Here is a 288,358-nt window from a genome sequence, read left to right as displayed (position 1 = left end):
ATCACCACCTCTACCAGCTTCCAATCACCACCAGCGATTAACCACAGGAACACTAGGAACCTAATGGATTGAGAAGAATGGAACAGCAAGCAGCAGAGAGGAGCAGAGGGCTGCTGGCAATTTTTGGCGAGCTCAAGAGCAGGGAAAGTCTCCATATTTCAAGCGTCGAGGGAGCAACGGTTGCGCTAGAGAGGCTGTAGAGATCGACAAGAGCAGCACGCCGTCGCCAGCTGCCGAACCCCAGCTTTCTCCTCTCGCTATTTTTTCTCTCGAGAACGGCTGCTCCTGCCCTAGAAAACGTGACCTCGTGCTGGGCTACTCGGCCACCGGGCCTTGAAGCGGCCCACCCAGCTGGCTCCCTTTTTTTTAATAAGATGAAAATCCAAAATGGACATCAGTTATGCTATTGCTCTATATGGTTTTGGGATAATATTTCATTACATCCATGTTCCAATTATTCTGTTATGTTATTTATGTTCGTGATAAGATCATTATTTTAATTGGAACATGGAGCGACCACCCGGGAAAACAGTGCTACCACAAGGGTAGTATGGGATGCCCTTGGCTAATTAACTAGGAAAGCTAGTGGATGACTACCTTACCTGAAAGGGGCAAGGGCAGTAGGGGAGTGGTCAGTGTAGGGATGTCCTTGGGTTGATTTTGCTGTGATGGCGGTCAGGCGAGGGATCCCTGCATTGGAGCTTCCTATAAAATGTAGCGGGTTTTTTGAAGCTAGTGGAACTTTGTAAAGGCCTCGTAGTGTTACCCTGCCTCGCCTCCTTGGTAGAGGTGTATGGGATTCATGACCCCTTGGCAAATGGGTAACATGACTTATGGGTAAAGATGTGCAACCTCTGCAGAGTGTAAAACTGGTATACTAGCCGTGCTCACGATCATGAGCAGCTCGGACCCTCACATGATTAATCTATGGAATTAAAACTCAATTTGTCATTTGCATCGCATTGGGATTATTTTATTATTACTTTTACTTATTATTACTAAGGTTTGGTATTTACTTATACTTAGTAATTGCTAATAAAATTTTGACCAACTTATAAAAGTAACGCTCAGCTTCAACCTTTATTTTGTTGATCAGCCTTACACTTCACATGAACTCCCACCTTTGGTGAGTTCATGCCACATTATTCCCCACAACTTGTTGAGCGATGAACATGTGTGAGCTCACCCTTGCTGTCTCACACCCCCACAGGAGAAGAACAGGTGGTTCAAGTGGAGCCACACATCGAGGAGTTCGATTCAATCTAGGTGGCATCTCCCAGTTGACTTTCTGGCGCCAAGGATGGATTTTAGATCCTGTTATATTTATCTTTTATTTAGTAAGACTTCTTCTATGTAATAAGTACTCTGATTATATTGTGACATTTATCTCTATACACTATGTTATTATATGTGTTGTCTTCTTTGGCGCATGTATGAGATGCACCCGGCTTTGTCCCTTAAAGCCCGGGGTGTTACAGAAGTGGTATCAGAGCAATGTTGATTGTAGGACGAAACCTAGATACAACTGGACAACCATTGTCTACGTACCTCTGCTACTCTAGTTCTTTCTAAACTCTTCTTTATCTTCTCTCATCTATTTCCGCTTTACTCTGATTATTCTTATCTCTTCTTTCTAAAGACAAATGTGGATTTCACGCTTTGAAATCCTGTGCCTAAAGTGACCTTTAGGAATAGGAAACCTACTCTTAGGAACAAAAACAAAAAACTATTTTTATAGGTATCTATGCGCTTGAATACTTGTTCTTATGATACTTGTTTGATTTAGATCTTTGATTGAGTGTGACGAGTTGTGGAGTAATGTCCACAATTGTATCTGCATATACACCTAGACATAAGGGAAAATATTTATAAAAATAGATAACACAGAATATTCTCTATTAAACTAGATATATTTTTAATAGATCAGTCTTATCTTAAAAGACTCGCTCTTATCTTAATAAATCTATCTTATCTTAAAAGATTATCTCTTACCTTAATAAATTCATCTTACCTTGAAGAGACTTTATCTTATCCTAATAGATCTAACTGACCTCCAAAGGTTCTACCTTATCCTTATGGATTCATCTTATCTTGAGAGATTCGTCTTATCCTAACCAGTTTACTTCTCTCATCCTAAAGTAACAACTATGATCAAATTAATGAGATCTTATCTAGATTAATCTGGTCATACCTAGACCCCATTCAACATAATCTGATCAAAAATTAATTAGGTCTTATTTAGTCAAATCTAGTTATGCTAAACTAATGTAGTTCCCATCCAATCTAAACTAACCCAATGTGACCCACTCAAACAGGTTAGTTAATACTGATAAAATGGATTAGATTCTACTCCTATAAAATATGTTTAACTAAATTCACTCTGCACTAAGTTAAGAATGACTGACCAACTCGGCCTCATGCAACTACCTTAACCATCTGATGGTTGCATAACCCCTCCGTTTGAATCTAACAGAGACTCAGACATACCTATACCATATAATCCATCATGTCTCAAAAGATTCCAACATATCCTAATAATATTTGTACTACCTCGGTAGGTCTCTCTAACTTTAACTAGTCTAATCTAGTCATATCCAACATAACCTAGATTTTATTTGATCTAGAGTGAGTTACTTAATGCTAGTACAAAGGATAAGGCTATACTCCTAATTCACTTAAGCCTAAATTGGTGACTTATATCAACTTGGCCATACACAACAACATGACCTATATAACAAGTTACATAACTTACCCAACCAATAGAGTCATGAAGAATTGTATAATCCATGTATCCCCACCTAACATCAAACAAACTTTTAATCTACATCACGTAGTCTATCTCATCCATAACTATCTTAATCATATTCCCCCAACTCCGATGATATACACTAATCGCGAATCAATGAAACCAAGACCGGAGAAGAAAAGATCAACATCGACAAGGAAGGATATAATAGTTAAAGCGAATCTCGAGATGGATCAAGACTTAAACATTTTGGATAAAGCCTTTTCCTTGCCATAATCTTTCTTACCTCAACCTGTCCAGCTTATATCCTATATAATAAGTAGCTAGATACCTATGTTCTCCTAATCACCCACTATTAACTATCAATTTTTTTTTGAGACTGGATTTTTGAACCAATTATAGACTAAAAGCTGAATTACAAACCAATCCTTTTGTATCCCTTTTCTTACAAATCTCGAGGACGAGATTTCTATTAAGGGGGTAGGATTTGTAACACCCTAAATCTCATTTTGAGAATATAGTAAATTTTTCAAACATCTTGAATTAGAATATTTTTTCCTTTCTTTTCTTTCTTCTTTAAACATTTGAAGTCACATCTCCTTAAGTAAAAGTTCTATAACAAAAATTCAATAAAAAGATTCTTATATAAATTAGCCTTTATTGAAGTTTATAAGCATTAATGTTAGAACATTTTCTTTAATAAGAGATCATACAATATAAACTATTTTTCTTAAAATAATTACATGTGTGCTACATATTGAAAAAAATGCTTATGTAGAATAATAAATGAATGAATATATATATAATGAATATTGCATCATGCTGGTTTTCTAATTATGTATTTTGGTTGAGGTATAAAATTCAAACTCAGATTCAAAAGTGAATTCAATTGGAAATAGAAAACAGAAAATAAAACAAAAAAGGCTTTCGGTTGTATGGGCTGAAACTGGACTGGCCCAGTCAACCAATCCCACTCGCAGTCCCTCTCACCTCACGCGCCGAGACCACTAGACAACCCCTCATCACGCGCGTATGCGAAAACAACTAGTGGGGCCCTTTCACAGCAACCATCGCTCTTGCATCTGACGCGTTGAATCGCTATCGAGTGGACCCCAGTGGTCAGTCCGCGTCTTCCTCGGGTGGTTGCGCCTGAGGTCGTTTTCCTCGCCGCGGAAGCCGCTTGGGAGCTCGCCGTGGCCGTTGGTGGACTCAAGCCTTGCCCTGGAGCCAAGAGTATAAGTTGGAGGTCCTCAGGACTCTCTCCCTCGGCCTTAGTCAGCGTTCGTGCCTCCACCAAATAGCGAGAAGCAGCAGAGGAAAAAAAGGAGTCTGCCACCATTGCCGAGCTGAAAGAGAGAGAAAAAGGGAGGGGCCTGAGTATTGGTGCAACCGCCGAATCACGGAGCGCACAGGGAAACCGAGGGCGGAAGTCTGGCAAGGGCGCTCCACGGCGGCTCCATTTCTTCGAAAGGCGTCTGGGCGTCATTGTGTCGGGAGTGACGCACCGCCAGGGCGCTCCATTGCGCTGACCATTCCGTGGGCGGCTCGGCCTACGCTACTAACGCCGGTAAGGTTTTGGCCTTGTGTTCGCCGTCGTTCCTGGATTGCGTAGGTTCTGGTCGTGGTCCAACCGGTAGGCTAGAACCCGACCGATCGCCGTTCGCCGGACCTTACCGGTATACGACCATGGCGCAAGTTCAGGGAGGAAGAAGATATTATTGTCGTGGATCTTAGAATGATCGGCCAGGAGCGGATAGTGCTGATAGGGGTTGAGAACCGTGGGATAGATGACGGACGAGTGCGATTGAGTCTGGTCATACCGCTTCGGCAGTCTGATCTCGACCGTAGGTCGTAGATCCAGTGGTGGCAATTAGATTGGGATACATAAACATCTACACCGTTAGATCTTAATCCGAAGGTCCGCATTGCATTTCATTCGATTGACTCGGGATTTAATCTGGGTTGCTCACATTAGATTGGACGGCTAGGATCCGAGGATACCCCTTCGCGGTGTCTATTTTTCTAATGAGCCCCTCTGGTTTTTAGAATTAAACCTGCAGTCCAGTGTATAGTGCTTTGTGTCTTAGAGATTCTTGCGCAGTGGCCCCTGTCTTCTATAGAAATTTAGGCGCAGTCCAGAATCATAGGAAAATTCAGAAATTCAATTGATTTTTAGTGTTAAAATAATTCCAAAAAATTATTTAATTCCTAGAAAATCCTTTCTAGCTCCAAAATGATCCATTCTAGTTTCTAAAATTTTGTAATATTATTGTTCATCACCTAGCGCCTCTGTTTTGACATGAAAATAATAATAAAATTGATCTCCTAATTAATCTCATATCAAATACATAAAAACTTTGGAAATTCATAACTTCTCCGTTTCAACTCTAATTTAATCCATTCAAGTTGCCTTAGTCTCGTATAAATATTTACTATGCAATAATAACATTTATTGTACCATGTTTCATTCTTTTATAACTAGACTTTTATTTAACTTATGTTGGTTAGTCTTGTTAATCTGCTTATCATTATAAACTAATAGAATATGATCTATGGTCAATTTATAATCTAGATTAAAGTTGAATTAATTACTACTTTATGTTATCTTTTTCTCCGTAATTATAAAATAAACATAGAACCTGGTGTTAGTCATTTAATCACATCATAACTCGATGACCACGACTCTGATCTTAGTAGTTCTCGATCCCGCGATCTCGTAGCGACGCGTAGATTATTATTATGCAGTATGTTCTTATGTTTGGTGTGATGTTAATTTTGTCTATATCATGTCTGTTTGTATTGCTACGACTCGCGAGGTTACGAGGATTTGAAGAATCACCCTGGTAACTGGAATCTTGTCACACCTGGGCTTTAAGGAACAAAGCCGGGTGCATCTCATACATGCGCCAAGAAGACAACATATATAATAACAGAGTGTATAGAGATAAATGTCATAATAAAATCAGAGTATTTATTACATAGCGAAAGTCTTATTACAAAATAAAAGATAAATATAAAATAGACTAAGGATCATCCTTGGCGCAAAAGTCAACTGGGGAAACGCCACCTAGATCAGATCAAACTCCTCGCTTTGTGGCTCCTCCTGATCCACCTATTCTTCTCCTGTGGGGGGTGTGAGACAGCAAGGGTGAGCTCACACATGATCATAGCTCAACAAGTTGTGAGGAAACCAATGGGCATGAACTCACCAAAGATGGGAGTTCATGTGATGTGTATGGCTAATCAACAATAGGGGTTAAAGCTGAGCATTGCTTTTAATTAGTTGGTCAAAGTTTTATTAGCAGTTACTAGATGTAAGTAAATACCAAACCTTAATAAAAGTAATAGAACACAACTAATAAATAATCCCCTGCAATGCAAATGACAAATTAAATTTAAGTTCCATAAATTAATCATGCGAGAGTCCTGAGCTGCTCATGACCGCGAGCATGGCTAGTATACCAGTTTTACACTCTACAGAGGTTATACCATGTACCCACAAGTCATGTATCCCATGTCGCTAGGGTTTGCAAGGCCCTTCGACACTACCGAGGTGAATGGCTAGGGATCAACTATGAGGCCTTTACAAAGTTCCACTAGCTTCTGAAAACCCGCTACAGTTTATGGGAAGAGCACTTGAATCCCCCGTCTGACCGTCATCGCAGCAAAATCAACCCGAGAACCTCCTTGCATGCAACTCCCCTACTGCCCTTGCCTCTTTCGGGTATGGTAGTCTTCCACTAGCTTTCCTAATTAGTCAGCCAAGGGCGTCCCATTCCACCCTTGTGGTGGCACGTGTTTCTCAAGTTAAGCTCCATGTTCTAATTACTATTAATGATCTTGACATGAACATAAATAAAATAACAGAATAATTGGAACATAGATATAATGAAATATTATCCCAAAACCATATAAAGTAATAGCAAAACTACCCAAATGATTGAGGGGTAAACAAGGTAAAAAGGATAAACAGACTAGGGTGACCTATTGGGTCCCATCAAAATTAAACCTATGCATGAATGAGTGATGTTCAAGAACATTATTGGGTATAAAAGTGGTCAAGGGCACAACTAGCCTTCAATGAGCTCCTGCTCAGCTACTTCTATCTGCTGGGCACTAGGATCCTTGGTCACAGGTTCTACTCGCCACAATACAAACAAGCACAATATATAGAGAAAATTAATATCACACCAAACATGTAAACAAAATACATAATAATAATCTACACATTAAAATAAAATCCTAGAAACAGGAATCATTAATTTTGGAGTTATAGATTTTAAGATATGAATTTCCAAAGGTTTTATATGCTTGAAATAGGATTAAGTGAGAAATTTTTTTTTCTTACTGTTTTCATGTCAAAACAGAGACTCTAAGTGATACAGAATAAAATTAAAAAATTTTAGAAACTGGAATAGAGTGATTTGGACTAAAAATGAATTTTCTATGAATTTTACAAGTTCTAGCACTTATTTATACATTAAAAATCCATTTATAATTGAATTTTTCTGGTCTTATACTGTTCTGGACTGGACCTCATTTTCTGCGAAGCACAGGGGTCTCGAGGTAAAACTCCTAAGACACAGAGAACAGTTGAATATGGATGGCAGGTTGATTTCTAATAGATTCAGGGACTTATAAGAAAAAGCACCCCACGAAGAGGTATCGGAAGACTACAGTTGTCCAATCAAGTACGAATGGCCCGGATTAGATCATCTCTGGTTAAAATCCCGCTCTCATTCTCTGTCGTTGGATCCGAGATCTGCACTCTATAACCGACCATGCATCACTTCGCATCTAAACTGATGGATCAAATCCTGACAGTCCACAAACGATTGTGTGGCCACACACCCAACTACCCTCGGATCGGCATTCAACGCTTGAAATCCAAGCCGATCCAATCACCCCTGATCCCCAATCCTATCCCTCCGATGCCTATCCAACGACCAACCGAGACTCTGACCCAAACAGGATGACGGCGGCGGGCTACAACGACGGCGCTCCCCTCCGACGACCATGGCGAGGCACACCGGGACCCCAACCTCACACCGGAACAGCCCTACTCCGAGATGAGGCAAGCGCGGAGAAGAGAGGGTGGTTCTTACCGACGGTCGAGCGTGCAGGCGCGCGGTCCATGGCGTCTCGCGGCTCCACGGCGGGGTCGCGACTCCGACGAGGAATTTCGGTGGTGTCGATGGCGATTCGTGAGAGGCACGACCAAAGGAAGTTTTCCGGTGACTAAAGGAAGCTCCTGGGCAATATTTCAAGAGCGCGGCCGAGGGTAGTCCGAGATTCACTAGCGACGGCCCTCACACACTCCCTCCGATGGTGGCACGTGGTAAACGGCTACAGCGCAACGGGTCAACGCGGCGTGTCGAGAGGCGGATAACCGAGGGGTTCTTAAATACTCCCGCAAGGTCGACGCAGAGCTTAGGTTGGTTGGCGATGCGCTCGGGATTTGCGGAGTGGCGAGGGGTGTTCTGTTGAGCGCTCGCGCGTCGCGCGGGGAAGAAGCGCAAGACTACGTCCTCGGTCACTGGCGCGAGGACCCCACACGGCAGCGGAAGAGAGAATAGCCCGTGTGCGCGCGTGTGACTGTCATGCAGGGCCCGCCTGTCGGTGCCATTACCAGAGCCGGGCCGTGCAGTGTGGAGGGGAAATGGGCCGACTGGCATGTAGTTGGCCCATCTACACGTTTTTCTCTCTTCGTTTTTTTATTTTCTTTTAGTTTGAATCTCTAGTTTGAATCTGAATCCTTTTGTGGACTTCATCTTTGAGTCAAATATTTAAACTCAATTATGTATAAGAATAATATATATATTTTTTACTTATTTTTGTTCACCTAGTAACTTCTCTTCTTCTCTTTTTTCAACTCTTGAACTTTCCTTTAGAATTTAAATTCCACTTTGGATTTTTAACATATTTCTTTTTTTACATTATCTTATGTTGTCACAAAATGCACACAAAAATAAAATCCCAGCATGATGCATGTATTATTTTTGGGTATCTTTTGTCATTTATTTATTTGTTTAATTGTGGTGTTCACATGAAATGATAAACATTGATAACACATATAGATATAAAGTAATATAATTTATCTTTTTAGATTGTTCTTACAAAGTGGGTATTACAAATCCTACCCCCCTTAACAAGAATCTCGTCCTCGAGATTTAGGAGGAACGAGGGAAAAGATGGGGAAAATCTATGCGAAGCTCTTTTTCTCTTTCACATGTTGCTTCATCTTTTCCATGGTGACTCCATTGCACTTTGCACATCTTTATCACCTTATTCCTTGTAACTCTAGTCAAAGTATCAAGAATCTTGATCGGATACTCCGTGTAGGTCAAATCTCCCTTAACACTGAGCTCTTCCATTGGTAACTGTTCCTCGGGGACATGGAGACACTTCTTAAGCTGAGACACATGGAATACATTATGCACATCAGATAGATTATCAGGTAGCTCGAGTTGGTATGCCATCTCCCTAACTCGCCTAAAGATTCTGAATGGTTCAATAAAGCGAGGGGACAATTTGCCCTTGACTTTTAACCTCCTCATTCCACGAAGTGGTGACACCTTGAGGTATACATGATCTCCTTCCTCAAATTCCACTAGTCTTCTTCTATTATCAGCATAGCTCTTTTGCCGGGTCTGAGCTACCCTCAAATTCTCCCAAATTATATGGACTTGTTCTTCTCCCTCTTAAATCGGTTCAGGCCCAAAGAACTGTCTTTCTCTAGTCTAATCCCAATATAGAGGAGTCCTGCACTTCCTGCCATATAAAGCTTCAAATGGTGACATCTTCAGACTGGCCTGATAACTATTATTATATGAGAACTCAGCATATGATAGACTTTTATCCCAACTTCCTCCATGCTGAAGGGCACAAGCTCTCAACATATCTTCCAGTACTTGATTGGTCCTTTCAGTCTGTCCATCAGTCTGAGGGTGATAGGCTGTACTAAAGTTCAACTTCGTATTCATATTCTCGTGGAAACTTCTCCAAAATCTTGAGGTGAACTGTGAACCTCGATCAGACACGATCTTCCTTGGTACTCCATGTAAACACACAATCTGAGCCATATATAACTCTACTAGCTAAGAACCTTTATAAGTAGTCTTGACAGGAATGAAGTGAGCTACTTTAGTCAATTTATTCACAATCACCCATATAGCATCATATCCTTTCTGGGTGTGAGGCAATCCAGTAATGAAATCCATACCAATCTCTTCCCACTTGCACTCGGGTATCTTTAGTGAATGCAGTAGTCTAGCTGGCCTCTGGTGTTTAGCCTTAACTCTTTGACACACATCGCACATAGCCACATGTGCAGCCACATCTCTCTTCAATCCATACCACCAGTATTTCTGTTTGAAATCCTGATACATCTTGGTACTACTAGGATGAATAGAATAAATCCGAGTCATGGGCCTCCTTTAAAATAGTCTCACGAAGTGTTTCAATATCAGGAACACATATCCTGTCCTTGAACCATGTGGTGCCTTGCTCATCCTTCGTAAACTCTGGACCTCTACCTTTCGTAATAACATCCTTAATTTCTTATATCTTAGCATCACCAATCTGTCCTTTGTGGATTTCTTGCTCCAAGGTAGGTTCCACATCAATGGTAACTCCTTCAGTGTGAGCAACTATCCCCAGGTTAAGTCTCCTGAAATCCTCAATAATCTCATCGGGTAGCTGGGCCACAATAGCTGAATGAACGTGTTCCTTCCGACTCAAGGCATCAGCAACCAAATTCGCCTTGCCTGGGTGATAGTGAATCTCCAAATCATAATCTTTAATAAGCTCCAACCAACGGTGTTGCCTAAGGTTGAGATCCTTCTGAGTGAATATGTACTTCAAGCTCTTATGATCCGTGTATACTTGACACATGGTTCCCATGATATAATGTCTCCAAATCTTAAGCGCATGCACAATTGCTGTAAGGCCCAAAACTTGTACAAAAAATAAAAATAATGAATAAATATATCTATATGATAATGCTTTGGGATTATGAAACCTAAGGAAATTAATTGATCCATTTATGTTTAACAAGTTCAATTAATATGATTATATTAGACGAATAACAAAATAAATAAATACATAAATGTGCACCTCATAATGAAATTCTTGTATTCGTATTCAAATTTGTGAAACAAGTTTGAGTTTAAAAATTAGAATTTGAAAATAAAGTGGAACAGAAAAGAAAAGGATGGGAATTTAAAGGAAATCATTTATTTCTCCATAAATAAATAACAAGAAAAATAATAACTAATAATATTAAAAATAGCAGCAGTCATATTCATAGTAGTAATGATTTTGACACTGGGAGTCTGAAATTCAAATTAGGGATTTGAATATGGTTCAAATGCTTCAAATTTGGAAAAAAAAGGTAAAATAAAAAAAGAAACGATTTACCAGCGCCTTGGGCCGGGTCTTCACCGCGCAGCCCATCCCTTTTCCCTGAATCCCACCGCTGGCCGACCCACGTCCCGCTAGTCAGCCAACTAATTTTCTTCTCCGCACACACGCAGTTCGGTCGCTGTCACGTGGGCCCATGTTTGTTTGTATTGCTACGACTAGCATGAGGTTTCGAGGATTTGGAGATCATCCTGGTAACGGGAATCTCAAGTGCCAAGCAAGTTGTGACCATGATTCACTTTTGTTACCCAATAATATTCTTTAGTATCATTATTCAATGAATAGGTTTAATTTTGATGGGACCCAATAGGCCACCCTAGTCTGTTCATCCTTTTTACCTTGTTACCCCTGAATCACATGGGTAGTTTTGGCTATTGCTTTACATGGTTTTTGGGATAATATTTCTTTATATCCATGTTCCAATTATTCTGTTATGTTATTTATGTTCATGTCAAGATCATTAAATGTTAATTGGAACATGGAGCTTAACTTGAGAAACACGTGCCACCACAAGGGTTTAATGGGACACCCTTGGCCACCTAACTAGGAAAGCCAGTGGAAGACTACCTTACCCGAAAGGGGCAAGGGCAGTAGGGGATTGCATGCAAGGAGGTTCTCGGGTTGATTTTGCTGCGATGGTGGTCAGACGGGGGATTCTTGCAAGTGCTCTTCCCATAAACTGTAGCGGGTTTTCGGAAGCTAGTGGAACTTTGTAAAAGCCTCGTAGTGGATCCCTAGCCATTCACCTCGGTAGTGTTTAAGGGCTTTGCAAACCCTGGCGACATGGGATACATGACTTGTGGGTACATGGTACAACCTCTGCAGAGTGTAAAACTGGTATACTAGCCGAGCTCACGGTCATGAGCAGCTCAGGACTCTCGCATGATTAAATTATGAAACTTAAATTCAATTTGTCATTTGCATTTGCATGGGTTTATTATTAATTTTGTTCTATTATAATTTATTATGGTTTGGTATTTACTTACACTTAGTAACTGTTAATAAAATTTTGACCAACTTTAAAAGCAATGCTCAGCTTTAACCATTCTCTTTGGTAAGCCTTACACTTCATGAGCTCCCACCGTTGGTGAGTTCATACCACATTATTCCCCATAACTTGTTGAGCGATGAACATGTGTGAGCTCATCCTTGCTGTCTCACACCCCCAGAGGAGAAGAACAGGTGGTTCAAGTGGAGCCACATCAAGGAGTTCGATTCGATCTAGGTGGCATCTCCTAGTTGACTTTCTGGTGCCAAGGACGATCTTTAGTTCATTTTATATTTACCTTTATTTTGTAAGACTTCCGCTATGTAATAAATACTCTGATTATTGTGACATTTATCTCTATACACTCTGTTATTATATATGTTGTCTTCTTTGGCGCATGTATGAGATGCACCCGGCTTTGTTCCTTAAAGCCCGGGGTGTGATAGAAGTGGTATCAGAGGAATGTTGACTGTAGGATGAAACCTAGATAGAAATGGACAAACCCTTACCATCTTACCTTACTCTGATTCTTATCTAAACTTTTCTTAATTATTTCTCATCTATTTCCGCTTGACTCTGATTATCCTTATCTCTTCTTTCTAAAGACAAATGTGGATTTCACACTTTGAAATCCTGTGCCTAAAGTGACTTTTAGAAATAGGAAAACTACTCTTAGGGACAAAAACAAAACTATTTTTATAGGTATCTATACGCTTGAGTGTTTGTTCTTATGATATTTGTCTGATTTGGATCTTTGATTGAGTGTGAGTAGTTGTGGAGTAATGTCCACAATTACATCTACATATACGTATAGGCATAAAAATAAATAAATAAAATTCATGAGATAACTAAACAACTTAGATTATCCTCCATTAAATTATATCTATTTCATACAGATCCACCTTATCTTAAAAGATTCTCTCTTATCTTAATAGATCCATCTTATCCCGAAAAGATTTTATCTTATCCTAATAGATCTAACTAATCTCAAGAGATTCTATCTTATTCTTAGAGATTTATCTTGTCCTAATAAGCATACTTGTTGGGGGCCTTCGTCCTCCGAAGGTCCTCAAAAACGTGATTTAACAATGTCTTCCAAGTGTAACATATGAACAGGTACTTTCGGACTCGGGCTAAAAGCATACACGATGTGAGAAGCATGATCGTGATGAAGGTTGTTGTTGCTCCGAAGCTACGCGCAAGGGAGCTTCGGCTCAATGGTGAAAAAAGGAACCGACTTAAAAGGGAAAAGGCTATTTAGTCCCCATTGGGTTGTCTAAAATTAAATAGTAAATATGAAGGACATGAATGCAATTTCACACAGGCTGCGCCCTGTGCCTATAAATAGATGAACAGTACCCCTGTACTGTTCACGCTGATTTGTACTCGCTCGTGCATTACGCTTGTACTACCTCCTTCTGTCAAGCCGAAGGTACAAATGTAATTTTGCATTATTTCTGTTTATTCATGATAATATAATAAAAGATGGGTTAATAATGTTATATAATCATTCATATTGTTTTTTATGTTTTGCATACTTCTTCTTTCATTAATGTATACTGTGATGATGAAGGTATGTCCTTCATGACCTTCGTCTGAAAATCATTATATCCTAAGGGAAATAATGCTTTGAAGGACGAAGGGCCTTAACCTTTAACATTTTGTGTTGCCTTGTTCTTAATTCATAGCATTTGAGAACAAGTCCCCAACATTGGTGCCCACCTCCGGTGAACTCATTCGACCACCTTTGGCCAGCACTGACCTTCGTCATGCCGTCGAAGAAGATAACCGCGCCAGGGGCTTCTGCACTGCAACCACTAGACACAAATCAGGAGACTCTCTCTCTCCAAGAGGCTCAAAGGCAGAAGAGGAAAGCCACCAGTCCAACACTCCAGGAGGAGTTGGACCAAGAGATCAGGGACATGGAAATCATCCATCAACAAGTGCAAAGTAAGAAAGAGAAGATGGCTCGGCTCACTGATCTTCAAAGGAAGATCGACGAAACTACTGAAGAAGTGCGTCATCTTGCTCAAGATGAACAAGACCGAAGGCCCCAACACAGGGAGCTTCGTCAGGAAGGCCTATTCAACGAAAATGGATGGTATGATGATTTTAATCATGATACCTTTACTTTTGATGATGCTTCTCCCTTGGCAGCAGAACTGCAGGCTATCCCATGGCCACAATCATACAAGCCACCTCAGCTACCAATGTATGATGGGCACTCAGACCCAAAACAATTTCTGATGAGTTATGAGGCAACAATATCCTCATACGGAGGCAATGCAGCTGTCATGGCTAAATCCTTCGTCATGGCAGTCCGGAACGTGGCCCAGACATGGTATTCTTCCCTTCGGTCAGGGACAATTACGTCATGGTAGAAGCTCAAGGACATGCTGGTGACCAGTTTCCAAGGCTTTCAGACGAAGCCAGTCACAGCTCAGGCCCTGTTCCAATGCACACAAGACCATGAGGAATACCTCCAGGCATAAGTCGGAAGGTTCTTGCGATTAAGGGCACAAGCGCCCAAAGTGACCAATCAAATTGTCATTGAGGCCATGATTAAGGGCCTTCGGCCAGGACCCACGGCTCAGTACTTTGCCAGGAAGCCCCCACAAACTCTAGAGAAGCTACTTCAGAAGATGGATGAGTACATCTGGGCTGACAACGATTTCCGCCAAAGAAGGGAGGAAGCTTACAGATTCTCGGAAATGACCAGGGGCTTCGGAGGAAGAATCCACCCGAGGCATGTCAGGTCAATTCATAACTCCACTCAGAATGACGACAAAGGAAGTCTGCTTCAGAGGCCACAGTACACCTCGCAATCTTCGGGGCAACAACAAAGCTCTTTCAGGCCGCCAGCTCCAAGGGGCAGAGGCGCCAGGGGCTTCGGAGGAAGATACGGGGATCAGCCCAGGAATATTTATTGCTTATTCTGCGGTGAGGACAAAGGCCATACTACAAGAATGTGCCAAATCACCATTCAGAAGCAGAAGGAGATCGCGGAAGCCGAAGCTCGGCAGAATCAGCCGAAGCAGGTCTTGCACATCGCTTCGTGCCACTCTCCCTATATACCAGAATATGTGGGCAATCATCCTGCAGCTTCTGTTGCTTTGGCTAGCCAGTCACATGCTTCCTGGCCACAACTCCCACCCCCACCACCACTGCAACCAACCTATTCCCGAAGCCAGCAGCCAGAAGGGCTTCAACACACCCAACAACAACGGGAGTTCAGGGAGGAATCCGAAGCTCGCACAGTCAACAGTACTGTGCCAGAATCAAAGCACATTTATTGAGCGATATCCTACCCCCGAAATACTTTTACATGTCATTTTGTTTTTCAATAAGGAACAATCAATGTAAATCTAGTTTTAATTCCTTGTAACAGTTTTGCTTCTATCAGAATGAAATATATCTTCACAGACTTACGAAGCTAAAAAACTGCCGAAGCTCAAAAGTCGTTCCTAAGGGAATGCAGAGCTAAAGATCGCCGAAACTACAAAAAGTCGTTCCTAAGGGAGCGCAGTGCAAGTTTTGCCGAAGCTACAAAAAGTCGTTCCTAAGAGAGCGCAGTGTAAGTTTTCTGCTCAAAAGTCGTTCCAAAGGGAATGCAGAGCCAAATACCGCCAAAATATAAGGCGAAGAAGTTTAAAAGACGTTTCTAAGGGGATGTAGAACTTATACCGCCGAAATAGAAGGCGGAGAAGTTCAAAAGACGTTCCTAAGGGGATGCAGAACTTACACCAAAAAATAAGCGGTGAAGCCGGAAAATAAACGGCAAAGAGGTTCCGATCGTTCCTAAGGGGACACAGAGATTGTGTGTTTCAGTGTGGGCATGTGGGTGTGTGTCTTCGGCATTAGCATCATTCTTCGCATCAGATCATCACATCATCCCGCATAGCATCACATCATACATCATATCGCACCAATGACACAAATTGAATACGAAGTCGATCTTCGGAAAATGCTTTATAAAAATGAAAATGTGCTAAGGCACAAAGTAAGCTGAGAAATACAATTTCATCAGCTCTATTGCAAAAAGAAGGGATCCCTTGTTTACGAAGCTTGGATGTTTTGCGAAGCTTGGATGTTTTTACGAAGCTTGGATGTTCTTACGAGGCACGGATGTTTTCACGAAGCATGGATCTTTTTCTTTATGAAGCATGAAAAGAAGGGAAGGTGTTTTTCGCCGAAGGCTCAAAAACGGTATGTATATAAAAGTTTCATGCATCGCAAAGAAGCGAATTACAAATAATTTACATATTAGATTCAAAAGTATATACATCGAATATTACAGTCTTGTTGCAGCAAAGTTACATTGATCGTCTAAAAATGTTTTTTTACGATAAGTACTAGTCTTCCTTCAGGACCTTCTCCGTAACTTCATTTAGCAATTTGTTAACGACTTCGTCAACAACAGATTCGGCTATATTAATAATCTCCAATGCTTCCTTCTTTTCTAGATCGGCCAAGGGATCAAACGGTTCCGGTGGCAGAGATAATTCAGCTATAGTAGAAAAAGTTAATTAGTTCGAAGCCATAAAAACAAATTCCGAAGCTAAAAGCCACGAAACAATACCTATACGTCTTTCACGCTCTGCAGCTTCCTCAGCTTGTTTCGCTTCCACTCGGGCGTCATGAATGTCTTTTTCACTTTTCTTCATAATTTCGTGAGCCATTTCTCGGCCACCACTTACCCAGATGTCATTGTAAAATTTTCTATCCATTAAACTTGGTTCAGCTGAGGGATCCTTTGTCTCATCCACGGACAAGGCAGCTTCGGCCTGGGCCAGGGTCTTGACATGGTCGCACCCCGCCTTCTCCAGGATGGCTGAAATTCCTCTTGCACCGGAGAACGCGTAGACATCCCTGTGATCACTTAAAATTTCTTCGAAAGCTTTGGCCTCTCCATTATTTATCCATTCGATAACACCTTCAGTGTCGCCTCGTATGAAGTTATCTTCGTTGGAATAGGCGCCCATGTTGGCGAAGCTAGCCTTTATTTTCTCCATGCAGCCCAAGGATTTTACAAAACATCTTTCTTTGGATGTGCGAAGTTCTTCATCTATTTTCTCTAAATGATTTTTCCAATATTCACTTATATCTCGGTTAGCTTCTGCGAGACCGCATTTTTCTTTGGCTTCGGCCAACTGTTTCCGAAGGTCTTTGATTTCATTCTTTTGAATTTCGGCTTGAGCCTTGAAACTAGCTTCATCTTCTTTCACTTTGTTTACTAATGAAATCAAGATTTTGTCTTTTTCAAGACCTTCGTTCCTTAATTCGATTACCTCTGAACGAAGATTGTTTAGAGCCATTGTATATCCTTCATCTTCAATGTTTTTTGTGCTCTAAGGGCATTGCTAAGAATTAGGCCCTGCAAGAGAGGGAAAGAATAAGTATGACAAGTAAAATACCCCATTTTTTATTCAAATGTAACTTTTATACCTTTATGTTATTATACACCAAGCTGTCAGCAAGCTCATCCTTCGATAAGATTGAAAGGCCATCTTCTAGCTTCGGGAATCTAATGCTTCTACCTATCTCCCGGCACATGGATATTTCTTTATTATCCGGGAGACAGTACAAAAAATCTTCTTCCCCACTGCCATTAAACACTAATGCCCCCTTCGGGTATTTTAATTTCTGGGCATAGTGTAGTGCTTCTAGCTTTTCTTCTTGAGAAAGTCTCTTCCCCAAAGCATAATGAATGATGTAATCAGTGCTCTCTTTTGAAGCTTCGGTAGCAGCCGCTTCAACCTTTTCAGATGCAATTTGCTCTGCCGCTTCAGTTACGACAGCCTCTGTCCCGACGGTTTCTGAAGGCCCAGCTTCGGTTTCAGCTTGAATTATTATAGCCTCGACTTCTGCCTGTTTTGTTTCAACTTCGGGTTGTGCTTTCGAAGCTTCGGCAATTTTTCTTGGAGTAGAACTCAAGGATTTTGCTATTTCTAACACAACATCTAGCACATTTGCCATCCTTCTCCTCTTAGGAGTTGTGGCAGAATTCTTTTGTGTCTTCGGCACTATTGCCTCTGTTGAAGGGCTCAAAATCTCTGGCATTTTTGCTATTTTTTCAATTTTTGACCCTTCATCTTTGTCTTTGTCAGCCTTTGTTTCAACTAGTTCAACTAAAGGTAGCTTCGGCATTATAGTCGGCTCTTTAGTCCTCTGTGCAGGAGGAGCAGTTTCTTTTGTTTTGGCAGCCGAAGAGGCCCCTTTGCCAAACTCAGGTATCGCAGCCGGTTCAATGAAACGTGGTCGGTGAGTTAGAACCTTCAACTTTTTTCCCTTCGGCACAGGCTCATCTGGGGTGGACGAAGTAGCAGCTTTCCTCTTTTTTCCCTGTCCACGTAGCGAATAGCGGTAGTCGAGGTAAACGAAGCCAATGGCGTCAAAAACTCTGTTCAATCTCTTCTTTCCCCGACCTCCGAAGGCTGCGGATAGTGCATTATCTTCTGCCTTGGAATATGCTCCAAGCAGTTCATCACTTGTAGCTTTGATACATTTCAACCATTCATCATTTAGTTCATCAAACTTATCCTCAAACCTGAATGTATACTTCAGCCGGACCAAATCACCTTCGTTAGAGTTAGTGATGATTTCCTTCGGCATTTCCCAGTTTTCCACAAGCGGCCATACTCTGAATGCTATATGTTCTTGAATTAAATCCCTTGTACCAATGAAGGAGCAGACAGTACTGAAGGCCTTCTGACATGCTTTGGTGGCATCATCAATTTCAACCTTTGGCTTTCGGAGGCCGAAGCGGGACCATATGGGGCGCATGATAACTTCCTTAATGTCTTCCCTCGCTGTCTAATCGTTCTTTACATAAAACCATTCTTCCATCCAAGCCCAGGCCATCTCTTCCAAAATGTTGGCACTAGGTGGCTTGCGTGGGGATGGGCGATAAATCCATAACAACCGAAGTTGTTGTGGTACTGCTCTTTACCCATAGCCTTCGTCTTATATAGAAGTTCATGCATACTACAGAAGCACTTCGCGCTTGGCTCTAGCCCTTGACTTCTTACTGCCAGGCAAAAATCCCCATCCTTATTATGGCTTCGGTGGTGATCTGATGAAGGAAGATATGGTAGATCTTCAGGACTTCAACTACAAACTTACTCAAAGGGAACCGAAGTCCAGCCTTGAAGAAGCTTCGGTAAATCACAACTTCGTTTTCTTCAGGGGCAGGGACATTGTTGTCTCCACCAGCTCTCACAATAGATATATCCCGAAAGTACCTTCCTCTCATGTTCTCAAGATGACTTTGTTTGATAGTCGATTTTCCGAAAATTGAATGACCTGGCCTCCAGGGCCGATCCTCAGAATCTTTGCCCCCACTTTCCACATCATAGCTATCATTGTCACCAGTATCTTCAGACAGGCCTTCCAGTATCTCCTTAGTAATCTTCTCTGTATTTGTTTTCGCCATCGACTCAACAAATCCAGCAATATAAGGATTCACAGCCTTCTTCTCCTCAAAAAGCTTCTCCTCTTCAGTCAGCTTCATCTCAGCGGAAATCTTCTTGTCTTGAGACATCTTTTCTTCAGAAATGGTGAAAACACGTTTTCTAAACCGAAGCTCGGAGAGCTTGAAAAGCTATCAATCGCTAGTGAGCAAGAGCTATAAAATTGAAAGAATAAGGCAAATGGCACAAGCAGTGTATCAAGTGCAGTTGGTGTGAGTTCCTATTTATACGCCCAATGCGCTCCAAATTGGAGGGCCCCGTCTGTCATTGACTATTGCTATTCTAGCAAAGGGAAGGTGTTTTTTCGGACCTTCGGCTTAAGGCCTTCGTCCATGTCGCAATCTGAAATCGTTATCTTAACAAATTAATACTGCGAGGGGCTACTGTTGGGGGGCCTTCATCCTCCAAAGGTCCTCAAAAACGTGATTTAACAATGTCTTCGAAGTGTAACATATGAACAGGTACCTTCGGACTTGGGCTAAAAGCATACACGATGTGAAAAGCATGATCGTGATGAAGGTTATTGTTGCTCCGAAGCTACGTGCAAGGGAGCTTCGGCTCAATGGCAGAAAAAGGAACCGACTTAAAAGGGAAAAGGCTATTTAGTCCCCATTGGGTTGTCTAAAAGTAAATAGTAAATATGAAGGACATGAATGTAATTTCACACAGGCTGCGCCTTGTGCCTATAAATAGATGAACAGTACTCTCGTACTGTTCACGCTGATTTGTACTCGCTCGTGCATTAGGCTTGTACTACCTCCTTCTGTCAAGCCGAAGGTACAAATCTAATTTTGCATTATTTCTATTTATTCATGATAATATAATAAAAGATGAGTTAATAATGTTATATAATCATTCATATTGTTTTTTATGTTTTGCATACTTCTTCTTTCACTAGGTCTATGCCCGTGCGATGCCACGGGAAACATATGAAATCGTTATATGTGTGGTATCGCAAATCAAATAAAGTGAAAAACATGAAATATTTATACACACGATATTGTAAATCAAACAACATATCATAGCAACAGTGAGAGATCCATCCATGCCACAAACGAGCATAGAAGAGAGCCGGAGTGTGCCTTTTCATCACCTTCTTAACATTGGCAGCAACTACTAATAAACGACTACTAATTAACTACTACTACTACTAATTATGCCTACTACTCACTCACTTACTATCATATACTTATCATAGGCCTAAGAGCTAAAAAAACAACCTGGACTTGTTTCTTCTCTGTTGCTGTCTTCACTGTCCCCTCCTTCTCCCACTCTGAAGAAGATTACACCTCTCCAAAGGTATTTCTTTTTTCTTTGTCAAAGCTTCTCTACGCACGGTTGATGGGGCCAGCCATCATGTAGCCATATTAGTATTCCCCTGCGCACAACAGCCCGTCAACACACAGATTATGACCATCATGATTCAGGATCTATGCTGGCATAAACATGCATCATGGTCATGGGAGCAGCAGCTAGCTTATTATTAATGGTTACAGCACTATCAGAAAGACAGGCACAAGGAGGGTTGTTGTTGACACTTACTCCCAGATTAGAGGAATGGAGGGGGCCCTCCCCTTTTTTTTGCTCTGTGCACCTCACACATCATAGCCCAATGGCTTCATGCTCAGGATAAAACCTGGAGAAATTCCGAACAGATGTAACAACAAAAAAACAATAATCTTTGATTTCTTTTGCTCACCCCACATGAATTGCTTGCAATAAGAGAAACAGCACGCAGAAAAGATTTAAGCTAGTTGCTGAGAACGTTTACCTGGGCACTTGAAAGAAGCAGGAGGGCGTAGGGGTCCCTGGAATCCAGCAATCCGGTGGGCGACGCGCAACCAGCAAACTCGGCTCCGCCATGGTGCGCGTGCTGCAGCTTCCTGTAACCAGACAAAATGATAAAATCGAAAAAAGAAGCTTTTTTAGGTGGCAACTGAAGCTATCGAAACAAACAAGCAACGCAACCCAACGTGCAGTGCAATTGCAATGTGACTGAAGAGAAGTGCGGATGTGGATGAGAATGCGATGCATGCAGGCAGGCAATGGGCAATGCAACAGAGAAGAAGGGAGAACGGACCTGAACCTGCCGGGGACCTTACCCTTCTCCTTGTAGGGCTTGACGAGCGCGCGTCGCACACGAAGTGCGGGTTGCCCTTGCTCAGGATGGCCTTCACCGTCTCGGCGTACACGAAGGTGACGAAGCCGAACATGCGCTTCTGCTGGTACGGGATGCGCACGTCCTACATCGGCCCGAACATGCTGCTCGGTCCATCGATGGCGGGGCAACGTTATTGGACGGCTAGTGGAAACGAAACGGAACAAGCGGAGCAGGGGTGCCAATAATGGCGGCGTGTGCTCTGGGTACCCGAAGTAGTTGGACACGATCTGCCGCGCGGCGGGACTACGGATGAGGTCGTCGCGGTCCATCCGCGGGGAGCGCACCGGGAACCTGTGCATGTCCTCGCCGCCGAGCAGCATGCCCACCGTCGCCCTGGAACAGGCAGCAACACGCAGAGAATAAAATGGGAATGGTGAGACCGGAGACAAGATGAAGACAGCGCCAACGAACAACACATGTATTAGGAGCACCATGAATCTAAGTCCCAGCGCCGACCTCCTCGCTGCGCAAAAGTCTCCAGAGGCCCTGCTCAAAACCCCCCATGGACACAACGAAGCACCGAATCGAGCAGAGCCTAATAATCGCTGAATTTTCAACCCACAAACAATATCAAGCGTAGGTAGCGTACCGCGATCAGAGAGGCAGGAGTTGGGCTCAGCAGGGCTACTACCGCTGCTCGCACCGCTACTCGCATGGGTGCCAGGCCGACAGAGCACAACCCAGACGCACACGGCCACCTGCAGATTATAACAACTGCGCTCAAATTTGGGAATTTCGGGAGCATACTTTAATTTCCACACAAAGGATATTATAACAGAAATGGTACTGCCAACTATGATTCTGAAAAGGGTAATCTTGAATGCTCACATCGAGATATGCCGACAAGTGAGGTTTAAATTTAGATTAATTAGGATACATATTTGTCGGCTTTTAAATTTTCTGGTTAATAAATAGAAAGGAAGATATAGCAAGAAAAAAAATTATAGCAAAAAAATAAATTATAGCCACCACCTGACTACCCTATTACAGACACCAATCAATTTTTGACATATGACAATGCAGAGAACACTGAAATCATTAAACAGTTTGGCGGTAATAACATATTAACAAAACAAACAGATTATCCACAAATTCATAACTACCTATCAGCTAGTGTAGTTGTTAGTATTTCAGTCCATTATTAGTCCACACACGAGCAAACAAGCATATCTAAACCACACAACCTTCAACAAAAAACATGACAAGGTAGTAAATGATCATTACTGTGAAATGATGTTAAGAATTAGAAGATTGGATTTAGACTTTAACCATTGAAGTTCATGAATAAATAATCTATATTAACAATCAACGCTCAACTTTGCCACTATGCAAATGACAAGGTAGTAAATCTGTAAAGCAGATAAAGGAAGTTGATGGCTCCTTGGAGATTTGAATAAAATGGTAAGAACACAGTTGTCAAGTATTACGTCTGATGGACAAAAGGTAGATAAACTAATAACATTTTATAGTCAAACAAAAAAGAGGCCAGTGCTTGAGAAGAATGAACAGAGTGCATTATGAAGCGTCTAGAGCCTGAGTGTGCTTCTATATAGGAAAATGCTATCAGAGAACAAAAAACATGGAGACATCTATCTGAGTACTGCTACCTATCTTTGCTCTGTACTAACCAGAAATTGAAACCGTCGGAGGTATAGTGGATGGCCCTGGGGCGTGTGGCCAGATCAGCCGAGTCAATCTAGTTGTGACCGATGAGGAAGTTTCAGGCGAAGGACAGTTCCCTGATCTCGTCATCGTCGAGCCAGGCAGGAGGTGGAGGAACGTGCCGGTCTGGGCGCTGACGATCTCCGAGGTGAGCGGGACCACATTATTGGGGTGGCTGCAGTTGCAGAGTACCATGGAGGACCAGTTCTTGCGCGTATACACTCTCTGGATGGCACCATCCATCTTGGTGACCTCGGCGGGCTGATACTCGTGCTTAACACAGGTCACAACAATGCTGCCAGCACCAGCGCCGACGACGCGGTTGGCCAGGTCTGCAAGTTAGAGGAAGTCGCAGTTGACGAAGAACGCCCAGCTGCGGTTGCCCAAATCTGCACAACACACGTTGTGGTAGCTTTGAATGCGGTGGCGCTGGCATGGCTAGACGTGTGAGGCTGTGGTGGATCTGGTCAGTGGGATGGAACGGAGGAGCGTTGGCGTGCACGTCTGTTGGGGAGGGGGCGCGCGCTGCCTCAGCGGCGGGCGCGGTGGGAGTTGCGATGCGGGGGTGGGCGCGGTGGGCGGGGGCTGGCAATGCAAGGGTGGCAGCGGCGGGGCTTGTCCTCCTCCTTCCAGGCGGTGGCGGAGCTTGCGCTTGGCGGGGTGGTTGTTCGGCACGTGGCTGGCCTGCACGAATGGGGCGAAATCGACGGGCGGGATAGTTGGGGATGAAAGTTGGGTGAGGGGAACGCCGTTGGGCGCGTGCTCCGGCGTGGAGGGGGAGGTGCGACCACCATGCGCGACATGCGGATGGCCTGCGCGGATGGAGCAGTTGGGACAACGAGGGACGCGTGCGAGGATTTGGCTGGAGGAGTGGCGGGCTATTCATGGGAGATTGAGGAGCGGCTCCGCAGGCGGGGTGCGGGTTCCGCGGCGGGGGAGGCGGAGCGGCGGGTGGGATTCGCAGGCGTGGGAGGCGGAGTGGCGGGTGGGATTCGCAAGCGGGGGCAGTCTACACTGCCCTCTTAATAGTTAGTACAGATTAGTGATCCAATGCAGATAGCTAGATGCTAACTTCAAAGTGCGATTATAGTACAGAGTGATAGCCTAATAGACATTGATTGAGAATATGAGATAATGTTCAATGTTCCACAAGCTTGTCCATAGAAACAATATGGATCCGATCCAAACAGGCTCAACAAATTCCATGGATTGTGGAGGGCTTGATGCACTGGAAATATAGGTTCTAGTTCTATATCTTAAACCCATATGCCAATAAACATGTGCCCCATATGATTGCCATTGACTGGTGATAGTCATCCTAAAATCCATAGTAGATCCCGTAACTAATAAACTGATTTTTGAGCAAGGCATGATACTTAACTATTAGGAGACTTGCAGCGAGTATGCAAATCAATAGGTGCAATATAACTTTATCTGGCCGAGCTTAACAGACTGGATGTCTTGGCAGAAAAAAATCATAACTGATTTTGTCCTGCTTTCAGGTTTTCCATCCATGTTGGTGTTCATTCTATTGTTACTTGTCAGCAATGATTTACTATGTTGAATGATGAATAGGAACTTCAATTCTACTCACATCTTCTTCAGTTGTAGGAATATTTAACAAAATCTGCAGTGGCCATTCAGACCAATTGCGTAGAGGTAAAAAATGCTTACATTGTTTTGCTGGAAGTCCCCGCCTTGAATCATAAAGTCCTTGATGATCCGGTGGAAGGAGCAGCCCTTGTAGCCGTACCCTTTCTCACCTGCCGCAACCAAAAGAGCAGCAATGCTCGGTAAATTCGACTCGTAAAACTATTGTGACCAGCGCTGATTCAAATTCAATCCATAGCGTACGCACCAGTGCAGAGCGCACGGAAGTTGTCGACGGTCTTAGGTACGACCTCTCCGAAGAGCCCGATGACGATGCGGCCCGCAGGCTCCCCGCCGACCTCCACGTCGAAGAAGCACTTGCTCGTCACCTTGGCCTGCAGCTCCACGGCTCCCTGCAGCGAAACACCGGCAGTCTGTCACAACGCGCTTGGCCTCGGGGAGCGCTGTAGGTGCCCGTAGCCACAAATACCTCTGCCGCAGTGGCGCGGACGACGACAGCGCCACGGGCGTCGCGGTGGCCGCCGAGCCTCAACGTGGGGATAGCGCGGGCGGGACGGAGGGAGAGCGCGCCGCGTCGCATTTCCGTTGAGTAGCAGAGGTGCACTACTAGAAAACCCCCCTTGTATGTACGTTTTAGTTGTAGCGCACACAAAAGCGTCTCTACGGCGGTACATAAAGACGTTATTTGAAACAATTTTAAGAACGCATCAAAATGTTACGGTATTTGACACGCTTTCAACGTGAAGAGATACCTAAACACAATTTTTAACACGCTATTAAAATCGTATTAGAATGACACGAAATTAGACACGCTTTCAATCGTCAGTAACCTATAGACACGTTGCAAAACACGTATTAAAATCGTCTATAGGAACCTTAAGACGCTTTTTGATATGCAATTAAAACGTATAAAAATGGCATAGTTAGACATGCTTTCAATACGTGACTAACATGAAGATACGTCATAAAGCGCATCGAATAACCGTTATTAGCCACATAGAGATGTTTTTTATGTGATAACGAAATATCTCTAGTTGATATGAAATTAGATACGCTTTTAACCGTTACTACTTGAAGACACGTTTTAATGTGTATTAGCAATTTATCCTTAACCATGTAGAGATGTTTTTGGTGTAAAATTTAAAACATGTAACCTACGACCGAGGTATATTAGTCACCATAGTTGTTGTGTGGTATATCTTCCACTAGAGCTAACGTGACATATATTATAGGAGGCTAAAACAATATAATGTTAACATTAATTGTGTTTAGCTAGTGTATGTTGTATAGGTCTAATAAAGGCATAATAATAATAATAATAATAATAATAATAAAAAATTAGAAAAAAAATATGGTCATGCCCACTTGAAATGGGAAAAAGTATGGTCACTCACTCGATAATAATAAATAGAAAAAGCGCCTGATTTGGGCACACTCATAACCAGAAAACATCAAAGCTAAGAATAATTAAATAAGCCATGTTACAAGTCTCATGGATTGTACGTAGTATTTAATCAAATAGAAAAATTTGTACACTAAACAACATTAACCCAACAAGTTGGCACCTCCTATCTAAAGTAACACATATTAGTTCATTCTGATTCACAGTGCAAGTAAAAAACCCACAATATTCTTTTATAGCATTAGATGACCAGAAAACCTAAGCCTTGTCTAACTTTCTTCATCGAGTTATACACCCATGTCAAAATTATCTCTTGGGCTAACTCTCACCACAGTGTTCCATGGTTCAGCTTTTGGGTTTTGGACATAAAAGACTTGCTGAATTTGTGATGAAAATACAAAAGGATCATCATCTAGTTTATCACCAGTGTGTATTTTCCGAGAAAAATTCACATGACTGTATCCGAACTCATCTCGTCGGAACCCAGCTTTATGATGAACATCATACCATTCACACTTGAAAAGCACTACCTTGTAGTTTGCATATGACAATTCAACTATATCTAATAATCTGCCAAAATAATTAACCCCATCATCAGCAATGTTGACCACACCACTGTTTTGTGTCAACCGTGCAGCCTCACGACTCAAAGTGTGGAACCTCAAACCATTAATAATGTAACCATTGTATGTCACTCCATATCTGTTTGGTTTTGCAGCCAAAGCTCGGACCTTTGTCGTGATCCCTGTTCCATCGCCTAATATAACCTGTATATAAGGAAAAACGCTCACGTACATTTCTTTTATTAGTTCTATGCCAAATTTGCAATAATTTTAGATGTACATACCTTTTGCTCCAACCAGTCAGGAAAGTGTTGATCCATCAAATTCTGAATGGAGGAAGGTGTTAGATTAATTGAGGGATGTAATTTTCTTTTCTCCTCATCCAAGAATTCTCTACAACAATAGTATCAGTGTCATGTCAGCAAATAGCAGTAAAAAATAAATACAGGTTACTGGTTATAATAAATGTGATGTTGTGTGTTTTAGAAATACTGAACGCACCTGCGGAAATCTTCAAGTTCATCACAATGCCGCAACACATATCGATGAGCCTGAACAAGAAGCTGCTTATCAAGGTTGACGACAGTACTCTTTCCAATAGGTTCACCAGCAGTATCAAACAAATACATGTTTGCTATTTCATCAGATGGTCCAGGATTTCTAGATGGCCTTGTAAAACGTGTAGTTCCTTCTATAAATCTGGAACAAAAGGTCAAGCACTCCTCCATGCAATATCCTTCAGCTATTGATCCTTCTGGTTGAGCTTTATTCTTCACAAGTGCCTTCATCTTAACAAAAAATCTAAATGCAATAATTGACACATGTAAGTTAAAACTGAATTATTGATTATCATTGTGCAAATTAATTAAAGTTGACTACATACCTCTCCATGGGGTACATCCACCGGTACTGAACCGGACCTCCTAGTTTAACTTCTTCCACCAAGTGCACCATCAAATGCACACTTACAGTAAAGAATGATGGCAGGAAAATTCTCTCCATATCACAAAGTGTCATCACAATACTGTCTTGAAGCTGCTCCAGCTCAGCAACATCTATGACCTTGGAGCACAACTTCTTGAAGAAGTTAGATAACTGAACAACTACTTTCATGACATCCTTGCTAGGGTAACAAGACTGCAGTGCCACTGGAAGAATGTCATGCAGTAAAATATGATTGTCATGACTCTTTAATCCAGTCAATGTACAATCTTTCATATTTACACACCTAGATATATTTGATGCATACCCATCTGGAGTCCTGAGGTTCTGAATTACTGAGCAAAAAATCTCTTTTTGGTCTTTAGACATAGTAAAAGGTGCATCAGGAGTTGTTTGCTTTCCTTGAGCATCTACAACAGGATGAAGATCCTCTCGAATTCCAAGTTCAACTAAATCTAGTCGGGCATTCAGATCATCCTTTGTTTTATGACAAATATTCAATAGAGTGGCGATAAAGTTGTCACACACATTTTTTTCTAAGTGCATTACATCTAGATTGTGTCTTAGTTTGTTGTGTTCCCAATATGGTAGTTGAAAGAAAATTGACCTCTTTTTCAGCCAATCTTCTGGTTTCTTCTCCACTTTACCACAACCCCCATCTAATTCCTTCTTTTCTCCTAGTCTTGTACGCTTGCGTTTCTGACCACTTTTATCTTCGACTTTCTTATTCTTGCCTTTCTTCTTACCCACCTTGGATGTTCTCTCCCCTTTCCCTAACACGAACTCTTTGCCTTCCAACATTTTCAAAACTGTAGTTCCACTCATTTTTTCAGGTGAAAGTCCAGTCTCTACCAAGCCATCAAATTGCATCCTTTGCCTTCGGTATTTGTGATTTATTGGCAGCCAACGACGATGTCCCATATAGCACATCTTTTTACCTTTCTTCAGGTGAAATGATTTTGTAGCTGGACCACAAGAAGGACATGCATATCTACCGCTCGTGGTCCATCCATATAGGTAAGCTAGTGCAGGAAAATCATTTATAGTCCACAATAATGCAGCTCGAAGAGTAAAATTCTTTTCTGAGGAGGCATCTGGTGTTCTATCTATTCCCGCCCACAAAAGTAATAGTTCATCGATAAGGGGCTGCAAATATACATCTACATCATTACCTGGAGAATTTGGTCCAGGTATGATCATTGACAAAATTAAAGATGTTTGCTTCATGCAGATCCAAGGTGGAAGGTTGTAGGGAACAAGCATTACTGGCCATGTACTGTGCTTTAAATTCTTGTTCCCAAAAGGGTTAAATCCATCACTAGCTAGACCAAGGCGTACATTACGAGCATCTTCTTTAAAGTCAGGATATCTACGATCAAAGTCTTTCCAAGCATCACCATCTGCTGGGTGGCGTAGTTTTCCATCCTTTGTTCGCCCCTCATCATGCCAACGCATGTCATCTGAAGTTTTGGTAGATGAAAATAACCTTTGGATCCTAGGAATCAATGGAAAGTAACGCAACACTTTGGCTGGTTTCCTTTTCCCCTTAGATTTCACTACAGAGGCATTTGAATCCTTCTTATCAACTTTCCAACGAGAGCTCTCACACACGTGACAAAAATCTTGTTTAGCAAAATCACCTCGAAAAAGAATGCAATCTTTGGGGCAAGAATGGATTCTCTCATAATCAAGACCTAAGTCACAGATGATTTTCTTTGCTTCATAGTATGTCTTGGGTAGATTAGCTCCAGGAATACCAGATAGCAGATCCATTAGTCCTGTAAATGATTCTTGTGACCAACCATGTAAGCACTTCAAGTGATATAAGTGGACTAAAAATGACAGCCTAGAATATTTACACCCAGAAGAAAATATTCTTGCATCTGCATCCTTCAATAAGCTTGAATATATATTCTGTTGCCTCCCCAAAGTATCTCCTTCCGCTAGATTCACATTATCCTCAGTGGCATTATGTTCCACATCTACAGATCCAGACTGAATATCATCTGCTTCAGCACCAATTATACTTGCAGCCCTTCCAAATGCAGCCTGCAAGAGTTCTTGCATGTCATCCAATCTTCCATCCTGGCGGTGTCGTATTGGACCTGAATTAGTCAAATTTGCACTGATATTTGGTACATCAGCAAGTTCTATAGATGGACTGTCATATTTTTCACCATGATGAACCCAGATAGTATAACCTTTAATAATACCATCACATCTCAGATGTGTCCTGACCTCATCACAGCTGTGGTTGTATCTATTTTTGCAGTTTATGCATGGACAAAGTATCTCGCTACCTTGTGGAAGGTCCCGGTAAGCAAATGCTAAAAACTCCTCAACACCATTTTTGTATGCAGTGTCCAATCTTGATTCTTTCATCCAACTTCGATCCATCAATCTTTATATTATGACCTATTAAAGTTGAATAAAACCCATAAGCATTTATCCAAACCAGTTTAATTTATCTGTCCAAATCCTTACTAGCAATCTGTCAACAACTCCAATCGAAACACAAATTTACCAGAGGGACAGAGAAGGCAGTCAGCAGCACCTCAGCGGTCACTGGTCAGCCGGTTAGCCGTTCAGAGCCTTGGACAGTCGGACCTCAGCAAGCGACGCTCGGGCCTCAGCAAGCCTCAGCTGCTGGTGGGCCTAAACCGTGACAACACCTAATCCTGTTCCGCGGTTCAGCAAGCCTCAATTGCGTGTTCAGCGGTACCTGTTCCGCGGTTTGCCCAACAGACAAGGATACGCTCAATTGCGCAAGGATATGCTCCATTTTATAACCAACCGGTGGTCTATGTGGGGAGGAGACAGCGGTTTCCGAGTCCTTCCTCTTCCCTAATTAGTTCCGTGTTTCCCTCGATTCGCATAGGTCCGATTCGCCAGCGCCAGCGGTTTCCCTCGCATAGGTCCGATTCGCCAGCGGTTTCCCTCGATTCGCCGGCGGCGCCACAGCAAGGTGATGCCTCCTCCTTCCTCTTCCCTAATTAGTTCCGTGTTTCCGTGTATGGTGCCGTCGGGGAGGGTGCCGTGTTTCCCTGTATGGTCTCCGCCGCGAACTTCCCCCACGGCCGCTGCCTCACCCGCGGTAGTGCTCCCCCCTGGACACCGGCGGCTCCACGCTCCCGTGCAGGAGGCCCCTGTGCCTCGCCACATGGTCTTGCAGCCGCCGCACAAGCCATCGTCCTCCCCGCCGCGAACTTCCCCCACGGCCGCTGCCTCACCCGCGGTAGTGCTCCCCCCTGGACACCGGCGGCTCCACGCTCCCGTGCAGGAGGCCCCTGTGCCTCGCCACATGGTCTTGCAGCCGCCGCACGAGCCATCGTCCTCCCCGTCGCTGCCCAGGACCTCCGCAACACACAGATTTCTTCATCCCGCACGAGCCGTCTTCCTCCGCGACGCTCTATTTCGGCACTCTATTCCTTTAATGTACATACCATTTATAAATATTTGCTGATTGCTAGGGTTGCTGTGTTGGGTCCCCGATCCCGGCGACCGACTTCTCAGAAAGCAGCGGCGGCGAAGGGCGTGTTGTGCTCCTGAAAAACCCTCAGGTATGGATTCTCAGATTTGGGGAAAAAGCACTTTGCTGCTGTGCAACTGCCGCAGCTATTTCTGCACTCTATTCGTTTATTAAAGAAGTGGGGATTACATGGTCAGTATATCGGCAAGTTGATCATCATTCCCCACATGATCTACACTTACCATACCTTGTTCGATGCAATCTCGAATGTAATGGTAACGAGTATCAATGTGCTTGCTTCTATCGTGAAACACCGGGTTCTTGCTCAGTTATATTGCTGACTGATTGTCAATAAATAAACTGAATTTCTGCATATTTTCCTTTAATATATCCGCTAGTAGCATACTCAGCCACACTCCCTGACATACACCCATATTCAGTTTACATACCTCACTATATTCAGTTTAAGCAGATTTCTACATACAACATTTTATTAAGTTAAGAGACTTCACCTTATGCATCATGGCCTTATAGTAGCTTCTTTATACAACAGTTATTTTGAAACTGTTGTTGTTGACCTTTTAGTTACTATAGGTTGAATTTCCTCCCATAGTTCTATCATTTCCATCTTTCAACAACTGACCACTTTCACTGCATTTCCATCTTTCAACATATTCCCAAGCGCTCGGTAATTTCTTGTTTCACTGCTGCCTCTAACTTATTTGGTTTAAAGCCTTCATTGTACGACTGAGGATTGGGTAGATGCTGATTCCGCGGCTCAGATTCAAATAGAACAGAACTGACCACTTTCGTCTGAATCATAATTTCCACTATGCTTCAATCTTGTTCAGAATGTTCAGCGTTTGGAGTCTCCATAAACCTGCTTACTATTCCCACTGAATAAGCTAAGTCAGGCCTGGTGTTCACCAAGTATCTCAGACTACCAACTATGCTTCTGTACCTGGTTACATCTAGTACCTGATCAGGCTTCCCAGGCAACAGCTTAACATGTTGTTCCATTGGAGTATCGGCAGGATTACACCCCTTCATACCACAACTCTCAATGATTTTGGCAGCATAGGCACTCTGGCAAATGGTAATCTCCCCAGGTCTCTGTTTAACTTCAATGCCAAGGTAATAGCTCAGCAACCCAAGATCACTCATACTGAAACTCTTCATCATCTGCTGTTTGAAGATGTGTATCTCCCTTTTGTCTGGCCCACAAATGATAAGATCATCCACATATACTCCTATCAGTAATAAAGTGACATCCTTTCCCCTTTTGTAGACAGCATGTTCTTCTCTACTTCTTCTGAACCCAAGTTTTACTAGCTCTTTGTCAAGTCTAGCATTCCAGGCTCTAGGTGCCTGCTTCAGACCATACAATGCCTTGTTCAGTTTTAGTACTTTCTTGGGAGAACTGGGATCAGTAAACCCTGGTGGCTGATGCACATACACTTCTTCAGTAAGATCTCCATTTAAAAATGCAGACTTAACATCCATGTGGTGTACCTCCCACTCACCTTGAGCTGCCAAAGCCAGGAGTAACCTCACTGTCTCCAGCCTTGCAGCAGGAGCAAAAACCTCATCATAATCAACTCCATGGATTTGTGCATACCCTTTTGCCACTAGCCTGGCTTTGTATTTTACCACCTTTCCGGTTGCATCCCTTTTTACCTTGAACACCCACTTTAGACCAATAGCCTTGTGATCTTTTGGCAGTTCTGTAACTTCCCAGGTCTCATTCTGATGAATTGACTTTATCTCTTCTTCCATGGCATTCCTCCAGCAGTCTTGTTCAATAGCTTGCTCAAAATTTTTTGGTTCATCGGCAGCCAACATGCACAGCCCACTGTACTCGAAATCTTGGATTTCTTCAGTTGAGTCAAACAAATTCGCTAGTGTTCTGTACCTCAATGGTACTCCTTCTGAAAATTGAGGACTCTGTACAGGAGGAGACACCATACCTGTAGTCTGAGATGTACTTGTCAATGGAGTGTGTGGTGAGCTGGGAACTGCATCATGTCCCACTGCACTCCCCTGGCTTGCTGAGAGATCCCCTTCAGCAGTTGGTTCAGAGGATGCTTCAATATTGCTTTCAGTTGATATTGTCGGAGTTTGGTCACAGAACTGATGGTCTACAACAAATGTTTCAGTCACCTTATCACCTGTGTTAAGCACTAAACTCTCCCAGTCCCATGGTGTGTTTTCTTCGAAAACAACATCTCTGCTAACAACCAGTTTATTTGTGACAGGATCAAAAAATCTATAGCCTTTTGAACCTGATTCATAGCCAATGAACATCATCCTTCTTGATCTGTCAGCTAACTTATTCAAACCAGGACCAGCTAGCTTTGCATGTGCTACACATCCAAAGACTTTTAGATGACCAACACTTGGTTCCTCCTCTCAACAACCCCATTTTGCTGAGGGGAATATGGAGTTGTGGTGTAGTGTTTGATTCCAAACTGACTGCAGAACACTGAAAACAGGTTTGATGTGAATTCTCCCCCTCTGTCTGTTCTCAATGCCTTCAGACTACCACCCAGTTCAACTTCTGCCCTTTGCTTGATTTTTTTGAAACAGTCTAGTGCTTGATCTTTAGTATTAAGCATCTCGACCCACATATATCTACTATGGTCATCTACTACTAAAATAAAAAATGAGGCACCACCTATACTTTTAGGAGTAATCTGACCACACAAATCTGCATGAACCAGTTCTAACCCTTTCTCAGCTCTGAAACTTGACACAGTTGGAAAAGGTTTCCTATGCTGTTTCCCAAGAACACAACCATCACATACCTGCTCAGCCTTTTTCACAGTTTGCATGCCATCAACCATTTTTTTGCTACTAAGATCATGTAGAGCTCTGAAATTTAGGTGACCAAATCTAGCATGCCACTGCCATGACTTGTGTTCGGTATTTGACAGCAAACACACAGGTGCTGACAGGCCAAATTTGACAGTGACACCACTCTTTGCTTCTGTGAACACCACGTGATGACATTGTTGCCCAAGAAAAATACAATCCCACTTGTGCTCTTTCTTCTCTCAAGATCACCTGCATGGTCACTGTCTGAGTAGCCAACTAATGCTGCATCTGCTCCCTTTGAATATTTGCAGCCATATTGGATGGTTCCTGCAACAAACCTGATAATTCGCTTGATGGCTGTCCAGTGCTCAGCATTTGGTGTTTCCATAAATCTACTCACCATTCCTACTGAGAAGGCAAGATCAGGTCTTGTGTTAACCAAGTACCTCAAACTACCAACAAGACTTCTGTATTTTGTTGCATCTAGAATCAGCTCAGGTTTCCCAGGTAACAATTTTAGGTGCTGCTCCATTGGTGTATCCACAGGATTACAACCCTGCATACCACAATTCTCCAGTATCTTTTCAGCGTATGCACTCTGACAGATAGTGATCTCCCCTGGTTTCTGCTTTACTTGTAAGCCTAGGTAGTAACTCAATAGGCCTAGATCACACATATTGAACCTTTTCATCATCTGTTGCTTGAAGACAGCTGTTGCCATGTTTTGGTCAGTTAGATCATAGTGAACAATAAAAGTGTCATTCTCTTGTTGATTTGTGCTGCACTTTGAACTGTCCCAGTCCCAAGGTTTCCCTTCTTCAAATACCACATCTCTGCTAACTACCAGCTTATTTGTGGCTGGATCAAAGAACCTGTATCCTTTAGTTCCTGACTCATAGCCAATAAATACCATTTTGCTGGATCTGTCAGCAAGCTTATTTATTCCAGGACCAACACGCTTCACATGTGCTACACAACCAAAGATTCTCAGGTGACTCACTTTGGGCTTTTTTCCATGCCAAGCTTCATAGGGAGTCTTTTTGTTCAGAGCTTTTGTGGGTGATCTGTTGAGGATATACACTGCAGTTCTCACTGCCTCACCCCAAAATATTGATGGAACTCTCATCGATTTCAGCAGGCACCTGGCCATTTCAACCACAGACTGGTTCCTCCTCTCAACAACCCCATTTTTCACAGTACTTGTAGAGCATTTCCTTTCCCCTTACACAAAGGCTAGCCTACAAAAGGCAATCCGCAGGTAGAATATGTGATACATTAATTAAGGGCTCCATGTAGTGCCTGTAAAGTTAGAACTATTTTCAAGTTAGATGCTGAATTCTCATATATACTAACGTGTGCTGAATCATCTAGAATCCTAAAGCAACTCTACTGTTATAAGATGTTCAGAACTGGTCTGCTAGCTTTTGGAAGGATTAGCTTTCTTTTGCAACTCTAGGGTTCAGTAATTGGTTCCTATTCGTCTACATTCCCTGTTAAAATCTAATATTTATAATTTTCTTTTTCTATAATAATTGAGTGAAACTATACCTGTAGGAGGCACAACTTGATGGCAATGTAGTCAAAGATTTGCCAAGTGATCCTATATTGCACAACATGGTATGTCTAAGCTAATTGTATTATTGTTTCAATTAAAATATAAAGCATAATTTGATTAAGTGATGCTATGATTTGATGTTTATTATAGAGAACTCGAAGGGTTCAAGCTGCCAGCATGGGCATATCAGAATCAGTATGTGGTTTTATTTGCCTTATTTCTTTCCAATTATGACGTTGTTTTTACCAAAAGATCATATGTTCATGTTTTGTAATTTGTAGAGACAAAAGCAAGTCTACCTTATTTCACTGATAAACAAAGGCAGAGTTGTGGCCAAAGGGAAGTTAGTGACTACAGATAGCCAAAGAGAAATATTAGGAGCAAAGCTTGGACCAGAATATTGTGGGGTTCTTGTTGAAGGCCTTGAAAATATTGAACTTGGCAATATTATATATGAGGAGGTACCTAGACCATCTAATCAGATTCGTACACTAATTGATGCTATTGGCTATGTTATTCCTTGGCCAATTACACATGTAAGTTTCTTTTTTATTTGAAATAGTACATGTGTCCCCATAACAACTTGAGTTATTGATCTAACACATGTTTCATAGGTGAAGCAAGCTAGAAGCTCATCTTGTACCCGCAACAAGTTGGTACCTGCAGCACGTGGACAAAGCTAGATGGCGTGGACAAAGCTAGATGGGAAGCCTAGTATAATTGCAAAGTGAATCAGTTAGATTCTAGTAGTTACTAAAATTTTTAAGTGATATTTGTATGATATTGCCACTTTGGCTTTGCTTCTTTGTGAACACAATTGGCAGTTACTGAACATGTTTGCAATCGAGTTAGTTAGCTTCTTGATATTTTGCCAAGGCCAAAAGCAATATTATTGAGGGTTTATAATTTGATTTTTTTAACATTCATCTCGATGCACATTTATATATATAAATGTATAAATGAAAACATCTTTTTTTGGCACGTAATAAAGTGTTACAGTATAACGTGTCTATATTATTACAAACAAATATAGATGTATGTACAGAATCGTTTCTACAGGTCTTAATACACACTTTGACGTTACTATATAACGTATTGATATGCGTAGGCACACAATACAAACGTGGCTATATTATTGTTTCTACTTTTGTTAACACGCGTTTTGGCATTACTATAAAATGTGTCACTCGCCAGTTCAGCTGACACGTCACCTTTCCACATCACCTGCCACGTCATTTTTCCACATCACCTGCCATGTCACCTATCCACATCACCTGCCATGTCATCATTCGTGTCACCTACTATATCGTCTCTATACTCCTTAATGCGCAATAAAGCGTCACTATAAAACGTGACTATAGTAATACACATGAATTATGAATGTATCTATAATATCGTATCTATATTTTTTCACACATAATAAAACGTTACTATATGACGTAACAACAATAATAGACACATGTTATATGCGCATCTATAAAAGCGTATCAATGTGTCTAAACATGCATCTAACGTGTCTATGAAACGTCTATTCATCTAATATATACGCTTACGATAATCGTTTCTACAAAGTCTGATACGGTCCATACGAAGACGCTTCTGACACGTTTTTGGAAAGCGTGCGTACATTCATATAGAGACGAATTAAAGCGTGCCTATTGTCCAAAAAAGCATAGCTACAAGGGGGGTTTTCTAGTAGTGGTGGGTGCGGGTCGACGCCGGGGCCGGCGCGAGGACGGAGGGGGCAGACACAGCCGGCATGCACGCCATGGTTGGGTTTGGGTTTGGGCTCGGGCGCGGCGGTTGCTGTTGCGGAGGCGCCGCGCGTGGGGAGAATGGGTTTGGGGAAGGGTGTTGCGGAGGCGGTTCTCGCGGGGCGGGCGTGCGGTAGCGGCAGGATTCGCGGCGTAGGCAGGCGAGCGTTTCGCGGCGGGATTCGCGTAGTGTGCGCTGCGGGCGTTTCACGCGGGAGCCGTGTGGTAGCGGGCGGGGGCAGTCTACATTTGGGTCTTAATAGTTGTAGAGATTAATGTATACTGCAATGATGAAGGTATGTCCTTCATGACCTTCGTCTGAAAATCATTATATCCTAAGGGAAATAATGCTTCGAAGGACGAAGGGCCTTAACCTTTAACATTTTTGTGTTGCCTTGTTCTTAATTCATAGCATTTGAGAACAAGTCCCCAACAATACTTATCCCCACCACTTTGCTTATCTCATAATAGTGTAACAAACATGGTCTATTCCAAAATAAATTAAGTAGATCTTATCTGATTACACCAATTTAATTCTGATCCCATATAATTTGATCAGATCTAACCTAATGGACAAACATGTTAGATAATACTGGTAAAATAAGATTGAATTCTACTCTTATAAATATGTTTTAATCCAAGTTGGACTAAGATTCCAATTTAGACTAGACCACATACAACAACCTGGCCTTATGCAACTACCTCAACCATTCGAGGGTTGCATAACTCCTCTGTTTTGATTTAAACAGAAATTCTTACCTACCTACACCATAGAATCCATCTTATCTCAAAAGATTCTAACATATCCTAATAATATATATTGTACCCTGGCAGCTCTACCTAATCTAATATGGTCTAATCTATGTTACAAGTATTAATTAAACCACATTCCTATAAATGGGTTTTAAACCTAAATTGGTGTCTTGGACCAACTCGTCCATGAAACCACGACCTAGCCTATATTATAGGTTGCCCAACCCATTTATCTTACAAGTAAAAAAAACTCTGTTCAATCTACCTAGCCCAGGTACCCACACCTATCTCAACTATGTCCCTAGTTATGGTAACACCAATACCCATTATCCTTGATGATAACACCCAACTTGACCGATATAATAGGTTACATAACTTATCCAACCAATCTAAAAGCAAAACAACGAGACAGACTTTGCTTAAACTTATTTAACTCATAACCACCTATTAACCTATTTTGTTTACCTAAAAATCTGCCTTCACTACATGTCCCAAATTCGGATAACAACTTCGAGAACGAAGATTGAAGGCGATCGACCTCATCAAATCAAGGAAGGATAAGATTCAAGCCAGATCTTCAAAGGAATCAAGATCCACAATCTTGGATGGAGTATTTCCTTACCCTATCCTTTCTTGCCCAAACCAATCTATGCTTTAAAGGTATCTTCTATCCTACATAATAAAGTGGACAAACATATATACACCCATGCTTTCCTAACCACCAGCTCCACCAAGCCAGATAAACATATATATATCTGTTACTACTACTTGTAAGACCTAATTGTTACTTTAGTCAGTAGTTGATACGATACTATGTTGGGAGGACTAATAAGGTATATTTGACCCCATGTGCTGCTAATAAATTGTGCATCATGCTGAGATTTTGTTTGTGCATATGTTTTGAGATAATATGGTTATACACCCTTTTCCTTACAAATCTCGAGGACGAGATTTCTGTTAAGGGGGTAGGATTTGTAAGGCCCAAAACTTGTATAAAAAAATAAAAATAATGAATAAATATATGTATATGATAATGCTTTGGGATTATGAAACCTAAGGAAATTAATTGATCCCTTTATGTTTAACAAGTTCAATTAATAGGATTATATTAGTCGAATAACAAAATAAATAAATACATAAATGTGCACCTTATAATGAAATTCTTGTATTCGTATTCAAATTTGCGAAACAAGTTTGAGTTTAAAAATTAGAATTTGAAAATAAAAGTGGAACAAAAAAGAAAAGGATGGAAATTTAAAGGAAATCATTTATTTCTCCATAAATAAATAACAAGAAAAATAATAACTAATAATATTAAAAATAGCAGTGGTCATATTCATAGTAGTAATGATTTTGATACTTGGAGTCTGAAATTCAAATCAAGGATTTGAATATGGTTCAAATGCTTCAAATTTGGAAAAAAAGGTAAAATAAAAAAAGAAAGGATTTACGAGCGCCTTGGGCCGGGTCTTCACCGCGCAGCCCATCCCTTTTCCCTAAATCCCGCCGCTGGCCGGCCCACGTCCCGCTAGTCAGCCGAATACTTTTCTTCTCCGCACACACACAGTTCAGTCGCTGTCACGTGGGCCCATCGGGTTGGTATTGCGCGCGCTCTCAGGTTACGCTGGCGCGTGGGGCCCTAGTGTCAGACCCGTCTTCTCCGCGTCGCATGCCCAGGAAACGGAATTATCCGTAACAAACCCGTGCGTGCGCCGAGAACTCCTCCCCAACGAACTCCCGGTAATCGCGCAAGTTAGCTACACTCCGGTGTATAAATACACGTCGCTACCCCTACCTTCCCCATCCTAACTCAGCACCGGAGAACCGAGCGCCCAATTGAACAAAGAAACATCGGAGGAGAGAAGGATAGAGAGGGGAGGCCGCCACGGGGGACACGTTCGTACACCAGCTTTGGGGTCCCGGCATCGGGTCTAGGAGCTTCATCTCGTCACCAGGTTGGTGCTCGTGACCTCACTAGACTCGATTGGCATGCGTTGCACTGGGAATTTCTCACCGGAATCTCGTGTTGCCGCGGATCCGCCCTTTGCCGTGGAGCGACACCTCTACTGCCCTTAGCACCGGTAGGAAAGTTCCTATCATGTTCACCCGCTACTCCTCTTCGTTTTGGGCCAGTTTACATACGGGGGTGTACTATGGGGGCGCACTTCCGAGCGTGCTCGCCAGACTTCACTGCTGTGTCCAGTGGGCGACGGTGCCTAGGCATCATCGGGGTGGAAGACACCGCGACTGCCGTTGATCCAGCCGCTAATGGCTCAGATCGAGCCGGGCGTACCGTTCGAATAGATGGCTTCGCGACCGTCAGATCGGCAATGGAGGGGCGATCTCCGTTGTTCAGAATCCTGATCGTCGGATCGTGCTGAACGGTGTAGATTAGATCTAGGGTTTACCGGTTCAGTTCTTGGCAATCTAATCGCGATCGTGGATTTTGGATCGGACGGCTCAGCTCTAACCGTATCCCTTGGCCGTGCACAATTTGTTAAAGAGCCCCTGGAAATTACTAGAAATAACGCGTAGTCTTGCGCAGGTTGTTTCTGAGTCACGGGAATGTTTGTAGGTTAACCCCTGTTGTCTCTGGAATTTGTGGCGCAGTCCAGACAGCAAATAAAATCATTTAAATTCATTCTAAATTCATTTTTAATAAAAAATAATGGTAGAAACTTGTATAAATCATAGAAAATTCATATTAAATCCTTTTTAGTCCATTCCAGTTCCTATAATTTTGTAATATTATTGTTCATCATTTAGTACCACTGTTTTGACATGTAAGTCACATTAAAAATTGATATCCTATTTAATCTTGTTCAAAACACATAAAAATCTTTAGAAATTCATAACTTAAAATCTATAACTCCGATTTGATCCGTTCAAGTTGCGTTAGTCTCGTATAAATATTTGCTATGCAATAACTATATTTATTATACTATGTCTCATTATTTTATAATTAGGTCTTTATTTAACTTATGTTGGTTAGTCTTGTTAATGTGCTCATCATTATCTATTAAAATATGATCTATGGTCAATTCATAACTTAGATTAAAATTGAGATAATTATTTATAGAATAACCTCTCATATGATTTATATTAACCAATTTATAATATAGTTTAATATTTTAATCACATAAATCCTCTATAAAATCATAACTCCTTAACCGTAACTCCGATCTTAGTAGTTCTCGATCCCGCGATCTCGTAGCAACGCGTAGATTAGTATTATTTAGTTTGTACTTATTGTTGGGGGCCTTCGGCTTCCGAAGGTCCTCAAAAACAAGATTTAACAGTGTTTCTGGAGTATAATGTGTGAAAAGGTATCTTCGGACTCGAGTCGATATCACAGTAGGAGAAGCCCAAATAATACGAAGGTTGATACAGCGCCGAAGATGTGAGCAGGAAAGCTTCGGCGTGGTAGCAGAAAAGGAAACCGACTTAAAGATGAAAAGGCTATTCAGACCTCGGTGGATTACTATAGAATTACTACCAAATGTAAAGGGCATGGATGTAATTTTATATGGGCTGTGTCCCGTGCCTATAAATAGGTGAACAGTACCCCCGTACTGCTCACGCTGACTTGGCATTTGCTTTTGCGTCACGCTTGTACTTTCGCCTTCTTTCAAGCCGAAGGTACATTTGTAATTTGGTATTATTTCTACTTTTCTATAATAATAATACAGAAATGAGTTGATAATAATACATAATGGTTTATGCTATCTTTTGTGTTTCATATGATTCCTTCTTCATTATTATATGTTGAATTTATGAAGGTATGTCCTTCATAACCTTCGTCCGAAAATCATTATGTCCTAAGGGAAATAATGCTTCGAAGGACGAAGGACTTTAACGTTTAACATTTCTTGTGTTGCCTTGTTCTTAATTCATAGCATTTGAGAACAAGTCCCCAACATTGGCGCCCACCTCCGGTGAACTCACTTCCACTCTTTGAGTTTTGAACACCTTCGGCGATCATAAACCTTCGCTATGGCGCCGAAGAAAGCTTCAGCAACTGGGGCTGCAGCTCTGCAACCGCTAGACCCCAATCAGGAGACTCTCTCCCTTCGGGAGGCCCGAAGCCAGAAGAGGAAGGCTGTCAGCCCGACACCGCCAGAGGATGAGCTAGACCAAGAAATCAGAGACATGGAGTGTCACACCCGGTTTTAGAAGGCAAACCGAATGCGAACCATGTACGTGCCAGGATCAGTTATTCACGTACACAGCAGTTACATAATATGGACATCATCACACAGTGCTCAAAATAGTATTAATAAGGGAAATAGTCGATTACATCATACGTCCGAGACGTCCATATAGTCCTTACAATAAATCAAAGTGCGGAAAAGAAACGTAGATAACCGCGGCCTTCACAGGCAGCCGACTGGGGGTTGCCGCTAACCCACACCTAGAACTCGTCGTAATCTTGGAACTTCTGGAAGTCTCCTTCCACAGCTTCGTCTTCGCCTGAGCAGTGGTTGCAATGCTGACAACCTGGGGATGGGGGGGTTTGGTGTGTAGAGCAAGGGTGAGTACACATCAACATACTCAGCAAGTATCCTGTTTGGCTGTAGTGGACTAGCTTTATGTGGGGATAAGTCAAGCAGTTGCTTTTAGTTGGTCAGATTATTACTTACTAGTAGAAAGCCAAGTTTTAGCATTAACCCAAGTTATTAACCCGAACGTACTCCTTTCCAAACGGAAAGAGTACCACTTACCAGCATCATAGTCATAACCAAAACCATCGATCTCATAACCACCTGTACCAAAGTATCTCTGATCAAGTACCACTAATCACTGGAGCTCCCTTGGCCGCTCATAACCGCGAGCACGGCTGATATATCAGTTTTCAAACACTCTGCAGAGGTTGTGCACTTTACCCACAAGCCGTGATTCCCATTCTGCCCGGAGATCATGACTCTCCATTGATCACTACCAAGGTGACCCAGCAGGGCATCACTACGTAGCCTTTACAAAGATTCCCCGGGACTGTAGCCACCCGTTAGGTTTCCTAAATGCACCGCACTCCTCCCCAAGGGGCGAACCCAAACTTGGCAGAGCGAGCCGCATACACCGAGCCCCATTGACGGCACGACGGCTAAGTGAACTACACCCCGGATCCTCTAATTATTCAGCTAAGGGCATCCCATTCTACCCTCATGGTTGCACTGTTTTCCCGGGCGGTCATCCATAGAACAGGTCCTTACGGAGAGGCACTCGAGAAACCGCTCGAGCCCCCTTGATGACCACAAGTACAACATCATAATAAGAGAGGGGAAAACAGCGTATCATAGATAATCTCATCATGTTCATTGATTAGAGTTAAGCAATAGCATAAAGCTAAACAGTAATAATCCAACCCAAATAGGTGAACAAGGACATGGATAACAAAAGCTAGTCAATCCTTAGGCATAAATGTGTAAAGCGGGAGGTGAATTAAATAATGAATAGGACAGAGATAGGTCAAGGGACACTTGCCTCCACCAAACGACTGCTGCTCAGGGGCTTCTCCTGCGAGTTCCTCGGGCTCTTCAACCGGATCGTTCTCTATGCGAGCGCAAACATACACACATCCACATATTTAATACCAAAGAACAGTACACCATACAATAGAATGCAATAAGTAAACAGACGTTCCACGCGGGCTCGCGAGTACGGTTAAGAGAGAAAGAGGAAAAGACAGTCGAGAAACGATCACGTTACATGATTATAAATTAACTACTCGCTTAATAGAAGGAAATTTAATGTAGACACTATGTTTAGCGTAAAGTAAAGTCATGTTTCATGTCTAATTGTTATAAGCAGGTGGAGATAAATAAAAGGATGGTCGCGCGGCGGGACGCGCGACGAAGCTCTCTAAAATTAAAAAGTTAACGACTCGTCGCACGACTGAGCACGCAACGAGACACTTCGCTTTAGTTACGAGGAGACGCTAAGCGTCGCGCGACGAAGCGCACGACGGCATACGTCGACTAAACTGAGTCCAAAGTGGAACGTCGCGTGAATACACACGCGGCGTTACACCTTAAACAACCTGAAACAAAACGGATCGTCGCGCGACGAAGCGCACGATGCAACACAGGATAGAATCTGAATTTTAGACAAATCCGTCGCGCGGCGAAGCGCGCGACGCAACACGCTAATTAACGAATAATCACCGCGAGCGCGGGCGAGCGGGGACACGGTCGGGCGAGGCCGGGACGGGGGCAGGGCGACCGGGCCGGGGCTGGGGCGGTTGAACCGGCCAAGGGCGGCCGAGGCCGGGCGGCCATGGGGGCGGCCGAGCCGGGCGGGCATGGGGCAGGGCGCGGGGGCGGCCGAGCCGGCCATGGCGGCCGAGCTGGGTGGCGGGATCGCCACCGCGCGCGGGGGAGGGGCGGGGAGCGCCACTGGGCGGGCAGGGGCGAGCGGGCGCCGCCGCGGGCGAGCAGGGGCGGGCGAGATTGCCGCCGCGGGGAGGGGCAGGGGGCGGGCGCCGCCGCGCCGGGGAGGGGGGCGGGCGCCGCCGCGCGGGCGAGCAGGGGCGGGGAGCGCCGCCGCGGGGAAGGGGGAGGGGCGGGCGCCGCGGGGAAGGGGGAGGGGCGGGCGCCGGGGGAAGGGAGAGGGGCGGGGTCGAGCGGGGGGGGGGGGGGGGGAGGCCGGGGACGGACGCCGAGCGCCGCCGGGGAGGGAGGCCGGGCGGGGAGCCGAGCGGGCGGGCAGGGGCGCCGCCGCGGGGAGGGCCGAGCGGGCGGGCCGAGCGCCGCCGCGCCGGGCAGAGACGGGGTCGGGCGCGGGCAGGGGGAAGAGGGAGGGCGCGCGCGCGGGGGAGAAGAGGAGGGAGAGGGAGAGAGAGAGAAGAAGGGGAGGGGAGCTCACCTCGGGGTCCAAAATTCGGTGATTGCCGTCTCCAAATCCTAGGGCACCACGGGGAGAGAGAGGTGGAAGAGGGAGAGGAGAGGTTGTTGCGCGGGAGATCCAAATGAGAGAGAGAGAGAGAGGAGGGGGGGCGCATGGGGGGTTTTGGGCGCCAGGGGCGCGCAGGCCGGGGCGGGCCGGGCCGGCTGGGCTGGGCTGGACTAGGTTGGGCTGGGCCGGGCCACTTCGCGTATCGAAAACCCACGACGAGCGCGGACCACTAAACGGAATTAAATCGCGAACCGAAATCCGGAACGGAACGAGACGAACATTCAACATCAGACAAAGAAATGTGCTTCGGCATGATGCAACACCCATGACACTTAGGTTTTGGTTTATACATGATACGGACACCTGCCGCTATACTGGTTTGAAGTTGGGAAGAAAGAGCAAACGGGGAAAGAGAAAAGAGAGTAACGCCCGAATTTGGTGAGAGAAAAGAAGAAAAAAATTCTACCCCCAAATTCAGGGCGTTACAAACCTATCCCCCTTAAAAGAATCTTGCCCTCGAGATTCAGGGTTGGCTAGCAAAGAGCTCAGGGTATTTAGCCATCAGATCATCTTCACGCTCTCAGGTTGCTTCTTCCTCAGAGTGGTGATACCATCTGACTTTGCACATTCTGATGGTCTTCCTTTGGGTGACTCTGTCTGCAACCTCAAGGATTTGCACTGGCTTCTCAACGTAGGTGAAGTCCTCCTGGACTTCAAGACCTTCCACTGACAACTGCTCTTCCGGCACACGCAAGCACTTCTTCAACTGAGACACATGAAAGACATCATGCACAGCTGACAAATTCTCGGGCAAACTGAGCTGATAGGCCACTTCTCCACGTCTTGCAAGAATCTGATACGGACCGATGTAGCGGGGTGCTAGCTTGCCTTTCACTCCGAACCTTCTGACTCCTCTGATCGGTGACACTTTCAGATAGACAAAGTCTCCGACTTCGAAACTCAGCTCTCTTCTTCTTGTGTCTGCATAGCTTCGCTGTCTCGATTGCGCTATCTTCAGATTCTCTCGGACCATCTTGATGTTCTCTTCGGCTTCAAGCAAAATGTCTGGCCCAAACACTTGCTTTTCTCCAGGCTGATCCCATTGCAACGGAGTTCTACAACTCCTTCCATAGAGCGCCTGAAATGGTGACATCTTCAAACTGGCCTGGTAACTGTTGTTATAGGAAAACTCTGCATAAGGCAATCTCTTATCCCATCCGGACTGATCTTGCAACGCACAGGCTCTCAACATATCTTCAAGAATTTGATTGGTCCTTTCGGCCTGGCCATCTGTCTGCGGATGATAAGCTGAACTGAAATTCAGATGCGTGCCCAAGGCTTCATGCAACTGCTGCCAGAAATGAGAGGTGAACTGCGTTCCTCTGTCTGACACTATCTTCTTTGGCACACCATGAAGACAAACGATCTGAGACATATACAACTCTGCCAATACTGCACTGCTATAGTTGGTCTTGACAGGTATGAAGTGGGCTGACTTGGTCAAGCGGTCCACTACTACCCAAATGGAATCGTAGCCGGCTCGAGTGCGAGGCAATCCGACTATGAAATCCATACCGATTTCATCCCATTTCCACTGAGGGATCTGCAACGGTTGCAACAATCCAGCAGGTCTCTGGTGTTCTGCCTTAATTCTTCGGCAACTATCGCACATAGCCACATGCTCTGCGATTTCCCTCTTCATTCCGTACCACCAGAATTTCTTCTTCAGATCCTGATACATCTTCTCACTGCCAGGGTGAATCGAATAAGCTGTCTCATGAGCTTCCTTAAGAATCAACTCCCGAATAGACTGGACATTGGGAACACACAAGCGGTCTTTGAACCATATCACGCCTTCTGCATCCTTTCGAAACTCTTTGCCTTTGCCATCTAGAATCAGTCGCCGAATCTCACTGATCTTCTCATCATTCTTCTGCGCTTCTTTGATTTCGCGCTCCAAGGTAGGTTCCAACTCAACTGTAACTCCTCGCGAATTGTTCAGAAATCCGAGACTCAACCTGTCAAACTCCTTGGCCAACTCATAAGGCATCGGACGAGCGACCATCAGATTGACTTGACTCTTTCTGCTCAAAGCATCTGCCACTACGTTTGCTTTGCCTGGATGGTAATGAATCTCCAACTCATAATCTTTGATCAACTCTAACCATCTTCGTTGCCTCATATTCAACTCTGACTGAGTGAATATGTACTTCAGACTCTTGTGGTCTGTGTAAACATCGCATTTCTGTCCGTACAAATAGTGCCTCCATGACTTGAGTGCATGAACCACTGCTGCCAACTCTAGATCATGGATTGGGTAATTCTTCTCATGAACCTTCAGCTGTCGGGACGAGTAAGCCACAACTCTTCCCTCTTGCATCAACACACATCCCAAACCTGTGTAACAAGCATCACAATACACTGAGAAGGGCTTGTGCACATCAGGCAAGACTAGGACAGACGCTGTAGTCAACTTCTCTTTCAGCGCTTCAAAGGCCTCTTGGCATTTCTGGGTCCACTTGAACTCAACTTTGTTGCCTAGCAACGCTGTCATTGGTTTCGCAATCTTCGAAAACCCTTCAATGAATCGCCGATAATATCCGGCCATTCCGATGAAACTCTTGATTCCTCTAGCATCTATTGGCGCTTTCCAGTTCAGAATGTCTGCCACTTTCTTCGGATCCACAGCCAATCCTTCTTTATTGATTATGTGACCCAAGAACAGGACCTCACTGATCTAGAACTCACACTTGCTCAACTTTGCATACAACTGGTGCTCTCGCAATCTCTGCAATACCATCCTCAAATGATCTGCATGCTCTTCTTCGCTTTGAGAATAAACCAGAATGTCATCAATGAATACCACCACAAACTTATCAAGGTAATCCATGAATACACTATTCATCAAGTTCATGAAGAATGCCGGCGCATTGGTCAAACCAAAAGACATCACTGTGAACTCATACAAACCATACTTGGAAATGAATGCCGTCTTCGGAATGTCCGAAGGTCGGATCCTGAGCTGATGATAACCTGACCTCAGATCAATCTTGGAGAACACACTGGCTCCTCTCAACTGGTCGAACAGATCTTCTATTCTGGGCAAAGGATACTTGTTCTTGATCGTGACCTCATTCAAAGCTCGATAATCGATACACATCCTCTTGGTGCCATCTTTCTTCTCCACAAATAGGACAGGGGCGGCCCAAGGCGAGGTGCTTGGCCGGATGTAACCTTTCTCTGACAACTCATCAATTTGCTTCTTAAGTTCATCCAACTCTGGTCCAGATATTCTGTAAGCTCTCTTAAAGATAGGGGCGGTTCCAGGAAGAAGCTCTATAGCAAACTCAACTTTCCGCTCTGGTGGCATACCCGGTAAGTCCTTTGGAAACACATCTGGGAACTCGGACACAACCTTGATACTCTTGATTGGGTCTGCTTTACTGCTATCGACAGCCATCTGATAACAACTTCCTTTCTTTGGCTCAGGCGGGACTAACTCGGTCACCACTTCCTCTCCTAGTGGGGACACCATCTTGATTGTCCTTTTATCACAACTGATAACTGCCTGATACTTATCTAGCCAATTCATCCCTAGGATGACATCTATTCCCTGAGTACCCATTACTATAAGGTTGGCGGGAAACGCTATCCCCCTTATTTCCACACTTATATTCAAACAAATGCTATCGGCTCGAACTCTACCACCGGCTGAGTCGATTTGAATGGGGGTTGACATGGTAGTAATTGGAAGGTTATGTGCTTCTACCCATGATGCAGTAATGAAAGAATGTGTTGCTCCAGTATCAAATAACACTTCTGCAATATGGGAGTCGACTGGGAACATACCTACTATCATGCCGGGGGTCTCCTGAACTGCTTCAGCTTCCAAGTGGTTCAGCCTTCCATGATTATAGCGCGGCTGAGAGCGATTGCCTGCTCCAGGCTGAGGCACATTCTGCTTTGCTGGGGCATTGGGGCCTGACTGCTGCTGGGCTGCCTTCTTCGGACATTGCATCACCCAGTGGCCTTGCTCTCCACAGTGGAAACATGCTCTGTTTCCAACCTGAGCTGGTGCTGCCTGACTGTTCTGCTGGTTTGCTAGGGCAGGAAGACGAGGTGCCTGCTGATTCTGCCTTTGAAACTGACCTCCTGACTGATTGCTCTGACGGTTCTGATACTGATGCTGAGGATACTGCCTTTGGAACTGCTGATGCTGCTGAGGTGGACGCTGGTTCTGCCTGAACTGCTGAGGTTGATTGCTTGAGAAACGAGGACGACTGCTGCTTCCAGGCTAGGGTCCACTGATCTTGCGCTTACGATCCTCCATCTCCTTACGCTTCCTTTCTGTCATGATTGCTCTGTCAATCAGGTGCTGGAATGTTGGGAAGGTGTGATTCATCAGTTGATACTGCAGAGGGTCAACCAAGCCTCTCAGAAAACGGTACTGTCGCTTGGCGTCAGTATTGACATCTTCAGGAGCATAACGAGACAACTGCAGAAATCTGTCTCGGTACTGTCACACCCGACTTTAAGGGACAAAGCCAGGTGCATCTCATACATGCGCCAAGAAGACAACATATATAATAACAGAGTGTATAGAGATAAATGTCACAAAACATCAGAGTATTTATTACATAGCGGAAGACTTATTACAAAATAAAATGATAAATATGAAACGAACTAAGGATCGTTGGCGCCAATGTCAACTGAGAAACGCCACCTAGATCAGATCATACTCCTCGCCTTGTGGCTCCTCCTGAACCACCTGCTCTTCTCCTGTGTGGGGGGGTGTGAGACAGCAAGGGTGAGCTCACACATGATCATCACTCAACAAGTTGTGGGGAATAATGTGACATGAACTCACCAAAGGTGGGAGCTCATGGAGTGTAAGGCTTATCAAAGAGAATGGTTAAAGCTGAGCATTGCTTTTAATGTTGGTCAAACTTTTATTAGCAATTACTAGATGTAAGTAAATACCAAACCTTAATAAATAATAGAACAAAATTAATAATAAACCCATGCATATGCAAATGACAAAATTGAATTTAAGTTCCATAATTTAAACATCAGAGAGTCCTGAGCTGCTCATGACCGTGAGCTCGGCTAGTATACCAGTTTTACACTCTGCAGAGGTTGTACCCTTTACCCACAAGTCATGCTACCCATCTGCCAAGGGGTCGCGAATCCCATACACCTCTACCTAGGAAGCGCGGCAGGGCAACACTACGAGGCCTTTACAAAGTTCCACTAGCTTCCAAAAACCCGCTACAGTTTATAGGAAGTTCCAATGCAGGGTTCCTGGCTGACCGCCATCGCAGCAAAATCAACCAGGGACCTCCCTACACTGACCACTCCCCTACTGCCCTTGCCCCTTTCGGGTAAGGTAGTCTTCCACTAGCTTTCCTAATTAATCAGCCAAGGGCGTCCCATTAAACCCTTGTGGTGGCACGTGGTTCTCAAGTTAAGCTCTACGTTCCAATTAACATTAATGATCTCAATATGAACATAAACAGAATAACAAAAAGAATTGGAACATAGATGTAATAAATGATTATCCCAAAACCATGTAAAGCAATAGCAGACTACCCAAGTGATTCAGGGGTAAACAAGGTAATGAGATAAACAATCTAGGGTAACCTATTGGGTCCCATCAAAATTAACCTATGCATGGATAAATGATATTAAAGAACATTATTGGGTAAAAAGTGGTCAAGGGCACAACTTGCCTGGCACTTGAGATTCCAGGTACCAATTTGCTTTTCAGATGACACGTGTCCACGCGCTAGTCGTTGCAATACAAACAAACATGGTATAGACAAAATTAACATCACACCAAACATAAGTACAAACTGAATAATAATAATCTACACGTTGCTACGAGACTAACACAACTTGAACGGATCAAATCGGAGTTAAAACGGAGGAGATACGAATTTCCTAAGGTTTTATGTATTTGATATGAGATTAATTAGGAGATCAATTTTATTATTGTTTTCATGTCAAAACAGTGGTACTAGATGATAGACAATAATATTACAAAATTATAGGAATTGGAACGGATTAATTTGGGATTAATATGAATTTTCTATGAATTACCCAAGTTTTACAATTATTTTTATACTCAAAATCAATTTCTAAATCTATTTTTCCGGTTTTATTTAATTTCTGGACTGCGCCTCATTTTTCAGAGAAGGCAGGGGGCTATGCGCAAGATATCCTAGACACAGAGAACAGGGTCCCTAGATGGCGGGTTGATTCCTAAGTAGTCGAGGGGCTCATTTGAAAACTGGTTCAGGCGAAGGGGTATGCTTTCGTCTCAGCCGTCGGATCAAAGCCCGACGACCACGATTAGATTCGACATCCATCAACCCCGCGAGTAACCCAGGCTATCGGATCCGGGATTCACGGTTCTGATTTAATGGCTCGAAGGGGTACACCAAGACTCGATCTAGACCATCCCCTGCACGATCAATGGTTGGGGGCCAACTTTCCCCTAGATCTAATCCTAGCCCTACAGCATTTGATCAACGGTTGCTGGCCTGCTCCCCTATTTCGACCACCAGGGCGGCGGCGCTCTAGTGCTGCACGGCGGAGGAGCTCGCCGGAGCACGCGGATTTGCCCCCCTTTGGTGCCCCAATTTACAAATTGATCACGACCACGCATAAAGGAGGGTGAGGCGAACTTAGAAGGGGCTTACCCAAGACAGAGATGGCGCCAGGGGAGCTGTCCACGGTGAGCTGCGGCTCCACTGCGGAGTTGGACTCTGGCGAGAAATTCGCAGGGATCTAGACACCAATCGCGCCCGCCGAGGAAACCACGAGCACCAGAGCACCCTGACGAAGGTTCCCAACCGCAAGCCGAGACCGGAGCGACATCCAGGTTGTGAATCCACGGCGGCGGCATTCTTCTTCGGTGCGCAGTCCCAGCTATGCCCGCCATGGTGCCACGATTCGATGACCCTACGCAGTCGATGGGACACGATTCGGAGTGGGGCGGGGAAGAAGGAGCCCACGGCGACCCGCGAGTTTCACGGCGGGGAGCAGCCCATGGCGACGGTGGCACTGGAAAGTCTCCACGAACAGTGGTGAGGCACCCAGGACCCAGCGACGTTGTTACCGCGGTCGAGAATAAGAAGACGACTGCGTTGGCGGGGTGAGAGGGCTAGCGTCCGATTATATGCGGATCGGAGGAAACGGTCCCCAAGGATTCGGCCATGCCCTGATGCTCGGAGGTCCGTTTGCACCGGCGCGATTTTATCGGAGAAGACAACTCGGACGCAGAGTGTGACGCATGGGGCCCGGCTGACAGAGACAGAGGTAATAAGGGATGCGAATGCGCGCACAGGTGGCCGTCAAGCGGGCCCCGCATGTCTGTGGTCGAACGTGCTGGTGGACACGGAGAGAGGGGCAGTGGCCCACGCGACATTGAGAGCAACCCAACGCCCGTGGTGAGAAGAACTGGGCAGTGGGTCCCGCCTGGCGGTGACTGGCGCACGGTTGAGAGAGTTGGGCTGCGTAGAGGAGTTCGAGATTTAAGAAGATCTAGGAAAAGGATGGGGAAAATCTATGCGAAGCTCTTCTTCTCTCTCACGTTGCTTCATCTTCGCCATGGTGACTCCATTGCACTTTACACATCTTTATCACCTTATTTCTTGTAACTCGAGTCAATGTGTCAAGAATCTTGATCGGGTACTCCGTGTAAGTCAAATCACCCTGAACACTGAGCTCTTCCATCGGTAACTTTTCCTCAGGGACACGGAGACATTTCTTCAGTTGAGATACATGGAACACATTATGCACATCCGATAGACTATTCGGTAACTCAAGTTGGTATGCTATCTCCCCAACTCGCCTAAAAATCAAGAATGGTCCAATATAGCGAGGGGACAATTTGCCCTTAACTTTGAATCTCCTCATTCCACGAAGTGGTGACACCTTGAGATACACATAATCTCCTTCTTCAAATTCCAGTGGCCTTCTCCTATTATCAGCATAGCTCTTTTGCCTGGTTTGAGCCACCCTCAAATTCTCTCGGATTATACGAACTTGTTCTTCTGCTTCTTGAATCAATTCAGGCCCAAAGAACTGTCTCTCTCGAGTCTGATCCCAATACAAAGGAGTCCTGCACTTCCTCCCATATAAAGCTTCAAAAGGTGACATCTTCAGACTGGCCTGATAACTATTATTATATGAGAACTCAGCATATGGTAGACTTTTATCCCAACTTCCTCCATGCTGAAGGGCACAAGCTCTCAACATATCTTCCAATACTTGATTAGTCCTTTCAGTCTGTCCATCAGTCTGAGGGTGATAAGCCGTACTAAAATTCAACTTTGTACTCATGTTCTCATGAAAGCTTCTCCAAAATCTTGAGGTAAACTGCGAACCTCGATCAGACACGATCTTCTTTGGTACTCCATGTAAACACACAATCCGAGCCATATATAACTCTGCTAGCTGAGAACCTTTATAAGTAGTCTTGACAGGAATAAAGTGAGCCACTTTAGTCAATCTATCCACAATCACCCATATAGCATCATATCCTTTCTGGGTGCGAGGCAATCCAGTAATAAAATCCATACCAATCTCTTCCCATTTCCACTCGGGTATCTTCAGTGGATGCAGTAGTCCAGCTGGCCTCTGGTGTTCAGCCTTAACTCTTTGACGCACATCGCACATAGCCACATGCGCAGCCACATCTCTCTTCAATCCGTACCACCAGTATCTCTGCTTCAAATCCTGATACATCTTGGTACTCCTGGGATGAATAGAACAATCCGAGTCATGGGCCTCCTTTAAAATAGTCTCTCGAAGGCTTTCAATATCAGGAACGCACATCCTGTCCTTGAACCATACAGTGTCTTGCTCATCTTCCGTGAATTTCGGACCTCGACCTTCAGTAATCAGATCCTTAATCTCTTGTATCTTAGCATCACCAATTTGTCCTTTGCGGATCTCTTGCTCCAAAGTAGGTTCTACATCAATAGTAACTCCTTCAGTATGAGCAACTATCCCCAGGTTAAGTCTCCTGAAATCCTCAACAATCTCATCGGGTAGCTGGGCAACAATAACTGAATGAACATGCTCCTTGCGACTCAAGGCATCTGCAACCAAATTCGCCTTGCCCGGGTGATAGTGAATCTCCAAATCATAATCCTTAATAAGCTCCAACCAACGGCGTTGCCTAAGGTTGAGATCCTTCTGAGTGAATATATACTTCAAACTCTTATGATCCGTATGTACTTGGCACTTGGTCCCCATGATATAATGTCTCCAAATCTTAAGCGCATGCACAACGGCTGCTAATTCCAAGTCATGAGTGGGGTAGTTCAATTCATGTTTCCGCAACTGACGAGAAGCATAGGCGATCACATGTCCTTCTTGCATGAGCACACATCCTAAGCCTTGGCCACATGCATCGCAATAGATATCAAATCCTTTCTGCAGGTCTGGCATAACCAATACTGGTGGTGACATCAATCTCTTCTTCAATTGATCAAAGCTATCTTGACACTTCTCATCCCACTTAAATTCTCTTCCTTTCTCCAAAAGTGAAGTCATAGGTTTAGCAATCTCAGAAAATCCTTCAATAAATCTCCGATAATATCCTGCTAGTCCCAAGAAACTCTGAATCTCGGTAACTGTAGTGGATACTCTCCACTCCATTATCTCCTTAACTTTAGCAGGATCCACTGATATTCCTCCATTAGAAATAATATGACCAAGAAATGGCACCTCGCCAATCCAAAACTCGCACTTGCTAAACTTGGCATATAGCTGGTTATCTCGTAGCTTCTGTAGCACCAATCTCAGATGTTCCTCATGATCACTATCACTCTTAGAATAGATAAGAATATCGTCGATGCATACCACGACGAATCTGTCCAAATACTCCATAAACACCTTATTCATCAAGTTCATAAAATAAGCTGGGGCATTGGTCAATCCAAACGACATAACTGTGAACTCATATAATCCATATCGAGTTGAGAATGTTGTCTTGGGAATATCCGATGGTCTAATCCTCATCTGATGGTAACCCGATCGGAGATCAATCTTCGAAAATACTCTTGCTCCTCTCATTTGATCAAACAAATCCTCAATACGGGGCAACGGATACTTGTTCTTCACGGTAACATCATTAAGGGATCTATAATCCACACACATCCTTTGTGATCCATCCTTCTTCTGTACAAACAGAATCGGTGCTCCCCAAGGTGAGGAACTCGGACGAATGTACCCAGCATCTTGTAACTCAGTTAACTGCTTCTTAAGTTCCTTCAACTCCTCTACGGACATCCTATATGGCCGTTTAGAAATAGGGGCGGTTCTAGGTAAGAGATCAATAACAAACTCAACTTCCATATCTGGTGGCATCCCTAATAACTCCTCTAGAAAGACATCCGGAAAATCCCTAACTGCACGGATGTTGTCACCCACCAACTTCTCATCTACTAGGAATGCCACTAGTCTGATGGTGGCAGTTACTACAATTTCAACTTCAAAACTTTATCCTTTGGAACTGGTGAATTCTACGGTTCACTTAGCACAGTATATATACTGCTTTTGTCTTTCTTAACCATGACATACCAAGGATCACGTCTATACTGCTCTCTTCTAACAGTATAGGGGTAGCCATCTAGATTAGAAACATAGGGTAAGAAAGGAAGGATTGTAGACAAGGCATGTAATTACGAGAAATGTTACTGCGGGGGATTTATTGGCTAAGTAGATTAGTGTGTTACCTACTAAAGCTAATACATTACCTTATGGTGGTACATGCTAAGATGCCCAACTATAATGTTTCAATCAATCAAAGAAGCAAATCAGGCATTGATCATCAGAACAATCAACCAACATTTTTTTAATAGAGAAAATAGTTTTAATTTCGTCTTAGGTTCCCTATCTCTGAAAAAGTTCATAGTTATAGGATTCCAAAGTGTGAAATCCATCTTGTCTTGAAGTAGAAAAGATAAAAATAATCAGAGGAGAACAGTAGAAGGTGAGACATGATCAAGATAAGTATAGAGAGAATCCGAGTAAGGTAAGTATAGAATGAATCAGAATAAGATAAGCAGGTAAGGGTTTTGTCCATTTCTATCTAGGTTTCGCCCTACAGTCGACATTTCCTCTGATACCACTTCTGTCACACCCGACTTTAAGGGACAAAGCCAGGTGCATCTCATACATGCGCCAAGAAGACAACATATATAATAACAGAGTGTATAGAGATAAATGTCACAAAACATCAGAGTATTTATTACATAGCGGAAGACTTATTACAAAATAAAATGATAAATATGAAACGAACTAAGGATCGTTGGCGCCAATGTCAACTGAGAAACGCCACCTAGATCAGATCATACTCCTCGCCTTGTGGCTCCTCCTGAACCACCTGCTCTTCTCCTGTGTGGGGGGTGTGAGACAGCAAGGGTGAGCTCACACATGATCATCACTCAACAAGTTGTGGGGAATAATGTGACATGAACTCACCAAAGGTGGGAGCTCATGGAGTGTAAGGCTTATCAAAGAGAATGGTTAAAGCTGAGCATTGCTTTTAATGTTGGTCAAACTTTTATTAGCAATTACTAGATGTAAGTAAATACCAAACCTTAATAAATAATAGAACAAAATTAATAATAAACCCATGCATATGCAAATGACAAAATTGAATTTAAGTTCCATAATTTAAACATCAGAGAGTCCTGAGCTGCTCATGACCGTGAGCTCGGCTAGTATACCAGTTTTACACTCTGCAGAGGTTGTACCCTTTACCCACAAGTCATGCTACCCATCTGCCAAGGGGTCGCGAATCCCATACACCTCTACCTAGGAAGCGCGGCAGGGCAACACTACGAGGCCTTTACAAAGTTCCACTAGCTTCCAAAAACCCGCTACAGTTTATAGGAAGTTCCAATGCAAGGTTCCTGGCTGACCGCCATCGCAGCAAAATCAACCAGGGACCTCCCTACACTGACCACTCCCCTACTGCCCTTGCCCCTTTCGGGTAAGGTAGTCTTCCACTAGCTTTCCTAATTAATCAGCCAAGGGCGTCCCATTAAACCCTTGTGGTGGCACGTGGTTCTCAAGTTAAGCTCTATGTTCCAATTAACATTAATGATCTCAATATGAACATAAATAGAATAACAAAAAGAATTGGAACATAGATGTAATAAATGATTATCCCAAAACCATGTAAAGCAATAGCAGACTACCCAAGTGATTCAGGGGTAAACAAGGTAATGAGATAAACAATCTAGGGTAACCTATTGGGTCCCATCAAAATTAACCTATGCATGGATAAATGATATTAAAGAACATTATTGGGTAAAAAGTGGTCAAGGGCACAACTTGCCTGGCACTTGAGATTCCAGGTACCAATTTGCTTTTCAGATGACACGTGTCCACGCGCTAGTCGTTGCAATACAAACAAACATGGTATAGACAAAATTAACATCACACCAAACATAAGTACAAACTGAATAATAATAATCTACACGTTGCTACGAGACTAACGCAACTTGAACGGATCAAATCGGAGTTAAAACGGAGGAGATACGAATTTCCTAAGGTTTTATGTATTTGATATGAGATTAATTAGGAGATCAATTTTATTATTGTTTTCATGTCAAAACAGTGGTACTAGATGATAGACAATAATATTACAAAATTATAGGAATTGGAACGGATTAATTTGGGATTAATATGAATTTTCTATGAATTACCCAAGTTTTACAATTATTTTTATACTCAAAATCAATTTCTAAATCTATTTTTCCGGTTTTATTTAATTTCTGGACTGCGCCTCATTTTTCAGAGAAGGCAGGGGGCTATGCGCAAGATATCCTAGACACAGAGAACAGGGTCCCTAGATGGCGGGTTGATTCCTAAGTAGTCGAGGGGCTCATTTGAAAACTGGTTCAGGCGAAGGGGTATGCTTTCGTCTCAGCCATCGGATCAAAGCCCGACGACCACGATTAGATTCGACATCCATCAACCCCGCGAGTAACCCAGGCTATCGGATCCGGGATTCACGGTTCTGATTTAATGGCTCGAAGGGGTACACCAAGACTCGATCTAGACCATCCCCTGCACGATCAATGGTTGGGGGCCAACTTTCCCCTAGATCTAATCCTAGCCCTACAGCATTTGATCAACGGTTGCTGGCCTGCTCCCCTATTTCGACCATCAGGGCGGCGGCGCTCTAGTGCTGCACGGCGGAGGAGCTCGCCGGAGCACGCGGATTTGCCCCCCTTTGGTGCCCCAATTTACAAATTGATCACGACCACGCATAAAGGAGGGTGAGGCGAACTTAGAAGGGGCTTACCCAAGACAGAGATGGCGCCAGGGGAGCTGTCCACGGTGAGCTGCGGCTCCACTGCGGAGTTGGACTCTGGCGAGAAATTCGCAGGGATCTAGACACCAATCGCGCCCGCCGAGGAAACCACGAGCACCAGAGCACCCTGACGAAGGTTCCCAACCGCAAGCCGAGACCGGAGCGACATCCAGGTTGTGAATCCACGGCGGCGGCATTCTTCTTCGGTGCGCAGTCCCAGCTATGCCCGCCATGGTGCCACGATTCGATGACCCTACGCAGTCGATGGGACACGATTCGGAGTGGGGCGGGGAAGAAGGAGCCCACGGCGACCCGCGAGTTTCACGGCGGGGAGCAGCCCATGGCGACGGTGGCACTGGAAAGTCTCCACGAACAGTGGTGAGGCACCCAGGACCCAGCGACGTTGTTACCGCGGTCGAGAATAAGAAGACGACTGCGTTGGCGGGGTGAGAGGGCTAGCGTCCGATTATATGCGGATCGGAGGAAACGGTCCCCAAGGATTCGGCCATGCCCTGATGCTCGGAGGTCCGTTTGCACCGGCGCGATTTTATCGGAGAAGACGACTCGGACGCAGAGTGTGACGCATGGGGCCCGGCTGACAGAGACAGAGGTAATAAGGGATGCGAATGCGCGCACAGGTGGCCGTCAAGCGGGCCCCGCATGTCTGTGGTCGAACGTGCTGGTGGACACGGAGAGAGGGGCAGTGGCCCACGCGACATTGAGAGCAACCCAACGCCCGTGGTGAGAAGAACTGGGCAGTGGGTCCCGCCTGGCGGTGACTGGCGCACGGTTGAGAGAGTTGGGCTGCGTAGAGGAGTTCACAGGTGGGCTGAATTGCAAGCCAAAGGCCCAGTAAGTTATTTACCCCTTTTCTTTTATTCTATTGGAATTTCCCTTTACAAATTTGAATTTGGTTTTCAATTCCCAAATCCAATTGAAATTCAAAGTTCACAGCAAATTTGTCTTCACATTTATATGCTCAATTCCTCTGAACATAGTATGGATAAATTTTATTTATTTCTCCATTTATTCTATTTTGCATAATATTTCCTTTCTCTAACTCAAACCCTAATTCTCTATTTAGGATTCCAATTTCCTCTCATTATTATATTTCTTTTATTATTATTATTATTATTATTATATTGTCACAAATAATGCACACAAAATAAAATTTCATCATGATGCAATGATTTAGTGGTATACATATTTTATAATTATCTGTTTTAAAATATGGTGTTCACATGTGATGGCACAAAAAGTTCAAACTCCCACATAGATAAAGTGAACTTGTTTATCCCTTTGATATTAGCTCTTGCAAATTACAAATCGGGTATTACAGGTACTCAATGACAGACGATGACCCTTGCTTGAGGGCCAGGAACTCCTCCTTCTTCACTGTCATCAGACCTGCAGGAACATGGTACTGACGAAAGCTGCCTCTGAACTCTTCCCAGGTGATGGCGTCAGAATGGGCATGGGTGGCGAGGTAAGACTCCCACCATGACTGGGCTGCTCCTCTCAACAGACGGGGACCATACAGGACTTTCTCCCTATCATCGCACTGAGCGGTATGCAACTCCCGCTCCACAGTGCGCAGCCAATCTTCAGCATCCATAGGGTCAGAAGAATGAGCGAACGTTGGTGGATGACCTCTCATGAATTCAGCACGCTTGTCTCTGGGCATCTGAGGCATCTGAGGCTGAGGTGGGGCCTGCTGCTGTTGCTGCTGCTGCTGCTGAATGGCGGCCAAAGTCTGACCGATGGCTTGAACTGCCTGAGTCTGCATCAGAAACATCTGCTCGATCGACATCGGGGGCGGGGGCGGCAGGTGCTGCTGCTGGGGCACCTCCTCCTGTTGAGCGGCTCGCTCCTGCTGAGCACGCCTTCCTCCTCTGCGCCTGTTCTCTGACATCTGCAGAATGCAACCACACATCAGAACTGATCTGGCAAATCTTGCAGCATAAGAAAAGAGAATAGAATTCTTCAACAGCACTGAACAGATGAGCATCTTCACTGATCTCCAACACAGACCACACAGCTTCTCAGATAGAAAGGAAAGTGGAATAAAAAGGGGTTTCCCAACTATATAACTAACTCCATTAACATAATAGATAAACCAAAATGCAGGGGATACCCACACTCTGGTGACAATCATTACAAAGATCCAAACCAAACATAGTTCATCATGACAAACATAGATGCACAGGATATAGCAAACTACCCTGTCTAACTAAGACTAACTAAGACTGAGACTAACGCTAAGACTGAAGCTTCTACGTATATATATTTCGTATTAATTACAAGATCTAACTCTGACGATCTATGGTTCTAGAGTTATCTTGGTCTTGCAGTCGGGATTGCCATAGGACTGGTGTCCACGCTGAGGTGAGCGGTACGGGTGCTGAGTCCCGACGGGAGCGGGGGAACCACCATCCAAGTGACGACGTTCTGCGCGCTCAGCCCGCAGCAGGGCGATCTCAGCACGAGCCCTACTCAGCTCGTCTAATGCATGGTCCAGCTCCGTGTTTAGCACGGCGGCTAGGTTGACTGTGCTGCTCAACCTAGGATTGCCCTCACCGACAGGTGAGACAATCACGCCTCCTGTGCTGCCAGATGGACGGCGGGGGTAATACTTCAGGTCAAGGCCGTCAGCTGCCCCACCGAAAACCGAGCAGTAGTGCGAAAGCGCACGCCGTGCAGCATCTTGCATGGCTGCCTCAGCTGAGTCCCGCTCAGAGATAGAATAGTGCTCTGAGCAGGCCTCCGCACCCTGGAGACTGTTCTCCGGGCAGCGCACCAAGCAAGTTGCCTCCCAGCGGTCCGGGTAGACCCCGCGACTGTGCTGGTAGACCACACAGCGATACTCGACGGACCAAGTATGTCGGTCAAATGCCCGACGTAGCAGGGTGTCGAGCGCATCATGGAAGTGACACCCGCGAGCAGCGTCGCGAGTGATGGGTCGAGCAACCCATCCTTCCGGCTCAAGGTTAGCAGAGAAGTCGGTGTCGTGGCTTGAGCTGTCGTCGCCATCTCCGTCGTCTGGGTCTCCTCCAGCAGCTACTCCAGAAGCTGGGGCGCCCAATGGTGGTGCAGGGGGCGCCTCCAGAGGAAGCACAGGGGAGCAGCTCCTCATAGACTCTATCTCCTGTTGGAGCGAGAAAGAAGAGCTCTGCTGCTCCTGTCGTCGACGTTCCTGCTCCTCACGCAGGCGGTGGTGTAGTCTCTCCAAGTGGCTGGACTGTCCGGCCACAGGACGGCGAAGCGGACGCTCAGCAAGGCGGGAGGGTAAGAAGGGGATGACTGACTTTCGTGCAGTGTGTCTAAGTCGAGCCATCTACAAAAGACATCGCAAGCAAAAGGATGAGAACAGAATTAATATGACCAGCAAATAGTGAATCATAAGTAAATGAAGGATTAGAATAAAACATGATTTTTCAGCAAGGTATTATATATAGTAGAACATAGGTTTGGTCGGTATGACCAACTTTTGAAGAGATATCAAAGTCAAGGCAGAGACAGAGGTCTATAGTCCTTAGAACGACCATTCTACTCTAGGTTAGCGGTCCTACAGTCAGCACGGCTTTGATACCACTTATGTCACACCCGGTTTTAGAAGGCAAACCGAATGCGAACCATGTACGTGCCAGGATCAGTTATTCACGTACACAGCAGTTACATAATATGGACATCATCACACAGTGCTCAAAATAGTATTAATAAGGGAAATAGTCGATTACATCATACGTCCGAGACGTCCATATAGTCCTTACAATAAATCAAAGTGCGGAAAAGAAACGTAGATAACCGCGGCCTTCACAGGCAGCCGACTGGGGGTTGCCGCTAACCCACACCTAGAACTCGTCGTAATCTTGGAACTCCTGGAAGTCTCCTTCCACAGCTTCGTCTTCGCCTGAGCAGTGGTTGCAATGCTGACAACCTAGGGATGGGGGGTTTGGTGTGTAGAGCAAGGGTGAGTACACATCAACATACTCAGCAAGTATCCTGTTTGGCTGTAGTGGACTAGCTTTATGTGGGGATAAGTCAAGCAGTTGCTTTTAGTTGGTCAGATTATTACTTACTAGTAGAAAGCCAAGTTTTAGCATTAACCCAAGTTATTAACCCGAACGTACTCCTTTCCAAACGGAAAGAGTACCACTTACCAGCATCATAGTCATAACCAAAACCATCGATCTCATAACCACCTGTACCAAAGTATCTCTGATCAAGTACCACTAATCACTGGAGCTCCCTTGGCCGCTCATAACCGCGAGCACGGCTGATATATCAGTTTTCAAACACTCTGCAGAGGTTGTGCACTTTACCCACAAGCCGTGATTCCCATTCTGCCCGGAGATCATGACTCTCCATTGATCACTACCAAGGTGACCCAGCAGGGCATCACTACGTAGCCTTTACAAAGATTCCCCGGGACTGTAGCCACCCGTTAGGTTTCCTAAATGCACCACACTCCTCCCCAAGGGGCGAACCCAAACTTGGCAGAGCGAGCCGCATACACCGAGCCCCATTGACGGCACGACGGCTAAGTGAACTACACCCCGGATCCTCTAATTATTCAGCTAAGGGCATCCCATTCTACCCTCATGGTTGCACTGTTTTCTCGGGCGGTCATCCATAGAACAGGTCCTTACGGAGAGGCACTCGAGAAACCGCTCGAGCCCCCTTGATGACCACAAGTACAACATCATAATAAGAGAGGGGAAAACAGTGTATCATAGATAATCTCATCATGTTCATTGATTAGAGTTAAGCAATAGCATAAAGCTAAACAGTAATAATCCAACCCAAATAGGTGAACAAGGACATGGATAACAAAATCTAGTCAATCCTTAGGCATAAATGTGTAAAGCGGGAGGTGAATTAAATAATGAATAGGACAGAGATAGGTCAAGGGACACTTGCCTCCACCAAACGACTGCTGCTTAGGGGCTTCTCCTGCGAGTTCCTCGGGCTCTTCAACCGGATCGTTCTCTATGCGAGCGCAAACATACACACATCCACATATTTAATACCAAAGAACAGTACACCATACAATAGAATGCAATAAGTAAACAGTCGTTCCACGCGGGCTCGCGAGTACGGTTAAGAGAGAAAGAGGAAAAGACAGTCGAGAAACGATCACGTTACATGATTATAAATTAACTACTCGCTTAATAGAAGGAAATTTAATGTAGACACTATGTTTAGCGTAAAGTAAAGTCATGTTTCATGTCTAATTGTTATAAGCAGGTGGAGATAAATAAAAGGATGGTCGCGCGGCGGGACGCGCGACGAAGCTCTCTAAAATTAAAAAGTTAACGACTCGTCGCACGACTGAGCACGCAACGAGACACTTCGCTTTAGTTACGAGGAGACGCTAAGCGTCGCGCGACGAAGCGCACGACGGCATACGTCGACTAAACTGAGTCCAAAGTGGAACGTCGCGTGAATACACACGCGGCGTTACACCTTAAACAACCTGAAACAAAACGGATCGTCGCGCGACGAAGCGCACGACGCAACACAGCATAGAATCTGAATTTTAGACAAATCCGTCGTGCGGCGAAGCGCGCGACGCAACACGCTAATTAACGAATAATCACCGCGAGCGCGGGTGAGCGGGGACACGGTCGGGCAAGGCCGGGACGGGGGCAGGGCGACCGGGCCGGGGCCGGGGCGGTTGAACCGGCCAGGGGCGGCCGAGGCCGGGCGGCCACAGGGGCGGCCGAGCCGGGCGGGCATGGGGGCGGCCGAGCCGGCCATGGCGGCCGAGCTGGGTGGCGGGATCGCCACCGCGCGCGGGGGAGGGGCGGGGAGCGCCGCCGGGCGGGCAGGGGCGAGCGGGCGCCGCCGCGGGCGAGCAGGGGCGGGCGAGATTGCCGCCACGGGGAGGGGCAGGGGGCGGGCGCCGCCGCGCCGGGGAGGGGGGCGGGCGCCGCCGCGCGGGCGAGCAGGGGCGGGGAGTGCCGCCGCGGGGAAGGGGGAGGGGCGGGCGCCACGGGGAAGGGGGAGGGGCGGGCGCCGCGGAGAAGGGGGAGGGGCGGGGTCGAGCGGGGGGGGGGGGAGGCCGGGGACGGACGCCGAGCGCCGCCGGGGAGGGAGGCCGGGCGGGGAGCCTAGCGGGCGGGCAGGGGCGCCGCCGCGGGGAGGGCCGAGCGGGCGGGCCGAGCGCCGCCGCGCCGGGCAGGGACGGGGTCGGGCGAGGGCAGGGGGAAGAGGGAGGGCGCGCGCGCGGGGGAGAAGAGGAGGGAGAGGGAGAGAGAGAGAAGAAGGGGAGGGGAGCTCACCTCGGGGTCCAAAATCCGGTGATCGCCGTCTCCAAATCCTAGGGCACCACGGGGAGAGAGAGGTGGAAGAGGGAGAGGAGAGGTTGTTGCGCGGGAGATCCAAATGAGAGAGAGAGAGGAGGGGGGGGGCGCATGGGGGGTTTTGGGCGCTAGGGGCGCGCAGGCCGGGGCGGGCCGGGCCGGCTGGGCTGGGCTGGGCTGGACTAGGTTGGGCTGGGCCGGGCCACTTCGCGGATCGAAAACCCACGACGAGCGCGGACCACTAAACGGAATTAAATCGCGAACCGAAATCCGGAACGGAACGAGACGAACATTCAACATCAGACAAAGAAATGTGCTTCGGCATGATGCAACACCCATGACACTTAGGTTTTGGTTTATACATGACACGAACACCTGCCGCTATACTGGTTTGAAGTTGGGAAGAAAGAGCAAACGGGGAAAGAGAAAAGAGAGTAACGCCCGAATTTGGTGACAGAAAAGAAGAAAAAAATTCTACCCCCAAATTCAGGGCGTTACATGGAGATGCTTCATCAATAGGTGCAGAGGAAGAAGTAAAAGATGGCCAGGCTAGCTGAACTGCGAAGGCAGATAGACGAAGCCTCTGAAGAAGTTCGTCATCTTACTCAGGATGAGCAGAACCGAAGGCCTCAGAATAAAGACCTTCATCAGGAGGGTTTCCTCAACGAAGATGACTGGTATGAGAATTTTCACCATGGAAATTTTGCTTTTGATGATGCTTCTCCTCTGTCCGCTGAGCTGCAGGCTACACCTTGGCCTCCGTCCTACAAGCCGCCTCAGCTTCCCATATTCGACGGCCATTCAGACCCGAAGCAGTTTCTGATGAGCTACGAAGCAACAGTATCTTCGTATGGTGGCAATACTGCAGTCATGGCAAAATCTTTTGTTATGGCTGTCAGGAGTGTTGCTCAAACCTGGTATTCCTCCCTTCGGCCAGGAACGATCACTTCATGGCAAAAGCTGAAGGACATGTTGTTAACCAGCTTCCAAGGGTTTCAGACGAAGCCGGTCACTGCTCAAGCTCTATTCCAGTGCACCCAGGATCACGAAGAATACCTTCAGGCGTATGTCCGGAGGTTCTTGCGTTTGAGGGCACAGGCACCAACAGTGCCCAATGAAATTGTCATTGAGGCCATGATCAAGGGACTTCGGCCAGGACCTTCAGCTCAGTACTTTGCTAGGAAGCCTCCTCAAACTTTGGAGAAGCTGCTCCAGAAGATGGACGAGTATATTCGTGCCGACAATGATTTTCGCCAAAGAAGGGAGGAGGCTTTCAGGTTTTCTGAAATGACCAGGGGCTTTGGAGGAAGATTTTATCCGAGGCATGTTAGGTCAATTCACAACTCTACTCAAAATGATGATAAGGGAAGTCAGCAGCAAAGGCCACAGTGCTCCTCACAGGCTTCGGGGCAACAGCAAAGCTCCTTCCGGCCGCCAGCTCCAAGAGGCAGAGGCGCCAGGGGCTTCGGCGGAAGGTTTGGAGATCAACCAAGGAGAATATTTTGCTTGTTCTGTGGTGAAAACAAGGGCCATACCACCAGGATGTGCCATGTTACCATCCAGAAGCAAAAGGAGATAGCCGAAGCTGCAGCACAACAGGCTCAGCCGAAGCAAATCATGCACACTGCTTCGTATCATTCGCCTTACATCCCAGAATATGTAGGCAACCATCCTGCAGTTTCTGTTGCTTCGGCGAGTCAACCTCAAGCTTCCTGGCAACAGCCTCCGCCTCCACCACCGCTGCAACAAGGCCAGCAGCCAGAAGGGGGCCAATATGCTCAACACCAAAGGGACTTCAGAGAACAGTCCGAAGCTCGCACAGTCAATAGCACTGTGCCAGAGTCGAAGCACATCTATTGACAAATATCCTACCTTGATAGTAGTCTTTTCCATTCAGTTTTATTTTCTGTGTAATAAAGGACATTTTTTAAATTTCATGTAATAGTTTCGTTGTTTGCAACAAGGAAAATATATTTTCTCCACAGGCTTAAGTTGTTGAAGCTTAAAGATTTGCGATAACAAGGAGGACCTTCGAATTATCAAAAATTCTTCGAAGCAACAAAAAGTCGTTCTAAGGAACGCAGAGTAAGTTTGCTGAAGTTACAAAAAGCCGTTCCAAAGGGAGCGCAATGTAAGTTTTCTGCTCCAAAGTCGTTCCAAAGGGAATGCAGAGCTTACAGCAAAAAATAAACGCTGATACCGCCTAAGTAAAAGGCAAAGCACGAAAAGTCAACGCGAATACCACTGAAAGTAAAAGGCGAAGAAGCTCCTAAGGGAGGCTTACAGCGAAAAATAAACGCTGATTCCGCTGAAGTAAAAGGCGAAGAAGCTCCTAAGGGAGGCATACAGCGAAAAGTCAACGCTGATCTAAAAATATTATGTGTTTTATTACAGGGATGTGCGTGTATCTTCAGAATAAATACCATTTTACATAGCATAACATCATCACATCATTTCGCATGGCATAAGCATCATACATCATGCTGCATATGGCACAAGAAGGGGACACAATATCGATCTTCAGAAGAATGTTTTGAAAAAGGGGAAAATCATGCTAAGTCACAAGGAGATACACTATTGATCTTCGGAAGTGTAGCTTCGGAAAATATCTTCACGAAGCTTGGATATTCTTCATCAGAACACTACGGATATTGTTGTGATAAATGAAAATTCTTCTTCACGAAGCATGAAAAGAAGGGAAGGTGTTTTTTCGTCAAAGACTCAAAAACGGTACGTATGTAAAATTTCATGCATCGTAAAGAATTGAACCATAAAAAAAAGACAAGTATATTACATTCAGGATTACAAGATATTATACATATTATATTTCAGATGTTTTTACAATAGCACCTAGTCTTCCCTAAGTACTACTTCTGCAGCTTCATTCAGGAGTTGATTAACAACTTGATCCATGATAGCTTCAGCCATCTTTTTAATTTCATCGTCATCTTTCGGGGGAGGGCCCGGAGACGCTTTAGTAGGATCTGAGGGAGGACACGATACAACTACATTGCTATTACAAATTGCGAACGAAGTTTAAAATCAAAAATTACAACACAATAAAAACCATTAGTTAATACCTATTTGCCCTTCGGGCTCTGCGCTTTTCTCAGCAGCCTCTGCTACTTTTCTAGCATCATGGATGCCCTTTTCGCTTTTTTGGATAATTTCTCGGGCCATTTCTCGACCACCATTGTCCCAGACATCGGTGAAAAATTTTCCACCAACCATGCTAGCTTCGGCTGAAGGATCTTTTGCATCTTCGAAGGACAAGGTAGCTTCGGATTGCGCTAAAATCTTTACATGCTCGCAGCCCTTTTTCTCCAAAATGGTGGCAATCCCCCTGGCACCCGAAAAAGCACATATGTCCCCACGGCTATTTAAAATTTCCTCGAAGGCCTCAGCTTCGTGATTAATCCATTCGATGGGATCTTCGGGGTTGCCTCTTGTAAAGTTTTCTTCGCTCGAAAATGCGCCAACGCTGTCGAAGCTAGCTTTCATTTTCTTAACACACTCCATAGATTTGTCGTAGCATCTTTTCTTGGACGAACGAAGCTCTTCAACAGTTCCTTCTAAATGATTTGCCCATTGGTCGCTAAGTTCTCGCCTCGTTTCTTCAAGTATGCGTTCCTCTTTAGCTCTGGCTAGTTGTTTTCGAAGATCTTCAATTTCACGCTTCTGAGCCTCAGCTTGACCTTTAAAGTAGCTTCGTCTTCTTTTATTCTATTTATCAATGAATGCAATATTTTATCTTTTTCGAGACCTTCGTTCCTTAGTTCAATTACTTCGGAACGAAGGTTGCTCAGGGCCATAACACACCCTTCATCTTCGGCATCTTTTTGGGCCCTAAGGGCATTACTAAGTATAAGGCCCTGCAAAGAAAAATGTATGTGCGTCAATAAATTTAAGCAAACGAAAGATTTTGGTTTCAAGAAAAAATACAAAGACCTCATTTTTTGCACCTTTAAGCTATTGTACGCCAAGCTGTCGGCCAGCTCGTTTTTCGACAACACCGAGAGCCCGTCTTCAAGTGTTGGGAATCCGAAGCTCTTGCTCATCTTCCGACAGACAGAAATCTCCCTGCTGTCAGGGAGACAATACAAGAAGTCTTCTTCTCCGCTGCCGTTGAATATCAACGCTCCCTTTGGATATTTCAGTTTTTGGGCGTAAAACTGGGCCTCTTGCTTTTCTTTTTCAGACAACTTTTTCCTCGAAGCATGTCGAACAATATAATCAAGGACTTTGGGGGATGCTTCGGGGGCAACAGCACTGATTTCTTCAACAAGAATTGGCTCTGTCATTTTTTCTTCCTCGGTTTCCAAGGATTTTACCTTCGTGGGCTCTGAAGGCCCAGCTTCAGTCTCAGTTTGTTGCTTTGGAGCTTCAGCATCAAAGATTTCAGTTTCCGCTTCGGAAGTTTCAACAGTCTTCTTCGGAGTCGTGCTTGAGGACTCAATTGTCTCCAGAACATCTAGCACAGTAACCATTCTTTTTCTTTTTGGGGTCACCGCTGGGCCCTTTTGGTTTTTTGTTGTCTCAACACTTGCTGAAGGACTTAAAATTTCCAATATTTTCGTTCCTTCAGTACTTGGTTCTTCTGCTTTCTCTGCTGAAGGTGCTTCAGCTTTTTCTTCGAACTTCGGCTCTGAAGTTAGTTCTTTAATTTCGGTGGCCGAAGAGGTTTCACCGGCGAACTCAGGCACTATAGCTGGTTCAATGTAGCGTGGCCGGTGTGTGAGAACTTTTATCCTTTGTCTCTTCGGCGCTGGCTCGCTGGGAGCGGCTGAAGCAGTTTCCTGTGCAGAAGTTGCGCTTTTTCTTTTTTGGCCCCGCGTTGGATACTGGTAGTCGGGGTACACGAACCCAATTGCGTCAAACACTCGGTTCAGTCTTTTCTTTTTCCGGCCTCCGAAGGCTGCTAACAATGCAGTATCTTCGGCCTTTGAATAAACCCCAAGTAGTTCATCACTTACATTTTCAATGCTTTTTAGCCAGTCATCATCTGGCTCTACGAATTTGTCTCCGAATTTGAAAGTATACTTCAGCCTGATAAGTCCACCTTCGTCAGCCTCCTTTATAGTCTCTTGTGGCATTTCCCATTTTTCCGCGAGCAGCCATACTCTGAAGGCAATATGCTCTTGGACCAAATCTCTCGTTCCAATAAAAGAACAAATAACTCCGAAGGCTCTCTGGCATTCTTCGGCAGCTTCATTCATTTCAACATTCGGCCTCCGCAGGCCGAAGCTTTGCCAAATAGGGCGCATAATTATACCTTTAATATCTTCCCGTGTTTTCAGGTCATTCTTCACATAAAACCATTCTGTCATCCAGTCGCCGGGCCATCTCTTCCGAAAGGTTGGCACGGGACAGCTTGACCCAGACCGAGAAACGAAACTGTAGCAGCCAAAATTATTGTGATACTGTTCCTTACCCCAGGGTTTTGTCTCGTATGATAATTCGTGTATGTTGCAGAAACTTTTCGCATCAGGTTCCAGACCTTGGCTTCTCACGGCCCACACGAAGATATTCAGCCTTATGATTGCTTCGGGGGTAAGTTGGTGAAGATAGACTTCAAATATTTTCAGCACCTCTACGACAAAGTTGCTCAGGGGAAATCGTAGTCCAGCTTTCAAAAAGCTTCGGTACACTACGACTTCATTTTCTTCAGGGTTCGGACAAGTCTTTTCTCCTTCGTTGGCCCTCACAACGGACAAGTCCCGGAAATATCTTCCCCTCATGTTGACAAGATGATTTTCTTTGATACTTGATTTGCCGAAAACCGCATGGCTTGGTCGCCAAGGGCGATCTTCGGAGTCTTCACCACCTCTATCCACATCATAACTGTCGCTGTCATCAGTATCTTCAGACAAACCTTCTAAAATCTCTTTGGTGATTTTTTCTGTATTGGTCTTCGACATTGCTATAAGAAACCCCAAGTTTTTCTCTTCAGAGAGACTCAGCTTCATCTCGGCAGCAGCCTTCTTATCTTCAGACATCTTCGGAAACACTAAAAAATTGTTTTCAACGCCGAAGCTTAAAAACTTAAAAAGCTAAGCAAGTCTTGGTGCGCAAGAGCTAAAAATTGAGTGAGCAAGAGCAGATGGCAAGAGAGTGTACCAAATGAGCTCGCGGTATGCTCTTATTTATACGCCCCGTGCGTTGAAAATTGGAAGACCCCGCTTGTCAGTGAATGTTGCTATTCTAGCAAAGGGAAGGTGTTTTTTCGGACCTTCGGCTTAAGGCCTTCGTCCATGTCGCAATCTAAATTTATTATTCTAACAAATTAATATTGCGAGGGGCTACTGTTGGGGGCCTTCGGCTTCCGAAGGTCCTCAAAAACAAGATTTAACAGTGTTTCTGGAGTATAATGTGTGAACAGGTATCTTCGGACTCGAGTCGATATCACAGTAGGAGAAGCCCAAATAATACGAAGGTTGATACAGCGCCGAAGATGTGAGCAGGAAAGCTTCGGCGTGGTAGCAGAAAAGGAAACCGACTTAAAGATGAAAAGGCTATTCAGACCTCGGTGGATTACTATAGAATTACTACCAAATGTAAAGGGCATGGATGTAATTTTATATGGGCTGTGTCCCGTGCCTATAAATAGGTGAACAGTACCCCCGTACTGCTCACACTGACTTGGCATTTGCTTTTGCGTCACGCTTGTACTTTCGCCTTCTTTCAAGCCGAAGGTACATTTGTAATTTGGTATTATTTCTACTTTTCTATAATAATAATACAGAAATGAGTTGATAATAATACATAATGGTTTATGCTATCTTTTGTGTTTCATATGATTCCTTCTTCATTATTATATGTTGAATTTATGAAGGTATGTCCTTCATAACCTTCGTCCGAAAATCATTATGTCCTAAGGGAAATAATGCTTCGAAGGACGAAGGACTTTAACGTTTAACATTTCTTGTGTTGCCTTGTTCTTAATTCATAGCATTTGAGAACAAGTCCCCAACACTTATGTTTGGTGTGATGTTAATTTTATCTATACCATGTTGGTTTGTATTGCTACGACTAGCGCGAGGTTTCGAGGATTTGGAGATCATCCTGGTAACTAGAATCTCAAGTGTCAGGCAAGTTGTGCCCTTGATTCACTTTTGTTACCCAATAATATTCTTTATTATTATTCAATGCATAGGTTTAATTTTGATGGGACCCAATAGGTCACCCTAGTCTGGTCATCCTTTTTACCTTGTTACCCCTGAATCACATGGGTAGTTTTGGCTATTGCTTTACATGGTTTTTGGGATAATATTTCATTATATCCATGTTCCAATTATTCTGTTATGTTATTTATGTTCATGTCAAGATCATTAAATGTTAATTGGAACATGGAGCTTAACTTGAGAAACGCGTGCCACCACAAGGGTTTAATGGGACGCCCTTGGCTAACTAACTAGGAAAGCTAGTGGAAGACTACCTTACCCGAAAGGGGCAAGGGCAGTAGGGGATTGCATGCAAGGAGGTTCTTGGGTTGATTTTGCTGCGATGGCGGTCAGACGGGGGATTCTTGCAAGTGCTCTTCCCATAAACTATAGCGGGTTTTCGGAGGCTAGTGGAACTTTGTAAAGGCCTCGTAGTGGATCCCTAGCCATTCACCTTGGTAGTGTCTAAGAGCTTTGCAAACCCTGGCGACATGGGATACACGACTTGTGGGTACAGGGTACAACCTCTGCAGAGTGTAAAACTGGTATACTAGCCGAGCTCATGGTCATGAGCAGCTCATGACTCTCGCATGATTAAATTATGAAACTTAAATTCAATTTGTCATTTGCATTTGCATGGGTTTATTATTAATTTTGTTCTATTATTATTTATTATGGTTTGGTATTTACTTACACTTAGTAACTGCTAATAAAATTTTGACCAACTTTAAAAGCAATGCTTAGCTTTAACCATTCTCTTTGGTAAGCCTTACACTTCATGAGCTCCCACCTTTGGTGAGTTCATGCCACATTATTCCCCACAACTTGTTGAGCGATGAACATGTGTGAGCTCATGTCACACCCGGATTTTAGGGGTCCAAAACCCGGGCGCGAACATAATCACCAGGTGTGCTGGGACCAAGTCTCACACGTATGATGATTCATGGCACAGGATCGAATGTCACATCTTTACTATATAATAGGAGTTTTGTACAAAATAAATAATTACATTATAAGGAGACAACGGTCCAGCAAACCAAAGTTGACTGGGAGACGACGACCTAGACCTCTCACGAACACATCACAGCATCCTCCACGCGCCTCATCCTGTGGTACCTGTTCTTGACCTGTGGGGGGTGTGAGACAGCAAGAGTGAGCTCACATACGTTCATCGCTCAACAAGTTGTGGGGAATAATGTGCATGAACTCGCCAAAGGTGGGAGCTCACATGAAGTGTAAGGCTTACCAAAGAGGATGGTTAGAGTTGAGCATTGCTTTTAAAGTTGGTCAAAATTTTATTAGCAATTACTAAGTATAAGTAAATACCAGCCCAATTAAGTAGTAGAACAAAAGTAACAACCTCACCTGCGATACAATGCATATGACAAATTGAGTTTAAGTTCCATAATTTAATCATGTGAGTGTCCGAGCTGCTCATGACCGTGAGCATGGCTAGTATACCAGTTTTACACTCTTCAGAGGTTGCGCATCTTTAATCGAGCTGCTCATGACCGTGAGCACGGCTAGTATACCAGTTTTACACTCTGCAGAGGTTGCACATCTTTACCCACAAGTCATGTTACCCATCTGCCAAGAGACGGCCAATCCCATACACCTCTACTGAGGAGGTGAGGCAGGGTAACACTACGAGGCCTTTACAAAGTTCCACTAGCTTCAGAAAACCCGCTACAGTTTATAGGAAGCTCCAGTGCAGGAATCCCTCGCATGACCGCCATCGCAGCAAAATCATCCCAAGGGCCTCCCTACACTGACCACTCCCCTACTGCCCTTGCCCCTTTCGGGTAAGGTAGTCATCCACTAGCTTTCCTAATTAATCAGCCAAGGGCGTCCATAAACCCTTGTGGTAGCACTGTTTTCCCGGGTGGTTCTCCATGTTCCAATTAACATAATGATCTTATCATGAACAGTAAATAACAACTGATAATAAAAGTGTAATCATGAATAAAATGTATCTCCATACCCATAACCACATAAAGCAATAGCAGGTACTACCCAAAAAGTTCAGTGGTAAACAAGGTATAAAGATAGTCAAACTGGGGTAACCTATTGGGTCCCATCAAAATTAGCCTATGCAGATCATTATGATTAATCAGAACATGACTGGGTAAAAGAAGTGATCAAGGGCACGACTTGCCTTCCACGAGCTCCTGCTCAGCAGTCTCTACCAGCAGAACCTCAGGATCCTCTGTGACTTACTCGTCTACTCGCATCAACACAATACATACATAGTATAGCAAAAATTAACATCATACCAAACATGTAAATAAAATACACAATAATAATCTATACACTAAAATGAGATCACAGGAACGAGAATCATTAAATTTGGAGTTACAGATTTTAAGATACGAATTTCTGAAGGTTTTAAGTATTTACTACAAGATTAATTGCTAGATAAATTTTAATGTGTCTTTCATGCCAAAACATAGGCACTAATGGTTAGAAAATAATATTATGAAAATTTAGAAACTGGAATGAACTAATTTGGAGTTCATAAGCATTTTCTATGAATTATACAAATTCTAGGTATTGTTTTTATTTTAAAATCTCATTTTCTAATTCATTTCTCTGATTTAATAACCCTATGGACTGGGCCTCTAATTCTGGAAAACGAAGGGGCTAAACTTAAAAAGATTCCCGAGACTCAGAGGGCTGTTGTATTGGACGGCGGGTTGATTCTTAAATTTTCTAGGGTCTCTTCTGCAAACTGGTAAAGTGAAGGGGTATTGGCCAGCCAGAGCCGTCCGATTATAAACGAACGGTCTAGATTAGATCCTGAAATTTAAGCGAACCGGTACGCCCACAGCCGTTGGATTATCAATCTGCGCCCCAGATTTTATGAAGCCCGGACGTTTACTAACCCATGGATTCAGATCCTATGGCTGACGCGCTGCGATAGGAATGCATCAATCTGAGCCGTTCATTCGTAGATCGAGGGCTCCCGTGTCGTCTTCTTCCACCCTACGCCAGCAACCGAGTCCGAGCGGACCATGGCAGCGCCATTGCCGCGGTGCCCAGATCGTGCGACCCGCACAACTAACTTGGATATCTACGGTGCTACGCGTAGAGGGGGTTGGGGTGAGTCCAGGGAGCAAGGTCTTACCGGTGATGGCGACGCACAGGACGCTTCCCACGTAGCACAGCGGGCCCGCCGCGGAGCAACACACCGGTGAGCGATTACTAGTGCCCAGCGCGCCAAACGTGCTTGGAGGGGCCATGGGCACATGCCTGAGAACGTGGTGAAGCTTCCCAGACCCGCAGTCGAGACCCCATCGAAGGTGTATACGCAATTCGTTCGCAGCGGATATCCCTCTCTCCTCCATGGTTCTGCAATGGCACACGGTGGCGATCACGCGCTGCTTTCCTTCTGGTCGACCGAGGCGGTGAGTTCTAGGGCCAATGAATTTATAGGCCAGGCAAAGGCGGTCGGAGTTTGAGCAACGGAATTCCCAAGTCCACGGGAGATCCGGTCATGGCGCGTGCGCGGCAAAGGCGGCCAGGTTTGTTCCGCCGCCAGATTCTGTCGCGAGGGAGGAGCTGACAACGGGGGTCCCACCGACAGTGAGAAGAAAGCGCGAGCACACGGCTGAGGGCTGGACAGGGAGAGCACGGGTAGTGGGCCGAATTGGTTAGGAACCGGCCCAAATAGCATTTTGACCTTTTTCTTTTTTTCCCCCACCTTCTTTTCTTCATTTTCAATTTCAAACTCATTTAAAATTTAAATTCCATTCTTGTGGCCATTTTATACTTAGGTTTATATTGTGCCATTAAAATACTAACTTTGAAGATACATATTATATATATATATAAATTTCTATATTCTTTCTCTTTCTTCTCCTTTTCTATGTTATGTTCCAAATTCCTAAGTGTAACTTAGGTCAACTTCAAATTTGGATAATAATACCATTTTATTAATATTGCTGGTATTAAATGCATAGACAAATAAGACCCAACATGATGCATAAGTTGTTTATGTGCTACTTGTTAATTATTCACTTTTAAATGTGGTTATTCACAAGTACCAATGAGTAAAGGCAACACATATAGGGAAAATAATCTCATTTCTTATGCTTTTACAAATTTGAGTATTACAGCTCACCCTTGCTGTCTCACACCCCCACAGGAGAAGAACAGGTGGTTCAAGTGGAGCCACATCGAGGAGTTCGATTCGATCTAGGTGGCGTCTCCTAGTTGATTTTCTGGCGCCAAGGACGATCCTCAGTTCGTTTTTGTCGGCGTTTCGAGACCGGGGGGTCCCTGGGCCGACGAGTGAAATGTCGTCGCGTGCCCCAGCCCAGATGGGTCGGCGCGAGGCCGAGCGCGAAGGGGGGAGAAAGGTGGCCGGAGACGGGCGTGAGAGAGGTGGAAATCCCGCGGCCTTCGTGTTCGTCCCGCGCCCAGGTCGGGTGCGCTTGCAGTAGGGGGTTACAAGCGTCCACGCGGGAGAGGGAGCGAGCGGCCTTACGCGAGCGCCTGTCTCGTCCTCGTCCCCGCGCGGCCAACCTTCTCTAAGAGGTCCCTAGTCCTTCCTTTTATAGGCGTAAGGAGAGGATCCAGGTGTACAATGGGGGGTGTAGCAGAGTGCTACGTGTCTAGCGGAGGAGAGCTAGCGCCCTAAGTACACGCCATCGTGGTGGCCGGAGAGGTTTTGGCGCCCGGTTTGTGTGGTGTCGTGGCCGTCGGAGGAGCGCTGGAGCCTGGAGGAAGGACAGCTGTCGGAGCTGTCGAGTCCTTGCTGACGTCCTCTTGCTTCCGTAAGGGGGCTGAGAGCCGCCGTCGTCACAGAGTGTGCAGGGCGCCATCATTGCCTATATGTCGGAGCGAGCCAGATGGGACGCCGGTCTTGTTCCCCGTGGCCTGAGTCAGCTTGGGGTAGGGTGATGATGGCGCTTCCTGTTGATGTGGCTGGTCTGCGCCCTAGGTTGGGCGATGTGGAGGCCCCTCCGAGGTCGAGGTCGAGTCTGTCTTCCGTGGCCGAGGTCGAGTCCGAGCCCCTGGGTCGGGCGAGGCGGAGACCGTCAGCTGAGGCCAGGGCTGAGTCCGAGCCCTGGGGTCGGGCGGAGCGATGTTCGTCGTCTTCCGGGGCTGAGCCCAAGTCCGAGCCCTGGGTCGAGCGGAGCGGAGTTCGCCGTCTTCCGGGGCTGAGCCCAAGTCCGAGCCCTGGGTCGGGCGGAGCGGAGTTCGCCGTCTTCCGGGGCTTAGCCCAAGTCCGAGCCCTGGGTCGGGCGGAGCGGAGTTCGCCGTCTTCTGGGACTTAGCCCGAGTCCGAGCCCTGGGTCGGGCGGAGCGGAGTTCGCCGTCTTCCGGGGCTTAGCCCGAGTCCGAGCCCTGGGTCGGGCGGAGCGGAGTTCGCCGTCTTCCGGGGCTTAGCCCGAGTCCGAGCCCTGGGTCGGGCGGGGCAGAGTTTCCTATGGTGCTTGAGGCCGGGCCTGACTGCCTGTCAGCCTCACTCTGTCAAGCGGCACTGCAGTCGGTCCGGCGCAGGCGGCGCTGTCCTTCTGTCAGGCCGGTCAGTGGAGCGGCGAAGTGACTGCGGTCAGTTCGGCTCTGTCGACTGAAGGGCGCGCGTCAGGATAAAGGTGTCAGACCACCTTTGCATTAAATGCTCCTGCGATTTGGTCGGTTGGCGCAGCGATTTGGTCAGGGTTGCTTCTTGGCGAAGACAGGGCCCCGAGCGAGCCGGAAGTATGTTCGTCGCTGGAGGGGGACCTTGGGCGAGCCGGAGATCCTCCGGGATCGGCAACCCTTGCCCGAGGCTAGGCTCGGGCGAGGCGCGATCGAGTCCCTCGAATGGACCGATCCCTGACTTAATCGCACCCATCAGGCCTTTACAGCTTTGTGCTGATGGGGGTTACCAGCTGAGAATTAGGAGTCTTGAGGGTACCCCTAATTATGGTCCCCGACAGTAGCCCCCGAGCCTTGAAGGGAGTGTTAACACTCGCTTGGAGGCTTTTGTCGCACTGTTTTGCAAGGGGACCAGCCTTTCTCGGTTGCGTTTTGTTCAGGTGGGTGCGCGCGAGCGCACCCGCCGGGTGTAGCCCCTGAGGCCTCGGAGGAGTGGTTTGACTCCTCCGAGGTCTTAATGCCTCGCACAATGCTTTGGCTGGTCTGGTCGTTCCCTCATGCGAGCTGGCCGTAGCCCGGGTGCACGGTCGGGTCCCAAGTTCTCGGGGCTGGTATGTTGACGCTGTCAACGGTTTGGCCGGAGCCGGGTTTGCGAGAGTAGCCCCCGAGCCTCTGCACAGGGCGAGAGGACGGTCAGGGACAGACTCGACTTTTTTACATATGCCCCTGCGTCGCCTTTCCGCAAGGAGGAGGGGGGAAAGCGCCATGTTGCCCTCGGAGGGCGCCGAACATGGTGTCTCCGGTGAGCTGCTGGCGGGTAATCCGAGCGGACGTCCGTGCCCCATTTGCTAGGGGTTGGCTAGAGGCCCAGAGGCGCGCCCAAAAGTACCTGCGGGTGATCTGCCGGACCCGGTCCCCTGTCGACGGGGTCTGAGGGCTCGATGCGTCCCTCTGATGGGATTCTGTTACAAGATCGTTCCCGGTGGTCTCGGAAATGTCCTAGGGTACCTCGGGAGCGCAGCCCGAGCCTTAGTTATGTATCGAACGTACCCATGGTCATCCCTCGCTCTGTGTCTGAGGCGGCTGTGAACCCTTCGAGGGCCAGCCTTCGAACCCCTGATCAGTAGTGGGCGCGGAGCCCGAGTAGCCTGAGGCGGTCGTTGAACCCTTCCGAGGGGCCGGCCTTCGAACCTCTGACCAGTAGTGGGTGTGGAGCCCACGCGCTCTGAGGCGGCTGTTGAACCCTTCGAGGGGCCTGCCTTCGAACCTCTGATCAGTAGGGAGGCTCGGAGCCTGGTTCCTTCACAGAGAAGGATCCTTTTCAGGGTATCCCCCTTTCCCGGTCCCTGTTGTAAGAGAGAGAAAGAGGAAAAAGGAAAAGGATACGAAATCGAATGACGTGGCGTACCTTTTTTGACGCGGTCCTTATGGCGAAGGCGAAGCGTCGCTTGCTTCTCTTGCCAGAGGCGCCGCCTGTCCCGCCGCGGAGTTGATGCGACGAGGCGTGCGGTTCGCAGGGCAGCCATTGCGCGTGCGCGAGCCGTTCGAGGAATGGAACACGGGCGCGTTGTCTTCACGCCGTGAGAGAGGGTTCTCTCGCTGCCCCCGGATGGGACGTAAGCTTGGCTGACGACGTGACCGCTGCTCCTGCCCGCCTGCCACCTCCATTACTGCCGGCCCACTTTTGGCCGTATTGACCATCGCGCCAGGCTGGCGCTACTGGGTCATGCATAGGGTTGCCTCGAGTCGCGGTACTGGTTCCGCAATCGAGGAGGCGTGGCAGTGGCGCGAGTGGCGGTGCAGTTGCTCGCACGTAGCATCCGGCGGACCGGTTGCATGACGCGTGGGCCTGGGCTTCCATGCTGGGCGCGCTGGAAGTCGGAGAAGTGCACCCACTTGGCGCAGTTGCATGCCGCCTGCATGGCTGCCCGCCCTTTCACCCGCTGGTCTGGGCGAAAGTGGAGGGACGTTTGCAACCGCTGGACGGTTGCATGCACCGCGCGCGGAGGTTTGGCTTCTTCCGCCCTGGGCCGGCTTGCATGACGCGTGGGGCCCAGCCCCCGCGCCGTAGGGGGAGGACCTTGGAGCGTGCTGGAGAAGACTCAGCCCGTGACGGCTGGGGACGTAAGTAGGGAGAGTCGCCTTTAAAAGGAGGGTGACCCCCTTGAAAGGCGACCATGTCTTCGCGCTCCCTTATGCGTCGTGTCTTTCCACCTTCCGAGCCCCCGGATGGGGGATGCCCGCAGTCCTTCCGCCTTGTCGTTGGAGGAACGCAACTCCGTGGGAGTTGGTACCTTTCAGCCATCGTTCGGCTTCAAGGATTTTCATCAGTCAGCCCGGCTGCACCCCTCCGCCGGCGGTCACCCGAGACGGTGACCACCAGCCCCTGGGTGGGGAGAAGTGAGCCGAGCTGCGATCTTGGTCCCACCCCCAGCTTCAAGGATGTTCATCAACCTCGCTGGGGTGGAGACTGGGCTGAGCCAGAGCTCTACCTCCCGCGCGGGTTCGTGGGTCGGCCTCTCCTTCGGCGTTCGAGGGAGAGGGCGCTCACTGGCCCTGCGGGCGGGTCGGACTTCGACAACGCAGGGCTGGTCGACGGCGTGCATCGTCAGCCTCAGCACGTCGGGCTCGTCGGCTTGGCTCCCGATGCCCCCTCCTGCCGGAAGGCGGTTGCCACGCCGTGTGCACGGGAGGACCGCCCAAGATATCGCGCGCTGCCAGGGCGGCGTTCGTGTTCTGGGGCGGTCCTGCCTTTGCACCGGTACGGCGCCTCCACGCGGAGGTCGGTGCCCCACTCGTCCGGGAGGATCTGAGCGGGGATCTGCCGGAGGGCTGACGGCCCCTATCGTCGGTGCCAAGGTGGAGGCGGCTCGAGAAGTCCCCGTTGCCGACGGGATCACCGCCACCATCCGCGCTTCGGGCCTCCGGCTCTTTGTACTTGTCCTCGTCCCTCGAGCGTCGGCGTGGGCGAGGGCAAGGTTGCAGCAGCGTCCGCCCTGAGGCCATCTGCTGCAGTTCGGCCACCCGGAGCGGGGGTCGTCGTCGTCACCGCTGCTGGAGCGGGCGACGGCGTGCCGTTCATCGGTCTTCTGTCGCTCCGCAGGCCCCCCGATCGAGTGGGGTTGTTCGTACCTGCAGAGGTGGAACCGGAGTTCCATTTGTAATGGCACCTTGAATGCCGGTCTTTTGTTCATTGTGGCTGTCGGGGCCTGAACATGTATGTATTTTTTCCTCATTTTCGAGCGCTAAGACTCGCCTGTTGGTTGTCTGAACCGCTTCACCAAGCGTGAGTTGCCTCGTGCAAAGGTGACGAGTGAGGTATCCGTATCCCGGAGGCGTAGGAGTCCCTCGGCTCGGTCGGCCTTGCTGTCCGAGGCTTCTCTTGCTTAGTTAAAGGAACCCCTCGGCCGCTCTTCGATGAGCCGAGGCCAGGGGTAGCGGTGTCAGCATGGATAGAGGCAGAGTTGGCTCAAAAAAGAAGACTTGGTCGGCCGGAGCCTGGCCGGGTCGTTCGTTAGCAGGACCGACGCCGGAATTGATCTGCCGAGGCCTCGGGCCGGGCTGATGTCCTTGGAGGACAGCTGGCCGAGGCCTCGGGGTGACCAGCTGAGCCGCCTGCTCGGGCCGGATTCTCGGAGAAGACCCTGGCGGCGATGGCCCGAGCGTGGTGATGACGTCGTCCTTCAGAGTGGAGATCCTCGGACCGGGTCGCCGTCCGAGGCTAGGTCGGACCTCGCCGAAGGTGTAGTCGACGCCGAGGGTGCTGCTGCTCCCTTCAGCCGTCAAGATCCGAGCCCGCAGTATCGGATTGTCTTGTAGCGTGTGTTTTCTGCGGCCGCCGAGGCCCAAACACGCCCTCGCCGTGTTGTAAAGCTGCGCTTCTTTTCCTCTTGTTTCGAGTATCTGGACTTTTTCGTTGGTAACAGAATTGTCTGTGCGAGCGAGAGTTGCTTTTCACGGAAGGTGATGAGTGAAGTATCCGTATCCCGGAGGCGTAGGAATCCCTCGGCTCGGTCGGCCTTGCCGCTTACACGCGCTCTTGCCCGTCCATGGGGTTCTGTCACCGACGCAGTCGAGAAGGCCCGAAGAACCGCTTCGGCAGAGGAGCTTTCGAGCGTGAAGACTTGTTCGGTCCGCGGAATCACTTATCCGAACGTGAGTTACTTATCGCAGAAGGTGATGAGTGAGGTATCCGTATCCTGGAGGCGTAGGAGTCCCTCGGCTCGGTCAGCCTTGGCTGCTTACGTGTACTCCGTCGTTTTCAGGATCCACTTCCGAAGTGGTCGAAAAGCACGAAAGACATTCTGGCAGAAAGGCTCTTTTTTCGAGGAAAAAATTCAACGCAGAGGGGGTTCCCCCCTTTTAGCCCCCGAGGGAGGGTCGGGCTTTGCCGAGGCAAGGCTGACCCTTCCTTGATGACTAAACTTTGCATGGGAGCGAGGTATATGAACAACTTGAAAACATCTTAAGGGTAGAAGCGACGTAGCTGTTGGATGTTACAAGCGTTGCTGTAGACCTCGCCTTGGCTGTTGGCCAGCTTGTATGTTCCGGGCTTCAGAACTTTGGCGATGACGAACGGCCCTTCCCAGGGAGGCGTGAGCTTGTGTCGCCCTCGGGCGCCTTGTCGCAGCCGAAGCACCAGGTCACCCGCCTGGAGGTCTCGGGACCGGACCCCTCGGGCGTGGTAGCGTCGCAGGGACTGCTGGTACCGCACCGAGTGCAGCAAGGCCATGTCCCGAGCCTCTTCCAGCAGGTCCAGCGAGTCTTCTCGATTAGCCTGGTTGCTTTGGTCAGCATAGGCCCTCGTCCTTGGGGAACCGTATTCTAAGTCTATGGGCAAGATGGCCTCGGCCCCATAGACTAGAAAGAACGGCGTGAAGCCCGTGGCCCGGCTCGGCGTTGTCCTCAGGCTCCAGACCACCGAGGGGAGTTCCTTCATCCATCGCTTGCCGATCTTGTTGAAGTCGTTGTAGATCCGAGGCTTGAGTCCTTGTAGAATCATGTCGTTGGCACGCTCTACTTGCCCATTCGTCATGGGGTGAGCCACGGCGGCCCAGTCCACTCGGATGTGGTGATCCTCGCAGAAGTCCAGGAACTTTCTGCCGGTGAACTGGGTGCCGTTGTCGGTGATGATGGAGTTCGGGACCCCAAAACGGTGGATGATGTTGGTGAAGAATGCCACCGCCTGTTCGGGCCTGATGCTGTTTAGGGGTCGGACCTCGATCCACTTGGAGAATTTGTCGATGGCGACCAACAGGTGCATGTAGCCCCTGGGTGCCTTCTTCAAGGGGCCGACGAGGTCCAGACCCCACAGAGCAAAAGGCCAAGTGATGGGTATCGTCTACAGAGCCTGAGCAGGCAGGTGGGTCTGCCTTGCGTAGAACTGACACCCTTCGCAGGTGCGGACAATTCTAGTGGCGTCGGTGAAAGTCGCCTAGAGGGGGGGTGAATAGGGCGAAACTGAAATTTACAAAGTTAATCACAACTACAAGCCGGGTTAGCGTTAGAAATATAATTGAGTTCGCGAGAGAGGGTGCAAAACAAATCACAAGCAAATAAAGAGTGTGACACGTGGATTTGTTTTACCGAGGTTCGGTTCTCGCAAACCTACTCCCCGTTGAGGTGGTCACAAAGACCGGGTCTCTTTCAACCCTTTCCCTCTCTCAAACGGTCCCTTGGACCGAGTGAGCTTCTTCTTCTCAATCAAAAGGGAACAAACTTCCCCGCAAGGACCACCACACAATTGGTGTCTCTTGTCTTGGTTACAATTGAGTTGATCGCAAGAAAGATTGAAAGAAAGCACGATTGCAAAAGCCAAGCGACAAGAGCGACAAATAACACACGGATCACTTTCTCTCTCAAGTCACTAATCACTAATGATCTCTTTTCTCAATTGTGAAACTTGGAGAGATGGAGGCTTTGAATGTGTCTTGGAATGGATTGCTAGCTCTTGTATTGAATGTTGAAGGTTGGAATGCTTGGGTGTAGTAAATGGAGGTGGTTGGTGTTGTATTTATAGCCACCAACCACTTCCTAGCCGTTGCTCCATTCTGCCGACCGCGGACGGTCCGCCCGCCTGGTCCGGACGGTCCACGCCTGTAGATCAACAGCTGAAAACGCAACGGTCAGCAGTAACGGCTATATTGCATTTAATGTGTCGTCAGATGTCAGATAAAGCCAGTCACGGACGGTCCGGTCGTGCACCCCGGACGGTCCGCGAGGACGCTATAATTCATTTTTTCGAACCTGTCACCTTCGGGTTTTTCGGTTCCTCACCTACCGGACGGTCCGCGTCTGAGGCCGGACGGTCCGCGCGAGGTCTCGGACGGTCCTTGCTTTTCCTCCAGACTGTCCGTAGTGCAGACTTGGATTTTTGCATTGGTTCTGTCCGAGGGTCATCCTGGTGTTGCGGACGGTCCGCCGCAAGGGCCCGGACGGTCCGCGCTAGGCCTGTTTTTCCAAAAAGCTTCTCCTGTCCGGAATAATCTACGGTATTCCGGACAGTCAATTTAGTATAGTTGTAGATGAACCTTTGGCACCTGTAGAACATATAATCTAGAGCAAACTAGTTAGTCCAATTATTTGTGTTGGGCAATTCAACCACCAAAATCAATTAGGAAATAGGTGTAAGCCTAATTCCCTTTCAATCTCCCCCTTTTTGGTGATTGATGCCAACACAAACTAAAGCAAGTATAGAAGTGCATAATTGAACTAGTTTGCATAATGTCAGTGCAAAGGTTGCTTGGAATTGAGCCAATATAAATACCCATAAAGTATGCATGGATTGTTTCTTTAATTTTAACATTTTGGACCACGCTTGCACCACTTGTTTTGTTTTTGCAAATTCTTTTGTAAATCCTTTTCAAAGGTCTTTTGCAAATAGTCAAAGGTAAATGAATAAGATTTTGTGAAGCATTTTCAAGATTTGAAATTTTCTCCCCCTGTTTCAAATGCTTTTCCTTTGGCTAAAACAAAACTCCCCCTAAATGAAATTCTCCTCTTAGTGTTCAAGAGGGTTTTGATATATCAATTTTGAAATACTACTTTCTCCCCCTTTTGAACATAATAAGATACCAATTTGAAATTATCAATTGAAAACATTTTAAAATTAGGTGGTGGTGCAGTCCTTTTGCTTTGGGCTAATATTCTCTCCCCCTTTGGCAAGAATCGCCAAAAACGGAGTCATTAGAGCCCTTAGAAATACTCTGTCCCCCTTTGATCATAAATTAATGAGTGAATATTATACCAAAGACGGAGTCCATTTCTCCCCCAAAAATGGAGAATTGCTCGGAGTGACGGCGAAGGATGAGTTACGGAGTGGAAGCCTTTGTCTTCGCCGAAGACTCTAATTCCCTTTCAATACACCGATGACTTAGTTTGAAATAGACTTGAGAACACATTAGTCAGAGCATATGAAAGAGACATGATCAAAGGTATATAAAAGAGCTATGTGTGCAAATCAACAAAAGAAGTTCCTAGAATCAAGAATATTTAGCTCATGCCTAAGTTTGTTAAAAGTTTGTTCATCAAGTGGCTTGGTAAAGATATCGGCTAATTGATCTTTAGTATTAATGTATGAAATCTCGATATCTCCCTTTTGTTGGTGATCCCTTAGAAAATGATACCGAATGGCTATGTGTTTAGTGCGGCTATGCTCAACGGGATTATCCGCCATGCGGATTGCACTCTCATTATCACATAGAAGAGGAACTTTGGTTAATTTGTAACTGTAGTCCCTAAGGGTTTGCCTCATCCAAAGTAGTTGTGCGCAACAATGGCCTGCGTCAATGTACTCGGCTTCGGCGGTAGAAAGAGCGACCGAATTTTGCTTCTTTGAAGCCCAAGACACCAAGGATCTTCCCAAGAACTGGCAAGTCCCCGATGTGCTCTTCCTATTGATTTTACACCCCGCCCAATCGGCATCCGAATAACCAATCAAATCAAAAGTGGATCCCCTAGGATACCAAAGCCCAAACTTAGAAGTGTAAGCCAAATATCTCAAGATTTGTTTTACGGCCGTAAGGTGAGCTTCCTTAGGGTCGGCTTGGAATCTTGCACACATGCATACGGAAAGCATAATGTCCGGTCGAGATGCACATAAATAGAGTAAAGAACCTATCATCGACCGGTATACCTTTTGATCCACGGACTTACCTCCCGTGTCGAGGTCGAGATGCCCATTAGTTCCCATGGGTGTCTTGATGGGCTTGGCATCCTTCATCCCAAACTTGTTTAGAATGTATTGAGTATACTTTGTTTGGCTAATGAAGGTGCCCTCTTGGAGTTGCTTTACTTGAAATCCCAAGAAGTACTTCAACTCCCCCATCATAGACATCTCGAACTTTTGTGTCATGATCCTACTAAATTCTTCACATGTAGACTTGTTAGTAGACCCAAATATAATATCATCAACATAAATTTGGCATACGAACAAGTCATTTTCAAGAGTTTTAGTGAATAAAGTAGGATCGGCCTTTCCGACTTTGAAGCCATTAGCGATAAGAAAATCTCTAAGGCATTCATACCATGCTCTTGGGGCTTGCTTGAGCCCATAAAGCGCCTTAGAGAGTTTATAGACATGGTTAGGGTACTCACTATCTTCAAAGCCGGGAGGTTGCTCAACATAGACCTCTTCCTTGATCGGTCCATTGAGGAAGGCACTTTTCACGTCCATTTGATAAAGCTTGAAGCCATGGTAAGTAGCATAGGCCAATAATATACGAATTGACTCAAGCCTAGCTACGGGTGCATAGGTTTCACTGAAATCCAAACCTTCGACTTGGGAGTATCCCTTGGCCACAAGTCGAGCTTTGTTCCTTGTCACCACACCATGCTCATCTTGCTTGTTGCGGAAGACCCATTTGGTTCCTACAACATTTTGATTAGGACGTGGAACCAAATGCCATACCTCATTCCGAGTGAAGTTGTTGAGCTCCTCTTGCATCGCCACCACCCAATCCGAATCTTGAAGTGCTTCCTCTATCCTGTGTGGCTCAATAGAGGAAACAAAAGAGTAATGCTCACAAAAATGTGCAACACGAGATCTAGTGGTTACCCCCTTATGAATGTCGCCGAGGATGGTGTCGACGGGGTGATCTCATTGGATTGCTTGGTGGACTCTTGGGTGTGGTGGCCTTGGATCTTCATCCTCCTTGTCTTGATCATTTGCATCTCCCCCTTGATCATTGCCATCATCTTGAGGTGGCTCATCTACTTGATCTTGTCCTTCATCAACTTGAGCCTCATCCTCATTTTGAGTTGGTGGAGATGCTTGCGTGGAGGAGGATGGTTGATCTTGTGCATTTGGAGGCTCTTCGGATTCCTTTGGACATACATCCCCAATGGACATGTTCCTTAGCGCGATGCACGGAGCCTCTTCAACACCTATCTCATCAAGATCAACTTGCTCTACTTGAGAGTCGTTAGTCTCATCAAACACAACGTCACAAGAAACTTCAACTTGTCCAGAGGACTTGTTAAAGACTCTATATGCCCTTGTGTTTGAATCATATCCTAGTAAAAAGCCTTCTACAGTCTTAGGAGCAAATTTAGATTTTCTACCTCTTTTAACAAGAATAAAGCATTTGCTACCAAAGACTCTAAAATATGAAATATTGGGCTTTTTACCGGTTAGGAGTTCGTATGATGTCTTCTTGAGGATTCGGTGTAGATACAACCGGTTGATGGCGTAGCAAGCGGTGTTAACCGCCTCGGCCCAAAACCGATCCGAAGTTTTATACTCATCAAGCATGGTTCTTGCCATGTCCAATAGAGTTCTATTCTTCCTCTCCACTACACCATTTTGTTGTGGGGTGTAGGGAGAAGAGAACTCATGCTTGATGCCCTCCTCCTCAAGGAAGCCTTCAATTTGAGAGTTCTTGAACTCCGTCCCGTTGTCGCTTCTAATCTTTTTGATCCTTAAGCCGAACTCATTTTGAGCCCGTCTCAAGAATCCCTTTAAGGTCTCTTGGGTATGGGATTTTTCCTGCAAAAAGAATACCCAAGTGAAGCGAGAATAATCATCCACAATAACTAGATAGTACTTACTCCCGCCGATGCTTATGTAAGCAATCGGGCCGAATAGGTCCATGTGTAGGAGCTCCAGTGGCCTGTCGGTCGTCATGATGTTCTTGTGTGGATGGTGGGCACCAACTTGCTTCCCTGCTTGGCATGCGCTACAAACCCTGTCTTTCTCAAAATGAACATTGGTTAATCCTAAAATGTGCTCTCCCTTTAGAAGCTTATGAAGATTCTTCATTCCAACATGGGCTAGTCGACGGTGCCAGAGCCAACCCATGTTAGTCTTAGCAATTAAGCAAGTGTCGAGTTCAGCTCTATCAAAATCTACCAAGTATAGCTGACCCTCTAATACTCCCTTAAATGCTATTGAATCATCACTTCTTCTAAAGACAGTGACACCTACATTAGTAAAAAGACAGTTGTAGCGCATTTTGCATAATTGAGATACAGAAAGCAAATTGTAATCTAATGAATCTACAAGAAAAACATTGGAAATAGAATGGTTAGAAGATATAGCAATTTTACCCAATCCTTTGACCAAACCTTGATTTCCATCCCCGAATGTGATAGCTCGTTGGGGATCTTGGTTTTTCTCATAGGAGGAGAACATTTTCTTCTCCCCTGTCATGTGGTTTGTGCACCCGCTGTCGATGATCCAACTTGAGCCCCCGGATGCATAACCCTACAAAACATGTTTAGTTCTTGACTTTAGGTACCAAAATGGTTTTGGGTCCTTTGGCATTAGATACAAGAACTTTGGGTACCCAAACACAAGTCTTTGACCCCTTGTGCTTGCCCCCAACATACTTGGCAACTACTTTGCCGGATTTGTTAGTTAAAACATATGATGCATCAAAAGTTTTAAATGAAATGTCATGATCATTTGATGCATTAGGAGTTTTCTTCTTAGGCAGCTTAGCACGGGTTGGTTGCCTAGAGCTAGATGTCTCACCCTTATACATGAAAGCATGGTTAGGGCCAGAGTGAGACTTCCGAGAATGAATTCTCCTAATTTTGCTCTCAGGATAGCCGGTAGGGTACAAAATGTAACCCTCGTTATCCTGAGGCATGGGAGCCTTGCCCTTAACAAAATTAGATAACTTCTTAGGAGGGGCATTAATTTTGACATTGCCTCCCTGTTGGAAGCCAATGCCATCCTTAATGCCAGGGCGTCTCCCACTATAAAGCATACTACGAGCAAATTTAAATTTTTCATTTTCAATTTCATGCTCAGGAATTTTAGCATCTAATTTTGCTATATGATCATTTTGTTGTTTAATTAAAACCATGTGATCATGTATAGCATTAACATCAACATCTCTACATCTAGTACAAATAGAAGTGTGCTCAATGGTAGATGTAGAGGGTTTGCAAGATTTTAATTCTACAACCTTAGCATGCAATATATCATTCTTAGTTCTAAGGTCGGAAATAGTAGCATTGCAAACATCAAAATCTTTAGCCTTAGCAATTAATTTTTCATTTTCATTCCTAAGGCTAACAAGAGATAAGTTTAATTCTTCAATCTTAGCAAGCAAATCATCATTATCATTCCTAAGATTGGGAATTGAAACATTACAAGCAATAGAATCGACCTAGCTAACAAATTAGCATTCTCATTTCTAAGGTTGTCTATAGTCTCATGGCAATTGCTTAGTTCACTAGATAATTTTTCACATTTTTCAACTTCTAGAGAATAAGCATTTTTAACTTTAACATGCCTTTTGTTTTCCTTGATTAGAAAGTCCTCTTGGGAGTCCAAGAGATCATCCTTCTCATGGATGGCACTAATTAATTCATTTAATTTCTCTTTTTGTTGCATGTTTAAGTTGGCAAAAAGAGTACGCAAATTATCTTCCTCATCATTAGCATTATCATCGCTAGAAGACTCATATCTAGTGGAGGATTTGGATTTAACCTTCTTTTTGTCGTCCTTTGCCATGAGGCACTTGTGGCCGACGTTGGGGAAGAGAAGTCCCTTGGTGACGGCGATGTTGGCGGCGTCCTCGTCGTTGGAGGAGTCGCTAGAGCTTTCGTCGGAGTCCCACTCGCGACAAACATGGGCATCGCCACCCTTCTTCTTGTAGTACCTCTTCTTCTCCTTTCTCCTCCCCTTCTTGTCGTCGCTCCTGTCACTGTCACTAGATATAGGACATTTTGCAATAAAATGACCGGGTTTACCACATTTGTAGCACACTTTCTTGGAGCGGGGTTTGTAGTCCTTCCCCCTCCTTTGTTTTAGGATTTGGCGGAAGCTTTTGATGACGAGCGCCATTTCCTCATTGTCGAGCTTGCAGGCGTCGATTGGTTGTCTACTTGGTGTAGACTCCTCCTTCTTCTCCTCCGTTGCCTTAAATGCGACCGGTTGAGCTTCGGACGTGGACGGACCGTCAAGCTCGTTGATCTTCCGTGAGCCCGTGATCATAAATTCAAAGCTCACAAAATTCCCAATTACTTCCTCGGGAGTCATTAGTGTATATCTTGGATTACCACGAATTAATTGTACTTGAGTAGGGTTAAGGAAAATAAATGATCTTAAAATAACCTTAACCACTTCATGGTCATCCCATTTCTTGCTCCCGAGGTTGCGCACTTGATTCACCAAGGTCTTGAGCCGGTTGTACATATCTTGTGGCTCCTCCCCTTGGCGAAGACGGAAGCGACCAAGCTCCCCCTCGATCGTCTCCCGCTTGGTGATCTTGGTGAGTTCATCACCCTCGTGCGTCGTTTTGAGCACGTCCCAAACTTCCTTGGCGCTTTTTAGTCCTTGCACCTTGTTGTACTCCCCCCTACTTAGAGAGGCGAGGAGTATGGTTGTAGCTTGGGAGTTGAAGTGCTCGATTTGGGCTACTTCATCCACATCATAGTCTTCATCCCCTACGGATGGTACCTGTGCACCAAACTCAACAACATCCCATATACTTTTGTGGAGCGAGGTTAGATGAAATCGCATTAAATCACTCCACCTAGCGTAATCTTCACCATCAAAAGTTGGTGGTTTACCTAATGGGACAGAAAGTAAAGGTGTATGTTTAGAAATGCGAGTGTAGCGTAGGGGAATCTTACTATACTTCTTACGCTCTTGGCGCTTAGAAGTGACGGACGCCGCGTCGGAGCCGGAGGTGGATGCCGATGAAGAATCGGTCTCGTAGTAGACCACCTTCCTCATCCTCTTTTTCTTGTCCCCACTCCGATGCGGCTTGTGGGAAGAGGATTTCTCCTTCTTCTCTTTATGGTGTGAAGAAGATTTCTTCTCCTTCCCTTTGGAGGAGTCCTTCTTCTTCTCCTTCCTCTTGGTGCGGGACTCTTCCGATGAAGTGCTCCCGTGGCTTGTAGTGGGCTTTTCGCCGATCTCCATCTCCTTCTTGGCGTGATCTCCCGACATCACTTCGAGCAGTTAGGCTTTAATGAAGCACCGGGCTTTGATACCAATTGAAAGTCGCCTAGAGGGGGGGTGTTGGGGACTTGTTCTCAAATGCTATGAATCAAGAACAAGGCAACATAAAATGTTAAATATCAAAAGCCCTTCGTCCTCTTAATCATTATTTCCTTTCGGATATAATGAATTTAGGACGAAGGTCATGAAAGACGTACCTTCATAATTATAGTAAAGAATGAAGAATATTCAAACAAAATACAGAAGGTAATATGATTTCTGTAAATATTGTTATTAATATACTTCTATTTATATTACTTATGTAGACAAAGATAAATTACAAATGTACCTTCGACTTGAATGAGAGAAAGTACAAGTGTGGCGCAAAAGTGGATGCCAAGTCAGCGTGAATAGTACGGGAGTACTGTTCATCTATTTATAGGCACGGGACGCAGCCCGTGTAAAATTACATTAATGCCCTTTACATTTATCAATAACTCTATAGTAATTCTTCGAGGTCTAATCTGGTTTTTCATCTTTAAGTCGGTTTCCTTTTCCGCCGCTATCCCGAAGCTCTTCTACATGCAGCTTCGGCTCTGCGCCAACCTTCGTGTTCTTTGTGCTTCTTCATACCGTGGCTCTGATCCGAGTCTGAAGATACCTGTTAATGTACTTTACTCCAGAAACATTGTTAAATCATGTTTTTGAGGACCTTCGGAAGCCGAAGGCCCGCAACAGTAGCCCCTCGCAATATTAATTTACTGGAATGATAAATTTATATTGCGACATGGACGAAGGCTTTGAGCCGAAGGTCCGAAAAAACACCTTCCCCTTGCTAGAATAGCAATAGTCTTTGACAAGCGGGACCCTCCAGCTTTCGACATAATGGGTGTATAAATAAGGGCTCGCCACAATTTATTTGGCACGCTCTCCTGCCATCTGTTTTGCCTGCTCGAATAGCTTTCTGCCCACAAATATTTGGTTTTCTCCTTAGTTTTAAGCTTCGGAAACGAGAGGCAAGAATTCCGAAGAGATGTCTGAGGAGAAGAAGGTTGTTGCCGAAATGAAGCTAAGCCTTTCTGAAGAGATGCATCTGGGTTATCTTGAGTCAATAGCAAAGACGAATACGGAGAAGATTACAAGGGAGATTTTAGAAGGTTTATCTGAAGATACTGGTGATAGTGACAGTTACGATGCAGACAGTGGGGGTGAAGATTCCGAAGATCGACCCTGGCGACCAAGCCATTCAGTCTTCGGAAAATCAACTATTGGGCAAAGTCACCTTGAAAACATGAAGGGGAGATATTTTCGAGATATGTCCATTGTGAGAGCAGATGCCGGAGAAAGAACTGTGCTGACTCCCGAAGATGATGAAGTCGTTATCTTCCGAAGCTTTTTAAAAGCTGGGCTACGATTCCCTATAAGCAGATTTGTGGTGGAAGTTCTGAAAATATATCAGGTTTACCTTCATCAACTTACCCCTGAAGCAATAATAAGAATGGGAATCTTCGTCTGGGCTGTGAAGAGTCAAGGCCTAGAGCCAAGTGCGAAAAGCTTTTGCAATATACATGAATTGTTGTATGAAATGAAGCCCTGGGGTAAAGAGCAATACCATAACAACTTTGGTTGCTACAACTTCGGTGCTCGCTCTGGATCAAGTTGTCCCGTGCCCACTTTTCGGAAGAGATGTCCCGGAGAATGGATGAAAGAATGGTTCTATGTAAAAAATGATTTGAAGGTTCGAGAGGATATTAAGGATGTCATCATGTGCCCTATCTGGCAGCGCTTCGGACTCCGGAAACCGAAGGTAGAAATGGATGAAGCAGCCGAAGAATGCCAACGGGCCTTCAGCGTAGTTTGCTCTTTTATTGGGACAAGGGATTTAATACAAGAACACATTGCCTTCAGAGTATGGCCTCTTGCAGATAATTGGGAAATGCCGAAAGAAACTGTTAAAGAAACTGACGAAGGTGGGCTAGTCAGGCTGAAGTATACATTCAAGTATAGAGACAAGTTCGTTGAACCAGATGATGATTGGTTAAAGAGCATTGAGACTGTAAGTGATGAATTGCTTGGGGTATACTCGAAGGCCGAAGATACTGCACTGTCAGCAGCCTTCGGAGGCCGAAGAAAGAAAAGACTGAACCGAGTTTTCGATGCAATTGGGTTCGTGTACCCCGACTACCATTATCCAGTGCGGGGGCAGAAAAGGAAAGGTACGGCTTCTGCGAAAGAAACTGCTTCAACTGGTCCTAGCGAGCCAGCGCCGAAGAGAAAAAGGGTGAAAGTTCTCACACACCGGCCACGTTACATTGAACTAGCCACAGTGCCTGAATTTGGCAGTGAAACGTCTTCGGCCCCCGAAGCTAAGGAATCAACTCTGCTGCCAGGAGCCAAAGAGTTGGCCGAAGTGCGAACAACAAAAGAATTGGAGGAACCAAAGACTCTGTTACCAGAAACCAAAGAGCTGGCCGAAGCGCCATCGACAGAAAAGATGGAAGGAGCAAAAGCATCAACTGAGGGAGCGAAAATATCAGAAATTTTAAGTCCTTCAGAAGAAATTGAAGCAGCAAAAATTAAAAAGGGGCCAACAGTGACCCCAAAAAGAAAAAGAATGGTTAATGTGTTAGATGTTTTGGAAACAATTAAACTTCCAAGCACAACCCCAAAGAAGACTGCTGAAACTTCTGAGGCGCTTGCTGAAGTATCCGTTGCTAAGGCTCCGAAGCAACAGACTGAAGTTGAAACCGGGCCTTCAGAACCAACCAAAGTAATACCTTTGGAAGCAGAAGAAGCAAAAATTGCGAGGGCAACCGAAGAAATGAAAATGTCAGAGCCTATTTTGGTCAAAGAAATTGATACTGCTGTCCCCGAAGCATCTTCCAAAATATACGACTATATCGTGCGACATGCTTCGGGGAAGAAGTTATCGGAAGAAGAAGTTTTTGAAGCTAATCACTATGCCAAAGAATTGAAATATCCGAAGGGGGCACTAGTGTTCAATGGGACAGACGAAGAAGATTTCCTATACTGCCTCCCAGATAGCAAAGGATTATCCATCTGTCGGGAGATGGCTAGAAGTATGGGATTTCCGAAGCTTGAAGCTGGATTATGTGCTATGACGAAGGAGGATCTTGCGGATAGTCTTGCGTACAATAGCCTGAAGGTATGGGAATTGGGCGTTTGGAAATTTTATAATTCACAACTCACTCTTTTATTCTTATACCAACTCTTTTTCATATAGGGTTTAATTTTAAGCAACGCATTGAGAGCACAAAAGAATGCCGAAGACGAAAGATATGAAATTGCGTTCAACAACCTACGATCAGAAGTTATTAAACTGAGAAACGAGGCTCTGGAAAAGGATAAAATTCTGCTTACATTGGTAGATAAGGTAAAAAAGGATGAAGCTGCCTCAAAGGCCCAGGCCGAAGCCCAGAAACGTGAAATTAAAGATCTTCAGAAACAGCTAGCTAGAGCCAAAGAAGAACGTATACTTGAAGAAACAAAACGAGAGCTTAGTGATCAATTGGCCAATCATTTAGAGATAAGTGTTAAGGAGCTTCGTGCATCCCAGAGGAAATGCTATGTTAAATCCATAGAGTGCGTCAAAAAGATAAAATCTAGCTTCGCCAGCGTTGGCGCATTCTCTAGTGAAGAGAATTTTTCAAGAGGCAATCCTGAAGGTCCAATGGAATGGATCAGTCACGAAGCAGAGGCCTTCGAGGAAATCCTGAATAGCCGTGGTGACATCTGCGCTTTTTCGGGTGCTAGGGGGATTGCTGCTGTTTTGGAGAGGAAAGGCTGCGAGCATGTAAAATCCTTAGCGCAGTCCGAAGCTACCTTGTCCTCTGAAGACATTAAAGACCCCTCACCCGAAGCAAGCATGGTTGGTGGGAAATTCTTCACCGATATCTCGGATAACGGCGGCCGAGAATTGGCGCAAGAAATTATTCAAAGGAGTGAAAAAGGCATCCACGATGCTAGAAAAGTAGCGGAAGCTGCCGAGAAAAGTACAGAGCCCGAAGGGCAAATAGGTATTAATTAGTGGTTTTTATCATGCTGTAATTTTTAATTCCAGACTCTGTTCGCGGTTTGTAATAGTAATATAGCCGTATCTTTTCTTCCCTCAGAACCTGCTGAGGCATCTCCGGGCCCCCACCCGAAGGGGGACGATGAAATTAGAAAAATGGCCGAAGCCATTATGGACAAGGTTGTCGACCAGCTATTGAATGAAGCTACAGAAATAGTGCTTAAGGAGGATTGAATGTTACTGTAGAAACATTTAGAACGTAACATGTGTAATATATTGTAACTTTGAATTTAATTCTTTACGATGCATGAAATTTTGCATACATACCATTTTTTGAGCCTTCGGCGAAAAAACACCTTCCCTTCTTTTCATGCTTCGTGAAGAAAATCCTTTCTATATCACAAGTATTTGCTTACTTCTCTGATGAAAAATGTCCAAGCTTCGTGAAATATTCTCCGAGGCTATAAAAAAGTTTTGCATGGCATCTCCAATGAGGCTACACTTCATCTCGATTTGTCTTGTGCCTTAGCACGACTTTCTCTTTTCCAAAATATTCTCCGAAGACCAACACTGTATCCCCTTCTTGTTCCACATGCAATATGCTGTATGATGCTTATGTTATGCAGAATGATGTGATGATGTTATGTTATGCAAAATGATATTTGTGCCGCAAATACATATTCCTGTAATAGAGCACACACACTTTTTATCTCAGCGCTGACTTTTCGCTGTAAGCCTCCCTTAGGAGCTTCTTCGCCTTTTACTTTCAGCGGAATCAGCGTTTATTTTTCGCTGCAAGCCTCCCTTAGGAGCTTCTTCGCCTTTTACTTTCAGCGGAATCAGCATTTATTTTTCGCTGCAAGCCTCCCTTAGGAGCTTCTTCGCCTTTTACTTTCAGCGGAATCAGCGTTTATTTTTCGCTGTAAGCCTCCCTTAGGAGCTTCTTCGCCTTTTACTTTCGGCGGAATCAGCGCTTATTTTTCGCTGTAGTTTTAGAAAACTTACTCTGCGTTCCCTTAGGAGCGACTTTTTACTGTTTCGAGGACAAATGTTTGATCATACAGAGGTCCTTCATGCCACCATAAATTTGTATGCTTCGGCAAATGACGCCTATGGAAAAGACATATTTTTATTATGGTAATAAACGAAAATGTTACAAGAAATCAAAAAAACGATAAAAGACACTTAAACTCCTCATAATTGTTCCTTACTAACAAAAAGGTAATACTGAATGTAAGAATGCGAAAGAACTGCTGTTGAAGTAGGATATTCATCAATAAATGTGCTTCGACTCTGGCACAGTGCTGTTGACTGTGCGAGCTTCGGACTCCTCTCTGAAATCCCTCTAAAGGTGAATGTGCTGACTCCCTTCTGGCTGCTGTCCTCGCTGCGTTGGCGGCGGTGGTGGAGGATGCTGCCAAGATGCTTGGGGTTGGCTTGCCGAAGCGACAGAAGCTGCGGGGGTGATTGCCTACGTATTCTGGAATATAAGGCGAATGATACGAAGCAGTATGCATGACCTGCTTCGGCTGACTTTGTTGCGCAGCTGCTTCTGCTATCTCCTTCTGTTTTTGGATGGTAACGTGACACATCCTGGTGGTATGGCCCTTATCTTCACCACAGAATAGGCAATAAATTTTTCTTGGTTGATCTCCAAACCTTCCCCCGAAGCCCCTAGCGCCTGTGCCTCTTGGCGCTGGTGGCCGGAAAGAACTTTGCTGCTGGCCCGAAGCTTGTGAAGAGTATTGTGGCCTTTGCTGCTGACTCCCTCGATCATCAGTTTGAGCAGAGTTATGAATTGACCTAACGTGCCTCGGGTGAAATCTTCCTCCGAAGCCCCTGGTCATTTCAGAGAACCTGAATGCTTCCTCCCTTCTTTGGCGGAAGTCATTGTCAGCTCGAATGTATTCGTCCATCTTTTGGAGCAGCTTCTCCAACGTTTGTGGTGGCTTCCTGGCAAAGTACTGCGCTGAAGGTCCCGGCCGAAGCCCCTTAATCATGGCCTCAATGACGATTTCATTGGGCACTGTTGGCGCTTGTGCCCTTAGACGTAGAAACCTTCGAACGTACGCCTGGAGGTATTCTTCGTGGTCCTGGGTACACTGAAATAAAGCTTGAGCAGTGACTGGCTTCGTCTGAAACCCTTGGAAGCTAGTTATCAACATATCCTTCAACTTCTGCCAAGAAGTGATTGTCCTAGGCCGAAGAGAAGAGTACTAGGTCTGAGCAACGCTCTTGACGGCCATGACAAAAGATTTTGCCATGACTGCAGTATTGCCACCATACGAAGATATGGTTGCTTCATAGCTCATCAGAAATTGCTTCGGATCTGTATGACCGTCATACATGGGGAGCTGGGGTGGCTTGTAAGACTGGGGCCATGGTGTAGCCTGTAACTCTGTTGAAAGAGGAGAAGCATCATCAAAAGCAAAGTTTCCATGATGGAAATCTTCATACCAGTCGTCCTCATTGTGGAAACCTTCCTGATGGAGCTCTCTGCGTGGAGGCCTTCGGTTCTGATCATCTTGAACAAGATGACGAACCTCTTCAGAAGCTTCGTCTATCTGTCTTTGAAGGTCAGCTAGACGAGCCATCTTCTCCTTCTTGCGCTGCACTTGTTGCTGAAGGATCTCCAGGTTCTGGATCTCCTGATCCAAGTCATCCTCCGGAGGTGTTGGACTAACAGCCTTCCTCTTCTGGCTTCGTGCCTCTCTAAGAGAAAGGACATCCTGATTGGGATCCAGTGGCTGTAAAGTACCAGCCCCTGTCGCTGAAGCTTTTTTCGGCGGCATGACGAAGGTGATGCTTGCCGAAAGCGTTCAAGATTCAAAAAGTGGAAGTGAGTTCACCGGAGGTGGGCGCCAATGTTGGGGACTTGTTCTCAAATGCTATGAATCAAGAACAAGGCAACATAAAATGTTAAATATCAAAAGCCCTTCGTCCTCTTAATCATTATTTCCCTTCGGATATAATGAATTTAGGACGAAGGTCATGAAAGACGTACCTTCATAATTATAGTAAAGAATGAAGAATATTCAAACAAAATACAGAAGGTAATATGATTTCTATAAATATTGTTATTAATATACTTCTATTTATATTACTTATGTAGACAAAGATAAATTACAAATGTACCTTCGACTTGAATGAGAGAAAGTACAAGTGTGGCGCAAAAGTGGATGCCAAGTCAGCGTGAACAGTACGTCATCTATTTATAGGCACGGGACGCAGCCCATGTAAAATTACATTAATGCCCTTTACATTTATCAATAACTCTATAGTAATTCTTCGAGGTCTAATCTGGTTTTTCATCTTTAAGTCGGTTTCCTTTTCCGCCGCTATCCCGAAGCTCTTCTACATGCAGCTTCGGCTCTGCGCCAACCTTCGTGTTCTTTGTGCTTCTTCATACTGTGGCTCTGATCCGAGTCCGAAGATACCTGTTAATGTACTTTACTCCAGAAACATTGTTAAATCATGTTTTTGAGGACCTTCGGAAGCCGAAGGCCCCCAACAGGGGGTGAATAGGGCGAAACTGAAATTTACAAAGTTAATCACAACTACAAGCCGGGTTAGCGTTAGAAATATAATTGAGTTCGCGAGAGAGGGTGCAAAACAAATCACAAGCAAATAAAGAGTGTGACACGTGGATTTGTTTTACCGAGGTTCGGTTCTCGCAAACCTACTCCCCGTTGAGGTGGTCACAAAGACCGGGTCTCTTTCAACCCTTTCCCTCTCTCAAACGGTCCCTTGGACCGAGTGAGCTTCTTCTTCTCAATCAAAAGGGAACAAACTTCCCTGCAAGGACTACCACACAATTGGTGTCTCTTGTCTTGGTTACAATTGAGTTGATCGCAAGAAAGATTGAAAGAAAGCACGATTGCAAAAGCCAAGCGACAAGAGCGACAAATAACACACTGATCACTTTCTCTCTCAAGTCACTAATCACTAATGATCTCTTTTCTCAATTGTGAAACTTGGAGAGATGGAGGCTTTGAATGTGTCTTGGAATGGATTGCTAGCTCTTGTATGGAATGTTGAAGGTTGGAATGCTTGGGTGTAGTAAATGGAGGTGGTTGGGGTTGTATTTATAGCCACCAACCACTTCCTAGCCGTTGCTCCATTCTGCCGACCGCGGACGGTCCGCCCGCCTGGTCCGGACGGTCCGCGCCTGTAGATCAACGGCTGAAAACTGTCACACCCGGTTTTAGAAGGCAAACCGAATGCGAACCATGTACGTGCCAGGATCAGTTATTCACGTACACAGCAGTTACATAACATGGACATCATCACACAGTGCTCAAAATAGTATTAATAAGGGAAATAGTCGATTACATCATACGTCTGAGACGTCCATATAGTTCTTACAATAAATCAAAGTGCGGAAAAGAAACGTAGATAACCGCGGCCTTCACAGGCAGCCGACTGGGGGTTGCCGCTAACCCACACCTAGAACTCGTCGTAATCTTGGAACTCCTGGAAGTCTCCTTCCACAGCTTCATCTTCGCCTGAGCGGTGGTTGCAATGCTGACAACCTGGGGGGGGGGGGGGGGTTTGGTGTGTAGAGCAAGGGTGAGTACACATCAACATACTCAGCAAGTATCCTGTTTGGCTGTAGTGGACTAGCTGTATGTGGGGATAAGTCAAGCAGTTGCTTTTAGTTGGTCAGATTATTACTTACTAGTAGAAAGCCAAGTTTTAGCATTAACCCAAGTTATTAACCCAAACGTACTCCTTTCCAAACGGAAAGAGTACCACTTACCAGCACCATAGTCATAACCAGAATCATCGATCTCATAACCACCTGTACCAAAGTATCTCTGATCAAGTACCACTAATCACTGGAGCTCCCTTGGCCGCTCATAACCGCGAGCACGGCTGATATATCAGTTTTCAAACACTCTGCAGAGGTTGTGCACTTTACCCACAAGTCGTGATTCCCACTCTGCCCGGAGATCATGACTCTCCATTGATCACTACCAAGGTGATCCAGCAGGGCATCACTACGTAGCCTTTACAAAGATTCCCCGGGGCTGTAGCCACCCGTTAGGTTTCCTAAATGCACCGCACTCTTCCCCAAGGGGCGAACCCAAACTTGGCAGAGCGAGCCGCATACACCGAGCCCCATTGACGGCACGATGGCTAAGTGAACTACACCCCGGATCCTCTAATTATTCAGCTAAGGGCATCCCATTCCACCCTCATGGTTGCACTGTTTTCCCGGGCGGTCATCCATAGAACAGGTCCTTACGGAGAGGCACTCGAGAAACCGCTCGAGCCCCCTTGATGACCACAAGTATAACATCATCATAAGAGGAGGGAAAACAGCGTATCATAGATAATCTCATCATGTTCATTGATTAGGGTTTGAGCAATAGCATAAAGCTAAACAGTAATAATCCAACCCAAATAGGTAAACAAGGACATGGATAACAAAAACTAGTCAATCCTTAGGCATAAATGTGTAAAGCGGGAGGTGAATTAAATAATGAATAGGACATAGATAGGTCAAGGGACACTTGCCTCCACCAACCGACTGCTGCTCAGGGGCTTCTCCTGCGAGTTCCTCGGGCTCTTCAACCGGATCGTTCTCTATGCGAGCGCAAACATACACACATCCACATATTTAATACCAAAGAACAGTACACCATACAATAGAATGCAATAAGTAAACAGACGTTCTACGCAGGCTCGCGAGTACGGTTAAGAGAGAAAGAGAAAAAGACAGTCGAGAAACGATCACGTTACATGATTATAAATTAACCACTCGCTTAATAGAAGGAAGTTTAATGTAGACACTATGTTTAGCGTAAAGTAAAGTCATGTTTCATGTCTAATTATTATAAGCAGGTGGAGATACATAAAAGGATGGTCGCGCGGCGAGACGCGCGACAAAGCTCTCTAAAACAAATTAAGAAATTAACGACTCGTCGCGCGACCGAGCACGCAGCGAGACACTTTGCCTTAGTTAAGAGGAGACGTTAAGCGTCGCGCGACGAAGCGCACGACGGCATACGTCGACTAAACTGAGTCCAAAGTGGAACGTCGCGTGAATACACACGCGGCGTTACACCTTAAACAACCTGAAACAAAAATGGATCGTCGCGCGACGAAGCGCACGACGCAACACAAGATAGAATCTGAATTTAGACAAATCCGTCGCGCAGCGAAGCGCGCGACGCAACACGCTAATTAACGAATAATCACCGCGAGCGCGGGCGAGCGAAGATACGGTCGGGCGAGGCCGGGACGGGGGAACGGGCGGGCGAGCTGGGGCCAGGGCGGTTGAACCGGCCAGGGGCGGCCGAGGCCGGGCGGCCACAGGGGCGGCCGAGCCGGGCGGGCACGGGGGCGGCCGAGCCGGCCATGGCGGCCGAGCTGGGTGGCGGGATCGCCACCGCGCGCGGGGGAGGGGCGGGGAGCGCCGCCGGGCGGGCAGGGGCGAGCGGGCGCCGCCACGGGCGAGCAGGGGTGGGCGAGCGCCGCCGCGGGCCAGGGGAGGGCGGGCGCCGCCACGCGGGGCCGGGCAGGGGGCGGGCGGGATCGCCGCCGCGGGGAGGGGCAGGGGGCAGGCGCCGCCGCGCCGGGGAGGGGGCGGGGAGCGCCGCCGCGGGCGGGCAGGGGGCGGGAGCCAGGCAGGGGGCGGGGAGCGCCGCCGCGAGGCCGGGGGAGGGGCGGGGGGCGGGGTCGCGCGCGGGCAGGGGAGAGGGAGGGCGCGCGCGGGGGGAAGAAGAGGAGGGAGAGGGAGAGAGAGAGAGGAGAAGGGGAGGGGAGGGGAGCTCACCTCGGGGTCCAAAATCCGGTGATCGCCGTCTCCAAATCCTAGGGCACCACGGGGAGAGAGAGGTGGAAGAGGGAGAGGAGAGGTTGTTGCGCGGGAGATCCAAATGAGAGAGAGAGAGAGGAGGGGGGCGCATGGGGGGGGGGTTTGGGCGCCAGGGGCGCGCAGGCCGGGGCGGGCCGGGCCGGCTGGGCTGGGCTAGGTTGGGCCGGGCCACTTCGCGGATCGAAAACCCACGACGAGCGCGACCACTAAACGGAATTAAATCGCGAACCGAAATCCGGAACGGAACGAGACGAACATTCAACATCAGACAAAGAAATGTGCTTCGGCATGATGCAACACCCATGAGACTTAGGTTTTGGTTTATACATGACACGGACACCTGCCGCTATACTGGTTTGAAGTTGGGAAGAAAGAGCAAACGGGGAAAGAGAAAAGAGAGTAACGCCCGAATTTGGTGAGAGAAAAGAAGAAAAAAATCTACCCCCCAAATTCAGGGCGTTACAAACCTATCCCCCTTAAAAGAATCTCGCCCTCGAGATTCAGGGTTGGCTAGCAAAGAGCTCAGGGTATTTAGCCATCAGATCATCTTCACGCTCCCAGGTTGCTTCTTCCTCAGAGTGATGATTCCATCTGACTTTGCACATTCTGATGGTCTTCCTTTGGGTGACCCTGTCTGCAACCTCAAGGATTTGCACTGGCTTCTCAACGTAGGTCAAGTCCTCCTGGACTTCAAGACCTTCCACTGGCAACTGCTCTTCTGGCACACGCAAGCACTTCTTCAACTGAGACACATGAAAGACATCATGCACAGCTGACAAATTCTCAGGCAAACTGAGCTGATAGGCCACTTCTCCACGTCTTGCAAGAATCTGATACGGACCAATGTAGCGGGGTGCTAGCTTGCCTTTCACTCCGAACCTTCTGACTCCTCTGATCGGTGACACTTTCAGATAGACAAAGTCTCCGACTTCGAAACTCAGCTCTCTTCTTCTTGTGTCTGCATAGCTTCGCTGCCTCGATTGCGCTATCTTCAGATTCTCTCGAACCATCTTGATGTTCTCTTCGGCTTCAAGCAAAATGTCTGGCCCAAACACTTGCTTTTCTCCAGGCTGATCCCATTGCAACGGAGTTCTACAACTCCTTCCATAGAGCGCCTAAAATGGTGACATCTTCAAACTGGCCTGGTAACTGTTGTTATAGGAAAACTCTGCATAGGGCAATCTCTTATCCCATCCGGACTGATCTTGCAACGCACAGGCTCTCAACATATCTTCAAGAATTTGATTGATCCTTTCGGTCTGGCCATCTGTCTGCGGGTGATAAGCTGAACTGAAATTCAGATGCGTGCCCAAAGCTTCATGCAACTGCTGCCAGAAATGAGAGGTGAACTGCGTTCCTCTATCTGACACTATCTTCTTTGGCACACCATGAAGACAAACGATCCGAGACATATACAATTCTGCCAATACTGCACTGCTGTAGTTGGTCTTGACAGGTATGAAGTGGGCTGACTTGGTCAGACGGTCCACTACTACCCAAATGGAATCGTAGCCGGCTCGAGTGCGAGGCAATCCGACTATGAAATCCATACCAATTTCATCCCATTTCCACTGAGGGATCTGCAACGGTTGCAACAATCCAGCAGGTCTCTGGTGTTCTGCCTTAATTCTTCGGCAACTATCGCACATAGCCACATGCTCTGCGATTTCCCTCTTCATTCCGTACCACCAGAATTTCTTCTTCAGATCCTGATACATCTTCTCACTACCAGGGTGAATCGAATAAGCTGTCTCATGAGCTTCCTTGAGAATCAACTCCCGAATGGACTGGACATTGGGAACACACAAGCGATCTTTGAACCATATCACGCCTGCTGCATCCTCTCGAAAATCTTTGCCTTTGCCATCTAGAATCAGTCGCCGGATCTCACTGATTTTCTCATCATTCTTCTGCGCTTCTTTGGTTTCGCGCTCCAAGGTAGGTTCCAACTCAACTGTGACTCCTCGCGAATTGTTCAGAAATCCGAGACTCAACTTGTCGAACTCCTTGGCCAACTCATAAGGCATCGGACGAGCGACCATCAGATTGACTTGACTCTTTCTGCTCAAAGCATCTGCCACTACGTTTGCTTTGCCTGGATGGTAATGAATCTCCAACTCGTAGTCTTTGATCAACTCTAACCATCTTCGTTGCCTCATGTTCAACTCTGACTGAGTGAATATGTACTTCAGACTCTTGTGATCTGTGTAAACATCACATTTCTGTCCATACAGATAGTGCCTCCATGACTTCAGTGCATGAACCACTGCTGCCAACTCTAGGTCATGGATTGGGTAATTTTTCTCATGAACCTTCAACTGTCGGGACGAGTAAGCCACAACTCTTCCCTCTTGCATCAACACACACCCCAAACCTGTGTAACAAGCATCACAATACACCGAGAAGGGCTTGTGCACATCAGGCAAGACTAGGACAGGCGCTGTAGTCAACTTCTCTTTCAGCGCTTCAAAGGCCTCTTGGCATTTCTGGGTCCACTTGAACTCAACTTTGTTGCCTAGCAACGCTGTCATTGGTTTTGCAATCTTCGAAAACCCTTCAATGAATCGCCGATAATATCCGGCCATTCCAATGAAGCTCTTGATTCCTCGGGCATCTATTGGCGCTTTCCAGTTCAAAATGTCTGCCACTTTCTTCAGATCCACAGCCAATCCTTCTTTGTTGATTATGTGACCCAAGAACAGGACTTCACTGATCCAGAACTCACACTTGCTCAACTTTGCATACAACTGGTGCTCTCGCAATCTCTGCAACACCATCCTCAAATGATCTGCGTGCTCTTCTTCGCTTTGAGAATAAACCAGAATGTCATCAATGAATACCACCACAAACTTATCAAGATAATCCATGAATACACTGTTCATCAAGTTCATGAAGAATGCTGGCGCATTGGTCAAACCAAAAGACATCACTGTGAACTCATACAAACCATACTTGGAAATGAAGGCCGTCTTCGGAATGTCCGAAGGTCGGATCCTGAGCTGATGATAACCTGACCTCAGATCAATCTTGGAGAACACACTGGCTCCTCTCAACTGGTCGAACAGATCTTCTATTCTGGGCAAAGGATACTTGTTCTTGATCGTGACCTCATTCAAAGCTCGGTAATCGATACACATCCTCTTGGTGCCATCTTTCTTCTCCACAAATAGGACAGGGGCGGCCCAAGGCGAGGTGCTTGGCCGAATGTAACCTTTCTCTGACAACTCATCAATCTGCTTCTTAAGCTCATCCAACTCTGGTCCAGATATTCTGTAAGCTCTCTTGAAGATAGTGGCGGTTCCAGGAAGAAGCTCTATAGCAAACTCAACTTTCCGCTCTGGTGGCATACCCGGTAAGTCCTTTGGAAACACATCTGAGAACTCGGACACAACCTTGATCCTCTCAACTGGGTCTGCTCCGCTGCTATCTACAGCTATCTGATAACAACTTCTTTTCTTTGGCTCAGGTGGGACTAACTCGGTCACCACTTCCTCTCCTAGTGGGGACACCAACTTGATTGTCCTTTTATCACAACTGATAACTGCCTGATACTTATCTAGCCAATTCATCCCTAGGATGACATCTATTCCCTGAGTACCCATTACTATAAGGTTGGCGGGAAACGCTATCCCCCTTATTTCCACACTTATATTCAAACAAATGCTATCGGCTCGAATTCTACCACCGGCTGAGTCAATTTGAATGGGGGTTAACATGGTAGTAATTGGAAGATTATGTGCTTCTACCCATGATGCAGTAATGAAAGAATGTGTTGCTCCAGTATCAAATAACACTTCTGCAATATGGCAGTCGACTGGGAACATACCTACTATCATGCCGGGGGTCTCCTGAACTGCTTCAGCCTCCAAGTGGTTCAGCCTTCCATGATTATAGCGCGGCTGAGAGCGATTGCCTGCTCCAGGCTGAGACACATTCTGCTTTGCTGGGGCATTGGGGCCCGACTGCTGCTGGGCTGCCTTCTTCGGACATTGCATCACCCAGTGGCCTTGCTCTCCACAGTGGAAACACGCCCTGTTTCCAACCTGAGCTGGTGCTGCCTGACTGTTCTGCTGGCTTGCTGGGGCAGGAAGACAAGGTGCCTGCTGATTCTGCCTTTGGAACTGCTGATGCTGCTGAGGTGGACGCTGGTTCTGCCTGAACTGCTGAGGTTGATTGCCTGAGAAATGAGGACGATTGCTGCTTCCAGGCTGGGGTCCACTGATCTTGCGCTTACGATCTTCCATCTCCTTACGCTTTCTCTCTGTCATGATTGCTCTGTCAATCAGGTGCTGGAATGTCGGGAAGGTGTGATTCATCAGTTGGTACTGCAGAGGGTCAACCAAGCCTCTCAGGAAACGGTACTGTCGCTTGGCGTCGGTGTTGACATCTTCAGGAGCATAGCGAGACAATTGCAGAAACCTGTCCCGATACTCACTGACAGACGATGGCCCTTGCTTGAGGGCCAGGAACTCCTCCTTCTTTACTGTCATCAGACCTGCAGGACCATGGTACTGACGAAAGCTACCTCTGAACTCTTCCCAGGTGATGGCGTCAGGGTGGGCATAGGTGGCGAGGTAAGACTCCCACCATGACTGGGCTGCTCCTCTCAACAGACGGGGACCATACAGAACCTTCTCCCTATCATCGCACTGAGCGGTATGCAACTCCCGCTCCACAGTGCGCAGCCAGTCTTCAGCATCCATAGGGTCAGAAGAGTGAGCAAACGTTGGTGGATGACCTCTCATGAATTCAGCACGCTTGTCTCTGGGCATCTGAGGCATCTGAGGCTGAGGTGGGGCCTGCTGCTGTTGCTGCTGCTGCTGCTGAATGGCGGCCAAAGTCTGACCGATGGCTTGAACTGCCTGAGTTTGCATCAGAAACATCTGCTCGATGGACATCGGGGGCGGGGGCGGCAGGTGCTGTTGCTGGGGCACCTCCTCTTGTTGAGCGGCTCGCTCCTGCTGAGCACGCCTTCCTCCTCTGCGCCTGTTCTCTGACATCTGCAGAATGCAACCACACATCAGAACTGATCTGGCAAATCTTGCAGCATAAGAAAAGAGAATAGAATTCTTCAACAGCACTGAACAGATGAGCATCTTCACTGATCTCCAACACAGACCACACAGCTTCTCAGATAGAAAGGAAAGTGGAATAAAAGGGGTTTCCCAACTATATAACTAACTCCATTAACATAATAGATAAACCAAAATGCAGGGGATACCCACACTCTGGTGACAATCATTACAAAGATCCAAACCAAACACAGTTCATCATGACAAACATAGATGCACAGGATATAGCAAACTACCCTGTCTAACTAAGACTAAGACCGAAACTAAAGCTAAAACTGAAGCTTCTATGTATGCATTTCGTATTAATTACAAGATCCAACTCTAACGATCTATGGTTCTAGAGTTATCTTGGTCTTGCAGTCGGGATTGCCATAAGACTGGTGTCCACGCTAAGGTGAGCGGTACGGGTGCTGAGTCCCGACGGGAGCGGGGGAACCACCATCCAGGTGACGACGTTCCGCGCGCTCAGTCCGCAGCAGGGCGATCTCAGCACGAGCCCTACTCAGCTCATCTAATGCATGGTCCAGCTCCGTGTTTAGCACGACGGCTAGGTTGACTGTGCTGCTCAACCTAGGATTGCCCTCACCGACAGGTGAGACAATCACGCCTCCTGTGCTGCCAGATGGACGGTGGGGGTAATACTTCAAGTCAAGACCGTCAGCTGCCCCACCGAAAACCGAGCAGTAGTGCGAAAGCGCACGTCGTGCAGCATCTTGCATGGCTGCCTCAGCTGAGTCCCGCTCAGAGATAGAATAGTGCTCTGAACAGGCCTCTGCACCCTGGAGACTGTTCTCCGGGCAGCGCACCAAGCAGGTTGCCTCCCAGCGGTCCGGGTAGACCCCGCGACTGTGCTGGTAGACCACACAGCGATACTCGACGGACCAAGTATGCCGGTTAAATGCCCGACGTAGCAGGGTGTCGAGCGCATCGTGGAAGTGACACCCGCGAGCAGCGTCGCGAGTGATGGGTCGAGCAACCCATCCTTCCGGCTCAGGGTTAGCAGAGAAGTCGGTGTCGTGGCTCGAGCTGTCGTCGCCATCTCCGTCGTCTGGGTCTCCTCCAGCAGCTATTCCAGAAGCTGGGGCGCCCAGTGGTGGTGCAGGGGGCGCCTCCAGAGGAAGCACAGGGGAGCAGCTCCTCACAGACTCTATCTCCTGGTGGAGCGAGAAGGAAGAGCCCTGCTGCTCCTGTCGTCGACGTTCCTGCTCCTCACGCAGGCGGTGGTGTAGTCTCTCCAAGTGGCTGGACTGTCCGGCCACGGGACGGCGAAGCGGACGCTCAGCAAGGCGGGAGGGTAAGAAGGGGATGACTGACTTTCGTGCAGTGTGTCTAAGTCGAGCCATCTACAAAAGACATCGCAAGCAAAAGGGTGAGAACAGAATTAACATGACCAGCAAATAATGAATCATAAGTAAATGAAGGATTAGAATAAAACATGATTTTCAGCAAGGTATAATATATAGTAGAACATAGGTTTGGTCGGTATGACCAACTTTTGAAGGGATATCAAAGTCAAGGCAGAGACAGAGGTCTATAGTCCTTAGAACGGCCATTCTATTCTAGGTTAGCGGTCCTACAGTCAGCACGGCTTTGATACCACTTATGTCACACCCGGTTTTAGAAGGCATACCGAATGCGAACCATGTACGTGCCAGGATCAGTTATTCACGTACACAGCAGTTACATAACATGGACATCATCACACAGTGCTCAAAATAGTATTAATAAGGGAAATAGTCGATTACATCATACGTCTGAGACGTCCATATAGTTCTTACAATAAATCAAAGTGCGGAAAAGAAACGTAGATAACCGCGGCCTTCACAGGCAGCCGACTGGGGGTTGCCGCTAACCCACACCTAGAACTCGTCGTAATCTTGGAACTCCTGGAAGTCTCCTTCCACAGCTTCATCTTCGCCTGAGCAGTGGTTGCAATGCTGACAACCTGGGGGGGTTTGGTGTGTAGAGCAAGGGTGAGTACACATCAACATACTCAGCAAGTATCCTGTTTGGCTATAGTGGACTAGCTGTATGTGGGGATAAGTCAAGCAGTTGCTTTTAGTTGGTCAGATTATTACTTACTAGTAGAAAGCCAAGTTTTAGCATTAACCCAAGTTATTAACCCAAACGTACTCCTTTCCAAACGGAAAGAGTACCACTTACCAGCACCATAGTCATAACCAGAATCATCGATTTCATAACCACCTGTACCAAAGTATCTCTGATCAAGTACCACTAATCACTGGAGCTCCCTTGGCCGCTCATAACCGCGAGCACGGCTGATATATCAGTTTTCAAACACTCTGCAGAGGTTGTGCACTTTACCCACAAGCTGTGATTCTCACTCTGCCCGGAGATCATGACTCTCCATTGATCACTACCAAGGTGACCCAGCAGGGCATCACTACGTAGCCTTTACAAAGATTCCCCAGGGCTGTAGCCACCCGTTAGGTTTCCTAAATGCACCGCACTCCTCCCCAAGGGGCGAACCCAAACTTGGCAGAGCGAGCCGCATACACCGAGCCCCATTGACGGCACGACGGCTAAGTGAACTACACCCCGGATCCTCTAATTATTCAGCTAAGGGCATCCCATTCCACCCTCATGGTTGCACTGTTTTCCCGGGCGGTCATCCATAGAACAGGTCCTTACGGAGAGGCACTCGAGAAACCGCTCGAGCCCCCTTGATGACCACAAGTATAACATCATCATAAGAGGAGGGAAAACAGCGTATCATAGATAATCTCATCATGTTCATTGATTAGGGTTTGAGCAATAGCATAAAGCTAAACAGTAATAATCCAACCCAAATAGGTAAACAAGGACATGGATAACAAAAACTAGTCAATCCTTAGGCATAAATGTGTAAAGCGGGAGGTGAATTAAATAATGAATAGGACATAGATAGGTCAAGGGACACTTGCCTCCACCAACCGACTGCTGCTCAGGGGCTTCTCCTGCGAGTTCCTCGGGCTCTTCAACCGGATCGTTCTCTATGCGAGCGCAAACATACACACATCCACATATTTAATACCAAAGAACAGTACACCATACAATAGAATGCAATAAGTAAACAGACGTTCTACGCAGGCTCGCGAGTACGGTTAAGAGAGAAAGAGAAAAAGACAGTCGAGAAACGATCACGTTACATGATTATAAATTAACCACTCGCTTAATAGAAGGAAGTTTAATGTAGACACTATGTTTAGCGTAAAGTAAAGTCATGTTTCATGTCTAATTATTATAAGCAGGTGGAGATACATAAAAGGATGGTCGCGCGGCGAGACGCGCGACAAAGCTCTCTAAAACAAATTAAGAAATTAACGACTCGTCACGCGACCGAGCACGCAGCGAGACACTTTGCCTTAGTTAAGAGGAGACGTTAAGCGTCGCGCGACGAAGCGCACGACGGCATACGTCGACTAAACTGAGTCCAAAGTGGAACGTCGCGTGAATACACACGCGGCGTTACACCTTAAACAACCTGAAACAAAAATGGATCGTCGCGCGACGAAGCGCACGACGCAACACAAGATAGAATCTGAATTTAGACAAATCCGTCGCGCGGCGAAGCGCGCGACGCAACACGCTAATTAACGAATAATCACCGCGAGCGCGGGCGAGCGAAGATACGGTCGGGCGAGGCCGGGACGGGGGAACGGGCGGGCGAGCTGGGGCCAGGGCGGTTGAACCGGCCAGGGGGGCGGTTGAACCGGCCAGGGGCGGCCGAGGCCGGGCGGCCACGGGGGCGGCCGAGCCGGGCGGGCACGGGGCAGGGCGTGGGGGCGGCCGAGCCGGCCATGGCGGCCGAGCTGGGTGGCGGGATCGCCACCGCGCGCGGGGGAGGGGCGGGGAGCGCCGCCGGGCGGGCAGGGGCGAGCGGGCACCGCCGCGGGCGAGCAGGGTCGGGCGAGCGCCGCCGCGGGCCAGGGGAGGGCGGGCGCCGCCACGCGGGGCCGGGCAGGGGGCGGGCGGGATCGCCGCCGCGGGGAGGGGCAGGGTGCGGGCGCCGCCGCGCCGGGGAGGGGGCGGGGAGCGCCGCGCGGGCGGGGAGGGGGCGGGCGGGCGCCGCCGCGGGCGGGCAGGGGGCGGGAGCCGGGCAGGGGGCGGGAGCCGCCGCCGCGGCCGGGCAGGGGGCGGGGAGCGCCGCCGCGAGGCCGGGGGAGGGGCAGGGGGCGGGGTCGCGCGCGAGCAGGGGAGAGGGAGGGCGCGCGGGGGGGGGGGGAAGAAGAGGAGGGAGAGGGAGAGAGAGAGAGGAGAAGGGGAGGGGAGGGGAGGGGAGCTCACCTCGGGGTCCAAAATCCGGTGATCGCCGTCTCCAAATCCTAGGGCACCACGGGGAGAGAGAGGTGGAAGAGGGAGAGGAGAGGTTGTTGCGCGGGAGATCCAAATGAGAGAGAGAGAGAGAGGAGGGGGGCGCATGGGGGGGTTTGGGCGCCAGGGGCGCGCAGGCCGGGGCGGGCCGGGCCGACTGGGCTAGGCTAGGTTGGGCCGAGCCACTTCGCGGATCGAAAACCCACGACGAGCGCGACCACTAAACGGAATTAAATCGCGAACCGAAATCCGGAACGGAACGAGACGAACATTCAACATCAGACAAAGAAATGTGCTTCGGCATGATGCAACACCCATGAGACTTAGGTTTTGGTTTATACATGACACGGACACCTGCCGCTATACTGGTTTGAAGTTGGGAAGAAAGAGCAAACGGGGAAAGAGAAAAGAGAGTAACGCCCGAATTTGGTGAGAGAAAAGAAGAAAAAAATCTACCCCCCAAATTCAGGGCGTTACAAAAACGCAACGGTCAGCAGTAACGGCTATATCAACGGCTATATTGCATTTAATGCGTCGTCAGATGTCAGATAAAGCCAGTCGCGGACGGTCCGGTCGTGCACCCCGGACGGTCCGCGAGGACGCTATAATTCATTTTTCCGAACCCGTCACCTTCGTGTTTTTCGGTTCCTCACCTACCGGACGGTCCGCGCCTGAGGCCGGACGGTCCGCGCGAGGTCTCGGTTGGTCCTTGCTTTTCCTCCGGACTGTCCGTAGTGCAGACTTGGATTTTTGCATTGGTTCTGTCCGAGGGTCATCCTGGTGTTGCGGACGGTCCGCCGCAAGGGCCCGGACGGTCCGCGCTAGGCCTGTTTTTCCAAAAAGCTTCTCCTGTACGGAATAATGTACGGTATTCTGGACAGTCTATTTAGTATAGTTGTAGATGAACCTTTGGCACCTGTAGAACATATAATCTAGAGCAAACTAGTTAGTCCAATTATTTGTGTTGGGCAATTCAACCACCAAAATCAATTAGGAAATAGGTGTAAGCCTAATTCCCTTTCAGTCGGCCACCGCCGTCGGCCAGTAGAAACCTTGCCGGAAGGCGTTTCCGACAAGGGCTCGAGGTGCCGTGTGATGGCCGCAAGCCCCCGAGTCTATCTCTCGTAGGAGTTCCTGACCTTCGGTGATGGATATGCATCGCTCGAGGATACCTGAGGGGCTGCGGTGGTAGAGCTCCTTTCCGTCTCCCAGCAAGACGAACGACTTGGCGCGTCGCGCCAACCGCCGAGCTTCGGCTCGGTCGAGGGGCAGCTCTCCTCGGTGGAGATATTGCAGGTACGGGGTCTGCCAGTTTTGATTAGGCGTGACCCCGCTTCGCTCCTCCTCGACGCGTAGTGCCTCACCCTCGGGGGCCGAGGGTACCTCGGACTGAGCCGAGGATGCCTCGGGCCGAGCCGAGGGTGCCTCGGCCTGAGCCGAGGGTGCCTCGGACTGAGCCGAGGGGACCTCGGGCTCGGGCGTGTCGTCGATCTTGACGGAGGGTTGATGCAGGTCCTGGGAGAAGACGTCCGGGGGAACCGTTGTTCGCCCCGAGGCTATTTTAGCCAGCTCGTCCGCAGTCTCGTTGTAGCGCCGGGTGATGTGGTTGAGCTCGAGCCCGTAGAACTTGTCTTCCAGGCGCTGAACCTCATCGCAGTAGGCCTCCATCTTCGGGTCGCGGCAGTGGGAATTCTTCATGACTTGGTCGATGACGAGCTGCGAGTCACCGCGAGCGTCGAGGCGTCGGACCCCTAGCTCGATGGCGATCCGCAACCCGTTGACCAGAGCCTCATACTCGGCCACATTGTTGGACACCGGGAAATGGAGGCGTAGCACGTAGCGTAGGTGCTTCCCGAGGGGCGAGATGAAGAGTAGGCCTGCGCCGGCTCCTGTCTTCATCAGCGACCCGTCGAAGAACATGGTCCAGAGTTCCGGCTGGATCGGAGCTGTTGGGAGCTGGGTGTCGACCCATTCAGCCACGAAGTCCGCCAAGACCTGGGACTTGATGGCCTTCCGAGGGGCGAACGAGATTGTTTCGCCCATGATTTCCACCGCCCACTTTGCGATTCTACCCGAGGCCTCTCGGCACTGGATGATCTCCCCCAGGGGAAGGATGACACCACAGTTACCGGATGAGACTCAAAGTAGTGTTGCAACTTTCGCCGCGTCAGGATCACCGCGTACAGCAACTTCTGAACTTGTGGGTAGCGGGTTTTGGTCTCGGATAGTACCTCGCTGATGAAGTAGACTAGCCTCTGGACGGGCAATGTATGCCCCTCTTCTCGTCTCTCAACCACAATCGCGGCGCTAACCACCTGAGTGGTCGCGGCGACGTAGATCAAGAGGGCTTCTCCGGCAGCTGGGGGCACCAAGATAGGCGCATTCGTGAGGAGTGCCTTCAGGTTCCCGAGGGCTTCCTCGGCCTCAGGGGTCCAAGTGAAGCACTCGACCTTCCTTAAGAGGCGGTACAGAGGCAAACCTCTTTCGCCGAGGCGCGAGATGAAGCGGCTCAGAGCCGCAAGACATCCCATGACCCTCTGCACGCCCTTCAAGTCCTTGATGAGCCCCATGCTGGTGATGGCTGCGATCTTCTCCGGGTTGGCTTCGATGCCCCGCTCGGAGACGATGAACCCCAAAAGCATGCCTCGGGGTACCCCGAAGACACACTTTTCGGGATTGAGCTTCACGCCTTTCGCCTTGAGACATCGGAATGTCACTTAAAGGTCGGAAAGGAGGTCGGAGTTTTTCCTCGTCTTGACCACGATGTCATCGACGTAGGCCTCGACCGTCCGGCCAATGTGTTCGCTGAACACATGGTTCATGCACCGCTGGTACGTCGCACCGGCATTCCTCAAGCCGAACAGCATGGTGACATAGCAGTACATGCCGAAGGGCGTGATGAAAGAAGTCGCGAGCTGGTCGGACTTCTTCATCTTGATTTGGTGATACCCTGAGTAGGCATCGAGGAAAGACAGGGTTTCGCACCCAGCAGTGGAATCCACGATTTGATCGATGCGAGGCAGAGGGTAGGGAACCTTCGGACATGCTTTGTTTAGACCAGTGTAGTCTACACACATCCGCCATTTCCCTCCTTTCTTTCTCACAAGCACAGGGTTGGCAAGCCATTCGGGATGGAATACCTCTTTGATGAACCCAGCCGCCATTAGCTTGTGGATCTCCTCGCCTATGGCTCTGCGCTTTTCTTCGTCGAATCGGCGCAGAGGCTCCTTGACGGGTCGGGCTCCGGCTCGGATATCCAGCGAGTGCTCGGCGACATCCCTCGGTATGCCGGGCATGTCCGAGGGACTCCACGCGAAGACATCGGCGTTTGCGCGGAGAAAGTCGACGAGCACTGCTTCCTATTTGGGATCGAGCTCAGAGCCGATCCAGACTTGCTTGGAGGCGTCGCCGCTGGGGTCGAGGGGGACGGACATAACCGTCTCCACTGGCTCGAAGTTGCCGGCATGACGCTTCACGTCTGGCACCTCCTTAGAGAGGCTCTCCAGGTCGGCGATGAGGGCCTCGGATTCGGCGAGGGCCTCGGCGTACTCCACGCACTCAACGTCGCATTCGAACGCGTGTCGGTACGTGGGGCCGACGGTGATGACCCCGTTGGGGCCCGACATCTTGAGCTTGAGGTAGGTGTAGTTGGGGACAGCCATGAACGTCGCGTAGCATGGCCTCCCCAGTACCGCGTGGTAGGTTCCTCGGAACCCGACCACATCGAACGTGAGGGTCTCCCTTCGGAAGTTGGAGGGTGCTCCGAAGCAGACGGGAAGGTCGAGTTGTCCGAGGGGCTGGACGCGCTTCCCGGGAATGATTTCGTGGAAAGGCGCAGCGCCTGCCCGGACCGAGGACAGATCAACACGCAGAAGCCCGAGGGGCTTGGCGTAGATGATGTTGAGGCTGCTGCCTCCGTCCATGAGGACCTTGGTGAGCCTGGCGTCGCCGATGACGGGGCCAACGACGAGCGGGTATTTCCCCGGGCTCGGCAGGTGGTCGGGGTGGTCGGCTTGGTCGAAGGTGATGGGCTTGTCGGACCAGTCTAGGTAGACTGGCGCCGCCACCTTCACCAAACAGACCTCCCGACGCTCTTGCTTGCGGTGCCAAGCCGAGGCGTTCGCCGCTTGCCCACCATAGATCATGAAGCAGTCGCGTACCTCGGGGAACTCTCCTGCCTGGTGATCTTCCTTCTTGTCGTCGTCGCGGGCCCTGCCACCCTCCGCAGGTGGCCCGGCCCTGTGGAAGTGGCGCCGAAGCATGACGCACTCCTCAAGGGTGTGCTTGACGGGCCCCTGATGATAGGGGCACGGCTCCTTGAGCATCTTGTCGAAGAGGTTGGCACCTCCGGGGGGTTTCCAAGGGTTCTTGTACTCGGCGGCGGCGACAAGGTCCGCGTCGGCGGCGTCGCGTTTCACTTGCGACTTCTTCTTGCCCTTCTTCTTGGCGTCGCGCTGAGTTGACGCCTCGGGGGCATCTTTCGGTGGGCGGCCCTGGGGCTGCTTGTCCTTCCGAAAGATAGCCTCAACCGCCTCCTGGCCAGAGGCGAACTTGGTGGCGATGTCCATCAGCTCGCTCGCCCTGGTGGGGGTCTTGCGACCCAGCTTGCTCACCAGGTCGCGGCAGGTGGTGCCGCCGAGGAACGCGCCGATGACATCCGAATCGGTGATGTTGGGCAGCTCGGTGCGCTGCTTCGAGAATCGCTGGATGTAGTCCCGGAGAGACTCTCCCGGCTGCTGCCGGCAGCTTCGGAGGTCCCAGGAGTTTTCAGGGCGCACGTACGTGCCCTGGAAATTGTCGGCGAAGGCCTGGACCAGGTCGTCCCAGTTGGAGATCTGCCCCGGAGGCAGGTGCTCCAACCAGGCGCGAGCGGTGTCGGAGAGGAACAGGGGGAGGTTGCGGATGATGAGGTTGTCATCGTCCGTTCCACCCAGTTGGCAGGCCAGCCGGTAGTCCGCGAGCCATAGTTCCGGTCTCGTCTCCCCCGAGTACTTTGTGATAGTAGTCGGGGGTCTGAACCGGGTCGGGAACGGCGCCCGACGTATGGCGCGGCTGAAAGCCTGTGGACCGGGTGGTTCAGGCGAGGGACTCCGATCCTCCCCGCTGTCGTAGCGCCCCCCACGCCTGGGGTGGTAGCCTCGGCGCACCCTCTCGTCGAGGTGGGCCCAACGGTCGCGGTGATGGTGCTCGTTGCCGAGGCGACCCGGGGCCGCAGGCGCTGTGTTGCGCGTGCGCCCGGTGTGAACCGAGGCTTCCCGCATGAATCGGGGAGTCGCAGCGCGATGTTCCGAGGGGTACCCCTGCCTTCGGGAGGCGGAGCTTTTGGCCCGTCGGACCGCGGCGTCCTCCAGGAGATTCTTGAGCTCTCCCTGGATTCGCCGTCCCTCGGTGGTTGATGGCTCCGGCATCGCGCGGAGGAGCATTGCCGATGTAGCCAGGTTCTGGCTGACTCCACTGGAAGCGGGCGGCGGCCTCATCCTGGCATCGTCGGTGATGCGGTGCTGGAAGCCCTGGGGTAGATGACGCATTTCCCTGGCCGGAGGTTGGCCCGCCCATTCCTGCCCGACGTCTCGGCGGATCGGCTCAAGTGCTCCTGCTCCCTCATCGAGCCTGGCCGGCACCCCGCGGATTTGCTCGAGCTGTGGGTCATGACCCCCCGCCTGAACGGGGACCACTGCTAGCTCCCGTAGGATGTCAACGCGAGGCACAGGCCTAGGGAGATCACCGTTCTCTGGCACACCAAGATGGTTGCCTTCGGAGGGACCCTCTAGATCGACGTGGAAACATTCGCGACTCGGGCCGCAGTCCTCGTCGCCGAGGCTGCGGCTACCGTCGGAACAGTCGGAAAGGCAGTAGTCGCATGCGGTCATGAAGTCCTGCATGGCACTGGGGTTGCCAAGTCCGGAGAAATCCCAACAGAAGTTGGGCACGTCGTCTTCCTCGGACCCAGAGGGCCCGTAGGTCGAGACATCCGTCAGCCGGTCCCAAGGTGACCGCATACGAAACCCTAGAGGGTTTGGACTCGCCTCTACGAGGGCGCCCGCCAAAGCGAAGTCGCTTGGCGGGTCGAGGCTGAATCCAAGGGGCGTGAGATGAGAATCGGTCGGTACCTCTTGGTCGACGGGCGGTGATGAAGTCACGTCAGGGACTGACTGCACCGTCGTCTCTGGTACGAGGGTGACGCCCAGCAAGCCTTTCGCGAGCGTGCTGGCGTCGTCCGTTTGCTTGGAATTGGCGTGTTGCGGGGAGACGGCGCTCGTCTTCATCTCAAACGCGAGGTCAATGCCCGGCGCACCCCCCGTTGGGGTGCCGGCGCAGTCGACTCGCTCGACAGCCGACGAGGCGCGGCCTCCTGCTTGGCCTTGGTTGCCCCGCCTCCTCCTCCGTCGGCAGGGGAGAGGACGGGGTGAGCTCGAATGTTGTTCTTCCACCACGCGGGGAAGACGTCGTCGATTCTGCCGCCGGCGGGCGGGCTGTCGGCCGCCATTGCTGCTGTCGCACGGCAGGGGAAGGAGTATCATGTCGTAGCTGCCGTCGAGGGACATGAACTCAAGACTCCCGAAACGGAGCACCGTCCCAGGCTGGAAAGGTTGCTGGAGACTGCCCATCTGGAGCTTGACGGGAAGTTGTTCGTCAACACGCAGCAGGCACCTACCTGGCGCGCCAACTGTCGGCGTTTCGAGACCGGGGGGTCCCTGGGCCGACGAGTGAAATGTCGCCACGTGCCCCAGCCCAGATGGGTCGGCGCGAGGCCGAGCGCGAAGGGGGGGAGAAAGGTGGCCGGAGACGGGCGTGAGAGAGGTGGAAATCCCGCGGCCTTCGTGTTCGTCCCGCGCCTAGGTCGGGTGCGCTTGCAGTAGGGGGTTACAAGCGTCCACGTGGGAGAGGGAGCAAGCGGCCTTACGCGAGCGCCTGTCTCGTCCTCGTCCCCGCGCGGCCAACCTTCTCTAACAGGGCACTGGTCCTTCCTTTTATAGGAGTAAGGAGAGGATCCAGGTGTACAATGGGGGGTGTAGCAGAGTGCTACGTGTCTAGCGGAGGAGAGCTAGCGCCCTAAGTACACGCCATCATGGCGGCCGGAGAGGTTTTGGCGCCCGGTTTGTGTGGTGTCGTGGCCGTCGGAGGAGCGCTGGAGCCTGGAGGAAGGACAACTGTCGGAGCTGTCGAGTCCTTGCTGACGTCCTCTTGCTTCCGTAAGGGGGCTAAGAGCCGCCGTCGTCACAGAGTGTGCGGGGCACCATCATTGCCTATCTGGCGGAGCGAGCCAGATGGGACGCCGGGCTTGTTCCCCGTGGCCTGAGTCAGCTTGGGGTAGGGTGATGATGGCGCTTCCTGTTGACGTGGCTGGTCTGCGCCCTAGGTTGGGCCATGTGGAGGCCCCTCCGAGGTCGAGGTCGAGTCTGTCTTCCGTTGTCGAGGTCGAGTCCGAGCCCCTGGGTCGGGCGAGGCGGAGACCGTCAGCTGAGGCCAGGGCTGAGTCCGAGCCCTAGGGTCGGGCGGAGCGGTGTTCGTCGTCTTCCGGGGCTGAGCCCAAGTCCGAGCCCTGGGTCGGGCGGAGCGGAGTTCGCCGTCTTCCGGGGCTGAGCCCAAGTCCGAGCCCTAGGTCGGGCGGAGCGGAGTTCGCCGTCTTCCGGGGCTTAGCCCAAGTCCGAGCCCTGGGTCGGGCGGAGCGGAGTTCACCGTCTTCCGGGGCTTAGCCCGAGTCCGAGCCCTAGGTCGGGCGGAGCGGAGTTCGCCGTCTTCCGGGGCTTAGCCTGAGTCCGAGCCCTGGGTCGGGCGGAGCGGAGTTCGCCGTCTTCCGGGGCTTAGCCCGAGTCCGAGCCCTGGGTCGGGCGGAGCGGAGTTTCCTATGGTGCCTGAGGCTGGGCCTGACTGCCTGTCAGCCTCACTCTGTCAAGCGGCACTGCAGTCGGTACGGCGCAGGCGGCGCTGTCCTTCTGTCAGGCCGGTCAGTGGAGCGGCGAAGTGATTGCGGTCACTTCGGCTCTGTCGACTGAAGGGCGCGCGTCAGGATAAAGGTGTCAGGCCACCTTTGCATTAAATGCTCCTGCGATTTGGTCGGTTGGCGCGGCGATTTGGTCTGGGTTGCTTCTTGGCGAAGACAGGGCCTCGGGCGAGCCGGAAGTATGTTCGTCGCTGGAGATCCTTCGGGGTCGGCTACCCTTGCCCGAGGCTAGGCTCGGGCGAGGCGCGATCGAGTCCCTCGAATGGACCGATCCCTGACTTAATCGCACCCATCAGGCCTTTGCAGCTTTGTGCTGATGGGGGTTACCAGCTGAGAATTAGGAGTCTTGAGGGTATCCCTAATTATGGTCCCCGACAGTTTTATATTGACCTTTATTTTGTAAGACTTTCGCTATGTAATAAATACTCTGGTTTTTGTGACATTTATCTCTATACACTCTGTTATTATATACGTTGTCTTCTTTGGCGCATGTATGAGATGCACCCGGCTTTGTTCCTTAAAGCCCGGGGTGTGACAATTGCGGCAAGTTCTAAGTCATGAGTGGGGTAGTTCAACTCATGTTTCCGCAACTGACGAGACGCATAGGCAATCACGTGTCCTTCTTGCATAAGCACACATCCTAAGCTTTGGCCACATGCATCACAATAAATGTCAAATCCCTTCTGTAGATCCGGCATAACCAACACTGGTGGCGACATCAACCTCTTCTTTAATTGATCAAAGCTATCTTGGCACTTCTCGTCCCACTTGAACTCTCTTCCCTTCTCCAGAAGCGAGGTCATAGGCTTAGCAATCTTAGAGAATCCTTCAATAAATCTTCGATAGTATCCTGCAAGCCCCAAGAAACTCCGGATCTCCGTAACTGTAGTGGGTATGCTCCACGCCATTATTTCCTTGACCTTAGCAGGATCCACTAATATCCATCCATTAGAAATGATATGTCCAAGGAATGGCACCTCGCCAATCCAAAACTCACATTTGTTATACTTGGCGTAGAGTTGATTATCCCTTAGCTTTTGTAGCACCAATCTCATATGTTCCTCATGATCACTCTCACTCTTGGAATAAATACAAATATCGTCGATGAATACTACGACGAATCTGTCCAAATACTCCATAAACACCTTATTCATCAGATTCATAAAATAAGATGGTGAATTAGTTAGTCCAAATGACATAACCGTGAACTCATATAATCCATATCGGGTTGAGAAAGCCGTCTTGGGGATATTCGATGGCCTAATCTTCATTTGATGGTATCCCGATCGGAGATCAATCTTCGAGAATACCCTAGCACCTCTCCTCTGATCAAATAAATAATCAATGCGGGGTAACAGATACTTGTTCTTCACAGTAACATCATTAAGGGATCTATAATCCACACACATCCTTTGTGATCCATCTTTCTTCTATACAAACAGAACCGACGCTCCCCAAGGTGAGGAACTCAGACGAATGTACCCAGCCTCTTGCAACTCCGTTAACTGTTTCTTAAGTTCCTTTAACTTGTCTACAGACATCCTGTATGGCTGTTTAGAAATAGGAGCAGTCCCAGGCAAGAGATCAATAACAAATTAAACTTTCGTATATGGTGGCATCCCTGGTAACTCCTCTGGAAAATCTCTAACCACATGGATGTTGTTACCAACAAACTCCTCAGCTATAAAGAACATCGCACGTTTGGAAGAGGTTGTTACTGCAATTTCAACTTGAAACCTTTCTCCTTTAGGGCTGGTGAGTTCTATGGTACCCCTACCACATTGTATAATGGCCTTTGCCTTTCTTAACCATGACATACCAAGAATTAGATCTATGCTGCTTGCCTCTAATATTATAGCAGTAGCCCAGAATTATCTTCCCATAATTGTTAATGTCAATCTATGCGTCATATAACTTGCCTCAACAGGCCCTTTAGGTGTTATTACTATCATTGGTGTTTTCATATTTTTCAGTGGGAATTCATTTGTGTTGGCATATCGAGCAGACATGAATGAATGTGTAGCACCAGAATCAAATAATATTGTTGCGGGAATAGCATTAATGTAAAACATACCAAGTGCAATGTTAGCACCATCAGGAGTAGCATCAGCGCTGACTTTATTAACCCTGGCGATAGAGTATCCCTTGCCAGATCCTAGAGTCTGCTGCTTATTCTGAACTGGGGTAGTAGCAATCCTCTGTGGGAAAACATTTGCATAATGGCATGTCTTCCCACACTTGTAGCAGGTAGTGCATGCACTCTGTCCTAAAAACTTTGTCGAGCTGCCAATGGGGGTAGCCTGACGAGTCGGTGGAGTCCCCTAAGGTGAATGCTGAGCTGGGTGCTGGCCTCCGCCAGTGCGAACTGGTGTACCCTAGGGTGAACTGTAGCGTGGACGGACACTGCTGCTTCCTTGTCCTTGGGATATAGCTTTCCTCTTCAAATCTCCCAGCTGAACATGCTTGTGTTCAATAGCTAGGGCCTTGTCAAGTAGCCTCTAGAATGATAGAAATGTATGAGCCACAAGAGCATACTACAGGGGTCCATTGAGTCCAATAAAATGCTCCTATTTCCTCTCATCTTCAGCAACATCATCAGGTGCATATCTGGATAGCTGGATGAACTTGTCGCGGTACTCGCTGACTGACATGCTTCCCTGCTTCAGCGATAAAAACTCTTTCTTCATAATCTTCATCAGTCCAGCTGGTATATGATAGTTCCTAAACTGGGTAGCAAACTCCGCCCATGTGATAGTATCAGTAGCATCGTCGGTAGCAGTATATGAATCCCACCAATCAGCAGCAGGACCTATTAGACGACCCGAAGCATATAGAACCTTCTCCCGATCAGAACATTGAGCAATTATCAACATCTTCTCCACAGATTTCAGCCAATCATCAGCGTCCAGTGGATCAGGAGAACTAGCAAACGTCGGTGGCTTAAGGCTCATGAACTCCTGGTGCTTGTCCCGGGGTGGAACTGGTGGTGGTGGTGGAGGCAGTGGTGCTTGCTGATGTTGCTGTTTTGTTGCTATTGCTGCTGCTGCGCCCTTCTCTCCTGGCGTATCTCCTCTCGCTCTTGGCACATCTCATGTTGTATATCCTCTCGCTCTTGGCGCATCTCCTGGCGTTCCTGCCGCATCTGCGCGTGCATATCCGCCATAGTGTTAGCCATATGTTGCATTATCCTCATCTGTGTTGCAACAGTTGGGTCAACTCCTGCTGGTGGAGGCGGTGGAGGATCCATCTCAGGTTGTTGTTGCTGTGGTTGTCTAAATATCCTCCGAGTGTGTCGATTGGGAGGTAGATCAATTCCACCACCCTTCCTGGTATTGACCATCTGAGTTAAAAACTAATGGTAAGAGAGAAAGGATTGTAGACAAGGCAGGTGATTACGAGGCATGTTACTTCAGGGGGATTTATTAGTTAAGTAGATTAATGTTTTACCTACCAAGCTAATTCATTACCTTATGGTGGTACATGCTAAGATGTCCATATATAATATTTCAATCAATCAAAGAAGCAAATCAGACATTTATCATCAGAACAATCAACCAATATTTTTAAATAGAGAAAATAATTTTAATTTCATTTTAGGTTCCCTAGCTCTTAAAAAGTTCATAATTGTAGGATTCCAAGGTGTGAAATCCATCTTGTCTTAGAGTAGAAAAGATAAGAGTAATCCGAGTAGAACAGCAAAAGGCGAGATAGGATCAAGATAAGATAAGTATAGAATGAATCAGAGTAAGGTAAGTAGGTAAGGGTTTTGTCCAGTTCTATCTAGGTTTCGTCCTACAATCAACATTTCCTCTGATACCACTTCTATCACACCCAGGCTTCAAGGAACAAAACCGGGTGCATCTCATACATGCGCCAAGAAGACAACATATATAATAACATAGTGTATAGAGATAAATGCCACAACAACATCAGAGTATTTATTACATAGCGGAAGTCTTATTACAAAATAAAAGATAAATATAAATCGAACTAAGGATCATCCTTGGCGCAAAAGTCAACTGGGGAAACGCCACCTAGATCAGATCAAACTCCTCACTTTGTGGCTCCTCTTGAACCACCTGTTCTTCTCCTGTGGGGGGTGTGAGACAGCAAGGGTGAGCTCACACATGATCATAGCTGAACAAGTTGTGGGGAAACCAGTGGGCATGAACTCACCAAAGGTGGGAGTTCATGTGATGTGTAAGGCTAATCACCAACAGGGGCTAAAGCTGAGCATTGCTTTTAATTAGTTACTCAAAGTTTTATTAGCAGTTACTAGATGTAAGTAAATACCAAACCTTATTAAAAGTAATAGAACACAATTAATAAATAATCCCATGCAATGCAAATGGCACATTGAATTTAAGTTTCATAAATTAATCATGCGAGAGTCCTGAGCTGCTCATGACCGTGAGCACGGCTAGTATACCAGTTTTACACTCTGCAGAGGTTGTACCCTGTACCCACAAGTCGTGTATTCCATGTCGCCAGGGTTTGCAAGGCCCTTAGACACTACCAAGGTGAATGGCTAGGGATCTACTACAAGGCCTTTACAAAGTTCCACTAGCTTCTGAAAACCCGCTACAGTTTATGGGAAGAGCACTTGCAAGAATCCCCCGTCTGACCGCCATCGCAGTAAAATCAACCCCAGAACCTCCTTGCATGCAACTCCCCTACTGCCCTTGCCCCTTTCGGGTATGGTAGTCTTCCACTAGCTTTCCTAATTAGTCAGCCAAGGGCGTCCCATATTCCACCCTTGTGGTGGCACGTGTTTCTCAAGTTAAGCTCCATGTTCCAATTAACATTAATGATCTTGACATGAACATAAATGAAATAACAGAATAATTGGAACATGGATATAATGAAATATTATCCCAAAACCATATAAAGCAATAGCAAAACTACCCAAATGATTCAGGGGTAAACAAGGTAAAAAGGATAAACAGACTAGGGTGACCTATTGGGTCCCATCAAAATTAAACCTATGCATGAATGAGTGATATTAAAGAACATTATTAGGTATAAAAGTGGTCAAGGGCACAACCTGCCTTCAATGAGCTCCTGCTCAGCTACTTCTATCTGCTGGGCACCAGGATCCTCGGTCACAGGTTCTTCTACTCGCTACAATACAAACAAGCACAGTATATAGAGAAAATTAACATCACACCAAACATGTAAACAAAATACATAATAATAATCTACATATTAAAATAAAATCCTAGGAACATGAATCATTAATTTTGGAGTTATAGATTTTAAGATATAAATTTCCAAAGGTTTTATATGCTTGAAATAGGATTAAGTGAGAAATTATTTTTCTTATTGTTTTCATGTCAAAACAGAGAATCTAAGTGATAGAGAATAAAATTACAAAATTTTAGAAACTGGAATAGAGTGATTTGGACTAAAAATGAATTTTCTATGGATTTTACAATTTGTAGCACTTATTTAAACATTAAAAATCCATTTATAATTTAAATTTTCTGGTTTTATACTGTTCTGGACTGGGCCTCATTTTCTGCGAAGCGCAGGGGTCTCGGGGTAAAACTCCTAAGACATAGAGAACAAATGAATATGGATGGCGGGTTGATTTCTAATAGATTCAGGGACTTATAAGAAAAAGCACACCACGAAGAGGTATCGGAAGACTACAGCCGTCCGATCAAGTACGAATGGCCCAGATTAGATCATCTCTGGTTAAAATCCCGCTCTCGTTCTCTACCGATGGATCCGAGATCTGTGCTCTATAACCGACCATGCATCACTTCACATATACCCTCGGATTGCGTGGACATACACCCAACTACCCTCGGATCGGCATCCAACGGTCAAAATCCGAGCCGATCCAATCGCCCCAGATCCCCAATCCTATCCCTTCGATGCCTATCCAACGTCCAACCGAGACTCTGACCCAAACTGGATGACGGCGGTGGGCTACAATGACGGCGCTCCCCCCCGGCGACCATGGCGACGCACACCGGGACCCCAACCTCGCACCGCAACAGCCCTACTCCGAGAGGAGGCAAGCGCAGAGAAGAGAGAGTGGTTCTTACTGACGGTCGAGCGTGCAGGCGTGCGGTCCACGGCATCTCGCGGCTCCGCGGCGGGGTCACGACTCCTGCGAGAAATTCCTGCGGTGTCGACGGTGATTCGTGAGAGGCGCGACCAAAGGAAGTTTTCCGCCGACTAAAGGAATCTCCTAGGCAATATTTCAAGAGCGCGACTGAGGGTAATCCGAGAATCACTAGCGGCGGCCCTCACACACTCCCTCCGGTGGTGGCGCGTGGTAAACGACTACGGTGCAACGGGTCAATGCGGCGTGTCGAGGGGCGGATAACCGAGGGGTTCTTAAATACTCTCGCAAGGTCGAAATGGAGCTTAGGTTGGTTGGCGACGTGCTCGGGATTTGCGGAGTGGCGAGGGGTGTTCTTTTGAGCGCTCGCGTGTCGCATGGGGAAGAAGCGTAGGACCGTGTCCTCGGTCACTAGCGCGAGGACCCCACACGGCAGCGGAAGAGAGAATAGCCAGTGTGCGCGTGTGTGACTGTCATGCAGGGCCCGCCTGTCGGCGCCATTACCAGAGCCGGGCTGTGCAGTGTGGAGGGGAAATGAGCCGACTGGCATGTAGTTGGCCCATCTACACGTTTTTCTCTCTTCTTTTTTTATTTTCTTTTAATTTGAATCTCTAGTTTGAATTTGAATCCTTTTGTGGACTTCATATTTGATTCAAATATTCAAACTCAATTATGTATAAGAATAATATATATATTTTATACTTATTTTTGTTCACCTAGTAACTTCTCTTCTTCTCTTTTTTTCAACTCTTAAACTTTCCTTTAGAATTTAAATTCCACTTTGGATTTTTAACATATTTCTTTTTTTTACATTATCTTATGTTGTCACAAAATGCACAGAAAAAAAATCCCAGCATGATGCATGTATTATTTTTGGGTGTCTTTTGTCATTTACTTATTTGTTTAATTGTGGTGTTCACATGAAATGATAAACTTTGATAACACATATAGATATAAAGTAAAATAATTTCTCTTTTTAGACTTTTCTTACAAAGTGAGTATTACAAATTTCAAGTGCCAGGCAAGTTGTGCCCTTGACCACTTCTATTACCCAATAATGTTCTTTATTTTCACTATTCAATGCATAGGTTTAATTTTGATGGGACCCAATAGGTCACCCTAGTCTATTTATCTTTTACCTTGTTTATCCCTGAATCAATTTGGGTAGTTATGCTATTGCTCTATATGGTTTTTGGGATAATATTTCATTACATCGATGTTCCAATTATTCTGTTATGTTATTTATGTTCATGATAAGATCATTATGTTAATTGGAACATGGAGCGACCACCCGGAAAAATAGTGCTACCACAAGGGTAGTATGGGATGCCCTTGGCTGATTAACATAGGAGAGCTAGTGGATGACTACCTTACCCGAAAGGGGCAAGGGCAGTAGGGGAGTGGTCAGTGTAGGGAGGTCCTTGGGTTGATTTTGCTGCGATGGCGGTCAAGCGAGGGATCCATGCATTGGAGCTTCCTATAAACTGTAGCGGGTTTTCTGAAGCTAGTGGAACTTTGTAAAGGCCTCGTAGTGTTACCCTGCCTCGCCTCCTTTGTAGAGGTGTATGGGATTCATGACCCCTTGGCAGATGGGTAACATGACTTGTGGGTAAAGATGCGCAACCTCTGCAGAGTGTAAAACTGGTATACTAGCCGTGCTCACAGTCATGAGCAGCTCGGACCCTCACATGATTAATCTATGGAATTAAAACTCAATTTGTCATTTGCATCGTATTGGGATTATTTTATTATTACTTTTACTTATTATTACTAAGGTTTGGTATTTACTTATACTTAGTAATTGCTAATAAAATTTTGACCAACTTATAAAAGCAATGCTCAGCTTCAACCTTTATTTTGTTGATCAGCCTTACACTTCACATGAACTCCCACATTTGGTTAATTCATGCCACATTATTCCCCACAACTTGTTGAGCTATGAACATGTGTGAGCTCACCCTTGCTGTCTCACACACCCCACAGGAGAAGAACATGTGGTTCAAGTGGAGCCACACATCGAGGAGTTCGATTCGATCTAGGTGGCGTCTTCCAGTTGACTTTCTGGCACCAAGGATGGATTTTAGATCCTGTTATATTTATCTTTTAATTTGTAAGACTTCCGCTATGTAATAATACTCTGATTATATTGTGACATTTATCTCTATACACTCTGTTATTATATGTGGTGTCTTCTTTGGCGCATGTATGAGATGCACCCGGCTTTGTCCCTTAAAGCCTGGGGTGTTACAGTGATGGGTCTAGCGATCCATCCCTCCGGCTCGGGCTCCTCCGAGAGCTCCGTGTCGTGGCTCGAACTGCCCCCGGTGTTGTCTTCGTCTCCGTCTCTGTCATGGTCTCCTCTAGCAGCCGGGATGCCCTGTGGTGGTGAAGGGGCATCTCTGGCTGAGGTGCAGGGGAAGGCGACCTCTCAGACTCCACCTCCTACAAAGGCGAGGGGAAGAGTCATGTTGCTCCTGCTCCTGGCATCGATGCTCCTGCTCCTCGTGTAGGCGACGATGCAGTCTCTCCAGGTGACTAGACTAACCTGGCACCATGCGACATAGTGGACGCTCCGCCAGGCGAGAAGGCAAAAAGGGGATCACTGACTTACGTGCCATGCATCTAATACGAGCCATCTACAAAAGATATCGTAAGCACAAGAGTGAGAGTAGAACTATAAGACTAGAAAGTAACCAGAAAGAAAAGTGAGGCAAAATTTTGTGAGATATGTAAATAACATAGAGTTGGTCAAGATGACCAACTTTTGAAATGACACTAAAGATCAAGGTAAGAGTAGGGGTCTATGGTCCTTAGGGCGACCAATCTAGTCTAGGTTAGCGGTCCTACAGTCAGCAAGGCTTTGAGACCACTTATGTCACACCCGGTTTTGGAAGGTAAACCGAATGCGAACCATGTACGTGCCAGGATCAGAAACTCACGTACACAGCGATTACATAATTGGACATCATCACACATTGCTCAAAGTAAATAGCGGAAAAGTACTTTATTACAACAAGATGTCCAAGACATCCACTAAGTCTATAACATAGTGATTAACATCAAAGTGCGGAAATACGAAACGTAAAAGATAAGGCCTTCACAGGCAGGTGACTGGGGGTTTGCCACTAAAATAAACTAGAACTCATCGTAGTCCTGAAACTCCTCAAAGTCCTCCATGTTGCCAGCATCTCCTCCTAAGCACTGAGTATAGTGGGGACAACCTGGGGTGGGGTGGTTTGTAAAGCAAGGGTGAATACACATCAACGTACTCAGTAAATGTCCCGCTTGGCTAAAGTGGACTAACTGTATGTGGAGTTAAGGTTTAGCAGTTGCTTTTAGTTGGCGAAGTTTTTATTACTATAAGTAGAGTCAAATTTTAGTAATAAACCTAGTTATTACCCAAAAGCACTCCCTTCAAAATGAAATACCAGAGATCAAAATTATAACCATTATTATTAACCATCATCATAAAAGTAACCAAAGTTCTTCTAATCAAAGACGATCCCAAGGCCGCTCTTAAGTGAGCACAGCTGATATACCAGTTTCTAACACTCTGCAGAGGTCGCACACTTTACCCACAAGTCGTGATTCCCTTTCTACCCAGGGTTCTAGCCTCCCCATTGATCACAACCAAGGTGACCTAGCAGGGTCTCACTACATATCTTTTACAAAGATTCCGAGAGGTCATAGTCGCCCGTTAGGTTTCTCCAGTTTGATAAACACAGTACATCTCCCCAAAGGAAGGGTGACTAACAAAACCAAATCGAGAACCTCTGCAACCAGCCTCGACAGAGCAAGTACTGTGCCCGGACCCCATTGACGGCCCTACGAAGAAGCCAACTACTCCTCTAGTTCCTCTAATTAATCAGCTAAGGGCATCCCATTCCACCCTCATGGTTGCACTGTTATCCCAGGTTGTCACTCCCCAAACAGGTCCTTACGGAGAGGTACTCAGGAAACAGCCTGAGTCCCCTAAAGTATCACAAGAACATCATCGGGATAACATCATCGTATCATAATATTCACATCATGTTCATTGATTAAAGTAAAGCTATAGCATAAAGCTAACCATGATAACCCAAAAGGTAAACAAGGATAAAGTAAATATAGACTAGTCAATCCTTAGGTTTTAATAATGTAATGCGGGACGGTGAATTATAAGTATGTATGACATAATGGGTCAGAGGACACTTGCCTTCACCAGGTTGTTGCTCAGGAAGATCTTCGGCAACACACTCAGGAACCACGGGCTGCTCGTTGTCTAAGTAAAGCGATCATACATTCAATACATTTGGAAAGTACAAATGAATAGCACATCAAACATGTACAATCAACTAAACACAAGTTGATAAAAACGCCTAGAATAAGTAGGGTAGACTTAAATGCTAGGGTTTAACATAATTAGAAATCAGTGATTACCTAGACATTATGGATTACATAGTTTAGTTCTACTCACTTTAGTGAGACACACAATTATACCAGAGATCAATTATTACATGACACATTATTAATCTCACAACATTAAATATTCATTTGCAACTAGGGTTCTCCTTTTTATTTATTTAATAAACAAATGAATTAACACATACACTAACTTATAGTCTAGGTATAAAATTAGAGTGTACAGACTGTGTATGGACAAGTTGAACAGAGAATATTCCTATGAACATTTTGCAATTTGAATCACTAAATTTGGAGTTCATATGAAAAAGATATGAAATAAACACGTTTTGAAGTTTGAAATATGAAAATAGGACTAATTCTGTAATTATTTAAAAGTACAAGGGGCTGTTTAAAAGAACACAGGGGCCTACACGTAAAGTCTAAGGACGACAGGTTCTATTATCCGAAAACTCAGGGTCTCTTTAGCTAAAATTACACGCGAAGGGGTACGGGGTGTTTGTGACACCCCAGTGTCACCTAGGGTTCTTCTCAGTACTAACTCAAGTGCCATCATTTCATGTAAACAAAATTGGACAAGAAGCACCAAATCAACTTAAGAATAAAAGATCCACTAAGTTTATATCTAAAGAATCATGTCTAAAACAAATGAGGTTTTCAAAAAAGAAAGGGGGAAAATGTTGAAACCCTAGACCAACCCTAAGTAAGCCACTTGAGTAGAAAGGAAGAAAAGGGATAAAAGACCACAAAAAACATGGAATCATGGCTTAGGCCAATTATAAAAATTGAAATACACTAACTAAGCTATAATAAAGATACTAAAAGTTTGGCCAAAATAGTTTGTTAAAAACTCCAAGCAAGCCATTCAAGTGGAGGTTTAATTGGGAAATCTGAAATTCAGATTTCTGAATTTTCAGCCTTTGAACCAAAACCGAGCGCGTTCACCTTGATCTCTATCTCCAAACTCTAAGCTCCCATTGAAAAAATGTGTCTAACTAACCCCTCTACCTCATACATGAAGATGGCATTGGGACGCGTGCCCTGGACACGTCAAACCCGGGATCTTCTCTTAGTGCTCGGCAGTGAGACAAACCCAACTTCAGCCCTCCATATCTCTTGATCCAGTCAGCGAAACCTGCAAGCCTCCACACACAAACGACAAAGGAATGTCAGGGGAAGAGATCTCTCAACGGGATCATGGCCATAATCTCAAAGATTTGGAGCCAATCCACGCTTGAACACGATCTCTCTCTGCGCTGCCTCGTGCTCGACGTAGTGCCCAGACGCCAGAGCGCGCACTGGCGCCCACCCACGCAGGCCTTGAGCGCTTGTCAGAGACCCCCTCGGTCATGCTCACCTGCGCCTTTAAAACCACCCCCGGGCGTGCCTCACCTCACCCCGCGCTCACCCTCGCTGGCCACACACCCCTCCCTTAGCTCTGACGAGCTCTCCTCCGCCCGCCATCACTGCCCAAGCCTCGGCCACCGCGGCCAGCTTGCTCTAGCTGCGTCCAAGCTGTGCCTGTCCCTCGGTTAGCTTCACTAGTGGCCCATGAAGCTTTCCAAGCTCTCAGACCCGATAGAACCTCACCGGAGACCCAAGATCGCCTTCACCGGACTTCGGTCACCCGCGGCCGCGCGTAGACCGAGCAATCCGGTGAGCCATTCTCAAATTCCTCGCGCTCACATCTTCGTTGATCTCTAGTGAAGCTCCCTGACCCATTTAATTGATCTATCGCGCCCTGGTTAGGCCGGATTCCTCGCCGCCGCGAGCTCCCCCGCCTGCACGTGTGGACCGACCTACTCCGACCACCATTGCCGACGATCCGCACCTCGACGTGATCGCCAGAGACCCCCGGACCTCACCCGACCCCTCACCGGAGCAACCTCGCCGCCGGTAAGCCTCTCCGCCCTTTTCCTTCGCCGCGGTCACTGTTCCATTAGGGGAAGGATCGAGGGTTCGATTTCGGGAAACCCTGGGGGTTTTCTGTAGAGTCATAGACTCAGATGAATAGTGAACCGAGGACCTGTCTTTAATACGTTTAAAACTTTTCGCCAGGGACCCGAGTGCAAAACCCTTTTTCCTTTATCCATTTCTATTTAATCTTTTTAAATTTAGCAGAGAACTTAGGAAATTTATATCTTGAGAAATATTTAGCCAAATCTAGTCAAACCAATTTTACTGGACTTAGAATATTATGAATTGTCATATAAAAATAGTGAAATATGTGCTTTTTGTTTTAAATTTTAGAGTTTAAAATTAATTAAAGAAACTGACCAAACCTTATTAAAATAAAGAAAATTAGTTATGCTTCTGTGCTGAACTTAAGAAAATTTATAGAAGTGTAAACCCCACTTAGGGACTGTTTAAAAATAGTGAGCACCCCGATATTGAAGATTTAAACAGGGTTATTTAGTAAAAGCCATGTTTGCCCAAAACTTAGGAAAATAAGAAAGGCACTAGAAAATAATGAACAGTGAATGCAAATATTTTTCCTAGTCCAATTAAGAATAGAGAACCTAGGAAAAATAAAGGGAACCCTAGTCCAGAGCAAATTCAAGGTGAAATGTTTTATTAGGCACTAACCAAACTAGAAAAAAAATTATTAGAATTTTGAAAACAATTTCAAAATTGTTAAGAAAAATTCAGTGGACTTGTAATCACTAGGACACCACTACAAAAATGATAAACACCCCAGCCCATCATTTTAAGTAGGGTGAACAATTAGAACTTGATATTGAGCCATAATTCAATTAAATCATAAGCAAGCCAAAAAGAGTGTAACAATGGGCAAACAAATTTTTACCAGATTAATAATGAAGTAGGCCACCAGAGAAAAATGCAAAACCCAATTGAAAGCTGCAAAATAATACCCATTGCCCCTACTTCATGAAAAAGACTATTTAGTTCAAGAAATTCCTACCACCCTTCCCTTAAGCAAAAAGTTACCAAACTTCAGAATGATTGCTCTTGCACAAAGAAAAAGATAGGAAAAATTAGAAGTCTGTTGTTTGATATTTTTCAAGTATAGTGGTAGTAGAAAGCACCCCTTTGGCTAGAAACTTTAGAAAATCATAACAAAATAAATAACAAGTATTAGTGGCTGAAAATTTGTACAAAGTCATGTTATAACATCCAAATGCCAGCAAAAATAAGTCTTAGAAAATAATCCCCTGTTAAAAGGGAGATGTAGTTCAAAACACCCCCTCTACCCTAATATTTGATAATTTTATACAGAGAGAACCTCTCACTTTTTAAGCCCCAAATTTTGAGACAGAGAATTATACACCAGTAAGAAGCCACTGTATTGTTTGCAGAATTTTTTGAAATTTATTAAGCTATCTTGTAGTTCAAACCCACCTTAAAAGCATAAAAGAAATCAGTGGAACACCAAAATGAACTTACCAATTATCTTAACCAAGCTTGACCCTAATTTGCTAAGTGTACCAAAAAAATCTTCAGTAGTAAGAATAAGCTCTACCATATTGAATTAATCCTCCCCCATCAAATTTTAATTGCTAAATTGCATATCATGCCATGCATGTATCTTACTCATTGCATCCATTAGATTGCAATCGCACTGACGGAGAGTACGTGCTCATCCCTGAGCAAGGAGTTGTCCACGAGGAAGACTAGGAGCAAGCTCCCGAGACTGCCATCGAGGATCTCCCCGCAGCCCTAGCTATTGAAGGCAAGCCCCGGTTTTATGCATAACCGTATATATGCTACTTTACTACACTTAATGTTTGTAGGCTTGTGATGTGCACTTAAGTGTAGGAGTTGCTTGAAACCTCTAGTTGCATGAACTCAAGATTCCTTTTTGAGATGGATACTAGTATGCTAGGTCGAGTAGCTGCTTTGCTAATCAGGATCTCGGTAGAAGTCGAGTGATTTTTCTAGCACTCGCGCGAGGTCAGGAATTGATTGTATTCATCTTGATAATGGGATCTATGATGGTCTATAGACTTGGATCCAGTGAGGATGCCTTGTCCATGAGACGGGAAAAAGGAATTAAGGATTAATGTGTGGATACGTGAGTCAAGCGTTTTAATGTGTGGATACTTTAGTAGTATACTTAGTGATTAGAACCAGGTGTGGCCAAGGACTAGGAGGTTGGATTAATTTAGTACTTAACTAACCTTTAATGTCTTAGTAAAGACTTAACAAGGTTTTTGCTGAAGTCATTATGGGTAAGATTTATCACTTCTAACCCTTTCTTTTTCCTTTTTCTCTTATTACTTTTAGAGTGGATTTGAACTACAATATTGATTTAAAAATTTCCAAAAATCCTGTAAAACTTATAGTGGCTTTCCACTAGCTCACATAAGTCTGTCTCAAAAATTGAGGCCTAAAATGATAATAGTTTTCTCTGTACAAAAACATTAAAACCTAGGGCAAAGGGGTACTTTGAACTACAACTCTTATCTAGATGTGGATTCTACCCTAAGGGTTATTTTTGCTGGTATCTAGGTGTATTAACATGATTCTATGCCAAATTGTAGCCAAAGATACCTAATGCTTAATTAATGGTGATTTTCTAAAGTTTGGGGGCTTAGTGGTGCTTTCTACTACCACTCTATTTGAAAAATGTCAAGCAACAGATTTCCCATTTTTTCTAGTTTCTTCTTTGCGCAAGAGCAATCATTTCTAAAGTTGGTTGTTTTTACTTATAGGGGATGGGTTGTATGATTTCATATTCATATGATCTTTCTCATGGGGAAGGGGGTGGGCTGTATTCCACTGCATTTTCACCTTCGTTTTCTATTTTCCCTTATAGTACACATCATAAGTACTTGGGGAAAAATAAGGTTTCTCACTGTTTCCCACTTTTAGTCTCTCTTTTGATTTATTTGAAGTATTAGCAAAATCCAAGTTTTATTTGTTTAACTCACTTACTGTGATATTCTTGGGTGGTTACTATTTTTACAGTGGTACAATAGTGGTTAAGGGTCCACTAAATTTTTCCTATCACTTTTGCATATGTCCTCATATTTTTAATCATTATATTTCTTAAATACTTAATACCTAAATAAAATCATAAATTCCAGATCAGTACTGGACTAGGGTTTCATATATTTTTCTTATGAACTTTATCACTTAATCATGCTAAGAAAAATAATATTGCTCTCTGGTTTCCATTTTGTGTCCTTTTCTATTTTCCCAAGGTTTGGGCAGAAATAGGTTTTAGTGAACAAACCTTGCTTAGCCTTGTGTACTGGGGTAATTAGTATTTTTTGATGGTGTAACTACATGCTAAGAAACTTCACAAATTTTCCCAGTTCCAGTGTAACTGTTCTTCTATTTTCCCTCTATTTTCTTGTTTTAGGCAGTTTTCAACATTAAATCAGAAGTCCTTAATCAGATACGTAAACTACCTAGTTTTATATTTTTAACAGGTAGAGCACTTTATTTGTGGTGGAGCAAAATTGGTTTCACAAATTTTGGGCTAGTATTACTCAAGTTACCAATTTTTGAAGTTCTCTGCTGAAATAAAAGGAAAGTTAAAATGAAAAAGAAAAGAAAAGCAAACTTGCGCTGTGGTCCCTGGGCTTTTCTACTGTTCATATTAAATCTAGGTCCCTAGAGCACTATTCATTCACGTCATTGACATTGCGGAAAACCCCTGGGTTCTTCCCCTTCTTAACCTGTGCTCCACCCTCGTCAGAACAGTACATACCTTACCGGTGGTGGTAGCGAGTCGGGGAAGAGTTCGGGGAGTCTTGTGGGGATCCGACAAACTTGGTGACGCCGGCGATTGGTCGGAGGAGGCCGGTGGCGTCTGGTCCTCACGTATAGGTGGGCGGGGAAGGTCCAACGACGGTGATCTTCACCTCCGATGGGGGTAGGCTTCCAAGGAGAAGCCTAGGAGCTTTACCAGGCTTTCGTGAAGTCGTCTTTGTGCTTCGACTGGACAATGGTGGCTTGGGATGGCCGGTCCATGTTCACCGACGGGCGCGCGTCGACGTGGCGGACGGGAGCAGACCTCACCGGCGCGGTAGGGCTCAATTAAACCGGTCAGCGAGCTATGGGAAGGTGTTGGGGAGCCGCTGGCAAGCTTAGCTGGGCGTGGGAGTGACTACAACAAGTTGGCCATTGTGGCCGGTCTTCGGAGGAGCAGGCGGGTCGCAGGGGGGTCGCCGGAGCTGCTGGCTGGCTTGGGAAAGCTAGGCGCGGTGCAGATGGATTGACAGGGAGGGTGGCAGTGCATGAGGGTGGGCTTTATAGCTGATCGCGGGCTCAACACGGGCGTGGGCGCGGCGGCAGGTCAACCGCGCGCGGGGGCGCGTGCTGTAGTGGCCAGTTCGTGCTAGGTCGGTCAGCCAAGGCATCAAGCGCGTGGCAGCGTTTGGTCTTGTCATTTTCAAACGCTAATTGGTCCACGATCTTCTCATAACTATCCAATATACCTGCACAAGATATCTTCCTTGTCATTTACCCTTTGTTTCCCATGCAGCGCTCGAGTGGATTTGATCTCGGGTTGGCGAGATACGAGGAGGTGAAGTTGGGTATGTTGCCCAGCTGGAACTCGAGACCAAGGTCAAGCCAAATCGTGTCAAACGATTTTGGCTTGATTTCAAACTTTGCTAGAGTGTGCCTAGGATATTTCGACACCATTTTGTTATTTGAACCATGTGGTTTTGAGTTTTGGAACAAGGTGGACGCGGTAGACCTTTGTGAGAGGGATGGATTTCAGAAATCTGAAATCCTGATTTTTATTTGAAGTCCCCACTTGAGTGGCTTGTTTGAGGATTTTGCAAAACTCTTTTGGGTAAACTTTCTTACTATATCTTGTAGGTTATTTAGTGTACTACAACTTTGTTAATTGCTCCAAATCATGATTTTGTGTTTCACATACCCTTTTTACTAGATTTCCTTTTGGTACTCAAATGGCTTAAATAGGGTAGTTCTAGGGTTTGAGCATTTTCCCACTTTGAGGTGCATGATGTGGTTAGGGTATGACCTCTAGGGTGATTAATACTTAGTTAGACTGGGCTCCACAAGTTTGGTGCATTTTGCTTCAACTAAAACTCATGTGATAATGGTCACAATGTGGGTACTGAGGGAAAAACCCTAAGTAACACCTGGGTGTTACAGAACCGCCCGTGATTGGGAGCACCAACTTCGTAGCCGAAGGTGCCGTGGCTTGAGCACCACCTTCATCATTTTAATGTGTAAAAAGGAATGCAAAGGGACGAAGATAATAATTGCATCTCATTAATTCATTAATATTTGCATTCTTGAAAACATGTATGAATATTAATAGAATTCATATTACATTGATACCTTCGGCTTGTTCGAAGCTGAAGACGCGAGAGAGTGATTACTATTCAGCGCAAACAGTACGATGTTACTGTTCATCTATTTATAGGCACGGGACGCAGCCTGGGTGAAATTACATTCATGACCCTCAACATTTATCTACAGACAACCTGGATTACTAAGGTCTATCTAGTCTTTTCTTCTTCTGCTTGACTTGAACCAAAGCTGATGGTACCTTCGGCATTTGGCAACGTTTCTTCTACGCAAGGCCTTTGTTTTAAGAATCTTCGGCAGGGGAAGGGAAGACTTCTGTATCATTTTGTCGAAGGTGTTTTTGTCTTGAGGACCTTTGGCAGAGAAGAAGACCCCCAACAGTAGCCCTTCACGGTGCTAGACTGTTTTTTCGTAACGAGCTCGGTCCATGAAAAACACGAAGGCTTCGGAATTCCGAAGGTCCAAAAAACACCTTCCCTGAGCTTGTTATCCAAAAATGATTAAAATATTCCGAGCGCTGGACGGTCCATCGTTCAGCCAGTATGCACGCTTTGGCGGTTCGCCTTCTTCTCCCGCAGGACTATATAAATAGACAAGTTGGTGAGAAGTTACCACAACATTTATTGCCATTGCACTGTTGAGATGTTGAAAATTTTAACCAAAGCTGAAGCTCTCCGCATTGTGCTTTCAAACAAGCGCTTTGTCACTTAAGATCAGCTTCATTTGAAAGAAACTGAACATTGAAATGTCCATAGTAAGGTCCACTGCTAGGGTGTCCCGTGAGGGAGACGAGACTGAAGTAACCGAGACAACACCGATATCAGAAGTGATGAGGCGATCAGGTCTGGTTTTGCAAGAGGGAGCTACTACCGAAGGTACCTCCAACGCCGAAGCTGAGCAAACTGTGGCTGAAGTCGGGAGTGAGTACTAAAGTGAAGAGGACGGTAGCATTCTTTGCCAAACCAAACCTAGTTATATTGAATTTGGAAAATCCACAGTAAACCAGAGGACCTGGTTGTGATGAAGAAGCTAGGTTATTTTGGAGAAAATGAAGATGGACTGATTTGCTTTGTGAAAGTCGCCTAGAGGGGGGGGTGAATAGGGCAAAACTGAAATTTACAAAGTTAATCACAACTACAAGCCGGGTTAGCGTTAGAAATATAAACGAGTCCGCGAGAGAGGGTGCAAAACAAATCGCAAGCAAATAAAGAGTGTGACACACGGATTTGTTTTACCGAGGTTCGGTTCTCGCAAACCTACTCCCTGTTGAGGTGGTCACAAAGACCGGGTCTCTTTCAACTCTTTCCCTCTCTCAAACGGTCCCTCGGACCGAGTGAGCTTCTTCTTCTCAATCAAACGGGAACAAAACTTCCCCGCAAGGGCCATCACACAATTGGTGTCTCTTGCCTTGGTTACAATTGAGTTGATCGCAAGAAACAATCAAAGAAGAAAGCAATCCAAGCGCAAGAGCTCAAAAGAACACAAGCAAATCTCTCTCACTAGTCACTAAGGCGTTGTGTGGAATTTGGAGAGGATTTGATCACTTGGGTATGTCTAGAATTGAATGCTAGAGCTCTTGTAAGTGGTTGAAGTAGGAAAACTTGGATGAAATGAATGTGGGGTGGTTGGGGGTATTTATAACCCCAACCATAAAACTAGCCGTTAGGTGGGGCTGTCTGTCGCATGGTGCATCGGACAGTCCGGTGCACACCGGACAGTGTCCGGTGCGCCAGCCACGTCACCAGGCCGTTGGGTTCCGACCGTTGGAGTTCTGACTTCTGGGCTCGCCTGGATGTCCGGTGGCACACCGGACATGCACTGTAGAGTGTCCGGTGCGCCACTTCGTGCGTGCCTGACTTCTGCATGCTCTGGCGCGCATTTAATTCCTCTGCAGGTGACCGTCGGCGAGAGGTAGTCGTTACTCCGCTGGCTCACCGGACAGTCCGGTGCACACCGGACATGTCCGGTGAATTATAGCGGAGCGAATTCCCGAAGCTGGCGAGTTCCAGAGTTGCTCTTCCTTGGAGCACTGGACACTGTCCGGTGTACACCATACAGTCCGGTGAATTAAAGTGGAGCGGCTCTGGATTTTCCCGAAGGTGAGGAGTTCAGCGTGAAGTCCCCTGGTGCACCGGACACTGTCCGGTGCGCCAGACCAGGGCACACTTCGGTTATCCCTTGCTCTTTTTGTTGAACCCAATTCTTGGTCTTTTTATTGGCTAAGTGTGAACCTTTGGCACCTGTATAACTTTACACTGGAGCAAAACTAGTTAGTCCAATTATTTGTGTTGGGCAATTCAACCACCAAAATCATTTAGGAAATAGGTGTACGCCTAATTCCCTTTCAATCTCCCCCTTTTTGGTGATTGATGCCAACACAAACCAAAGCAAATATAGAAGTGCATAATTGAACTAGTTCGCATAATTGTAAGTGCAAAGGTTGCTTGGAATTGAGCCAATATAAATACTTATAATATATGCATGGATTGTTTCTTCATTTCTAACATTTTGGACCACGCTTGCACCACATGTTTTGTTTTTGCAAATTGTTTTGTAAATCCTTTTCAAAGATCTTTCGCAAATAGGCAAAGGTAAATGAATAAGATTTTGCAAAGTATTTTCAAGATTTGAAATTTTCTCCCCCTGTTTCAAATGCTTTTCCTTTGACTAAACAAAACTCCCCCTAAATGAAATCCTCCTCTTAGTGTTCAAGAGGGTTTTAGGATATTGATTTTGAATATACTATTCTCTCCCCCTTTTTGAACATAATAGGATACCAATTTTGAAATTTCCAATTGAAAATCATTTTAAAATTTAGGTGGTGGTGCGGTCCTTTTGCTTTGGGCTAATACTTTCTCCCCCTTTGGCATGAATCGCCAAAAATGGAGTCATTAGAGCCCTTACAATTACTTTCTCCCCCTTTGGTCATAAATAAATGAGTGAAGATTATACCAAAGACGGAGTCCTTTCTCTCCCCCAAAGATGGAGAGTGGCTCGGAGCGACGGCGAAGGATGAGTTACGGAGTGGAAGCCTTTTGTCTTCGCCGAAGACTCCAATTCCCTTTCAATACACCTATGACTTGGTTTGAGATAGACTTGAAAACACATTAGTCATAGCATATATAAAAGAGACATGATCAAAGGTATATTAATGAGCTATGTGTGCAAATCAACAAAAGAAGTTCCTATAATCAAGAATATTTAGCTCATGCCTAAGTTTGTTAAAAGTTTGTTCATCGAGTGGCTTGGTAAAGATATCGACTAATTGATCTTTAGTATTAATGTATGAAATCTCGATATCTCCCTTTTGTTGGTGATCCCTTAAAAAGTGATACCGAATGGCTATGTGTTTAGTGCGGTTATGCTCAACGGGGTTATCCGCCATGCAGATTGCACTCTCATTATCACATAGAAGAGGAACTTTGGTTAGTTTGTAACCGTAGTACCTAAGGGTTTGCCTCATCCAAAGTAGTTGCGCGCAACAATGGCCTGCGGCAATGTACTCGGCTTCGGCGGTAGAAAGAGCTACGGAATTTTGCTTCTTTGAAGCCCAAGACACCAAGGATCTTCCCAAGAACTGGCAAGTCCCCGATGTGCTCTTCCTATTAATTTTACACCCTGCCCAATCGGCATCCGAATACCCAATCAAATCAAATGTGGATCCCCTAGGATACCAAAGCCCAAACTTAGGAGTATAAACTAAATATCTCAAGATTCGTTTTACGGCCGTAAGGTGAGCTTCCTTAGGGTCGGCTTGGAATCTTGCACACATGCATACGGAAAGCATAATATCCGGTCGAGATGCACATAAATAGAGTAAAGATCCTATCATCGACCGGTATACCTTTTGATCAACGGATTTACCTCCTTCGTCGAGGTCGAGATGCCCATTGGTTCCCATGGGTGTCTTGATGGGTTTGGCATCCTTCATCCCAAACTTGCTTAGAATGTCTTGAGTATACTTCGTTTGGCTTAGGAAGGTGCCTTCTTGGAGTTGCTTCACTTGGAATCCTAAGAAGTACTTCAACTCCCCCATCATAGACATCTCGAATTTTTGTGTCATGATCCTACTAAATTCTTCACATGTAGACTCGTTAGTAGACCCAAATATAATATCATCAACATAAATTTGGCATACAAACAAATCATTTTCAAGTGTTTTGGTAAAGAGTGTAGGATCGGCTTTTCCGACTTTGAATCCATTAGTGATAAGGAAATCTCTAAGGCATTCATACCATGCTCTTGGGGCTTGCTTGAGCCCATAAAGCGCCTTAGAGAGTTTATAAACATGGTTAGGGTACTCACTATCTTCAAAGCCGGGAGGTTGCTCAACATAGACCTCTTCCTTGATTGGTCCATTGAGGAAGGCACTTTTCACGTCCATTTGATAAAGCTTAAAGCCATGGTAAGTAGCATAGGCCAATAATATACGAATTGACTCAAGCCTAGCTACGGGTGCATAGGTTTCACCGAAATCCAAACCTTCGACTTGGGAGTATCCCTTGGCCACAAGTCGGGCTTTGTTCCTTGTCACCACACCATGCTCATCTTGCTTGTTGCGGAACACCCATTTGGTTCCTACAACATTTTGGTTAGGACGTGGAACTAAATGCCATACCTCATTCCTAGTGAAGTTGTTGAGCTCCTCTTGCATCGCCACCACCCAATCTGAATCTTGAAGTGCTTCCTCTACCCTATGTGGCTCAATAGAGGAAACAAAAGAGTAATGCTCACAAAAAATGAGCAACACGAGATCTAGTGGTTACCCCCTTATGAATGTCGCCAAGGATGGTGTCGACGGGGTGATCTCGTTGGATTGCTTGGTGGACTCTTGGGTGTGGCGGTCTTGGTTCTTTATCCTCCTTGTCTTGATCATTTGCATCTCCCCCTTGATCATTGCCGTCATCTTGAGGTGGCTCATTTGCTTGATCTTTTCCTTCATCAACTTGAGCCACATCCTCATTTTGAGTTGGTGGAGATGCTTGCGTGGAGGAGGATGGTTGATCTTGTGCATTTGGAGGCTCTTCGGATTCCTTAGGACACACATCCCCAATGGACATGTTCCTTAGCGCGATGCATGGAGCCTCTTCATCAACTATCTCATCAAGATCAACTTGCTCTACTTGAGAGCCGTTAGTCTCATCAAACACAACGTCACAAGAAACTTCAACTTGTCCAGTGGACTTGTTAAAGACTCTATATGCCCTTGTGTTTGAATCATATCCTAGTAAAAAGCCTTCTACAGTCTTAGGAGCAAATTTAGATTTTCTACCTGTCGGCGTTTCGAGACTGGGGGGTCCCTAAGCCGACGAGTGAGTGTGCCGCGTGCCCCAGCCCAGATGGGTCGAGCGCGTGGGCGAGCGCGAAGGGGGGAAGCGAGGTGGCCGGAGACGGGCGTGAGAGAGGTGGAAATCCCGCGGCCTTCGTGTTCGTCCCGCGCCCAGGTCGGGTGCGCTTGCAGTAGGGGGTTACAAGCGTCCACGCGGGTGAGGGAAGCGAGCGGCCCCAAGAGAGCGCCTGTCCCGTCCTCGTCCCCGCTCGGCCAACCTTCTCTAAGAAGGCCCTGGTCCTTCCTTTTATAGGCGTAAGGAGAGGATCCAGGTGTACAATGGGGGTGTAGCAGAGTGCTACGTGTCTAGCGGGGGGAGAGCTAGCGCCCTAAGTACATGCCAATGTGGCAGCCGGAGAGATCTTGGCACCCTGCTGGTGTGATGTCGTGGCTGTCGGAGGAGCAACGGAGCCTGGCGGAGGGACAGCTGTCGGAGCGGTTGAGTCCTTGCTGACGTCCCCCTGCTTCCGTAAGGGAGCTGAGAGCCGCCATCGTCATAGGGCTAGCGGGGCGCCATCATTGCCTATCTGGCGGAGCTAGCCAGATGGGACACCGGTCTTGTTCTCTGCGGCCCGAGTCGGCTCGGGGTAGGGTGATGATGGCGCTTCCTGTTGACGTGGCTGGCCTGTGCCCTAGGTCGGGCTACGTGGAGGCTCCTCCGAAGCCGAGGTCGAGTCTGTCTTCCATGGCCGAGCCCGAGCCCCTGGGTCGGGCGAGGCGGAGGTTGTTCGGCAGAGGCCAGGGCGGAGTCCGAGCCCTGGGGTCGGGCGAAGCGGAGTTCGTCGTCTTCTAGGGCTGAGCCCGAGTCCGAGCCCTGGGTCGGGCGGAGCGGAGTTCGCCGTCTTCCGGGGCCTAGCCCGAGTCCGAGCCCTGGGTCGGGCGGAGCGGAGTTCGCCGTCTTCCGGGGCTTAGCCCGAGTCCGAGCCCTGGGTCGGGCGGAGCGGAGTTCGCCGTCTTCCGGGGCTTAGCCCGAGTCCGAGCCCTGGTTCGGGCGGAGCGGAGTTCGCCGTCTTCCGGGGCTTAGCCCGAGTCCGAGCCCTAGGTCGGGCGGAGCGGAGTTCGCCGTCTTCGGGGGCTTAGCCCGAGTTCGAGCCCTGGGTCGGGCGGAGCGGAGTCTCTTATGGCGCCTTTGGCAAGGCCTGACTGCCTGTCAGTCTCACTCTGTCAAGTGGCACTGCAGTCGGAGTGGCGCAGGCGGCGCTGTCCTTCTGTCAGACCGGTCAGTGGAGCGGCGAAGTGACGGCGGTCACTTCGGCTCTGCCGGGGGGCGCGCGTCAGGATAAAGGTGTCAGGCCACCTTTGCGTTAAATGCTCCTGCGACTCGGTCGGTCGGTGCGGCGATTTAGTCAGGGTTGCTTCTTAGCGAAGGCAAGGCCTCGGGCGAGCCGGAGATGTGTCCGCCGTTAAAGGGGGCCTCGGGCGAGACGGAAATCCCTCGGGGTCGGCTGCCCTTGCCCGAGGCTAGGCTCGGGTGAGGCGTGATCGAGTCGCTCGTACGGACTGATCCCTGACTTAATCGCACCCATCAGGCCTCTACAACTTTATGCTGATGGGGGTTACCAGCTGAGAATTAGGCGTCTTGAGGGTACCCCTAATTATGGTCCCCGACAGTAGCCCCCGAGCCTCGAAGGGAGTGTTAGCATTCGCTTGGAGGCTTTCGTCGCTCTTTTTTGCAAGGGGACCAGCCTTTCTCGGTTGCATTTGGTTCCGGTGGGTGCGCGCGAGCGCACCCGCCGGGTGTAGCCCCCGAGGCCTCGGAGGAGTGGTTTCACTCCCCCGAGGTCTTAATGCCTTGCGTAATGCTTCGGCTGGTCTGGTTGTTCCCTCATGCGAACTGGCCGTAGCCCGGGTGCACGGTCGGGGCCCAAGTTCTCGGGCTGGTATGTTGACGCTGTCAACGGTTCGGCCGGAGCCGGGTTTGCGAGAGCAGCCCCGAGCCTCCGCACAGGGCGAGAGGGCGATCAGGGACAGACTCGGCTTTTTTTACATACGCCCCTACGTCGCCTTTCCGCAAGGAGGAGGGGGGGAGAGCGCCATGTTACCCTCGATGGGCACCGAACATGGTGTCTCCGGTGAGCTGCAAGCGGGTAATCCGAGTGGACGTCCGTGCCCCGTTCGTTGGGGGTCGGCTAGGGGCCCAGAGGCACGCCCAAAAGTACCTGCGGGTGATCTGCCGGACCCGGTCCCCTGGCGACGGGGTCCGAGGGCTCGATGCCTCCCTCTGATGGGATTCCGTTACAAGATCGCTCCCGCTGGTCTCGGAAATGTCCTAGGGTACCTCGGTAGCGCAGCCCGAGCCTCGGTTATGTATCGAACGTACCCCTGGTCATCCCTCGCTCGACGTCTGAGGCGACTGTGAACCCTTCGGGGGCCAGCCTTCGAACCCCTGATCAGTAATGGGCGCGGAGCCCGAGTAGCCTGAGGCGGCCATGGAGCCCTTCGGGGGGCCGGCCTTCAAACCTCTGACCAGTAGTGGGTGTAGGGCCCACGCGATCTGAGGCGACTGTTGAACCCTTCGGAGGGCCAGCCTTCGAACCTCTGATCAGTAGGGGGGGCTCGGAGCCCGGTTCCTTCACAGGGAAGGATCCTTTTCGGAGTATCCCCCTTTCCCGGTCCCTGTTGCAAGAGATAGAGAAAGAGGAAAAAAGGAAAAGGATACGAAATCGAACGACGTGGCGTACCTTTTTTGGCGCGGTTATTACGGAGAAGGCGAAGCGTCGCCCGCTTCTCCTGCCAGAAGCGCCGCCTGTCCCGCCGCGGAGTTAATGCGACGGGGCGAGTGGTTGGCGGGGCGGCCGTTGCGCGTGCGCGAGCCATTCGAGGAACGGATCACGGGCTCCCTATCTTCACGCCGTGAGAGGGGGTTCTCTTGCTGCCCCTGGATGGGACGTGAGTCTGGCCGACGACGTGACCGCCGCTCCCGCCCGCCTGCCACCGTCATTACTGCCGGCCCACTTTCGGCTGCATTGACCGTCGCGCCAGGCTGGCGCTGCTGGGTCGTGCACTGGGCCGCCTCGAGTCGCGGTATTGGTTCCGCAACCGAAGAGGCGCGGTGGTGGCGCAAGTGGCGGTGCAGTTGCTTGCATGCAGCATCTGGCGCGCCGGTTGCGTGACGCGTGGGCCTGGGCCTCCATGCTGGCGTGTTGGGAGTCGGAGAAGCGTGTCCACCTAGCGCGGTTGCATCCCGCCTGCATGGCTGCCCGCCCCTTCCGCCCGTTGGTCTGGGCAAAAGTGGGGGGTCGCTTGTAACTGCTGGGCGGTTGTGTGCGCCACGCGCGGTGGTTTGGCTTCTTCTGCTCTGAGCCGGTTTGCATGACATGCGGGACCCAGCCCCCGCGCCGCAGGGGAGGGCCTTGGAGCGTGTTGGAGAAGACTCAGCCCATGACGTTTGGGGGCGCACGTAGGGAGAGTTGCCTTTAAAAGGAGGGTGACCCCTTTTGGAAGGCGACCATGTCTTCTTCCTCCCTTATGCGTCGTGTCTTTCCATCTTCCAAGCCCTCGGATGGGGGGTACCCGCCGTCTTTCTGCCTAATCGTTGGAGGAACGCAACTCCGTGGGAGTTGGTACCTTTCAGCCATCGTTCGGCTTCAAGGATTTTCATCATGCAGCCCGGCCGCACCCCTCCACCGGCGGTCACCCAAGATGGTGACCTCCAGCTTGATGGTGGGGGAAAGCGAGCCGGGCTGCGGCCCCTCCCCCTCCCTCAGCCTCAAGGATTTTCATCACCAAGGCTGGGGAGGGGAGTGTGCCGAGTTGGGGTCGGCCCCTGCGTGGGCGGTGGCCCGCTCCTTCACTCAGTGATGGGGGGGAGGAGCGGTTGTCGTCCGTGGCGCTGGCAGCTGCAGCGTGCCCGGCATTCAGACGCGAGTGGCTTCGGAGCCGCTCGCGGCGCCGGCGTCTGTCACGGCAGCTGGAAGAGGTTCTTCCGCCGGCGTGATAGCCAGGGCTGGCCACGGACCGACCTCCAACTCTACGGTTTTCTGCCCGTCCTTGCCTTACGAGTTTTGGCATGGGCGGGGGCCTCCTGGCAGCAGCATCCGCCCTGAGGTCAGTGCTGCCGCTGTTCGGCCCCCCGGAGCAGAAGGCGTCGTCGTCGCCGCTGCTGGATCAGGTGGCGGCGCGCCGTTCGTCAGTCTTCCGTTGCTCCGCAGGCCTTCCCCCATGGAGTGGGGTTGTTCGTACCTGTGGAGGGGGAACCGGAGTTCCGTTTGTAATGGCACTTTGAATGCCAGTGTCTTTGTTCATTGTGGATGTCGAGGCCTGAACATGTATGTAATTTTGGCACGGAGCCATGTTTTTTCCTCATTTTCGAGCACTAAGACTCGCCTGTTGATTATCTGAACCGCTTCACCAAGCATGAGTCGCCCCGTGTCAAGGTGACGAGTGAGGTATCCGTATCCCGGAGGCGTAGGAGTCCCTCGGCTCGATCGGCCTTGTTGTCCGAGGCTCCTCTAGCTTAGTTAAAGAGACCCCTTGGCCGCTCTTCGATGAGCCGAGGCCAGGGGTAGCGATATCAGCACGAACAGAGGCGGAGTTGGCTCGAAAATGAAAAACCTGGTTGGCCGGAGCCTAGCCGGGTTGTCCGTCAGCGGGACCGACGCCGGAGTGGACCAGCCGAGGCCTCGGACCGGGCTGGCGCCCTTGGAAGATGGTTAGCCGAGGCCCCTGGGGTAACCGGCCGAGCCGCCTGCTCGAGCCGGATTCCCGGAGAAGTCCCTGGACCGCGTCGCCGTCCGAGGCTGGGTCGGACCTCGCTGAAGGTGTCGTCGATGCCGAGGGTGCTACAGCCCCCCTCCAGCGTGAAGACCCGAGCCTGCAGGATCAGATTGTCTTATAGCGTGTGCCTTCTGCGGCCGCTGAGGCCAGAAAACACACCCTCGCTGCGTTGTAAAGTTGCGTCTCTTTTCCTCTTATTTCGAGTATCTGGACTTTTTTGTCGGTAACAGGGATGTTTGTGCGAGCGAGAGTTGCTTCTCGCGGAAGGTGATGAGTGAGGTATCCGTATCCCGGAGGCGTGGGAGTCCCTCGGCTCGGTCGGCCTTGCCGCTTACGCGTACTTTCACCCGTCCATGAGGCCCTGTCACCGATTCAGTCGAGAAGGCTCGAAGGACCACTTCGGTAGAAGAGCTTCCGAACGTAAAGACTTGTTCGGTCCGTGGAATCACTTTATCCGAACGCGAGTTACTTATCGCAGAAGGTGATGAGTGAGGTATCCGTATCCCGGAGGCGTAGGAATCCCTCGGCTCGGTCAGCCTTGGCTGCTTACGTGTACTCCGTCGTTTTCAGGATCCGCTTTTCGAAGTAGTCAAAAAGCACGGAAGATATTCTGCTAAAAGAGATCTTTTTTCGAGGAAAATTTCGACGCAGAGGGGGTCCCCCCCCTTTTAGCCCCCGAGGGAGGGTCGGGCTTTGCCGAGGCGAGGCCGACCCTTCCTTGATGACTAAACTTTGCGTGGGTGCGAGGTATATGAACAACTTGAAAACATCTTAAGGGTAGAAGCGACGTAGCTGTTGGATGTTCCAAGCGTTGCCGTAGACCTCGCCTTGACTGTTGGCCAGCTTGTATGTTCCGGGCTTCAGAACTTTGGCGATGACGAATGGCCCCTCCCAGGGGGGCGTGAGCTTGTGCCTCCCTCGGGCGTCTTGCCGCAGCCAAAGCACCAGGTCGCCCACCTGGAGGTCTCGGGGCCGGACCCCTCGGGCGTGGTAGCGTCGCAGGGACTGCTGGTACCGCGCCGAGTGTAGTAAGGCCTTGTCCCGAGCCTCTTCCAGTTGGTCCAGCGATTCTTCTCGGCTAGCTTGGTTGCTTTGATCGTTGTAGGCCCTCGTCCTCGGGGAGCCGTATTCCAGGTCAGTGGGCAAGATGGCCTCGGCCCCGTAGACCAGGAAGAACGGCGTGAAACCCGTGGCTCGGCTCGGCGTTGTCCTCAGGCTCCAGACCACCGAGGGGAGTTCCTTCATCCATCGCTTGCCGAACTTGTTGAGGCCGTTGTAAATCCGGGGCTTGAGCCCTTGTAGAATCATGCCGTTGGCACGCTCTACTTGCCCATTCGACATGGGATGAGCCACGGCGGCCCAGTCCACCCGGATGTGGTGATCCTCGCAAAAATCCAAGAATTTTCTGCCGGTGAACTGGGTACCGTTGTCGGTGATGATGGAGTTTGGGACCCCGAAGCGATGGATGATGTTGGTGAAGAACACCATCGCCTGCTCGGACCTGATGCTGTTCAGGGGTCGGACCTCGATCCACTTGGAGAATTTGTCGATGGCGACCAGCAGGTGCATGTAGCCCCCGGGCGCCTTCTGCAAGGGACCGACGAGGTCCAGACCCCATACAGCAAAGGGCCAGGTGATGGGTATCGTCTGCAGAGCCTGAGCGGGCAGGTGGGTCTGCTTCGCATAGAATTGGCACCCTTCGCAGGTGCGGACAATTCTAGTGGCGTCAGCCACCGCCGTTGGCCAGTAGAAGCCTTGCCGGAAAGCATTCCCGACAAGGGCTCGAGGCGCTGCATGATGGCCGCAAGCCCCCGAGTGTATTTCTTGCAGGAGTTCCTGACCTTCGACGATGGAGATACATCGCTGGAGGATGCCCGAGGGGCTGCGGTGGTAGAGCTTGTGGCGGAACTGCCCGAATTATTCCAACTTAAGTGCCCAAGCCCCGCCTTAGAGGCTAGACCACACTTAAATGGGAATAACCCGTCAATCCCTCAGATCTAGTCCGACACAGCCACTGACAGGATCAAGTACCACAATCTCACTCGAAGGTGAGTCACAGAGCAAATACAATAAAGCATAAAACCATACATGTCAGAATATTAAATTATTACATCACCATCATCATCATCGGAGTTTTTGCAAAAGTAACCATCATTGTTCGAAGTGCAGCGGAATAAAACTAACGGTAATTAAACAGAGAGATGGGGAAGCCTATCCCATCACTCCTCATGCTCCTCCTCAGCCGAGGCAGGGTCCCACTCAACAGTCCAACCCGGTGGCAAGGTGGACGGCCAAGTTATCCCAGCAACCATCTCCTCCAGAGAACCTGTAAAAATTATGCCACAAGCAAGGCTGAGTATACTAATACTCAGCTAGACTTACCCGGTGTGAGGAGTCTACTCCTCTACCTCTAGACATGCAACTGTTTGGCTGTGGGGTTTGGTTGCCAAAAGCACTAGCTGAGTTTCTAAATCAAGATTTTAACTTAGTCAAAGTTAAGTGTGACTCTCTTAAGGCTAAAAGTGTACTATCTATTAATACAAAGTAGCAAACATTTTAGCAATCAACATCTTATATCATCTCTGCATCATTCCACTTGTTACTCAATGTAGCAGCATGGATCAAGCAGTCTCATTAGCTGCGAGAAGCAGACGATTCGAATCGAGTTTTTATCCTTGCAAGGTAAACCTAAACACATGACATGTAGGGGCACTCCGTCCCCACACACATCAACCGTCCCCATCGATTCCCTGGCAACAGATCAGGGCTCACCGCCTTGGCGTACAATGCCCCACTGACCCCGACTGGCCGTCGTGCAGTGGCCGCACTTGTACCCACCATAACCGGAATGGGAGACCTCGTCTCAGGTCGCGTGAGGGGTAAAGTCTGCGGGTAGGTTCACTCAGGTACTAGGCTTACCGATTTACCATATTTCTCGGTATGTGTTTAGTACGTTCAAACGCTTGACTCACGGTACCACACCTGAATCCTTACTCAAATTTTATCCCGTGGACAATCAATCCCCATGGATTGTTGTCCACAACCAACGTCAGTACGATATGAAAGTGGGTACAATCAATGGCCTGACCTCGCGCGAGTGCTAGAAAAATCACTCGTCTTCTACCGAGATCCTAATTAAATAAAGCAACTACTCGACCTGTCATACTAGTATTCATTTCAAAAGGATTCCTGAGATCATGCAACTAGGGTTTCAAACAATTCCTACACCTAAGTGCACAATCAATCCTACAATCATTAAGTGAAGTAAAATAGCATAAATAACAGGTTATGCATAAAACCGGGGCTTGCCTTCCAAAGCAGTGGCTGGCAGGTCCTCTGGTGTAGGCTCGGGTGCTGGATCTAGGGCTACCTCCTGAGCAGCTCCTTGCTCCGGCACGAGGATGTACTCTCCGTCAGCAAGATTACAGTCTATCGAATGCAATGAACATGTATGTCATAATTATGCAGGATTTAATAATATTATGGAAGAGAACTAAGTTAAGAAGTAACTTAGGGTTTCTTAGTCATGCGGGGCTTCTAGCGGTATATATATAGATACATAGACTTATGACCTTTTAAGCTTAGGTTTTCTTTTAGGATAACATAGTGGATTGGTATTGCCTTGATACATTTTAGTGGACAGATTACAAACGTTTTAGGATAACCTTAATTCACATTATTCTTTTTCCTTTCCTTAATTCCCATTTAGGGTTTCTAGGGTAGGTTTGAACTACAACAGGGTTTTAATAATTTCCAAAAATTCTGTAAAAATTACAGTGGGTTGCCCTTTGCTATTCTAACTTGTTTTAAGAAGTTGAGGCTTTAAGTACAAAGGCTAGGCTTTAAACAAAAATAACAATAGTTAGGCAAAATGGGCCACTTTACACTACACCTCTTAGTTAGGGGTAGGTTCTGTCCTAATGGTTATTTTTGCTGGCATCCCATAGTAATAATAGGCCTCTGTGCTAAAAATCACAGAAAACTAAGGGGTGGTTATTTAGTTATGATTTTCTTAAGTTTAATGCCAAAAAGGCTCTTTCTACTACATTATTATTTGAAAAATGTCAAACAGTAGATCTCCTATTTTTCCTAAGTTCTTCTTAATAAAATATTAGTTATCCCAAGGGTGGGGGTGTTTTTACCTTGGGGTCATTTTTGTAGGGTTTTTCTAAGTTTCACTTGTTTTATTAAAACAAAAGGGATCCTACTTATTTTATACTAAAACAGGGTATGATATATTTTTCCAGTGGTCTATATTGAATAAGTAACCTAACAAAAATAGAGGTACTCTCTGGTTCATTAATTAAATTACATTTTCCGTTTTCCTTATCTTTAAGCATATCATAGAATAAGGGGTAAAACTAATTTAAATGGAGTAGACAGAGAGGTTTAACATTTTTACTTGGTCTAGTAGGTAGATATAAGCTTCTCAAAATTTTTCTAACCCTGGTCAACAATATTCCTATTTTTCCTTCTAATATTGAGTTTTGAGTGGTTTTCTTATTTAATTCAAAACTTCAGAAAGAAATACAGAAGCCATGAGTTCTATTATTTTTATCTGATAGTTCATAAATTCCAGAATCTAGCAAAATTGGTTTGAACATTTTTGGATGATTATTCTTCAAGTTATGCATTTATTTAGATATCTGTTATAACAAAAAGAAAAGAAATTCGAAAATGGAAAAGAAAACAGGTTTATGCTGAGGCCCCTGGGGTTTTTCCTTTTCTTTTCTCACAGAACAGCCCTTGGTCCACTATTGGCTTGGGTCACTGACATTGCGCAAAGCCCCCTGGACTTAACTGAAATCTAACCCGCGCTCCCTGGCCGGCTTAAACAGTACCCGCGGCATAGTTTACGGCGGTGGGGCTTACCGGCGGCAGTAGAGCTCTGGCGGGGTGGTCAGTGACGTCCGGGAGGTCGCGACGGTCACGTCGGTGTGCGGGTCGGTGTCGGAGGTGGTCGGAGCTACCCTGGCCACGAGCACAGGCGCGCGGGGGTCGTCGGCGGCTCCTGCTCCGGCCAAACCACGGCGGTATAGTTCAATTAGGGTGCACGAGGAGCTTCACGGGGTGACACAGAGGCCATGCGCGCAACGAATTGGAAAACGGTGCAGGGGCTTACCCGGTCCACGTGCGCCGGCGGGTTCTTGAACTCCGGTGAGCATGATTGGGCTGTTCCGGTGACGAGGGTCCCCAGGTCAAGCTTGAGCAAGTCTCACGGCCTCACCAGGAAGCTATCTGAGGGCTTGGATCGAACGGAGGAGGACGGGAGAGGGGCTGGTCACGGTGGTTGCTCTCGGGCGGCACTGGCGGGTCGCGGGGAGGTCGCCGGAGCTAATGGATGGCTCGGGCAAGTCCGGCGAGGTACGGAGGAGGTAACGGGGAAGGCAGCCAAGCACTGGGGCGGGCTTTATAGCCGTGGCGCGGGCGTGGTCACGGGCGGCCGCGGGCGCGCGGGGGTTCGCGCACGGGCGTGCTCTGAGCGCGCCCCCGAATGCCAGCTCGCGTCGAACACGTGGAAGCTTGCTTCTGCCATGGTTCAACGGCCGATTAGAGCGCCATAGCGTGTGTATCTTGGCAAAGTCACTGTGTACGGTCGCTTCTCTGCTCCAAATCCTATCTTTTCGCTGTGAGTTCCAAGTCGAGATATGGTCGGGGTAGGGAGATAGAGAGGGGAGAAGTTTGCTGTGTCAGCTAAGCCCGAACCGAGACAAAAGGGGTGTCAAGTCGTGTCTAGCGCCCTAGGGTAGGTGTCATCTCTTTCCAGGGTGTTCTAGGGTTAATTTGGCGCCATTTTGTCAATTGGGTCGAAAGGTTTTGAAAAGGGGATTTAGGTGAACATGTGGAGTCTTTGTGTAAGGGTTAGTTTTTGTACTTAGGCAAAAACTGAATTCCCCCTTGTGCTAAATCTTAGGTGAACTGTTTAGGGCTTTTCTGAAAACTTTTTGGGGGTACTTCCTTACTATTAATTGTAGGTTATTAAGTATATTACAACTTTTATATTTGGCCCAAACCATGATCATAAGGTTCACATGATCTTTTGATCATGGCTTCAATTAGGGTTCCCATTGCCTATGGTGGTTTTGCTTTAGGGTTTTGGGAGATCCCCACTTAGATGTGCATGATGAGCTAGGGCATGACACCCAAGGTGGGTTACACTTGCTTAGGACCTAGAATTCCAAGTTTGGTATAATTTGCCCAATTCAATCTTCATGTGATAATGGGTAAAAAAGGGGTAACCCTGGGGTGGACACCCTGAGTAACACCTGGGGTGTTACAACCCTCCCCTCTTAAAGAAATCTCGCCCCGAGATTTCAGGTAGAGCCCTTTGGAGGGATGCTTGAAGGTGTGCTGGTGTTGTTTTCCCTTTTTATACTTAAGTTTCTCTTATTTACTGCTCTTCGAATGTCATCCTCTTTGCAACTTCAGAAGGAAGCCCTTCTTAAGTTAAATCCACAACTTAGACTATCCTTGTTATCTAAGTTTTTCTTATAATTGGATTCAAAGGGCAGGTGGGGGGGGTTCTGGGGTTACATACCGACTCCTTTGGGCAGAAAGTCGGGGAAGCGAGAGCGTAGAAAATCCTCAGTCTCCCATGTAGCTTCTTCTGCTGAATGGTGACTCCACTGAACCTTGTACATTCTGACTGTCCTTGCCCGAGTTGATCTTTCCTTCTGATCTAATACCTTGACGGGGTACTCTTGGTAGGATAAGTCTGGCTCTATCTCAATGTCTGGTTCTGGCAGTACTTCAGTGGGTAGGCGAACACATTTCCGCAATTGAGATACATGGAACACATTGTGAACTGCTGACATGTGAGGTGGCAATTCCACTTGATAGGCTACGGGTCCACAAGCCTCCTTGATCTTGTAGGGTCCAATATAGCGAGGAGCTAACTTTCCCTTGATCTCGAATCTCTGAACACCCTTGGTGGGTGACACCTTAAGATAGACATGATCTCCCACTTCAAACTGTAGAGGCTTCCGCCCCTTGTCATGATAGCTCTTTTGCCTGGCTTGAGCGGCTTCTAGGTTCTTCTTGATGATCCTGACCTTTGCCTCTGCCTCGAGCACCAAATCTGGCCCAAAAATTTCCCTTTCTCCTGCTTGAGACCAATTCAGTGGGGTCCTACACCGCCTTCCATATAATGCCTCAAAGGGTGCCATCTTCATACTGGACTGATAACTGTTATTGTAAGAAAACTCTGCCAAAGACAGACACTTGTCCCAATCTTTTCCGTAGTGTAGTGCACATGCTCGCAACATGTCTTCCAATATTTGATTCACCCTTTCTGTCTGGCCATCCGTTTGAGGGTGATATGCTGAGCTTCGGATTACTTGGGTCCCAAGTGACTCTTGCAATTGCTCCCAAAATCGTGCCACAAAAGGTGCTCCTCTGTCAGATATAATGGTTTTGGGAATACCATTCAACCTTACTATCTGATCAACATAAATTTCAGCGTACTTCTCTGCCCTGTGGGTGGTATGCACTGGCAAGAAATGAGCAGTCTTGGTCAACCTGTCCACGATGACCCAAATAGAATCATGGTGCCTGGAAGTATTGGGTAATCCCACGATGAAGTCCATGCAAATGTCCTCCCATTTCCAAGATGGTATGGGAAGGGGTTGCAAAGGGCCTGCTGCCTTCAAGTGACTAGCCTTTATCCTCTGGCAAGTATCACACTCGGATATGTACTTGGCAATTTCTCTTTTCATTCTAGTCCACCAATATAAAGATCTGAGATCATGGTACATCTTGTTGCTACCAGGGTGCATGGAGAATTTGGAAAGGTGAGCTTCATCCAGTATCTTCTTTCTGAGCTCAGGGTCCTTGGGAACAACCAATCGATCTCCAAACCATAGAATTCCCTTGCTGTCCTGTCGGAAACACTTGTATTTCTCTGCCTTTTGCTTGATCATATCCTTGATAACCTGAACACCCTTATCCTCAACCTGTGCCCTGACTATCTGTTCTTGCAATGTGGGCTCCACCGAGATATAGCTTAGGTCACCCGCAGAAACAACTTCCAAGTTCAATCTGCACAACTCATCACACAGGGTGGTCACTCCTACATCCATGTTCATACAATTGCACTGGGCCTTTCTGCTCAAGGCATCTGCCACAACATTGGCCTTCCCTGGGTGGTAATGCACCTCCAAATCGTAGTCCTTGATCAATTCTAACCATCTCCTTTGCCTCATGTTCAGATCTGCCTGAGTGAAGATGTATTTGAGACTCTTGTGATCAGTGTAGATGTTACAGTGAGCTCCCATCAAGTAGTGTCTCCATATCTTTAGAGCATGAACTACCGCTGCCAATTCTAGATCATGTGTAGGGTAGTTCTGCTCATGGGGCCTGAGTGCCCGGGAAGCATAAGCAATCACTCTGTTCTCTTGCATCAAGACACATCCCAATCCGGTACCAGAAGCATCGCAATAAACTTCAAATGACTTGGTGTTGTCAGGTTGGGCCAGCACTGGGGCTGTTGTCAAATGCTGCCTCAAGGTATGAAAGGCATCTTCACACTTTTGGCTCCACTCAAATTTGACTCCCTTCTTCAACAGTTCAGTCATTGGTTTGGCAATTCTGGAGAAATCCGGAATAAATCGTCGATAATACCCTGCCAATCCTAGAAAACTCCGAATTTGTTTCACTGTAGTCGGGGGTTTCCAATCCATTACCTCTTGTACCTTCTCAGGATCAACTGATATCCCATCCTGAGAAATTGTGTGACCCAAGAATTTAATCTCCTTTAGCCAGAACTCACACTTAGACAACTTAGCATACAACTGATGGTCCCGCAGTCTCTGAAGTACAGTATGCAAATGTTTGGTGTGCTCGGCTTCATTCTTGGAATAAACTAGAATATCATCAATGAAAACGACCACGAACTTATCCAACTCTGGCATGAACACTGAGTTCATCAGGTACATAAAATAGGTCGGGGCATTGGTCAGCCCAAAAGACATCACCAAAAACTCATACAGTCCATATCTGGTAGAGAAAGCCGTCTTGGGAATATCGCTGGCACGGATCTTTATCTGATGGTAACCTGAGCGAAGGTCTATCTTGGAGAACACTTTGGCTCCTACCAACTGATCAAACAGAACATCAATGCGGGGCAGCGGGTATTTGTTCTTGATAGTCACCGCATTGAGAGGGCGGTAATCATCACACATCCTCAAGCTCTCATCCTTTTTCTTCACAAATAAAGCTGGACATCCCCAGGGTGAAGTACTTGGGCGAATAAACCCCTTGTCCAACAATTCTTGCAATTGTTTCTTCAATTCTGCCAATTCCGCGGGAGGCATCCTATAAGGTCTCTTGGAGATAGGAGCAGTCCCGGGTCGCAATTCGATAGTCAACTCAATATCTCGGTCAGGTGGCATTCCTGGCAATTCCTCCGGAAAAACATCCGGATAGTCACGGACCACTGGGACCTTTTCCACTGGGGATTCTAACATAACAAAAGCACAAGATCGGGTACAACCCTGGTCAGGCAAATATAGTGTGGTTTCACCACAAGTTGGTGAGTGCACCTCAATGGCTCTAGCTGCAATATCAATAACTGCTTGGTGCCTGGTCAACCAGTCAGTTCCCAATATAATATCCACACTATCCAACCCCAAAATGAGGAGGGTGGTTTTAATTATTAGACTACCAAACTTTATGGGCACGTGTCTGTTGATTTGATAAGTGGCAACCCTGCCTCCTGGTGTTGAAATTGTAATGCCCCCATCGGTGTGGTGAAAGGGCAACTGGCATTTGGCACTAAACTTGGCACTGATAAAACTATGCGATGCACCCGAATCAAATAAAATAATAGCAGGATAATTCAAAACTGTAAAGATACCAGTCATGACGGGTGCTCCCTCTGGAATGTCAGCCATGGTGGTGAAGTTCAGCCTGCCCTGCCTCACTTGCACCTTCTGCCTCTTCCCTTGGTTCTGATTAGCATTCTGCCCCTGCCTCTGCTGGTTCCTGGGGCAATTCTTGGCATAATGCCTAGTGTTGCCACAAGTGAAGCACCTGTTGTCATTTGCCTGGTGGTACTGCTGCTGCGGCTGATTGCTCCTCTGAGCTGGAAATTGGGTGCGGTTGGGTGCCTGCTGCTGCTGCTGCGGTCGGATCACCCATCGCCCTTGCTGCTGCTAGGGCCCCTGCCCTGGGTGTCGGACACAATCCTGAAGCGCTGTGGCTGAGCCGAGGGTCCTGCCACAGGGGTCTTCCTCTTCTTCTCTGCCTGTCTAGCTGTAATACAGTCCTCTTGGGAGATAGCCATGTTGACCAACTCATTGTAGCTGTTGGCCCTGACGGTGTTGAGACGATCCCGGAGCTTAGTGATGAGCCCCCTCCTGAACCTATCCCTCTTCTTCTCATCTGTATCTGCATGATATCCCGCATACTGGCACAAGTCATTAAAGGCCTGGGCATACTGCAACACTGTCCTGTTGCCCTGAGTGAGTGCCAAAAACTCATTGAGCTTCCTGTCCATAATCCCGGCTGGTATATGGTGTCCTCTAAAAGCTGCCTTGAACTCCCTCCACTCCACCTCTCGGTCCTCTGGCTGCATAGCAAGAAAATGATCCCACCAAGTCCTTGCAGGTCCGCGAAGTTGCTGGGTGGCAAACCTGACTTTGGTGACCTCTGAACACACTCCATGAAGCAGTGGGAATTTGGATTCCACCACTCGTAGCCACACATCTGCATCAAGTGGGTCCTCCGCCCTTGTGAACAATGGAGGCTGGGTGCTAAGGAATTCCTGGTATGTAGCCGCCGCGGGGTGACGTTGGTGGTCTCCACCACCATAATGCTGAGGTGGTGGCTGACGTTGAGCCAGCTGCCTCAGGATCTCATTCTGCTAAGCCATGAGCTCCTGCAGAGTGGGAGGTGGTGGCGGCGGTGGAGGAACGCGCTCATTCTGGCCACGACGCTGCCTCCCGGCCATCTGAAAAACCACATACTTACTTAACACCACAGTTCCATTTTCAAGATTTTATCACGGGGAAAAAGTTAAAACAGCATGATAGACTCCGACTTCAACAAAAGGGATTTTAAGAGGCATAAATTCTTCCTTCCAAATTTAAACTGATAATAGCATCCATCAAACAAGCTCCCAAGAGAGTTTAACACGATTACATCAAATTGTTCCAAAATGACTCAACTCTATCTAGCCTAGTACCCCAAGGGTGCAAAAGCTAAGCTAGTTGCGAGGAGTCCGACTATCCAACTTCTAAGCCTATCCTGAACACCTAGTGAGCGAACGAAGCAACGCTCGACTCGGGGGAAGGTGGTCTTCCCGAGCCAGCAGTGTCTACACTGGAGGCAGGCTCATCTCCTCCCTCAATGTCGACGTCCTCGTTGGCCTCCTGGTCCTGGATCTCCTGGTGGTGCATGTCCAGGTGCTCGTTAGCCTCAGCAAGCTGCTGCTGAGTGTTAATGAGCTGATCCTCGAGAACCTCAATGGTGTTCTCCCTGGTACCTACCAGCTCCTCCAACTCCTGAATATCAGTGGATAGCTGCTCCACCTGCAAATCCTTCTCCACCATTTCTTGAGATAAATCAACCACGAGTTCCTCTCTGTTATCCAACGTGATCTTTGTTGCCTCCAGCAGTGCCATCAGATGGGACATTGCCTCACCGCGCATCACCTGCAGACGGTACAGAGCATTCATGCACCGTACTGTCAAGTGCGCAGTCTGACCTGGGTAGATGGCCCAGATGTCCTTGGCATGCTCCACCCGATCCTTCCACATTGGGTCGTCCTCCTTCTCAGCGGGGAACAAGCCAATGGGGTGGGTAGCCAGCTCCAAGGGATGGAATCCACAGAAAGTAGTCAATCCATGCAGAGCGATCGCCTCGATCGTATCCTCTGCTCGGTATCCGAAAGACTCGGAGTCCAAGGAGCGCCATCCTGGCTGCAGGGGATGAGGCTCCAAGGTCATCCTCACCCGACAGCGAGGCACTCGGTGCTTCTCGAACTGCTGCACCGCGTACTGAGGGGGTGTCGTGTATCCAGCCCCCTGAAGTACCTCCCACCAAATGCGGGGAAAGCCCTCTCGTGCAAGTCCGTCAGTGTGGGTCAGTGCATTTCCGTCATCGGAGGATCCGTGGGAAGTCATCTGTGTATGGTTAAGCGTAAGTAAAAGAAAAAGAATTATAAAAAGAACAAGAAAAAGTAAAACTCAGCCTTTCACTAGTTAAGTAAAAAGGCACTAGGGACCTAGTTGGTTGTTATCTTGTTTTTAAGTCCTTTACTCAGTTATCCTTTTGCTTAATTATGAATGCATGCATGCTCGTCCTGACGGCCTCACAACAAGATAAAAGGAATAGGGAAGAACTCCTATTCTGTAAATGTGGCCTGTAGGGCCTAGTTACTTAGCCACCTAGCTACCCTTTTATTACCCTAAGGCTTCACGTCCTAGGTCTATCCTGCTCGTCCTACTATCTATCCAACCTTGTTTCTATCAAATTTTACTTAGAAAAATTGATGGTATTTACGTTTTATTGATTCCTCTGTGGTGGTACAAGCTCCGATACCAGCTGTGGCGGAACTGCCCGAATTATTCCAACTTAAGTGCCCAAGCCCCGCCTTAGAGGCTAGACCACACTTAAATGGGAATAACCCGTCAATCCCTCGGATCTAGTCCGACACGGCCACTGACAGGATCAAGTACCACAATCTCACTCGAAGGTGAGTCACAGAGCAAATACAATAAAGCATAAAACCATACATGTCAGAATATTAAATTATTACATCACCATCATCATCATCGGAGTTTTTGCAAAAGTAACCATCATTGTTCGAAGTGCAGCGGAATAAAACTAACGATAATTAAATAGAGAGATGGGGAAGCCTGTCCCATCACTCCTCATGCTCCTCCTCGGCCGAGGCAGGGTCCCACTCAACAGTCCAACCCGGTGGCAAGGTGGACGGCCAAGTTATCCCAGCAACCATCTCCTCCAGAGAACCTGTAAAAATTATGCCACAAGCAAGGCTGAGTATACTAATACTCAGCTAGACTTACCCGGTGTGAGGAGTCTACTCCTCTACCTCTAGACATGCAGCTGTTTGGCTGTGGGGTTTGGTTGCCAAAAGCACTAGCTGAGTTTCTAAATCAAGATTTTAACTTAGTCAAAGTTAAGTGTGACTCTCTTAAGGCTAAAAGTGTACTATCTATTAATACAAAGTAGCAAACATTTTAGCAATCAACATCTTATATCATCTCTGCATCATTCCACTTGTTACTCAATGTAGCAGCATGGATCAAGCAGTCTCATTAGCTGCGAGAAGCAGACGATTCGAATCGAGTTTTTATCCTTGCAAGGTAAACCTAAACACACGACATGTAGGGGCACTCCGTCCCCACACACATCAACCGTCCCCATCGATTCCCTGGCAACAGATCAGGGCTCACCGCCTTGGCGTACAATGCCCCACTAACCCCGACTGGCCGTCGTGCAGTGGCCGCACTTGTACCCACCATAACCGGAATGGGAGACCTCGTCTCAGGTCGCGTGAGGGGTAAAGTCTGCGGGCAGGTTCACTCAGGTACTAGGCTTACCGATTTACCATATTTCTCGGTATGTGTTTAGTACGTTCAAACGCTTGACTCATGGTACCACACCTGAATCCTTACTCAAATTTTATCCCGTGGACAACCAATCCCCATGGATTGTTGTCCACAACCAACATCAGTACGATATGAAAGTGGGTACAATCAATGGCCTGACCTCGCGCGAGTGCTAGAAAAATCACTCGTCTTCTACCGAGATCCTAATTAAATAAAGCAACTACTCGACCTGTCATACTAGTATTCATTTCAAAAGGATTCCTGAGATCATGCAACTAGGGTTTCAAACAATTCCTACACCTAAGTGCACAATCAATCCTACAATCATTAAGTGAAGTAAAATAGCATAAATAACAGGTTATGCATAAAACCGGGGCTTGCCTTCCAAAGCAGTGGCTGGCAGGTCCTCTGGTGTAGGCTCGGGTGCTGGATCTGGGGCTACCTCCTGAGCAGCTCCTTGCTCCGGCACGAGGATGTACTCTCCGTCAGCAAGATTACAGTCTATCCAATGCAATGAACATGTATGTCATAATTATGCAGGATTTAATAATATTATGGAAGAGAACTAAGTTAAGAAGTAACTTATGGTTTCTTAGTCATGCGGGGCTTCTAGCGGTATATATATAGATACATAGACTTATGACCTTTTAAGCTTAGGTTTTCTTTTAGGATAATATAGTGGATTGGTATTGCCTTGATACATTTTAGTGGACAGATTACAAAGGTTTTAGGATAACCTTAATTCACATTATTCTTTTTCCTTTCCTTAATTCCCATTTAGGGTTTCTAGGGTAGGTTTGAACTACAATAGGGTTTTAATAATTTCCAAAAATTCTGTAAAAATTACAGTGGGTTGCCCTTTGCTATTCTAACTTGTTTTAAGAAGTTGAGGCTTTAAGTACAAAGGCTAGGCTTTAAACAAAAATAACAATAGTTAGGCAAAATGGGCCACTTTACACTACACCTCTTAGTTAGGGGTAGGTTCTGTCCTAAAGGTTATTTTTGCTGGCATCCCATAGTAATAATAGGCCTCTGTGCTAAAAATCACAGAAAACTAAGGGGTGGTTATTTAGTTATGATTTTCTTAAGTTTAATGCCAAAAAGGCTCTTTCTACTACATTATTATTTGAAAAATGTCAAACAGCAGATCTCCTATTTTTCCTAAGTTCTTCTTAATAAAATATTAGTTATCCCAAGGGTGGGGGTGTTTTTACCTTGGGGTCATTTTTGTAGGATTTTTCTAAGTTTCACTTGTTTTATTAAAACAAAAGGGATCCTACTTATTTTATACTAAAACAGGGTATGATATATTTTTCCAGTGGTCTATATTGAATAAGTAACCTAACAAAAATAGAGGTACTCTCTGGTTCATTAATTAAATTACATTTTCCATTTTCCTTATCTTTAAGCATATCATAGAATAAGGGGTAAAACTAATTTAAATGGAGTAGACAGAGAGGTTTAACATTTTTACTTGGTCTAGTAGGTAGATATAAGCTTCTCAAAAATTTTCTAACCCTGGTCAACAATATTCCTATTTTTCCTTCTAATATTGAGTTTTGAGTGGTTTTCTTATTTAATTCAAAACTTCAGAAAGAAATACAGAAGCCATGGGTTCTATTATTTTTATCTGATAGTTCATAAATTCCAGAATCTAGCAAAATTGGTTTGAACATTTTTGGATGATTATTCTTCAAGTTATGCATTTATTTAGATATCTGTTATAACAAAAAGAAAAGAAATTCGAAAATGGAAAAGAAAACAGGTTTACGCTGAGGCCCCTGGGGTTTTTCCTTTTCTTTTCTCACAGAACAGCCCTTGGTCCACTATTGGCTTGGGTCACTGACATTGCGCAAAGCCCCCTGGACTTAACTGAAATCTAACCCGCGCTCCCTGGCCGGCTTAAACAGTACCCGCGGCATAGTTTACGGCGGTGGGGCTTACCGGCGGCAGTAGAGCTCCGGCGGGGTGGTCAGTGACGTCCGGGAGGTCGCGACGGTCACGTCGGTGTGCGGGTCGGTGTCGGAGGTGGTCGGAGCTACCCTGGCCACGAGCACAGGCGGCGGGGGTCGTCGGCGGCTCCTGCTCCGGCCAAACCACGGCGGTATAGTTCAATTAGGGTGCACGAGGAGCTTCACGGGGTGACACAGAGGCCATGCGCGCAACGAATTGGAAAACGGTGCAGGGGCTTACCCGGTCCACGTGCGCCGGCGGGTTCTTGAACTCCGGTGAGCACGATTGGGCTGTTCAGGTGACGAGGGTCCCCGGGTCAAGCTTGAGCAAGTCTCACGGCCTCACCAGGAAGCTATCTGAGGGCTTGGATCGAACGGAGGAGGACGGGAGAGGGGCTGGTCACGGTGGTTGCTCTCGGGCGGCACTGGCGGGTCGCGGGGAGGTCGCTGGAGCTAATGGCTGGCTCGGGCAAGTCCGGCGAGGTACGGAGGAGGTAACGGGGAAGGCAGCCAAGCACTGGGGCGGGCTTTATAGCCGTGGCGCGGGCGTGGTCACGGGCGGCCGCGGGCGCGCGGGGGTTCGCGCACGGGCGTGCTCTGAGCGCGCCCCCGGATGCCAGCTCGCGTCGAACACGTGGAAGCTTGCTTCTGCCATGGTTCAACAGCCGATTAGAGCGCCATAGCGTGCGTATCTTGGCAAAGTCACTGTGTATGGTCGCTTCTCTGCTCCAAATCCTATCTTTTCGCTGTGAGTTCCAAGTCGAGATATGGTCGGGGTAGGGAGATAGAGAGGGGAGAAGTTTGCTGTGTCAGCTAAGCCCGAACCGAGAAAAAGGGGTGTCAAGTCGTGTCTAGCGCCCTAGGGTAGGTGTCATCTCTTTCCAGGGTGTTCTATGGTTAATTTGGCGCCATTTTGTCAATTGGGTCGAAAGGTTTTGAAAAGGGGATTTAGGTGAACATGTGGAGTCTTTGTGTAAGGGTTAGTTTTTGTACTTAGGCAAAAACTGAATTCCCCCTTGTGCTAAATCTTAGGTGAACTGTTTAGGGCTTTTCTGAAAACTTTTTGGGGGTACTTCCTTACTATTAATTGTAGGTTATTAAGTATATTACAACTTTTATATTTGGCCCAAACCATGATCATAAGGTTCACATGATCTTTTGATCATGGCTTCAATTAGGGTTCCCATTGCCTATGGGGGTTTTGCTTTAGGGTTTTGGGAGATCCCCACTTAGATGTGCATGATGAGCTAGGGCATGACACCCAAGGTGGGTTACACTTGCTTAGGACCTAGAATTCCAAGTTTGGTATACTTTGCCCAATTCAATCTTCATGTGATAATGGGTAAAAAAGGGGGTAACCCTGGGGTGGACACCTTGAGTAACACCTGGGGTGTTACAGAGCTCCTCCTCATCGCCCAGCAAGACGAACGACTTGGCGCGTCGCGCTACTCGCCGAGCCTCGGCTTGGTCGAGGGGTAGCTCTCCTTGGCGGAGATATTGCAGGTATGGGGTCTGCCAATTTCGATCAGGCGTGGCCCCGTTCTGCTCCTCCTCGACGTGCAATGCCTCGCCCTCGGGGGCCGAGGGTACCTCGGGCTGGACCGAGGTTGCCTCGGGCTCGGGTGTGTCGTTGATCTTGACGGAGGGTTGATGCAGATCCTGGGAGAAGACGTCCGGGGGAACCGTCGTTCGCCCCGAGGCTATTTTCGCCAGCTCGTCCGCAGTCTCGTTGTAGCGCCAAGCGATGTGGTTAAGCTCGAGCCCGTAGAACTTGTCTTCCAGGCGCCGAACCTCATCGCAGTAGGCCTCCATCTTCGGGTCGCGGCAGTGGGAGTTCTTCATGACTTGGTCGATGACGAGCTGCGAGTCACCGCGGGCGTCGAGGCGTCTGACCCCTAGCTCGATGGCGATCCGCAACCCGTTGACCAGAGCCTCGTACTCAGCCACATTGTTGGACGCCGGGAAATGGAGGCGTAGCACGTAGCGTAGGTGTTTCCCGAGGGGTGAGATGAAGAGCAGGCCCGCGCCGGCTCCCGTCTTCATCAGCGACCCGTCGAAAAACATGGTCCAGAGCTCCGGTTGGATCAGAGCCGTCGGCAGCTGGGTGTCGACCCATTCGGCTACGAAGTCCGCCAACACCTGGGACTTGATGGCCTTCCGAGGGGCGAACGAGATTGTTTCGCCCATGATTTCCACCACCCACTTTGCGATCCTGCCCGAGGCCTCTCGGCACTGGATGATCTCCCCCAGGGGGAAGGATGACACCACAGTTACCGGATGAGACTCGAAGTAATGTCGCAACTTTCGCCTCGTCAGGATCACTGCATACAGTAGCTTCTGAACTTGTGGGTAGCGGATCTTGGTCTCGGACAGTACCTCGCTGACGAAGTAGACTGGCCTCTGAACGGGCAATGCATGACCTTCTTCTTGCCTCTCGACCACAATCGCGGCGCTAACCACCTGAGTGGTCGCGGCGACGTAGACCAAGAGGGCTTCTCCATCAGCTGGGGGCACCAAGATAGGCGCCTTTGTAAGGAGTGCCTTCAGGTTCCCGAGAGCTTCCTCGGCCTCAGGGGTCCAAGCGAAACACTCGGTCTTCCTTAAGAGGCGGTACAGAGGCATACCTCTTTCGCCGAGGCATGAGATGAAGCGGCTCAGGGCCGCGAGACATCCCATGACCCTCTGTACGCCTTTTAAGTCCTTGATGGGCCCCATGCTGGTGATAGCTGCGATCTTCTCCGGGTTGGCTTCGATGCCTCGCTCGGAGACGATGAACCCCAAGAGCATGCCCCGGGGCACCCCGAAGACACACTTCTCGGGATTGAGCTTGACGCCTTTCGCTTTGAGACATCGGAATGTCACTTCAAGGTCGGAGAGGAGGTCGGAAGCCTTCCTTGTCTTGACTACGATGTCATCGACGTAGGCCTCGACTGTGCGACCGATGTGTTCGCCGAACACATGGTTCATGCACCGCTGATACGTCGCGCCCGCATTCCTCAAACCGAACGACATGGTGACATAGCAGTACATGCCGAAGGGCGTGATGAAAGAAGTCGCGAGCTGGTCGGACTCTTTCATCCGGATTTGGTGATACCATGAGTAGGCATCGAGGAAGGACAGGGTTTCACACCCAGCAGTGGAATCCACGATTTGATCGATGCGAGGTAGAGGGTAGGGAACCTTCGCACATGCTTTGTTGAGACCAGTGTAGTCTACACACATCCGCCATTTCCCCCCTTTCTTTCTCACAAGCACAGGGTTGGCAAGCCATTCGGGATGGAATACCTCTTTGATGAACCCTGCTGCCATTAGCTTGTGGATCTCCTCGCCTATCACTCTGCGCTTCTCCTCGTCGAATCGGCGCAGAGGCTGCCTGACGGGTCGGGCTCCGGCCCGAATATCCAGCGAGTGCTCGGCGACATCCCTCGGTATGCCGGGCATGTCCGAGGGACTCCACGCAAAGACGACGGCGTTTACGCGGAGAAAGTCGACGAGCACTGCTTCCTATTTGGGGTCGAGCCCGGAACCGATCCGGATCTGCTTGGAGGTGTCGCCACTAGGGTCGAGAGGGACGGCCTTAACCGTCTCCGCTGGCTCGAAGTTGCCGGCATGACGCTTCACGTCTGGCACCTCTTTGGAGAGGTTCTCCAGGTCGGCGATGAGGGCCTCGGACTCGGCGAGGGCCTCGGCGTACTCCACGCACTCCACGTCGCATTCGAACGCGTGTTTGTACGTGGGGCCGACGGTGATGACCCCGTTGGGGCCCGGCATCTTGAGCTTTAGGTAGGTGTAGTTGGGGACGGCCATGAACTTCGCGTAGCATGGCCTCCCCAGTACCGCGTGGTAGGTTCCTCGGAACCCGACCACCTCGAACGTCAAAGTCTCCCTTCGGAAGTTGGAGGGCGTTCCGAAGCAGACGGGAAGGTCGAGTCGTCCGAGGGGCTGGACACGCTTCCCAGGAATGATCCCGTGGAAGGGCGCAGCGCCTGCTCGGACGGAGGACAGATCGACGCGCAGGAGCCTGAGGGTCTCGGCGTAGATGATGTTGAGGCAGCTGCCCCCGTCCATCAGGACCTTGGTGAGCCTGACGTCGCCGATGATGGGGTCGACGACGAGCGTGTATTTACCCGGGCTCGGCACGTGGTCGGGGTGGTCAGCTTGGTCGAAGGTGATGGGCTTGTCGGACCAGTCTAGGTAGACTGGCACCGCCACCTTCACCGAGCAGACCTCTCGGCGCTCTTGCTTGCGATGCCGAGCCGAGGCATTCGCCACATGCCCACCGTAGATCATGAAACAGTCGCGGACCTCGGGGAACTCTCCTGCTTGGTGATCTTCCTTCTTGTCGTCGTCGCGGGCCCTGCCACCCTCCGCGGGTGGCCCGGCCCTGTGGAAGTGGCGCCGAAGCATGACGCACTCCTCGAGGGTGTGCTTGACGGGCCCCTGATGGTAGGGACACGGCTCCTTGAGCATCTTGTCGAAGAGGTTAGCACCTCCGGGGGGCTTCCGAGGGTTCTTGTACTCGGCGACGGCGACAAGGTCCGCGTCGGCGGCGTCGCGTTTCGATTGCGACTTCTTCTTGCCTTTCTTCTTGGCGCCGCGCGGAGTAGACGCCTCGGGGGCCTCTTCTGATGGGCGGCCCTGGGGCTGCTTGTCCTTTCGAAAGAGGGCCTCGACTGCCTCCTGGCCAGAGGCGAACTTGGTGGCGATGTCCATCAGCTCGCTCGCCCTGGTGGGGGTCTTGCGACCCAACTTACTCACCAGGTCACGGCAGGTGGTGCCGGCAAGGAACGCGCCGATGACATCCGAGTCGGTGATGTTGGGCAGCTCGGTGCGCTGCTTCGAGAATCGCCGGATGTAGTCCCGGAGTGACTCTCCCGGCTGTTGCCGGCAGCTTCGGAGGTCCCAGGAATTTCCGGGGCGCACGTACGTGCCCTGGAAATTGCCGGCGAAGGCTTGGACCAAGTCATCCCAGTTGGAGATCTGCCCCGGAGGCAGGTGCTCCAACCAGGCGCGAGCAGTGTCGGAGAGGAACAGGGGGAGGTTGCGGATGATGAGGTTGTCGTTGTCCGTCCCACCCAGTTGGCAGGCCAGACGGTAGTCTGCGAGCCACAGTTCCGGTCTCGTTTCCCCCGAGTACTTTGTGATAGTAGTCGGGGGTCGGAACCGGGTCGGGAACGGCGCCCGTCGGATGGCCCGACTGAAGGCCTGCGGACCGGGTGGTTCGGGCGAGGGACTCCGATCCTCCCCGCTGTCATAGCGTCCCCCACGCCTGGGGTGGTAGCCTCGGCGCACCCTTTCGTCGAGGTGGGCCCGACGGTCGCGACGATGGTGCTCGTTGCCGAGGTGGCCCGGGGCCGCAGGCGCGGTGTTGCGCGTGCGCCCGGTGTAGACCGAGGCTTCCCGCATGAATCGGGAAGTCGCGGCATGAGGTTCCGAGGGGTATCCCTGCCTCCGGGAGATTCCTGAACTCTCCCTGGATTCGCCGACCCTCGGTGGTTGATGGCTCCGGTATCGCGCGGAGGAGCATCGCTGCGGCTGCCAGGTTCTGACCGACCCCGCTGGATGCGGGTGGCGGCCTGACCCTGACGTCGTTGGCGACGCGGTGCTGGAAACCATGGGGCAGGTGACGTATTTCTCCGGCCGGGGGTTGGCCTGCCCATACCTGCCCGACGTCCCGGCGGATCGGCTCAAGCGCTCCTGCTCCCTCGTCGAGCCTGGCCTGCGCCCCGCGGACTTGCTCGAGCTGTGGGTCGTGACCCCCCGCCGGAACGGGGACCACAGCTAGCTCCCGTGGGATGTCAGCGCGAGGCACCGGCCTAGGGTGATCACCGTCCTCCAGCATGCCGAGACGGTTGCCTTCGGAGGGATCCCCTAGCTCGACGTGGAAACATTCGCGGCTTGGGCCGCAGTCCTCGTCGTCAAGGCTGCGGCTACCGTCGGAACAGCCGGAGAGGCAATAGTCCCATGCGGTCATAAAGTCCCGCATGGCACTGGGGTTGCCAAATCCAGAGAAATCCCAACAGATGCTAGGATCGTCATCTTCCTCGGACCCGGAGGGCCCGTAGGTCGAGACGTCCGTCAATCGGTCCCAAGGCGACCGCATACGAAACCCCAGAGGGGTTGCACTCGCCTCAACGAGAGCGCCCGCCAAAGCGAGGTCGCTAGGCGGGTTGAGGCCGAGTCGAAATGACGTAAGATGGGAATCAGTCAGTACATTTTGGTCGACGAGGAGCGACATAGTCACATCGGGGACTGATTGCACCGTCGTCTTAGGTACGAGGGCGACGTCCTGCAAGCTCTCCGCGAGCGCGCTGGTGTCGTCCACTTGCTCGGGATTGGTGTGTCGTGGAGGGACGGCGCTCGCCTTCGTCTCAAATGCGAGGTCGACGCTCGACGCGCCCCCCGTTGGGGCGCTGGGGACGTCGATTCGCTCGACAGCCGACGAAGCGTGGCCTCCCGCTTGGCCTTGGTTGCCCCGCCTCCTCCTTCGTTGGCGGGGGAGAGGACGGGGCGAGCTCGAATGTTGTTCTTCCACCACGCGGGGAAGATGTCGTCGATTCCGCCACCGACGGGCGGGTTGTCGGCCGCCATTGTCGTTGTCGCGCGGCGGTGGAAGGAGTATCATGTCGTAGCTGCCGTCGAAGGACATGAACTCAAGACTCCCGAAACGGAGCACCGTCCCGAGCCGGAGAGGTTGCTGGAGACTGCCCATCTGGAGCTTGACGGGAAGCTGTTCGTCAACACGCAGCAGGCCCCTACCTGGCGCGCCAACTGTCGGCGTTTCGAGACCGGGGGGTCCCTAAGCCGACGAGTGAGTGTGCCGCGTGCCCCAGCTTAGATGGGTCGAGCGCGTGGGCGAGCGCGAAGGGGGGAAGCGAGGTGGCCGGAGACGGGCGTGAGAGAGGTGGAAATCCCGCGGCCTTCGTGTTCGTCTCGCGCCCAGGTCGGGTGCGCTTGCTGTAGGGGGTTACAAGCGTCCACGCGGGTGAGGGAAGCGAGCGGCCCCAAGAGAGCGCCTGTCCCGTCCTTGTCCCCGCGCGGCCAACCTTCTCTAAGAAGGCCCTGGTCCTTCCTTTTATAGGCGTAAGGAGAGGATCCAGGTGTACAATGGGGGTGTAGCAGAGTGCTACGTGTCTAGCGGGGGGAGAGCTAGCGCCCTAAGTACATGCCAATGTGGCAGCCGGAGAGATCTTGGCACCCTGCTGGTGTGATGTCGTGGCTGTCGGAGGAGCAACGGAGCCTGGCGGAGGGACAGCTGTCGGAGCGGTTGAGTCCTTGCTGACGTCCCCCTGCTTCCGTAAGGGAGCTGAGAGCCGCCGTCGTCATAGGGCTAGCGGGGCGCCATCATTGCCTATCTGGCGGAGCTAGCCAGATGGGACACCGGTCTTGTTCTCTGCGGCCCGAGTCGGCTCGGGGTAGGGTGATGATGGCGCTTCCTGTTGACGTGGCTGGCCTGTGCCCTAGGTTGGGCGACGTGGAGGCTCCTCCGAAGCCGAGGTCGAGTCTGTCTTCCATGGCCGAGCCCGAGCCCCTGGGTCGGGCGAGGCGGAGGTTGTTCGGCAGAGGCCAGGGCGGAGTCCGAGCCCTGGGGTCGGGCGAAGCGGAGTTCGTCGTCTTCTGGGGCTGAGCCCGAGTCCGAGCCCTGGGTCGGGCGGAGCGGAGTTCGCCGTCTTCCGAGGCCTAGCCTGAGTCCGAGCCCTGGGTCGGGCGGAGTGGAGTTCGCCGTCTTCCGGGGCTTAGCCCGAGTCCGAGCCCTGGGTCGGGCGGAGCGGAGTTCGCCGTCTTCCGGGGCTTAGCCCGAGTCCGAGCCCTGGGTCGGGCGGAGCGGAGTTCGCCGTCTTCCGGGGCTTAGCCCGAGTCCGAGCCCTAGGTCGGGCGGAGCGGAGTTCGCCGTCTTCCGGGGCTTAGCCCGAGTCCGAGCCCTGGGTCGGGCGGAGCGGAGTCTCCTATGGCGCCTTTGGCAAGGCCTGACTGCCTGTCAGTCTCACTCTGTCAAGTGGCACTGCAGTCGGAGTGGCGCAGGCGGCGCTCTCCTTCTGTCAGACCGGTCAGTGGAGCGGCGAAGTGACAGCGGTCACTTCGGCTCTGCCGGGGGGCGCGCGTCAGGATAAAGGTGTCAGGCCACCTTTGCGTTAAATGCTCCTGCGACTCGGTCGGTCGGTGCGGCGATTTAGTTAGGGTTGCTTCTTAGCGAAGGCAAGGCCTCGGGCGAGCCGGAGATGTGTCCGCCGTTAAAGGGGGGCCTCGGGCGAGACGGAAATCCCTCGGGGTCGGCTGCCCTTGCCCGAGGCTAGGCTCGGGCGAGGCGTGATCGAGTCGCTCGTACGGACTGATCCCTGACTTAATCGCACCCATCAGGCCTCTACAGCTTTATGCTGATGGGGGTTACCAGCTGAGAATTAGGCGTCTTGAGGGTACCCCTAATTATGGTCCCCGACACTACCTCTTTTCACAAGAATAAAGCATTTGCTACCAAAGACTCTAAAATATGAAATGTTGGGCTTTTTACCGGTTAGGAGTTCGTATGATGTCTTCTTGAGGATTCGGTGTAGATACAACCGGTTGATGGCGTAGCAGGCGGTGTTGACCGTCTCGGCCCAAAACCGATCCGAAATCTTGTACTCATCAAGCATGGTTCTTGCCATGTCCAATAGAGTTCTACTCTTCCTCTCCACTACACCATTTTGTTGAGGGGTGTAGGGAGAAGAGAACTCATGCTTGATGCCCTCCTCCTCAAGGAAGCCTTCGATTTGTGAGTTCTTGAACTCCGTCCCGTTGTCGCTTCTGATTTTCTTGATCCTCAAGCCGAACTCATTTTGAGCCCATCTCAAGAATCCCTTTAAGGTTTCTTGGGTGTGAGATTTTTCCTGCAAAAAGAACACCCAAGTGAAGCGAGAATAATCATCCACAATAACTAGACAGTACTTACTCCCGCCGATGCTTATGTAAGCAATCGGGCCGAATAGATCCATGTGTAGGAGCTCCAGTGGCCTGTCGGTCGTCATGATGTTCTTGTGTGGATGATGGGCACCAACTTGCTTCCCTGCTTGGCATGTGCTACAAATCCTGTTTTTCTCAAAATGAACATTTGTTAATCCTAAAATGTGCTCTCCCTTTAGAAGTTTATGAAGATTCTTCATCCTAACATGGGCTAGTCGGCGGTGCCAGAGCCAACCCATGTTAGTCTTAGCAATTAAGCAAGTGTCGAGTTCAGCTCTATCAAAATCTACCAAGTATAACTGACCCTCTAATACTCCCTTAAATGCTATTGAATCATCACTTCTTCTAAAGACAGTGACACCTACATCAGTGAATAGACAGTTGTAGCCCATTCGACATAATTGAGATACAGAAAGCAAATTGTAATCTAAAGAATCTACAAGAAAAACATTGGAAATAGAATGGTCAGGAGATATAGCAATTTTACCCAATCCTTTGACCAAACCTTGATTTCCATCCCCGAATGTGATAGCTCGTTGGGGATCTTGGTTTTTCTCGTAGGAGGAGAACATTTTCTTCTCCCCTGTCATGTGGTTTGTGCACCCGCTTTCGATTATCCAACTTGAGCCCCCGGATGCATAAACCTACAAAACATGTTTAGTTCTTGACTTTAGGTACCCAAATGGTTTTGGGTCCTTTAGCATTAGACACAAGAACTTTGGGTACCCAAACACAAGTCTTTGACCCCTTGTTCTTGCCCCCAACATACTTGGAAACAACCTTGCCGGATTTGTTAGTTAAAACATAGGATGCATCAAAAGTTTTAAATGAAATGCTATGATCATTTGATGCACTAGGAGTTTTCTTCTTAGGCAACTTAGCACGGGTTGGTTGCCTAGAACTAGATGTCTCACCCTTATACATAAATGCATGGTTAGAGCCAGAGTGAGACTTCCTAGAATGAATTCTCCTAATTTTGCTCTCAGGATAACCGGCAGGGTACAAAATGTAACCCTCGTTATCTTGAGGCATGGGAGCCTTGCCTTTAACAAAATTAGACAATTTCTTAGAAGGGGCATTAAGTTTGACATTGCCTCCCTGTTGGAAGCCAATGCCATCCTTAATGCCAGGGCGTCTCCCTCTATAGAGCATGCTTCTAGCAAATTTAAATTTTTCGTTCTCTAAGTCATGCTCGACAATTTTAGCATCTAATTTTGCTATATGATCATTTTGTTGTTTAATTAAAGCCATGTGATCATATATAGCATTGATATCAACATTTCTACATCTAGTACAAATAGAAGTGTGCTCAACGGTAGATGTAGAGGGTTTGCAAGGTTTCAATTCTACAACCTTAGCATGTAATATATCATTTTTACTTCTAAGGTCCGAAATTGTAACATTGCAAACATCTAGTTCTTTAGCCTTAGCAAGCAATTTTTCATTTTCATCTCTAAGGCTAGCAAGAGAAATGTTCAATTCTTCAATCTTAGCAAGCAAATCATCATTATTATTTCTAAGATTGGGAATTGAAACATTACAAGTGATGGAATCAACCTTAGCTAACAAATTAGCATTCTCATTTCTAAGGTTGTCTATAGTCTCATGGCAAGTGCTTAGCTCACTAGATAGTTTTTCACATTTTTCAACTTCTAGAGCATAAGCATTTTTAATTTTAACATGCTTTTTGATTTCCTTGATTAGGAAATCCTCTTGGGAGTCCAAGAGATCATCCTTCTCATGGATGGCACTAATTAATTCGTTTAATTTCTCCTTTTGTTGCATGTTTAAGTTGGCAAAAAGAGTACGCAAATTATCTTCCTCATCACTAGCATTATCATCACTAGAGGACTCATATCTAGTGGAGGATTTAGATTTAACCTTCTTCTTTTTGCCGTCCTTTGCCATGAGGCACTTGTGGCCGACGTTGGGGAAGAGAAGTCCCTTGGTGACGGCGATGTTGGCGGCATCCTCGTCAGAGGAGGAGTCGCTAGAGCTTTCGTCGGAGTCCCACTCGCGACCAACATAGGCATCGCCGCCCTTCTTCTTGTAGTACCTCTTCTTCTCCTTTCTTCTCCCCTTCTTGTCGTCGCCCCTGTCACTGTCACTAGACATAGGACATTTTTGCAATAAAGTGACCGGGTTTACCACACTTGTAGCAAACCTTCTTGGAGCGGGGCTTGTAATCTTTCCCCCTCATTTGCTTGAGGATTTGGCGAAAGCTTTTGATGACGAGCGCCATTTCCTCGTTGTCGAGCTTGGAGGCGTCGATGGGTGTTCTACTCGGTGTAGACTCCTCCTTCTTCTGTTCCGTTGCTTTGAATGCAACCGGTTGAGCTTCAGACGTAGAAGGACCGTCAAGCTCGTTGATCTTCCATGAGCCCTTGATCATAAATTCAAAGCTCACAAAATTCCCGATTACTTCCTCGGGAGTCATTAGTGTGTATCTAGGATTGCCACGAATTAATTGGACTTGAGTAGGGTTAAGGAAAATGAGTGATCTTAAAATAACCTTAACCACTTCGTGGTCATCCCATTTCTTGCTCCCGAGGTTGCGCACTTGGTTCACCAAGGTTTTGAGCCGGTTGTACATATCTTGTGGCTCCTCCCCTTGGCGAAGACGGAAGCGACCAAGCTCTCCCTCGATCGTTTCCCGCTTGGTGATCTTGGTGAGTTCGTCACCCTCGTGCGCGGTTTTGAGCACGTCCCAAACTTCCTTGGCGCTCTTCAATCCTTGCACCTTGTTGTACTCCTCCCTACTTAGAGAGGCGAGGAGTATTGTTGTGGCTTGGGAGTTGAAGTGCTCGATTTGGGCCACTTCATCAATATCATAATCTTCATCCCCTATGGATGGTACCTGTACACCAAACTCAACGACATCCCATATACTTTTGTGGATTGAGGTTAGATGAAATCGCATTAAATCACTCCACCTAGCATAATCTTCACCATCAAAAGTTGGTGGTTTGCCTAACGGGACGGAAAGTAAAGGTGTATGTTTAGGAATGCGAGGGTAGCGTAGGGGGATCTTACTAAACTTCTTGCGCTCATGGCGCTTAGAAGTTACGGAGGGCGCGTCGGAGCCGGAGGTGGAAGGTGATGAAGTGTCGGTCTCGTAGTAGACCACCTTCCTCATCTTCTTTATCTTGTCGCCACTCCGATGTGACTTGCGGGAAGAAGCTTTCTTCTCCTTCCCTTTTCCCTTCTTGCGGGACTCTTCCGATGAAGCCTTCCTGTGGCTTGTAGTGGGCTTTTCGCCGGTCTCCATCTCCTTCTTGGCGTGATCTCCCGACATCACTTCGAGCGGTTAGGCTCTAATGAAGCACCGACTCTGATACCAATTGAAAGTCGCCTAGAGGGGGGGTGAATAGGGCGAAACTGAAATTTACAAAGTTAATCACAACTACAAGCCGGGTTAGCGTTAGAAATATAAACGAGTCCGCGAGAGAGGGTGCAAAACAAATCGCAAGCAAATAAAGAGTGTGACACGCGGATTTGTTTTACCGAGGTTCGGTTCTCGCAAACCTACTCCCCGTTGAGGTGGTCACAAAGACCGGGTCTCTTTCAACCCTTTCCCTCTCTCAAACGGTCCCTCGGACCGAGTGAGCTTCTTCTTCTCAATCAAACGGGAACAAAACTTCCCCGCAAGGGCCACCACACAATTGGTGCCTCTTGCCTTGGTTATAATTGAGTTGATCGCAAGAAAGAATCAAAGAAGAAAGCAATCCAAGCGCAAGAGCTCGAAAGAACACAAGCAAATCTCTCTCACTAGTCACTAAGGCGTTGTGTGGAATTTGGAGAGGATTTGATCACTTGGGTGTGTCTAGAATTGAATGCTAGAGCTCTTGTAAGTGGTTGAAGTAGGAAAACTTGGATGAAATGAATGTGGGGTGGTTGGGGGTATTTATAACCCCAACCACCAAACTAGCCGTTAGGTGGGGCTGTCTGTCGCATGGTGCACCGGACAGTCTGGTGCACACCGGACAGTGTCCGGTGCGCCAGCCACGTCACCAGGGCGTTGGGTTCTGACCGTTGGAGTTCTGACTTCTGGGCCCGCCTGGATGTCCGGTGGCACACCGGACATGCACTGTAGAGTGTCTGGTGCACCACTTCGCGCGTGCCTGACTTCTACGCGCTCTGGCGCGCATTTAATTCCTCTGCAGGTGACCGTTGGCGCGAGGTAGCCGTTACTCCGCTGGCTCACCGGACATGTCCGGTGAATTATAGCTAGGCGAATTCCCGAAGCTGGCGAGTTCCAGAGTTGCTCTTCCTTGGAGCACTGGACACTGTCCGGTGTACACCGGACAGTCCGGTGAATTATAGCGGAGCGGCTCTGGATTTTCCCGAAGGTGAGGAGTTCAGCGTGAAGTCCCCTAGTGCACCGGACACTGTCCGGTGCCACACCGGACTAGGGCACACTTCGGTTATCCCTTGCTCTTTTTGTTGAACCCAATTCTTGGTCTTTTTATTGGCTAAGTGTGAACCTTTGGCACCTCTATAACTTATACACTGGAGCAAAACTAGTTAGTCCAATTATTTGTGTTGGGCAATTCAACCACCAAAATCATTTAGGAAATAGGTGTACGCCTAATTCCCTTTCACTTTGCTGGAGAAGAACTAATTCCAGAGCCGAAGGAAGATGAGGTTGTTGTGTTCAAGAGCTTCTTCAGGGTGGGGCTTCGGTTCCCCCTGTATGATATGATAGGGGAAGTTTTGAAGAGATTTGAGATATATCTCCATCAGCTGACCCCAAACGCTATTGTTAGGCTTAGCGTTTACATATGGGCTCTCCGAAGCCAAGGAAAAAGTGTCAATGCCGAAAGGTTCTATCGCGTGCACGAACTTCATTATCAGATGAAGGCCAGAGCCGATGGTCTGCACAAGAACTTCGAGTGCTATAATTTTGCATACCAGAAGGATACCAAGGCCCCCATGATTGGCTACCACACGAAATGGCCGACCGGGTGGACTAATGAATGGTTTTACATGAATGCTGATGAGAAGAAGAGGGAGAAGCTCATGAGCATGTTAATGAGTCCCTTAAAGCTGAGCTTCGGCATGACTCGACCTTTGTGCAATATGCAGCTAGGGTCTCCCTGCCAACTAGCCGAAGTGGAATTTAGGGTGGTGGCTAAGCACATTAGTACTAGGGACTTGATGCAGGAATACTTAGCAAACAGAACTTTCCCAACCTCTAGTGGATGGGGAATGCCAAAAAAAGGAAGAGCGAAAAAGTATGAACTTGTACGCCTTCCTTATCGGTTCAAATTCCAAAAAAGATTCAACAAACCTGGAGCTGATAGAAACAATGTGCAATGAAATTCTCGGGATCTACACGAAGAAAGAAGATCAGCTAATGACTGCTGCCTTCGGCACCTGGCCAAAACGAAGGTTGAACCGTGTAATTGATGCTCTTAACTTTGAGTACCCTGACTATGAAAGGCTTGATGAAGGGGCCAGAGGAGTCAAAAGAAAAGGGTTGTCAGCATTCTGAGTAGGCAAGTTGTTCGGTCTATCAAGGAAGATCAAGAGACTTCAAAGAAGATAAAAACAGTGCCGAAGCCGAAGGTATCGGCTCCTAAAAACAGAAGCTTGTCGAAAAATCCTCTAAGAAGATGAAGACGCAAGATGTTTCGAAACAAACTGCAAGCCCTTCATCTTCTGCTACAGAGGTCTCAGCAATATTGAAGGTAATGACCGAGTGCTTCCCATTCACACCGCTAAGTCCTCTGGGATTGGAACTGACGAGCCTCTTATAGAAAAAGGAAATTTCTTCGGCTGCTAATGGGAGAGACGGGGGCCAGAAGAAACAACGCATGATGAATATACTGCAAGCCATTGAGCAAACCTAACCCCTAGCTTCGACAGACAAAGCTGCTAAACCGACTGATGCCGAAGCTACCGTTGTAGCTGAAGACAAAAATCTCACAACCACTCTGTCCGAAATTGACAGACTTATATCATACGTGGTTGCGGAGAAGCAGGTGGCCGTAGAATTTTCAGACAAGCGAAAGAAGATTGAAGAAACCTCTTCGGAAGGAGTGAATTTCGACATACGACACTTGTGCGGCCAACAGCTCTCCGAAGAGGACATACAGAGCTGAAAGAATTTGCAATCTCCTATGGTACCAGTCGGGGTCAATGCTCTTTGGAGGGGTCGATGAAGAAGTTGTGGGATGCATCCGCGACCGCACCAGTGCTAAAATTATATGCACCCTGTCTAAGAGTGTTGGATTCCCGAAGCTCAAAATGGACATCAGCTGCTACAGGCGTCAGCACATCATAGGTAGCTTATTTTATTCTAACTTCAAAGTAAGAACCTTTTTACAAGTTACCACTGATATGTCCATATTAGCTTAAGTATTCTTACTTTGAGTTTGTTTTTACAGAGTTTGTTACTAAGCAAAACTTTAAAAATGTAACAAGATGATAAGGAAAGGAAGAACAAAGTTATTGTCAAGGGTTTGGAGGATAAAATCAAAAAACTTTAAGATTCTCTAAAAGAAAATGATGAGTTGTTGTGCTCAGCCAAAGGATCGCTTGCCGAAGCGCAAGCTCAAAATAAGAAATTGGGTAAAGAGCTAGCAGAGGCTCAGACACTTCTGGAAGAAAATTCTAGTCGATTCAACCATGAATGCGAAGCTTTAAAATTGACACTCAAGGTTGAGGCTGAGAAGAACATGAAGCTCAGCGAAGCACTTAGAGCTCTTAAAGATAGATGCTTAAACTTTGCAAGCCAATGTACCACTCGATTGAAAAGCATATTCAATTCAGTTGGAGCTGCATCAGAGGAAGCTAGCCTTTCTGCTGAAGATGTCCCCAGGGCCCTCGAATGCATCGAGAAAGAGGTTGACGTCCTTGAGGAAGTCATAACCGGCCATGGAGACTTCTATGCACAACTTCTCGTGGTACGACACCGCTTTTATAAAACCTAGGTGTAATCATGCAATTGTTGTCAACAGGCCAAACTTCAGCCTTTCATCATCGGACCTGGTTGATGTTCCAGCCGAAGCCCGAAGCATAGGGAATAGGTTCATCACTCAAATTTGGGCTAAGGGCGGCCGCGACTTGGCTGGAAACGAAACCCGGAACCTACTTAATAAAGCATAGCTCTTTACCTTTATTCTTTGACCTTAAATTTTTCCTTACCAGATTCTTGATTACCCTGTTCTTCGTCATTCTTCAGGATGATGGCGCTGACGGTCAATGAACCGAAGCTAGGTCTGAAGCTTTGAAGTAGTCTTTGTAGGATTCCCCTTGATTTCTGTAGAAACAATTTGGAAATTATTTTACGCAAGAAATGTAATATTTTGACGAAGGATTGTAATTGAAATGCGAACAAAATTGTAAATATTTGTAAATACTTTGTAACGCTTTTTTTACCTTGCATTCGTGTGCCTACTACTATGTTATGGACGAAACCAATGCTCGTAGATTTTGAGCCGAAGGCGAAAAACACCTTCCCTTCTTTTTGTCCACGACAAAGCACCTCTTGAGTAAAATCAACGATCGAGTCTTATGAACAACGAAATTTCATTTGAGACGAAGCATCTTCCTGTATACGAAGCTTTATCTCATTGAAGGAAGAAGTCCTCGCTTTTCTTGTTAATGCTTTGTGCTTTATGTCATGGTGATGAATCTATGGATGTCTAATGTATGTTTGTATGAATGAAAAAGATGATGTGATGAAGTATGCAGATGTATGATGAAGGTAAAAACGCGCAAATACACACCCAGAATCTGCATCCCCTTAGGAATGACTTTGGAGTCTCTTCACCTTTTACTTATGTGGTAATTCAGCTCTGCATTCCCTTGCGAACGACTTTGGAGCTAAGCTCTGCATCCCCTTAGGAACGACTTTGGAGCTTCTTCACCTTTTACTTAGGTGGCATTTAAGCTCTGCATTCCCTTGGGAACGACTTTGGAGCTTTTTACCTTTCACTTAGGTGGCATTCTAGCTCTGCATCCCCTTAGGGACGACTTTAGAGCTTCTTCATACTTTTTTACACTCGATGGTGTAATCCCAGATCTTTACATTTTACATATGGGGGAATTTGGCCCTTGTATTACATAGGGCTGCTCGAAAATTAAAAACTACAACCTATGGCCCCGTTAAAAACCTTTCTCCCCTCTAAAAGGAAAAGGGTGCCATAGGGAAAAAATAAGAAAATTACAAAATTTACACATAATATCTTCGGAGTACATCTGCATTCCATGACCTTGGAATGTCGTTTCCGTCCATGTCTTTCAGCCTATACAATCCAGGTCTTGACGAAGACACCACCAAGAAAGAACCCTCCCATTTGAGCTGAAGCTTTCCCACTGTATCTGGGTTGGCCACCCTCCGAAGCACCAAGTGCCCTGGTTTGATGTTTTTCAGTCTTAATTGTTTCACCTTGATACTTATTGATCTGGTCTACCGCTTGGAGCCTGGTCCCGTCTATGGTGTCTTTTGTTATTTTGCAATCCTCTTCATCTTCTGCCGAAGCTAAGGTCCTTATTGAACCCGTTCTTGCTTCTTTCTGTGTTATTGCTTCGTTACCAAATAGAAACTTGAATGGGGTAAATTCTATTGACCTTGAGACAACAGTGTTGTGGTTCCATACCACCTTTATCAACTCATCTGGCCACTTTCCTCTAGGCTAATTGAAGATTGACTTCATTATCACTGTTATTATGATTCCAGTGGCTCGTTCTACCAGTCTATTTGATTCTGGATGTCTCACTGATGCAAAATATATTTTTGTACCGATTTGGTCACAAAAAGCTTTGAATGTTTCGGTATCAAACTGAGTTCCATTATCAACTGTGATGGCCTTCGGCACACCAAAGCGACAAATAATATTTTGCCCGAAAACTTTTGAACTGTTCCCGAAGTGATTGTAGCTAGAGGTTTAGCTTCAATCCACTTTGAGAAATATTTCACTGGTACTACAACATATTTTAAATTTCCTTGCACTGGTGGAAGTGGGCCCAACAAATCTAGACCCCACCTTTGCAATGGCCAAGTGGGCTGAATTAGTTGAGTTAGAGACGAAGGTTGTTTCTGGTCTCTGGCACACTTGTGGCAGTTTTCTCACTTTTGAACTAGATCTGATGCATTTGAAGTGGCCTTCGGCTAATAAAATCTTTGTTTGAAAACCTTTCCCAGTAAAGGCCTGCACCCAATATCAGCTCCACACAGTCCTATATGTATCTCCTTCATGAGCTCTTGACCTTTGGTTCTAGACAAACACTTTAGTAATGGAGAGTAGACTCCTTGTTTATACTGTTCTCCCTCTATGATTACATAGGGTCTTGTTCTAGTTTTCATTCTTTTGATGTAAGCTTCGTCATCCGAAAGACAATTGCCTTGCAGGAAAGATACAATCTCAATCCTCAAATCTTCGTTGTGCACTGGCGAGATTGTAAGCACTGCTTGCTCCATGAGCTCGATTAAAGGTGCTTTTATTATTTCAAAAAATTCTTCCGAAGGTAACAGAAGCCCCTGTGCCGCTGACTTATCTAATAAGTTTGCATGTTCATTTTCTCCTCTTGGGATATTCTTTACATAGAAACCTTCGAAAGTGTCTTCCATCCTTCGGACTGTGTCCAGATACTTCTCGAGCTTCGGGTCTCTTGCTTTATTACTTTTGTCAACGTGGCCCAAAATAACTTGTGAATCGGATTTGAGGATTGCCCTTCTTATTCCCACTGCCTTAAGCTTTTGAAGCCCTAAGAGAAGGGCTTCGTATTCCACAATGTTATTTGTGCAGTTGAATTCCAGCCTTGCTGCATAGCAGGTTCTAGTCCTAGATGGTGAAATGAGAATGACAGCTGCTCCTGCGCCGAAGGTTCTCCATGACCCATCACAAAACACTGTCCAAGCTTCATCATCTTTTATTCTTTCTTTGTCCTGATCCCTTGGCGTCCAGTCAGCGATGAAATCTACTAATGCCTGAGACTGAATTGAAGATCTATGAACATAATCTATGGTGAATTCATTAAGCTCTGTAGCCCACTTCCCAACTCTTCATGTGGCTTCTCTGTTTCTTATTATGTCTTTGAGAGGCTGAGAAGAAGGTACCATGATATGATATGATTGGAAATAGTGCTGAAGCTTTCTAGAGGCCATCAATACAACATATAGTACCTTTTCCAACTCTGTGTAATTTTCTTTGATGGACTAAGCACTTCAGAAACGAAGTATACTGGCACTTGCCTCTTTGCTTGGCCATCTTGCTTTTCTTGTACCAATGCTACACTAAATGCAGCATGAGAAGCAGCTACATACAGCAACAGTGGGGCTCCTGACGAAGGTGAGGTTAAAGTTGTCAGCTCTATCAAGTACTGTTCAGCTCCTCGAAAGCTTTTTGCTGAATTGGTCCCCACTGGAAGACTTCGTCTGACTTCAAAACTTCGAAGGATGGCAAGTTTCTTTCCGCTGATCTTGAAATAAATTTGTTCTATGAAGCCAATCTTCATGGCAGCCATTGGGCGCCTTTTCTTGACTTCGGTGGCTCCATCCGAAGTATTGCCTCTCTCTTGCTTGGGTTTGCCTCAATTCCCTTAGTTGACACAAGACACCCAAGACACTTTCCTTTCTTTACCCCGAAAACACATTTTTCTGGGTTAAGTTTGAGACCTGCCTTTCTAAAATTGGCGAATGTTTCTTCTAAATCAGCTATGTGATTTTCTTGCTTGGTACTTTTAACTATGATATCATCAACATATGTTAGAACATTCCTGCCAATTTGCGAGCAAAGGACTTTAACAGTCATTCTGCTGATGCTTCATCCAGCATTCTTGAGCCCTTTAGGCATCCGAAGGTAGTAGTAGGTCCCACTAGGGGTTATGATAGCCTAAATAGCAATCCAATAAACTCATGAGCCTTGAAGTAGCTGCTGCATCCATAAGAGAATCTATTCTTAGCAATGGGAATTCATCCTTCGGACATGCCTTATTGAGATCTGTGAAATCAATGCATATTCTCCATTTTCCATTAGCTTTCTTCACCATCATAGTATTGGCGAGCCACTCTGGGTATGTTAGTTCTCTAATTACACCGGCACTCAGAAGCCTTTTGACTTCGTTTCGTGCACCTTCGGCTTTATCATCAGACATTTTCTGAAGCTTCTGCTTTCTTGGCTTGATAGACGGATCTACATTAAGTGAATGTTCGATAGCATCCCTGTTAACACCACACAGATCATTGGCTAACCAAGCAAGGACATCCTTGTTGTTAAACAGGAACCTCAACAGAGTTCTTTCTTGCTCATCAGACAACTGAGATCCCAGCAATACCTTCTCCTCAGCTATATCTTCACATAAAAGCATGGGCTTCGATTGATCTGCTGAGGTAGCTTTATCTCTTTTGTGCTTATACTGTTGATGGGCTTCAGCTTCATCTATATTATGACTGGCCTTTGAATCTATCCAGTTCCCTTTGGCCCTTCTAGGAGCCTCTTGACTCCCATGCACAGCTATGGGGCATTGGTCTGATGGTATCTTCATGCATAGATATGATGGATGAAGTATTGCTTCGAAGGCATTTAATGTTCCTCACCCAATGATTGCATTATAAGGATACTCCATATCAACAATATCAAAGACAACTTGCTCTGTCCTTGTATTATGAACACAGCCAAAGGTAATCAGCATTGTTATCTTGCCAAGTGTCACTATCTACCTTCCTCCGAAGCCACAGAGGGGATATGTTGCATCATGTATCTTATCATCTTGCTCCTACATTTTATTTTATTTTGCCCAAAACTTATGAGTCATGGAATGTTGCATCATATTGAGCCTAAATATTCTTTGAATTGTTGCATATATTTGATTTGGTTTGAATTTGAAACTTGATTTGAATTTGAATTGAAAACCCTAGAGAAAATAAATAGAAAAGCAATTAGAAAATCCTTGGAAAAAGGAAAACCAATTTCAGCCCAAGTTGGCCCACTTAGCCCGCGCACCCCCTGTGCCTGACAGGCGGGCCCCGCCTGTCGGCGCCAACCAGCGCGCCCTCTCTCCCTCTCTCTCTCTCGCTGCCCTGTGGGCCAAGCTTGTCGGCGCCGTCCTCTGGCACACGCGCCCGCTTCTCTCTCTGTCTCGCCGAACCCACCTGTCAGCTCGTCCTCAACCTCCCGCCCACGATCTCCCCGCCGTAGACGCGCCCACGACCGCTCGTTCTCTGGCCACGTCCGTGCCCTCGCGCCCCTTTTGAGCCTCGCACCCTGCTCGCCCACCTCTCCTCTCTCATTTGCGCCCTCTGCCCAACCCTCTCACCCTCTCTCTCGCTCTGCCCACGTGTGCAGGGAGCTCCGCCACCGCCCATCGTCGACCGCTGCCTGTTCCGTGGCCGCCGTCGCGCCTGTGCCCCGTCAAGTGCCACGGTGAGCTCTGCCTTACTATCAGCTGCTCGGGACACCCTTCGGTTGCCCTTTCCCTCCCTGCTGCATCCAGTCTGCGCTCACTAGAGTTCCTCCTGTGCAGATGGAGCTCCGCCACCGTCGCCCCGTCGAGCCCTTGCGCCTCCACCGTTGCCTCGCGACTCCAGCGCTTCTGCTCGAGGTGAGCAACCTGCCTATTCCCTTAATTTGGTCGTTGCTACCATGTTTAGCGCGCGATTGTTCGCCGAAATTGCCCCGCGCCGCCGTTAGCCCGCCTCGCCGTGTGCGGCGCCCTCTGGTGCTCCCGCGCTGGCGTGATGCCCATGGCCGAGTCCGCTAGACCACCCTGATTGCACCAAGGCTAGTCCCCGAGCCTCTAGAGCCCCGCCATGGCCAGCCTCCTCATCTCCGGCGAACTCTCGCCGTGGGACCGAGCGGTGCCACCTCGCCTATGCCCGCTCCTGGTCGTTAGATCCTGGTCGTTCGTCCGAGATCGGGCGATTTAGACTTAACCCGAGCGGATCTAATCCTAGCCCTCCGATCTGGATCCAATCGTCTCTCTCTTCCCCCCTCTCTCGCGTCTCTGCCTCTGGGCCTGGTTGGTCAGCCCGCCCTGGACCTGCTTGTCAGCCGCATCCGCTCGCCCGTGCCCGCCTGCGCTCCCGTGCGATCTAATCTGGGCCGCTGATCTCTGATCTGATGGCTGAGATTACCCAGTACCCCTTCGCGTGTGAATTTTGCTTAACAGCCCCCTGGTTTTAGGAAATCAACCCGTCGTCCTCTCTTTAAGCGTGTAGGCCCCTGGTTTGTTTTAATTAGCCCCCTGGACTTTTATTTAATAACATATTTAGCCCTAATTTCATATTTCAAACTTCAAAACTTGTTTATTTCATATCTTTTTCATATGAACTCCAAATTTAGTGGTTCAAATTGCAAAATGTTCATAAAATTATTCTCTGTTCAAATAAAATATGACCAACTGTAATCTCTATACTTTATTTTTTACACTTAGAATATAAGATTAATGTATATGTTAATTTATTTATTTAATGAAATAAATAAAATGAGAATCCTAGGAGTTAAAGTATATTTAAACTTGGGAGATTAGTGTTATGCATTACATGGATTCATTGTTGGTTTAACCTTTAGGTTTTAATGACATAAATAGAATTAGTTATGTAATTATGGAAAACACTTAAAGGATAATCAAATTCCTAAATAAGAGTAGTTCATCTTATAATTTAATCTTTTCCTGTTTAATTACTACTTAACCTTTTTGAGCTATGTTCCAACACTTAGAGAGTAATTAATCCCCAATTAAGATTAGTCCATTTTATAACTTGATCTTATTCTCCTTTATTTAGTATTACCTCTTTTGAGTTGTGATTCCAATGTTTGTATATGTTTGATGTGATGTTCATTTTTATTTTCCAAATGTATTGAATGTATGCTCGCTTTATTTAGACAACGAGCAGCTCGTGGTTCCTGAGTGTGTTGTCGAAGATCCTTCTGAGCAACAACCTGGTGAAGGCAAGTGTCCTCAGACCCATCATGTCCTACTTTACTTTATAATTCACTATCCCGCATTATATTACTGAAACTTAAGGATTGACTAGTCTGTATTTACCTTACCCTTGTTTACCTTTTGGGTTAATCATGGTTAGCTTATGCTATTGCTTTAACTTAATCAATGAACATGATGCGATCTTTTATGATACGATGATGTTATCCCTACGAGGTTCTTATGATTACTTTAGGGGACTCAAACTGTTTCCTAAGTAACTCTCCATAAGGACCTATTTGGGGAGTGACAACCCGAGATAACAGTGCAACCATGAGGGTGGAATGGGACACCCTTAGCTAATTAATTAGAGGAACCAGAGGAGTAGTTGGCTTCGCCGTAGGGCCGTCAATGGGGTCCGGGCATAGTACTTGCTCTGCCGAGGCTGGTTACAGAGGTTCTTTGATTTGGTTTTGTTAGTCACTCTTCCTCTGGGGAGATGTACTATGTCTATCAAACTGGAGAAACCTAATGGGCGGTTATGACCTCTGGGAAATCTTTGTAAAGGCTACGTAGTGAGACCCTGCTAGGTCACCTTGGTAGTGATCAATGGGGAGGCTAGAACCCTGGGCAGAATGGGAATCACAGCTTGTGGGTAAAGTGTGCAACCTCTGCAGAGTGCTAGAAACTGGTATATCAGTCGTGCTCAAGGTTATGAGCAGCCTTGGGATCCTCTTCGATTAGAAGAATCTTGATTACTTTTATGATGATGATTAGCAATGATGGTAACTCTTCCTCTGGGGAGATGTACTATGTCTATCAAACTGGAGAAACCTAATGGGCGGTTATGACCTCTGGGAAATCTTTGTAAAGGCTACGTAGTGAGACCCTGCTAGGTCACATCAATGGGGAGGCTAGAACCCCGGGCAGAATGGGAATCATGGCTTGTGGGTAAAGTGTGCAACCTCTGCAGAGTGTTAGAAACTGGTATATCAGTCGTGCTCAAGGTTATGAGCAGCCTTGGGATCCTCTTCGATTAGAAGAATCTTGATTACTTTTATGATGATGATTAGCAATGATGGTTATAAATCTTATCTCTGGTATTTCCTCTTGGAGGGAGTGCCTCTAGGTAATAACTGGGTTCATTACTAAAACTTGGCTCTACTTATAGTAATAAAACTTGACCAACTAAAAGCAACTGCTTAACCTTAACTCCACATACAGCTAGTCCACTTTAGCCAAATGGGACATTTGCTGAGTACGTTGATGTGTACTCACCCTTGCTATACAAACCACCCCACCCCAGGTTGTCCCCACTGTACTCAGTGCTCAGGAGGTGGAGTACTTATTACATAGCAGAAGTCTTACAAAATAAAAGATAGATAATAAATGAACTAAAGTCCATCCTTGGTGCCATAAAGTCAACTGGGAGACACCACCTAGATCAAGTCGAACTCCTCGCTGTGTGGCTCCTCTTGAACAACCTGTTCTTCTCCTGTGGGGGTGTGAGACAGCAAGAGTGAGCTCACACATGTTCATCTCTCAACAAGTTGTGGGGAATAATGTGCATGAACTCACCAAAGGTGGGAGTTCATGTGATGTGTAAGGCTGATCAACAATAGGGGTTAAAGCTGAGCATTGCTTTTAATAAGTTGGTCAAATTTTATTAGCAGTTACTAAATGTAAGTAAATACCAAACCATAATAAGAATAGAACAAAATTAATAAATAATCCCATGCAATGCATATGACAAATTGAATTTAGTTTCATAATTTAATCATGCGAGAGTCCTAAGCTGCTCATGACCATGAGCTCGGCTAGTATACTAGTTTTACACTCTACAGAGATTGTACCCTGTACCCACATGTCATGTTACCCATCTGCCAAGGGGTCATGAATCCCATACACTTCTAGCAAGGAAGCGAGGCAGGGTAACACTACGAGGCCTTTACAAGGTTCCACTAGCTTCCGAAAACCCGCTACAGTTTCTGTGAAGTGCAATTGCAAGAATCCCTTGACTGACCTCCATCGCAGCAAAATCAACCCGAGAACCTCCCTGCATGCCTACTCTCCTACTGCTCTTGCCCCTTTCGGGTAATGTAGTATTCCACTAGCTTTCCTAATTAGTCAGCTAAGGGCGTCCCATTCCACCCTTGTGGTAGCACGTGTTTCTCAAGTTAAGCTCCATGTTCCAATTAAAAATTAATGATCTTGACATGAACATAAATAACATAACAGAATAATTGGAACATGGATATAATGAAATATTAACCCAAAACCATCTAAAGCAATAGCAAAACTACCCAAATGATTCTGGGGTAAACAAGGTAAAATATAATCAGACTAGGGTGACCCATTGGGTCCCATCAAAATTAAACCTATGCATTGATAAGTGATAATAAAGAACATTATTGGGTAAAAAGTGGTCAAGGGCACAACTTGCCTTCAATGAGCTCCTGCTCAGCAACTTCTATCTGCTAAACACCGAGATCCTCGGCCACTAGCTCTTCTACTCGCCACAATACAAACAAGCATGGTACAGTGGAGAAATTAACATCACACCAAACATGTATAAAAAATACATAATAATAATCTATGCATTAAAATGAGATCATAGTAAAAAGAATCATTAAATTTGGAGTTACGGATTTTAAGTTATGAATTTCCAAAGGTTTTATGTGTTTGGTACAAGATTAATTAAGAGATAAATTTTAATACAGTTTTCATGTTAAAATAGTGTTACTGAGTTATAGACAATATTAATACAAAATTAAAGGAACTGGAATGGATCAATTTGGACTAAATATGATTTTTCTAGGGATTAAATAAGTTCTAACAATTTTTTTACATTAAAAATCGATTTCCATATTCATTTATCTAATTTCTTTGCCCTCTAGACTGCGCTGCTATAATCAGAAAGATTAGGGTTTCCTGCGCAAAATTTACTAGACCCAGTGCACAGTCACGGTGGACGGCGGGTTGATTTCTATGTTTCACAGGGGCCCATACGCGAAAGTGCACGACCGAAGGGGTATCGTGAGGTTTCGACCGTCCGATTAGAGATCAAGCGCTGGGATCTAACAACATTTAAAACGAACCAGTATGCTAGGTGGGCTATCAGATCCACGATCTACGATCCCAATTAAATCGAGCTTTACACTGAACCGTTACGCAATCGCGACCATCGGATCGCCGATCAATGGTCTAGTTTTAATGAAACACGATCCACCCCACACCGTCCCTCGCCCGATTGATGGCTAGGATCTCATGCGCCGAAGGGGGGGGTACTTGATCTAATCTTATCCGTCCGCTCGCGATGTAATGGTTGGAGGCTTTCTTCTCCCTCCCTAACGCCGACGACGAGGGCATAACAAGCCTCTCACGGTGGCGCCATTGCAGTGCGTGATCAAACCTCACCCTATCGTCTGCCATCCACTAGAAACCCTAACTATGAAATGCTTATGGTAAAATGGTCTGGTTCCTAGAGTTTATTGGAGAATGAGTCGGCGATTTCCCTGGGTTCACGGCACTCGCGTTCCCTGCGACACCGGCGAGCTCACGCTGCTCCCACGCACGGTCGATGCCTGGCGAACCCCACTAGCAAGGTTCGGTAGGGCACAACGAGCCCTTCCGCGCCCACGACAGAGTCCGCTCGTCAATGGCGCATCTTGCCGGCAAAGACCCGGGCCATTCTCCCTCTTCCACACGATCACCGTTCCAGCAAGCACCCGAGGTCTTTCTATGGTGGTGGTCGTGAGGAGCAGGAAGGAGTAGAAAGAGGAGGCTTCGACCGTGGCTTCCTAAATAGGCGAGGGAAGTGGGATCGTGCGCAGCAACGGACCGCGCGACATCGGCGCGACTCCGCCATGCACGGCATTCGTTCGGAGGAAGAGAGATACCTCCCCGGGTCCACACGCCAGCGGCAGAGAAAGCACGAGTGCAGCGTGGCAGTGACCGACCCATAGGCCTCGCTTGATAGTATCCGCGGGCGCACGAATCAGCCAGCCACAATGGGTTGCACAGCGCGGCAGAGTGGGCCGAGTGACGCATGCGGCCCAGGCGTAGGTAAGCTTTCTTTTCTTTTTTCTGTTTTCTTTTCTTTTTATTTTTAAATCTAAACTTGAATTCAAATTTTGTTGTGAAGTTCATGTTTAGATGAAATGCTCAATTTCAAATACCAATATGAACATGGGTAAATCTATTTATATATTTATTTTCTTTAATGTTTGTATGGTATTTTCCTTTTTTCCCTTTTTATATCATTTTCAAATTTCTAGCTTTCAATTTAGGTTTTCAATTCCCAATTTGGTCACTTCTAACAATTATTTTTACATTAAAAATCAATTTCCATATTCATTTATCTAATTTCTCTTCTCTCATGACTGCGCTGCTATAATCAGAAAGATTAGGGTTTCCTACGCAAAATTTACTAGACCCATTGCACAGTCACGGTGGACGGCGGGTTGGTTTCTATGTTTCATAGGGGCCCATACGCGAAAGTGCACGGCCGAAGGGGTATCGTGAGGTTTCGGCCGTCCGATTAGAGATCAAGCGCTGGGATCTAACAACATTTAAAACGAACCGGTATGCTAGGTGCGCTGTCGGATCTACGATCTATAATCTCGATTAAATTGAGCTTTGCACTGAACCGTTATGCAATCGCGACCATCGGATCGACAATCAATGGTCTAGTTTTAATGAAACACAATCCACCCCACACCGTCACTCACTCTGATTGACGGCTTGGATCTCAGGCGCCGAAGGGCGGGGTACCCCAAACTAATCTTATCCGTCCGCCCGCGATCTAATGGTCGGAGGCTTTCTTCTCCCTGCCTGACGCCGACGACGAGGGCATAACAAGCCTCCCACGGTGGTGCCATTGCAGTGCGTGATCAAACCTCACCCTATCGTCTGCCATCCACTAGAAACCCTAACTATGAAATGCTTACGGTAAAATGGTCTAGGTCCCAGGGCTTTACCGGAGAATGAGTCTGATGAGGACATCACTATGAGTACGACTACACCAGCAGCACCTCCACATCAAGCGCCACTTCCTTCATTAGCTGGGCCAATCACTCGGGCCCGTGCCAGAGATCTTAACTTCGTCATGCTTGTTGGGGGCCTTCGTCCTCCGAAGGTCCTCAAAAACATGATTTGACAATGTTTTCCAAGTGGATTATGTGAACAGGTACCTTCGGACTCAGAATTACGAACATGAAGTGTGGTCAGGACGAAGCCTGAACCAGACGAAGGACGGGCTGATTACCAAGCTCCACGAAGGATGGTGCACAGCCGAAGCTGTGCGCAGGGAAGCTTCATCGCGATAGCAGAGAGGGGAACCGACTTAAAGATGAAAAGACTACGTGGACCTTGTCAGATTTCCATAAGTCATTGACAAATGTAATGGACATAAATGTAATTTTACGTGGGCTGCGTCCCGCGTCTATAAATAGATGAACAGTACTCCCGTACTGTTCACGCTGACTTGGCATTTGCTTTTGCGTCACGCTTGTACTTTTTATCTTCTCTCAGGACCGAAGGTACATTTGTAATTTGAAATCATTTCTATTTTTCCATGTTAATAAAATAGAAATGATTCTATGATGATGCTTATATTATATTTCATGCTTTATATGAATCCTTCGTCATTACTTGTTATGTTTACGAAGGTATGTCTCTTATGACCTTCGTCCGAAACTCATTATTTCCCGAAGGGACATAATGCTTCGAAGGACGAAGGACTTTAACACTTAACATTTTTTATGTTGCCTTGTTCTTAACTCTTAGCATTTGAGAACAAGTCCCCAACATTGGCGCCCACCTCCGGTGAACTCACTTCCATTTCCTGAGCTTTTCGACACCTTCGGCAAGCATCAGCTTCGTCATGCCGCCGAAGAAGGCTTCAGCACCAGGGGCTGGCACGCTGCAGCCGCTGGACCCCAATCAAGACGTCCTTTCTCTCAGAGAGGCACGAAGCCAGAAGAGGAAGGCTACCAGTCCAACACATCCGGAGGATGATCTAGATCAGGAGATTCAGAATCTGGAAATCCTTCAGCAGCAGGTTCAACGCAGGAAGGAGAAGATGGCCAGGCTAGCTGAACTGCAGAGGCAGATAGATGAAGCCTCTGAAGAAGTTCGTCATCTTGCTCAGGATGAGCAACACCGAAGGCCTCAGCATCAAGACCTTCATCAGGAGGGCTTTCATAACGAAGACGACTGGTATGACAATTTCCATCGTGGGAATTTTGTTTTTGATGATGCTTCTCCCCTGTCCGCTGAGTTACAGGCTACACCTTGGCCTCCGTCCTACAAGCCGCCTCAGCTCCCCGTATTTGATGGTCATTCAGACCCGAAGCAGTTCTTGATGAGCTACGAAGCAACAGTGTCTTCGTACGGTGGCAATGCTTCAGTCATGGCCAAATCTTTCGTTATGGCTGTCAGAAGTGTTGCTCAAACTTGGTATTCCTCCCTTCGACCAGGAACGATCACTTCATGGCAGAAGCTGAAGGATTTGTTGTTAACCAGTTTTCAAGGATTTCAGACGAAGCCGGTCACTGCTCAGGCTCTGTTCCAGTGCACTCAGGACCACGAAGAATACCTTCAGGCATATGTCCGAAGGTTCTTGCGTTTGAGGGCACAGGCACCAACGGTGCCTAATGAAATTGTCATTGAGGCCATGATCAAGGGGCTTCGGCCAGGTCCGTCAGCTCAGTACTTCGCCAGAAAGCCTCCTCAAACTTTGGAGAAGCTTCTCCAGAAAATGGACGAATACATTCGGGCCGACAATGACTTTCGCCAAAGAAGGGAGGAGGCTTTCAGATTTTCTGAAATGACCAGGGGCTTCGGAGGGAGGTTTTACCCGAGGCATGTGAGATCAATTCACAATTCTACGCAAAATGATGACAGAGGAAGCCAACAGCAAAGGCCACAATGCTCCTCGCAGGCTTCTGGACAACAGCAAAGCTCCTTCCGGCCACCAGCTCCAAGAGGCAGAGGCGCCAGGGGCTTCGGAGGAAGATTTGGCGATCAACCAAGAAGAACCTTTTGCTTATTCTGCGGTGAGAACAAAGGCCATACTACCAGGATGTGCCATGTTACTATACAGAAGCAAAAGGAAATAGCTGAAGCAGCAGCACAACAAGCCCAGCCGAAGCAGGTCATGCATACAGCTTCGTATCATTCGCCCTACATCCCAGAATATGTGGGCAACCATCCTGCAGTCTCTGCTGCTTCGGCAAGTCAGCCTTCAGCTTCCTGGCAACAGCCTCCGCCTCCACCTCCGTTGCAACAAGGTCAGCAGCCAGAAGGGAGCCAATATGCTCCACATCAAAGGGACTTCAGAGAACAGTCTGAAGCTCGCACGGTCAACAGCACCGTGCCAGAATCAAAGCACATCTATTGACAAATATCCTACCTTAATAGCAATCTTTTTCATTCAGTTTTATTTTCTGCAATAAAGGACATTGTTCAGGTTTTCATGTAATTAGTTTCGTTGATTCCTACAAGAAAAATATGTTTTCTTCACAGGTTTGTGATAATAAAAAGGACCTTCGGACTACCGAAAATCCTTCGAAGCAACAAAAAGTCGTTCTAAGGAACGCAGAGTAAGCCTGACGAAGTCACAAAAAGTCGTTCCGAAGGGAGCGCAGTGTAAGTTTTCTGCTCCAAAGTCGTTCCAAAAGGAATGCAGAGCATACAGCGAAAAGTCAACGCTGATACCGCCTAAGTAAAAGGCGAAGAAGCTCCAAAGACGTTCCTAAGGGAATGCAGAGCTTATACCGCCTGAGTAAAAGGCGAAGAAGCTCCAAAGACGTTCCTAAGGGAATGCAGAGCTTATTCCGCCTAAGTAAAAGGCGAAGAAGCTCCAAAGACGTTCCTAAGGGAATGCAGAGCTTACAGCAAAGAATCAGTGCTGATACAAAAATATTGTGTGGGGATATGTGTGTATCTTTCGGAACAAATGTCATCTACGTAGCATAACATCATCACATCATTTTGCATAGCATAAGCATCATACATCATGTTGCATATGGCACAAGAAGGGGACACAATATTGATCTTCGGAAGTATGATTTGAAAGAGTGAAAATCGTGGTCACAAGAAGGGGACACAATATTGATCTTCGGAAGTATGATCTGAAAGAGTGAAAATCGTGGTCACAAGGAGACACAATCTTCATCTTCGAAGTATAGCTTCGAGAATTTTTTTTTACGAAGCTTGGATATTCTTCACGAAGCATGAAAAGAAGGGAAGGTGTTTTTTCGCCAGACTCAAAAACGGTACGTGTGTAAAGTTTCATGCATCGTAAAGAATTGAGTAGCAAAAATAGATATATTACATTCGGGGTTACAAAGTGTTACATTATATTACATTTCCGAGGTTTTTTACAAAAATGTTTAATCCTCTCTCAAAACGACTTCTGCAGCTTCATTCAGAAGCCGATTGACGACTTCGTCCATAATATCTTCGGCCATCTTTTTAATTTCGTCGTCCCCCTTCGGCTGAGGGCCCGAAGGCGCTTTAGTAGGATCTGAAGCAGGACACGACTACATTACTATTACAAATCGCAAACAGATCTTAAAAGCCTAAAGATTACAACACGGTAAAAACTATTATTTAGTACCTAATTGACCTTCGGACTCTGTGCTCTTTTTAGCAGCCTTAGCCACTTCTCTAGCATCATGGATGCCCTTTTCACTTCTCTGAATAATTTCTCTTGCCATTTCTCGGCCACCGTTATCCCAGATATCAGTAAAAAACTTTCCACCAATTATGCTAGCTTCGGCCGAAGGATCTTTTGTATCTTCAAAGGACAAAGCAGCTTCGGACTGTGCTAAAATTTTCACATGCTCACAGCCCTTCTTCTCTAAAATGGTGGCAATCCCTCTGGCGCCAGAGAAGGCACATATATCTCCTCGGCTATTTAAAATTTCTTCGAAGGCTTCAGCTTCGTGGTCAATCCATTCAATGACACTTTCGGGATTGCCCCTCAAAAAATTTTCTTCACTTGAGAATGCGCCGACTTTGGCGAAGCTAGCCTTTAATTTTTTAACACAATCTACAGATTTATTGTAGCATTTCTTTTTGGACGAACGAAGCTCTTCAACAGTCACTTCTAGATGATCTGCCCATTGATCGCTGAGTTCACGCTTTGTTTCTTCAAGTATACGTTCTTCTTTGGCTCTGGCCAGTTGTTTCCGAAGGTCTTCAATTTCGCGTTTCTGAGCTTCAGCTTGACTTTTGAAAGCAGCTTCGTCCTCCTTTATTTTATCTATCAATGAGTATAATATTTTGTCTTTTTCGAGACCTTCGTTCCTCAGTTCAATTACTTCGGAACGAAGGTTGCTCAGGGCTATAGTACATCCTTCGTCCTCAGCATCTTTCTGTGCTCTGAGGGCATTGCTGAGTATCAGGCCCTGCAGACAGGAATATGTCTGTGTCAATAGTTTTAAACAAACGAAAAATTTTGAATTCAACAAAAATATAAGAATTCCATTTGTCGCACCTTTAAACTGTTGTAAGCTAGGCTGTCAGCCAGATCGTTCTTTGACAGCACCGAAAGTCCGTCTTCTAAAGTTGGAAATCCGAAGCTTCTGCTCATCTCCCGACAGACAGAAATTTCCTTGCTGTCGGGGAGGCAATACAAGAAATCTTCTTCTCCACTGCCATTAAATATCAACGCCCCCTTTGGATATTTCAACTTTTGGGCATAGTGTTGAGCCTCTTGTTCTTCTTTTTCTGTTAATTTTTTCCCCGAAGCATGACGAAAAATATAATCACGAATTTTGGATGCTTCGGGGGTAACAACACCAGTTCCTTCAGCAAAAGTTGGCTTTGTTATTTTTTCTGCCTCACTTTCCAAGGTTTTTGCCTTTGAGGGCTCTGAGGGCCCAGCTTCGGCTTCAGTATCTTGCTCTGGAGCTTTAGAACCCGAAGCTTCGACTGTTGTTTCAGGAGTGACGGCAGCCTTCTTCGGAGGGGTGCTTGAAGATTTGATCGTTTCCAGCACATCTAGCACATTAGCCATTCTCCTTCTTTTCGGAGTCACTGCTGGCACTTTTTGATTACTTACTGTTTCAATGTTTGCCACAGGACTCAAAACTTCTGATGTTTTGGAGTCCTCGGTTGCTTCCTTTACCTCTTCCATTTTTTCTGTGAATGGCGCTTCGGCCTTCTCTTTCGTTTCTGGTAACAAAATTTTTGATTGCTCCAATTTTGTCTTCGTTGGTATTTCGGCTGTTTCTGTGACTTCTGGCAGCAAAGTTGGCTCGGCTGGTTTTTCAGCTTCGGTGGCCGAAGAAGTCTCTCCGGTAAACTCAGGCACCGAAGCTGGTTCAATATAACGCGGTCGATAAGTAAGAACCTTTATCTTCTTCCTTTTCGGTTCTGGCTCGCTAGGAGCAGCTGCAGTTTCTTCTTTTGCAGAGGTTGTATTTTTTCTCTTCTGCCTTCGAATGGGGTAGCAATAGTCAGGGTAGACAAACCCGATGGCATCAAATACCCGATTCAGCCTTTTCTTTTTTCGGCCTCCGAAGGCTGCTGACATTGCAGTATCTTCGGCCTTCGAGTATGTCCCAAGCAGCTCATCACTTAAATTGTCAATGCTTTTCAACCACTCATCGTCTGGCTCAATAAATTTATCTTCAAATTTAAAAGTGTACTTAAACCTGACAAGTCCACCTTCGTCGGCCTCTTTAACGGTTTCTTGTGGCATTTCCCATTTCTCCGCAAGCGGCCACACCCTGAAGGCAATATGCTCTTGTACTAAGTCCCTTGTTCCTATAAAAGAGCAGACAACGCCGAAGGCTCTTTGGCACTCTTCGGCGGCTTCGTTCATTTCAACCTTCGGCCTCCGAAGGCCGAAGCTTTGCCAAATAGGACGCATAATTATACCTTTGATGTCTTCTCGTGCTGATAAGTCATTCTTCACATAAAACCATTCTGTCATCCAATCCCCGGGCCATCTCTTCCGAAAGGTTGGTACGGGACAGCTTGCCCCGGACCGAGAGACGAAGCTGTAGCAGCCAAAGTTGTTATGGTACTGTTCTTTGCCCCAAGGCTTTGTTTCATATAATAATTCATGAACATTACAGAAGCTTCTTGCGTCCGGCTTCAAACCTTGGCTTCTCGCGGCCCACACGAAGATATTTAGCCTTATAATTGCCTCGGGAGTAAGTTGATGAAGATAGACTTCGAAGATTTTCAACACCTCCACGACGAAGCTGCTCAAGGGGAATCGCAATCCAGCTTTCAAAAAGCTTCGATACACCACAACTTCATTTTCTTCAGGGTGTGGACAAGTTTTTTCCCCTTCGTCCGCCCTCACAATGGACAGATCCCGGAAATACCTTCCTCTCATATTAACAAGATGATTCTCTTTGATAGTTGATTTACCATAAACTGAATGGCTTGGTCGCCAGGGGCGATCTTCGGAGTCTTCGCCACCGCTGTCCACATCATAACTTTCACTGTCACCAGTATCTTCAGACAGCCCTTCCAGAATTTCCCTGGTGATCTTTTCTGTGTTGGTCTTCGACATTGCTATAAGAAACCCTAAGTTCTTCTCTTCATCAAGACTCAGCTTCATCTCAGCAGCAGCCTTCTTAGCAGCTTCAGACATCTTCGGAAACACTAAAAAACTGTTTTTAAAAGCCGAAGCTTCAAAGCTAAAAACTTAGCAGATCACAGTGCACAAGAGCTAAAAAATGAGTGAGCAGGAGTGGTTGGCCAGAAAGCGTGCAAAATAAGTTTGCGGTATGGCCGTATTTATACGCTTGATGCGTTGAAAGTTGAAAGACCCCACTTGTCATTGAATGTTGCTATTCTAGCAAAGGGAAGGTGTTTTTTCGGACCTTCGGCATAAAGCCTTCGTTCATATCGCAATCTGAATTTATTATTTCAAACAAATTAATATTGCGAGGGGCTACTGTTGGGGGCCTTCGTCCTCCGAAGGTCCTCAAAAACATGATTTGACAATGTTTTCCAAGTGGATTATGTGAACAGGTACCTTCGGACTCAGAATTACGAACATGAAGTGCGGTCAGGACGAAGCCTGAACCAGACGAAGGACGGGCTGATTACCAAGCTCCACGAAGGATGGTGCACAGCCGAAGCTGTGCGCAGGGAAGCTTCGTCGCGATAGCAGAGAGGGGAACCGACTTAAAGATGAAAAGACTACGTGGACCTTGTCAGATTTCCATAAGTCATTGACAAATGTAATGGACATAAATGTAATTTTACGTGGGCTGCGTCCCGCGTCTATAAATAGATGAACAGTACTCCCGTACTGTTCACGCTGACTTGGCATTTGCTTTTGCGTCACGCTTGTACTTTTTATCTTCTCTCAGGACCGAAGGTACATTTGTAATTTGAAATCATTTCTATTTTTCCATGTTAATAAAATAGAAATGATTCTATGATGATGCTTATATTATATTTCATGCTTTATATGAATCCTTCGTCATTACTTGTTATGTTTACGAAGGTATGTCTCTTATGACCTTCGTCCGAAACTCATTATTTCCCGAAGGGACATAATGCTTCGAAGGACGAAGGACTTTAACACTTAACATTTTTTATGTTGCCTTGTTCTTAACTCTTAGCATTTGAGAACAAGTCCCCAACAATGCTACTAAAGAATGAGGGCCCAGAAGAATAGACGACCAGCCCAACTGCGGCCCATAGTGGACGACCTAGGGTTGGCCGCCCCTAGGGGCTGCGCCCCCTCTATTTATCCAGGAGCTGCGCCTCCTTTATTCTCGAGTTTTGTTTTACGTTAGCCTTAGCTACTCTCGAACACACGCAAATCTGCGCTGTCTTCGTGTATTCAGAACTCCACCCTCGAGTAATAGATTAGATTGCTCGCATCTTGTTCTTGTTCGTTCTTCGATTGCGCACAGGAAACGATCTTCGTGATCAGGCCGATCTCGCATCAGCAAGGTCGGTAACCACAGGGAGTTGGTTCAGCGATTGCATTGGCGCCTCGGGCTTGCTCGTCGTAGTCAGATCGTAAGGGTCATCTTCCGCCAAATCGGAATTATCTCTACTCGCCGAAAGATCGGGCACCTCAGCTACATCAATTGGTATCAGATTTCCAGGTTGATCGGTGAGTTTATCGAGCGTTTTTTTCCTACAGTCCACAAAACCACATAAAAATTCAGGTTAGATCTTATCCCAGCACCCTTTTGAGCCTCGCACTTTCTTTCAATAATCTGCATTGTTGAATTTGTGTGCTTTCGCGTTTCCTTGTTGCTGGTTGCATTGTGTTCTTCCACCATTCAAATCCTAGCGCCGCCACCATCTCCCGTTTGATCACGCCACAAACCGAGTCAACATCGTCTCCTTGTTTTTCTCCTTCGGTTACGTCAAAAAGAAAACAGAAAAAACAAACCGAGTCAACGGCTGTTTCCTTGTTTTTCTCCTTCGGTTAAAAAAACAGAAAAAAAACAAACCGAGTCAACAACCGCTTCCTTGTTTTTCTCCTTCGGTTACTCAAAAAAAAACAGAAACAAAAAAAAGAAAACGAAGGAGAAAGGATACGGTCGTTTCATTCCGGTCGTTTTTAAAACATAACTTGAGGTACCTTCCGTAAAACGGGCATAACTTTTCGCTCGGGTGTCCAAAAAATCTGAAATTTTTACAGGAGCTTGTTGACACCATTCTGAGGCCGGCCAAACTCACCTTCGGTCTGTTTGGTTTCGACAAAATTGTCAAAAAAATTCAGGAAAATAAAGAAAAAAATTCGTCAAAGTTCTCGCACGCTTTTCAGAGAACTTCCTGATTTTCTGTAGACCACATCTGATTTCTGCTTTAGGTGAAACTTCGTGTAGCTCCTATTTTGTTGCTTCTTGTGCTGAGAAAAATATCAAAAAAATCATACAAAAAAATAAAAACAAAATCACTTGTGATTCCTACTAGTGGCCTCGCTAGTACAATATTTACGGTACTGCCATTCTGCTAGTTCCATCCGTCCTTTGCACTTGTGGCCAGCAATATAGTTTCGTGTTTTGCACTATAATTCAACCTTGCATTATTGTTTGATCGTGCTAATCCTTGACTTGAGTGCAGCCTACCCAAAACTCCACATATTTCTACGACGAGAAGGTTTCTGTTTCTCCAGGCAATCGCTAATCCAATCTTTCACCGGTTCCACCTGTTGGTTGCAGTTCACCACTGTGGCTTAGTAAGAACGGATAAGAACTTGATAACAGCACTAGTGTGAGCGCCTTGTGAGCAGTACACCCCTGTTTTTGTCATTGGTTTTTCTCCTTTTGGTGTTTTGGTGTTTGCGCTAACTATGGCAGGAGCACACGACATGGTGGATGCCCAGTTGCAGGAAGTCAGGGGACAAGTTGATGGACTTGCTGCTGACATTAGAACGATGCATGAACGGCTTGATTCAACGGTCACTTCGACGACCGAGCATTTCAACCAACTTGACCTTGCTCAAACGGCGACTCGCACCACACTCGACACCATCCTGGCACGCCTTGATGCATTGACCACAAAGATGGAGCAAGAATACGGCGGTGACACTGAGCAGGACGATGGAGATCGCCGTGGTCGTGCACGTCGTGTGGTTCGTCATCCCCCTAATGACTTATTTTCTAAGATTAAATTTAAAATTCCATCTTTTAATGGTAAATATGATCCTGCTGCATATCTTGATTGGGAATTGGAGGTAGAACAGAAATTTTCATGCCATGATATTCCTGCTAATAGCCAAGTGAAGGCTGCCATTAGTGAATTTACTGATTTTGCTTTATTTTGGTGGCGTGAGTATAAACAAAAACTTCCCATTAACAGTGTCATTACTTGGACCCAATTAAAAACTGCCATGCCCCACAGATTTGTTCCTTCCTATTATGCTCGTGATTTGCTTAACAAAATGCAGCGTTTTCAACAAGGTTCACAATCTGTTGAGGAATATTACCAGGAGTTGCAAAAGGGTATGCTTCGTTGTGGTTTGGTTGAGTCAGATGACGCTGCCATGGCGCATTTTCGTGGTGGTTTGAATAGGGAAATTCAGGATATACTTGATTATAAGGATTATTTTGATATAACCACATTGTTTGAATATGCTTGCAAAGCTGAACGTGAAGTGCAGGGACGACGATCAAAGACACATACTAACTCTTTTGCAGGCCGGGGTCCAACACACAGCTCAACTCCTTCCAGCCCTGCACCTTCTACGCCTAGCACTACATCACGCACAGGGACGACCAAGCCAGTGGCGCCCCCTGCCAAAGGCGCCGCTTCTTCCACAGGACGCACACGGGATATTCAGTGCCATCGTTGCAGAGGGTTTGGGCACATGATTCGGGACTGCCCAAACAAGCGTACCTTGCTTATACGTGACAATGGTGAGTACTCTTCAGCTAGTGATTCTGAGGAAACTAGTCATGCTATGATTGCCACTAACCATGCAGAAAATGAGGAAGTCCACGTTGATCCCATCGACGCCGATAGGTATGAGAGTCTTGTTGTGCAGCGTGTTCTCAGCACACAGGTTGCCCAGGCCGAAAAAAATCAGCGACACACTCTATTCCATACCAAGGGCGTCGTGCACGAACGGTCGATTCGCATCATCATCGATAGTGGCAGCTGCAACAATTTGGCAAGTACATCGTTGGTAGAGAAATTATCCTTGCCCACTCGCACACATCCACATCCGTATCACATTCAATGGCTTAATGATGGTGGTAAAATAAAGGTAACACGTTCGGTACGTGTCCCCTTTTCGCTGGGTTCTTATTCTGATTATGCTGATTGCGATGTTATTCCTATGGAAGCATGCTCTTTGTTATTAGGTCGACCTTGGCAATATGATACTGATAGTTTACATCATGGTCGTTCAAATCATTATTCTTTCATGTTTAAAGGCCAGAAAATAATTATACATCCATTGACCCCTGACCAAATTTTGAAAGATGATCTTACTAGGGCTGCTAAAACTGCACAACAAGTCAAATCGACATCAGCCGCACCTATTAAATCTGAAATCAAGTTGCACTCTCCTGTTTTACTTGCTACACGTGCTGATTTTGATGATCTCCATGAAGCTCATATGCCCTGTTATGCACTTGTATGCTCGCGAATGCTTGTTCCGCTTGATGATGCACCGTCTTTGGATATACCCCCTGCTGTTGTTAACCTTTTGCAGGAGTATGCTGATGTTTATCCTACGGACTTACCACTGGGTCTTCCTCCCCTCTGTGGCATTGAGCATCAGATCGATCTCATCTCCTGCGCTTCTCTTCCGAACCGCGCCCCATACCGTACAAATCCAGATGAGACGAAGGAGATCCAGCGCCAGGTGTAGACGCTGCTTGATAAGGGTCACATTCGTGAGTCTCTTAGCCCTTGCTCGGTTCCTGTTTTACTCGTTCCAAAGAAAGATGGGTCATGGCGTATGTGCGTAGATTGTCGTGCTATTAATAACATCACAGTTCGTTATCGATATCCTATTCCACGCCTTGATGATATGCTAGATGAGCTTAGTGGTGCCGTTATTTTCTCTAAGGTTGATTTGCGTAGCGGTTACCATCAGATTAGAATGAAACTCGGTGATGAATGGAAAACGGCTTTTAAAACAAAATTTGGTTTATATGAATGGTTGGTTATGCCATTTGGATTGACTAATGCTCTCAGCACCTTTATGCGTTTAATGAACGAAGTTCTACGGGCCTTCATAGGTTTGTTTGTTGTTGTTTATTTCGATGATATCCTTATTTACAGCAAGTCTATAGAGGAGCATTTAGAACATTTGTGTGCTGTTTTTGACGCTTTGCGTGCTGCTCGCTTGTTTGGTAACATGGAAAAGTGCACATTTTGCACGCAACGTGTCTCGTTTCTTGGTTATGTGGTTACTCCGCAGGGCATTGAGGTGGATAGCAGCAAGATTGCTGCCATTCGGGAGTGGCCTACACCGACGACGGTCACACAAATTCGGAGCTTTCTTGGACTTGCCGGTTTCTACCGCAGATTTGTTCGTGATTTTAGCTCCATTGCAGCGCCTCTACATGAGCTTACAAAGAAAGATGTGCCGTTTGCTTGGAGTGATTCACAGGAGGTAGCGTTCAGCAATTTGAAAGATAAGTTAACCCAAGCTCCCCTCTTGCAATTGCCTGATTTTAATAAAGTTTTTGAGCTTGAATGCAATGCTAGCGGTATTGGGCTAGGTGCTGTTTTGTTACAAGAAGGAAAACCAGTTGCTTATTTTAGTGAAAAATTAAGCGGTGCTAGTCTGAAATATTCTACTTATGATAAGGAGCTTTACGCTTTAGTGCGCACTTTGCATACTTGGCAGCACTATCTTTGGCATCGTGAGTTCATAATTCATTCTGATCATGAGGCTTTAAAACATATTCGTACCCAAACAAATCTGAACCGTCGTCATGCTAAATGGGTCGAATTCATTGAGTCCTTTCCTTACATTATTAAACACAAGAACGGGAAGGACAATGCTATTGCTGATGCTTTGTCTCGTCGCTATACCATGCTGTCACAATTAGATTTTAAAATCTTTGGTTTGGACACTGTGAAGGATCAATATGTTGACGATGCTGATTTTAAATATGCTTTCGGCCATTGTATTAATGGGATACCATGGGGCAAATTTCACATACAGGATGGGTTCCTGTTTCGCGCTAACAAGCTGTGTGTTCCAGCTAGCTCGGTTCGTCTTTTGTTGTTACAGGAAGCGCATGGAGGCGGTCTCATGGGGCATTTTGGCGTCTACAAAACGCATGAGGTGTTGGCTGCCCATTTCTTTTGGCCTCGGATGCGCGCTGATGTGGAGCGCCTTGTTGCACGTTGCACTACTTGTCAGAAAGCTAAGTCACGGTTGAACAACCATGGTTTGTATATGCCTTTGCCTGTCCCTTCTTCTCCTTGGCTTGATATCTCTATGGACTTTGTTTTGGGCTTGCCTAGAACTAAGAAGGGGAGGGATAGTATTTTTGTGGTTGTTGATAGATTCTCTAAAATGGCTCACTTTATACCTTGTCATAAAACTGATGATGCTAGCATTGTTGCTGAATTGTTCTTTAGAGAAATTATTCGTTTACATGGTATTCCAAAAACAATAGTCTCTAATCGCGATGCTAAGTTTCTAAGCCATTTTTGGAGATCTCTTTGGAATAAATTGGGAACTAAATTGTTGTTTAGCACTACTTGTCACCCTCAGACTGATGGACAAACTGAGGTAGTAAATAGAACTTTATCTACCATGCTTAGGGCTGTTTTAGACAAGAATTTGAGACGTTGGGAGGATTGCTTGCCTCATGTTGAATTTGCTTACAATCATGCCACGCATTCTTCTACAAAGATGTGCCCTTTCCAGATTGTTTATGGTTACATCCCTAGGGCATTGATTTGATTTCACTTAATGCTGTGAACGCCCCACATGTAGATGCTGCTGCACATGTTGAACAAATGATTACCATACATGAACAAACGAAACAGAACATTGCTGCTACTAATGCTAAAAATCAGGTTGCTGGTAGTAAAGGAAGAAAACATGTTACTTTTGAGCCAGGTGATATGGTTTGGTTGCACTTGAGAAAGGATCGGTTTCCTACTTTGTGTCGTTCTAAATTAATGCCTCGTGCTGCTGGTCCTTTTAAGGTGCTAACAAAGATTAATGATAATGCTTATATCCTTGACCTGCCTGCGGAATTTGGTGTTTCCACTAGTTTTAATGTTGCAGATTTGAAACCATATATGGCCGAGGATGAGGAGTTGTCGTCGAGGACGACTTCACTTCAAGAAGGGGAGGATGATGAGGACATCACTATGAGTACGACTACACCAGCAGCACCTCCACATCAAGCGCCACTTCCTTCATTAGCTGGGCCAATTACTCGGGCCCGTGCCAGAGATCTTAACTTCGTCATGCTACTAAAGAATGAGGGCCCAGAAGAATAGACGACCAGCCCAACTGCGGCCCATAGTGGACGACCTAGGGTTGGCCGCCCCTAGGGGCTGCGCCCCCTCTATTTATCCAGGAGCTGCGCCTCCTTTATTCTCGAGTTTTGTTTTACGTTAGCCTTAGCTACTCTCGAACACGCGCAAATCTGTGCTGTCTTCGTGTATTCAGAACTCCACCCTCGAGTAATAGATTAGATTGCTCGCATCTTGTTCTTGTTCGTTCTTCGATTGCGCACAGGAAACGATCTTCGTGATCAGGCCGATCTCGCATCAGCAAGGTCGGTAACCACAGGGAGTTGGTTCAGCGATTGCATTGGCGCCTCGGGCTTGCTCGTCGTAGTCGGATCGCAAGGGTCATCTTCCGCCAAATCGGAATTATCTCTACTCGCCGAAAGATCGGGCACCTCAGCTACATCAGAGTCGGTGATTGCCCTGGGTTCACAGCACCCGCATTCCCCGTGACACCGGCGAGCTCACGTTGCTCCCATGCACGGTCGATGTCCGGCGAACCCCACTAGCAAGGTCCGACAGGGCACAACGAGCCCTTCCGCGCCCACGAAAAGAGTCCCCTCGTCAATGGCACAACTTGCCGGCAATGACCCAGGCCATTCTCCCTCTTCCACGTGATCACCGCTCCGGCGAGCACCCGAGGTCTTTTTATGGTGGCGGTCGCGAGGAGTAGGAAGGAGTAGAAAGAGGAGGCTTTGGCCGTGGCTTCCTAAATAGGCGAGGGAAGTGGGATCATGCGCAGCAATGGACCGCGCGACATCGGCGCGACTCCGCCATGCACAACGTTTGTTGGGAGGAAGAGAGCTACCTCCCCGGGTCCACACGCCAGCGGCACAGAAAGCACGAGCGCAGCGCGGCAATGACTGACCCATAGGCCCCGCTTGACAGTATCCACGAGCGAGCGAATCAGCCAGCCACAATGGGCTGTACAGCGCGACAGAGTGGGCCGAGTGACGCATGAGGCCCAGGTGTAGGTAAGCTTTCTTTTGTTTTTTTTCTGTTTTCTTTTCTTTTTATTTTTGAATCTAAACTTGAATTCAAATTTTGTTGTGAAGTTCATGTTTGATGAAATGCTCAATTTCAAATACCAGTATGAACAGGGGTATATTTATTTATATATTTATTTTCTTTAATGTTTGTATGGTATTTTCCTTCTTTTCCCTTTTTATGTCATTTTCAAATTTCTAGCTTTCAATTTATGTTTTTAATTCCCAATTTGGTCACTAATATATCTTTATCAATCTTACTATTATTAAATGCACACCCAATTAAACTCCAACATGATGCATCAATTATCTGTGGTCATTAGTTAATTATTCACTTTAAACGTGGTTATTGACATGTTCTAATAAGTGGAGAGCAATGCATAATAAGATTACTCCATCTTCATTGTTTACATTTTTGGGCATTACACCCCGCAAGGATCACCACACACTTAGGTGTCTCTTGCTAGCTTTACAAAGCACTTAGAAGAATAAGAATGAGAAGGAGAAAGCAATCCAAGCAACAAGAGTAACAAATGAACAAATGATCCTCTCTCAAGTCTCTAAGCAATTGAGTTGATTTTGGAGCTTGGAGTGGATTGAATGCTTTGATTGTGTCTTTGGAGTGTTTTCCTTTGCTTTTGTATTGAATGAGAAGGGTATGAGGCTTGGATTGCTTGAATAGTGGTGATTGGGGGATTTATAGCCCGAACCACTATTCCAGTCGTTGTTGTCGATGGGCACACCGGACAGTCCGGTGGTGCACCATACATGACAATGTTCACTATCTGGTGCCTGCCACATCAGTAGACCGTTGGGGTTTGGAGTGGTTGACCATTGAAGTCTTTTGTCCTCTTGTTGCACTAGACAGTCCGGTGCGTTCTGATTTCTCACTTGCGCACTATTTACTGTTCACCGCAGTCGACCGTTTGCGCAGTTGACCGTTGCTCCGTTGGCTCACCGGACTTGTCCGTTACACACTGTATAGTCCGGTGAATTATAGCGGAGCGACTCCTAGAGAAACTCGAGAGCGGCCAGTTTGAGGGGTGCTCGGCCTGGGCACCGGACAGTGTCCGGTGCGCCACGGGCAGCACCTCTAGTTGTCTTTTGCTCCAAACTTTGTAGAGTCCCCAACTTATATTCTTTGTTGGTTTATGTTGAACTTTATGCACCTGAGATAAATGACAACTAGGCAAACGAGTTAGTCCACGTGGTTTGTGATGGACGTCAAATACCAAAATCGATTATAAGAAATGATTAAGCCCATTTCCCTTTCAATCTCCCCTTTTTGGTGATTGATGCCAACACAAACCAAAGCAAATATAAAGAGTACGAATGTAACTAGTTTGCAGTTGTGACAGATGTGCATAAGTTACTTTGAGTTAAACCAATTGAAAATACTTCTATGTATATAAGATTGCTTTCTTCTATTTTAACATTTTGGACCACATTTGCACCACTTTGCTTGTTTTTGCAAATCTTTTGGAAACGTCTTTTCAAATTCTTTTGCAAATAGCCAATGGTATAAGAATATAATTTCAAAAAGCATTTTCAAGATTTTGAAAACTCTCCCCCTGTTTCAAATGCTTTTTCTTTAGTTGAATAAAAGCTCCCCCTGAAGAAGTTCTCCCCTTAGCTGTCAAGGGGGTTTTTGCAATTGAAATAATTTTTCCCCTTTGGAAATAGTTTTTGAAAACAGGGTGGTGGTGCGGTCCTTTTGCTTTGGGGCTATAAATTCTCCCCCTTTGGCATTAATCGCCAAAAATGAAGAATCCAGAGAGGCCTTCAAATTCGGGCCTATTTGCTCCCCCTTTGGTAAAAAGTTTACACTACAATATTTATAGCCTTCTATGACGAATAGTCGACGACAATAGAGTAATTCGTCATTAAATCACCATGTTTATGACGATTTTTAGAAGATGGTTGTGTGTAGTGACAAAAGTTTAATTAACATCATCAAAATCGTCATAATATGCTCTAGCATCATGTTTGTGACAAATTTTTTGACAATATAAAAATCGTCATAAGAATAAATTGTCATAACCTTTTCAACTTAATAATTATGATGATATTGTATGACAATGTGCATATGTCATAGATATATTTTATTTTTTAAAAAAATATTATTATCCATGTTAGCACGTGTGACCCCACCATTAATAGTCTGTCCCATTGCCATAGGCTTTCATGTTGACATGTGTCACACATGGCAATGTGGTTACCATAATAGAATTTTTTATAATAAATAAATAAAAACTTAGATAAAAAATAAAAAGCTACAATATAAATGGCTTAAAACTATGACCTAAGGGTTGGCTAAAGCCTCTTCTTCCACTTGTCTTTTGATATATTTGTTCCTATAGAGATTTTTAATTTATCATATACCTACATATACGTTGTCGGGATTTTTTTTCTCTAATATTAAAAGGAATATGGCTTCTTGATCCATCTATAAGCTATTTAGTTCTGAAATATGTATCCCATCAGTTTAGATAACATACAGAAACCATCAGTCTAGGGTCAGTCGTCATTTCTCTTTTCGAGTTGAACGAGAACTCTACCTATTCATTTAGAAACTAATATTTAGATAGATATTTTATTTACAGTATACCTATATTTTGTTTACTGTATTTGTGTTTAATTTTTTTAAAAAATAGCGCAAAAAATGTACACTAGTTTTCACTATATGACAAATAAAAACTAGATATTTTTTATTTAAATTTGGAATTTTATTCTATCCATCTTGTAAAGAAGCATTTTCCACGGTTGCACTATCGTCACTTTTTACAAAAAAAACTTCTTATTTGTATATATTAAACATTTGGCCTAATTGGCGAAACATCCTATCCATGCCATCATTATTTTTATGTATCGTTCAATCTCAAACCATTGGTCTCACCTTATCTATGGCTCTATCCACTCGATCCCCACAAGTGGCGCTGTAGCTAAACCTAAGGGATCCTTTCGAACACAGAATTCTCAAAAGATGGAAACAGGAAAAACACAGAATTATACCCATGCCATTGGAATCCTATAGGAATTTATAACATAGAAAAAGTCACAAAATATTTATTTAGATCATGCACAGGAAAATCATAGGAATATAAGAGCAACTCGAAGAGATTAGCTAAAAAGGCTAGTAAAATCTACTGATTTAGCTACTCTATAAAATTGATTTTACAGAAAAAAATGTAGGTTAATCCAACAGCCTCGGTAAACCTACAAATTGAATGGAAAGTGAAGCAGGCTATCCAAAAATAGAGAACAAAGATAGAGAGATAAAGAGACACTAAATTTAAAGGGCCATTTACAGAGTCTATTGGATACACGTTTTTCTAATATTAGCTAAATTAACTTTACAAAACAATATACCTAGTCTCTTGGAGTTGCTCTAAGACACAGAGGAAAGAAAACATCATGTGGACCTCATGGTTAGTTTGCTCCAAAATTTTTATAGAGGATGGATTCCATAGAAATTTAAAAGAAATTGATAAAATGCAATCCTTTATTCTAAATGCTCTCTTATAAAAATTTTTCATAGAAATTGAATCCTTTAAAATTTAGAGGTTTTTTCTCCGTTCCAAACGAGGATTAGGCTTTCTACAGCGGTTACCACGAGATGCCCATCCCCTTCTTTAGAGGCACGCAACAGGTACATCGACGGGATCGTCTCTCTCGCCCCAGGTCGAGGGGGACGGTACCGAGGTTTCGGCGCTGTCTTCCCCCACACGTTCCTACGCACGCGCTCACGGCGACGACGGCATCCTGAGCTCGCCGCCCATCCGCTCCCGTCGCCCGGTGTGTCCCGGAGGACTTCCCGGAGCGTGGGTTCTTCATCCCGTGTCATTGGCGTTGTCCTAGAGCTTTGTTAGAGTGGATCCTTGTCTGGGCCAAACCTCTAGGTGGATTTGAAGAGCGGCGACAAAGATCGAGCGAGGAGGTGTTCGTTGCAGCCGAATCCAGCATTGATGGCCGACGGAATGGTGCTAAGGCGGCGCCGCAGACCAGTCGACAACCACTCTCGCCGGATCTGCCCATGCCTTAGCCAGTGCCGTCCACAACGAGTTCAAGGTAACTGTTTCGTCTCCACTTTAAAATATGCGTGAATCATCGATTCCCCATGTGGTTTAGGTGCCATAATGCCTTATTTCATCGGTCCACACCTTCGAATCTCGCAGCAAGGGTGGAATTTCATGTTTGGGGCGAATACCAGAAAAAGGACATTCCTATTTGTATGTGTCCCTTTCATACTCGATAAAAATTAATGTTAACAGCCTGAATATATCCATTTAAAGGCTTTTGACAGCAAATTGGAGGTGCTGGTTTAATACTTCTAGATTACATTCTCTCTCCTTAAGGACTAGTGGAGTGGTTTGCAACATTTCGTAGCAAGCCATGTAAATGGTTCATTACGAACTAGCATGGTAAAATGAATATTCAAATGAACTTAGGAATACACCTGGTTATCCTGATTTAAAATTAGTTGGATGGTTGTTTTTTCATAAGTGTGAACCGTTTGAAACTACTGAAGCACTCTAGCCACCTTTTGTAAATAGTACTGTGCTTAACCCGACTATGCATGCACAAGGTGACTCAATACTTTACCAAAAACTGATACAATCGTATAAATAAAAGAAGTGAGTGAATGCAAAACTAAAAACGGTTGGTGCTCCTCTTAATTTTTAAGAAATGCCCATTAACAAATATAGAAAACAAAATTGTCAAATAACTCTACAAAGCAAAGCAACTACTTCTGCACAACTGTGTGGTAGGGCTAGTACACCCCTTACCTAGCCTCAACAGTCTCAATGCATTCCAAAATTGTATATGAAATAATAAAATTAACAGTCCAAGGAAATTTAATGGTAATAGTTGTTCTGCTAAAAACACTTCAAATCATACATATAGTCCACAACTTAGTAACACTTATATCAAACTAAATGCAGACAACTAAGGAAGAAAAGGTGCTTTTGCAGATACAACAAACTTGACTCATGACCTCTATACTTGTTGGATTGTGGTTTAAATCTGTTTACTTCTGTTGTAATATTTTATTAAAGGTTCTCCCTCCAACTTTCTCATATAGCTTAGAAATGGTTGTTCAGACAATCCTTAGTTCATCTTGAAGCTAATGTGTATATATGTAGCCTGTTGTTTCGTCCTTGGTTAATCAGTTGATTTCGATCATCATATACATTGTAGTTTAGACCGTTGTAGTTTAGCCTTGCTCAACATGTAGCTTCCATTTCTATAGTCTCTTTTTTGTAGTGTTGAATATAGAATACTAGCCAAGCACCATTCTTTTCCCAGTGTTTTGTCAAATCCTAATTCCAATAGTTATGTTTGAAGAGAAGCTTTATATATATAGGCTGAAGATTGACCAACCAATTTGCTACGTGCCAGCAATTGTTGAACTCCATAGCAGGAAAAATAAGGTGAAAGTCTACTGTAAGTTTTGTTACTTCTGTTTTTTGACTCAAGCTTTATTCTTAGTGGCCTTTTAAATTTGATAATAAGAATAAAGTTAAAATGTATTATTGTGGCTAAGTAATCTCAATGTGTTTGTTTTGACACCAATAAAATTTGCAACTGCACAAGCATTAAGATTAGTTTCCAGAAAACAATAAGAACGCATGGTATAGTATTCCATGATTCTGATGTCCTAATTATTCCATTATTTTGACACATGATTGTGATGCCCTAATTATTCCACTTGTATGAATTGTATTTATTTTTGTAATTGACACAACCTACTTGGAGGATGCTTTCATAATATTTCATTTAAATGCTTTAGCACCGTTCGTATCTAAAATGCATTTTAAATTGTTATTTTGAAATCCAACATGTACCTTAAGTCCACCATTCTTACCGCGCTCATTTTATATCATTTTGGAAGCAAGAAAAATATAAGGATGTTGAACATAGTACAATAGATCTTTTCAAGGAGACGCATTACAACAAGAATAAAGGTTTTAGCGAAAATTTTAAGAAAGCTATTGTAAGTGCTTGTTTTCCTTTCATGTTTGTACTCTCAACTTGCAACTTGCTGTATACTATACTGATGATTAACTTTTAACCTTTATATTAGGTTGACATGGAAGAAATGGTGGTAGCACCAGTTCAATATGGACAACAACCGAAATATCCTATTGAAGTTGTTTCTAATGTGCTACCGGGCTCTAGTGTGTTCCTACACAATATTGGTCTTCAGTCTGCCTCCAAGAAAAGATCCACAACGACAGTTTAAGCACTGCTGAAAATAATAACTGCCTTCGTCAACTATTAAGCTATAATCGAGGCCAGATGCCTCCATCTTAAGTCTATTTGACCACTATAGGACCTGCATCCTTATGGTTGCTATAGTAGCTAGTTACAGTAGCTCAGGATTTGAAGTTATAGGATTATTTTTAATTATGCTTAATGTTTAATACTTTGAGTTGAAGTTATTGGATTTGCTTTGGATTTTAAGTTAAAGGATTAGCATATATATTTTTTGAAGTTATATTATTCTTTACTAGACAAAATATTTGTGTTTATATGATATTTTGGTTGTGATGTGTAATATTGCATGACGATATAAATTGATATGATGTTTTCCTTCTGATGATGATTGTATCTGTCACAAATGTTTCGCCACATCACCTACCACGTCATCATTTTTTATTCTGAAAATATTCGTCACAAATGTATTGCCACCTCAGCAGCCAGCACCTTCCAATTCATGACAAAATGTTTCGTCACAATATTTTTGTAATGTCATCTGCCACATGGCTTGCCATATGATCAAATCTATGACGAATGTTTTTGTCATAAAGGTTTTGCCACGTCACATACCACGTCATCACTGTTAGCCATGTGGCAATGCATGGTAGTATGAATTGTGACGTTTTCAGATGTGCTTATGATGAAATAGAGCATCATAGATTTAGTGACAAATTTAATGTACGTCATAAAATCTATGACAGTTTTTTGATAATCGTCATTGTAGTCTATTTAACACGCACCTTCTATGACGATGACCTTTTCGTCACAATGGCGTCACCAAAATATAACCTATGACAAATAAACACTAGTTAGTGACGTAATCACAATGTCATAGAAGGCCTAAAAGGTTGTAGTGATATGAGTGAATGTTTATAGCAATTGGAAGTTTATGAGTAAGGCAAAGGATAAATGGTATCGACAGAGTTGAGTGGAAGCCTTGCCTTCGCCAAATTCTCCATCTCTCTTTCAATCTAAGACTAATCATAGAAGTACACTTGAAAACACATTAGTCTTAGCCTTGGCACAATAAGAATAAGAAATATGCATTTGTACCAATTACAAAAGACATGATCAAAGGTATATAAATGAGCTATGTGTGCAATGTTTCAATCAAAGTTTCGAGAATCGAAGATGTTTAGCTCATTCCTAAGTTTGATAAAAGTCTTTTCATCTAGTGGCTTGGTAAAGATATCGGCTAATTGGTTGTGGGTGCTAACATAAGTAATTTCGATATCCCCCTTTTGTTGGTGATCTCTCAAAAAGTGATACCTGATGTCTATGTGCTTAGTGCGGATGTGTTCAATAGGATTATCCACCATGCGGATTGCACTCTCATTATCACATAGGAGAGGAACTTTGCTCAATATGTAGCCATAGTCCCTAAGGGTTTGCATCATCCAGAGCAATTGTGCACAACAATGTCCTGCAGCAATATACTCGGCTTTGGCTGTGAATAGAGCTACTGAGTTTTGTTTCTTTGAAGCCTAAGACACGAGAGTTCTTCATAGAAACTGACAAGTCCCTGTTGTGCTCTTCCTGTCAATTTTACATCCGGCATAATCGGCATCGGAACACCCAATTAATTCAAAGGTAGATCCCTTAGGGTACCATAGCCCAAACTTAGGAGTGTAAACTAAATACCTCATGATTCTTTCATGGCCCTAAGGTGAACTTCCTTAGGATTTGCCTGGAACTTTGCACACATGCATACGGAAAGCATAATATCCGGTCATGAAGCACATAAATAGAGTAAGGATCCTATCATCGACCGGTATACCTTTAGATCTACGGATTTACCTCCCATGTCGAGGTCGAGATGCCCATTTGGTCCCATGGGTGTCTTGATGGGTTTGGCATCTTTCATTCCAAACTTCTTGAGTATGTCTTGAATGTACTTAGTTTGGCAGATGAAGGTGCCCTCTTGGAGTTGCTTGATTTGGAATCCAAGGAAATACTTCAACTCCCCCATCATTGACATCTTGAATTTCTGTATCATAATCCTACTAAACTCTTCACAAGATGACTTGTTAGTAGACCCAAATATAATATCATCAACATAAATTTGGCATATGAACAAGTCTTTAGCAATTGTTTTAGTGAAGAGAGTAGGGTCAGCTTTTCCAACTTTGAAGCCATTAGTGATAAGAAAGTCTCTTAGGCATTCATACCATGCTCTTGGGGCTTGCTTGAGCCCGTAAAGCGCCTTTGAGAGCTTGTAAATATGTGTAGGATACTCACTATCTTCAAAGCCGGGAGGTTGCTCATTATATACCTCTTCCTTGATAGGGACATTGAGGAAGGCACTCTTCACGTCCATTTGATATAACTTAAAGCCATGGTAAGTAGCATAGGCAAGTAATATATGAATTGACTCAAGCCTAGCTATGGGTGCATAGGTTTCATCAAAATCCAAACCTTCGACTTGTGAATAACCTTTGGCAACAAGTCAGGCTTTGTTCCTAGTCACCACACCATGCTCATCTTGTTTGTTGCGGAATACCCACTTGGTACCTACAACATTTTGGTTAGGACGTGGAACTAAATGCCATACCTCATTCCTCGTGAAGTTGTTGAGCTCCTCTTGCATTGCCATTACCCAGTCCGGATCTCTAAGTGCATCCTCTATCCTATATGGCTCAATAGAAGACACAAAAGAGTAATGTTCACAAAATTGAGCAACTCGAGATCTAGTGGTTACCCCCTTGTGAATGTCACCAAGTATGGAGTTGACGGGGTGATCTCTTTGAATTGCTTTGATGAAGACATCCACACTACTGATACATCTATGCCAATACAAGTACCAATTTCTGGTCCCATTACTCGCGCTCGTGCTCGTCAACTCAACCATCAGGTGATTACACTCTTGAGTTCATGTCCATCTTATTTAGACCATGGAGACCCGTGCACTCTTGTTTTGCTTAGGAACCAGGGAGAAGACCGAAAGGGAAAAGGATTTGAACATGCTGGATTCGGACTGCAGAAGAACACCAACTTGTGACGGTCACCACGGTCAGATGCGGGCTCGGATTGGAATGTTCAAGCACAACATGGAAAGTTTATCAAGTCTACTTTCATATGGATCCGGAATTATAGTCATATCTGTTCTGAGGCCGCCGTAATCATTGTTTTCTTACCGAGATATTTTCTGCCTTTTCTGCCCATAGTGCTGCGTCACCCTATTTTGGCCCAATGGGTCGTGTATCAAGTTAGGTCCATTAGGGACGCATCCTAGGGTTGCAGCACGACCCCAATACCCTTGTGGTCGTCCTCCCATGTTTATAGACCCCCTAGCCGCCACCAAGAACAGCGGGTTTTGTTTAGATCAAGTTTAGCTCTCGCTACTTGCTTGCAAGCGCGCGTGCTAGTTCAGCCGCCCGTCTTCTTGTCTTCGGAACCCCACCATATTGGAGTTTGACTTTGAAACCTACATTTAGATCTGGTAATTCAGTACTTGTTCTACTTGTTCTTGCTAGTTCTTCGATTGCTTGCAGGACGAGTGCCCTAGTGGCCAGGGTATCACGCTCCACAAGATCGTGACAACCATAGGAGGTGGTGTATCGGTTGCTAAGGCGCAGCGTCTTTGGAAGGCTGTAGTCGGGCCGTGAACGTCGTCTCCTCCCCCAATCGAGTTATTCCACACCCTCTCATCGAAAGATCGGGCAATCACCCAACGGGTGCACATCAGTTGGTAATCAGAGCAAGGTTTATCGGTGAGAGATTTACTTTTCTTCGCTGTTTTCTTATCTCCTATAGTCCAGAAAAAGCCAAAAAAATAGTAGATTAGTTTTACCGCAATCCTATAAACCATTGAGCATTTACTAGTACTACTTAGCTAGGGCTTGTTGAGTTTTTGGTTGCATCGGTTGTGTCGAGTTGCTGGTCTTAGTTTATTCCTTTAGAGTTTTGAGTTCTACCACGTTTTGGTCACCACGAGATCCACCATCACCATAAACATCTCTGGTTCGTTTTTGCCACCACGGATACATCTCATGTCCGATTTGGAAGTTTAAATACAATCTGGAAAGCTTATCTTATCTTCTTTCCAACGGATCTGACCTTATCTCAAAATTCATTCTGAGCGCTCCGCAATCATCGTAGAGATTTCTAAACTTTCTATATTAACAAGATTTGTTAAATCTGATTTAAAGGGGCTGTTAGCAATATCTTTATTGTTTGGGTTGTCATAGTGAAAAAAAGGGTTTAGGCCCCTGCAAAAAAAAGAAGAAGAAGAAGAAAAAGAATAGAAAAGAAAAAAAAAGAGGAAAAAGAAGAAGAAGGGGGTTGAATCTCTAAATCTGTTGTTTCTCTTTGTGCTGTGCTAGTTGTTCTTTTTCAGTGACTACCTTTGTGCCTAGGCTCACGTCTCTAGCATGGTTTAGCCTAGGACCAGCACAGTACCACCGTTGAACGATTATTCAGCTTGCTTTTGTAACTAACGTGGTACTAGTGTATTCCTTGCTTCAGCCCACCTACAACTCTATATATTTCGACTACAGTTTGACAGGTCGTGTTGCTGCGGCACCGATACACTTATTCCACGGTTGCAGACTTGTTGGTTGCTGACCCCTCCTGTTGTGCAAGGTAAGAATTGGTAAGAGCTTGTGTGGCAGGTTGAGAGTGAGCGCCTTGCAGTAGCTACATCCTAATAGTTGTAGAGTTTTTATTCCTTCACGTTTTTTTTCTTGTTGCCTCTGTTCGTCTAACCATGGCAGGATTGGAGGTTGATGATGCTTCTCGTAATATGCCACACTCTCCTCGCACCAAGGGTATCATACAACACTTTGTAAAGCTGGTGAAGACGCACACGGAAGGCCTTGATAATGACATGCAGGTGACGAATGAAAAGATGGGGCAATTGGAGGCCACACAGATCGACACAAACACCAAACTTGCAAATGTGGAAATGACAGTTGCTCATATTGACAAGAGCCTTGTCGCACTCTTGAGGCGATTTGATGAGATGCATGCTAATACCAATGGTGGGCGTGATGAGGGCGCCGAAGGTAACTGGGATGACTATGTTGCTGATACTGAACAAGATGACCAAGAAGCACCTAATCGCCGGCGACTACGTACTAACCGTAGAGGTATGGGTGGTTTTCGCCGACGTGAGGTACATGGTAATGATGATGCTTTTAGTAAGGTTAAATTTAAAATACCTCCTTTTGATGGTAAATATGACCCTGATGCTTACATTACTTGGGAGATTGCGGTTGATCAAAAGTTTGCATGCCATGAATTTCCTGAGAATGCGCGGGTTAGAGCTGCTACTAGTGAGTTTACTGATTTTGCTTCTGTTTGGTGGATAGAACATGGTAAGAAGAATCCTAATAACATGCCACAAACTTGGGATGCGTTGAAACGGGTCATGCGGGCTAGATTTGTTCCTTCTTATTATGCACGTGATATGTTAAACAAGTTGCAACAATTGAGACAGGGTACTAAAAGTGTAGAAGAATATTATCAGGAATTACAAATGGGTATGCTGCGTTGTAACATAGAGGAGGGTGAGGAATCTGCTATGGCTAGATTTTTGGGCGGGTTAAATAGGGAAATTCAGGACATCCTTGCTTATAAAGATTATGCTAATGTAACCCGATTGTTTCATCTTGCTTGCAAAGCTGAAAGGGAAGTGCAGGGACGACATGCTAGTGCAAGGTCTAATGTTTCTGCAGGAAAATCTACACCATGGCAACAGCGCACGACTACGTCCATGACCGGCCGTACACCAGCACCAACTCCCTCGCCAAGTCGACCAGCACCCCCGCCTTCCTCCGGCGACAAACCACGTGCATCTTCCACAAATTCAGCAACCAAATCTGCCCAGAAACCAGCAGGTAGTGCCTCTTCAGTAGCCTCCACGGGTAGAACAAGAGATGTTCTGTGTTATCGATGCAAGGGCTATGGACACGTGCAGCGTGATTGTCCTAATCAGCGTGTTTTGGTGGTAAAAGACGATGGTGGGTATTCCTCTGCTAGTGATTTGGATGAAGCTACACTTGCTTTGCTTGCGGCTGATGATGCAGGCACTAAGGAACCACCCGAAGAACAGATTGGTGCAGATGATGCAGAGCATTATGAGAGCCTCATTGTACAGCGTGTGCTTAGTGCACAAATGGAGAAGGCAGAGCAGAATCAGCGACATACGTTATTTCAAACAAAGTGTGTCATTAAGGAGCGTTCATGTCGTTTGATCATTGATGGAGGTAGTTGCAACAACTTGGCTAGCAGCGACATGGTGGAGAAGCTTGCACTTACGACCAAACCGCACCCGCATCCATATCACATTCAATGGCTTAACAATAGTGGTAAGGTCAAGGTAACCAAGCTGGTACGAATTAATTTTGCAATTGGTTCATATCATGATGTTGTTGACTGTGATGTTGTGCCTATGGATGCTTGTAATATTCTGCTAGGTAGACCATGGCAATTTGATTCAAATTGTATGCATCATGGTAGATCAAATCAATATTCTCTCATACACCATGATAAGAAAATTATTTTGCTTCCCATGTCCCCTGAGGCTATTGTGCGTGATGATGTTGCTAAAGCTACCAAAGCTAAAACTGAGAACAACAAGAATATTAAAGCTGTTGGTAATAACAAAGATGGGATAAAATTGAAAGGACATTGCTTGCTTGCGACAAAAACTGATGTTAATGAATTATTTGCTTCCACTACTGTTGCCTACGCCTTGGTATGCAAGGATGCTTTGATTTCAATTCAAGATATGCAGCATTCTTTGCCTCCTGTTATTACTAACATTTTGCAGGAGTATTCTGATGTATTTCCAAGTGAGATACCAGAGGGGCTGCCACCTATACGAGGGATTGAGCACCAAATTGATCTTATTCCTGGTGCATCTTTGCCAAATCGTGCGCCATATAGGACAAATCCAGAGGAAACAAAAGAAATTCAGCGACAAGTGCAAGAACTACTCGACAAAGGTTACGTGCGTGAGTCTCTTAGTCCGTGTGTTGTTCCAGTTATTTTAGTGCCTAAAAAAGATGGAACATGGCGTATGTGTGTTGATTGTAGGGCTATTAATAATATCACGATACGGTATCGACACCCTATTCCATGTTTAGATGATATGCTTGATGAATTGAGTGGTGCCATCGTCTTTTCTAAAGTTGATTTGCGTAGTGGGTACCACCAGATTCGTATGAAATTGGGAGATGAATGGAAAACTGCTTTCAAAACTAAGTTCGGATTGTATGAGTGGTTAGTCATGCCTTTTGGGTTAACTAATGCACCTAGCACTTTCATGAGATTAATGAACGAGGTTTTGCGTGCCTTCATTGGAAAATTTGTGGTAGTATACTTTGATGACATATTGATCTACAACAAATCTATGGATGAACATGTTGATCACATGCGTGCTGTTTTTAATGCTTTACGAGATGCACGTTTATTTGGTAACCTTGAGAAGTGCACATTTTGCACCGATCGAGTTTCGTTTCTTGGTTATGTTGTGACTCCACAGGGAATTGAGGTTGATCAAGCCAAGGTAGAAGCGATACATGGATGGCCTATGCCAAAGACTATCACACAGGTGCGGAGTTTCCTAGGACTTGCTGGCTTCTATCGCCGTTTTGTGAAGGACTTTAGCACCATTGCTACACCTTTGAATGAGCTTACGAAGAAGGGAGTGCATTTTAGTTGGGGCAAAGTACAAGAGCACGCTTTCAACGTGCTGAAAGATAAGTTGACACATGCACCTCTCCTCCAACTTCCTGATTTTAATAAGACTTTTGAGCTTGAATGTGATGCTAGTGGAAATGGATTGGGTGGTGTTTTGTTACAAGAAGGCAAACCTGTTGCATATTTTAGTGAAAAATTGAGTGGGTCTGTTCTAAATTATTCTACTTATGATAAGGAATTATATGCTCTTGTGCGAACATTAGAAACATGGCAGCATTATTTGTGGCCCAAAGAGTTTGTTATTCATTCTGATCATGAATCTTTGAAACATATTCGTAGTCAAGGAAAACTGAACCGTAGACATGCTAAGTGGGTTGAATTTATCGAATTGTTTCCTTATGTTATTAAGCACAAGAAAGGAAAAGAGAATATCATTGCTGACGCTTTGTCTAGGAGATATACTTTGCTGAATCAACTTGACTACAAAATCTTTGGATTAGAGACGATTAAAGACCAATATGTTCATGATGCTGATTTTAAAGATGTGTTGCTGCATTGTAAAGATGGGAAAGGATGGAACAAATATATCGTTAGTGATGGGTTTGTGTTTAGAGCTAACAAGCTATGCATTCCAGCTAGCTCCGTTCGTTTGTTGTTGTTACAGGAAGCACATGGAGGTGGCTTAATGGGACATTTTGGAGCAAAGAAAACGGAGGACATACTTGCTGGTCATTTCTTTTGGCCCAAGATGAGAAGAGATGTGGTGAGATTGGTTGCTCGTTGCACGACATGTCAAAAGGCGAAGTCACGGTTAAATCCACACGGTTTGTATTTGCCTCTACCCGTTCCTAGTGCTCCTTGGGAAGATATTTCTATGGATTTTGTGCTGGGATTGCCTAGGACTAGGAAGGGACGTGATAGTGTGTTTGTGGTTGTTGATAGATTTTCTAAGATGGCACATTTCATACCATGTCATAAAACTGACGATGCTACTCATATTGCTGATTTGTTCTTTCGTGAAATTGTTCGCTTGCATGGTGTGCCCAACACAATCGTTTCTGATCGTGATGCTAAATTTCTTAGTCATTTTTGGAGGACTTTGTGGGCAAAATTGGGGACTAAGCTTTTATTTTCTACTACATGTCATCCTCAAACTGATGGTCAAACTGAAGTTGTGAATAGAACTTTGTCTACTATGTTAAGGGCAGTTCTAAAGAAGAATATTAAGATGTGGGAGGACTGTTTGCCTCATGTTGAATTTGCTTATAATCGATCATTGCATTCTACTACAAAGATGTGCCCATTTCAGATTGTATATGGTTTGTTGCCTCGTGCTCCTATTGATTTAATGCCTTTGCCATCTTCTGAAAAACTAAATTTTGATGCTACTAGGCGTGCTGAATTGATGTTAAAACTGCATGAAACTACTAAAGAAAACATAGAGCGTATGAATGCTAGATATAAGTTTGCTAGTGATAAAGGTAGAAAGGAAATAAATTTTGAACCTGAAGATTTAGTTTGGTTGCATTTGAGAAAGGAAAGGTTTCCTGAATTGCGAAAATCTAAGTTGTTGCCTCGAGCCGATGGACCGTTTAAAGTGCTAGAGAAAATTAACGACAATGCATATAGGCTAGATCTGCCTGCAGACTTTGGGGTTAGCCCCACATTTAACATTGCAGATTTAAAGCCCTACTTCGGAGAGGAAGTTGAGCTTGAGTCGAGGACGACTCAAATGCAAGAAGGGGAGAATGATGAAGACATCCACACTACTGATACATCTATGCCAATACAAGTACCAATTTCTGGTCCCATTACTCGCGCTCGTGCTCGTCAACTCAACCATCAGGTGATTACACTCTTGAGTTCATGTCCATCTTATTTAGACCATGGAGACCCGTGCACTCTTGTTTTGCTTAGGAACCAGGGAGAAGACCGAAAGGGGAAAGGATTTGAACATGCTGGATTCGGACTGCAGAAGAACACCAACTTGTGACGGTCACCACGGTCAGATGCGGGCTCGGATTGGAATGTTCAAGCACAACATGGAAAGCTTATCAAGTCTACTTTCATATGGATCCGGAATTATAGTCATATCTGTTCTGAGGCCGCTGTAATCATTGTTTTTTTACCGAGATATTTTCTGCCTTTTCTGCCCATGGTGCTGCGTCACCCTATTTTGGCCCAATGGGTCGTGTATCAAGTTAGGTCCATTAGGGACGCATCCTAGGGTTGCAGCACAACCCCAATACCCTTGTGGTCGTCCTCCCATGTTTATAGACCCCCTAGCCGCCACCAAGAACAGCGGGTTTTGTTTAGATCAAGTTTAGCTCTCGCTACTTGCTTGCAAGCGCGCGTGCTAGTTCAGCCGCCCGTCTTCTTGTCTTCGGAAGCCCACCATATTGGAGTTTGACTTTGAAACCTACATTTAGATCTGGTAATTCAGTACTTGTTCTACTTGTTCTTGCTAGTTCTTCGATTGCTTGCAGGACGAGTGCCCTAGTGGCCAGGGTGTCACGCTCCACAAGATCGTGACAGCCATAGGAGGTGGTGTATCGGTTGCTAAGGCGCAGCGTCTTTGGAAGGCTGTAGTCGGGCCGTGAACGTCGTCTCCTCCCCCAATCGAGTTATTCCACACCCTCTCATCGAAAGATCGGGCAATCACCCAACGGGTGCACATCATGCTTGGTGGACTCTTGGGTGTGGCGGTCTTTGGTCCTGAATTTCTTAATCATCTTCCTTATCTTGATCATCTTCATCTCCCCCTTGATCAATGTCCTCCTCTTGAGGTGACTCATCGTCTTGATCTTCATCCTCTTCTTCTTGAGCCTTATCCTCATCTTGAGTTGGTGGAGATGCTTGTATGGAAGATGATGGTTGATCTTGTGCCTGTGGATGCTCTTCGGATTCTTTTGGACACACATCCCCAATGTACATGTTCCTTAGTGCGACGCACGAAGCCTCTTCATCATCTAGTTCATCAAGATCAACATGCTCCACTTGGGAGCCATTAGTTTCATCAAACACAATGTCACAAGAAACTTTAACTAATCCGGTGGACTTGTTGAAGACTCTATATGCCCTTGTGTTTGAGTCATAACTAAGTAAAAAACCTTCTACCGCTTTAGGAGCAAATTTAGAATTTCTACCTCTTTTAATAAGAATAAAGCATTTGCTCCCAAAAACTCTAAAATAGGTAACATTGGGCTTTTTACCGGTGAGGAGTTCATAAGATGTTTTCTTGAGGATTTGGTGAAGATATAGATGGTTGATGGAGTAGCAAGCGATGTTAATTGCCTCCGCCCAAAACCAATCTGATGTTTTGTACTCATCAAGCATGGTTCTTGCCATGTCCAGTAGAGTTCTATTCTTCCTCTCCACTATACCATTTTGTTGAGGTGTGTAGGGATAAGAGAACTCATGCTTGATTTCCCCCTCAATTTGTGAATTCATGAACTCTGTTCCATTGTCGCTTCTAATCTTTTTGATTCTCAATCTGAACTCATTTTGAGCCCTTCTCAAGAATTTCTTTAAGGTCTCTTGGGTTTGAGATTTTTCCTGCAAGAAGAATACCCAAGTGAAGCGAGAATAATCATCCACAATAACAACATAATACTTACTCTCGTCGATGCTTATATAAGCGATCGGGCCGAATAGATCCATGTGGAGTAGCTCAAGCGGCCTATCGGTCATCATGACGTTCTTCTGTGGATGATGAACTCCAACTTGCTTCCCTGCTTGACATGCGCTACAAATCCTGTCTTTCTCAAAATGAACATTTGTTAGTCCTAAAATGTGTTCTCCCTTTAGAAGTTTGTGAAGATTCTTCATCCCAACATGGGCAAGTCAGCGATGCCAGAGCCAGCCTATATTAGTCTTAGAAATTAAGCAAGTGTCTAGTTCAGCATTGTTATCATTAAAATTAACTAAATATAGCTGACCATCTAATAGTCCCTTAAAAGCTATTGAATCATCACTTCTTCTAAATACAGTAACACCAATATCAGTAAAAAGACAGTTGTAACCCATTTTGCATAATTGAGAAACATAAGCAATTTGTTATCTAAAGAATCTACAAGGAAAACATTAGAAATGGAATGGTCAGGGGATATAGCAATTTTACCCAAGCCTTTGATAAAACCCTGATTTCCATCCCCGAATGTGATTGCTCTTTGGGGATCATTATTTTTCTCATATGAGGAGAACATCCTTTTCTCCCCTGTCATGTGGTTTGTGCACCCGCTATCGATTATCCAACTTGACCCGCCGGATGCATAAACCTACAAAACAATTTTAGGCCTTGTTCTTAGTTACCCAAATGGTTTTGGGTCATTTCACATTAGAAACAAGCACCTTGGGTACCCAAACATAAGTGTTGGGGGCCTTCGTCCTCCGAAGGTCCTAAAAACGTGATTTAACAATATCTTCGAAGTGTGACATATGAACAGGTACCTTCGGACTCGAGCTAAAAGCATGTACAATGTAAAAAGCATGATCGTGACGAAGGTTGGAGTTGCTCCGAAGCTACGCGCAGGGGAGCTTCGGCTAAATGGCGGAAAAAGGAACCGACTTAAAGGGGAAAAGGCTATCTAGTCCTCATAGAATTATATATAAGTCAATAATAAATATAAAGGGCATGAATGTAATTTCTCATAGGCTGCGTCCTGTGCCTATAAATAGATGAACAGTACCCCATACTGTTCACGCTGACTTGTACTTGCTCGTGCGTCACGCTTGTACTTTTACCTTCTGTCAAGCCGAAGGTACATTTGTAATTCAATATTGTTTCTATTTTTCCATGATAATATAATAAAGATGAATTGACAATCCTATATAATTGTTCATGATATCTCTTACATTTCATATGCTTCTCCTTTTATTAACATATACCGCGATGATGAAGGTATATCCTTCATGACCTTCATCTGAGGATCTATCCAAAGGGAAATAATGCTTCGAAGGACGAAGGGCATTAACATTTAACATTTTGTGTTGCCTTGTTCTTAATTCATAGCACTTGAGAACAAGTCCTCAACATTGGCGCCCACCTCTGGTGAACCCTTATCGACCACTTTCGGCAAGCACTGACCTTCGTCATGCCGCCGAAGAAAGCTTCAGCGACTGGGGCTGCTACACTGCAGCCACTAGACCCAAACCAGGAAACTCTTTCTCTCTGAGAAGCTTGGAGCTAGAAAAAAGGCCACCAGTCCAACGCTCTAGGAGGAGGAGTTGGACCAAGAGATCAAGGATATGGAGATCATTCATCAGCAAGTACAAAGAAAGAAGGAGAAGATGGCGCGACTGGCTGATCTTCAGAGGAAGATCGACGAAGCCACTGAAGAAGTGCGTCATCTTGCTCAAGATGAACAAGAGCGAAGGCCCCAACATAGGGAGCTTCGTCAAGAGGGCTTATTCAACGAGGATGGATGGTATGATGATTTTAATCATGATGCCTTTACTTTTGATGATGCTTCTCCCTTGGCAGCAGAACTGCAGGCTACCCCATGGCCCCCGTCATACAAGCCACCTCAGCTTCCCATGTATGATGGGCATTCAGATCCAAAGCAGTTTCTGATGAGCTACGAAGCAACTATATCTTCGTATGGAGGCAATACTGCAGTTATGGCGAAGTCCTTCATCATGGCAGTCCGGAATGTAGCCCAAATATGGTATTCTTCTCTTTGCCCAGGGACTATCACGTCGTGGCAGAAGCTTAAGGACATGTTGGTTACCAGCTTCCAAGATTTCAAACGAAGCCGGTCACAGCTCAGGCTCTATTCCAATGCATGCAAGACCACGAAGAATACCTTCAGGCATATGTACGAAGGTTCTTGCGATTGAGGGCACAAGCGCCTACGGTGCCCAATGAGATTGTCATTGAGGCCATGATCAAGGGTCTTTGCCTAGGACCTACTGCCCAATATTTTGCCAGGAAGCCCCCACAAACTCTAGAGAAGCTCCTTCAGAAGATGGATGAGTACATCCGAGCTGACAATGATTTTCGCCAAAGAAGGGAGGAAGCTTAGAGATTCTCCGAAATGACCAGGGGCTTCGGAGGAAGAATTCATCTGAGGCATGTCAGGTCAATCCATAACTCCACTCAAAGTAACGACAAAGGAAGTCAGTCTCAGAGGTCACAATATACCTCACAATCTTCGGGGCAACAACTAAGCTCTTTCAGGCCACCAGCTCCAAGGGGCAGAGGCGCCAGGGGCTTCGGAGGAAGATTTGGGGATCAACCTAGAAAGATCTACTGCTTATTCTGTGGTGAGGACAAGGGCCATACTACAAGAATGTGTCACGTCACCATTCAGAAGCAAAAAGAGATAGCTGAAGCCGAAGCTCGGCAAAATCATCCAAAGCAGGTCTTGCACACTGCTTCGTGTCACTCTCCTTACATACCAGAGTATGTGAACAATCATCCTGCAGCTTCTGTCGCTTCAGCTAGACATTCACAGGCTTCCTGGCCACAACTCCCGCCTCCGCCACCACTACAACCGACCTATTCCTGAAGCCAGCAGCCAGAAGGGCGCCAGCACTCTCAACGACAACTGGAATTCACGGAGGAATCTGAAGCTCGCACAGTCAACAGTACTGTGCCAGAATCAAAGCACATCTATTGAGAGATATCATATCTCTGAAACATTTTTACGTCCATTATCATTTTGTTTTTAATAAGGAACAATCAATGTAAACCTAGTTTTAATTTCTTGTAATAGCTTCGCTCCTATCAGAATGAAATATATCTTGTTCACAGACTTACAAAGCTCAAAAATTGCTGAAGTTCAAAAGACGTTCCTAAGGGAATGCAGAGCTAAAAATCGTAGTGCAAGTTTCACCGAAGCTACAAAAAGTCGTTCCTAAGGAGCGCAGTGTAAGTTTGCCGAAGCTACAAAAAGTCGTTCCTAAGGGAGCGCAGTGTAAGTTTTCTGCTCAAAAGTCGTTCCAAAGGGAATGCAGAGCCAAATACCGCCGAAATATAAGGCGAAGCGCGAAAAGTCAACGCGAAAAATACCGCCGAAATAGAAGGCGAAGAAGTTCAAAAGACGTTCCTAAGGGGATGCAGAACTTACACCGAAAAATAAGCGGTGATGCCAAAAAATAAGCGGCAATGAGATTTTGATCGTTCCTAAGGGGACGCAGAGATTGTGTGTTTCAGTGTGGGTGTGTGTCTTCGGCATTAGCATCATTCTTTGCATCATATCATCTCATCATCTCGCATAGCATCACATCATACATCATATCACACCAATGACACGAATTGGAAACGAAGTCGATCTTCGGAGAATGCTTTACAAAAATGAAAAGGTGCTAAGGCACAAAGTAAGCTGAGAATTATAGCTTCATCAGCTCTGATGTGGAAAAAGAGATCTATTGTTTACAAAGCATTGAGGTTTTTACGGAGCTTGGATGTTCTTTACGAAGCGTGGATATTCTCACGAAGCATAAATATTCTTCTTTACGAAGCATGAAAAGAAGGGAAGGTGCTTTTTCGCCGAAGGCTCAAAAACGGTATGTATATAAAAGTTTCATGCATCGCAAAGAAGTAAATTGCAAAATAGTTTACATATTAGATTCAAAACTATACACATCAAATATTACAGACTTAGTTCAACAAATGTTACATTAATCGCCTAAGAGCGTTTTTACAATAACTACTATTCTTCCTTCAAAACCTTCTCCGCAACTTCATTAAGCAATTTGTTAACGACATCGTCAACAATAGATTCGGTTATATTAATAATTTCCAGTGCTTCCTTTGTTTTCGGGTCGGTCAGGGGATCAAACGGTTCTGGTGGCGGAGATAATTCAGCTTCAAGAAAAATTATTTTTAATTAGTCCGAAGCCACAAGAACAAATGCAAAAGTTAGATGCCGTGAAACAATACATATGCGTTTTTCACGCTCAGCAGCTTCTTCAACTCGTTTTGCTTCAGCTCGGGCCTCATGGATGTCTTTTTCACTTTTCTTCATAATCTCATGAGCCATTTCTCGGCCACCATTTTCCCACACATCATTATAAAATTTTCCACCCATTAAGGTTGCTTCAGCTGAAGGATCCTTTGTGACGTCCGCGGAGAAGGTAGCCTCAGCATGGGCCATGATTTTGATGTGATCGCACCCCGCATTCTCCAAGATTGCCGAAATCCCGCGTGCACCAGAAAATGCACATACATCCCCTCAGTCACTTAGGATTCTTCAAAAGCTTCGGCCTCTCCGCTGATCGATTCAATAACACCCTCAGAGTTGCCTTGTATAAAGTTATCTTCATTGGAATAAGCGCCCACATTGGCGAAGCTAGCCTTTATCTTCTCCACGTAGCTCATGAATTTTTTGAAGCATCTTTCTTTGGATGCGCGAAGTTCTGCAAATGTTTTTTCTAAATAATTTCTCCAATATTCGCTAATATCTCGGTTGGCCTCTGCGAGACCACACTTTTCTTTGGTTTCGGCCAGCTGTTTTCGAAGGTCTTCAATCTCATTCTTTTGAATTTCAGCTTGAGCCTTGAAATTAGCTTCATCCCCCTTTACTTTGTCCACCAATGTAAGTAGAATTTTGTCTTTTTCCGTGGCTTCGTTTCTCAGCCTGATAACCTCTGTTCGAAGGTTGTTGAGAGCAATAGTGCAGCTCTCGTCTTCAGCATTCTTTTGCGCTCTTAGGGCGTTGCTAAGTATTAAGCCCTATAAGAAAGAATAAAAGGATTAACATGAGAATAAAAGGCTTCATTCCATAGTTCATAAAGCTTCAGAATTTACAATCTCTGTACCTTCAGGCTATTGTATGCAAGACTATCTGCGAGATCGTCCTTCGTCATGGCACAAAGGCTAGCTTCGAGCTTCGGAAAACCCATATTCTGGCCATCTCCCGGCAGACGGATAATTCTTTGTTGTCCGGGAGACAATACAAGAAATCATCTTCATCTGTACCGTTAAACACTAAGGCCTCCTTCGGATACTTCAGTTCTCGGGCATAGTGTTTAGCTTCAAAAATTTCTTCTTCGGACAATCTCTTTCCTGAAGCATGTCGAACGATATAATCAAGATCTTCGGAGAGTGCTTCAGGGGCAAGGGATTCGGCCTCTTTGGCCGCACTCTTCTCAAAACCTTTATTAGTATCTAGAGTTATTCCATCGGCCTCCTGCTCAGTGGTGGCAAGCTTCGTCTCAGTAGGCACTATGGGCTCTGCCTCGGTTTCAGCCTGAGTTGTTGTAGTCTCGACTTCTATTTGCTTAGTATCAGTTGTGGGTTCCGTTTTGTCAGCTTCGACAACCTTCCCTGTAGGAGCAGGACTTACGGAGTCGGTTATTTCTAAAATATCCAATACATTTACCATCTTTCTTCTCTTAGGGGTTATGGTAGAACTTTTTTCTGCCTTCAACACTATTGCTTCTGCTGAAGGACTTAAAATCCTTGGCATCTTTGTTACTTCTTCAGTCTTTGACCTTTCAGCCTTATCTTTGTCAACCTTCATTTCAACTAGCTCAACTGAAGGTGCCTTCGGCATTATAGCCGGCTCTTCAGCCTTCTGCACAGGAGGAGCAGGTTCTCTTGATTCAGCAGCTGAAGAAGCCTCCCCGCCAAACTCAGGCACCACGGCCGGTTCAATATAGCGCGGCCGGTGGGTAAGAACCTTTAACTTTTTGCCCTTCGGCACGGGCTCATCTGGAGTGGCAGAAGTAACAACTTTTCTCTTTTTTCCTTGTCCTCGCAGCGGATAGCGGTAGTCGGGGTAAACAAAGCCAATGGCATCAAAAACTCTATTTAATCTCTTTTTTCCCCGGCCTCCAAAGGCTGTGGATAATGCATTATCTTCTGCCTTGGAATATGATCCAAGCAGTTCATCACTTGTAGCTTCGATACATTTCAGCCAAGTCGTCGTTTGGTTCATCGAATTTATCCCCATACCTGAATGTATACTTCAACCGGACCAGTTCACCTTCGCTAGACTCGGTGATGGTCTCCTTCGGCATTTCCCAGCTCTCTACAAGCGGCCATACTCTAATGGCTATATGCTCTTGGATTAAATCTCTTGTACCAATGAAAAAACAGACATTACCAAATGCCTTCTGACAAGCTTCCGCAGCATCATCAATTTCAACCTTCGGCTTTCGGAGGCCGAAGCGGGACCAAATGGAGCGCATAATGACTTCCTTAATATCTTCTCTTGCCTTCAAATCATTCTTTATGTAAAACCATTCCTCCATCCAAGAGCTATGAAATTGAGAAAATAAAGCAAATGGCACAAGCAGCGTACCAAATGAGGTTGGTGCGAGTTCTTATTTATACGCTCCGCACGCTCCAAAGTGGGGGCCCCGTCCGTCATTGACTGTTGCTATTCTAGCAAAGGGAAGGTGTTTTTTCGGACCTACAGCTTAAGGCCTTCGTCCATATCGCAGCCTGAGTTTGTTATCTTAAACAAAATAATACTACGAGGGGCTACTATTGGGGGCCTTTGTCCTCCGAAGGTCCTCAAAAACGTGATTTAACAATATCTTCCAAGTGTGACATATGAACAGGTACCTTCGGACTCGGGCTAAAAGCATGTACAATGTAAAAAGCATGATCATGACGAAGGTTGGGGTTGCTCCGAAGCTACGCGCAGGGGAGCTTCGACTAAATGGCGGAAAAAGGAACCGACTTAAAGGGGAAAATGCTATCTAGTCCTCATAGAATTATATATAAGTCAATAATAAATGTAAAGGGCATGAATGTAATTTCTCACAGGCTGCGTCCTGTGCCTATAAATAGATGAACAGTACCCTCGTACTATACACGCTGACTTGTACTTGCTCGTGCGTCACGCTTGTACTTTTACCTTCTGTCATGCCGAAGGTACATTTGTAATTCAATATTGTTTCTATTTTTTCATGATAATGTAATGAAGATGAATTGACAATGCTATATAATTGTTCATGATATCTCTTACATTTCATATGCTTCTCCTTTTATAAACATATACCGCGATGATGAAGGTATATCCTTCATGACCTTCGTCTGAGGATCATTATATCCAAAGGGAAATAATGCTTCGAAGGACGAAGGGCATTAACATTTAACATTTTGTGTTGCCTTGTTCTTAATTCATAGCACTTGAGAACAAGTCCCCAACAACAAGTCTTGGGACTCTTGTGTTTGCCCCCAACAAAGTTGACAACTACTTTACCTGATTTGTTAGTTAGCACAAAAGATGCATCAAAGATCTTAAATGAAATGCAATGTTCATTTGATGCATTAGCAGTTTTCTTTTTAGGCATTTTGATATGAGTTTAATGCCTAGAGCTAGAAGCCTCATTACTATACATGTAAGCATGGTGAGAAATAGTATGAGATTTTATAGCATGGATTTTCCTAATTTTGTGCTCAAGATAGTTCTCAGGATATAAAATGTAACCCTCTCTATCCTGAACCACGGGAGCCTTACTGTAACACCGCTGGTGTTACTAGCACTAAAACATGAGCATAACATCATGTGCATTAACATTTCATGTTGCTTGTCACACCTAGAATGCATTCACTAGGTAAATTTTCAAACAAGTTGTTATGATAGGACTTGAAGAGTGCTTAACCCTAGGGTAGGGTACTTCACCCTGAATTAGGGATTATGGATGAAAGCGAAGCCCAAATAGGTAAAAATCTCAAAAGTCATTAGGAATGCTCACAAGATATCAAAGTTGATGAACTTCAGTGGCACAAAAACCCTAAAGTACTCAAAACCCTAAAAAGAAACCCTAGAAAACCCTAATTGGAACCCTAGGGGGGTAAATGCAAATTATAAGCACTTTTGGACCAAAGTGCAAATATCGAAGTGATAACACATCACAAACCAAGTAACTTTCACATTGGAGAATTTTCAAGTGGACTGATGAAATTTGGACTTATTTGCAAAAGGGTCCCATGAGCACTAGGTGACTAATTCTGAAAATCAGTGGAATAGGATCAACTTTGGAGCTCTGTATCCCTCAATTCTTAAGGATTTTACCCTAGGTCAACACATCAAATTTGTAGAGCTATGTTAGGAGTATAACTTTGCTTAAGTGATTAAGCATTGGTGTTATATAAAAATTGGAGATAAACTGGCCTAAAGATGGACTGTCAGTCATAAGTAAATTATGAACCTGGCTTAACAGTGGCGCTGGTCTAACTTTGGAAATAAATTAAGGATGATGTAGTGGGTTTAAGTCCAAGGTCACTGTGAGGAAGTTGGAGGTAGTATATAGAAGCATAACTTTGCTAAAGTAAGGTTGGGTTGTTGTTGTACGAAAACCAAAGTAACAATGCCTTGAAGTAGCGCTGTCAGTCGGTCTGATGGGGATAGAAATGTGATCACTGCATCTGACTGAAGCCAAGGTTCAGTGTTATTGAGCCAACTTGGGCATCATCGCGTGCTTAATCCATGGGGATTTTCGGTATGATCGTTGTAACAAAGTGAAAGAACCTTGATTAATGCACAACTTCGATCGGACCGATTTGCAAGTAAGCACATGAAATAGGGCGTAATGTCTATTTGAATTCGGGCTAGCAGGCACGATGTCGACCTAGGTTCAGTGACCTCGCCGGGGATAAGAACGCCACCGATGCCGTGGGCACTGCTCGGAATTGCGGCCGCAGTAAAAATCTTCCGTGACATGGCACATGTAACCATGAGGTGGCGCCGTTCGGCCAAAGCGTTTCACCTGGGCATTGGTCGTGGCCTTACCCACGCGAGCTTGCCAGCGCACATGGAGATCTTTTGAATCCCATCTGATTCCAGCCACCGCCTATAATTTGAGCCCGACCACTACTTCTTCACTGCATTACGCACCTAAGTGCTTGCGCGAACCACTCAATTTCAAGAAGAAACTTAGTTAAGCCATGAACTTCTCCTCACCGTTCTCGGCTCCGCCGTGAAAGACCTCTCTGTGGCCAGGTCAAATTGAGCAAGCATTCTCTAAATTTTGTCCCGTCCAAGCTTCCTTAGATACTAAGGGTACTCCTTGATCTGTTTGATTCAACGCGTCTGCCTTTATCTCACTAGAACAGTCCCTCGACGCTGGAGTACTCCGTGATCCGCACCCCGACGTGGACCGCCTTCTCTATTCTTCATCCCGCCCATTCCACTGTCGTTCTAAGCTTCTGGTAAGTCCTTAGTGCTTGCCATGCCTTTTAATTGGGTTCTACCACGTCGTGGCTTTGGGACCAAGCCCGGTGAACCTCGGTGTCCGCCATGAACCAAGTGACGTGGACCGTAGGCCATAACAATCCGATTGGTGGTAGGACGTGGGTTGGTTATGCCTAGGGAAGTGACCAGGATGCTCGTCGTCTCGAAAGGGGCAGCCGGCGGCGAGCTTTGATAGTGGCAGTCAGGTGTTCGACGCGGCGTCGTCGGGGGTCTTGTGAACATAAATAGAACCAAGCAGAAGGGCTTAGGTGTAAGTGTCGGTGACTCATGTAAATAGTATCAACATGCACTTCGCAATTGTTTGAACGATAAGGGGCCTTCGCGCAAATCAACCCGCGTGGTCGCGGGCGCGCCCAAATTCTATATAGACCAGAGCCGGCCAGGCTGGTTTCGGCCCAATACTGTAGACAGTTTCTCCTTTCCTTTTTCTGAATAGGTTTGGAAATCCATCAGAAATTCTAGAAAAATGATAAAAATATGGGACCAAGTTTACTAGACTCCTAAATTCCCCTAGTATTTAATAAAAATAGTTCCAAGATTTTTAGTCCAAACCAGAAATTATTAGTTTTTAAGAAGGCCTAAACGTAGACTTTTGAAATTTCAGAAATTATTTGATGACTCCAAAAATCATAAAACTTTTTAGGTAAGCTTAATATGATAGTTAGAGTCATTAGGTAAAGTTTGACCTGCTTTGGACATTGTTTGACCTCCAAACCCAAAACCCTAGCTTTCTAGGTAATAGTTGCCTTATTCTAGTGGAATACTGACTCAGAAAACCCTAGTTTACTTGGTGTACCATGAAGGAAAGTTGTATTCAAGATACAACTTGATGTATCTCTATTATAGTTGCATATTCATAACATCACCTGAGCATTCATGTTTATATATGGTTATGTATAGAAAACGAAGAAGAAGTAAGTGTTGAAGAAGAAGAGACTGCACCACCAACTGAAACTCCACCTGTCGGGAATAGTTTTTATTTTGATATCTGTGGAACAGATCCCGACTCCCCTACAACACAAGGCAAGCCCCGGTGCATTTACCTTTTCCTTGTGATTTTAAACTCTTTATCACTTGAATGATGCATTAGGTGATAGGAGTTGGGTGCTAAACCAATTGTTGCATTTCCTTCCTTGAAACTGTTTACCATTCCTTGATTACCTGTTTTATTAAAAGGTTTTCTGATGCTTAGTCTTGCTTTAGAAAACAAAAATGTTTTGGTTTTAACAAAAGATGATGCTTCAGATGGAATGGGATGTTTTCAAAAATAAAATTTGATGGTGGATCCATCATGGCCGTGTTGGGTTCAACATCGGACAAGATGTACCTCTGCCTGGTACCAAATTTTGGGATTGAAAATGATAAAGACGAGACCGGACGGGTGACTTGCACAAGAAGAGAGTCTCAGTGTAGTGTCTCCGTCTGAGTCGATTAAGGACCGCACCGATGTAGGCTTGATGATCGAGGACCTTTTAACTGGTCACATGCCTCATCATGGGTAAGCTTTGCCTCGGGCAGACTAATACCAGAAAGGCCAACACGCAATGGGAGTGGAGAGATGGCGAGAGTAGCGTGTACCCTCCATGGCAAGAGGCTGGACGGTGGTGTATCTGTGCTCTCGGTTAGCGTGAACCCGGTCTGGTCTTAAGAAACCCGGTGGCGAGTTGACATATGCAAGGGTTAAGTGCTACATATGTCGTGTGGTTGGAGATTCCCATCTGGGTATTAATCGATTCGGATCGCCGTTACTTCTCGGACATGAAGACTTGGTCACTAACTTACACGTAGCATTCCTGAGAGCACCTAGAGGGCGGGGTGAATAGGTGATCCTATAAAATTCAAAACTAATAGCCACAAAACTTGATTATGAAGGTTAGAACGGCTAAGTGCTTAAAGCGAGTTCTTGAACACAGATAATCAAAGGTAAAAACACACAAGAGACACACGATTTTTATCCCGTGGTTCAGCCAAGTAATACTTGCCTACTTCCACATTGTGGCGTCCCAATGGACGAGGGTTGCACTCAACCCCTTTGATGAGAACATAACCCGCACAGATATGGCCATATTAATGGCTCCTGCTACAAAGACATTGAGGAACAAAGAAGTTGATTGGGGACCAAGTAATGATATTTCCAACATTTCCAACCAAGCAAGCACATCATTAAATTTAAAGATATACATGGGTGAGGAGCACACACTAGAGTCGAGGACGACTCTATTACAAGAAGTGGAGGATGATGAGGACATCACTGCCATCAATACAACCAAACCAGCGACCCCCTTCACCATTTAATCATGAACAAGTGAAACGAGTCCGTGCACGTAAATTTATTTATCAGGTGAACTCGTTCCTTGTTGTTGAAGCTAATCATTCCTTAAATGAGGTATTAATACCTTGTGATTACTTTATTATGCTAAGGTGTTTGGGAGGTGAACCATCTAGAATTTGAGAAGGCAACAAGGCAATAAAAGCTGCTCCACTTGAAAGGATTTCGTAACTGCAGCAAGTGCAAGTTGAAGAGGCCATATCTTTCAACTCCCAAGGCCAATGAAGGCTAGAAGGGTGCCCGATCTTTCGATGAGAGATGATGGAGGTGGAAAACTTGTTGGAGAACGACGTTGGCTGCCCGACTACCACAACCAAGATGGTGTGGCACCTTGAGCGATAGGTACACCGTCTCCTGATAACTACGATTTGGGGTGGAGGTCGACGTTGTGCTATCCGACTACAACAACCACAAGGGTGCTGCGCCTTAGCGATAGTTACACCGACTCCTATTGTTGCTAATCTTGCCGTGCCAAGAACAACCTTGAACCTGCAAGCAATCGAGAACAAGCAAGAACAAGATAACAAGCAAACATGCACGGATCTGATAAAGTTGGGGTCCCGTTTCAAGTATTCGGGTGGTCTAGCCGACACACGCGTTTATAAGGAAGTAGCAAAGGCTAAACTTACATCAAACAAAACCCAAGTTCTTTGGTGGCTGCTAGTTGCTTAAATAGAGAAATAGGAAGAAGGAATTCTGGTGGAGTCATGAAGTTCCCTCGGCAGTTCCTGGATGCCTCGGGTGTAGTCTCCCATTAATTCTTGATCCACCAGCAAGTAGACGAAGGGAGCTTTCCAACAAGTATTTATTTGCATTAAACAACCTTGGGAGATGAAAGATATGCTCCATTTAATATGGTGCTTGCTGCAGTTACGAATTCCCTCGGGCTGGTGGAGTCAAGAAGTTCTCTCGACAGTTTCTGGACGCCTCATTTGGTATCTCTAATTGATTCTTTCTCCACCAAGAAGTAGACGAAGAGTGCTTTCCATCAAGTGCTTATTTGCCTTCATTGGCCTTGGGAGTTGAAAGATATGGCCTCTTCAACTTGCACTTGCTGCAGTTACGAAATCCTTTCAAGTGGAGCAGCTTTTATTGCCTTGTTGCCTTCTCAAATTCTAGATGGTTCACCTCCCAAACACCTTAGCATAATAAAGTAATCACAAGGTATTAATACCTCATTTAAGGAATGATTAGCTTCAACAACAAGGAACGAGTTCACCTGATAAATAAATTTACGTGCACGGACTCGTTTCACTTGTTCATGATTAAATGGTGAAGGGGGTCGCTAGTGTGGTTGTATTGATGGCAGTGATGTCCTCATCATCCTCCCCTTCTTGTAATAGAGTCGTCCTCGACTCTAGTGTGTGCTCCTCACACATGTATATCTTTAAATTTGATGATGTGCTTGCTTGGTTGGAAATGTTGGAAATATCATTACTTGTTCCCCAATCAACTTCTTTGTTCCTCAATGTCTTTGTAGCAGGAGCCATTAATATGGCCATATCTGTGCGGGTTATGTTCTCATCACCCTTTCAAGTGATCCAATGATCAACATGAATACCACGGTTTTTCCTTTCTTTGACTTTCTCCCGTTTGCGAGGAATCTCCACAACTTGGAGCCTCTCGCCCTTACAATGATGATCACAAAATAAGCACGGAAGTAAGGGAGGGGAGAGCAACGCACACAAGACTCAAAGCACAATCACGCACACAAGTCACAACTTGAGCTCAAAACACAACCCACTGAGTTCACAACTCGAATGGAGCTCAAGTCACTATCTCAAAGAATCAAATGCGCGAAGTTGGAGTCTTGGAGGCTTAGAATGTTTCTTGAATGCTTGGGTGTGTCCTCCATGCGCCTAGGGGTCCCTTTTATAGCCCCAAGGCAGCTAGGAGCCGTTGGAGGCCAACAAGGAAGGCTTTCCTTGCCTTCGGTCGGGTGGCGCACCGGACAGTCCGGTGCATCACCGGAAAGCCACTATTCATGTCCGGTGCGCGATCTCCTTCCTATTCTGGCGCAAACGACCGTTGCAGATTCGTGGCGGTTGGCGCACCAGACACTGTCCGATGCCTCCTGTCGACCGTTGCGCTAGCGGTCGTTGGATCACCGGACAGTCCGGTGCACCACCGGACAGTCCGGTGAATTATAGTCATACGCCGCCAAACTTTCCTGAGAGCGGCCTGTTCACCGGAGTTCAGCCTGGCGCACCGGACAGTCCGGTGTGCCAGACTGAGTTGGACTTCGGCTGTACACAGCCATGTCACTTGCAATTCTTTTCTTCTTTTCTTTTCTCTGTTTCTAACACTTAGACAGATATATTAGTACACAAAAATCAATGTACTAAGTTTAGAAACATACCTTCTCTTTGATTTTCACTTCTCTCTTCATTTAGCACATGAGAACTTATTTTAAATGTGTTGGGCACTTAATCACCAAAACATAATAGAAATTGCCCAAGGGCATATTTCCCTTTCAATCTCCCCCTTTTTGGTGATTTATGTCAACACATCCAAAAGCAACAAAAAGAAGTGCAGCATCATTGCAATTGAGAACAAAATTGTCTTTGACAAGATTTGACATATTTGGATCATTCTTTGCCATAACTTGGTTTGTTTTTGCAAATCAAATTCATTTTCCTATCTCTAAGTCAAACTCACTTGTTTGGGTATAAGGAGAGATATTCCAAGAGTGAAATTGATCAAGATCCAAAAACTCCCTTTTTCCCATAATCATAAAATCTCCCCACAAGAGACCAAATTTTGCAATCAATAAGAGTATTTTGACAAATCAAAAGTACTAACTCTACTCTTTTCAAAATTCTCAAGTGGTAGCTGATCCATTTGCTTTGGCCTTAATTTCTCCCCCTTTGGCATTAAGCACCAAAACGGGATCATTTTTGGCCCTTTAACCCCATTGCCTCACCAAAATTATCAATTAAGAGCAAAAAGGAAATAAGATCATAAGAATGAACTTGGAGGTGAGTACACTAATACCGGAGTGCAGTGGAAGTCTTTGCATGGCCCAAGTTTACCTTTCCCTTTCAATTCACTTTTGAGACTACATCAAGTACACTTAAACACAAAGGTTAGTCTCAAAACGTCAAGTTGTAGCACTTCTCCCCCTAAATATGTGCATCATTCACACATGGACTTGTGAGGTCCGGGGATCCCTTGCACAACTCGAGCACCAAAAATAATCAACAAAATTCATAAATGCATAAAGTAACTTGATCAAAGGCATAAAACACATGTATGCTATAGATCAATCCAAGTTACGCGAATCTAAGACATTTAGCTCACTACGTAACCTGCAAAAGGTCTTCTCATCTAATGGCTTGGTAAAGATATCAGCTAGCTGGTTCTCGGTGCTAATATGGAACACCTCGATATCTCCCTTTTGCTGGTGGTCTCTCAGAAAGTGATGCCGGATGTCTATGTGCTTAGTGCGGCTGTGTTCAACAGGATTATCCGCCATGTAGATTGCACTCTCATTGTCACATAGGAGTGGGACTTTGCTCAGATTGTAGCCAAAGTCCCGGAGGGTTTGCCTCATCCAAAGTAGTTGCACGCAACACTGTCCTGCGGCAACATACTCGGCCTCAGTGGTGGATAGGGCAACTGAGGTTTGTTTCTTTGAACTCCAAGACACTGGGGACCTTCCTAGGAATTGGCATGTCCCTGATGTACTCTTCCTATCAACCTTGCATCCAGCATAATCGGAGTCTGAATATCCAATTAAGTCAAAGATAGACCCCTTTGGATACCAGATCCCGAAGCAAGGCGTAGAAACTAAATATCTAATAATCCGCTTAACGGCCACAAGGTGACATTCCCTTGGGTCAGATTGAAATCTAGCACACATGCATACGCTAAGCATAGTATCCGGTCTACTAGCACATAAATAAAGAAATGACCCTATCATAGACCGGTATGCCTTTTGATCAACGGACTTACCTCCTTTGTTGAGGTCGTCATGTCCGTCGGTTCCCATCGGTGCCTTCACGGGCTTGGCATCCTTCATCCCAAACCGCTTGAGAAGATCTTGAGTGTACTTCGTTTGGGAGATGAAGGTGCCATCCTTGAGTTGCTTCACTTGGAACCCAAGGAAGTAGTTCAACTCGCCCATCATCGACATCTCAAATTTTTGAGTCATCACCCTGCTAAACTCCTCACAAGACTTTTGGTTAGTAGAACCAAATATTATGTCATCGACATAAATTTGGCACACAAAAAGGTCACCATCACAAGTCTTAGTGAAAAGAGTTGGATTGGCTTTCCCAACCTTGAAAGCATTAGCAATTAAGAAATATCTAAGGCATTCATACCATGCTCTTGGGGCTTGCTTAAGTCCATAGAGCGCCTTAGAGAGCTTACACACATGGTCGGGGTACCTGTCATCCTCAAAGCCAGGGCGGTGTTCCACATACACCTCCTCCTTTATTGGCCCGTTGAGGAAGGCGCTCTTCACATCCATTTGAAACAACCTGAAAGTGTGGTGAGCGGCATAGGCTAATAATATTCTAATAGACTCTAGCCTAGCCACAGGAGCAAAAGTCTCCTCGAAATCCAAACCTGTGACCTGGGCATAACCTTTTGCCACAAGTCGAGCCTTGTTTCTTGTCACCACCCCGTGCTCATCTTGCTTGTTGCGGAACACCCACTTGGTTCCCACAATGTTTTGCTTTGGATGTGGCACCAGGCTCCAAACTTCATTCCTCTTGAAGTTGTTAAGCTCTTCCTGCATGGCCAACACCCAGTCCGGATCTTGCAAGGCCTCTTCTACCCTGAAAGGCTCAATAGAAGAGACAAACGAGTAATGCTCACAAAAAATAGCTAATCTTGATCGAGTTGTTACTCCCTTGCTTATGTCACCCAGAATCTGGTCAACGGGGTGATTCCTTTGAATCGTCGCTCGGACTTGAGTTGGAGGGGCTAGTGGTACTTCTTCCTCCATCACTTGTTCTTCTTGTGCCCCCCTTGATCACACGCCTCTTCTTGATGAACCTGTCCATCATCTTGAGTTGGGGGATGCACCATCGTTGAGGAAGAAGGTTGATCTTGCTCTTGTTGTTCCTGAGGTCGCACATCTCCAATCGCCATGGTGTGTATTGCAGCCGTTGGAACAACATCTTCATCTATATCATCAAGATCAACTTGCTCTCTTGGAGAGCCATTAGTTTCATCAAATACAACGTCGCTAGAGACTTCAACCAAACCCGATGATTTGTTGAAGACACTATACACCTTTGTATTTGAGTCATACCCTAGTAAACACCCTTCTACAGCTTTGGGAGCAAATTTAGAATGCCTACCTTTCTTCACCAAAATGTGGCATTTGCTCCCAAATACACGAAAGTAAGATACATTAGGTTTGTTACTGGTAAGGAGTTCGTAGGAGGTCTTCTTGAGGAGACGATGTAGATCGAGCCGGTTTATGGCATGGCAAGCTGTGTTCACAGCTTTCGACCAAAACCACTCGGGCGTCTTGAACTCTCCAAGCATCGTCCTTGCCATGTCGATAAGCGACCTGTTCTTCCTCTTTACTACACCGTTTTACTGTGGTGTGTAGGGAGTGGAGAACTCATGCTTGACCCCTTCCTCCTCAAGATACTCCTCAACTTGTAAGTTCTTGAACTCGGACCCGTTGTCGCTCCTTATCTTCTTCACCTTGAGCTCAAATTCGTTTTGAGCCCTCCTTAGAAAGCGCTTTAGGGTCTCTTGGGTTTCTGGTTTATCCTGCAAAAAGAACTCCCAAGTGAAGCGGGAAAAGTCATCAACAATTACAAGACCATACTTACTTCCCCCGATGCTGAGGTAGGCGACGGGTCCAAAAAGATCCATGTGAAGAAGCTCCAGTGGTCTTGATGTAGTCATCACATTCTTGCTGTGATGAGTGCTTCCCACCTATTTCCCTGCCTAACAAGCTGCACAAGGTCTGTCTTTCTCGAAGCAGACATTGGTTAGTCCTAACACATGCTCTCCCTTTAGAAGTTTATGAAGGTTCTTCATCCAACATGTGCTAGACGGCGATGCCACAGCCAGCCCATGCTAGTCTTAGTTATTAAGCATGCATCTAGATCGGCCTCCTCTTTCAAAAAATCAACTAAGTAGAGTTTGTCGTCTAATACACCCTTAAACGCTAATGAACCATCACTCCTTTTAAAGCCAGAAACATCTATATTTGTAAATAGACAATTATAACCCATGTTACATAATTGACTCACAGACAATAAGTTGTATCCGAGCGATTCAACTAAGAACACATTGGAGATGGAATGCTCGGATGTAATGGCTATCTTTCCCAATCCTTTAACCTTGCCTTGGTTCCCATCTCCAAAGATGATCGAGTCCTGGGAATCCTTGTTCTTGACGTAGGAGGTGAACATCTTCTTTTCCCCTGTCATGTGGTTTGTGCATCCGCTGTCGATAATCCAGCTTGAGCCCCCGGATGCATAAACCTGCAAGGTAATTTACACTTGGGTTTTAGGTACCCAACTCTTGTTGGGTCCTACAAGGTTAGTCACAATAGCCTTTGGAACCCAAATACAAGTCTTATCTCCCTTGCATTTGGATCCCAACTTCCTAGCAATTACTTTTTCATTCTTACGAAAAATTGAAAAAGAAGTATTGCAAGCATGGTAAATAGTATAAGGTTCATTACATACTCTCCTAGGCACATGATGCACAACATGATTTCTCCTAGGCTTACCATGCACAAAAGTAGAGCTAGATGCAATCATAGCATGTGAATTAAAGGCATCATGGTCATAACTCCTATTGTAATGAGCATTCCTAGAATATTTTCTATCATTATAAATGAAAGCATGATTCCTTTGAGTACTACTAGCCATAGGGGCCTTCCCTTTCTCCTTGTTGAGAATGGGAGTCTTATGGCTTGTTAAGTTCTTGGTTTCCTTTCGAAAACCAAGTCCATCCTTAATAGAGGGGTGTCTACCAACGGTGTAGGCATCCCTAGCAAACTTTAATTGATCAAAATTAGTTTTGCAAGTCTTAAGTTGAGCATTAAGACTTGCCACCTCATCATTTAATTTAGCAATGGACACAAGATATTCATCACAAGCACCAACATCAAAATCCTTGCATCTATTGCAAATTACAACATGTTCTACAAATGAACTAGATTTATTAGCTACCTCTAGCTTAGCATTTAAATCATCATTCAAAATCTTCAAACTAGAGATAGACTCATGGCAAGCAGATAACTCAGAAGAGAGCATTTCATTTCTTTTAGTTTCTAAAGCAAGAGATTTTTGCACACTAATAAACTTATCATGCTCTTCATACAAAATATCCTCTTGCTTTTCTAAAACTCTATCCTTTTCATTTAAAGCATCAATTAGCTCATTAATCTTTTCTACTTTAGCTCTATCTAATCCTTTGAACAAGCTAGAGTAATCTACTTCATCAATACTAGAATCCTCATCACTAGAAGTAGAGTACTTGGGGGATCTCGAACACTCACCTTCTTTTCCTTGGCCATGAGACAGGTGTGGCGTTCGTTGGGGAAGAGCGAAGATTTGTTGAAGGCCGAGGCTGCTAGTCCTTCATCATCGGAGTTGGATGAAGAGCAGTCTGAATCCCATTCTTTACCAAGGTGTGCCTCACCCTTTGCCTTCTTGTAGACCTTCTTCTTCTCCCTCTTCCCGTGCTTTTCTTGTTCCTGGTCATCATCATTATCGGGACATTGTGCTATGAAATGACCAGTCTTACCGCATTTGAAGTAGGAGCGCTTTCCTCTTACTTTGTTCTTGTTGGGGTACTCCTTGCGTCCTTTCAATGCGGTCTTGAAGCGCTTGATGATAAGCGCCATCTCATCTTCGTTAAGGCCAGCGGCCTCCACTTGTGCCACCTTGCTTGGCAGCGTCTCCCTGCTGTTGGTTGCTTTGAGGGCAATGGTTTGAGGCTCGTGGACGGGTAGTGGACCGTTTAGAGCATCGTCCACATATCAAGCCTCCTTCACCATCATGCGCCCGCTCACAAACTTCCCAAGAATCTCCTCGGGCGTCATCTTGGTGTACCTAGGATTCTAACGAATAAGGTTGACAAGATGGGGGTCAATTACCATGAATGACCTTAGCATAAGTCTAACTACGTCGTGATCCGTCCATCTTGTGCTTCCATAGCTCCTAATCTTGTTGACCAAGGACTTGAGCCTGTTATATGTTTGTGTTGGCTCCTCTCCCTGATCATCGCAAACCTTCCCAGCTCGCCTTCCACCAACTCCATTTTGGTTATCATGGTGGCATCGTTTCCCTCATGTGATATCTTGAGGGTATCACAAATTTGCTTGGCATTGTCCAAGCCGCTCACCTTGTTGTATTCATCCCTGCACAAAGATGCTAACAAAACAGTGGTAGCTTGTGCATTTTTATGAATTTGTTCATTAATAAACACCGGGTTATCCGTACTATCGAAATGCATTCCATTTTCATCTATCTCTCAAATACTAGGATGGAGAGAGAATAAGTGATTATGCATTTTGTGACTCCAAAAAGAGTAGTCCTCTCCATCAAAGTGTGGAGGTTTACTAAGAGGAATTGAAAGCAAATGAGCATTGGAATTGAATGGAATACGAGAGTAATCAAAATAATAGTTTTGATTAACCGTTTTCTTCTTAGATGAGTCATCATCGTTGTCGTCTCTTGGTGAAGAAGAGGAGGCGTCGCTGTCATAGTAAATGATCTTCTTGATCCGCCTCTTCTTCTTTCCATCCTTCTTCTTATGACTCGAGCCAGAGCCAGTGGGCTTGTCGTCCTTTGGTTCATTGAAGAGGGACTCCTTCTCCTTGTCGTTGACCACCATCCCCTTTCCCTTAGGATCCATCTCTTTGGGCAATTAGTCCCTTACGTGAAGAGAACGGCTCCGATACCAATTGAGAGCACCTAGAGGGGGGTGAATAGGTGATCCTATAAAATTCAAAACTAATAGCCACAAAACTTGATTATGAAGGTTAGAACGGCTAAGTGCTTAAAACGAGTTCTTGAACATAGATAATCAAAGGTAAAACACACAAGAGACACACTATTTTTATCCCGTGGTTCGGCCAAGTAATACTTGCCTACTTCCACGTTGTGGCGTCCCAATGGACGAGGGTTGCACTCAACCCCTTTCAAGTGATCCAATGATCAACTTGAATACCACGGTTTTTCCTTTCTTTGACTTTCTCCCGTTTGCGAGGAATCTCCACAACTTGGAGCCTCTCGCCCTTACAATGATGATCACCAAAAGAAGCACAGAAGTAAGGGAGGGGAGAGCAACGCACACAAGACTCAAAGCACAATCACGCACACAAGTCACAACTTGAGCTCAAAACATAACCCACGGAGTTCACAACTCGAATGGAGCTCAAGTCACTATCTCAAAGAATCAAATGCGCGAAGTTGGAGTCTTGGAGGCTTAGAATGTTTCTTGAATGCTTGGGTGTCTCCTCCATGCGCCTAGGGGTCCCTTTTATAGCCCCAAGCAGCTAGGAGCCGTTGGAGGCCAACAAGGAAGGCTGTCCTTGCCTTCTGTCGAGTGGCGCACCGGACAGTCTGGTGCACCACCAGACAGCCACTATTCATGTCTGGTGCGCGATCTCCTTCCTATTCTGGCGCAGACGACCGTTGCAGATTCGTGACGGTTGGCGCACCGGACACTGTCCGGTGCCCCCTGCCGACCGTCGGCGCAGGCCACGCGTTGCCCGTGGATTGCGCGGCCGACCGTTGCTCTGGCGGCCATTGGCTCACCGAACAGTCCGGTGCACCACCGGACAGTCCGGTGAATTATAGTCGTACGCCGCCAAACTATCCCGAGAGCGGCCTGTTCACCGGAGTTCAGCCTGGCGCACCGGACACTGTCCGGTGCACCACTGGACAGTCCGGTGTGCCAGACTGAGTTGGACTTTGGCTGTACACAGCCAAGTCACTTGCAATTCTTTTCTTCTTTTCTTTTCTCTGTTTCTAACACTTAGACAAATATATTAGTACACAAAAATCAATGTACTAAGTTTAGAAACATACCTTCTCTTTGATTTTCACTTCTCTCTTCATTTAGCACATGAGAACTTATTTTAAATGTGTTGGGCACTTAATCACCAAAACATAATAGAAATTGCCCAAGGGCATATTTCCCTTTCAATTCCAGTGAACTGAAAGGGTTGATAAAAGACGGCTAGTATAGGCCAAGTGCTTGAACTAGGGTAGAAAGAACTCTAGCTACAGGTAATGACTTAACTTGCTAATAAAAATGGATTTTTAAGGATCCAATATTAGTAAGCATTTCTGCAAACAGAGTTTTGATTCTTGAATAGCCTTACCTTGACTCCCTCAAGCCAGCATATCCTTGAGAGTCTTTTCCTTTGTCGGGTAAGACTTGCAAAAGTACACTCTGTACTCAAGGTTTTCGAACCCATGTTGTTGTAGGTGAGAAAATAGCAGACTTTTGATGTTTCTGTTCAAAGGTTGTACCCAAAGAAGAGCCCCAGCAGTGAAGTTGCGGGAGGATGTTGGCCTCCCACATTGAAAACAATAAATATGGGTATATGGGAGGGTGTTTTGCCTCCCGGGTCTGTAATAATAATACTTTATGCACTCATAGTACCTTGGTATTGTAATAATAATAATACTCTCTCTCTATATTGGATGAATGTAAATTAAGTTATTGTAATTTGCTTCTGCTTATTCTTTCCTCCGATGTGATGTAATATCTGTGTGACGGGTGAAGCGCTCTTGGGTGAAATGATGAGGATACAGTTACCGAACTTGTCGAGTGATTAAGTGCATCTACAGGGTTGTCCAAGGTCCTTAGGATAAGGACAACTGTAGGTGGGCCTAATACCTTAGGAGGTTCTGTCACAGCTAGTATCGGAGTGAAGCCCATCTCTCTAGATATTACGTAGCACGTCAAAAGAATTTTCAAACACTCACCTAGAAATATTATTTCATTCTTACCTTACCACTTTCTGGTAGTCCCTTATCTTGTAGAATTGGGTAACAGAGTGCAATATTTAGGAAGTTGGGGATCAACAAAGGTTGATTCCATAATTATTATAATATGCATGCATCATGTTAAGAATCTACTAATAAATCTTTCCCTCTTATGGAGACATGGCGCGTACAAGGAAAACAGCACACAAATCTACTGGACCTCTTGGCGTGCCTCGTCATCAGCTAGCCCTCAGACATGAAGGGAGTAGTAGTGACAGCAATGACCCAATTGGAGACCTGGAAGCCAAGGTAGAGCAACTTTCGATCAGAGCTATGTCACCGGAATAGGGCAAGGGCGCAGGACAGCCAGCGTATAGCTGAATTGTCAGCTGACGTGAGCCGCTTGCAATATGAGATCTCAGAACGGGATTCGACCATTGATTGGGCCGTCAACTCGCGTTCGATTGCTTGGGACTACGAAGCAAAAGCTCGAGCTCGTGTGGCAGAGCTTAGTGCGGCACTCGACAGCCTCCAAGAGTACTGCAATACTTTACATGAAGAAGTACATGTACTGTATGCTCGACTGCACCCGGACGTGCCTTCCGACGCTGCTGCAATGGGAGCCGGACCTTCAGGAAGAGCAAATGAAGGACCTGATGGGGAGTTGGACCTTTTTAGGCCACCTCCTTCCATGAACCTTGCTTACGAACGGTCTCCTGCAGCAGGAAATGAAGCAACAAAGGATGACGAAGACTAGAATAGTATAGTTTAGGTGTTATATGTAACACCCCAGGTGTTACTCAGGGTGTCCACCCAGGGCTACACCTTTTAAACCTACTATCACATGTGGGTTAGTTTGAGCAAAGTACATCAAACTTAGAATTCAAATCCTAAGCAAGTGCAACACATCTTAGATGTCATACCTTAACCTATCATGCACATCTAAAGGGGAGAATTGCCCAAAACCCTAGAGCAAACCCCTTTGGACAATGGGAACCCTAGATGTAAGTATGACCAAAAGGTCATGAAAACCTTATGATCATGGCTTGGGCCAAATATAAAAGTTGTAGTACACTTAATAAGCTACAAATAATAGTAAGAAAGTAACCCCAAAAAGATTTCAGAAAAGCCCCAAAAGGTTCACCAAAGGTTTGAGCACAAAAGAAAAATCAGAAATTGCCTAAGTCCAAAACTAACCTTTGGCCAAAGATCACACATGTTCACCCTCATTCAAACTTCAAAACACTTTGACCCAATTGACAAAGTGGCGGCAAATTAACCCTAGAATGCCCTGGAAAAAGTTGACACCTACCCTAAGACGTTTGACACGACTTGGCACCAATTTTGTCTCGGTTTGGACATCTCTGACATAGCCGACTTCCCACCCCCATATCTCTCTAACCCGACCACATCTACCCTTGGAACTCACATGAACTAGGTAGCTCTAGGTGCAGGGAAGAGATCTCTCACAGGCTCTAGGGCAAGATTCGTACGTTTTGGCCGCTCAGCAGAGGGAAGAACACGGGCAGAAGCAAAGAGCCACGTGTTCGACGCGCTCTGAGCTCGCCAGAGCACGCCCGCGCGCGCCCCCGCGTGCCCCGCGTCGCGCCAAAGACCAGCCGGCGCCATGGCTCGCGCCCGCGCCTATAAAGCCCCTAGGGACCTTGACCGTACCCATCCGCACGCGCTCGACCTCACCGGAGCCCAAACCCACCGGCGTTTGCCCGTGCACGGCGTGTCCGCGGCCGCCCGATCCCCCTGCCACCGTAGACCGGCCAGCAGAACCCTTCCCAGCCCCGTGCAGCCCTCGGAGAAGACTATGCACACCTCAGTGAAGCTCCCCGAGCGAGGAATCAAAGTTTGCTTCGCCGGAGAGGCCAGTCCACGGTCGCCGGACTCCACCCGACCGCCGGCGAGCGTAGACCGGGTAATCCTCTACTCCATTCTTCGATTCCTTGTGCACACAGCCTCTACGCCACCCCGTGAAGCTCACTGTGCCATTGGATTGAACTAGGTCGCCGTGGTTTGGCCGGCACACCCGCCACCGATGAGAGCACCCGCCTGCGCACGTGGACCGGACGATTCCGGCCACCCCCATCGTCGAGCCATACACCGTTGTGACCGCCAGAACCTCCCGGAGCCAACCCCGCCCCTCGCCGGACTTCTCTCACCGTCGGTAAGCTGCGCCGCCCTTTTCTTTCTCGCGGGTGCTGTTTAAACCTAGGGAGGGACTGCGGGGGAGAAGAAGAGAAAGCTAGGGGGTTTTGCGCAATGTCAGTGACTCGGATGAATAGTAGCGCGAGGGTATAACTGAGAGAGTTAGTTTGGAAATAACCCAAGGACTTCGGTGCAAAGTGTTTTTTCAGGAAACCTTTTATTAAACCTGATTTAAAATTTAAACAGAACTTGAATAACTCATATCTTCTGTTTTATTCATCCAAATTGAGTCAAACCACTTTTGTCAGATCTTAAATAATATAAACTACTTAAGAAAAATATAAAACCCCTAAGTGCTACAGAAAACTTTAGGGTTCTGATTTAATTATTGTTTTGGCCAAAAGCTAAATAATAGGAAGAAAAATAGTTGCACTATTTAACTGAGGTTAAGAAAATTTGAAGAAGTGCATGACCACCTACTGACCTATTTAAAAATGATAAACCCCTCTGTACACCCCATTAAGGTAGAGTTTTCCATTTAATGCACATTGTGCTTAAAGTTAAAGAAAATAGGAAAGGTTATTTAAATAAGGAACCAGGGAGCACCCATATTTTTGTTAGTCCACTTATTCAGTGTAGTTCACTAGAAAAATCTATTATACTCTGGTTTAGTACAAAATAATTGGGATACCTTTTATTTTAAGAAAACAAGGAAAACTTAGAAAAACCCTAGAAAATAACCCCAAGGCAAAAATACACTAAACCTTGGGATAATTAATGTTTTGTTATTAAGAACTTAGGAAAAATATGAAATCTGATGTTTGACATTTTTCAAAAAGCAAGGCAGTAGAAAGTGCCTTTTTGGCATTAAACTTTGGAAAATCACAACTAAATAACCATCCCTTAGCCTTCTGTGATTTTTGGCACAAAAGCTTATTATTACTGTTAGATGCCAACAAAAATAACCCTTAGGACAGAACCCACTCCTAGTTGAGAGTTGTAGTACAAAGTGGCCCATTTACACAACTTTTGTTATTTTTGTCTAAAGCATAGCTTTTTTATTTTGAACCACAAATTCCCATAATAGGCTATAGTGACCAATGGCAACCCACTGTAAACTTTACAGAATTTTTGGAAAAAGTTAATTCACTGTTGTAGTTCAAACCTACACTAGAATTCATAAATAGAGAATAAAGAAGAGGAAAATGAATGATGGAAATTAGTGTCATCCTAAAACCCTTTGTAAAATTTCCACTGAAACATATATAAGGGAAATGCCAATCCACTATGCTTATCCTTAACAAAACCTAAACTTAGAATGATGAGCATAAACCACTAAAAGCCACGTATAACCAAGAAACCCTAAGTTACCAACTAACCTAGTTTTCTTCCTTTAGCATAATGTTATTAAATCCTGCATAATCATGACATACATATTCAAGAAACCCTAAGTTACCAACTAACCTAGTTTTCTTCCTTTAGCATAATGTTATTAAATCCTGCATAATCATGACATACATATTCATTGCATTCTGATAGATTGCAACCTCGCTGACGGAGAGTACGTCCTCGTGCCGGAGCAAGGAGCTGCTCAGGAGGTAGCCCCGGATCCAGCACCAGAGCCTGCACCAGAGGATCTGCCTGCCACTGCTTTGGAAGGCAAGCCCCGGTTTATGCATAACCTGTTATTTATGCTATTTTACTAAACTTATTAATTGTAGGATTGAATGTGCACTTAAGTGTAGGAGTTGCTTGAAACCCTAGTTGCATGAACTCAGGATTCCTTTTGAGATGAATACTAGTATGCTAGGTCGAGTAGCTGCTTTATTAATTAGGATCTCGGTAGAAGTCGAGTGATTTTTCTAGCACTCGCGTGAGGTCAGGAAATTGGTTGTATCCACTTTCTTATCATAATGATGCTGGGTTGTGGACAACAATCCATGGGGATTGGTTGTCCACGGGATGAAAATTGGAATAAGGATTAAGGTGTGGTACCGTGTGTCAAGCGTTTGAACGTACTAAACACATACCGAGAAATATGGTAAATCGGTAAGCCTAGTACCTGAGTGAACCTGCCCGCAGATTGCCCTCCTCACGCGACCTGAGACGTGGTCTCCCATTCCGGTTATGGTGGGTACAAGTGCGGTCACTGCACGACGGCAGTCGGGGTCAGTGAGGCATTGTACGCCAAGGCGGTGAGCCCCTTTCTGTTGCCAGGAATCGATGGGGACGGTTGATGTGTGTGGGGACGGAGTGCCCCTACATGTCGTGTGTTTAGGTTTACCTTGCAAGGATGAAAACTCGATTCGAATCGTCTGCTTCTCGCAGCTAATGAGACTGCTTGATCCATGCTGCTACATTGAGTAACAAGTGGAAATATGATGAGTTGATACAAGATGTTGATTGCTAAAAATGTTTGCTACTATGTATGAGTAGTTAGTACATATTTATCCTTAAGAGAGTCACACTTAAACTTGACAAAGTTAAAACTTGATTTAGAAACTCAGCTAGTGCTTTTGGCAACCAAACCCCACAGCCAAACAGCTGCATGTCTAGAGGTAGAGGAGTAGACTCCTCACACCGGGTAAGTCTAGCTGAGTATTAGTATACTCAACCTTGCTTGTGGCATAATTTTACAGGTTCTTTGGAGGACATGGTTGCTGGAGTGACTTGGCCGTCCATCTTGCCACCGGGTTGGACTGTCGAGTGGGACCCCGCCTCGGCTGAGGAGGAGCATGAGGAGTGATGGGACAGGCTTCCCCATCCCTCCATTTATCTATCGTTAGTTTTATTCCGCTGCACTCGAACAATGATGACTACTTTTGCAAAACTTCGATGGTGATGTAATAATTTAATACTCCTTAATGTATGGTTTTATGCTTTATTGTATTTGCTCTGTGACTCACCTTCGAGTGAGATTGTGGTACTTGATCCTGTCAGTGGCCTCGTCGAACTAGATCCGAGGGATTGACGGGTTATTCCCATTTAAGTGTGGTCTAGCCTCTAAGGCGGGACTTAGGCACTTAAGTCGGAATAATTCGGGCAGTTCCACCACATTATACTTATGTAAAATAAGTACTGAAGTCAAGTTGTACGCTGGAGTCTGTATAATTATTACATTTTGGTAATGTAATATGATGGTGTGTGTTGGCATGTTATATTTTTTCCAAATATTTCTTTGCCTCAGATGCCATCACGGACTCGCGCACATGATGGTGCGAGGACTTTTCACGGTAGGGAAGATACTCCTAACCCGCCACCAGTACCACTGACTTTGGCTGATTCTATCGCTACCCTGGTCAATGCCACTGCGGATAATACGCGCTTCTTGCACGAAATGGCGGGCAATCAGTTCCAACTGCATGGTGGGAGAGCTCCTCCTCAAGGACTGTGTGATACTACATATTCGGAATTCTCTGAGACTCGACCCCCGCTCTTCATCAAAGCAGAAGAACCTCTAGAAGCTGATGAGTGGGTAAGAGTTATGGAACAGAAGTTTGGGCTGATTTGCTACACGGAGACGCATAAGCCACTATTTACTGCGCAACAGTTAAGAGGGCCTGCCAGTACTTAGTGGGCAAATTTTGCAGCAATCCAACCGGCTGGGCATCAGATCACCTGGGAGGAATTCAAGCTAGCATTCCGAGAGCATTATGTTCCAGAGGGAGTGCTCCATATGAAACAAGAAGAGTTCATCCGGTTAAAGCAAGGGGTAGATACTGTAATGCAGTATCTCAATAAGTTCAACCATCTATCTCAGTATGCCATCGACCAAGTGAATACAGATCTAAAGAAAAATAATTGTTTTATGAGGGGACTTTATGACAGGCTTCAGCGAAAAATGGCAACATGCTTGGATCATACCTACAGTAGGGTTGTCAGTACGACACTGGCAGTAGAAGCCAAAAATGCAGGACATGGTAAATCAAAGGGTTTTAATCAAAATCGTTTTGAGAAGAGAACCAGGTTGGTGATCCGACCTTTTAATCAAAAACGTTCTTCGCCTCGCCCACCTTCATATCCCTTCAAGCAACATGTTTTTATTCGTCCCACTATTGCCCCCGCTCCTACCAATCAGCCGAGTGCCCCTGGTACTCGTTTCCCCGCTCTCCCTAGTTCTTCCACTAGTTGCTTCAACTGTGGAAAGTCCGGACACTTTATCAAGGACTGTCCATACCCGAAGCAAAATAAAACCAATTTCCAACAGAACTCTGGGGACTCCAACCAAGGAAATGGAAATACGTCTAATACTTCAATAGGCAAGAACTTCAAGAAAACTGGACAAATTTATTATACCCAAGTGGCTACAACACCGGAGGGCGAGCCGGTAATGATGGGTACGTTACTTGTTGCCAATTACTCAGCAATTATTCTCTTTGATTCTGGTGCATCACACACCTTCATAAGAAAGAATTTTGTGGAAAAGTATTGCATTCCTTCCACTGAATCAAGGGAAGGATTTATTATCCATTCACCTGGAGGACGAATATTTACTAAGGAAGTAGCATTCCACATACCAGTAACGTTGGCCGGACGGGAATTTCCTACCAACATGATTGTTTTAAAGGGCCAAGACATAGATGTAATTCTGGGTATGAACTGGTTAGCCCGGCATAAAGCCATCATCAATACAGACTTAAGGACCATCAAATTGAGCCATGGTCGTAAAGAGATTCAAATGTCCATCCTTGTAGCTGTCCCAGTCAAACCATCTAGGCAAGTTTATGAAGCTATCATACCAGAAATCCATAACATTCCGGTGGTGTGTGAATTCCCGGATGTCTTTCCTAAAGACTTGCCTAGGTTGCCTCCTAAAAGGGATGTGGAATTCCTGATTGAACTAAAGCCCGGTACGGCTCCTATTTCTAGAAGGTCGTACCGAATGCCACCTAATGAATTGGCAGAACTCAAGACTCAACTCCAAGACTTGCTTGAGAAGGGGTTCATTAGGCCTAGTTCATCACCATGGGGATGTCCAGCAATTTTCGTTAAAAATAAGGATCAAACACTTCGAATGTGCGTGGACTACAGACCCCTTAATGAGGTCACCATCAAGAACAAGTACCCTCTTCCCCGGATCGATATCTTGTTCGATCAACTTACTCGAGCTCGGGTATTCTCCAAGATTGACCTCAAGTCAGGTTATCATCAGATCCATATTCGACCCGAAGATATACCCAAGACCGCATTCACTATGCAGTATGGATTATTTGAATATTTGGTTATGTCTTTCGGATTGACAAATGCTCCAGCCCACTTCACATACTTAATGAACTCGATATTTATGCCCGAGTTAGATGAATTTGTGGTGGTCTTCATTGATGACATTCTTATCTTTTCCAAAAATGAAGAGGAGCATGCCAAGCACTTACGTATTGTGCTAACGCGCTCGCTTGAGGGAGCACCAATTGTATGCTAAATTCAACTAATGCGCGTTTTGGTTGGAGGAAATCCAATTTCTAGGACATGTATTATCTGCAAAAGGAATTGCGGTTGATCCCAGTAAAGTTAAAGATATTCTAGAATGCAAACCGCCAACAACAGTACATCAAGTTCGAAGCTTCCTTGGACTGGCCGGATATTACCGCAGGTTTATTCTGGATTTCTCCAAGATTGTTAAACCTATTACAGGTTTATTGAAGAATGATACCAAGTTTGAATGGTCCTCAAAATGCAATGAAGCCTTCGAGCAGCTGAAGGTATTATTGACCACTTCTCCGGTATTGGCTCAACCGGATATAGAAAAACCTTTTGATGTGTATTGTGACGCATCAGGAAGTGGACTCGGATGTGTCCTAATGCAAGAGGGCCGAGTCATAGCCTATGCTTCAAGACAACTACGCCGACATGAGGAGCACTATCCAACTCATGATTTGGAATTAGCTGCAGTTGTTCATGCCCTTAAGATATGGCATCATTATCTGCTGGGAAATACCTGCCATTTATATACAGGTCATAAAAGTCTGAAATATATTTTTACCCAGTCAGAACTGAACATGAGACAGTGAAGATGGCTTGAACTGATGAAAGATTATGATTTAGAAATCCACTATCACCCAGGAAAAGCCAATGTGGTGGAAGATGCACTGAGTCGCAAGGCTTTCTTTCATTGTCTTACAGTAAGGACCCCTGACACCACACTATGTCAAGAAATGGAGAAGTTAAACCTGGGTATGATACAACATGGAACTTTGACCCAATTAAAGCTTGAGTCAGTTCTTCTACAGAGAATTATTGATGCCCAAAGAACCGACAAGGGTATGAAACACATTCATGAGAAAATAGAAGCCGGCAAAGATAATTGCTTCAGAAAGGATGACCAAGGAATACTATGGTTTAGTGATCACATAGTTGTGCCTAAAGATGCTGAGGTCTGCCAACAAATTTTGGATGAAGCTCATCTTAGTCGATATTCCATTCATCCTGGAAGTACTAAGATGTATCAAGACTTAAAGCAACATTATTGGTGGACAAAAATGAAAATTGAGATTGCACTCTATGTAGCAAGATGTGACACATGTAGACGTGTCAAGGCAGTGCATATGAAGACCGCGGGACCACTACAATCTTTACCTATCCCAACTTGGAAATGGGAGGACATTAGTATGGAATTCATTGTGGGATTACCCAGGACAACTAAAAGTTTTGACTCTATCTGGGTTATAATTGATTGGCTTACAAAGATAGCTCATTTTCTGCAAGTCAAGACATATTACCCGGTCATTACCTATGCACAAATATATATTGCTCGTATTCTCAGTTTGCACGGAATTCCAAAAACAATAGTGTCAGACCGCGGACCACATTTGTATCCAAATTTTGGGAAGAACTCCACAAGTCTCTGGGTACTAAGTTGCTCCACAGTTCGGTCTATCATCCTCAAACACGTGGACAAACTGAGAGAGTAAATCAAATACTTGAAGATATGCTACGAGCATGTGTCTTGGAGTTTCCACAAAAATGGGATGAATGTCTACCATTGGCAGAGTTTTCGTATAACAATAGCTATCAAGAAAGCATTAAGATGGCACCTTTCAAAGCACTGTATGGACGACGGTGCCGGACACCCTTAAATTGGTCAGAGCCCGGAGAAAGGTGGTTTTTCAGGCCTGACATGGTTAAAGAGACGTAAGAAAAAGTCCAACGGATCATACACAACTTGAAAGAGGCACAAGCTCGGTGCGGATAAGCGACGCCAACCTTTGGTCTTTCAAGTTAATGATCATGTATACCTGAAAGTATCACCAATGAAGGGTGTGAACCGTTTCAGGGTAAAAGGGAAACTAGCACCCCGGTATGTTGGCCTGTTTCTTATTCTTGACCGATACGGACCAGTGGCATACCGACTTCAACTGCCCGAAACATTATCTGCAGTACACAACATGTTCCATGTATCTCAATTGAAGAAGTGCCTTCGGATTCCTGATCGAACCATCGATGTGGTGGATGTTGCCTTGGAACCAGACTTAACATATTCAGAACATCCCATTCGAGTTTTGGATCAGAAGGACAGGGTCACCCTCAAAAGGACTCTTAAATTCTATAAGGTACAATGGAACCAGCATACTGAAGATGAAGCTACCTGGGAGACTCAAGACTTCTTGGAAAAGAATTTTCCTATGTTTTTAGCTTCATGAAACCTGTAAGATATGTACACTTGATTGTAAAGGTGAAATAAACCCCATACCACCCCCTGCTCTGTAAGACAAGTAAGGAAATAAAGATGTGAAGCGTTTCCTTTTCCATTACTTACCTTAGGACTTTAAATCTCGGGATGAGATTCTTTTATGGGGGAAGAATGTAACACCCCTGGTGTTACTGGCACTAAAACTTGAGCATAACATCATGTGCATTGACATTTCATGTTGCTTGTCACACATAGAATGCATTCACTAGGTAAATTTTCAAACAAGTTGTGATGATAGGACTTGAAGAGTGCTTAACCCTAGGGTAGGGTACTTCACCCTGAATTAGGGCTTATGGATAAAAGTGAAGCCCAAATAGGTAAAAATCTCAAAAGTAATTAGGAATGCTCACAAGATATCAAAGTTGATGAACTTCAGTTGCACAAAAACCCTAAAGTACTCAAAACCCTAAAAAGAAACCCTAGAAAACCCTAATTCGAAGACTAGGGGGGTAAATGCAAATTCTAGGCACTTTTGGACCAAAGTGCAAATATCAAAGTGATAACCCACATCACAAACCAAGTAACTTTCACATTGGAGAATTTTCAAGTGGAGTGATGAAATTTGGACTTATTTGCAAAAGGGTCCCATGAGCACTAGGTGACTAAGCCTGAAAATTAGTGGAATAGGGTCAACTTTGGAGCTCTGTATCTCTCAATTCTTAAGGATTTTTCCCTAGGTCAACACATCAAATTTGTAGAGCTATGTTAGGAGTATAACTTTGCTGAAGTGATTAAGCATTGGTGTTATATAAAAATTGGAGATAAACTGGCCTAAAGATGGACTATCAGTCATAAGTAAATTCTGAACCTGGCTTAACAGTGGCGTTGGTCTAACTTTGGAAATAAATTAAGGACGATGTAGTGGTTTTAAGTCCAAGGTCACTGTGAGGAAGTTGAAGGTAGTATATAGAAGCATAACTTTGCTAAAGTAAGGTTGGGTTGTTGCTATACGAAAACTGAAGTAATAATGCCTTGAAGTAGAGCTGTCAGTCGGTCTGATGGGGATACAAATGTGATCACTGCATCTGACTTGTGACGGAACCTCCCAAGTAATTAGGCCCACCTACAGTTATCCTTGTCCAACGGACCTCAGAAAACCCTGTAGGTGCCCCTGAATCACTTGACAAGTTCGGTATCTGCTTTTCTTACCTTTCCCAAGAGCGTTTCACCCGTCACGCAGACATTACAAGCATCGGAGTTACGAGAATGCGGAAGCAATTACATAAACTTACCTTTATTGTAAAAGTAACATAGAGTTGAATATTTACAGACCATAATATATCCTAGGAGTGCAGAGTAATATTATTACATACCAAGGGAGGCAAAAACTCCTCCCATAAAGTTTTAAACAAAAGGTGTTATGGAGGATCCTTTCCTCCCGCACTTCATTCCTGGTGTTCTTCCTTCGGTACCACCTTAGAACAGAAGCAACAAAAGTTTGTTGCTTCCTCACCTAAAAACAATGGGGAATAAAACCCTGAGTATGGAATTACTAAGCAAGTCTTACCCGACTAAAGAAAAGACTCTCAAGGGTATGCTGGTTATAAGGGAGTCAAGGTAAGGCTTCTCAATAATCAAAGACTCTATTTTGCAGAAATGCTTACTAAAAGTGGATCCTTAAAAATCCAGTTTTATTTGTCAAGTTAAGTAAAATTACCTGCAACTAGAGTTCTTTCTACCCTAGTTCAATCACTTGACCTGCACTAGCCAATTTCTTAACAAACCATCATCTTTACTGGAGTTTTACGTATAAGTCAGTGACCAAGTCTTCATAACCGCAAAGGTACGGCGATTCGAATCGATTATACTCAGCTGAGGATCTCCGATCACACGACATATGTAGCACTTAACCCGTGCATATGTCAACCCGCCACCGGGGTTCTTAAGACTAGATCAGGTTCACGTCAACCGAGAGCACAGATACACCACCGTCCAGCCTCTTGCCACGGAGGGTACGCGCTACTCTCGCCACCGCTCCACGCCCATTGCGTGTTATCTTATTCTGGCCTTAGTCTGCCTGAGGCAAAGCTTACCCATGATGAGGCATGTGACCAGTTAAAGGGTACTCGGTCAGCATGCCTACATCGAGACGGTCCTTAATCGACTCAGACGGAGACACTACACCGAGACTCCTTTCTCGTGCAAGTCACCCGCCCGGTCTCAGCTTAATCATTTCAAACCCAAAGTTTGGTACCTGGCAGAGGTACATCTTTTCTGATGTTGAACCCATCACGGCCATGATGGATCCACCATCAAATTTTATTTTCAAAAACATCCCACCCACTTTTGCCACATCATCTTTTGCAAAAACAAAACATTTTGTTTTTCTAAAGCAAGGCTAAGCATCAAAAATCTTTTGTAAAACGGGTGATCAAGGAAGGTAATCAAATTCAAGGATGGTAATGCAGGAACTGTTTTAGGAATCAACTCCTATCACCTAATGCATCAAGCAAGTGAGAAAGATTTTAAAAGCATCAAGGAGGTGGCAAATGCACCGAGGCTTGCCTTCGTTTATAGGTGAGTCAGGCTCGGATCCGCAGATGTCAAAGTAAAAACAATTCCCTGCCTGATGTTCCGCAGGTGGTGGTGGTGCAGTCTTCTCTTCTTCTATTTCAACTTCTTCCTCGTTTTCTAAATATAACCATATGTATATATATAAGACTGAATGCTATGTAATGCTCATGAGAGTGCAAAGATAATAATAGTTTATTATCTAAAGTCTTGAATACAACTTTCCTTCACGGAACTCCGAGAACTTAGGGTTTTCAGAGTCATTAGTGAAGTTCAAAAAGCAGGGGGGTAGGGTTTTGGGTTCTAGTATCAAACAAGGTCTAAATCATACCAAATTCTACCCAAGGCTTCTCAATAATGCTTAGGGTTCAAATAAAAAGTTTGGGCATTTTTGGAATTATTATTTATTTTCTAAAAATTCAGAAGCAATGCTTTAGGCTATTTTAAATGACTCAAAATTCCCTATTTGCCCTAAAAATCATAAAACTATTTTAATTAAATTCTATGGAAAATAAGGAAACTAGGAAAATTGGTTAGACATTTTTAGGATTTTTCTACAGTTTTCTACAGATTTCTAAAGTTTCTCTGAAAAAATGAAAAAGTTTGAACAGCACTGGGCCAGAAGCAGCCCATACAGCCCAGCCTGCACAGGAAAACACGCACCCAAGCCCGCGCCCGCGGGGCAGGTTTGCACAGAGGCCCTCGCAACTTTGGATATCCGTTAAGAACCCCTCGCTACTTTTCATCGTATCACTGACATCTACAAAAACAACCCCGCGCTTCTATCCTTTCTCCGTTCGATGTCCACGGCAGCGAACCGCGCAGGGACGTACTCCGGCGAGCACCTGGACCGGCCGGAGGGAGCCAAGACTGGCGGCCCCGAGTGGCGAACACCGAATTGGATCTCCCCCGAACAATTCCCCTCAAACAATTTCACCAATGGCGCACTAAAACACCCTGGCCACGGTGACCGTGCGGGCGATCCAAAGAACAATGTGTTCCCGGCGATTGGCGGCGATCTAATTCAATTGGGTGGGTCGGTGAGCATCACAGACGCATGAGACTGCTTAAACGAGGGAGCAGAAGGTTTGCACTGACCTGAATCGAGCTAGCCGCGGCGAGCTGTTCTTCGCGGTGTATTCGAACCGGTTTGGGGAAAATGCAAAATTCGAGCTCGCTGGTGATCGGCTGGGGGCAATACTGGGTGTCGGGGTACTTGACTACCTTACGGAGCTTGCGGTGGCTTCAATTTATAGAGCTAGTGGGCGGTGGCCGCGAATTTGAAGAAGGACGCGCGACGGTCGGAGGAAGGGAAGAGCACTGGCGCAGTGGCTTGGTGTCCTATGCCGTGGCGATTAATCCGGTGATCAACAGAGAGTGAGAGTAGGCTACGACGATGCGGTGGAAAGGTAGAGACACGCGGCGGACGCCGGTGATGGCTTAACGGCGGTGAGAACCTTCTCCACGGGTTCGGTGAGCAAGGGGGAAGGCACGACGGTGAGTCACCGGAGTTATCGTTAGGCGAAGAGCTACTATCTGGCAGGCTTATCCGGTCACCGGTGGCGTAAATCACAACGGCAGCGACGCGAATCGCAGCGGAGATCAGTCGTCGGCGGTGAGAGCTCTGTGCTGGCAGTCTGATCCACTTAAGTTACTGTACCATGGCGAGCTCCATTCAGATGAACTGACAGTCACAGTTTAGGGCCAAATTCCTCTCAGATTTCTATAGCAACGTGACCAACACTCTACAACAAATTTATAACTTAATAGACCAGCTTCAACTTTGATACATCATGCATCCACAAACAGTCACAGGATCATGCTCAGAATTGAGCTTGAAGTTCATGCAATTCCACTGTTAGTCAGATTGTAGACTTTAAGTAGTCTGACAGTCCAACTTTGGGCTTAATTATCTCCAAATTCTTCTCAACAACTATGCTTACACTCTTAAGCAAAGTTGTTCTCCTTTGATAGGTCTGTACATTTGATGTGGTGACCTAGGGTAAATTCTCAATAATTTGAAAGATACAAGGGCTCAAAGTTGAGTCAACCACACTGAAATTCTGACCTAACCAAAAGGGTCAAGTGTGGCTCTTTTGCACTTAAGTCCAAATCTCAAGTTTTGGATTGCAAATCCACCTTATTGTGAACCATATGACCTAGGATACTTATTTAACATGGTTTTTACACTTTAGTCCACAGGTGCACTATTTTTGCACATAGGCCCCTAGGGTTTGGATTTAGGGTTTTCTATGGTCTCAATTAGGGTTTTTGGTATCTCAGGGATATAAATGTAATGTAGGTCCATCTTTGACAACATTTTATGATTATTTCACTTAATCTTTGGGATTTTCTCTATTTAGTCCCTGTTTTGCCCTTCTAATCCCCATTTAGGGTTAAGTACCCTACACTAGGGTCTTATTTACAAAATGCTATAACAATACAACTTGTTTGAAATTTTTACCTAGTGAATGCACTCTAGGTGTGTTAAACATATGAAATGTTGATGCTCATGATGTTATGCTCAATTTTTAGTAACAGTAACACCAGGGGTGTTACATCCTTCCGCCCATAAAAGAATCTCGTCCCAAGATTAAAAGTCCTAGGGTAAGTAATGGAAAAGGAAACGCGACATACTTTTATTTCCTTATTTTTGGTACAAGGCAGGGGTGGTTTGGGACTCACTCCTTTATTACAACCATTTTATACACTTTACAAATTACAGGAGGCTAAAAAGCCTGGGAAATTCTTATCTAAGAAGTCTTGAGTTTCCCAAGTAGCCTCATCTTCGGAATGTTGGTTCCACTGTATCTTATAAAACTTGAGAGTTTTTCTCCGGGTAATCCTGTCCTTTTGATCCAAGACACGAATAGGATGTTCAGAATATGTCAAGTCTGGTTCAAGGACAACATCTGTCACTTCAATGGTTCGATCTGGAACCCGAAGACACTTCTTTAGTTGAGATACATGGAACACATTATGTACAACAGACAAGGTTTCGGGTAACTAAAGTCGGTATGCCACTGGTCCGTATCTGTCAAGGATAGGAAAAGGACCAATATATCGTGGTGCAAGCTTCCCTTTGACCCCGAAACGTGTTACACCCTTCATTGGTGAAACTTTCAGGTAGACATAATCTCCAACCGGAAAGTATAAGGGCATCCGTCGTTTGTCTGCATAGCTTTTCTGACGAGCTTGAGCTTTCTTCAAATTATGAATTATTCTTTGAACTTTTTCTTCGGTCTCTTTTACCATATCAGGCCTGAAGAAGTACCTTTCACCAGGTTCAGACCAATTTAGCGGAGTACGACATCGTCACCCATATAAAGCTTAAAAGGGTGCCATCTTAATGCTTTCTTGATAGCTATTATTATATGAGAATTCCGCTAACGGCAAACATTCGTCCCATTTCTGTGGGAATTCTAGAACACATGCCCGCAGCATATCTTCAAGTATTTGGTTCACCCTCTCAGTCTGCCCACTGGTTTGAGGATGATAGGTCGAACTATGGAGCAACTTAGTACCCAAGGATTTGTGAAGTGCTTCCCAAAACTTGGCTACAAATTGAGGTCCACGATTCGACACTATAGTCTTTGGAACACCATACAGACTAAGAATACGAGCAATGTACAATTGGGCATAGATAGTAACCGGGTGATCTGTCTTGACTGGCAGAAAATGAGCAATTTTCGTAAGCCGATCATTTATAACCCAGATAGAATTATACCCTTTTGTAGTCCTGGGTAATCCCACAATGAAGTCCATGCTAATATCTTCCCATTTCCATGTTGGGATAGGTAAAGATTGTAATGGACCAGCAGTCTTCATGTGTATGGCCTTGACACGTCTGCAAGTGTCACACCTAGCCACATAGCGTGCAATTTCAATTTTCATCTTCGTCCACCAATAATGTTGTTTCAGATCTTGATACATCTTAGTGCTTCCGGGATGAATAGAATAGCGACTAAGATGTGCTTCATCCAAAATTTGTTGGCGGATTTCTTCATTCTTCGGCACAACTATGCGGTTGTTGAACCATACAACACCCTGATCGTCTTCTTTGAAACATTTGGCTTTTCCAACCCTTATCTTCTCACGGATATGTTTCATACCCTCATCATTTTTATGTGCTTCAATTATCCTTTGTAAAAGGACTGACTCAAGCTTTAGTTGACTTAAGGCTCCTTGTTGGATCATTCCCAGGTTTAACTTCTCCATCTCCTGGCATAGTGTATTGTCAGAGGTCTTCACTGTAAGATAGTGACAGGAAACCTTACGGTTAAGTGCATCTGCCACTACATTGGCCTTGCCTCGGTGATAATGAATTTCCAATTCATAGTCCTTAATAAGCTCAAGCCATCGCCTTTGTCTCATGTTCAACTCTGACTGGGTGAAGATATACTTCAAGCTTTTATGATCTGTATAGATGTGACAGATATTACCCAGTAGATAATGACGCCAGATCTTCAGGGCATGAACCACTGCAGCTAGCTCTAGATCATGAGTGGGATAATGCTCCTCATGCTAGCGCAACTGCCTTGAAGCATACGCTATTACTTGGCCTTCCTGCATTAATACGCAGCCAAGACCACTGCCTGATGCGTCATAATACACATCAAAGGGCTTATTAATATCCGGTTGAGCCAATACCGGAGCAGTGGTTAATAATATCTTCAAGTGCTCAAAGGCTTCATTACACTTTGAAGACCAATTCAATTTAGTATCATTCTTCAATAGACTTGTGATTGGCTTCACAAGCTTGGAAAAATCTCGTATAAATCAACGGTAATAACCAGCCAGTCCAAGGAAACTTCGGACTTGATGAACAGTGGTTGGGGGTTTCCACTCCAAAATGTCCTTGACTTTGCTGGGATCCACCGCAATCCCCTTAGCAGACAGTACATGTCCCAGAAATTGAATTTCTTCCAGCCAAAACGCGCACTTACTGAACTTGGCATATAATTGATGTTCTCTCAAGCGAGTTAACACGATCAGTAAGTGTTGGGCATGCTCCTCTTCATTCTTGGAATATATTAAGATATCATCTATGAAGACCACCACAAACTTGTCCAACTAGGGCATGAATACCGAGTTCATCAGATAAGTGAAGTGGGCAGGAGCATTTGTCAGTCCGAAAGACATTACCAGGTATTCAAATAATCCATACCACGTAGTGAATGCGGTTTTTGGTATATCCTCGGGCCTGATATGGATCTGATGATAGCCCGATCTGAGATCAATCTTGGAGAATACCCTCGCCCCGATCAGTTGATCAAATAAAATGTCAATCCGTGAAGAGGGTACTTGTTCTTGATAATGACCTCATTCAGGGGTCGATAATCCACACACATCCGTAAAGTTTGATCCTTCTTCTTGATGAATATTGATAGAGCTGGAGTGCCCGATCTTTCGGTGAGTGGAGATAATTTCGATTTGGTGGAAGTAGACCCTCACGATCCGACTACGACGAGCGATCCCGAAGGGCCAATGCAATCGCTGAACCAACTTCCAATGGTTACCGACCTTGCTGATGCGAGATCGGCCTGATCACGAAGATCGTTTCCTATGCGCAATCGAAGAACGAACAAGAAAAAGATGCGAGCAATCTTAATATCACTCGAGGTAGAGTTCTGAATCACAGAGGACAACACGTATTTGTGCGTGTTCTGGGGTAGCTAAAGCTAGATGTAAAACAAAACTCGAAGAACAAAGGAGGCGCAGCTCCTATATAAATAGAGAGAGGGGGCGCAGCCCCTAGGGGCGGCCAACCCTAGGTCGTCCACTATGGGCCACAGTTGGGCTGGTCGTCTATTCTTCTGGGCCCACATTCTTCAGTAGCATGACGAAGTTAAGATCTCTGGCACGGGCCCGAGTGATTGGCCCAGCTAATGAAGGAAGTGGCACTTGATGTGGAGGTGCTGCTGGTGTAGTCGTACTCATAGTGATGTCCTCATCATCCTCCCCTTCTTGAAGTGAAGTCGTCCTCGACGGCAACTCCTCATCCTCGGCCATATATGGTTTCAAATCTGCAACATTAAAACTAGTGGAAACACCAAATTCCGCAGGCAGGTCAAGGATATAAGCATTATCATTAATCTTTGTTAGCACCTTAAAAGGACCAACAGCACGAGGCATTAATTTAGAATGGCGCAAAGTAGGAAACCGATCCTTTCTCAAGTGCAACCAAACCATATCACCTGGCTCAAAAGTAACAAGTTTTCTTCCTTTACTACCAGCAATCTGATTTTTTGCATTAGTAGCAGCAATGTTTTGTTGAGTTTGTTCATGGAGGTTAATCATTTGTTCGACATGTGCAACAACATCTATGTGTGGTGCGTCCGCAGCATCAAGCGAAAACAAAGCAATAGGCGCCCTAGGAATGTAACCATAAACAATTTGAAAAGGGCACATCTTTGTAGAAGAATGTGTTGCGTGATTATAAGCAAACTCAACATGAGGCAAGCAATCCTCCCAACGTTTCAAATTTTTGTCTAAAACAGCCCTAAGCATGGTAGACAAAGTTCGATTAACTACCTCAGTTTGACCATCAGTCTGAGGATGACAAGTGGTGCTAAACAACAATTTAGTTCCCAATTTATTCCACAGAGATCTCCAAAAATTACTTAGAAACTTAGCATCACGATCCGAGACTATTGTATTGGGAATACCGTGCAAACGAATAATCTCTCTAAAAAACAATTCAGCAACATTGCTAGCATCATCAGTCTTATGACAAGGTATGAAATGAGCCATTTTGGAGAATCGATCAACAACCACAAAAATGCTATCCCTCCCCTTCTTAGTTCTAGGCAATCCCAAAACAAAATCCATCGAAATATCAATCCAAGGAGAAGTAGGAACAGACAATGGCATATACAAACCATGGTTGTTCAATCATGACTTAGCTTTCTGACAAGTAGTGCAGCGTGCAACAAGGTGCTCAACATCAGCGCGCATTCGAGGCCAAAAGAAGTGGGCACCCAACACCTCATGTGTCTTGTAGACGCCAAAGTGCCCCATGAGATCGCCTCAATGCGCTTCCTGTAACAACAAAAGGCGAACCGAGCTAGCTGGAACACACAACTTGTTAGCGCGAAAGAGGAACCCATCCTGTATGTGAAATTTGCCCCATGGTTTCCCAATAATACAATGGCCGAAAGCATCTTTAAAATCAGCATCGTCAACATATTGATCTTTCACAGTGTGCAAAGATTTTAAAATCTAACTGTGATAGCATGGTATAGCGACGAGACAAAGCATCAGCAATAACATTGTCCTTCTCGTTCTTGTGTTTAATAATGTAAGGAAAAGACTCAATGAATTCTACCCATTTAGCATGACGACGGTTCAGATTGGTTTAGGTGCGAATATGTTTTAAAGCCTTATGATCAGAATGAATTATGAACTCACGATGCCAAAGATAGTGCTGCCATGTATGCAAAGTGCGCACTAAAGCGTAAAGCTCCTTATCATAAGTAGAATATTTCAGACTAGCACCCCTTAATTTTTCACTAAAATAAGCAACTGGTTTTCCTTCTTGTAACAAAACAGCACCTAGCCCAATACCGCTAGCATCGCATTCAAGCTCAAACACTTTATTAAAATCAGGCAATTGCAATAGGGGAGCTTGGGTTAACTTATCTTTCAAAGTGTTGAACGCTTCCTCCTGCGAATCACTCCAAGCAAATGGCACATCTTTCTTTGTAAGCTCATGTAGAGGCGCTGCAATGGAGCTAAAATCACGAACAAATCTGCGGTAGAAACCGGCAAGTCCAAGAAAGCTCCGAATTTGTGTGACCGTCGTCGGTGTAGGCCACTCCCGAATGGCAGCAATCTTGCTGCTATCCACCTCAATGCCCTGTGGAGTAACAACATAACCAAGAAACGAGACACGTCGTGTACAAAAGATGCATTTTTCCATGTTAGCAAATAACTGGGCAGCACACAATGCATCAAAAACAGCACTTAAATGTTCCAAATGCTCTTTCTTAGATTTGCTGTAAATAAGGATATCATCAAAATAAACAACCACAAACAATCCTATGAAGGGCCTTAGAACTTCATTCGTCACTCGCATAAAAGTGCTGGGAGCATTAGTCAATCCAAACGACATAACCAACCATTCATATAAACCAAATTTCGTTTTAAAAGCCGTTTTCCATTCATCACCCAGTTTCATTCTAATCTGGTGGTAACCACTACGCAAATCAATCTTAGTGAAAATAATGGGACCACTAAGCTCATCTAGCATATCATCAAGGCGTGGTATAGGATATCGATAACGAATAGTGATGTTATTAATAGCACGACAGTCTACACACATACGCCATGACCCATCTTTCTTGGGAACAAGTAACACAGGAACAGAGCAAGGGCTAAGAGACTCACGAATGTATCCCTTGTCAAGCAACGCCTGTACCTGGCGCTGAATCTCCTTCGTCTCATTCGGATTTGTACGGTACGGTGCGCGGTTCGGAAGCTGTGCGCCGGTAATGAGGTCGATCTGGTGCTCAATGCCACGAAGTGGTGGGAGACCCGGTGGTAAGTCTTTGGGAAAGACATCAACGTACTCCTGCAAAAGGTTAGCAACCATAGGGGGAATAACCAAAGATGGTGCATCATCAAGTGAAATGAGGACACTAGAGCATACAAGTGCATAGCATGGCAAATGAGCACCGTGTAGATCATCAAAATTAGCACGTGTAGCAAGTAAAACAGGAGCCTTTAACTTGATTTCAGAAGGAACAGAGGGCGATGGATCAAGTTGTTTAGCAGTTATAGCAGCTCAGGCAAGATCATCTTTAACAATTTGTTCAGGGGTCATTGGATGTATAATAATTTTCTGACCCTTAAAAATGAAAGAATAATGATTCGAACGACCATGATGCAAGCTATCAGTATCATATTGCCAAGGTCGACCAAGTAACAAAGAGCATGCTTCCATGGGAATAACATCACAATCAACAAAATCAGAATAAGCACCCATGGAGAAAGGAACACGCACGGAACGCGTGATTTTTATTTTACCACCATCATTAAGCCATTGAATGTGATATGGGTTTGGATGCTTACGAGTGGGTAACGACAACTTTTCGACCAACATGGTACTCGCCAAATTGTTGCAACTGCCGCTGTCGATAATGATGCGAATTGACCGCTCCTGCACAACACCCTTTGTATGAAACAGAGTGTGTCGCTGATTCTTTTCGGGCAAAGCGACATGTGTACTAAGAACACGCTGCACAACAAGACTTTCATACCTATCAGCGTCGCCCGGGTTGACATGTACCTCCACCTGAGCTGCATGGTTAGTGGCAAGTAGTGCATGTTCAATTTCTTCAGAATCACTAGCGGAAGAGTACTCACCATCGTCACGAATGAGCAAAGTGCGCTTGTTTGGGCAGTCTCGAATCACATGGCCAAATCCTCTACAGCGATGACACTGAATATCCCGTGTACGACCTGTGGGTAGGGAAGTGCTGGCTGGTTTGGTCATCTTCTCGCGTGGAGTAGTGGTGGACGTGGATGGCGCAGGGGGAACTGGTGTTGAGGTGGATGTCGAGCTTCGTCCTGCAAAAGGGTTAGAATATGTCTTCGAGCGGCGTCCCTTCAATTCACGTTCAGCTTTGCAAGCATATTCAAATAAAGTAGTCATATCATAATATTTCTTATAATCAAGTATATCCTGGATTTCGCGGTTTAAACCACCACGAAAACGTGCCATAGCAGCGTCGTTGTCCTCCAATATCCCACAACGAATCATACCTTTTTGTAACTCCTGGAAATAGTCCTCAACAGATTGAGAACCTTGCTGAAAACGCTGCATTTTATTAAGCAAATCACGAGCATAATACGAAGGCACAAATCGATGTCGCATCGCAGCTTTCAACTGATCCCAAGTGGTTGGAATGGCAGTGGGATGTTTCATTTTATACTCACGCCACCAAATTAAAGCAAAATCAGTAAATTCACTAATAGCAACTTTAACCTGAGAATGTGCAGCAATATCATGGCATGAAAATTTTTGATCAACCTCTAACTCCCAATCAAGATATGCAGCAGGATCATATTTGCCATTAAAAGGTGGAATTTTAAATTTAATCTTAGAAAATAAGTCATTAGGGGGATGACGAACCACACGGCGTGCACGACCAAGACGATCTCCATCGTCCTGCTCAGTGTCACCGCCGTAGTCCTGCTCCATCTTTGTGGTCAATGCATCAAGGCGTGCCAGGATGGTGTCGAGTGTGGTGCGAGTCGTAGAAATATGTGGAGTTGTGGGTAGGCTGCACTCAAGTCAAGGATTAGCACGATCAAAAAATAATGCAAAGTTGAATTATAGTGCAAAACACGAAACTATATTGCTGGCCACAGGTGCAAAGGACGGATGGAACTAGCAGAATAGCAGTACCGCAAATATTGTACTAGCGAGGCCAAAAAGGTACTAGTAGGAATCACAGGTGATTTTGTTTCTCTTTTTTTGTATGATTTTTTTGATATTTTTCTCAGCACAAGGAGCAACAAACTAGGAGCTACACAAAATTTCACCTCAAACAGAGTTCAGATGTGGTCTACAGAAAATCAGGAAGTAGTGCGAGAACTTTGACGGATTTTTTTCTTTATTTTCCTGAATTTTTTTGACAATTTTGTCGAAGCCAAACCGACCCTCAGAATGGTGCCAACAAGCTCCTGTAAAAATTTCAGATTTTTTGAACAACCGAGCGAAAAGTTATGCCCGGTTTAAGGAAGGTATGTTTAAAATGACCGAGATGAGACAACCGCTTTGTATCCTTTCTCCTTCGTTTTTTTTGTTTCTGTTTTTTTTACGTAACCGAAGGAGAAAAACAAGGAAGCGGCGTTGACTAGGTTTTTTTTCTGTTTTTTTTTGACGTAACCGAAGGAGAAAAATAAGGAAGCGGCGTTGACTCGGTTTGATGTAACCGAAGGAGAGAAACAAGGAAGATGGTTGCGGCGCGCTAGGGTTTGATGTAACCGAAGGAGAAAAATAAGGAAGATGGTTGCGGCGTGTTAGGGTTTGATGTAACCGAAGGAGAAAAACAAGGAAGAAAGAAGGACGGTGAGAAAAAACACAATGCGACCAGCAACAAATGACGCGAAAGCACACAAATTCAACAATGCAGATTATTGAAAGAAGGTGCGAGGCTCAAAAGGGTGCTGGTATAAGGTCTAACCTGAATTTTTATGTGGTTTTGTGGACTGTAGGAAAAAAACACTCGATAAACTCACCGATCAACCTGGAAATCTGATACCACTTGATAGAGCTGGAGTGCCCGATCTTTCGGTGAGTGGAGATAATTCCGATTTGGTGGAAGTAGACGCTCACGATCCGACTACGACGAGCGATCCCGAAGCGCCAATGCAATCGCTGAACCAACTTCCAATGGTTACCGACCTTGCTGATGCGAGATCGGCCTGATCACGAAGATCGTTTCCTGTGCGCAATCGAAGAACGAACAAGAAAAAGATGCGAGCAATCTTAATATCACTCGAGGTGGTGTTCTGAATCACAGAGGACAACACGTATTTGTGCGTGTTCTGGGGTAGCTAAAGCTAGATGTAAAACAAAACTCGAAGAACAAAGGAGGCGCAGCTCCTATATAAATAGAGAGAGGGGGCGCAGCCCCTAGGGGCGGCCTACCCTAGGTCGTCCACTATGGGCCGCAGTTGGGCTGGTCGTCTATTCTTCTGGGCCCTCATTCTTCACTAGCATGACGAAGTTAAGATCTCTGGCACGGGCCCGAGTGATTGGCCCAGCTAATGAAGGAAGTGGCGCTTGATGTGGAGGTGCTGCTGGTGTAGTCGTACTCATAGTGATGTCCTCATCAAATATGGCTGGACAACCCCATGGCAACGAGCTTGGCCGGATGAATCCTTTCTCTAGTAGATCTTGTAATTGAATCTTTAGTTCTGCTAGCTCATTTGGAGGCATTCGGTACGATCTTCTAGAAATGGGAGCCGTACCGGGCTTCAACTCAATTACAAACTCTACCTCTCTTTCGGGTGGCAATCCAGGCAAATCCTCTGGAAAGACATCTGGGAACTCACATACTACCGGAATATCCTTGATCTCCAGTATAATGGCTTCATAAACTCTGCCAGTAGTTTTGGTTGGAATGGGGATAGACAAAAGAATTTCCTCTTGACTATGACTCAACCTGATGGTTCTCTGATCAGTGTTGAGGGTTACTTTATGTCGGGCCAACCAATTCATGCCCAAAATGACATCTATGTCTTGGCCTTTCAGAACAATCATATTAGTAGGACAGTCCCGTCCGGCCAATGTTACGGGTACTTGATAGGCCACTTCTCTAGTAAATATTTGTCCCCCAGGTGACTGAATTTTAAACCCTTCTTTTGATTCATGGTATGAAATGCAATGTTGCTCCACAAATTTCTTGCTGATGAATGTATGCGAAGCACCAGAATCAAAGAGAATAAGTGCGGGATGATTGGCCACAAGGAACGTACCCATCATTACCGGTTCACCGTCCGGTGTAGTGGCCACTTGGGTGTAATAAATTCGTCCCGTCTTCTTCATGTTCTTGCCCGCATTTCCCTTAGTTTGAGAAGAATTCCCAGTACCCTGTTGATCGTTTGAGGGATTTTGCTTCGGGTAAGGGCAATCCTTAATAAAATGCCCAGATTTTCCGCAATTGAAGCATCCTGTTGATGAACTGGGAAGGGCAGGGAATCGAGTGCCTGGGGCACCTGGCTGACTTGTTGCAGTGGGGGCAGCATTGGGACAAATGAACACTGGTTGCTTAAAAGGGAAGGAGGGTGGACGAGAGGAATAGCGATTCTGGTTGAAAGGCCGGATAACAAACCGTTGCCTTTTCACAGGGCCCTGAGTAGGCCTGTCACCTCCAAAACCCTTGGATTTTCTGGCGCCTGCATACTTTGCTTCAACTGCCAATGTTGTACTGATAGCTCTTCCATAAGTAAGGTCGATGCAGGTTGCCATCTTCCTTTGCAGTCGATCATTTAAACCTCTCATAAAACAATTCTTCTTCTTCACATCTGTGTTAACTTGATCGATTGCGTACTGAGATAAGTGATTGAATTTATTGAGATACTGATTAACAGTATCCCCTCCTTGCTTCAGCTTCATAAATTCCTCCTGTTTCAGGTGGAGGACTCCCTCAGGTACATAATGTTCTCTGAAGGCTAACTTGAATTCATCCCAGGTTACTTGATGACCAGTCGGTTGTACGGCAACAAAGTTCCCCCACCAGGTGCTGGCAGGGCCATGCAGTTGCTGTGCGGCGAACAGGGGCTTCTGAATTTCGGAACACCGAAGAAGTCCAAATTTCTGCTCGATGACGTGGATCCATTCGTCCGCTTCTAAAGGGTCTTCCGCCTTAACGAACAACGGTGGGCGTGTTTCGGAGAAGTCCAAATAAGAGGTTTCACGGGGGCCTTGCTGATAACCCTGCCCGCCTTGTTGTTGGAGCTGTTGACCCGCCATCTCCCGTAGGAAACGGGTATTATCCGCTGTCGCGTTTACTAAGGCGGCGATAGCCTCGGCAAGTGTGGGAGGGACTGGAGGTGGGTTTGGCGTTGCCTCCCTCCCACGGGAGGTACTAGCCCCGTCCTATGCATGAGTCCGGGAAGGCATCTGTGGCAACAAACATTTGAAAACAATATGACATGCCAAAGAAAATCATCCATTTTACATTACTAAAAAGAGTAATGTTACAGACTCGAATTTTAAAACAGGATTTCACTACCTATTATACAATAACACTACCTATTATACAACAACACTACTTTTATTTCTACTATCACACCACTACTCCTGCTTCCTGTTGCTCCTGGCAGCCTCATCGTCGGGCGTGGGAGACCACTCATCGACCAACCTCATAGAAGGAGGGGGCCTGAAAAGGTCCAGTTCGCCACCAAGTGCTTCTCTCGCTACATGAGAGGGTCCGGCTTCCGCCTAGACAGGATCCGCAGGTTCACTGGGGTGCAATTGCGAATACAGTACATGAACTTCTTCATGTAGGGTATTGCAATAAGCCTGCAAGTCATCAATGGCCGAGTTGAGGTCTGCTACTCGAGCTTGAGCTTTTGCCTCCTTGGCCCAGGCAAGCGAACGAGATTGAACTACCCAGTCGAGCGCTAAATCTCGGTTCGCGAGCTGATCTCGCAGGCGGCGGACGTCACTTCTCAATTCATTAATTCTGTCGCCATCTATGACCCATATGTCAGTCCTACGGCGGAGTTCTGCTTGGAGCCAATTCACTTGCTCTTCAAGATCCCCGATCGGATCATTACTCCCACTACTGCTATCCTCGTACCTTGGGGCCACTTGATGACATGGCACACCAATTGGGCCAGTATGCTTGCGCGCAGTTCTCCTCGTGCGCGGTGGCATTTTTTCTAAGGGGGAAAATTTTATTAGCATAGTTCTTAGCATGATGCATGTGTAATTACAGAATCAACCTTAGTTGATTCACACCTTCTATAGGTTGCACTCTTACTATCTGGTCTTTAAGATAAACTCTTCAGAAATACTTAGGTAAGAAGGGAAGATATTTTCTAGATAAGTCTTTAAAAAATCCTTTTGAAGATGCCTCATAATATCTGCAGAGAAGGGCTTCGCTTCGATACCAGCTGTGACGGAACCTCCCAAGTAATTAGGCCCACCTACAGTTGTCCTTGTCCAATGGACCTCAGACAACCCTGTAGGTGCCCCTGAATCACTTGACAAGTTCGGTATCTGCTTTTCTTACCTTTCCTAAGAGCGTTTCACCCGTCACGCAGACATTACAAGCATCAGAGTTACGAGAATGCGGAAGCAATTACATAAACTTACCTTTATTGTAAAAGTAAGATAGAGTTGAATATTTACATACCAGAATATATCCTAGGAGTGCAGAGTAATATTATTACATACCAAGGGAGGCAAAAACTCCTCCCATAAAGTTTTAAACAAAAGTTCTTATGGAGGATCCTTTCCACCCGCACTTCATTCCTTGTGTTCTTCCTTCGGTACCACCTTAGAACAGAAGCAACAAAAGTTTGTTGCTTCCTCACCTAAAAACAATGGGAAATAAAACCCTGAGCATGGAATTACTCAGCAAGTCTTACCCGACTAAAGAAAAGACTCTCAAGGGAATGCTGGTTATAAGGGAGTCAAGATAAGGCTTCTCAATAATCAAAGACTCTGTTTTGCAGAAATGCTTACTAAAAGTGGATCCTTAAAAATCCAGTTTTATTTGTCAAGTTAAGTAAAATTACCTGCAACTAGAGTTCTTTCTACCCTAGTTCAATCACTTGACCTGCACTAGCCAATTTCTTAACAAACCATCATCTTTATTGGAGTTCTACGTATAAGTCAGTGACCAAGTCTTCATAACCGCGAAGGTACGGCGATCCGAATCGATATTACTCAGCTGAGGATCTCCGGTCACATGACATATGTAGCACTTAACCCTTGCATATGTTAACCCACCACCGGGGTTCTTAAGACCAGATCAGGTTCACATCAACCGAGAGCACAAATACACCACCGTCCAGCCTCTTGCCACAAAGGGTACACGGTACTCTCGCCACCGCTCCACGCCCATTGCGTGTTATCTTATTCTGGCCTTAGTCTGCCCGAGGCAAAGCTTACCCATGGCGAGGCATGTGACCAGTTAAAGTGTACTCGGTCAGCAGGCCTACATCGAGACGGTCCTTAATCGACTCAGACTAAGACACTACACCGAGACTCCTTTCTCGTGCAAGTCACCCGCCCAGTCTCAGCTTAATCATTTCAAACCCAAATTTTGGTACCTGGCAGAGGTACATCTTTTCCGATGTTGAACCCATCACGGCCATGATGGATCCACCATCAAATTTTATTTTCGAAAACATCCCACCCACTTTTGCGACATCATCTTTTGCAAAAACAAAACATTTTGTTTTTCTAAAGAAAGGCTAAGCATCAAAAATCTTTTGTAAAACGGGTGATCAAGGAAGGTAATCAAATTCAAGGAAGGTAATGCAGGAACTGTTTTAGCAATCAACTCCTATCACCTAATGCATCAAGCAAGTGAGAAAGATTTTAAAAGCATCAAGGAGGTGGCAAATGCACCGGGGCTTGCCTTCGTTTATAGGTGAGTCAGACTCGGATCCGTAGATGTCAAAGTAAAAACAATTCCCTGCCTGATGTTCCGCAGGTGGTGGTGGTGCAGTCTTCTCTTCTTCTATTTCAACTTCTTCCTCGTTTTCTAAATATAACCATATGTATATATATAAGATTGAATGCCATGTAATGCTCATGAGAGTGCAAAGATAATAATAGTTTATTATCTAAAGTCTTGAATACAACTTTCCTTCACGGAACTCCGAGAACTTAGGGTTTTTGGAGTCATTAGTGAAGTTCAAAGAGCAGGGGGTAGGGTTTTGGGTTCTAGTATCAAACAAGGTCCAAATCAAACCAAATTCTACCCAAGGATTCTAAATAATGCTTCGGGTTCAAATAAAAAGTTTGGACATTTTTGGAATTATTATTTATTTTCTAAAAATCCAGAAGCAATGCTTTTCGTCGATTTTAAATGACCCAAAATTCCTTATTTGCCCTAAAAATCATAAAACTATTTTTATTAAATTCTATGGAAAATAAGGAATCTAGGAAAATTGGTTGGACATTTTTAGGATTTTTCTACAGTTTTCTACAGATTTCTAAAGTTTCTCCGAAAAAGAAAATGAAAAAGTTTGAACAGCGCTGGGCCAGAAGCAGCCCATACGGCCCAGCCTGCACAGGAAAACGCGTGCCCGGGCCCGCGCCCGCAGGGGCAGGTTTGCACAGAGGCCCTCGCAGCTTTGGATATCTGTTAAGAACCCCTGGCTACTGTTCATCGTCTCACTGACATCTACAAAAACAACCCCGCGCTTCTATCCTTTCTCCGTTCGACGTCCACGGCGGTGAACCGCGTAGGGACGTACTCCGGCGAGTACCTAGACCGGCCGGAGGGAGCCAAGACTGGCGGCCCCGAGTGGTGAACACCGAATTGGATCTCCCCCGAACAATTCCCCTCAAACAATTTCACCAATGGCGCACTAAAACGCCCTGGCCACGGTGACCGTGCGGGCGATCCAAAGAACAATGCGGTCCCGGCGATTGGCGGTGATCTAATTCAATTGGGTGGGTCGGTGAGCATCACAGACGCATGAGACTGCTTAAACGAGGGAGCAGAAGGTTTGCACTGACCTGAATCGAGCTAGCCGCGGCGAGCTGTTCTTCGCGGTGTATTCGAACCGGTTTGGGGAAAATGCAAAATTCGAGCTCGCTGGTGATCGGCTGGGGGCAATATTGGGTGTCGGGGTACTTGACTACCTTATGGAGCTTGCGGTGGCTTCAATTTATAGAGCTAGTGGGTGGTGGCCGCGAATTTGAAGAAGGACGCGCGGCGGTCGGAGGAAGGGAAGAGCACTGGCGCAGTGGCTTGGTGTCCTATGCCGTGGCGATTACTCCGGTGATCAACGGAGAGTGAGAGTAGGCTACGGCGATGCGGTGGAAAGGTAGAGACACGCGGCGGACGCCGGTGATGGCTTAACGGCGGTGAGAACCTTATCCACGGGTTCAGTGAGCAAGGGGGGAGGCACGACGGTGAGTCACCAGAGTTATCCTTAGGCGAAGAGCTACTATCTGGCAGGCTTATCCGGTCACCGGTGGCGTAAATCACAACGGCGGCGGCACGAATCGCGGCGGAGATCGGTCGTCGGCGGTGAGAGCTCTGCGCTAGCAGTCTGATCCACTTCAGTTACTGTACCATGGCGAGCTCCATTCAGATGAACTGACAGTCACGGTTTAGGGCCAAATTCCTCTCAGATTTCTATAGCAACGTGACCAACACTCTACAACAAAATTATAACTTAATAGACCAGCTCCAACTTTGATACATCGTGCATCCACAAACAGTCACAGGATCATGCTTTGAATTGAGCTTGAAGTTCATGCAATTCCATTGTTAGTCTGATTTCAGACTTTAAGTAGTCTGACAGTCCAACTTTGGGCTTAATTATCTCCAAATTCTTCTCAACAACTATGCTTACACTCTTAAGCAAAGTTGTTCTCCTTTGATAGGTCTATACATTTGATGTGGTGACCTAGAGTAAATTCTCAATAATTTGGAAGATACAAGGGCTCAAAGTTGAGTCAACCACACTGAAATTCAGACCTAACCAAAAGGGTCAAGTGTGGCTCTTTTGCACTTAAGTCCAAATCTCAAGTTTTGGATTGCAAATCCACCTTCTTGTGAACCATATGACCTAGGATACTTATTTAACATGGTTTTTACACTTTAGTCCACAAGTGCACTATTTTTGCACATAGGCCCCTAGGGTTTGGATTTAGGGTTTTCCAGGGTCTCAATTAGGGTTTTTGGTATCTCAGGGATATAAATGTAATGTAGGTCCATCTTTGATAACATTTTATGATTATTTCACTTAATCTTTGGGGTTTTCTCTATTTAGTCCCTGTTTTGCCCTTCTAATCCCCATTTACGGTAAAGTACCCTACACTAGGGTCTTATTTACAAAATGCTATAACAATACAACTTGTTTGAAATTTCTACCTAGTGAATGCACTCTAGGTGTGTTAAACATATGAAATGTTGATGCTCATGATGTTATGCTCAAATTTTAGTAACAGTAACACCAGGGGTGTTACATGAATGAAGCCAGGGTTCAGTGTTATTGAGCCAACTTGGGCATCGTTGCGTGCTTAATCCATGGGGAATTTCAGTATGATCGTTATACCAAATTGAAAGAACATTGATTAATGCACAACTTTGATGCGGACTAATTTGCAAGTAACCACATGAAATAGGGCGCAATGTCTATCTGAATTCGGGCTAGCAGGCACGATGTCGACCTAGGTTCAGTGAACCTCGCCGGGGATAAGAACGCCACTACTGCCGTGTGTACTGATCGGACTTGCGGCGCGGTAAAAATCTTCCGGGACGTGGCGCATGTAACCATGAGGTGGTGCCGTTCGGCCAAAGCGTTTCACCTAGGCGCCCGTTGTGGCCTTACCCACGCGCGAGCTCGCCAGCGCACATGGAGATCTTTTGAATCCCGTCCGATTCCAGCCACCCCCTATAAATTGAGCCTGAGCGCTACTTCTTCACTGCATTACTCACCTGAGTGCTTGCGCGAACCACTCAATTTCACGAAGAAACTTAGTTAAGCCGTGAACTTCTCCTCATCGTTCTCGGCTCCGCCATGAAAGACCTCTCTGTGGCCAGGTCAAATTGAGCAAGCATTCTCTAAATTATGTCCCGTCCGAGCTTCCTTAGATACTAAGGGTACTCCTTGATCTGTTTGGTTCAATGCGGCTGCCTTTATCTCAGAAGAACAGTCCCTCGACGCTGGAGTACTCTGTGATCTGTCACCCTGATGTGGACCGTCTTCTCTGTTCTTCATCCCGCCCATTCCACTGCTGTTCTGAGCTGCTGGTAAGTCCTTAGTGCTTGCCATGCCTTTTAATTGGGTTTTACCGCGCCGTGGCTTTGGGACCAAGCCCGGCGAACCTCGGTGTCCGCCATGAACCAAGTGACGTGGATCGTAGGCCATAACAATCCGATTGGTGGTAGGATGTGGGTTGGTTATGCCTAGGGAAGTGACCGGGATGCTCGTCGTCTTGAAAGGGGCTGCCGACAGTGAGCTCCGATAGTGGCAGTCAGGTGTTCGACGTGGCGTCGTCGGGGGTCTTGTGAACATAAATAGAACCAAGTAGAAGGGCTTAGGTGTAAGTGTCAGTGACTCATGTAAACAGTATCAACAAGCACTTCACAATTGTTTGAACGATCAAGGGCCTTTGCGCAAATCAACCTGCGTGATCGCGGGCGCGCCCAAATTCTATATAGACATGGGCCGGCCGGGCTGGTTTTGGCCCAATATTGTAGACAGTTTCTCCTTTTCTTTTTATGATTAGGTTTGGAAATCCATCAGAAATTCTAGAAAAATGATAAAAATATGGGACCAATTTTACTAGACTTCTAAATTCCCCTAGTATTTAATAAAAGTAGTTCCAATATTTTTAGTCCAAACCATGAATTATTCAGTATTTAAGAAGGCTTAAACCTAGACTTTTGAAAATTTATAAATTATTTGATGACTCCAAAAATCATAAAACTTTTTAGGTAAGCTTAATATGATAGTTAGAGTCATTGGGTAAAGTTTGACCTGTTTTGAACATTGTTTGACCTCCAAACCCAAACCCCTAGCTTTCTAGGTAATAGTTGCCTTATTCTAGTGGAATACTGACTCAGAAAACCATAGTTTCCTTGGTGTACCGTGAACGAAAGTTGTATTCAAGATACAACATGATGTATCTCTATTATAGTTACATATTCATAACATCACATGAGCATTCATGTTTATATATGGTTATGTATAGAAAACGAAGAAGAAGTAAGTGTTGAAGAAGAAGAGACTGCACCACCAACTGAAACTCCACCTGTCGGGAGTAGTTTTTATTTCGATATCTATGGAACAGATCCCGACTCCCCTACAACACAAGGCATGTTCTGGTGCATTTACATTTTCCTTGTGATTTTAAACTCTTTATCACTTGAATGATGCATTAGGTGATAGGAGTTGGGTGCTAAACCAATTGTTGCATTTCCTTCCTTTAAACTATTTACCATTCCTTGATTACCTATTTTATTAAAAGATTTTCTGATACTTAGTCTTGCTTTAGAAAACAAAAATGTTTTGGTTTTAACAAAAGATGATGCTTCAGATGGAATGAGATGTTTTCAAAAATAAAACTTGATGGTGGATCCATCATGGCCGTGATGGGTTCAACATCGGACAAGATGTACCTCTGCCAGGTACCAAATTTTGGGATTGAAAATGATAAAGACGAGATCGGACGGGTGACTTGCACGAGAAGAGAGTCTCGGTGTAGTATCTCTGTCTGAGTCGATTAAGGACCATACCGATGTAGGCATGATGATTGAGGACCTTTTAACTGGCCACATGCCTCGTCATGGGTGGCAGACTAATACCAGAAAGGCCAACACGCAATGGGAGTGGAGAGATGGCGAGAGTAGCGTGTACCCTCTATGGCAAGAGGCTGGACGGTGGTGTATCTATGCTCATGGTTGGCGTGAACCCGGTCTGGTCTTAAGAAACCCGGTGGCGAGTTGACATATGCAAGGGTTAAGTGCTACATATGTCGTGTGGTTGGAGATCCCCAGCTGGGTATTAATCGATTTGAATCGCTGTTACTTCTCGGACATGAAGACTTGGTCACTGACTTACACGTAGCATTCCAGTGAACTGAAAGGGTTGATAAAAGACGGCTAGTATAGGCCAAGTGCTTGAACTAGGGTAGAAAGAACTCTAGCTATAGGTAATGACTTAACTTGCTAATAAAATTGGATTTTTAAGGATCCACTATTAGTAAGCATTTCTGCAAACAGAGTTTTGATTCTTGAATAGCCTTACCTTGACTCCCTCAAGCAAGCATATCCTTGAGAGTCTTTTCTTTTGTCGAGTAAGACTTGCGAAAGTACACTCTGTACTCAGGGTTTTCGAACCCATGTTGTTTCTGTTCAAAGGTGGTACCCAAAGAAGAGCCCCAGTAGTGAAGTAGCGGGAGGATGTTGGCCTCTCACTTTGGAAACAATAAATTTGTGTGAGGGAGGGTGTTTTGCCTCCCGGGTATGTAATAATAATACTTTATGCACTCATAGTACCCTGGTATTGTAATAATAATAACACTCTCTCTCTGTATTGGATGAATGTAAATTAAGTTATTGTAATTTTCTTCCGCTTATTATTTCCTCTGATGTGATGTAATATCTCCGTGACGGGTGAAGCGCTCTTGGGCGAAATGATGAGGATACAGTTACCGAACTTGTCAAGTGATTAAGTGCATCTACAGGGTTGTCCAAGGTCCTTAGGACAAGGACAACTGTAGGTGGGCCTATTACCTTGGGAGGTTCCGTCACACTTACCATTAAAAAAATTAGAGGGTCTGTTCTTGGGGGCATTAAGTTTGATGTTGCTTTGGCTCCCTTGTTGGAAGCCAATGCCATCCTTAATGCCAGGGCATCTCCCATTATAAAGCATGCTACGAGCAAATTTAAAATTTTCATTTTCTAACTCATGCTCAGCAATTTTAGCATTTAATTTAGCTGTGTGATCATTTTGTTCTTTAATCATGGCAATGTGATCATTCATAGCATCAATATTAACATCTACATCTAGTGCAAATGGTGACATGCTCAACAGTAGATGTAGAAACATTACTAGCATTCAATTCTTCTATCTTAGCAATTAAATTATCATTCTTAGTTCTAAGACAAGAAATTGAATCATTACAAATATTAAGCTATTTAGATAAATTCTCACATTTTCTACTTCAAGAGCATAAGCATTTTTCAACTTAACAAATTTTTTATTTTCCTTAACGAGCAAGTCTTCTTGACTTTCCAAGATATCATCCTTCTCGTTAATGGTTTCTATCAATTCAATTATCTTTTTCTTTTGGTCCTTGGTAAGGTTAGCAAAAAGAGAAGTTAAATCATCATTATCATCACTAGAGCTACCCTCATCATCGGAACTAGTGTATTTGGGGGTATCTCTAGAATATACCTTCTTCTTGCTGTATTTAGCCATGAGGCATTTGTGGCTGACGTTGGGGAAGAGAAGGCCCTTGTTGATGGCGATGTTCGCGACGTCCTCATCGGAGGAGGAGTCAGTGGAGCTCTCGTCGGAGTCCCATTCCCGTCCCATGTGCGCCTCGCCACCTATTGTAACACCCTGAATTTCGGGGTATAAAATTTCTTTCTAATGATCACCTAAATTCATGTGTTACTCTTCTCTCTCTCACCCTAGGTTCTATCTCTCTCTAGATTATCTCTCCCTTCTACCCTTTTAAGTAGAATTAGCTTAAGTTAGTGGAGGTTAATTATTTATTTTTGAAAAACACTATGGGTCATGACATGTTGCATCATGCTGAGTTTAAATATTCTTTGAATTGTTGCACATGTTTGAATTAGTTTGAATTTGAAAATTGAATTGAATTTGGATTGAAAACCCTAGAGAAAAGAAATGGAAAAGCAATTAGAAAATCCAGAGAAAAAGAAAAAGGCAAAGCAGCCCAGCCGGCCCAGCTCGGCCCAGCCAGGCCGCGCGCCCGCGCCGCCTGACAGGTGGGCACCACCTGTCAGCGGCGGTTTCTGCCCCGCGCGCTTCCCCCCTCACTCTCTCTGCCTAGTGGGGCGAACTTGTAACACCCCAGGTATTTATATTCCGCTCGACAACGAGTATGGATTTAAGCACGTAATATCAGTGGATGAAATGGATGCTAAATTTTAATCATCTTCGCCTATCGCGAATTTAATATCACATCCGTTTCGTCTGTCGCGAGTTCGACATCATTTTTAGCTATCCGGGCTCGTCCTAAATTTTCGTGATGTTCAGAACATCGTTGTTTCGAAAATCGGTGCGTCCGGTGATTATTTAAAATTCATCTCTCGCGCTAATACAAATTCGGAAGCCCGACCCACTCGGATGATTTTATCCCGAACAGATTAAGACAAGGACAGATGCATGTGGGCCCAATAACTTGGGAGGTTCTGCCACAGCTGGTATCGGAGCAGGATTAAGTATAATACGGTCACATACATATTTTAAAAACAAAAGTTTTGGTTTCGAAAAACCTATTTTCAACTAAACACATTGTTTGGCTTTGAAAAACAGTTTTGAAAAACTATAATGCTAGCGACATCCTCTATAAAGCCGTAAATCAAGGACTATCAGGTGGCTTAGTTCAAAACACTAACCCACAACCAGGTGGATATTGCATACATGTGTACTGTTATTTTGAGGCCATTCAGTTTTGAATGGATCGACACTAAGGTAAGGTGAGATGTGAGAGCATGACCGAACAAACGTCGGTCTAGGGGAGAGTATAAAAAGCGCTTGATTATATACATGTTACACATATGTATATATGAAGGCTGCGATATGGAGTAATTACTTTTCCGGGATTCAGTACCCCATAGATGTGTACGGGTATACAGACATGGGACTACTGAGAAGTGTACTGTATTTGCAATGACGCAACGACACTCAAGTAAGAAGGTAAGTTACCATAATGAGTTGCCCTATGGTTAAAGTGTGGCAACGGCGCCTATGCGTGGCTCGATGCTTAATGATGAGCTGGCCTCCATATAGCAATATATAGAGTATAAACTGTCATGTGTGGATCTTGCATCATTGGGGATTGGGCTTTGATGAAATTTTCTGCAGGTACACTAACCTCGAAAATGTATGTGTAGCTGACGACTAGCAAAATACTGTGAGATTCGTAAGTATGCCATCGATATAGAACGTTATTGCCACATTATGTTGGCAAAATCAGAGAGGACGCATAGGACGAGCATGCATCCTGATTGTTGCATCATGTTTGTCACCTATACATCCAAAATGCTTTTCTCACCTCTATTCCAGTAACTGGTGATTGTAAATAATGTGGTGTAATGTTATATTATGGACTTTGATGAAATAGTTGTCCTCCGTTCTTTAGGTAATCTATTTAGGTGTTATATATATATGTGTTTGCTCTGGTACAGTGGTACTTGATGTGCTGATAGTAGGTTGGTAATTTGTTTGCTCAAACCGAAAATTAGGCCATGTTCTTAGTTGGTGAACCATGACCCAAATTTGAATTTTCCATTATCCCTCCATGACCAAACTCATACAAATGGAGGTTTGGATAATTTCTTTATTTAACGCAAGATGTGCATGGGCTTAAAGCTAGGATCTCGAGTCTGTGTTCTTGTTATTTAATCTGTGATGTTTTAGTTGTCATATTTCCATCTTAGACCATGTCCTTGTTTGATCGACACAAGCTGATGTACCTTATCTAGTTTGCCTGTTCTTAGGGATCACAATGTTGCTTTATCAACCTAACCCAGGAAAGACATGTTCAACCCTTTTTTTGAGTTTGATGCCTTTGATTTTCTCATTTCTATCGAAGGCGTACCAACTTAATCTTATGATTGTTTCCCTCCGTATCTAATCAGATACTAATCCTTGACCTTGTAATCTTTGCGATGGGCATCGAAATATGCTCGGGGCTGAATTAACAGTCTCCCATCGTACTCATTCATCAACAAGTTTAGGTTATGGCCATACCTTGTTTGTTTCATCGGGCCATGATCTATTTGGTCTCTACTTGTAAACATTCTTACAGGTGGAGTTTATTTTGTATATTGCCATCCTTGCTCAGTTTATTTGTGACGCTTGAGCTTTCTTATTGGTTACGTTTGGTAATGGTGTTATGACTAAAACCGATGGCACCACGATGAAACCGAGGGCCTCCTGTGGGTGTACACACATGGTTGCGCTACTTGGCATGCGCTGGTATCACTGTTAGTAGTCATAATCCATTATGAGACTATATCGATATGTTGTCTCTGCACAAATTGTTCTTACAAAGTGAGATTCATTATTGGTGCCAGTTCGATAATGGCGTCTCGATTAATGACTTATGGTACCGCCACAAAACTGAGAGCCTCTTGTGAATGCGCATACAGGATTCTGCTGCTTGGTGCATGCCGATATCGAAGTCTCTAGTCATGATCCATTATAGAATTACACTGGTGTGTTATCTTCCGTGGATATCTTCCTTGAAACGATTTCTATGTTGTTTGTCAAGTGATCAAGCAACATCTATCATCTATGTTGGATCAAAAGGGCATACCCCTTTCATGTGTGGTCTCTTTTCCTTGACTTTGATGGTGACTTCACACATACACGTTCCCTTTACGTCCTTTGTAAAGGTGGAGCCTTAGAGCTTTTTAGTGTCGAGAGACAACTGATTAGCTCTCAAAATGGAGATCTGTTTCCCCTGCTGCTGAGATGCAGGAGTTTGTTCATTCGCTCTCTTATTTAATCCATGTATTACCTAACCAAGTATGTTCATCTCGCATGAAGAAACGGATGCACAACCTGACCAAATGGATTCCTATTCAAGTGCATAATCTCCTGTTAACCAAAGTGAACTCTCGACCATTGGATTGCCGATGGATAATAAGAGGACCTACTCAATATCAAAAGTAGTTCAACAAGTTGGTTTTTACTAACTTGTAACTGCTTTGTGAACAAATGTTGATTTTAGAGATTGTTTTATCGAGTTGTCTAAACTCACTTCTGTACAACCCACTTTAAGGAAGTGTTTATAAGAATTGAGATTAAGTCAGCCAGTAGCCACCTAATCATCGCTCTAGTCATGCCTCGACTGCCTCATGTGTGCTTTTCCAGCATGTGTGATCAAGTAGATCCATGATTAGTGCTCGATAAGATGGATTGGTTGCGAAGGCAGCATCTACAAATCCCTCCGCTGGTGTTTTTTCAAGTCTCTATCATTTTTCTTGGACTTGGATTCTCTGGCTAGCACGAGTTAACTGTGATGTTATTCGACATTCACACCCATCTCGTGTGCAATAAACTTACTGTGACCACTTGTTGGTAAACCCCTTTCTGTGTGTTTTACCCAAGAGGTTACCTCTGGTTCTATTTGGGTAAAATCGCGTATTTACCGCTTGCTCAACAGACTCAGATAGTATAGTGTATCAGAAAAAGCAAACTGCGCACATGGAACCTTATGTGTTCTTTTGGCAGACATCGCCTCTACTAATGGACATTTCCATGTTAGCTTACGGCGATACATGCTATATCGACTAAAGAAACAACATCCCAAGACACTCGCCTTTGCTTAGAGCTGTCTTATGATTATCGCTGATATGGTCATGGGTTACATGCTTCTCTACTCTTAAAAGTCTTTTGCTCCGAATCTCGGGACGAGATTCTTTTAAGGGGGAGGGTTGTAACACGCCAGGTGTTTATATTCCGCTCGACAACGAGTATGGATTTAAGCACGTAATATCAGTGGATGAAACAGATGCTAAATTTTAATCATCTTCGCCTCTCGCGAATTTAATATCGCATCTGTTTCGACTGTCGCGAGTTCGACATCATTTTTAGCTATCCAGGCTCGTCCTAAATTTTCGTGATGTTCAGAACATCGTTGTTCCGAAAATCGGTGCGTCCGGTGATTATTTAAAATTCATCGCTCGCGCAAATATGAATTCGGAAGCCCGACCCACTCGGATGATTTTATCCCGAACAGATTAAGATGAACTCGACGACTAAGCTTTCAGTGTAAAACAATGTAATTCCCTTTTTGTCATCCGTGACATCGCGTCTACGGATTTTTAATTAAATTGTTCTCTAATCGAGTGTTCGAATAGCAGACGGAATTCGTCTAAAATCAATTGAATCAGATGCAGATTGAAGTAACGAAGCCGAAATCCGCTTAATTCGGTTTGTTGCTTCTCGCTTCGGTCTAAATCTTCAAAAAGTGAATTAACGGTACGAATTCATCCGACTTCAGGATATTCGCCAAATCAAATCATGTCCAATTGTTGCTGTCGATCTCATTTGTTCGACCCTTCTTTATATTTTATAGACCCTTATTTTATATCCCGAAATATCTACAAATTTCTTTATAAAATTAAGGGGAAGTAAAAGAAAAATGTGAAAAGGTGAGAAAAATCTGTTGCACGCCGCATCCTAGTACAGATTTTTTTCCAATTCGTCGTTATCTTCCTCCCGATTTTCTCCCCACCGCTGAATGCACCTGTTTCTTATCCTCCCACGCGAGCTTCTCTTTCTTCCTTATCTCCTTCCAGCCGAGCTCTGGCGCTGGGTTTCTCTCCCAGCGTGCGCGCTGTTCTTCTTCTCCAGGCCGCCGGCTTCTGCTCATCAAATCCCCTCTACTCACCAGGGTGCTTGGCTTCCTCCTTCCCTGCCACACCGTGCTCTTCTGCTCCTCCCTGCTGCCAGCTCGGCCACGCCCTAGCCATGCTCCCTGCGCTCGCCAACCGTGCGCATCTCCCTCTGCGCGCGCGCCTGTGTCCTGCGCCGCGAACCCCGCCGTGGAGCTTCCCCGAGCTCACCCCATGGCGCCCGACCGAGCTCCTCACTGCCGTGTTCTTGCTCGGCGTTCAGTTTTCCTGCGCGTCACGGTCTTCCTCCCCGAGCTCGCCCCATCCCCTTGTATCCCCCATGGCCGGAGCTTCTTCCAGCTCCAGCTCGACTCCCTCTCCCATGGCTCCCTGCGCGCTAGCCGCTGCACGCCCATCTATCTCTCGCGGAGCTCCCAGCGTCGCGCCTCGTCCCCTCTTCTTGCTTGGCGCTCGTCTCCTATGGCGTCTGGCAGCCGCTTCTCTCTACTCGTCGCGCCCGGCCGGAACTTTCTCTGCTCGACCATGGCCACCTCGTCGCGTTCCCGGCTACACTACACGACGGTTGATCTTTAGCGACCCTTATTAGGGACCGACGGTTGGTCGCTAAAAGTTATGGACCGACGGTTGGTCGCTAAATGCGTTTATAGCGACGGTTTGGGGGTCGCTAAAACTCTAGAAATTTAACGACTTATGGTCGGTCGCTATATAGGTAAGTGTGTGACTGATGGTTGGTCGCTATAGAGGTACGTAATTTTTGTGTTTCTTATTTACTCATCAAAGCCCATCTAAAGGCCTACTAAACAAATGAAACCCTATTCCACGCACCAAATCACAAGTGCAGCCGCCGTCACTGAAACTCCCTCCCACGCCGTCCCTGTCTCCTCCCGCCGTCGTCGCCCCCATCCCCGCAGTCGCCCGTGCTCCGCCCGCTCCACCAGGGCGCCTCGCCCTGGGGGACGGTCTCCGACCACTGGCCTCCCTTCACCGCCGACCACGTGCTTCAAGAACGCCTCTATGTGTCACTTCGTCCATGGCCTGACTACATCGGTGTGGATTCCAGATCCTCGCTGCTAGGAAGCCAGTGGAGTCCTCCAATGCCACCAGCGGCAGCCGCAGAGGCGGAGCAAGGGGGCTGGGCTTCTATCAGTGTTGGACCACGCGATGGCGGATTGCTTGTGCTGCTCTTTGATTCTTTTTTAGTGGAAGTGGCGGTGGGGTTTGGGGGAGCTGCAGGCAAATACCCAATTTCTTTCTTCGCCAGTTTTTCCTTGCGATGTACTTACTGTTTCATGCCACACTTGCTGCTATCTTCAGTACCCTATCATTTCTCTGCTACTTGTTTTGTTTGATCTCTCGTCTTGGTTGGGTCCTATCCATTTGTACAATTACAAACTTTACATTTGGTAACTGAGGGATTTGATGCAATTTTTGCAGACCAGTCGCCTGACCGTACATCGGTCGGTTCAGCTTCAGCGCCGAAAAAGCATAGCGCTTCCTCACGGGGCCGACGCCGTAACTTCTCGTCGTCAACGTGCAAGGATTTTCTCCGCAAGTTTGTGGACAGCGAGCTTCTGACGTCAAGCCTAGAGGACTGGTTCTCCGGTCACAGCGAAGATTGTGGTTTCAGGAAGCCAGGTTTCAACGTTCCTTTCGAGCTTACAGAGTTACAGAATTTCGATTACGCTCTGGAGGGCGTTACTTTTCAGCAGCTAGTACGGATGCCAAGCGCTCTGTACGCGTCGACGTCGGATGTTTTTGAGGCCAGCGCGTATCTTGCTCTGGAGGATTTCCTTCACGCAGGCGTTAAAGGACTGTGACAAACTTTCTGGGGTCCTGATGAAGCGATGCCGTTCTCGGTTGCCTGTGTACACAACACGAGCTCCAGATTTTATCCTGCTGAGAAGGCTATAAGTAGTGGAAGGCTCGATTTTATCCTCCACTGTTCTTCGCAATTCGGACTGTGTTTACGTGCTTCTTTTTGATTCACAGTTTGGCGGAGTGGTAAAAGTGCAAGGTGATTTGAACAAGCTGGATTTTGATCTCAACAACGTTTTTGATTGTGCCGCTGAATGGATAAAGAAACATTCCAGAATTTCAGTCTGTTCCGTAGACCGAGTATGGAACAAACTTGGGAATGCTAACTGGGGAGACATTGGGACCCTTCAGGTTCTCATCGCAATATTTCACTCGATGATCCAATTTTACGGAGAGCCTAAGTATTCTCTCGATGAACTGGCAACGGAACATAGTTCAAGGCTACAAAGCCGAAGATCAGAAAGACATCTGGTTGACAGACAAGCTAATGGCAATGGTTTATTTCGATTCCAACAGCGAAGTCATTCTCCTGAAATTGTTGAGTTACAGGAGGAAGCAGCAGTTGATGTGAAACCACATGAAACCTTAAGGCTTGAAATAGGGTATGTTGTATTGATGGATGATGCTTACACACAGAAAGGTTTTCAAATCAGTGACATCCTAACAGGCAGTGATCCTCCTATTTATACTTCTGCTCCTGTGGAAGAACCTACCAAAACTTGTTACTGCTAGGGTCGGAAAGGACCTTGTTTCCAACTTGGTGTCTGGTGAGCAATTTGATCTCTACGTGCAAAACTTCTACCCGTTGATTTCATAGATTGCCAATACTTACAGCTGAAACATTAAAATGGAATTATGTTATCACAGGATTATTGACGATTGG

General features: G+C 46.1%; 2 protein-coding genes and 1 pseudogene across 2 annotated transcripts; 2 read left to right on the top strand and 1 right to left on the bottom strand.

Moving 5' to 3' along the window:
- Positions 1 to 25,063: 25,063 nt before the first annotated feature.
- On the bottom strand, positions 25,064 to 25,653 carry LOC103636928 (peptidyl-prolyl cis-trans isomerase CYP20-3, chloroplastic). Its single transcript, XM_020543260.1, has 3 exons — positions 25,528 to 25,653; positions 25,306 to 25,450; positions 25,064 to 25,210 (listed from the first exon to the last, which is right to left on the bottom strand). Exons 1-3 carry the CDS (start codon positions 25,636 to 25,638, stop codon positions 25,065 to 25,067), a joined length of 402 nt encoding a protein of 133 aa, XP_020398849.1. The 5' UTR covers positions 25,639 to 25,653; the 3' UTR covers position 25,064.
- Positions 25,654 to 35,781: 10,128 nt separating this feature from the next.
- On the top strand, positions 35,782 to 36,637 carry LOC103635170 (uncharacterized). The gene is made up of 4 exons (XM_020542658.3): positions 35,782 to 35,865; positions 35,954 to 35,998; positions 36,085 to 36,339; positions 36,418 to 36,637. Exons 1-4 carry the CDS (start codon positions 35,863 to 35,865, stop codon positions 36,484 to 36,486), a joined length of 372 nt encoding a protein of 123 aa, XP_020398247.1. The 5' UTR covers positions 35,782 to 35,862; the 3' UTR covers positions 36,487 to 36,637.
- A 250,381-nt stretch (positions 36,638 to 287,018) lies between these two features.
- The window catches only part of LOC103635167 (uncharacterized), a 1,571-nt pseudogene continuing 231 nt past the window's right edge, over positions 287,019 to 288,358 (top strand).

The sequence above is a fragment of the Zea mays genome, chromosome 8 (genome assembly GCF_902167145.1).
Source record: "Zea mays cultivar B73 chromosome 8, Zm-B73-REFERENCE-NAM-5.0, whole genome shotgun sequence".
In the NCBI taxonomy this organism is placed as follows: Eukaryota; Viridiplantae; Streptophyta; class Magnoliopsida; order Poales; family Poaceae; genus Zea; species Zea mays.
The sequence above is the reverse complement of the archived record's forward strand: the minus strand, read 5'-3'. Positions and strand labels throughout refer to the sequence as shown.

What these genes read in the sequence shown, in the direction of transcription:
- LOC103635170 (XM_020542658.3), top strand. An exon ending in GCATGGGCATATCAGAATCA is followed by an intron (nt 35,999 to 36,084) that starts GTATGTGGTTTT and finishes TGTAATTTGTAG; the next exon opens with AGACAAAAGCAAGTCTACCT. An exon ending in TTCCTTGGCCAATTACACAT is followed by an intron (nt 36,340 to 36,417) that starts GTAAGTTTCTTT and finishes CATGTTTCATAG; the next exon opens with GTGAAGCAAGCTAGAAGCTC.
- LOC103636928 (XM_020543260.1), bottom strand. Translation starts at nt 25,638, where the DNA reads ATGCGACGCGGCGCGCTCTCCCTCCGTCCCGCCCGCGCTATCCCCACG. An exon ending in TCCGCGCCACTGCGGCAGAG is followed by an intron (nt 25,451 to 25,527) that starts GTATTTGTGGCT and finishes GTTTCGCTGCAG; the next exon opens with GGAGCCGTGGAGCTGCAGGC. An exon ending in CTTCCGTGCGCTCTGCACTG is followed by an intron (nt 25,211 to 25,305) that starts GTGCGTACGCTA and finishes TGGTTGCGGCAG; the next exon opens with GTGAGAAAGGGTACGGCTAC.